The following is a 251,313-nucleotide window of genomic DNA, read 5'->3' on the forward strand; positions in this document are numbered from 1 at the left end:
AACCTCTTTATGGAAGAATGAGCCTCTTTGGCATTTGAGGCAACCTAAAACACATTTTAATGTGCTACTCTAACCCATTTACCAGTAACCCATCAAGCTTTTAGTATGGCCTGAAACAAGGAAACATTCTGCAGCAATTCTAGGTTGCCATGCAAACTGTCTTTTCATTTGATAATTATAACCAGTGGTCTCGGAAGCATTGGAATGATCTGCAGCAGACTGTATGTCATATGAATCCTCTGGCAAGCCCCAGTAAGATTATTAGAGTGTAGATCCCTAGGATTTTAAAGGAAGGCGGTGCCCTTTTAGGCCATCAGCTATTCTCTATTTGAAGAGCAGCTTAATTTTCTACCAGGCCCTGGAATACTGAACACCTGGCCATGGGACAACCAGTAATTATGCATTAGGTATTATCCAATCCACTAAACCATAACATTGGAGGTTAAATGGAAATGGTGTACACAAGACTGGGCCCAAGAAGATCCAGATGAAATAAGTTGCATGAGAACGTAGGTTCCTTGCTTCACTGCCTTTCCCACAACCTTATTATGGCCTTATGGCGAATTCTCTATGACTAGATAACAGACTGACGGGGGGTGGGGGGGGGAGCACAGAGCCAATTTACATGTGTTTGCACAAAATGCAGGTGTCAGCTAGAAGTCAAAAACTGCTAGATTACAACACAATTCAGAAGTGTCGGTCGATTACATTGGTGAAGAATAACCCCACTGTGGGGAGTTTTGTTGGTAGATCTGGTGGTCCACTTGGAATTGAAGAAGAAAAGAATTGAGGTATGTGTCTATATTGATAACAATATTCATGACTAACAGGTTGGTCGGCTGATCTGGGGTTTGAATAGAGCAATGTAAGAAAATCTGTGGCAAGAAAGTCTGCGAGAGATCACGTGGGATGAACACAGAGTGTGAACATAGTCATGGTTTCCTGTGTAAATAACCTTGAAAAGACAAAGTCTATAGAAAAGCTTGTCAATAATCAGGTTATGAAATGACCAATTCTGTGGATATCAGTCATTCTCTTTCTCCAACCAGCCTGGTACTTTTTTAATGAGCCCACATATCAATGGATGTGGTTGCAGGAAATGAGGCTACTCATGGGCTTACCAACGTGAATTTCCCTCCTCATGACTGGTATGATTACAGCCACCTCTGTTATTGAATACCAATTTGCCAGCAGCAGAGGATAATACTGAGGTCCCAATATGGTACATCTGGTGACAGATTTTTATTTTGAACCCCTTTCACTATGAAAAAAGGCAGTAGATTATATCCTGGATATGGATTTGCCCTTTCTGTCCACAATACTTCTGACAACACTCACTCAACATGAGTGAACTTAAAGAGTGGTTGTTTTACTCATCTCCAAGAGTTTTAGAGCCAAAGGATAAAGTTCAAAGTGGCCCCCTATTATACCTCAAAATCTCTGAAGGATTCTTTGCTTCCCATTCCTGAAAGATGAGTTTGCAGGTGCTAGTGCCCAAGAAAGGAATGTTTACACAACAGTCAAAATCAGAGACTACCACCTGGTCACTTTGTGTTCCTCATGCCACTGAACTGATAGACAGATGTAGGTATCACTAAAGTAGCCGCAGTGGTTGACTCCATTGCCAGGGAGAAGTTGAGTTACTGCTACAACATGAGGGCAAAAAAAGGGTTATAACTGGAGCCAGAGGAATTAACCTGGGCTCTTTATATTATTCTTCCTAGTAGTACTGGTTCAATAAAAAACTGTAGAAGCTAAACAAAGCCAGAAACATCAAAGATTCAGATCCTGCAGAAATAAAGATTGGGCTCAACCCACCAGTTCAAAAATCTGATCCAGTCAAGGTGCTGACCACAGGAATAAAGCCATGAAATGGGTGGGAGCATAAGGAAGTTGTAGCTGTCAGTTCAGGCCTCAGGATCCCCTACAGGAGAAGGGATTTTAGCAGCTGTGTTTAAAATAACTTGGCACAGTAGTTTCTTTTTTCCTCCCATTTCTCTTCCCTGCTACTTTGTATCAGGAACAATGGCATTGCACTATGTTTTAGGTTTCATATGAGAGTGTACTTGAATTAAAGAATGTGTGTGTCACTTGTCATAAGAATACAGGGTTTCCATCCAAATAAATGACAAGAGTATAACATGGGATTAAGCTAGATATTCCCCATTTTTACATCATATTCACGCTCCATCTTTCCTCACCCTGCTATATGGATCCAGGTTAATGTCTATGAACTGTATCAACTGTAGGTCCTCGTTGACTGGCTTATGGTTAGATTTGGCCAATAGAAGGTATTGGCAAGACATCAGAGTCCAAAAAGGGAGAGAATTCAGGGTATGCATTCCTCTGGCTCCCTCCCTGACGGGTTGTGAGTTGACAAAGGTCTATATTTCTTTATTGTCCATACATTTATAAATAATTATATAGTTAAACTAGATTGAGGATACCATGGTTTCTGGCTGAGTTCAAGGCATCAGACTGTCTACATGTGAAGAGAAAATTAGTAAACTGGACTCTAGTTCAAAAGAAAATGTCCAAAATTAAGACAGAAGAATGGACAATACAAAAGATAAGGTAGAACCATAAAAGATACCACATGACCGTCCAATATACATTTACTTGGAGTTCCAGAAAGAAGGGAACAAGAAAATGGGGTTGAATCAATATTTAAGGAGATAATGTCTGAGAATACTTCAAAAATTGATGAAAGACATCAAGCTATGTATTCAAGAAGCTCTTTGAATTTCAAGGAGAATAAGAGTAAAGAAATGTCTCTCTAATCACAGTCTAGTAAAGCTGTCGACAATCAAAGACAGGTTACCTACAAAAGAGTAACAATTATACTGACAGATGATTTCTCAAAAAGAGAAAGAGAAAGGGGGGGAGGGGATCAAAAGCAGATACCCAGAGACCTCAACTTTATTACTAGGATCTACTCTCTATTTGACTTTACCTTATTTTCTCTCCCAACAGGCTAACCTGCATAGGCCACTTCAGGGAGCTCTCTCTTCTCCTGGATTCTTGTTAGGTTAGGACAATGGGAATACCTAGGAGAGAGCAGAGGGAGGGAACCAGGAGAATGAGAACAGGGTGTGTTTTTCTTCCCATCTTCCTCCCTTTAAGGTTGTTACAGGCTCTCTGCTCCCCTTGGTACCCATGAGCAACAGCGAACATGTACAATGGTATACATAGTCACACTACTCATGATAAACCAAGACTGGGGATAATCTAAAATCTACATATCTTTATTCTTCTTTACAGTTTCATAACCTAACCATGCATCCCTAGGTTATAAAATTGTAAAGAAAAGCAAAGAAATATGGTAAAAAAAAAAAAAATGAATAATGGTCACCTTTGTGGGGGAGGGGTGCCTGGATGTCTCAGTCAGTTAAGCATCTGCCTTTGGCTCAGGTCCTGATCCCAAGGTCCTGGGACAAAGCTGGAGTCAGGCTCTCTGCTCAGCAGAGAGCATGCTTCAGCCTGCTTTTGCTTGCTGCTCCTCCTTTTTGTGCTCTCTCTCTCAATCTCTGCCAAATAAATAAGTAAAATCTTTTTTTTTAAAAATGGTTGCCTTTGGGAAGAGGTAATGACTGTGGGACATAATAAGGTTTCTAGGGTCTAGACATGTTCTATTTCTTGACCTGGATTACATGGGTGTTCCCTTTGTGATAAATTATTGAGCTACTCATTTTTGTTCTATGCAAATTTATTTCACGATTTACAAAGCTTTTAAAAAGAAAATAAACGAGTGAAGTGATAAAGATGACAGGAGGGGGGCGCCTGGGCAGCTCAGTTGGCTGAGTGTCCAACTCTTGGTTTCAGCTCAGGTCATGATCTCAGGGTCCTGGATTCAAGCCTCATATTGGACTCGTGCTTAGTGGGGTGTCTGCTTGAGGATTCTCTCCCTCTCCTTCTCCTTCCACCTCTGCTCTCTCTCTCTCTCTCTCTCCATCGCTCTCTAAAATAAATAAATATATATTTTTTTAAATGGCAGGAGAAATTGTGGAAGATGCAAAGAATTTCCTGAAGTATATTTTATTATATGGTTTTGATTTTTGAAAAATGTAAACATTTTACGTATTCAAAAAAATAAAATTATATATAAAAAAACGAAAGTTGAAAACAAACTGAAACAAATTGAATTATATATCGTATTGGTAAAAATGACAACACAAACAAAAGAACTATTTCAAATGACTTTAGAATGCAGTATTTTGATGGTATACCCTAAGTAATTATATTCCAAGGACAAGGTAAATTACCACACATCTTATTTGTCTTTTTTGTTTTAGTAGTAGAGTAATATTTGCATTCTTATTTGTAAATTATTGTATTTATATTGTAGGACTACACATATAAGTGATTACATTAATGCCATAAGTAACCAACGTTTTCAGTGTAAGGCTAAAGAGATACAAGTACAAAATCAAAAGAGCTCAGTGAAAATCACAGTTAAATTTTAATTGGAAATATGAGTGTGTGTGAATGTGTGTGTGCCTGTTGTGCATATCTTAATATTCTAGCTCTGGGTGCTGAAGGGATCTATAAGCAATGTCATCTCAGTTGCTATTATTACCCTTAAATCCCCGACTGTGATCTCTAAAATCAGTCCTTACTAAAAGCTACCAAGTCTCTTTGGAAGAATAGCTGCTTCCATGTCTAGGGCAGGGAATAAAAGAGATGTACCTGATACCTCTTGAGCGATAGAAAGCAAGAGAACTGTCAGTGATTAATAGGATGTTTCAAAAGAACACCAGGGCCAGTTTAAAGGAGTTTCCACTGACTTATTCTGAGGCAATTTGAATATAAAAAATAATTACTGCAATTGATTGATGCACATTGAATATATGAAAATCCATACTTCTATAGTAATGCTCAAACAAGAAGCATCATTAAAATATTTTTTAAAATTTTATTCGTCACTGTTGGAGATCTACTATACTTAAATTCATTACGCTGCAGATTGGTAAACCAAAAAAATAAGAATGTATGCTACCTTTCTAGTTGGAATTGTATTTCAGGGTAAATAACTCCAGTTGATGAAAAGACTTCTTTATAAAACAATATCAGCTAATAAATTTTAAAGGAATGATAGAATTAGAAAAGTCACTATTTAGTAGCCTCTAATGAAATAATTTAGTTGAGGACCATCAAGGAATAGCAAATCCATTAGGTGAAAAGTTGATGGGAACTAAATATTTTCACAGAGCCAAAATATCATCCCATGGATTACATATTAGTCACTAGAGGGAAACACAATTTTACATACAGTGATCTGTCTTTATCTTAAACCAGTGATCAATTTTAACATCACTAAGAGTATGACAGGCAGACATTACCCCTTTCCTGAAATGACAATTGAAGGCATAAGCATCACCTATAAAACATTTTACTTAAAAACTGTTTAACTTGATCCAATCAATATTTATTATTTATTTGTTTATTTAAGATTTTCTATTTATTTCTTTGACAGAAAAAGACACAGTGAGAGAAGGAACACAAGCAGGAAGAGTGGAAGAGGAACAAGTAGGCTTCCCACGGAGCAGGAAGCCTGATGCAGGGTGATCCCTGGACCCTGGGATCATGACCCCAACCTAAGGCAGACACCTAATGACTGAGCCACCCAGGTGCCTCCAATCAAGATTTGAGATATAACTTCTAGTTTACAGTAAATGCAGGGAATATATAGGATATACACAGGGGAAATGCTGGGAAAACTATCATATGGAAACTATCAGACCAATTCAGAAGGTGGGGAGTTGGAAGGAAAAACTAACCTTGGGGGGGTGCTGGGTGGCTCAGTGGGTTAAAGCCTCTTCCTTTGGCTCAGGTGGTGATCCCAGGGTCCTGGGATCAAGTCCAGCATTGGACTCTCTGCTCTGCAGGGAGCCTGCTTCCTCCTCTCTCTCTGCCTGCCTCGCTGCCTACTTGTGATCTCTGTCAAATAAATAAATAAAATCTTAAAAAAAAAAAAAAAGAAAAGCTAACCTGGTCTATTCAACAAGACAATGCCAAAAATGGGGGGGGGTATATGTTAATATAAAGAGAATTAAGAAACATAACCACATGCAATGGTCGTCTTTGACGCTTTTTTTTTTTTTTTTACTCCTATTCTGAACAAAACAGATGGAAAAAGACATTTTTGGAAACAAGTTGAGAATTTGAATATGAACTGAGCATTAAATGATATTAGAGAGTTATTGTAAATTTTGTTAGCTGTCATAACAGCATTTGGATTATGTAGGAAAATAGCCTTATTTCTTGGAGATGTATATTGAAACACTTATAAGGGAAATATGATGTCTATAATTGACTTTTTAAAAGAAGCAGATTTCACAAAATAGCAATAACTGTTAAGTCTAGATGATGAGTATATGAGTATTTACTATGCACCCTATCTTTTCTTGTATTTTGAAAATTTTTTAATGGAAAATAAAAGAATAAAGTGATCAAATTTGAGCTTTAGAAAGCTCACTCCCTAGCTTATTGGGTGTGAAGAGTGAAAGCAAAAGATTGTTAGGTGATTACAGTACTATTTGCAATGAAAGAGCACAGTGGTTTAGATAAAGTAGAGAATAAGGAGGAAAGAAGAAATTGACAGATGGGAGATCCATTTTGCAGGTAGAAACCATAAGATATAGATAGGCTTGAGGTGGAAGAGGTTAAAAGAAAAGAGAGTCAAGGCTAATAATGAATGCGAATATGTGTCATGTGTTGAGTATGCGCCAGTGCAGTCATTGTTGTAAGTGAGCCAGATGAGTTTAACTCGTGGAATCCTCACAATCACCTTGTGAGGTAGGAATTATTAGCACATCTATTTTACAGATTAGGGATTTGGGCGCAGAGAGGTTAAGCAACTTGCCCAAAGTTACACTCCTAGTAGGTGGCATTGCTAGAGCTGGAATCCAGGCACACACGCAAAACCATCCCCGCTGTTAAGGATGATACCGGTACCATCAAGTGAGATGCGTAACAGTACCTATTCTGCTCACTTTTAAGCTCATCCTAGGGCTTACACCAGCCAACTCACATTTATTTCCTGGCCCCCACCCAACTGTAGCCCTTTTCTCCAACCTTGGGATTGGGTGATAGAGGTGGTAGTCCTTGGGGAGAAGCATATGTCAAAAGGGGGTGGGGCCAAGTGGGAATTCTAGCGAAGCGCCTACTATTTGGTGGAGAACAGCTGTGGGTTGGCACCTCCGTAAGCCAGAGCTCTTACGCCACGTATGACGCAAATAAGCGTAAGACCCGGGGGTGGAGATGCCGTCACCACCAGCCCAGGGTTGGCGGAGCTGCCGCGAGAGGGGCGTATAGACCCCGCCTCGTAGGTGGGTGGGGAGTGGCAGGCCCCGCCTCGGCCCCTGTGGCTGGCTTCGGCCAGCGTCGCTGCGGTCCTGGCAGGGGAGCTAGCGTACGGAGCCCGGAAAGATGCGGCGCCCGCGGCGGCCCGGGGGTCCCGGGGGATCCGGGGGTCTCCGGGTGCTCCTCTGCCTCCTGCTGCTGAGCAGCCGCCCGGGAGGCTGCAGCGCCATTAGTGCCCACGGTCAGGAGGAAATGAGGGGGGTGGGGTTGGGGGGGTGGAGTGTGGTGCTGGGAGCAAAACTCGGTGGGGGATGGGGAGGAGTGTCATGAAGGTAGCAAGCTCAGGTAAAATATGTGTCTGGAGTAGGGTAGGGGCTAGCACTGGTTGGTGAGGAAGATGAGAGGGCGTCTGAGAGAAAAGGGGCGTAGGCCTGGAGGTGGGGCTGGGAATACGGGGGCGGGACCTAAGAGAAGCAGGCTCAGGGCAAGATTGCGGGTTTGGGAGGAAGAATGGGGGTGCATATGGACAGAAGGGCTTAGAGACTGGCTACAAGGCCACGGGAGAAGTCGCGCTGAGGCGCCAAAGAAGTGATGACGCGCTGAGGGAATGGGGGTGGGAAGGAGGGGTAGGAAGAGAGAGCCCTGATGTCCGAGCAGGAGGAGTTGGGGACACGAGCATGGGGGGTCCCAGTTCCCAGGAGAGGATCAGGCCGAAGGAGGGGCCAGGGTTTCTCTTGAAGCTTTGAAAGGCAGATTACTGCTATCAGATCGCCAGTAAGAGGAGGAAGGCTCGGGGAGGCGGCAAAAGAGGGTGAAGAGAGAAGGGTCCTTTCCTCTCCCCCTCCCCACACCCAGGCCTGTGCTGACTCACATCAGAGCGGACAGAGACAGTCAGCGCTGACTCATGGGCCGGGGGAGGGTGGGGTGGTGGGGCGCGTGGAGGAAGGGGCACAGCCTCATCATCTGACACCCTCCTTTCCCACCTGGGTTGGAAGCCCATGCAAGGTACTTCCTGTGGCGCTGTGGGATGGTAGGGTGGTAAATGAAGTCTGGAACGGCGGAGGGTTCAGGTCTTGTGGAGACTCCTGACCCTAGCAACCTTCCCTCCCCCATAACTGCTTCCAGGCTAGGTAGCCCTCGGCGGTGCCAGATTCAGAGTTCAGCACCGAGGACAGCGCTGGCGGTTGGTGGGGGCGCTGACTGTAGGGACAGTGTGGGGAGCCTTGCTTTAGAGACACCTCAGCCGTACCCCTTTCCCACATGGCAGGAAGGTGTGTTAGGGTTTCCATCTTTTTGAGCCCTAGCTCATCATAGTTAAAATGCTTTTGGAGATTTGGGGAGAAAAGTCCCGTTTTCCTCAGAATTTGGCCCCAAATTCCCCCCATAGTAATTCTATGAGAGTAGGAGTATTTGATCCTCTACTACTCCCTACACCTGCAAGCCTTCTCCCCATCACTCAATTAAGCAAACTGAGGCTTTCAAGGAAAAGATCCAGACTCTCAGATCCTGTGCTTCCTTCTCTTAAGCATTCTAGGCTTCTTCCCTACTCACCCCGCCTCCCCCAGCTGAAAGCCTTTCTTAGGATGAAAGAATGGACCCCATCTGTTTCCCCCTTCCCCAGCATGTCCATCCTCTGACCATTCTGTGTGTGGGGGTGTCTGAGCCTCTGCTCCCTTTTCCCTCTACAGGCTGTCTGTTTGACCGCAGACTCTGCTCTCACCTTGAAGTCTGTATTCAGGGTGAGTGAGGCCTGGGCATAAGATTTATCAGACAGGGGACACAGTAAGAAAGAAGTGCATGGGAGGCCTGGAAGGGGGAAGGAGTACCAGTCTTGGGGAAAAGGGAATGGCCTGAAGGAGCAGAGTTCTCTGAAGTCAAGAGAGGAGATGGAGAGAGTGATGCCCATTTGCAACCTGGACTTTGGAAAACCTCTTGTCCAAGCCTCCTGCTGACACTACTTTTGTGCTCTTAGATGGCTTGTTTGGACAGTGCCAGGTGGGAGTGGGGCAGGCCCGGCCCCTTTTGCAAGTCACCTCCCCAGTTCTTCAGCGCTTACAAAGTGTGCTCCGACAGCTCATGTCCCAAGGTGAGGTCTAGCTGCACTGAAGGGAAGACACGGGGGCTTTGTTAGATAAGGGTGGGAAAGTGAGGGGCCACCTGACTCAAGAATTTCTCTTTATGAAACATTCTTATCACACCTACTTCTAGAACCTTACCTTCCCAGACCTTGCTGGAGAAGGGGGAAAGACAGGAATGGGGGTAGAGCCAGAGAGAGGGGCTGTTCACACTTAGACTCTTTGGAGGAGTCTAGAGGGGGCCTCCACAGAAGGAGCCACTGGAAGAGGCCAGCATCCATCTCCTTAGAACTGACCCACTCCATGGAACTGTCTGAGTGCTCCAAAACCATGAATTCTGGAGTCCTCAGCCAGGAGAACCCCCCCACTCATCAAATTCACTCTTTCAACAACTATTTATTGAGTATTTACTACATGGCAAGCTTAGTTTTAGGTGCTTGGGATGTATCAGGGAATAAAACAGACAAAGGTCTCCGTCTACTGGGACTTACATTTTTGGGCATAAGGGGAATACAATATATAAGTTAGAAAAGATATACTATGTTATAAAGTGATAAGTGTCATGAAAAAAAAAACAAATATTACAGCATGATAAAGGGGCAGATATGGTAGGGTAGAAAGCTTCAGTATCAAATTTAGTGGTCAAGGTAAACCTTATTGAGACTATGAAATTTGAACAAAGACATCAAAAGTGGAAGTGTTTTCCAGAAGTTTATCTGGCGGCAATGTTTCAACCTGATCAAAGAGCTAGAACAAAAACCTGTACTAAAGCAGGAGCACAAGTTTGAGGAATACCATGGAGAACATCTCTATGGTCTGGCTGTAGAGGAGTGATAGAGAGGAAAAATGGAAGATGCAGTCACATGGGTGTTGGGGGAAGGGATGCAGATCATCGCAGGGACTTCTAACAGAATGTATGGATGGATGTTGTCCTTACTCTGAGTAAAAGAAGAACCTAGGACAAGATTTTGAGCATAGAGGTGCATAATCATGCTTGTTCCTGTCGATGATATAAAGAAGTGAGTCAAGGGTAGGAGCAGGGAGATTGTTAAAAGCCACCACAATAACTCATGTGAGAGATGAACATGGTATGGGTCAGGTGGTTGCAGGGAGGTGGAAAGGAATGACAGAGTTCTGCATATATTTTAAAAGTAGTGTAACTTCATGAAATACTGGACAGTGCTGTGAAAGAAAGGGAAGTGTTAAGGATGATACCAGGTTTTATTGCCTGAATAACTGGGTTAATGAAGATGTCATTAGCTATGCAAAAGGACCAACCTGGGGAAGGGGGTGTTCAGTTCTGAATATACTAAATTTAAGATGTTCATTCCAATAGAGTGGGAAGTTGAAAGTATGAGATTCTATTTTGAAAGAGAGATGGAGGATTCTGGAGTAGAGACAGGAATTTGGAATTTTTTGGCATATTAATGGCAGTTAAACCCATGAGGTAGATGAGATAACCAAATGTTTTAGTGTATACGAAGAAGAAGTCTAGGGAATTATAATATTAAGAGGACCAGGACAAGGAGAGGAACCAACAAGGGAGACTGAGAAGGGGGAGCCACAGAGGTAGGAGGAAAAACAAGAATGTTTGGTGTCCTAGAAGCCAAGTGGAAGTGTATTGCAGAGGAAGGGGTGATCAACAGTGTCAAATAATGATGGTGAGTGAAGTAAGATGAGATTGACGAATTGGCCACTGGCTTTAGATAAGCAGAAGTCACTGGTGATTTGGATGAAAATCGTTTTGGTAGAATAGGTGGGAATAAAATCCTGAATAGAGTAGGTGAGGAGGGAAGGAGAGGAAAGAACTGGATACAGCCAGTAGAGGTAACTTCAAGGAGTCTTGCTGCAAAGAAAAGGAAAGAAATGGTGTGATCACTGGAGAGGAATGTGGGGTCATGCAGTAACTTTTTAAGATGAAAAGAATTCCATCATGTTTCTATGCTAAAGGGAATAATTCAGTAGAGAACAGAGGAAAATGATCATGTAGGAAATGGGGAGAAATTGCAGAGATGTTCTTTAGCAGGTAGTAAGGGGTGAAATCCAGTGCTCAGGTGGAGGAATTGGCCTTGGATAGGATGAGTTCTCTAATGTCCAGAGGCGACATGGCAGGTGTGGATACTAGTCAGTCTTAGGATATGAGTTAGGAGTGGTACAGACTGTTAACTCAGAAGCAGGAAAGAAGGAATGGAGGTGGAGAGTGGGAGATTATGTCTTAAGAATAGGTAACTAATCTTTCCTGAGAGTGGTTTCATGAAAGGAAAGAGTCATAAGATGACTGATGGTGGTGGAGGTGGTGAATGTTTAAAATGTGTATAGTGCTTTAGGACTTTGTAAGCACTTTCATTTCTCTGATTGTACTTGATCTTCACAATAGCCCCACGAAGTATGTAATTATTCCCACTTTACAAAGAAAAGTAAGGTTCAAGATCAACAAAAAGAAGTGATGATGATGATGATGATGATGATGATAACAGCTCTTTAAAGTTCACTATGTGACAGGTACTATTCTTACCATGTTACATTGGGTCACTTGTCACAGTCTTAGGAGGTATAAACCCCCATTTTACAGATGAGAGAATTGAGGTTCAGACAGGTTTAGCAATTTGCCCAAAGTTGCACAATGAGTAAACCGCAGAAGATTCAAACATAGTCTCACTGGCGGCAGTCTGACTTCAAAATCTGTACCTGAGTGTGGGAAGGGGACAGCTCAGATCACCCACCAGGTCTCTGGACCACCTCCACTGCCCCTCTGCTCTGCCAAACTCAATGCACTACAGGTTAGGGAGTGCGGTTTTGGTTTCTACTGGTCCCTGTTACTGGGCTCTCAGACTCTCCTGAGCCAACCTCACCCTATCCTGTCTCCTGACAGGATTGTCCTGGCACGATGATCTGACCCAGTATGTGATCTCCCAGGAGATGGAACGCATACCCAGGCTTCATCCCCCAGAGCCCCGCCCAAGGGACAGGTAGGCATCCTTTTTCAACAGCTCTAATGTGGCAAGGCTGGTGGGTCTGTGGTCTTGTCCTGACCGACAGAGGGAAGATCCAGCAAAATGTCACATAGTGACCGACAGACCGACAGTGGGCGCCAAGGTCAGGAGCCTCAGGCATGGGTTTAAGAGGTTCAAGAGTGGTCATCTGACATGTTCATGTGCTCAGTATGAGCTGAGCTCACCCCCAGGGATCCAGCAAAATGGAGGAAAAAGTTTTGAAAAACTTGGACATTTTCATAATCTAAAAGAAACATCAAAGGGGTCAGTATGAGACAAATGAGAATTTTATCATACGGAAAATGTTTAATGTTCCCTTTCATTACTATGTGGAAGTGTATGTGCAGAGACCATCGTCTTTCTGCAGTTGGGGCCTCTGAAGGCATTGTTCAGACCCTGCAAGCAGAGGAAGGTCAGCGAGGGCCATGGGGCTCCGATGATGCTAGCAGGATGAAAAAGGCAGAGTACAGTAGGACAGTAGGGGGGATGGTACTGAATGTTTGAACTGAGTGTTTGAATGCACACTTAGAGAGCCAGATGTGGGGACATGAATACAGGAGGAAGGGGGCAAACTGCAGCCCCAGTTTATCTATAGGGGCACGTGGCTGCCTTTCCCTGCAGCCATTCTTTCCCCCATTCCTCGTCTCACACAACCCTAACCTCCCCCGCTGTGTTTCAGGGACCTGCGCATGCTTCCCGGGGAGGCAATGACCTGTGCCCAGGCTTGGCCCTCTGGCCCTTCCCCATGCTACTCTCTCTTCCCCTGAGGCTAGCTCATTTTGTAAGAGGTCACGTGTACTCTAAAGTTTACTCTCAACCGCTGAGCCTGTCTGGTCCCATCCTCTCTGCCTCCTGTAGGCTCTGTATGCCCTTGCTCCACACAACCAACACACACATACACTTTGCTTTCTTCTCCAGATCTGGCTTGGTGCCCAGGAGACCTGGTCCTGCCGGGGAGCTGCTCTTGCAGGGCATCCCTACTGGCTCTACCCCTGCAGCCCAGCACCGACTTCCTCAACCTCCAGGGGGTGGGGGTGGAGCTGGGGTGGGCTCTCCACTCTCCCCTCTACAGGCTGAGCTGCTGCCCCCTCTTTTGGAGCACCTGCTACTGCCCCCGCAGGCCCCGCACCCTGCTCTGAGTTATGAACCCGCCCTGCTGCAGCCCTACCTGTTCCATCAGGTGAGCCTTAAACACTGGCCTCACCCCAAAACCTGTCCCTAAGCCCTGATATGTGATTTTTACCTGGATCTCTGATTCCCCCACAGTTTGGCTCCCGCGATGGCTCCCGGGGCTCAGAGGGCTCACCAGGGATGGTCAGTGTCGGCCCCCTGCCCAAGGCCGAATCGTCTACCCTCTTGAGCAGAACTGCCTCCAAGGACCTCTTTGGGGCTCACTCTGACCACTCCTATGGGGACCCTCCAGGGCCTTCGCCTGGTCAACTCTTCCAGGACTCAGGGCTTCTCTACCTGGCCCAGGAGCTGCCAGTGCCCAGTAGGGCCAGGGCACCAAGGCTGCCAGAGCAAGGGGGCAGCAGCCGGGCCAAGGACTCCTCAGAGGGCTACGAGGAGGAAGGGCTAGAAGGTCACAGGGAGAAGCCTTCTTCTCCAGCAGAGCAGCCAGGTAACAGACTTCTCAGCATCTGTTCCCTTCCTGTGGGGGCTGCATTCGGGGGCTCCTTCCCAACGGCCCACACATTTGTTAATTTGTCCTTAAAGTCATTATATATGTAACTAATATCCCTCCTGACAACCTGATCTATGCCAGGCACTAGGTAGGCAGTGGGGATACTGTGGGGCGTGGAGATGGCATAACTCTTCTTCAGCTGGAGAGTCCAGATGTTCATGGTGGGCCTGAAGTGTGGTCTTGGCCCTAAGAAGGCCTTTCCCCTCAAGTGTGGATGAGGGCTGGAAGGTGGAGGGCATCAGTCTCCTAGGGTTTGAGAAGAAACTCTTAAGTGTGCTAGTACCCTCCCCCCACCAAATGCCTCCTACGAGTTCATCTTGCCACCGCCACCTCACTGCCACCATCTCGCCATAAGCTCTGTGTCTGGCTCCCAGCAGACGTGACTCTCCAGAGACTGGCAGCTGTGCTGGCGGGCTATGGGGTGGAGCTGCGTCAGCTGACCCCTGAGCAGCTCTCCACCCTCTCAACCCTGTTGCAGCTGCTGCCCAAGGGCGCAGGACGAAACCTGGGTGAGTGTCCAAGCACAGAGACTTGCAACCACCAGCTCCATGATGGCCTCTTGCCCTATGTTTCAAGACCACATGGAGCAGCCTAGAGGGCAAGGTCAGGGGCAGAGAAGAGAGTTCCTTTGAGACATGAGCACAGGGTCATTGCCTGCCAAGGGCAGGAAGCAAGGGACTGGGGTGGTGAGCTGAGTTAGAGTGGGAAAGAACTCGAGGATGGGAGTAATGGAAGAAGAAGCCAGCAGGGGGTATGAGCAGCGATTAGGAGGCACCAGGGAAGGTGAGTGGTTGATAACAGCCTCGAAGGAAGTGGCCAATGCCAACTGAAGCCAGTAATTGATGGGCGGGGAGAGGACTGAACAACGAATAATTTTGACAAGTGTGGCCAATAGCTCCAGAAAGAGCTGAGGAAACAATCATAAGGTAGAAGCAAACAGGCATGAGACCATGCTTAGGATGAGACCAAAGACAGGACTGGGTCACTGACTGAGGGCAAAGAGGCCACAGCAAGTGCAACAGGCTCAGGGCCGCTGGCTCTTTCTCCTACCTGTGTTGGGGAGACCTTCACCTTGGCCCTTTGCCCAGAGTCTTGTTTTTCCTGTCTCTACAGGAGCGGTTGTGAATGTTGGAGCCGACATCAAGAAAGTGAGTTTGGGCACCTCCCTGACTCTCAGTGCCCCTAGCAGCACCCCCCTGCCCCTTGTCAGAATCTAAACCTCAGCCTTGGGACCCAGATCTGTATCTTACAACTCTCCTCATTGGCCCAGAGACCACATGTCCTTCCCTTAAGCTCACCTCAAGCTGATGGCAGAGCTGGGTCTAGAAGCTGGAATTCTCAATTCGCTGCTTTTTTTCACTACAGTCATTTCAGATCCTGCTCTGAGGATCCTTAAGTGAAGAGGGGAGTTACACGCAGGCTCCTGACCCTCCCTGTAGCCCGAAGAGCTCTATCTTTTCCACACGTGTGACTTCTGAGATTTTTGTGGCTAAACAGAAGTCTAAAAATCACTGCCTGCCTTCATCTCTCCTAACACCACCTCCCCTCACTCCAGAGGGTCTCCCTACTCCAGCTCCATCCTGTGGATCATTACTGACCATGTTGCACTCATTTAATCCTTTATGCATTCATTCATTCATCCATCCAGCTGACTCACTTTTCTGGGTAACCTCTATGTGCCCAGTGCTGCCTTGGGCCCTGGGGATTAGAAAGAAACAAGTCCCAAGGTCCTCTTTAGGGACCTCAGATTCCCATCCCCCCACCCCCTATACTATCCAGAGACCACATCTCTATCCTCTCTTCTAAACAGACAACAGAGGAGCAGGTGCAGGGTGAAAACATAGTGGAGCCTCCACCCCCTACGCCCTCCCTGCCTGAATACCCCACTGCCAGCCCCACTTCCAATAAAGCCCAGCAGGTGCTGAGCTCTGGATCCTCCGAGTCCCCCAAAGCTGCTACCCAACTTGCCACACCTGTCCTGCTGGAGAAGAAAAGTCCCCTGGGCCAGAGCCAGCCCCCAGCAGCGAGGCAGCCGTCAGCTCAGCCATCAGCAGAGGAGTATGGCTACATTGTCACTGACCAGAAGTAAGGGTTTCAGCCTGGGGAAGCCTTCCAGCCCCCCCTCCCATCCCCTGAGGAGGGTATGTTATAGGGGCAGGCCTGCCTGGCAAGAAGCAGAGAGCAGAAATCCAGATGTGAAGTGGACAGGGGGTGGGCTTCTCTGCACCCCTGGAGGTAGCTTGTTTCAAGAAAGTGGCCAAGAGGATCCCTACTTGCCTTCCTCTCCCTTCTCCCCACCTTCAGGCCCCTGAGTCTGGCTGCAGGAGTGAAGCTGCTGGAGATCCTCGCTGAACATGTGCACGTGTCCTCGGGCAGCTTCATCAATATCAGGTGGGGCTGGTATCTAGCTGGGGCAGAAAGGATCTAGAAGGTGCCTTGAGGGGAGAGGTGGCTGGAGGGGCTTGGGGAAGGAAGGGAAGACAAAGTCTCGGGTAAGTGGCCACGGTGGGGTCCCAGCTGCATTGAAGTTGCCCCCCACAATACACACACCTTGTGTGTGCGGCAGCAGGACGAGGAGCGCCTGGAAGCCATGGGGCCCGAGGGGGCCCATGGTCTCACACACACACACACACACACACACACACACACACACACACACAGGATGCTGGCCTCATCCAGCATTCCTCTCCAATATTCCTGTAAGGCATCACTGTTTGGCCTCGGCTTCATCCTCTCATGGGGAGAAGGCCAAAGCTGGCCTCTCTGTTAACAGTCTGGGGTCTGTGATGGGTGAGGCAGTAATGTAGCTCCTGTTTGGCAGTGTGGTGGGACCGGCCCTTACCTTCCGCATCCGACACAATGAACAGAACCTGTCTTTGGCCGATGTGACCCATCAAGCTGGTAAATACTGCTCGGTCCCAGCCCCAGCGTTAGTAGGACATACCCAGGCCTGTGGCTGATGCCCCCCTTGAAATATTCCCAACACACATGGGCCCTATGGAGACCACCCGGAGCTGGAGAGAGTCTGACCCACATCTTCCCTGCAGGGCTGGTGAAGTCGGAACTGGAAGCACAGACAGGGCTCCAGATCTTGCAGACAGGAGTGGGACAGGTATGAGCTAAATGAAGAATCAGCTGAAACCCCAGAGGGCTACCATTGCCCACAACAGATGGGGGCAAACTTGTTAGGAAAACCAGAGCTGAAACCTCTCCTACTTGGTGGGCCCACCAGCTTTACCAAAGCTGCCCTCCCCTTGCAGTTCTTTTTCTGGCCAGCAGATGGCCCCAGTGGCTGCTGCTCCTCCGCCCCTTCAGCTTCCTCCTCCCTCTCCTTGCCCTTCCTCCTCCTCCCCCTCCTCCTCAAGGGCACGACCCTTCCATAGGAAGGCCTCCAGCTTGGAAACACCACCTGAGGTGTCCATAGCCTTCTGGAACAAAGTTTCTAAATTCCAAGGGAAAACCCAATGCAGTAAAGACATTAAACTCAATATATATTTCTATTCTGCAACCCTATTGCCTTACTTTCTACTATGCCATTCCTTGGGACTCTCCAAACTTCTCTACATTCATTTTTGCAAAAACTCCTGGTGGGGTCATCCACTAAGTTTCAGGCAGTGCTGTGTGGTTCAGTTGTCCGATGGGGCTTGAGAAGGAAGGTCTTGGGTCTAAAGGAGCGCTTCTGCCTGAGCCACCATGCCCTTGCCCTATCAGCTTTGCCCTTGGAAGTACCCTAGCAGGGATTGCGGCCTCGGGGTGGGGGGCAGGGGTTGAGGAACAGCTCCTAAATACCTCCTGCCACTGCCCTCCTTGATTCTAGTCTTGCTCCCACAGAGGGAGGAGGCAGCTGCTGTCCTTCCCCGACCAGCCCGCAGCACATCTCCCATGCGCTCCGTGCTGCTCACTGTGGTGGCCCTGGCGGGCGTGGCCGGGCTGCTGGTGGCTCTGGCAGTGGCCTTGTGTGTGCGACAGCATGCACGGCAGCGGGACAAGGAGCGCCTGGCAGCCCTGGGGCCCGAGGGGGCCCATGGTGACACCACCTTCGAGTACCAGGTGTGTGGCCCAAAAGCTTGTGGATGAGAGGGAGTAGAGGGGATTGGGAGTCTGGGTCTCACACAGGGTGAGGGTGGGGTGTTGGATGGAGGTTAGGCACCCATCCTTGGGAGTAGCCCAGCTGGGGTTACAGAAACCCAAGCTGCGGTGTTGTGGGGGCATCTTGAATGGGTGGGAATTGGGAGCAGATGCTCCCTAAAGTTCTTCCTGGGGCCACACTTCTGGGATCCCATTCCCATCTCTGAGCTTGTCAGAGGCACCCCACAAACAGAACAGCCTGGAAAAGAATGAGGGCCCTGGCAGCAGAGCCTCCGCCTCTCTCCCTGAGGGGTTTCATACAGAATCAGTCAGGGAGGAGCCTGCAATGGAATCCAGGACGCTGCTGAAAGGGTTTGGGGGGCTCTGGGGCCCTGCCTGATCTTTCTTCTGCAGGACTTGTGCCGCCAGCACATGGCCACAAAGTCCCTGTTCAGCCGGGCAGAGGGTCCCCCGGAGCCTTCTCGGGTGAGCAGCGTGTCTTCCCAGTTTAGTGACGCGGCCCAGGCCAGCCCCAGCTCCCACAGCAGCACACCGTCCTGGTGCGAGGAGCCCGCCCAGGCCAACATGGACATCTCCACGGGACACATGATTCTGGTCAGGACGGGCCCGGGGCCCGGGGCCCAGGGTGGGTGAAGGGCCGGGATGCTGAAAGAGGCTGGCCAGGGGGTGTGGGCCAAGGCAGGCTGCGGTATCCCTGCAGGCGTACATGGAGGACCACCTGCGGAACCGGGACCGCCTGGCCAAGGAGTGGCAGGCCCTGTGCGCCTACCAGGCGGAGCCCAACACCTGTGCCGCAGCCCAGGGGGAGGGCAACGTCAAAAAGAATCGCCACCCTGACTTTCTGCCCTGTGAGTGAGTCCTGCTGGTCAGCCTGGCCCAGCCCTCTCTCTGCAGGGAGCTCTGGAGGGCTTGGGGGAAGGGCCAGGCTCCGGGCTCCGGCCAAGTGGCAGGGGTACTAGGACCCCAGTAACTGGAGGGGCACCTGAGATGGGATGTGGGGTCTGTGCAGATGATCACGCGCGCATCAAGCTGAAGGTGGAGAGCAGCCCTTCTCGGAGTGATTACATCAATGCCAGCCCCATTGTAAGTGGCTCTAGCTCCAGCCCCCTCCTCCGCCCCATTTTTATCCTGCCTGGAAACTCCATTTCCTCATGGTCACTGTCCATGCCATCTGATGTCCTGGAATTATGGGGCCTGATATCCCAGCATGGAAATGGGGATTTTTCAAGCTCTCCCAGATCCTGACCCACTCCCTTTGACCAAGCCTCTCCATAGCAGCATTTCCCATTCTGGCTCATGACGTGTCTCCCCTGCCCCAGATTGAGCACGACCCTCGGATGCCAGCCTACATAGCCACCCAGGGCCCGCTGTCCCATACCATCGCAGACTTCTGGCAGGTGAGTTCTTGGAAGGAGGGCTTCTCCAGGGACCAGTGGTCCTTGAGGGGAGCTGGAAAGGTTAGAGTGGAATCTCTGTCCCTAGATGGTGTGGGAGAGTGGCTGCACCGTCATTGTCATGCTGACCCCACTGGTGGAGGATGGTGTCAAGCAGTGTGACCGCTACTGGCCAGATGAGGGGTCCTCCCTCTACCACGTATATGAGGTCAGCAAAATCCCATGGCAGGGGGACGAGGGAATGGAGAGAGTGGATGGTGAACCATTCATACATGTATGAATTGTATATGCATATATGCACACATGCACACACATGTACATGTACTATATGTTTACATGTGTGTGTCCAGCCAGGGCCAGGAAGCATCTGTAGGGACCTATCATGAAAGGTACAGAAATAAAACTATAAAACAACCAAAACCGAGGTAAGAAGCCGGGAGCCAAGAGTGTATGAGATGGGGAAGAGAAGTAAAACCGAAGACCAACATTAAGACCTACGTTAATCGAGCCTCACTTAGCGCTGAGTTTCCAAAGCCAGGAAAGAAAGAACCACCAGTCACAAATAGAATAGAAACAAACTTTTTCATTAGGAGAGAAGATAGATATTGGGGGAGGGGGTACTGGGAAGAGGCAGAGCCGAGGAAAGAGGAACAGATTCCTGCTCCATGGAAGGTGACCCCCTGTAAAGCAGGAGACACTAAGAGACAACAAGCTTCTCCTCACCAAGGGAGCACCGAATAGCAAATAGTAGTTTTTCATCATCCGATGAGCACCCAGCAGTCTTTTTTTTTAAAGCTGCTTTTTAAAATTGATGTTGCTCATGGTTAAAGAAAAACAATGAATAAAAATATAGAATCTCATCCAGGTTGATGGTGTGTGTAAGCACAGACACTGTGTTAGGCTGAGGAAGAGGAAAGAGGAACTCTGGCCTCAAGACGCCCACAGAGGCTGTGTCCGGGTGGAAAAGCCACTCGTTGTCCTGAGCAGCCAATAAGTGACGCAGACAACTGGGGATCCTGGGGAGAGCTGGGGCAGTAGCAGCGGGCGGTTGGGTAAGCTTCCAGGAGGATGGAGAGTTTGAGCCGGCCCCGGAGGCTGGGAGGATCTGGAGAGGCGCTGCCGTCCTCAGACCCGGCTGGCTCCTCGGCAGGTGAACCTGGTGTCCGAGCACATCTGGTGCGAGGACTTCCTGGTGCGCAGCTTCTACCTGAAGAACGTGCAGACCCAGGAGACGCGCACGCTCACGCAGTTCCACTTCCTCAGCTGGCCGGCAGAGGGCACTCCGGCGTCCACCCGGCCGCTGCTGGACTTCCGCAGGTGAGGGAGGGAGCGCGGGGAGAGAGCAGCGCCCGAGCGGGGGCCCGGGAGCTGGGCGTCCCCCCATCCCACCACTCTTCCTGGGGGCCCCGGTCTTGTGAGGCGGGCGCTCCAGGCTGACCTGGAGCCTCCGCCTCTGACCTCCAGCCGCCCCCTTCCAGACCCCGCAAGCCCGGACGGATGCTCTGGCTGGCTGCGCGCATCCCTCCACCCCTGCGCTCCCGCTCCCGCGCTGCTCTCGCTCCGCTGTTCTGCCTGCTGAGTCCCCCTCGCCCCTTTTCTCTCCCTGCCTCCCCGTTTCTGGCTCCTCCATTACCCCCGCCCCCAAGAAGGGCTCACCTGAGTTCAAGATCCCTTCTTCTCGCCTGCTCTCCCTCTCCTGGGTCCCGGCTCCCGTCTCTCCTGTTCGTCGCCTCCAGGGCCGCTCTTGCGATCTCCAGCATATTCCGTGTGTCTGCTGTCCCCTCATCTCACTCCCTCCTGCCCATCTGTCCTTTCTCCCTCGCTGTTTCTTTGCCTCTGTTATTTCTCCCCCAGCCTTCTTTCCTTCCTTTTCCTCTCTCTCCCCTTCCCCTGCCTCCCCGCTCAGCTCTTTTTCTCTCCCATTGTCTCTGAGTCTGTTTTCTCTCCATGTCTCCGGTCCTGCATCTCTCCGCTGTTCTGTCCCCTCTCTTCCCGCCTTCTCCACCTCCCTGCCTTCTCTCTGTCTTTCCCTCCCTCTGTCTGTCTCCCCACTCTGTCCTTCTGTCCTAACCCTCTCCTCTGTCTCTCTCTCCCTCTCACGGCTGCCAGTGTCATTTTTGTGATCTGCAGCTAGTGTTCTCTCTCCAGTTGCATAGTCACAAAAGTGATCATTGGAAGGCGTGGCCGCTGCATGGACAGGACAATCTAATCAGGACTTGTGGGCCCTGGGGCCCCCCCTGAAGTCTGCTGGGAGAGCTGGTGGGTGGGGGGACTCTGAGGAGACAAACACTATCCAAGACAGTTGGGAGGATCTCAGGATTACTAGGGACTCAGTAGAGCAGGTGTCGGCTGGGCAGGAAGCTAACTAGGGGCCTTTCCCTGTTCTGACAACAAAACACCCACCAGGCCAGTCCTCCGGCATCCCCAGTCTTCCCCCTCGCCCACACTGCAGCCTCCTCCTGCTTCTCTGCCTCTTGCCAGGCTGGCCCGAGGTCTCCAGGTGCTGGACAGAGAGCAGAGGAGCAGAGCTGAGGGGAGAAGCTGGGGATAGTTTCTTTTCTTTCTTTTCTTTTCTTTCTTTCTTTCCTTTTTTCAAGTTTATTTAAGTGATCTCTACACCCAACCTGGGGCTCGAACTGAGGACCCCAAGATCGCATGCTTTTTCTGCTGAGCCAGCCAGGCGCCCCAGCTGGGGATAGTGTCTGAGCCTCTGGATGATGGTTTCTCACTGGGCTCCCTGGAGCCTGAGCCCCAGGGTCCTCAAAAACAATGCCAGGGGTCGTAGAGTTATTTCTTGCTTTCCACGTTTAAAAAATCCGTATAGAATTAGTGCATGGACCATTTTTAAGACTGCACAGGTAAGCTAAAAGATTACATTTCTTTGCTTTAGGCCAGAATGGTGTAAACACAGTTGGCAGCAGACACCCAGAACAAATTAACTGCTGCTTAATAAATACGGTTTGTTGGAGGGCTACATAGAGGAACGGCAAACTCATTTTTTTTTAAGTGCTAAAAAGTGACTCTGAACAAGTTGCTTGATTTCTGTTTTTCTTACCTGTGAAATGGGGATGATGACCCCTACTTCAGGGGTTGTTACAAGAGTCAGTGGGATAAAGTCTGTAAAATCTTGTTTAAGTGCCTGGCGCATAGGAAAGGCTCAATGAATTCTCGATATGATTCACTGTCATTATTATTAGATGATTGGGAGCTACTGCAGATACTTCTGTTCAACCCCAGCTCTCTAACACATGAGCCAACTTGCTAGAAAACTATGTGGATACCGGTAAAATCATTCAGAGTCACCTGGCCCTTGCAAGTCTGGGGGAGTCTCAATGGTAGATCCTTAAATTCCAAGCTTCCCCTGAAACAATCTAATAACTCTTCAGGTGGTCCTCCCTGGTCCTGGCCCCCTGGGGGGTATCAGGATTCTGCAAGTAATTCTCAAAGGAGGAAAGTCATAAGGGACAAGAGCAGGTTAGACTAGGCCACTGAGGAAGGGAGAAATCCTCTGCTCCCTGCTGAGAGGGCAACTGCCAGTGTAACAGAAAAGAGTCTGAGGTCCAAGTGGACCCCAAGTCTAAATATGACCCAACCACAGAACACCTGTGCTGGGATGAGGCTGATTCAGGGAGACAGACAGCTGTATAACATTCAGAGCAGAAGATTGTCTTCCCTTTGTGAAAGAAATTTTGTGCCTAGGGCTACCCGACCTCATTGCTAGTGAGGACCACCAGGAGCCCGAGTGGGGAGGGGAACAGCCTGGGCAGTTGTAAAGGAGGGCAGAGGGACAGAGCAGGAATGTGATGAGATTAACACCCTTGAAGTCACCAGAAAGCCTATTCTCCCTGGACTTTTAGCAGAGGTGGCTATTAATATTATGTAGTATCATTAATAGTACTACCATTTATTGAGCACCTAAGGTATGTCAAACCTCACACTTAATTCTTTACATGGATTATCTCATGCAATCATGGTGAGAACCCTAAGAAGTGGGTTACTATTATTACACCCTCATTTTACAGACAAGAAAACTGAGGCTCAAAGAGGCCAAGTCTGTTGTTCCCAGGTGCGTCACTTGGGCATCAAGCTCATTAAGTGACAAGGCAAGCCCAGGGCCACCCACATCATCCTGGTTCTTTGCCTCCTGCCCTGATTCATTTCTCCAGCTCTCTTCCCTCCTCTGCCCTGGGCACATGGGGAGAACAAGAAGAAAAACAGCCCCCAGGTGTGTGCTGGTGCCCCCCCTCACACCCACTTCTTGTTGCAGGAAAGTGAACAAGTGCTACCGGGGCCGCTCCTGCCCCATCATTGTGCACTGCAGGTGCGTGCGGATGGGCTGGGGGCGGGGGTGGGGGTGGGGTCACAGGGGCCAGGACAGCCCAGGCCAGAGGGTCCTGAGGTGGGGCATTCCTGATTGCCACCCCTCTCTCTGGTCCTCCTCCCTGGGCACATCTCCCATGCATGCTGCCTGCCTGACCCCTGGATGCTGGCCAACAATAGCCCATGGGCCAAGTTCAACATTACATCTGTTTTTGTTTTTTTTTTTTTTAATGGCCCATGAGCTAAGAATGGTGTTCACATTTTTAAATGGTTGAAGAAAAGTAAAAAAGAACATGTGACAGAGACTCTCTGTATGTCGCACACAAAGTTGAGGATATTTACCCTCTGACCATTTACACCAAAAGATTGCTGAACAAAAGCCTGCCCAGAGGCTGGAAAGGACCATTCTTATCCCGCCTCTGCCCCAGCTGATTTCACCTTAAGACTGAGCCAGGGCTCTCCTTTTAGGCTGGACCACTACCCAAGTGACACCCCATGGCTCACAGGCCCCCCACTCAAGGCCCAATTCCCAGGGGCCCCCGGGGTTCTGACTGGTGCCTCCTCAACCATGCCTACTGGCCCCACCAGTGTCTTCCCCACCCCAAGAGCCTCCCTGTCTCCTCTACCCCTCCCCCTTTCTGCTGGGTCCTGAGCGGAGCCTGTCATCCTCTCCTGTTTCAGCGATGGTGCAGGAAGGACTGGCACTTACATCCTTATTGACATGGTACTGAACCGCATGGCAAAAGGTGAGGACCTTCCCCACAGCGCCCGCAGCCCTGCCCCCGATGAGCCATCTCAGCACCCAGGCTCCTGGGAGCTCCTGGAGGGACCAGTTATCACACCCCCAGGCTCTGCCCAGTCCTCCAAGCCTCCCAGCCCAGGGCGCTCCAGGCTTTCTGGGTCCTGTCCTCTGGGCAAACCCTGTGCCCTCTCCAATCTCCAGGAGTAAAGGAGATCGACATCGCTGCCACCCTGGAGCACGTCCGTGACCAACGGCCTGGCCTTGTCCGCTCGAAGGTGACTGTTCCTCCCCGCACTGACCTGAGCTGCCAGCCTCGCCCAGGGAGACTGGCAACAGCCTGCCTCCCCCACCTGCCCCCACCTGCCCCAGGAGGACTCCCCCCTCGCCCAAGTGACCTCCCTGGCTCCCCTGCCCAAAAGCCCCCCCTCCCCACAGCCCCCTCCTCCCGTCACAGGGCAAGAGCAGAGGTCAGTCCTCTCCATGACATTCTCTCTCCTGCCCTTCGCCAGGACCAGTTTGAATTTGCGCTGACAGCTGTGGCGGAGGAGGTGAACGCCATCCTCAAGGCCCTGCCCCAGTGAGACCCCTGGGGCCCCTCCGTGGGCAGACCAGCCTCTGCTCCCTCTTTGCCTGTGTGAGCATCTCTCTGTGTACCCCCTCCTTTCCCCCAACCCCACCGCCTGGGTTCCTCTTGGGCATGGCCAGTTGTAAAGCAGAGGATGTGGGAAGGGGCAAACCTACCCAGCCTCTCACCTGTCAGAGCCCCCAGGAAGTCCCATGGGAGGCAGGCGCTTGGGGGTGGGGGGTTGCTGGCAGCCAGCCAGGAGCAGAGGAAAGTCCTCCACCCAGAGCCTTCTCCTGCCCGAGTTCCCCAGCCCCCCAGCTCCCGTTCTTCTGAGAGCTCCCAGGATGTCCGCGCAGACTGCCCCGTGGAGGGCCCGCCTCCTTGCTTGCCCATCCCCCGCTGCCTGCCGCCCTGCCTCTGTGGCCCGCGCTCTGGCCCCTGCCTTCCCTGCCTCCCTAGGGCCTCCTCCCCTGCCCTCCTGCCACGTGCCACTCCACTCTTGCCCTCTGGCACAAGAGAACATTTCTAGAAAAATCTACTTTTGTATCAATGTGAATAAAGTTAGTGTGTCGTGTGTGCAGCTGCAACCCGGACTCCTACACTTTTGTGTCGTCTCTGCTTCCAGACTCCATCTCTTTGTGCCCTTCAGCCCCAGGATAAGGAATCTCATGCAGGCCAAGCACCTGGCACACCACAAGCAAAACTAGCCAGACTCCGGTAGCAGCCTGTACACCAGGCCTGTGAGACATCACAATAGGCATCCATCCACCTGGGGGCAGGGGCACTTCCTCCCCCTCTCCCAACCCTCCTCCTCGTAGGGTCCCATGTCCTCCTCATGTGCATGTCAGGAGGCATCCTCGGACAAAGGTGGTGGACACAGAAATTAGGCAAAAAGAGACGTGGGCCTGGAGCAATGTGGGAATTAGGAACACTTAACCTTGCCAAGGCTGTCCCTTCATGTAAACAACAGGGGGTTACTGCCACCTGCCTGGCACAGGGAGCAAACGGACCTCGGAGCAGACCACAGGAACCCGACACCTCACCTGTGCTCTGCTGAGGCTCAGATCCAATGTTTGACATCGCAAAGACCAAGAGTGGGCAAAACAGACATTTTACGAACTTCCAGCAGATTCTTTCTTTCAAGATAGAGGCTTGAAGTTCCTCTTCAAGGAACTTCCTTGCTGGTGCCTTGCTTTGAGAAAAGTACAATACAGGCTGTTGAACATGAAGCTAGGCAGCTATCCTGGAATGGAAGAGAGAGTCACAAGGGAGCCACCTCACTCTGCTTGACAGTGGAAAGTTGTTTGTCCCGTGAAGGGCATCTCTGAAGGTGTCTGGAGAGAAGGGAGGAGGAGGTCCCTGGCTTTTTCCCGTCTGGGTCCTGACAAGTTTGGGGCCTGGACCCTGGGTGGGGCGGACTTGGACGACTCCCCCTGGGAGAGGCAGGCCTCTGAGACTGGACACTGGCCTTGAGGTGAGGGAACCTGGGGAGGGGCTCAGTCTGTGGGCCTTAATTTTTACAAGTTTTCACCACGTGTTCCTTACTTCCTGTCGTTCCCATACTTGTGGTTGAGTCATAACTTAGCCTGGTCCTTGCTGTGGGGCAGGCTAGTGGACAGCGGGTCCCTGCCTAGGGAAGGCCAGTGGTGGAGCCACAAGAGGCGAGGCCAGAAGAATTAATTTCTCGGGACTCAACAGTGTACTTGGGGAGTGCAGCCTGGTCAAACGGGGGACTTCTGCTGTCATCTGGGAAGCCTTGTGACCTCTGGGTGTTTGGGCAATAAAGGGGGCTATGTCACCCACTGGTCCCGTAGGGTCCCCTTTGGGGCCACCTCGTAAAGAAAGAACACGGGAATGCAGCACACCACCGAGCTCTCGAAACATTTTTATTTATTGACTTCCAGTGTTTCTCTCTCGGTCTGAGCTCAGCCCAGCTGGCTTATTGATAGGTCTCTGGGATGCCGTGTCACAGGGCTGGCAACACCCTGTTTCCACCACTCCCCTCCCTGGCCACGGGGTTCCCCAGGCAGGGAGGAGGAGAGGCAGCTCATTTATGGTGTTGGAGAAGAAGAATGGGCGGCAGGGTCAGAGGCCAAGGAAGCCATACAAGCAGCAACATGCCCGGAGGATGCATCCTAGACCAACCCCGGCCACGCGCATACGTGCGTGTTCTCGTGCTCACACGCACACGCACACACGCACACACTCTCTCACACTGGTAGCCTCCCCTTCCAAGCTCTCTGCCGGCCCACGCCTGTCAGTCGCCTCCCGGGGCCACGCCCTGCTCGGCCGTCCCATCGGATCCGACTGTGTAGAGGAAAAAAGCCTCTCTCAGATGCCGCAGGGTTTTCATTTGTACACTCTAAGCCCGGGGCTAGCAAGCCGCGTCAGGGGAACCGAAGCTGGGTCCACTACCCCTTCATCCACATTCTCGCCACCCCCGCCAGAGTCCAATCAGATGACAAGATCTCCCCTTCTCACAGCGAGTGACAAGCCGACCTGGGCTGGAACTACATGTCCCAATATGCACAGCTCCACAACCACTCACCGCTTCCCCTAGCATGATCTATCAGAAATGAGGCAGGGTGTGTTGCATTCTGGGACTCGTAGTCCCCAAGAGACAGCACCACACACGCAGGGAAGAGTTCACAGGCTAAGACTAAGGATGCCTCCCACCCGGCCCCCACCCACCACCCAGGCCCAGCTCTGCGCTTAGCATGGGTGAGGGAGAGGAATGGTGGGTCCCCTCCCAGCGCACAGGGAAGGCGCTGTCCTGTTGGAACTGTGCAGCGGCTCTGGATCCCGGACATCCAGCTCAGAACACATCTGAGGAGAGAGCGGGGGCGGGGTGATAGGAGACAGGGTCAGCAGCAAGCCGTGGAGGACGGAGCTGAGCATGCAGACCTGGGCTAGCCCTGTGGCCTCTCCCTGAGCCCTGATGCATGGTGAAGTAGGACGGGGTCTGGTGCCCTCCTAAGCCTCCCTCCTGGGGCACCCTGGCCTTATCCCACCTCTCCAGGGATAGCCGGCCTCACCTCTGCCTAGTCCCGAGGCCTGGGGCAGGCTGAGGCAGCAAGAGGAAGGGAGGAGGAGTGGGCTCCGGTTCCGAATCTGGACGAGAGGCTCCCGCCCCACCCAGCTAGCCTCCCCAGAAGACCTTATGGCCCTACCGGCCACAGCATCTTCCTGGTCACACTGAGGCTTTCTTGGGGAGGGAAGAAGGGAGTCCTAGCCAGATGGCAGTGAAAGCAAGCGATGCGGCCCGCGGGCAAGTGCAGAGAGAAGAGAGCGAGGGAGGAGCAGCAGCACCAGAAGGGAAGCAACAGAGACGTCAGAGCTCAACGCTGCACAGAAACCAGGGTGGGATATCTGCAGCTGGGCAAGGAGCACGGGAGACTCCCTGCTGTAGCTGCCGACTCCGGCCCAGGGAACCCCAGGCCAAGTCCTCCTTCCTTGACGTCATCAGCAACACAGGTGGCCACAGACCTGGGCACAAAAGGCCTGGCCCAAACCACTAATGCCCCTCAGAAACTCCCCATCTAGTAGGAGTAAGTGCATCCTGGCTCCTGGGAGGCCCTCCCACTGCCCGGAGGCCCCCCGGAGGCCCCCCCACCCTGGGCTTCGCCAGGGACCTATCAGCTGTGGCTGAGCAGAGCAAATCCCGAGTCCACACTGGAGTGCGAGTGGACATGGGAGGAAACCCACGGGGGGGGGGGGGCACTGAGGTGGAGAAGAGCTCCTACAGCTCAGGCCCTGCCCCTCTGCTCCTAGCAGTGAGCAGGACGCCCGGTCACCCTGAATCAGGGTGGTCTGGGCCTGGTGATCAGAGGATGAGGCAGCGAGAGGCCTTCTCCTCTGGGGATGGGCTAGACTTGGCCGCATCCCCCCTTGCAGCCTCAGGGGTCCCCCCCGTGCCGGGATCTCGGTCCTGGGCCTTGGGCCGCCCCTGCCGTTGACGCTGCGCCCCCCGCCCACCTGCGGGTTTCTTCCCAGCCGCCTCCATCTCGGACAGGCTGTAGGCCATGGCGAGCTGTAGGTCCTCGTCATCCTCGGAGAGGTCGCTGTCAGAGGGGCGGGAAGCAGGAGTCTGCTGGACCCGTGTGCCCCCGGACCTGGAGGCGACAGCCTGTTGCTGCTCGCGACGGCTCAGCTCCAAACCCAGCGCCAGGTCATCCGGGACACCTGCAGGAGTCATGGCTGCCATAATGCCCTCCGACCCAGGCCAGAGGAATCCTGCCAGGCTGTCTCATGCAGGGGCCACTTGGACCACTTACAGCCCCTCCTCTGGAACTGGCATGCACGCATTCCGGCAGCTGGCACGGTGCTCGTGCGTGTGGGCAGGTACCCAGCTCCAGCAGGGACGAGCCGTCTCCTTCGGCAAGTCCCTCAACCTCCCTAAGCCTCCCTGTTCTCGTCTATAGAATGGAGGTGGTGAGCGCACCTATGCTGTCAAACTACTCCCACAACTAAAGAAGACAGCTCAGAAAGCACACTTGGTGTGCAGTGCTCTGAAAGGCGACAGGCATGGAAGGGTGTCGTTCTGTGATCCTTCCAGGAAGGTCAGGTCCTTTCTGACCATCCCACTCGGTGGGGATGCTGGGGGTAGGCTTCCAGCCCAGGAATCCTGTGTCCTGAGGGTCACCCCTCGCTTCTCCTCTTCCTAAGTGGGACAAAACCTTGGGCCTGGGGCTACTTGGGCCTTTGGGCCATTTAACCCTGCTGAGGTAACAACTCTCCTCATGTGGAGAACAGGATGGCTATCAAAACCCTGCCCTCACCCCGCCTGCTTCTGCATGGAGCCCATGTTCTGGGCACAAGTGCTTTCCAAACCGTCCATGCTCTGCAAACACCAGGCACCCACTAAGGATGACGGTGGGCGCCTGGCATCCAGGACTCCTCAGTTCCCGGCCCCCTTAGCAGGCTTCTCTGATTCCTCCAGTGGGGCCTGTGGCCACCATTCCTCCCCTGCCCCAAAGGAATTGAGAGAGGACAGTGTTGGGGGGAGCGGGGCCCTGGGGCCTGGTGCTGGAGCTTCCTGCCAGGGACTGGGTGGCAGAGCCACTCCTCACCATTGATTGTGATTGACTTCAGCTGTCCGTCTTCTTCCACTTCCACCCGCTCCTGCCCGTTCTCCATGATTCTGTGGGGGATGGCACAGTTCACTCAGCGAGCCATGCACAAATCCCGCAGGTGCCTGTCTGCACGCTGGGATGCCGTGGCGAACGGGACAGATTCTGCCCACAGGCAGCTGACCTAGTCGTATGCCACTCCCTCTCTCCCCCTCACCCCTGCCCCCGGGATGATCCCAAAGGGGCCCTCACCTGCGCGTCGTGATGCGGCGTCCTTGGACAAAGGTGGTGGACGTAGAAACAGAGCGAAAAGCACCAGCCCCGGGACTGAAGGAGAAAGAGGAGGAGGAGAAATCTGGCATGGAGACAAGGGAGGAAGCAGAGAGCTGGTCAGAGGGAAGATGGCGCTGGCATGCTGCAGTCACGAGGGGGCCGGGAACCACTGTGGGGGTCTCCCCGCAGAGATGCCTGAAGACAGGTCTCCAGACACTCAGGAGAGGAGGCTTGGAAAAGGAATGAGTCAGGATGAGGGGGTTCCAGGACCCAGAGCTTGCAAAAACACTAACGGCCAGCACATACCAGAGTGCCCAGGGAAGGAGGAAGAGAAAGTGAAGAAGGGGCCCGAGTGTCGGGAACCCCGGCTCTGAAGCTCGGAGAAGGGGCCCAGGTCATCTGCAACAAGCAAGCCGATTAAAAATCATTGGGCGAAGAGTGCTGTTCCCCCCAAAATGTGTGAACCCTGCCTTTCAGCCTTGACATAGAGCCTGCTAAGCATTTCTGATTTTTTTTTTCTTTTTTGATTGTGGACTTGTTTACAAATTAAATTTCTTTTTAATATTAGATATGAAAAAGAACCCTGGCAAATTCCATCCACAGTAGACCATGAAGGAGGGAAGGGAAAGAGGAAGGGGGTGTTGGCTAGCTCCTCTGGCACAGGCAGGTAAGCATGGCATGAAAAGAGGCCCACCAGGTCTCGGGAGGCCCAACTCTCCCGTTGGCTGGGTGACTCTAAGCAAGTTACCTGCAAGAACCTTTGGGCTCTCATCTGTAAGTGGGAAGAAAACTGTCCACCTCACAGGGCTCAAAGTCTTCGCTGCGAACATGCTATCTGTCATGTGTGATGTCACTGTGATGGTCACAGGGTGCGCTGAGTCCTGCTTTCATGGCTGCTATTGTGCAAGCCTAACAATATACCATTGTTGCCCTCATTTCATAAAGCAAGTCTCTGTGGGTTTCAGGCCTGTGTCAGGTTCTGTCCTCGCTGTCCCTAGACCCACCCCCACAAAATCTTCTGTCTGTGGAATTCTGCTGCCCTCTTGGCCTCCTCCCTCAGGGGCTCCCGACTGATGGAGGGCAGGGCCTGGAGCGGGAGTCAGTCAGAGCTGGTCAGAGGCCTCCCAAGCCCACTCACCAAAGAGCTCCGCAAAAGGGTCTCCACTCCCAAAGAACTCCCGGAAGACCTCCTCGGGGCTGCGGAAGGTGAAGGTGAAGCCCGGCCCACCACCACCAGGTTCTGCGCGGGATGGGCCAGTTCCTGGAGTAGAGGCAGGAGGAAGAGGGGGCTCAGGGCGTGCCTCTTGCCCTGAGCCAGGGGACTCCACCGAAGGCACGGCCTGGAGCCTTAGGAAAGTATCCACAGCACTACCCTGCCCTCCCCCTCTCCTCTGTGACCCACTTCCCTCCCTGGGCGCCCCCCGCCCTCCACCGCTCCACCTACCAGCCCCAGTCAGCCCCTCCCGGCCATAGCGGTCGTAGATCTCTCGCTTGTGCTCTGGAAAAAGAGACCCAATTATTTCTCCCTCCCTCTGGGATGACGGCCTCCCCTTCTAGGCTAGGACCCTCAGAGGATCACCCAGTGATGGAGGCTGGGGTGGGGGGCAGCAGGATGCACAGGGGACATGGGCCATAGGTTTCAGCAGTGCCAGCTCTTCGCAGTGTGGCTCCCTCTCATCTGTAGAATGGGCACAATCACAGCACTGACCTCCCAGGGTCATTGCCAGGGTTAAATAAGACAATCCACGGAAACTGCTTAGCATGGTGCCTTGATAACCCAGTAAAGTGTTCAGCGAGTATCAGCTAATTGTTACTATGCTATTCATCAGGGCTTAGCCTCCATGTTGCCTCTGCAGAGAGGCCTTCTGTGACCACTGTAACAAGAAGGGTGCCTGTATTCCCCATCAACAACACCCAGCAGCTCCCCCGCAGAATACTGTTGGTTGTGTATTTCCTTGGTTAATGCTGGGCTTCTGGGGGCAAGACGCAATAAACCCATGATGACAAGGACAGTGTCTGTCTGTCCTCCGTTGTTCCCCAGCACTCAGCGAGGGCCCAGCACCATCAACACTCAAGGAATATTTTTTGAATGAATGAATAAATAAATAAATGACAGACCTGGATTCGGTCTGTCTTGACTTTGGCTCGGGTCATGATCTCCGGGTCCTGAGAAGGAGCCCAGCATAGGGCTCCACGCCCAGTGTGGAGTCTGCTTGAGACTCTTTCCCCCGCCTCCCCCTCCTCCTCTGCTCCTTCCCCTCACTCACACTCTCTCTTTCCCTCTAAAATAAATAAATAAAATCTTAAAAAAACAAAACAAAACAAAACAAAATCAACAACAGACCTGGATTTGTATTCCAGCTCTGTGTGACCTTGAGCAAACCACCCCATCTCTCTCAGCCTGTTTCCTTGCCTATAAAGTGGGGATGATAAATTCTGCCTGGCAGGATGGCTGTCAGACCCTTGGGGATTACACCCACTGATGCATGGCACAAAGAAGGCTCGGCACACATGTAGGTTACCGGGCCTGCTCCCATCCCCTTGTCAAGACCCATGCTACAACTACCATACCAGATCCCAGGGCGCAGACACTGAGCGCAGGGATTAGGGAAACAGTAAGAGGGTGCTTTGCACATAGTAGGTGCTCACTTGAACTGAAGCAAAAAAAAGAAAGAAAGAAAGAAAGTTGCAGAGCCCCCTGTCAGAGGGGGCACTTAACTGCCGGGTTAGAAACACACATGGAGGGGACAGGAGGTGGCAGCATGTCTTTGCGAAGGAGTAGGATGGGGCATGAAATGGGGGCAATAGGTGCTGCCCTTCCCTGCCCCCCCCCTTACTGTCTGACAGCACTTCATAGGCCTCCGCCACCTCCTTGAACTTTCTCTCAGCAAATTCTTTATTATCCGGGTTCTTGTCTGGGTGCCACTGAAGAGCCTTCCGCCGATACCTGCAGGAAGTGGGACCAGTGGGCAGGTCGGAAGACATGAGAAAGCACCTCTCGCCAAGAAACAGAAAGACCTGCTTGCCCATTCCTTTCCCCATTCAGATCCCCTTCTGTCCCAGGTGCTAGGGCTGCCTCTGCTGCCCTGCTTTAATGGAGTCCCTCTCTCTCCCCTCTGCGGCCAGTGCTAAAACGACTTGTAGCAGCAGAAAATGAGGGCAGGAGACAGCCCGATCCCTAACCCCTCTGGAGCTCACCCGGGCTGCAAAAGTTGGAAATCTGTGTGGCCATGGCATACAGGGCTCTGGACCCTCCTGGTCACAGGGCCTGGACATTTTTGCAGGCATCCTGAGAAAGCCCACACCTAGGGGCTGACGCTTGAGGCAGGAGTGATGGGGAAGGGGGGTGTGATCCACTGGAGAAGGAGCCACAGTGCAGCTCCCAGCAAAACTTGTTCACGCTAGGGACCTTCTCCTACTCTTCCAGGGGTCTTCTTCCCTCCTATGGATGGAGCCCCCAATCCTAAGGACCTAGGTCCCTCGGCAAGGTCTCTGAAGGACCCCATGGTGGTGATGGGGAGGGGTTTGGGGGTGAGAGGTTTTCTGATGCGCAACGGAGGCACTTACGCCTTCTTGATGTCATCAGCGGACGCACTTCGCGGCACGTCTAGGATGTCGTAGTAGGATGCCATGGCAACTCGTCAGTAGTCAGATGGGCCTCCGTGGGGCTGCAGGAGAGGAGGAGGAGTCAGGCAGGAAGAATCCAGGGTCCCCTCCCTGGGCCTGGAGACCCCCACCCCCCCGGAGGGAGCGGGAGGCGCTCCCAGGAGGAAGCGGCGCCCACTGGGTTCTGGTTGGGACCGGTGACGAGGCTCCCTCCGGCAGCCTTATCTGGCCCCCGCAGGCCGGTGCCGCGGGCTATCTCGGCGCCCAGGGCCCGGGGAGCCCTATCGCAGCCCCGAGACTCCAGCAGCCCTGCCCAGGGCCTCCCAGCCTGACCCGGGCCCCCCGCCCGCACCTCCTCGGTCGGGAGTCCCTGGCCTCCTGCAGCGCCCCGCCCCTGCCCCCCGCCGGAACCGTCTGGCACCGGCCGCCCCGGCTCGCGGCTGCTGCGTAGGACGCGCCCGGCCCAGCTGTGCGCGCAAGCATGCGTCAGCGGCACGGAAACTACTAGAGACCCAGACGAGGCCGACCGGGCCTGTCACCCAGCGGGGAGGGGGTTGGGGGACGGCTGCAGGGGCTGCCGGGAGATGGGGGCGGAGCCGGCTATTTTGGGCTTGCTCCCGGGCGACGTCATCCTCAGACGGGACCTGGGAGACGGCTGCCGGCTGCATCCTGGCGTGACGCACTCGCGGGCCAGCGAGCCGCCCGGCCCCCGGTCCCTCTGTCCTTTTCCTATAACAGGCTCGGTGATTGACGGCTACTCACTCCGGAAAAAATCCCCCATATCAAGGACTCACAGACCAACCCTCTGGGTCGAAATCCTCCCCCTTCAGATCTCTGCTTCCGCCCCAGGTCCTGAAAGAGAGGCTGTCCCAACTTCCCTGAGTAGGTCAGACCTGCCTGTCGGCGTTTCGTGACACCATCACGCTCATCGGAGCTGCAAATCTGCCCTTACCTGCTCGATTCTTTGATGGACATTCACCTCCCCCATTAGAATGTAAATTCCACCGGACAGAAATTGTGTCTCCCCCCCCCCCCCCGCCTTGAGTATTTAGGGCAGTTGTGGGGTTCAAAAATAGCTGTTGGATGATTAAACAATGAACAGGTCGGAAGCTCTTGTTGACAGTTTTGACACATGTAGGGAAGGTGGGGTTAAAGGATAAACGGAAAACAAAAAAAAGGAAAAGGAAATTCCCCAGATTCAAGGTTTTTGGCTTTTTGCTTTTTGGGGATCCACCCCCCTCCCAGAGTGATCCCAAATATATCTTACCTCAAAATGATTCCTGGGTTCAGGCCTCATGAGACAGTTAGAGAACCTTCCAGAATTGGCTCCTGCTTGATATCCTTCAGGCTAATCCATAAGTATCCCCTGAACATTTACATAGTAGATGCAGTCAGGATGTAAAATGAAGAGTATGACCCAGTCCCTGGCTACACAGCTCCAGTGTGATAAGATTCCAGCCCAACAAGATAGCCCAGTGGGAAATTCCAAGGTTTTAAAAACAGACAGACCTGGCTTTGCAACCTGGCACTATTGTGTGACTTGGCAAAACCTCTGAGAACTCAGTTTTTCCTACCTAAATATAGGTAACGACTAGGGCTGTTTGAAAGTCAAATGAGGTGTGGTACATAGTTCATCTGGGTCTTAGTACGTACCTTTTGGGCATCATGACCGGCCCAAGCAGTCATGCTTATGTGAGTCCAGAAGAGTGTTTTCTGCTGGGTGGCCCAGAAATGCTTCGCTGAAGAGAAGGGCTTAAGCCAGACAAGAGGAAAGAAGGTGGCATGCATTTGCCCACTTTCTCTGGCTGCCCACAGTTTGAAACTTCCTAATACTTTTGGGGAATTCCCAACGTGTAGGCCTTGATGGGATGCTGGCCACCCCCTGTCACAAAGCCCTGACACGTGCTCTCCCAGACTTGTCGGCTCTAGGGGTACGTGGTCATTAACTTTGCCAGTTGAGAGCTCCAACTGGGACTTTGAATGTGGAGCAAGTCACAGAGAAGCTGGGGCAGTTGAGAATTCGTTTCTGCGGTAATTGTGACAGCGGAGCCAGCAGCAGCCTCTAGTGTCTGGAGGAGGAAATGTCGGTCTCAGAGCCTAGGTGGGAAGAAGCCTCATTGCAGCCCCCTGTTCTGTAGGGAACTGGGCGGGGTCTTTTAGGCAGGCTGTCCTGTGCCCTGACCTTGACTATGGTACTGGATGCTCAGCTTTCCTTGCTGCCTACCTATTCACGGAATCTTATCTGGCAGCCCTTGTATTAATTCTGTGTGCTACCCAGTGTCTCTCCAATGTGTGTGTGGGAAGGTGGGGGGGGGGTGCCTTTTTCCTTTATTTTAATTTGCCAGAGCTAATTTCTGCTGTTTACAGTGAGAGTCTTGACTGACTGGCCTTAGTATAAGAGGAAGGAATAGGTTAGGTCACTCCAAAATCTTCCAAATCTCTTTCTTCTTACTTCTCCTATCTCAACAGACGTTTGTCTAGCACCTACTGTATATGTGATTTTATATTAAGAATTAGGAAAACAAAGGGGTTTACGTTCCAGTCCTTGTACTCCAGGGGGTAAAAATCTAGTTGGGACATTGACAAATGACAACCAAGGGAAATTATATCAAACACATGTAGCAATCAAAGGGTTAATTTCATTTGTTCACAAGAAAAATCAAATACTGCAGTTTTTTAAATGGGCAAAAGGCACAGACAAGAGTTTATAGAAGAGAAGATATTGATTTTTTTTTTAAAGATTTTATCTATTTATTTGTCAGAGAGAGAACGAGAGCGAGCACAGGCAGACAGAGTGGAAGGCAGAGTCAGAGGGAGAAGCAGGCTCCCTGCAGAGCAAGGAGCCCGATGTGGGACTCGATCCCAGGACGCTGGAATCATGACCTGAGCCGAAGGCAGCTGCTTAACCAACTGAGCCACCCAGGCGCCCCGAGAAGATATTGATTTTTAAACATATGAAAATATATGAAAAGATCCTCGACCTTATTCATAGCAAGAGAGTTATAAGGAAAGTGGCAATAAAATACTTTGTTTCACTTATCAGATGATGGACAAAGATCAAAATGTTTTATACATTGGGTGGGCAAGGCTCTAGAGCACAGGCATGCTAGTACATTGGTTGTGGGAGAGCAATATTGTGCGTATCAAAGTTAAAAGTTCAGAGCCTTTGACCCAGTGGTTCTGATTCTGATACATATGGGCAAAGAAGTATGTACAAGGGTTCCAGAATTTGTTTCCAAAGCAAAGAATTGGAAACAACTGAAATTCTCACCAGTAGCAGCCTGGTAAAACAAGCAAGGGAATGCTGCCTAGAAGAATAGTGCATTGTTACATTGTTACCAAAAAGAAGGAGGCACATCTTTATGGACTGTTAAGGACCATCTTCAGGATTTTTTGCTAAATGAAAAGAGGGTAAGACAAAGTGTATATATGTAAGTGTGTGTACTGTAGTCCCCCTGATCCACGGTTTCAGTTGCCCACAGTCAACTACAGTCTGGAAGCAGATCCTCCTTCTGATGTGCCATCAGAAAGTCATTAGTAGGGATGCCTGGTGGCTCAGTGGGTTAAAGCCTCTGCCTTCAGCTCAAGTCTTGATCCCTTGATCGGGATCTCTGCTCAGCGGGGAGCGTGCTTCCTCCTCTCTCTCTCTCTCTGCCTGCTTCTGCCTACTTGGGATCTCTGTCTGTCAAATAAATAAATAAAATCTTAAAAAAAAAAAAGCCATTAGTAGCCGAACACTACATCACAATACCTACAGCATTCACATCGCTTTATCTCATCCTGTAGGTATTTAAGCATCCACATCATCATGAGAAGGAGGGGAGTATAGCACAAGATATTTTGAGAGAGACCACATTGGCTTAACTTTTGTTACAGCTTATTATTAGACTCGTTTTATTTTATTGTTATTGTTAACCTCTTACTGTGCCTAATTTACAAAGTAAATTTATCATAGGGATGCATGTGTAGCAAAAGACATAATATATATGGAGTCTAGTACTATCCCTGGTTTCAGGCATCCGTGGGGGTCTTGAACATATGTCTTGAACATACTGCATACACATTAACATATGTAGATGTCTCTGGAAAGAAACACGAACAAAAAAGTTAATAGTGGAGGCTGTCAAGAGCAGAACAAAAGAAGGGGACTTATTTTCACTTATAGCCTTATTTTTGCTGTTTGGAAATCTTTTTTGTGCCTTTTCAATTTGGAAGCATGTTCACATAATAACTTTGACTATATACAGCATTTTTCCAAATCTAGCTGGAGAAATGAGATATTGGCAAGAAGCTGAGTGCCCGCATACAAGGCAGTCCATGCCAAGCACCGAATGAGTGATAGAGACAGACAGAAGGTGCTGGGAGACTCTCGAGCAGGGAACTTCCCAGGGCTGGATGGTTCTGGGTGACTGTGATCTAAGCTGGAAGGAATGGCAACACCGAGACAAGCAGGGAGAGGTGGCGTTCCAGAGGGAGGGAATGGTGAGAACGCAGCTTTGGAGGCAGGCATGTTCCCCACACACCAGAGATGAAGGAATAAATGTGTTGGGTGAAATCCAAGTTGGGAATCTGTCTCTTGTGTCTGCCTGCAGGAGGTAATTGTACCTTGGCTTTAGAAGCATCAGGGATGAAAGCATTCCCTGCACTGAGGGAGTCCCGGGGAGCCAGGCTGGGTGGCGCTCCTGGCTGCCTCTTGGAGGGCTGGGTTGCCACCTCCCCACACCCACACCTAGTGTAACCGAGACCTGCCAGTGCTGCCAGCAGAGTTGCTAGCTGGGAAGGCCTTGCAGGGTTTGAGATAGCCACACAACTGCCCAGGGTGGGCAGGCGGGCTGGTGCAGCAGATAGAAGGGGTGCCGGGCCCCCCCACTGGATGCCCAGACATCCTGACAGGTGAAGACCTCACATCATTTTTGCCTCTCCCAAGCCCTTACTTCACTTTCTATGAGATGTTGGGGGCCGGGGGCCCTTTCCAGAGGATACTGATAGCCCCCAAACCTGTCCTCAAAGATGCTTCTGCCCTCACTCGGTCCCAGAAGCTATTTATCTGCAATCCCCCTCCCCTGTGCCCTCCACCCCAGCGCCTGGGCAAGGGAGTGTCAGGCGTCACTCCCTCCTTGCCTTTGAGGTGCCTGAGTCACTGTCTGGGCATTAGAGAACTGGCAGGTTCAGAGAGTGGTGTCTGGAGGGGTGCCTGGAACCGCTGAGGCAGGAGTGGGAAGGGCATGTGAGGGAGGGGAGGACCGCAGCGGAAGTTTCTGTCCAGGCTGACCTGGGTTCGAATCCCAACTCCTCCATTCATAACTGAGTAACCTTGGGGAAATGCTGTGACTTCTCTGAGCCGCAGTCTCCTCTTCTGCAGAAGAGCCATTCATTCAGCAAGTCTGACAAATATTCAACACACGTGTTGCCTAATATGTTCATCCAGCAACATTCTAGGTGCAGCGACTAGAACAAACTTTGTTCCCCTGAAGTTTCCAGTCCAGTACGTATCACTGTATTTACCTTAGGATTAAACAAGGTGATATGGGTACAGGACCTAGGACATAGTAGGTACTCAATAAATGATGGCGTTTCTTGGGATTTAAAGGGCTTCCAAATGACCCTTCTCTTCTTCCCACGTTTGAAACCAGCTGAGAGAGAGAAAGACACAGGAATCAAGTAGAGATTTGAAAGTCACCCCTTTTGGGATGGGGGTGGGCGGTGGATTTGAGGGTACAGCGGAGCTCCTCAGCCAAAATGGGCTTCTAAATACTCCCACTGAATTCAAAGATACCCACCACCGCCACACACACACATACATACACAAAACTGCAGGCCTCTCTGCCTGGGACAGAGCGACACCTGTAAGCTTAAATCCTAGAAGAGGAGTTGAGAATACTTGCTGTTCCTGGGCAGGTAATTACAAAACGGAAGGAGCAAACTGCTGTGCTGGGCGTGCCCATTTTCTCCCCTAGCCCTCACCCTCGCCCTCCTGTGGCTTCCCCTCCATCCTCTGCCAACTACTATTAGGACAAGACAGGGACAGGTGATGGGGTCTAGGAATCTCTCCTAGTCTCCTATTTGATCCACCAAAGGCCCTGAATGCTAGACCCGGTGTAGGTATGTGTTTGCTCTGAGATCCATTCCCCCCACCTTCCTGGCCTTTCTCTTGGTATCCCACTTGCTGCCCTTCCTGGTACCTAGGCTCCCTTGCCGACTAGCTCCCGTCTGAGTTCAGAGAATGGGAGCCGCTAGCTGGAGATGGAGGGTGGGAGGAAGGAGAAGCCAGGGTTTTCCTCTCCCTCGCTCTAAATCAGAGGGCACCTCCGGCAGAGGCTGTGGACCCTGCCAGATGTCCCTCCCTCCTTGACGCCTCCTGCCCCCTCCGGGGGCTCTGCTGTGGCTCCAGCTCCCACCTGGCACCCCAGCTCCAAGGGTCTGGCTTCACCGTCTCATCCCTTGGCTCCTCCAGCCCTTTGGGTCGCTAGCAGCTTGCTGGTGCTGCTGACATTTCTGTTGCCTTCCCAGACTCCCGTCCTGGGAAAGGGAAGGCGTGAGAAGGACAGAGCTGAGGGCAATGCTGAGCATTGACTCTCTTGGGGGTGGGGGGCAGGGGGTTGCTCTAGTTTCAATCCCTCCAGTGGTTAAATCATGCCTCCAGCCCACCAGAGGCTACAGAAAATCCATATATAAGGATTTTAGGGCCAGCCATCTGGTTGGAAGTGGGGGCTTGGAAGCTGTGCTTGCATAGCCCGAAGCATGGGATTGAAATAAGGGCCAATTGTCATTATCAAAAAGTGGTGAGTATTGATGGAGATGCCAGCCATTTCCCCATCATTGCTGCCACTGTGCCACTGCTCTGCCTTAATGCCAGCTTCTGGACTCTCTATACCCAAACCTCCTGCCTGAAGGAGACAAACAGCCAATCTGTGGGGTGGAGTTGGTGAGCACCTGCTCTGGCAGATGGCTGGAAGGTGCACTTGAGACCCTCCTGGGTGACAGCCACGCTCTTGTTGCAGCCCTGGGTGCCTGGGACCAACTTCACTCCCCTCCTGACCTGGGGTTTGGGGGTTTCGCTGTTGATGCTGCAGCCTAAGTGGGTGCCGAGGAGTTCCTGCGTTGTGGGGCGAGGGCTTCGGCAATGGCAGAATGAAGCCAGTGCCTGCCTTTCCCCACCTTTATTTCCTCTCCTGCCCCCTCACCCAAGGGCTGATTCTAAGTTTATTCAGCTGCATGTTCCCTAGGGTGAATTCTGCCTCTTTCTCTGCTGTATTCTCCTGGATCCCTGTTCTTCCTGGAATCACATGCTTTTTTTTTTTTTTTTTTTTTTTTTTTTTTTTTTTTTTTTTTTTTGTCAGAGAGCGAGCGAGAGCGAGCACAGGCAGACAGAGTGGAAGGCAGAGTCAGAGGGAGAAGCAGGCTCCCTGCGGAGCAAGGAGCCCGATGTGGGACTCGATCCCAGGACGCCGGGATCATGACCTGAGCCGAAGGCAGCTGCTTAACCAACTGAGCCACCCAGGCGTCCCTGGAATCACATGCTTTAATAAAATCTGGAACCAGATCTGGTTTCTGGGGCACCCAGGCTGAGATGCCAGCCTTCCTGTCTCCCTTGAAGGAGAAACCCCTGCTCCGCAAATTTTCCCAAGAGAAAAAGACACTTTTGCGAGATGGTGAGGATACAGCACTTTATTTAGGACAGACACACAGGATTCTGCTAGTATTCACCCCCCCCACACACACACACACAGACACTATCCATCTAATCCTTCTCCAGGGCAGCCATATCCTCCCGGGCCTCCGAGAACTCCCCCTCCTCCATGCCCTCACCCACGTACCAGTGCACAAAGGCCCTCTTGGCGTACATCAGGTCGAACTTGTGGTCCAGGCGGGCCCAGGCCTCGGCGATGGCGGTCGTGTTGCTCAGCATGCACACGGCGCGCTGCACCTTGGCCAGGTCGCCCCCGGGCACCACGGTGGGGGGCTGGTAGTTGATCCCGACCTTGAAGCCCGTGGGGCACCAGTCCACGAACTGAATACTGCGCTTGGTCTTGATGGCAGCGATGGCGGCGTTGACGTCCTTGGGCACCACGTCGCCCCGGTACAGCAGGCAGCAGGCCATGTACTTGCCGTGGCGGGGGTCACACTTGACCATCTGGTTGGCAGGCTCGAAGCAGGCGTTGGTGATCTCTGCCACCGACAGCTGCTCGTGGTAGGCCTTCTCCGCAGAGATGACCGGCGCGTAGGTGGCCAGGGGGAAGTGGATGCGGGGGTAGGGCACCAGGTTGGTCTGGAACTCCGTCAGGTCCACGTTGAGGGCCCCGTCGAAGCGCAGGGAGGCCGTGATGGAGGACACGATCTGGCTGATGAGCCGGTTGAGGTTGGTGTAGGTGGGGCGCTCGATGTCCAGGTTGCGGCGGCAGATGTCGTAGATGGCCTCGTTGTCCACCATGAAGGCACAGTCCGAGTGCTCCAGGGTGGTGTGGGTGGTCAGGATGGAGTTGTAGGGCTCCACCACGGCCGTGGACACCTGGGCCGTGGACACCTGGAGATGGAGAACTCCAGCTTGGATTTCTTGCCATAGTCAACTGAGAGCCGCTCCATCAGGAGAGAGGTGAAGCCCGAGCTGGTGCCCCCTCCGAAGCTGTGGAAGACCAGGAAGCCTTGGAGTCCTGTGCACTGCTCAGCCTAAAAAGTGGGCTGTGAAGGGAAATATGGGATACGAAGCAGAGTGGAGGAAAAGGAAAAAAGCCAACTGTTTCAAATTCCCCAAAACTTTCCTTAAATCCTTTCCAAGAGCAAAGCGGGTCCTCATAGGGAGGACCCATTCTCTCTACTCTTGTTTTTCCTCCTCTCTAAACCCTCTTGAGGTCTCTAAGACACAGCTCTCTAGAATCTTATGATATCGTCATTTTTGTCCTCATAACATCAAAACCCATCCAGCTCCATACGTGCTTTCTCCTGACTTAATTTCCCATGTTTCTGGAGAGCTTCCCTACTAAAGTCAACAATCCAGAAACCTGATCCCCATCCTTGATGGAGGCCAAACCCAATCACAGATACGTGGCTCAGGATTATTTGGATCCCTTTTTATCACAGGGCCCTCTCCCCACATCCCTGCAACACAAGGCTAGAGTCTGGGAATGCCTACAGACCTCCACAGTTAGGCCAGACAGCTCATAGTCATGTTTACACCTGTCACCACTCTGCCCAGCCTCGGGCCAGTTGTTATAGGAGGTAAAGAAGACACCCAGCTCCAGGCCAGAGCATACCCTCTGCCTCCCCTGATCCATATGCAGGGATCCCCCTCACTGGTTCTGATCCTATATCTTTTAAAACTCATCCATAAATAAAATAAAGCAAAATAAAACTCACCCAGAAGGTTCTCTTCCTGTCTGGTGTCCAGACTTCTTCACTGCAGGAATCTAGATTCCTGCTTCCCCAGCCCCCCACCACCACTCACAAGCTTCTGAATTTGGTCCAGTACCAGGTCGATGAGCTCCTTTCCAATGGTGTAGTGACCTCAAGCATAGTTATCGGCAGTGTCTTCCTTGCTGGTGATGAATTGCTCTGGATGGAAGAGCTGGCAGTACATGCCCGTCTGAACTTCATCTGCAATGGGCAGAGTTTTAGACACCCCCTACCCCTTGCAGCCTGACTCCCCGAGTTACCCAAAAAGGGCAAGGCCACCAGACCCCTAGTCCTACCCTAGAGGAGCTCCATTCATGCAGGTGTTATGGCCCTTGACTTTGAGTGTTCATCAATGAAAAGGAAAGGGTTACAGAGTAACCCTGAGACTTGGGCTGAGTGGCAGCGGATCTGTGGTTTAACTGGCTGCCGGTCCTGTGAGCTACAAATTCGAGAGCTCCAGGCATGGGGAGGGAATTGCTGTGGTGCCCAGGACAAGGTGACACACGTGACAGAGATGGATGGTCACTCACCAATCATCGTGGGCTCCAGATACACAAACACAGCCCGGGGCACATGCTTCCCAGCCCTGGTTTCACTAAAGAAGTTGTTGAAGGAGTTGTCCCCTCCACCGATGGTCTTGTCACTGGGCATCTGTCGATCTGGTTGGATCCCGTGTTCCAAGCAGTAGAGCTCCCAGCACGCATTGCCAATTTGCACACTGGCCTGCCACACATGGACTGAGATGCACTCACACTGAACAGGCCAAGTGCAGAGAACACTCTTAGCAAAGAGAAGCCTGTAGTGCCTGGACACCATTCCTGCCCAAAATCCTTTCTTGCATGGTTCTCTGGCTGAGGGCAAAGGTTCCTGCTCTCCTTGCCCCACCTCCTGTGTCTAAGGATTTATTGGTGGCCTTGAGGACCCACAGGCAGTGGCTCCAGGCGCCGGGCCAAAACCCTCAGAGGAAGCAGATGTGGGCAGTTAGTTCTAAGATTATAGAGTCTCACTCAGTGACTAAGCGTCTTAAGAGTGTTGAGGAGGTCAGATGAGTCCAGCAGAGCATAATAGTCCAATCCACTCGTGTTCAGAAAGAAATGAAGGGCCATGGGTGAGAGAAGCAGGATCCAAGTGAGGCTTCGGGGATCAGAAACAAGGGAGAGGCTTTGAAAGCAGGAAGAACTCTAGATTCATGTTACAGCTGAAAGGCCAGCAAGGAAGGGAAGAATGGGCCTGGAATGGCAGGAGATAGGCTGTTCCCTCCTCTCTTGGGTGTGCTAATTCTGGAGTGCAATGGAGTGGAGTGGAGAAGGTCTTCCCCACATGATTCCAGGCTGGTGGTCAAAGAACGCTTGGCCCCTAAAGCAGGACTGGGATGAACTGCTTGGTCCTGGAAATCAGAAAGTTCAATGCCCTTCCAGAGGAGCCTCATGAGAATCAAGAAAGCTGGACCCTCTTGCTTCATCAAACATTCTGGGCCTCTTCTCTCTGCCTGATGTATTGACACTGGAGATACAGAGCACCTCATGCACGGTCCGCGCCCTCCAGCAGCCCACTGGGCGGGGCTTCCACACGTTAACAGATGTGGGGCAGCATAGTAAGTGGGATACCAGAATAAGTCTTTTTGCTCTGCTTGAGAAATAATTACCACAGACCTTGAAAACAAGATGAGCACATCCATCAGCTTTCCCCAAGCTTGAAGGCTTAACCTTGTAGAGGGTGTGAAGAAATGGGAATTCTTAAACAGCTGGTCGAAGCCTAAATTGATGCATCTCTTTTGGAGAAAAAAAATGGGCAAGATCTAGGGGTGCTGATGGCGGTCTTGCGCTAGAGAAGTTTTCACACAGGTGAACAAGGAGAGAAGCCGGAGAGCCACAGCCTCAGAAGCCGATTAAATGTCCTTCAACAGGAGAAGATGGACAAAGAGTGGGGCAGAAGTTGAAATGGATGAACTACAAGAAAGAATCTTACCAAAAAATTCTTTCCGGGGGAAAAAAAAAAAAAAGGCAAATTAGGGAAGAATCATACAACAGGATACCATTTATAAAGATCTTTAACTCGTAAAATAATGTCATGCGTCATTTACAGATAAATTTATATTTTGCTATATATTCTGGTAGCATGTGTGTCTTACAAAAATAAAGAAAGTATTAACACTAAATTTGGAACAATGGTTCTCTCTGGGAGAAAAGGGCGGTGTATGCAGTTGGAGAGGGATTCTCTTTCTTAAGCTGGGTAGCAGGTGTTTATTATATTATTCTTTATACTTTCCTGCCTGGAATATTTCATAATTTTTAATGAGGATGCTGTCTCCATAAATTTAACACTTGCCTGGCTTTTAAAATATGATGCAAGAGCCTTGTCTGATAATTTTGAGAGGACCGGGATTAAATCATACATCGTCATTACTTCTCTATTTGCCTTGAGCAAGACTGTTGACCCCTTTGTGGGTCTCCCTCCATCCCATGAATGGGGGCAATAATAAGAGTGCCCTCCTAGAATTACAATGGGGATTAAATGAAAGAAGGCATAGAAGTCGCCTAGCTCACTGCATGACACATATTGCGGCACCATACCTGTTGGGTCCCCTCACCAACTCCCATCCCTCACCCCTCCTGTCATAGTAAGAGAAGGTAATGAATTAAGCTGGGGGGATTGCTTAGGAATACAAGGACTCCAGAAATCCTCATACCCCACAGGGAGGACTGACAGGGTTTACCAGTCTACTGGCAAGGCCAGCCCTGGCAGTTGCAACTTCCAGCCTCCCTGGGCTCTATCTACAAAGCCAGACACCATCTTGGCCCCCATGACTTCTGGCCCACACAAGGCGTCTCTGACCTCTTGGGTAAGCTTGAGATATTAGAAATGACGCCCCTTACTGTGGGGCAACAGGTTTGGGGCAAAGCACTCAACCCCTGGAATCACCTAGATTCAGCCTCAAACCCCATCCCTCTGTGACTTCAGACAAGTTCCTTCTCTTCAGCTGCTCCACTGCCCTTTCCCTGAATGTAAAACTAGTGTGATCTTGCACCTGGCAGGCTTTGTCATTACATCATTTCGTTCCCCTGTACTAAGCATTAATTAGGCGCCAGCTACTGTGCTAAGCACTCCACATACATCATCCCATTTCATCTTCACGACAATCCTGTAGGTAGGTCCTTTCACGACGCCATTTTGCACAAGAGGAAACTGACACTCAGGTTAAGCAAGTAGCTCAAGGTCATGAGCAAAACCAGTAATATTCGGAGTGGGAACACCTTGGCTCCAACCATGTTCTTCACTGCTTTTCTATCCCTTCTGGTGGGGAGCCTGGCAAAAGATATCAAAGGAGCCCCACGCACAGCCAGCTCTCGATAAGAGGGAGCACACTCTCTTTCTCTCCGCCTCCTCCTCACTCTCTCTGTTGAAATAAGGGGTCAGATCAGATGCATCGGCTTGGCAGGGCTGCAAGGATGCGTCCCGACAGCCAGGAGAGGTAGGACCAGAGGGAGGCCAACGATGAATCTGCTGTGGGGCCCAGGGTTTGTAAAGTGCCTGTACTTCCTGTTCCAGCGCTGCTTACTCCATCCTCCCTACCCCTAGATCCAGAGCCTCTCCGCAGCCCTGCACCTGAGCAGAGACTCAGACCCACATCCTGGTTACCATCACTCTGTCCTCCACCCCTGCACGAGCTCTCACGTACCAGTACACTTTGGGGGGCACGCTCACATATGGAAGTTTCTTTCCATCTCCCCATCTCACCGTGCACACAGGAGCCCCGGGAACACCTGGAATCCTAGGGATCCCTCACACCACTCACCTGGGTCCACTAGGACCCTCACTAGCATGCCCAGCCCCCGACCCCTGTTCACCATGCTGCTTGGCTGGGTGCTGGCTTGGGTTGTCTGTCTGTCTGCTGCTCGATGAGAGGCAGATACAGGTCTGTGAGAGACCTACAGCCACCGGCCTCCTTATACTCTCCGGTCAGCTCTCAGCAGGGAAAATGTTGTTAGAAACTGCCCCAGGAGGGCAGGCCTGTTGACTTGGTTACCAAGTGCTGGGCTGGGCTCAAACAGGGCAGCAAGGTGGGTTGGGTAGGGGAGAGGATCGGCCGGTGCCCCCCCCACAGGTCCCCCCACTGTGTACCGGGTACACAGGGTCTGCAGCTCACTCAGTCCCATTTCCTGGTGGCTCACTGGTGGGGGAAGATTCAGAAACCAAAGCCCCTGAGCTCCAGAGGCAAGGCCACCCTTAGGGCAGGTGAGGACTGGAAGTGGAATGTGGGTGGCGCTAAGAGAGTGCACTGAACCGGAAATAATGAGTCCTAGGGCAAGAGACCAAGCCTCAGGGCCTTCGGGATGGAAACTCAGAATATTATAGGACATAGGGAACTAGAGCTCAGTCTTAGGACCAGTTCTGGCATTTAAGGTCTTTTCCCACTTCAGTTTCCTTATATGTGGAATGGGGAGAAGTGGTGTGGTGAGGATGAAAACAGATAAAGAATGCTCAGTCTAGAACTGCTGTTGTTCTCCACAGGGAGAGAACGACCAGGAGCAGGGGCTCAGGGTTCCTCATCAGGGCCTCTCCCTATTCTAAGCAAGTGGCTGCCGGCCTACCCTGGCCTTACTTCTTCACACGCGTCTCCCTATGACCTCAGGCAAACTTATGAAATACAAAAGTGACTCTGTCACATTCATACCCCATTTTGTGGCTCTTGAGGTGGCTACACCCCTTATCTCCTTTGAGTCCCTCAACAGCTTTGTGAGGTAAGCAAGGCGGGGCCTCCATTCCCCTGAGGGAGAAAAGGAAATGGAAGCCTCTTGCGTCTGGCCCAAGATCACATGGGGGCTCATTAGTGGTAGAATTAAAACCCACCTGGGACTCAGGCTCAGTGCTTCTCCCCTCTCCACAGCTATTTTCCTTCTCTAAGTAGCTGATGTTTGACAAAGGAAGGAAGGAAAAAGAAAGAAAGAAAGAAAAGAAGAAGCAGATGTTCGAACTGAGACTGAATGCTAAGGAGTCAACTATGACCACATCTGGATCATGGATCATAGTGCTCTAGATCAAGAGAACTGGTGAGGTTAAAGGAACCAGCCTGGTGTGTTCAAGGAGAAGGAGAGAGGTGGGGAGGGAGCTCTGCAAGATGAGAACACAGAGGTAAAAGAGTCTTGGAAGAATGGCTTCCATTACTAGGCAATGGGAGGGTATAGCAAGCATCTTTGCCTACTTGTGTTTAAGAGAAATTATTGCTGCTGCTGCATGGAGGAAGCATTATAAGGGTAAGCAAGTCCAGGTGTTCAAAAGTAGAAGCAGGACAATAGTTAGAAGTCTACTTTTGGCATCCAGGAATGAGGGATGGTAGTTTGGAGTGGAGCAGGGATTGTAGGAAGTAGCCGGGTTCGAAATAAAGTTATAGGGCACGTTAATGTGGGGTGTGCAGATCCACCTAACAGCCTTACTGTCCCCTGCCTCTATTTTGTCTTTACTGGTAGGATCCTGAATTTGTGTAGTTATTTAACCTTCCATTTGCTCAAGGAAGATGGCCTTTCTCAGACCTAGGTGTGAGTATAAATTACTCTAAACCATTAATGGTAATTCCATTCCCTCCTTCCAACTACTTGTTTAGGCAAGGGGCTAGTAAGATATGAGGGAAGTCTACAAGGAGGCTCGAAAACAAGGATTTTCTCCCTGTGGGAGGAGACTGTGGGAGGACATCCACCTTTCCAGCCTTAGTAACTGAGAATATGACACTTGGAGCTGCTGCAGTCATCTCGTGATCACAAGAGAAGATGCCACCAGCCATTGAGGATGTCAGAGCGGATAGCTGGAAATACTGGAGTTGTTGGTGACATCATTGAGTCAACTCTGGAACTGCCCTACACTCAGATTCCTTGCAGGATAATAAATATCCTCATTGTTGAATCCTCTGTTAGTTAGGCTTTCCGTTATTTGCAGCCAAGAAAATTCTAAGCAAAAAAGAGAGGAAGGAGAAAGGGAAAGAGGAATGTAGGATGATTCTAGGTTTTTAACGTAAGCATGTGGGTAGAAGACTTGGAAGCCTTAGGACAGAAGCATTTTTGGCAAGGAGCAGGGTGAGAGTGGGACATTGGGAGTTTTACTTTGAATTTGTGATGTTTGAGATGTCTAACAGGCTTTTAAGTGCTAATGTCAAAAAAGCAAATAAGCATGTGAATCTGATATTCAGGGAAGTCCTAAAGAACATATAAATTTGCGACTTCTCAGCACATAGATAATATTTCTTTCTATTCTATTCTTTCTCTTTGGTTTGTGAATGTATACACTCTAGTTCTATTCCTTTTTTAATGACCCTAAAATGTTACAGTAACTTTTTATTAAGGACATTTAATAATACATCCCAAAGTAGAGATAATATAATAAAACCCCATATACTCTACATTTACCTTCAAGAACAATTGCTCCTTTGGGGAGGAAAAGAGAGCGCCTGGGACTGAGCCTTGGGAAACACCCATTAGGGGTAAGCCATCAAAGACCACCAAGAAGGAATGGCTGGAAGCAAGAGAAAGGTGTGTCATTGAAGCCAAGAAGAAAGTTTTTCAAGGATAAAGGAAGGGCCAATTATCTCAGGCATTGTTGAGAGGCTGAAAAAGATGTAAAAATGTGACCTTTAGCTTTAGCCAGTTGGAAGTCACTAGAGATTTTGGCAAGAACATCTCAATAGAGAATGTGAACCAAGCCTGCAGAGACAGTGAATAGGAGAGAAGACGTGTATATCTCCCTTTGGAAAGATGGTGCTGTGAGACAGAGGACAGCTGGTAGATACTCTAGTCTTAAAAAATGGAAGGATATGCACTAAGGCTCAGTTCCAACTTTCCCAGATGGAATCAGTGGAGACATTTTAAATTTTGAGGACCTTGTTGCATGGCTCCAAGACAGAGGGGAGACTCTGGGAAGAAGTTAGAAAAGATGGAGATAACAAAGGGCAAAGAGAAGAGGGAAAGAGATCCAAAGACAGAGTGGTCTGCAGGACACCCTTGTAAGGTAGACAGTCTAAGCAGTGATTCAATTGGAAAAATGAAGTGAGGAGCATCATCTTCTAGATTCTGTACATGTGTGTGAATGTCCAAGTTTTCAGGGTGCCTGCATGTCTCAGTTGGTTAAACGTCTGCCTTCAGCTCAGGTTGTGATCCCAGTGTCCTGGGATCGAGTCCTGCATCAGAGAGGAGTGTGTGTCTCCCTCTGCCCCTCCCCTCTGCTATGTCCTCTCACTTGTGCTCTCTCTCTTTCTCAATAAATAAATAAAATCTTTTTAAAAAATGTTCAAGTTTTCAATCTGGCAACATGGATTGCTGCCTGTACACCCACCCAGACATTATGGCTCTATTCAGGAGATACATACATACGTGCACACATGCACGACTGTACACACATATAGTCCTCATATATATTCGGTCTTTGTGTAGGATAACTGGCTCACAGCTGCTAAAACCCTTGGAATTTCATTAAGTGTTGAGAGTGATAAAGAGTGATAAAGATATCTTTTGTTGGACGCCTGGGTGGTTCAGTGGGTTAAGCCTCTGCCTTTGGCCCAGGTGATGATCTCAGGGTCCTGGGATTGAGCACCGAGCACCAAGCCTCACCCCCCTCTCTGCTCATCAGGGAGCTTGCTCCCCCGGCCCCCCGCCTGCCTCTCTGCCTACTTGTGTCTCTTTCTGTCAAATGAATAAACAAAAAAACATTTTTTAAAGATATCCTTTTTACGCTAATGAGGTGTCATTCGGAAAGCACCTAGGGTTGGGGGCAGGTGGCCAGTAGAGTCAACCAAGTGTTAGAGGGTTGGAACTGTTAGTCTCTTCTTCACCTCCAGGGAGGAGGTGCCCACCCATAAAATGTAGAATAAGTTCACCTCAAGAGCGGGGAGAGGAGCTAGAGCAACCCCAGTGGTCGGTGATTCCATCCACCATGTCTATGTAATGAACCTCCATAAAAGCCCCAAAGGTTGGAGTTTGGAGTTTCTAGATTGGTGAACATGTGAAAATAATGGGGGAATGGCATGCATGGAAAAGGTATAGAAACTCCTTGTCCTTTCTCCACACCATGCCCTATGACTCTCTTCCATCTGGCCATTCTTGATTTGTATCCTTTTACAATAAACCAATGATACAGGAGTGAAACATCTCTCTGAGTTCTGTCAGCAACTCTAGAAAATTAATCAAACCCAAGAGGATCTCATGGGCACCTCTAATTTATAGCCAGTTGATCAGAAGACCAGGAAACAACAGGAGTACTGGAGAGGCAGTTGTATAGGACTGTACCCTCAGTCAGGGGAATCTGATGCTATCTCTGGGTAGGTAGTGGCAGAATTGAGTTAAATTGCTAAGACACCCTGCTAGTGTCTGAGCATTGCTTGGTGGTGTATGGGGAAGCCCACCCCCAGAGTTAACACTGGAACCTATTTAAGATATAAATAAACTCAAGGCATTGGCAGATTGCCTTCCTTCTAGAGACTCTAGAGGAGAATCTGTTCCTTGCCTTTTCTTCCTTCTAGAGGCTGCCCATATTCCTTGACTCATGGCTTCTTTCCACCTTGAAAGCCAATAATTACATCACTTTGACCTCTGCTTCTGACCTCTCCTTCCTTGACTCTGTCTCTCCTGTCGCCCTCTTCTACTTATAAAGACCTTTGTGGTTATACTGGGCTCACCCAGAAAATGGAGAATAAGCTCATCTCAAGACCTTCACCTTAGTCACATCCGCAGTGTTCTGCCACGTAAGGTGACATAGTCACGGGGTTCAGGGATTAAAATGTGGACATCTTTGGGGCATGATTAATTCTGACTATCAGAGTTGCTAATTGGGAATGCAAGCCTGATATAGCCAGATCTTCCAATTCTTTTCAAGATAAGCTAGGAATCTAGGTTTTTATATGACTGTGCAAAAAAAGTTAATGCAGTTGGGACTGCTCCTTAGAAAGTTCTGCTGGTAAGATTACCTTAATGCCCTTGGCCTGCATTGAAAACTTGGTTCTTAGAGTGTCAGTCAGTCAATAGTTAAAGGACCAGGATGGTTTGTTGTGCCTAGACTGTGTGTATAAAGAATATGATTTGTGCTGTGGGGCACCTGGGCCACTCAGTCGGTTAAGCACCTGACTCGATTTCAGCTTAGGTCACAATCTCAGGATTGTGAGATTGAGCTCCTCATTGGGCTCCATGCTGGGTGTGGAGTCTGCTTAGGATTCTCTCTCTATCCCCTTCTCTCTGCCCATCCCTCTTCTCTAAAATAAATAAAAGTCTTTTTAAAAAAGAAAATGTCTTATGCTGATCAGCTGCTTTTCTTCTAGGAGTCTGGAATTTGGGTACGTGCAAGACAGAGGTGTCTATGTGACCAGCCCTCACAAGTCTTAGGTGCTGAGTCTCTAACAGGCTTCCTTGGGCAGAACTACTGCAGAGAAATGTTGCTCCTCTTCCATTTTGGAGGAAGAGAATGCTGTGGGAGTCCTCCCGGGAGGGAGAGGGCAAACATTCCTTCAGATTCAGCTCATGTCTTTCCCCCTTATGATCCAGCTGTGCAGCCTTCCTACATCACTAATAAACCTTAGCTAGGGGGTTATTTATCAACTTTATGCTGAGTCCTTCTAGTAAATCTCCTGACATGGGGGTGGTCTTGGGGATGATCCAGAACGAAGGCAGTTCCTGCTTTTTCTCATATATTCTAACCGCTATGGGGATGAACACTGTGAGGGTCAAACAAAACAATTCAGAGAGGGAACTTGGCCTCCAGGCTGCCGATTTGCAACTTCTGGCTTCTTAGAGTTCTACCTTAATTTTATTCCCATCTCAGAAGTGAAATAATTCTTCTGACATACATTTAGCCAATGCTTACCCTGTGCTAAGCACTATGCTAGGATCTGGGGACACAAAGATGAATAAGATCCAATCCTTACCTGGAATGAGTCTGCAATTTCTAAGACAGCCATGTACACAAATAACCGCAGCCTGGTGTGCTAGCGCACTAAAGCAAAGGAATGAGATGCTCCAAGAACCCATTCAGATGCTTACACGGCACTTTGCTGTGTATGTACACAGCCCTGAAGTTCATCCGGTCCTCACAATCTGAAGTTATCCCTGTTTCACAAAGGAAGAACCTGAATCTGAAGGTCAAAGGAGTTTTAGGGTTTTGCTTGAAAGAGCTCAGGTCTTTTACCATACTCATTCTTCAGGGATTGGGGATACACAAGGGAAAAGGAGGGCCCAGGAAGGTCTGCAAGAGATTGTATGCTCTGTCATCACCAAGGGTCTTTGCTCTGTAGGGACCATGACCCCATTTCCCAAAGCAGCTTCACTATACGACCTTGCCCCTTTCCATATTTATGAATGAGTCTTGTTCTCCCAACCATACAGCAAGTGCATAGGGAAGAGAGACCTTGTCATGCTTCACTGTGTTCCTTTCCATGCATTGCCCAGGTAAGGTGTCAATTAGCTATTTTGTTGGCAGGAAGTTGCCATTGTTAGTTATTTTAGCCTACTGTGTTGTCATGTCAGACAGTATAGTGGTCCAAGGAAACGCTATCATGGAGATGCAGGTGAATCATTTCCAAGGAACTAGACTGGGAGACAGGTTTCTTCATGGTATGCTGATGGGCTCAGGGGAACTTCCTGATGATTTCCCCAATGAGGGGAGAGAGCTAGAAAATGTAAGGCATGCAAAGGAAAGCAGAAGATCGATAAGCGGCACCTGTATGGCTCAGTTGGTTAAGCAGCTGCCTTCTACTTCAGTCATGGTCTCAAAGTCCTGGGATCCAGCCCCATATAGGACTCCCTGCTCAGCAGGGAGTCTGCTTCTTCTCCCTCTGTGTTCTCTCTCCTCTCGCTCGCTCTCTCCAATAAATAAATAAATAAATAAATAAATAAAATCTCTTTTAAAAGTAGATGGAAAAGCCCATTCTTGCAAGAAATGGAAATGAAATCTGGGAAGAAGGGATAATTGATGTTGAGGCCTCTGCCTGAGCGCTAAGGGGTTGAGATGTGGTCGCAGATGCCTGCCCCAGCCGGGAAACAGGAGAAGAGGAGAAAGTCAAAATCAGCTGTGATACCAGAATCGCCACTTTCTTTTTTCCTCTTCAGAGTCAAAGCACATTTTGATACCTCACAACAATGCTTTCAGTGTAGGATCATCGTCTCCTTTTAATATGCCAAGGACTCAGTGAGGTTAGGTCACTTGCCCAAGGTCACATAGAACAGTCCGGCTGTGAATGCAGGTCCCGAGGGCTTCCGCCCAGAGCTCTGGCGGTTCTGGCGGCAAGGAAGTGGGCAGGTGTGGGTGGCGAGGGCTCGCTAATAGTGACGGCGTTGATGACGGGGCCACTGACCCGCCGGCAGCCGGCGAGCCGAGCCAGATTCCTGGGGTCGGCCCTCGCAGACAGGCTGCGGAGCTTGGCTCTGTGGGGGTACTCTGAGGGATCGGCACCCTGGGGCTCAGACTGTGCAGCTCTTTGTCCTCGGCCGCCCACAGGCATTGGCGAAGGCCAGCCGTCCCGGCCGAGGACCAGCAGGCCGTGTGCCGCTGCAAGGGGTTCCCCCGGGACTGGCGGGAACCACCAGGGAGGCAGGGCGGGGAGGGGGGCACGGGCGAAGGCCCGCTGAAGCCACTTCGCACGGACAGCCTCTACAGCACCCGGCCTAAGTCAGAACACCTGGGCGATGGGCGCCCTGGGGATTCAGGTGCAGGCGAGATGCGCCCTGGCACCGCGCCCTGCGTCCCTGTCGTGGAGATCGGGAACCCAGGGTGTCGGCTCAAAACCTGGAGCGAGGGGCTGAGGTCCGCATCGGTACACCTAACCCAAGTGCGACAGGTGAGAGACAGGGGGAGGAGACCGCCCTGACCCCGTCCCCGTCCCTTAGCGCCGCCTGCCATGCGGGGGCGTGGCCTCCGGGCCGCTCAGCTCCTAGTGGGCGAGCGCAGCGCGCGGGCCCCGCCCCCGACTATAAGAGCGGTGCGGCACTGCAGCTAGCGCAGTTCTCACTGAGACCCGTCACCCGGACTCTACGTGAGACCCACCGCCCGGACTCACCATGGTGAGTGGGCCCCGCAGGGATCGCGGCTCTCCCCTTATTGCCCTTCTCCTTCGGGCCCCTCCATTCCGAGATGCTCCGGACCCCCATCCGATGTTCCCGGGCTCGAGGACGCGGGAGGGTTTGTGCATTCCCCCACCCCCACTCTCTCATTACTTTGGCCGAGCGGTGCAGTCCACTTTTGGAGGCTGGGGAAGGGGGATGGAGTGGGGTGGGATTCTTCACTAACTGAGAGGAGTCCTTCTGGAAATCGCCTCCTGCTCCAGCAAGCATTTGTGCCCTAATCCTCCTGAAGGGTTGTCGCGATCCCGCGCCCAGTCCTTTCCGCGGATGAGGGAGACCCGCTGGGCTGTCCTCCGCCCCAACCTCCCGCCGCCCCCCTCCCCGCCCCCCGCTTCCTGGATCTGACCGAACACGTGCTTAGCCCAAGAAGGTGGTAGGGGGTCACATTACTTGGTCCAGCATCCCCCTTTCCTCCGACTGTGTGTGCATCCCTCCTACCCAGAGGCGCCCCCCCCCCCCGTGACTCAGCACCCCGATTCAGAGCCGGGAGGGGTGGCGGGAATGGGGTTCGGCGTTGTGAGGCGAGTCGGCCCCTCTCCAGCTGGAGCCGAGCGAACGGACGGGCAGAGACAGCTGGCGCTGAGCGAGAGTGCGGGCCCAGGCCAGGTTGGGGGGAGGGGAAAGAGGTGTGTGTAGGGGGGTGATATTTATAGCCCAGGAACGGGGGCCGAAATCCTATCTTCACTTTCGGCTGGGATGTAACTGGAAAGAATCTAGAAGGGGGCGAATGCAGGGCCCTGGTGCAGGATGGCGCTTACACTCTGCACCGCAAGGCGGGTTACCTCTGGGGCCTCACCCCAGGTTCCACTTCCTTTTCTGGGTATTTGGAAACCGTCACCCCGCCATTTCGGCGTTAGGAAGGGAGGCTGCGTGAGCCCTGCGCCGCACCACTTTGGCTCTTTACGGGTTAATTTCAGACTGGCAGGGATGAGCCTAAGGCGCCTAGTGCCCCAGTGCCCACAACCCTTATTGCCTGCACCTGCCATCTGCACACTTTGCTATTTCCGTGAGGGCTGCGCGGTGGATGAAGGTGGTGAAGATACCCAGAGTGCGGGGGTGGAGGTGGGGAGAGCAGCCAGCTGGGATTGATCTCCAGAGCCAGATGGGATTTAAAGGTGGGGGTGAGGGCATCCTGATGGCCAGTGTGTGGGGTCAGTTGATGCCAGATCAGAAGGCTGAGACCTTTCTGCAGCCCACAGGAAAGAAAGGGAGAGAGTTGTAAGAAATTCTAGTTCTGGGGCGCCTGGGTGGCTCAGTGGGTTAAGCCGCTGCCTTCAGCTCGGGTCATGATCTCAGAGTCCTGGGATCGAGTCCCGCATCGGGCTCTCTGCTCAGCGGAGAGCCTGCTTCCCTCTCTCTCTCTGCCTGTCTCTCCATGTACTTGTGATTTCTCTCTGTCAAATAAATAAATAAAAATCTTTAAAAAAAAAAAGAAAAAAAGAAATTCTAGTTCACCTTCAAAGAGGGCTTTTGGCTATAAACTCATGCCTCTGGAACACCTATCCCTTCTCGGGCTGGAGAAGCTGGCTTTGGGAGTAAAAAACTGGAAACAACTGAGAAGTTGTGTGCTGTTGTCTGTTTCTGCAGTGTCTTTCATATGCACTTGCCCTCTCTGTCCTCCCTGAGTGTCCTGTGAGTGTGGCAGGGTCATGCAGAGCCACAGTTCTTACTTGACAAGGTCCCCACAGAGAAGTGAGCTAAGGGATTTTTCCCTACTGGGTGCCTCCAGTGGTCAAGTCCTATGTGGGGGAGCCTGGGCAGGCTGCCAACCTCTTCTGACCTATGCCCAGCCCCAGGCCTCCACTTTTGCCAACAGAATCACCCTAGCCGATAGGCAGTGGGGTGGAAGAGAGGCTCATGAGGTGAGGACTGCAGATGTGGTGCTTATACCGTGTCCCCTCTCTTTATCCCTCAGCGCGAATGCATCTCAGTCCATGTGGGGCAGGCAGGTGTCCAGATGGGCAATGCCTGTTGGGAGCTCTACTGCCTGGAACATGGGATCCAGCCCGATGGGCAGATGCCCAGTGATAAGACCATTGGTGGAGGGGATGACTCCTTTACCACCTTCTTCTGTGAAACTGGTGCTGGGAAGCATGTGCCCCGCGCGGTGTTTGTGGATCTGGAGCCCACGGTGATTGGTGAGATGAAGATGGGGTGGAATTGAGGGGAGCAGACAGTGACTCCAAGCTTCCCTCTGGAGGGATGGTGTCTAGACCTGGCTTTCCTGGCCCTACCAGCTCTGCCCTGTTTGCAGCTGATCGAAGGCTAGCCTGGGTGGTGGATCTGGGTTTCTCACCCACTGCTATCACAGGCCAGCAGAAGGATGAGCTTTTCCACACATCTGACCACAGCTACTGTGCTGGGGGAGGGCGATCCCTGCTGAGCATGGCCTTGTGGTTTTTGCCCTAACGATGTGTTTGCGCCCTACCAGATGAGATCCGAAATGGCCCATACCGGCAGCTCTTCCACCCAGAGCAGCTCATCACTGGGAAGGAGGACGCTGCTAACAACTATGCCCGTGGTCACTATACCATCGGCAAGGAGATCATCGACCCAGTGCTGGACCGGATCCGCAAGCTGGTGAGAATCTGGGATGGAAGGGAGGGGGCTTTTGAGATGATGCTAATGGTCAGGAAATTATTTTTTTCCAGGACCCATGTTGGGGGGTCATCTCTAATTTTACTATCTTATGCCGCTGCTATGAGATACTTCCTAGTCTTGGCCCTGACTCCTGAAAGGGTTCAGGCATTTGTGGAGTCAGAAGATAGAGCTCTACAGGCCCCTGATATACCTACATGCTCTTTCTCTTTCCTGCCTTTCAGTCTGACCAGTGCACGGGACTCCAAGGCTTCCTGGTCTTCCACAGCTTCGGAGGGGGCACTGGCTCTGGCTTCACCTCTCTCCTGATGGAGCGGCTCTCAGTTGACTATGGCAAGAAATCCAAGCTGGAGTTCTCCATCTACCCCGCGCCCCAGGTGTCCACGGCCGTGGTGGAGCCCTACAACTCCATCCTGACCACCCACACCACCCTGGAGCACTCGGACTGTGCCTTCATGGTGGACAACGAGGCCATCTACGACATCTGCCGCCGCAACCTGGACATCGAGCGCCCCACCTACACCAACCTCAACCGGCTCATCAGCCAGATCGTGTCCTCCATCACGGCCTCCCTGCGCTTCGACGGGGCCCTCAACGTGGACCTGACGGAGTTCCAGACCAACCTGGTGCCCTACCCCCGCATCCACTTCCCCCTGGCCACCTACGCGCCGGTCATCTCTGCGGAGAAGGCCTACCACGAGCAGCTGTCGGTGGCAGAGATCACCAACGCCTGCTTCGAGCCTGCCAACCAGATGGTCAAGTGTGACCCCCGCCACGGCAAGTACATGGCCTGCTGCCTGCTGTACCGGGGCGACGTGGTGCCCAAGGACGTCAACGCCGCCATCGCTGCCATCAAGACCAAGCGCAGTATTCAGTTCGTGGACTGGTGCCCCACGGGCTTCAAGGTCGGGATCAACTACCAGCCCCCCACCGTGGTGCCCGGGGGCGACCTGGCCAAGGTGCAGCGCGCCGTGTGCATGCTGAGCAACACGACCGCCATCGCCGAGGCCTGGGCCCGCCTGGACCACAAGTTCGACCTGATGTACGCCAAGAGGGCCTTTGTGCACTGGTACGTGGGTGAGGGCATGGAGGAGGGGGAGTTCTCGGAGGCCCGGGAGGATATGGCTGCCCTGGAGAAGGATTACGAGGAGGTGGGCATCGACTCCTATGAGGACGAGGATGAGGGAGAAGAATAGAACAACTGCCTGGACCCCACTCACTATGTTTATTGCAAAATCCTTTCGAAATAAACAGTCTCCTTGCACGGTTTCTTGTCCCCTCTGTGAGTGCTTGAGCTTCTGCTGCCTTCCTCTCTGTGCCGCTGCTGCCTGCTGCTTCTGCTGCTGCCCTCATTTTTGCTGCCTGTGACCCCTTTCCCTTCTGTGGCTGAAGGTGAGACCTGACAAGGGGTCCATGCCAGGCCCGAGGAAACATGACCCCGGGGACCTTGATGTAAGACCCCCGGGGTGCCCAGGATGGTAGACAGGAAATGAGGACTTACTCCCAGACCTGTGCATCCAGCTGCAAGCTGTTGAAAGACACAAGTTTTCACTTCCTTTCCAAGTAGGAGTTTAAGTCCAGCAGTTTCTGTATTTGAGTTAGACTGCCACCCTGTTCTTCCTGCTGCTTCTGCATTCACCGATTCTGGAAGCTTGGCCCCGGGCACTTCTGTGCGTCATGAGGGCCTGGGACCAGGACTGGGCTGGCCCACAGTTGCTGGGCATGGAGCCTAGTCATGAGCTTGGGGGATGGGAAGGGACAAGGGCAATCTCCTAGCGTTGTCTGTGTCCCCGCACCTCTGAGCAGCTTCGTACAGCTGTCTCTCTTGCTGCATTGCTGGGGCCTAGAGCTGTGCCATTAAAGTCAGGTCGTCTCCCCTCTGTTTGTTCTTTCTTTCTGACCTCAGCCTCTATGCTAGCCCAGGGAGCCTCCTGCCAGGGCCCTGGGGAAAATGCCAACATTGCTAATAGGCACCCCAGGACCCACATCGACGTCAACATGTGGGGGTGAGCATGGCTGCGGGGGGCGGGGCTGGGGGGTGGGGATGAAGCTTCAATCTTGGGAGCAGAAGATGTCAGCCCTGCCCTTCCCCTTCCCTCCCTGGTGATTCAGGGACGCAGTGCCCTTCCCTAGGGAACAGGTTTCAGCCCAGCAAAGCCAGGGCCCCTGTTTACTCAGCAGAGTAGGGCAGGAAGTGGCAGCTGGATACAGCCACGCCACACGGGCCTCATTAATCATTAACCATGTGTGTGCTAGAACCCTCTGGGAGAAACTCTGGGCCAAATGGCTGCCACCTCCACTCCCCTCACCCCCAGGCTGAGGCTGGGAGAGACCTGCTCAGCTTCGGTCCAAAAGCTTCCTTAGGTGTCTCCACCCAAAAGCCCTTGCCTGGCAAACCGGCTGGGCTGCTCTGACTCACCTACCCACTCCTGGGAATGAAGGAAAGAACAAACTGAATGTGCTTCTGGGGTGGGAGGGCATGGTCCCAGTTCTTAGCACACAAGCCAACTCGGTCCAGAACAGCGTAAGTTTCTGACGGAGACATGGCTGGGAGAAGATATACCTCCTCCAGCCAGCCAGGTCTCTGGTAAGGACACCTGCCTCCTTAGGCGGAAGGATGAAGTCATGTCACTCCTCACGAAGCCAGTCCCTCTTCCCAGTCTGTTCCCTTGGAAATGGCAACCAGACCTCAGGCCCCTGGCCCCTCTTCTCTCTCCCTCCAGGAACAATGAGACTAAGATCCACACCAAGCTGCTTTCACTTTATTCTTCTATTTATACATTCTCCTGCTCCCAGATGTGAAGGCAGACCATGATGTAGGCTCTGCAGTCCTGCTCAGAGCCTTTATAATTCTATCCGTTTCCCTTTTCCCCCACTCCCAGCCTCGTCCACCCCAACTCAGTCAGTCCCCCTGTCCAGTTGTTGCTCTTGGGAGGTCAGAGAGCAGAAGCAGAGAAATAAGACTGAGTCAACTGTCCCATCCACCTGCCCCAGTGACAAGAAAGCAGCCCTGGAGAGACTGGATAGAGGTTCTGAGGGATGGGAGCCAAGGCACAGGGGTCACCTTCTCAATGTGGCTGGTTTGTTCAGATTTGGGTGGTGTGCTGGCCTGAAGCTGAGGGTTGCAGTGCCTCCAACTGACTGAGAAGGAGAGAAACAGGAGGGCGCTGCTGGGGATCTACAGTCATCATGGAGGTCAGCAGCTGCCGCAAGGCTGAAGAATGCCTGTGGAAGGAGGTGGGCACAGTGACTGGAGGGTCGCTGTTCCCCGTGCTAAGGTTCCAACTCTGCTAATGGCAGAGAGGAGTCTGAAATGTTTCGGTGCCCCTTTTATTGCTCACCTGGGGGTCTGGGGGATGCTGAGTTGGTTCTGCACAGCAAGGGCCACGCTGTCACCCTTCTGGAACACCATGTCATATGGGCCTTCCCCAAACATCATGGCGTATAGCACACAGCCTAGGGACTGAGCATAACTTGGTTATACCTTGGCAGGGGACCAACGGAGGTGATTATCTCTCCTCTTATCCTGTAGTGAAAGGTGACTTCGTAGCTAAAAAGAATATGCTGACCTCAGCCACAGGACATCACCAGAGTCCAGAGAAACTGCCAGTTCGCTGGAGGCCTCTGTACCCCTTGCTTGACCACTGCCTTCAGCCTTGCCACTTAGCTCTACTCAGTCTGTTCGAAGGGCAGGATTATACCACTTCCTGAGCAGCTGAGTACCATGTCAGTGACAGTTCCCAGGAAGGAAGTCAAGGGGGATGGGGACATACATGGTTCCTGGGGCCCCATGCTTTTGAAACCAAAGTCCCACCCCTCCGTCACACAGCAGGCAGAACAGCACTCCTCCCCCGCCATGTGCCCGGCCACATGCTCCTCACCCAGACATCAGTGCGCTCGTCAATGACACAGTGGCTCTGCACGGAGAAAAGCTCCGGGGCCCGGTAGGAGATGGTGCATCGCTGGGCTGCCCAGTCCTGGAACAGTGGCCCCACAGCTCAAATGAGGGGCACAGGTCATGGTCACGTGATCAAACTGGGGCAGGCCAAAGAAAAGGTTGAGGATGGAGAACAGGAGGGGAGAGAAACTGGACACTCTTTTACCTGCAGGGCTAGAGCCTGGCGGGAGCCCTCCACATGGATGCAAGCTTGATTCATGGAACCCAAGTCCATTAAAATTGGCTGCCCCTCATCTCCAAGCAAGATATTGGTGGGCTTCAGGTCCCTGTAGGGAAGTGGAAATGGCCCATGAGCATCTCTGGATAGGGAGGCTAGAATCCCTTGGGGCAAAAGAATCATGGATACTGTTCCTCGGGAGGAGAGCAGAGACCTCTCATTCCTTTTGGTGAGGCCCTTCCTTTCTGCCCCATAAGCACACAGGGCCCTCCCACTGACCTGTGGGCATAACCTCGGGCATGAATGGCCTCAAGGCCTCTGCAGATACCCAGCAGCAGCTGAAGGATCTGATCTTCAGTCAAGAAGTTGCCTTTGTCCTTTAGCCTTTCTATCTCGTTCCACAGCGTGCCCCTCTGCAACACAAATTTCCCCATAGTTGGCCATCTTTTCTGAGCCTCTGCTTCCCCATCCTAATCCCTTTCCTGTGTCACAGCCTAGCAACTCTTTCACCACACACACTAGACACCTCACCGTCCCACTTGGGTTCCTCTAAACCCCAAATCTGCAGCGGCCAACCCCAGGACACGGTCTCTGCTTCCTAACATGCTGGACTACTCACACAGCCCTCGGTAGATGATTCTGTTGCAAGCCCCTCCATTGCCAGGAGACTTTCTGACCTTGAAGAAGGGCAGCAGCAGCCAGGCCTCATGTTTAGTGCCCCGCTCCCTCAGACAATAAGCCACAAGGCGAAGGATGTTGGGGTGATGGAAGAGGCGATGCATGTCTGCTTCTCGTTGGGCCTCCTCCCGATCCTGCTGCTCGTGACACAGGATCCGCTTCAGGGCGTAGAAGTGTCCATCATGTAACCCCTCCACTAGGTCCACATAGCTGAACCCACTGTGGGCCAAAGGGGTCAGTGAAGGACCACGGTCATCTCCCACACTGCTTGGACCCCGAGGAACTCCCTGGGGAGAAGGGGAGCGGGGTATCTTTCCCAGCTGGCAGAAACCCTCCCAAGATGTGGCTTCAAGAGAAGTCTGAAGATTTTACATTCTGAGCTCAAGAGTAGGAAAACCATAATTCGAGGTACTCTGGTCATAATGCACTGTTCTGCACATGAGAAATGCTCCATAAATATTACATGAGTAACAGTCAGCATTACCAAGTGCTGGGAGCCAGGCCCTGGGTGAGGTGTTTTATACGCATTATCTCATTTAATCCTCACAACTCCATCACCAACAAAAGACAATTATCTCCATTAAGCAGATGAAGAAACCATGGCTTTTCAAGGTCACACAAGGTGGATCCATGTCACTAGGCTCTCTCAGGTGAGCTAAGAGGATAGGTTAAGAGAATAAAACTTCTATGCCCCTATCATGTGCACACTGCTGTCCTTCAGTCACCCGAACCCTGGGGACTAGCTAAGTGATTTCCAAACACTCACCCCTCCCCCAGTTTTTGGATGAAGAGGTAGCGCTTATTGTCAATGATGACAGTTCCCCGAGAGCAGACACACAGCGCGTGGCCCATAGTGTCTCAGTCATCCTCCTCAAGGGCGGTCTGAGGCTGCTGACAGCTGCGTCCAGGTTGAGTGGGCTCTTCCAGGCGATGCGCTGGGGGTCCAGCGGATCATGCTGGAGGGAAAAGAACAGCAGGGTCGTGGGTCAGGCACGATCCAGACGATCCCTGAAATACTAATGTGGAAAGCTGGCGCCCGGGTCTCGGGTCTCGGAACGTGGAGAAAACGGGCCTTGGCGACGCCAGCTCCAAGAAGGCTGGGATCGGGTGCCTTAAAGCCTCCGGCCACGCAGCGACTGCAAGGCCGCTTCCTCCAACCTTAGCCCACCTCTGAGCGGCGCCCGCTCCCCCGGCCATCGCGGCGCCACCGCAGGGCAGAGGGTAGTCCGGCCGGGTGAGAGGCGCAGACCCACCCCTGGCAGGGCCCACCCCCTCAGGAAAGCCCACAGCCGGCCTCTGCGCGCAGAGCCCCGGGAGGGCCAGCCCCGACTCCCCACTGACCTGGCTCCGGTTGTAAAGAAGCGCCGGGGACCGGAAGACGTGGATACGTCATCAGTCCGCGCCGGCGTAACGGCCCGCGGTATCCTAGCAACCGCTGGGCTTCGGGATAATGTGGGGGCACCGAGCTGAGAGACCCGGGGCGGGCTAAGCCTGGGGGAGAACGGGTCCCAGGACCCGGGTGAGGGTTCCGCACCTGGCCTTCAGTAGTGGTCAAGACGCAGGCACCCACGCCAAAAGCGAGCAAAGCCGGGCTCCGCCCGAGGCCCCCAGGACCTCTATCTCCCAATGCCGGAGGTAGGAAGCTGACTACAGTCCAGCCCCGAGGGGCGGGTGCTGGGGCGCGTGCTGCCGGCCTGGACTCCTACCCCCTACAGCTCTGATCAGTACAATCTTGGGGTCTCTGACCTATATCCCACTCCCCTAGTTTCAGTGGTTGAGACCTTAGGCTCTTGAGCCAGACTAGGTTCTAAATCCTGTCTTAATAGCTTAGTTACTAGCCGTGTGGTCTTGAACCACTTAACTTCTCAGAGCCTCAGTCTCCCTAATTGTAAACAAGGTATAGTGGTACCTAAGATTAAGTGCACGTACTGTGAGGCCAGACGGCCTAGTTCAAATCCCAGCTTTGCTAAACTAGTAGTGTAACCTTGAACAGGTTATTTAAAATTTCTGTCTCTCAATTTCCTCATCTGTAAAATGGGAATAATAATTATCAACTGCACGGAGTTTTTTGAAGATAAAATGAGATGTGATGTGCTTAGCACAATAGCTGACATAGCCCTCAGTGTCAATAAACAAATTACTGATATTTTTATTATTATTTTATTTTTCTTATTCTGATCCTTACATCCCAGGCTTGGGACTGTGAAGGCAGGAGTCATGGAAATTCACAAACTCCCAAACCTTAGCACCAAGTAGCTGTCCTTGACATCTCTCACACAGGGAGGGAGGGATAAATTGAAGAGCAGTGCACATCCAAAGAACATGGAATGGCTGAGGTGGTACAGGGCCACCGGGAAAAAGAGTCCTCTTACAACTTGGTCCCCCCCTTTTCACACCACTGGGAAGATCTGGTTTCTTTTGGTTCTGAACCGTTTTAGCCCCCCTGGTTCTGACATTCATTCGTCTAGATTTAACCTGCTATGTGCCAGGCCCCGTGCTAGAAGCTGAGGATTCAAGATGGACAAGGTACTCTTCACCCTCAGGGAGCTCAGTTTAGTAGGACAGTGCTTCTCAATCTGGAATGTCTTTAGGATCATCTGGGAATCTTGTTAAAATGCAAATTCTGATTCTATAGGTCTGAGGTAGGACCTGAGACTCTGCATTTCTAAAAAGCTCCCAGGTGGCGATGATGAAGCAGATTCAAGATACAGAGGATTTTTACAAACTAGTAGAGTAGTGGGGTGGACAAGTCCAGGGTACTGGCCTGGCAACTTGAGGTGGTCCCCGCCCCCTTGCTCGCTGAGGTTCCCTCCCAGGAATCCGCCACGTGACAGCCGGACCGCCCTCTCAGACTAGAGGAGCTCTGTTAGCGCCATGGCCCCCAAGAAGCCGCTCTGCCTACCCGCCCTGCTGTTGCCACTTCTGACGCTGCTGCTGCCCCAGGTAAAATGACAGGACTGAGTCAGCAGGCTGGGTGTGGTGAGGCGGGACGAGACAGAGCCCAGGAGAGAAGGAAAGTGAAAATCACAGAACAATGGGCAGGGCTAGTTCCACCTCCTCTACCGACACTGCGCCTCCTCCCGTCCCCCCCCCCCCCCCAATCCCAGACTCCAGACCTCTGCTGAGCATGGTCTCTCTCTCTTTGCAGGCAGGCACTCGGTCGTTCGTAGTGGACCGGGAAAATGACAGATTCCTCCTAGATGGGGCCCCGTTCCGCTACGTGTCTGGCAGCCTGCACTACTTTCGGGTACCACGGGTGCTTTGGGCAGACCGGCTTTTCAAGATGCGAATGAGTGGCCTCAACGCTGTACAGTTGTAAGAAGTACTCAGGAGAGCCATGGAGGGTGGGATTTACTCTTCCTACCACCCCCGTAAGAAGGGGTTTGGGGACAGGAAGACCAGCTGGGTATGAGAGCTCCGGGACTTTCAGGCCAAGGGTGGGAAAGGGTGAGCCAGGACCTCCTTCCGGCAGCTTCCTGGAGATTCCCTGCAAGGCCTGAGCCCTTAGGCTTCCAGGACCTCCCCACCTTCGGCCTTGTTAACCTCTTTCTTTCTCAGTTATGTGCCCTGGAACTACCATGAGCCCCAGCCTGGCGTCTATAACTTTAATGGCAGCCGGGACCTCTTTGCATTCCTGAATGAGGCGTCTTTAGCGAACCTGTTGGTCATACTGAGACCAGGACCTTACATCTGTGCAGAGTGGGACATGGTGAGTTAGGAGAAGGGACAGAGCCAGAGCCACTCACAGGCAGTTCCTCCACGCCTCCCATCTGCCTGCACTGTAGGGCCACTTCCAGTGCTGCATTCAACATACTCCCTTCTTACGCGCCCGCCCCCCTCAAACAACAAAACCTGCTGTCGTTATGTTTGTCTCAGGGGGGCCTTCCAGCCTGGCTGCTTCAAAAACCTGACATACATCTGAGAACCTCAGATCCAGGTGAGTTGAGACAACATTTTTAACACAGAAAAAAAGCAACCAACAGTCACAAAATGGGTCATTTGGGTGCCCCAAACCGGAGAGACCATCCCCAAACTGGAGCTCATTCATGCAGACATTTGAGTGTCTCCTTCATGCCTAGTGAGGCGCCACATACTGGGGGACCAGGCATACCCAGCTCCTGTGCAGTGGAGCTTACGGTGAAAGAAACAGCTTTTTATAAAACCAAAACCTGCAAGATTAGCACAACCTGTAAAAATACCAGCTGTGGAAATAGACAAGGAGTTGAGATCATGAGTAACAGGGAAGGCCCGTTTGGGGTAGGGACATCAGAAAAGGCTCTTCTGAGATGATGACATTTCACTTGGCTCTAGGGAAGGGAAAGCACTGGTCATATGAAGAGTGAAGTGACAACAGCCAGGTAGAGGGAACAGTCTATTCTAAAGCCCAGAGGTGGGAAAGAACATGGCCTGATTGAGGCCAGCTTGGCTGGAGCATAGTGGGTAAGGGAGGGAGGAATGTGTCGTGAAACTGGAGATAGATCGGGACTGTTCAGGCAGGACTTGGTAGGCTGCTGTAAGGCTTTGCATTTTATTCCAAGCACAGCAGAAAGCCATTGAAAGAGCCTAATCAGACAGGTTTGATTTGCTTTCAGATTACTTTAGCCTGCATGTAGAAAATGGAGGGAACAGGGCAAGGGTAAAGGTGGAGAAACTAACCGGGAGACTCTGACTGTAGTTGAGAAGGGAGGTGATGGGAAGAAGAGGGGAGAATTGAAATGCAGGTTGGAGATCAAAATCACCAGGACTTGTTGATCGATTTTGACAGGAAGGAGAAGGGTGGGGGCAGCATAGGTAGGGTCTGGAAAGAAAGGGGTCCCCTTTCTTGCCAGTCTAGGTGGTGGTGCCATTTACTGACATGGGGAAGATGGAGAAGACTAGGGGTTGCAAAGGACCATCTTTTTGGCCGGGGGGGGAAACAGTTCTGGTCATGTTAAATTTCTGTCCCATCACACTCAAGTGAGGATGTTAAGTAAGCCACAGATTGTATGATCGTGGCATTCATGGGGAGGTCTGAGCTAGAGATAAATTTGGGATTCTTCAGTCTAAAGATGGCGTTTACATCCATGGCTATTGAGACATTGCCTGAGGAAGCATCATAGGGAAAGAAAAGATGGGAATTCAAGATTAAACTTGGAAATGCCCAGTATTTCAAGGAGTTTGAATTTTACTTCAGGTGTGTAAACAGGAAGTCATCAGAGCAAGGGAGTGATTTTATCTGATTTCTATCTTTCAAAAAGATCACTCTGGTAATCTGGTAAGAACGCTTTGTATCTGCTGGGGACCCTGCAGGGACTGTCCCACTTCTGAGGGTGCTTTCTGCCCCTCACAGCAATTCCCCAACTCAGCTGGCTATGAAATACATTTGAAATGGTAATTTGTGCTGGAACACCGGCAGGCGGTGTCTGCTTTTCTCAAGAAAGCCAGTGACCTCCTCACTGCTGAGTCCACACTCCCTTTCCAGGCCTCTCTTCTCCTTGGCCAGTCAGGCGCTCCCAGCCCAGCTTTTCCCATGATCCTTTCACAAACACTCTTCTCTTGGCTTCCAGGATACCACCTTTTTCTGACTCCTGCTCCTTCCCCGTGCCCCAGCCTTGCTGACCACTCCTTATTAGTCTCTTTTGTTTGTTTGTTTTAAAGATTTTATTTATTAATTTGAGAGAGAGAGGGAGAGCCTGAGCAGAGAGAGAGAGAGAGAGAATCCGGGGGCAGGGGATGGGGGCGTGTACGGAGGGAGAAGCAGGCTTGCTGCTGAGCAGGGAGCCCGATGCAGGACTCCATCCCAGGACTCTGGGACCATGACCTTAGCCAAAGGACGACGTTCAGCACACTGAACCACCCAGGCGCCTTCCTTCCTAGTCTCATGCTGGCTCTTTTCCCGTTCTCTTTCCGGTAAAGGCTGGGGTGTTGCAGGGCTCAGGCCTTGGACGCTTCTCTTTTTCTATGTGTTCATTCCTTAGACAATCTCATCTATTCTCATGGCTTTCCATCCATCTAATAGCTAATGACTCTGAAAAAGGAATCTTCAGTCAGGGTCGCCTAGGTGGCTCAGTCGGCTCAGATCAGGATCCCAGCGTCTTGGGATTGAGTTGTGCATCACGCTCCCTGCCGAGAACCTGCTTCTCCCTCTGCCTGCAGCTCCCCGGTCATTCCTACGATCTCCTCTCAGTTAACGGTGACTCCCATTTTGCAACTGATCAGGCTAAGCACTGTGGTGTAATTCGTCGTGCCCCTCCCTCCCACCTCACATTCAACCTATCAGAAAACCCTGCAGCTTTACTCTCAAAATACATTGAATTCAGCCCTTTTCACCACCCACATTAATCCAAACCACCTCTCCCACCTGGCTACTTTAATAGGTTACTTACTGGTTTCCCTTCTTTGCCCCTAGCCTCTGTTTTCGACACACGGTGATCCTGTTAAAATAGAAGTTTAAATACATATCTCAGATCATGCCATTTCACTGCTTAAACGTCTCCAATAGGTTCTCACCTCATTCAGAGTAGGAACCATGGATTCCTTAAAATGGCCTATTGGGGGCGCCTGCGTGGCTCAGTGGGTTAACCCGCTACCTTAGGCTCGGGCCATGATCTCGGGGTCCTGGGATCGAGTCCCGCATCGGGCTCTCTGCTCTGTGGGGAGCCTGCTTCCCTCTCTCTCTCTCTGCCTGCCTCTCTGTCTACTTGTGATCTCTCTCTGTCAAATAAATAAATAAAATCTTTAAAAAAAAAAATGGCCTATTGGATCCTACCTTGTTGGCCCGGTCATCTCCCTGACCTCTGCTCTTTTCCTCATTGTTCACGCTGGCCTCGTTGCTGTTTTTCAAACCCACCAGGCACAGTCCTCCTTTGAGGTATTTGCACTCAGTGCTCCCACCGTCTTCCTGCAAATGAGGCCTGCCCTGGGCTACTCTCTAAAATTTAAGCTCCCCCACGATTTTATATCCTTCTTCCCTGCTTTATTTTTTTCTCCGTGGCACTAACACACTATCTATTTTAGCTATTTATTTATTGTCTGCCCTCCTCACTGGGAAGGAAATTTCACAAGGGCAGAGATTTTTATCTATTTTGTTCTACTCTGTATCCCTAACACCTAGAACATTGGTACATAGGAAGCATGCGTAAATATTTGTTGAATGAGATTTAACATATGCTTGGATTAAAGGAGACAGTTAAGTCTGGACACCCCTTATACAGAACACAAAATGTAAAGGAATTCAATGTTTTTGTTTGTTTTTTAAAGATTTTATGTATTTGTCAGAGAGAGAGAGCACTCATTCACAAGCAGGGGGAGTGGCAGGCAGCGGGAGAGGTGGGCTCCCCGCTGAGCAAGGAGCCTGATGTGGTATGATGCAGGACTCTGTCCCAGGACCCTGGGATCATGACCTGAGCCTAAGGCAGACGCTTAACCGACTGAGCCAGCCAGGCGTCTCTAACATTCTTCTCATGTTTAAAAATGAAAATTTAGGGACACCTGGGTGGCTCAGTTGGTTAAGCAGCTGCCTTCGGCTCAGGTCATGATCCCAGCATCCTGGGATCGAGTCCCACATCGGGCTCCTTGCTCAGCAGGGAGCCTGCTTCTCCCTCTGTCTCTGCCTGCCATTCTGTCTGCCTGTGCTCGCTCTCTCCCACTCTCTCTCTGATAAATAAATAAAATCTTTAAAAAAAATGAAAATTTAATTTAAAAATTAAATTTATAAACACTGCTTTTAAGGTTTCCTGAGCTCAGATGTCCTTGCCATGCAAATTCACAGGTGCTCAGGGTTCAGAGTCATTTGTGGACAAGTGGGATACAAAACTGTAGCCCAGGGTTCAGGCAGCTCTGAGCTTGCTGACCTTGGTGCTGTGGGTGGGGGCTGCAAAAGTGGTTGTGTCCTAATGAGCAGACCACCGCTTCTTCCTTTAGCCTTTCTTGCCGCAGTGGACTCCTGGTTCAAGGTCTTGCTGCCCAAGTTATATCCATGGCTCTACCATAATGGGGGCAACATCATTAGCATTCAGGTACAAGGGGACCGGGCAAGAGGAAGGCGGTGCCAGGGGTCCTAACCTCCACTGGGTAGCTGAGCTCCACTCCTCCTTTTCCCTGGCAGGTGGAGAATGAATACGGTAGCTACAGGGCCTGTGACTTCAGCTACATGCGGCACCTGGCTGGGCTCTTCCGTGCGCTGCTGGGAGACAGAATCCTCCTCTTCACCACAGATGGGCCTGAAGGACTCAAATGTGGCTCCCTCCAGGGACTCTACACCACTGTGGATTTCGGCCCAGGTGTCCTGAGCGGGGTGGAGTGGAGTCTGGGGACTGGGCATCTCCTCTGTGCTCATCTCTCAACTTTGCCTCCTTTCCGCAGCTGACAACATGACCAAAATCTTTGGCCTACTGCGGGTGTATGAGCCCCATGGGCCGCTGGTGAGGAGCTGGAGGGGAGGGCAGTCAGAGCTGGAGTCAGGGTAGGAATGGGTCGAGCTCAGTTCCCATCCCGCTTACAGCTGCTGTCACTCCACATTTTAGGTGAACTCCGAGTATTACACAGGCTGGCTGGATTACTGGGGCCAGAACCACTCCACACGGTCCGTTTTGGCTGTGACCAAAGGCCTAGAAAGCATGCTGAAGCTGGGAGCCAGTGTGAACATGTAACTGGAGACATGGGGGCCAACATGAAGCCATTAGCAGGGTGTTGGGGGATCGAAGCGATTCAGTGGGTCAGCTTTTGCCTTTCTCCCCACCTTCCCCCACTTCAGGTACATGTTCCACGGAGGCACCAACTTTGGATACTGGAATGGTGAGTCCGCAGGGTCCCTGGGATGGAGTCAGGGAGGCATCAAGGAATTGGAATCCAAGGGCTGGGTAGATTAGGAGGTCTAGAAATTGGATGTGGCCACCACTGCCCCCTCTGGCAGCAAAATTCTTTGCATGAATGTCTTTGCCTAGTGCCTATCATTTGAAAGACACTGAATTAAGGAAATCGGTTTGACCCCAGGTGCTGATGAGAAGGGACGCTTTCTTCCAATTACTACCAGCTATGACTACGATGCACCAATATCTGAAGCAGGGGACCCCACACCTAAGCTTTTTGCTCTTCGAAACGTCATCAGTGAGGTGCCCTACCACTTCATTAAGCGCCCAAGGCTCTTATTAATTTGGGGAAAGGGAGTACCTAAATTGTTTGTAATGGGATCCCATAAATCACTGGTGGTTATCTGGGCCACGGAGCCCAAAGAACCGTTTCCCAGCTACGCAGATGGGACTACCTGGGAAGATAGACATAAGCATGTGCAAAAGTACAGGATCTTCATGACCCCTTGAAACCATTCCCTGGACCCCAGGTTGAGAACCCTATGCTAGGGTCTTGGAATAAGGGTTGTTTTTGTGGTTTTCCTATGGCTCCTGAGAGAATTTGGGCTCAGTTCCAGGAAATTCCCCTGGGACCTTTACCTCCCCCCAGCCCCAAGATGACGCTTGGACCTTTGACCCTGCAACTGGTAAGCTCTTCTTCATCTTTTCTGATTCTACCCTTTGTTCTCTAAATGGTCTAGCCTATCCTGCCCTCTATTCTGGAACTTCCCTTTTATTCTAGTACCTTCCCCTTCTTCCAATAGGATGGGGATTTGCTGGCTTTCCTAGACTTCCTGTGTCCCCAAGGGCCCATCAGTTCAATCTTGCCAATGTCCTTTGAGGCTGTCAAACAGGTAAGGCAGAATCCCACATCCAGCAGGCATGGCAGCTTTCCTCAACAGCCATGGCCAAAGTTTCCTTCTGCCCTGCACACCTTCCCCAGAGAATCCTCTCTTACCTCTCAGTTCATCGTAAGTACTTCCTCTTCCATACCCAGGACCGTGGCTTTGTGCTATACCGGACCTATCTGACCTATACTGTGTCTGAGCCAACACAGTTCTGGGTGCCTAACAATGGAGTCCATGACCGCGCCTATGTGATGGTAGATGGGGTAAGGACCTAATTCTAGGCTACCCTTGTGAGCCTGTCTCTTCTCCCCTCCCCAGCATCCTTTAGCCTTAAGTTCCCTGTATCTGCCTTTTCCTACTGTCTGCCCACATTTGCAGGGGGGCCTCGGAGAAGCTGGGATGAGGATGAATTTAACTGAGGCTAAGGTTCCAGAATGCATGGGTAACCGACAGATGGGCTGTGTTCTCTTTGCTCTCCAAATACGTGGGCTAACGTAGCTTCCTCTGTCATGGCCATGAGTTAGATGCTGAGGCCTTCCACTCACAGCTCCTCTTATCTACAGGTGTTTCAGGGTGTTCTGGAACGAAACATGAAACACCAACTATTTTTGATGGGGAAAGTAGGGGCCAAACTAGACATCTTACTGGAGAACATGGGGAGGCTCAGTTTCGGGTCTAACAGCAGTGACTTCAAGGTAAGTTGGTTTTCCCACCGCTTCTCCTCCGGACTCTTACTGACCAGACTCCCTTGGAAAAATAGGGGCCTAATAGAGGACAAACAAGAGCTTAATGAATGATGAGTTTTCATTTGCCTTCTTCGCAGGGCCTATTAGAGCCACCAGTTCTGGGGCAAACGGTCCTCAGCCGGTGGCTGATGTTCCCTCTGAAAATTGATAAGCTTGTAAAGCGGTGGTTTCCCCTCCAGCTGAAGAAAAGGTCACATCCTCAAGTTCCCTCTGGCCCCACCTTCTACTCCACAAAGTTTCCAATTTTAGGAGAAGGCGGGGACACTTTTCTCTCTCTACCTGGATGGACCAAGGTACTGCTGACAGTGGGGTCAGAGTGATGAGAGGAGTATCATGGAAGGAGGGGGAACAGAAACTATTCCCGATTAGAAACCCAAAAGGGAGGGGCGCCTGGGTGGCTCAGTTGGTTGAGCATCCAACTCTTGATTTCAGCTAAGGGTGTGATCTCAAGGTCCTGGGATCAAACCCCCGTGTCAAGTTCCACGCTTGGGATTCTCTCTTTCTCCCTCTGCCTCTCCCCGCTGCACGCTCTCATTCTCACTCTCAAATAAATAAATCTTAAAAGAAAGAAAGAAAAAGGAAACCCCAAAAGGGGATGATTCTACCCCCTTGAGAGCTGACCCTTTTATTTTCCGCTCTCTCTTCTCTTTCCCAGGGCCAAGTCTGGATCAATGGGTTTAACCTGGGCCGGTACTGGACAAAGCGGGGGCCCCAAGAGACTCTCTACGTGCCAAGACCCCTGCTGTTTTCTAGGGGAGCCCTCAACAAAATCACACTGCTAGAGCTAGAAAACGTGCCACCTCAGCCCCAAGTCCAGTTTCTGGATAGGCCCATCCTAAACAGCACCCTGCATAAGACATACATCTACTCCCTCTCAGCTGATACACAAGGTGCCCCTGAACCAATGGAGTTAAGCGGGCACTGAGAGAAAGGTAACCCTCGGACCTGGGACACGGAGTGGGCAGGATTCCTTGGTGCTGGCCACGATGACCTCAAGGAACCAAAGGCCACAAGGCCCAAATGCTAGTCCAAGTGCAGTTTCCTTGCCAAACTTTATTGTGATTAAAATTCCAGAGACTGTCCCAGCTCCACACTCCTCTGTGGCCCTGTCTTTGCCTGGGTTCCTGAGTGTCCTTCCTAATCTTCCGAATACTCCGCTTTCACGGGAAAGAAGAAACCTAGGGCTAGTGTGAATGCAGCCCCTCAGGGCCGAGCTGGCTCCAGGCGCAGCCATGAGAGATCAGGAAGAGGGCTTGGCGGCCTGGCAGCGGTGGTCTCGGAGGCAGCGTGTGGAGCAGAAAGAGAAGTCGAGATAGTGAAAGGGAGTGAGGCCCTGGAGGGATGTCCCACAACTCCAGCAGCGTCTGGACAAGAGGAAGACAGATGGTTGAACAGGTACCCCAGAAACTCTCCAATCCAGGCTCTCCCCACCCCTCTGGCCATTTCTGGTTTGGCTCTAGAAGGTTTCCAGAACATCTCCAGTCCCCCCAATGGCCTTTCTGAGTACGCTGCAGCATTCAGTCTGCTTGCCCACTCCCAGCCTAGCCATCACGCCCGTCCCTGCACTTACGGAGCACTGAGGTCCACAGAGCCGGGGGTCCGCAGGGTGGGGACGCCCAGCTGGGCAGCTAGCCGCTGCTCTGCAGCCAGAGCCCTCTGAGGGAAAGAAGTCTTGTTAAGGACAAGGCCCCAGTGGTGGGCAGAGTACCCAAGAAGGGGCAGCTGCACACTGGAAACCAGTCAGACCTCTAAGGAAATCAGGGCTGTGGAAGAGAGCAGCTTGGGCCTCACCTTCTCACGATCACTGAGGGCAACAAAGCGCTGCTGCTCTTTTCGCTCCCTCTCCTCCTGCTCCCGCTGCTTCCGCTGCTGTTCCTCCCGTTGCCGCCGCGCAGCCTTCTGCTCCCTTTTCCGCATAGCCTGCCGTGCCTCCATTTCGGGCGTCAGCGGCCCTGGCACCTGGAGGATTTCCGGGGAGGTGTAAGGTAAGACCCATACCTTGGGAAAACTCTAACAAAGTAGAAAAGATTTTAGCCTGCATCTAGGCTGCCTTCCTACTGTGCTGCTGCTTCCTTTTCCAGCTGACCTGAGCCTTGCTGTAATCGTAAGCATCTGGATTCTTCTCCATGAACCTTCGGAACTCATTTCGCGTTGACCTGTCAGCTGCAACCGTATATGGTGGCCGGGCCCGGGAGTCCCTAGGTGCGAAGAGCCCCAAATATGGGTTCAGCTTGCCTCTTGCATCTCCCAACCTCACCCAAACAGATCAAGGGGAATTCTGTCAAGTAGCCAGTACCAACATTAGCCTCCAGATGATCCTCTCTATACCCCCAAAGGGCTCAGCTTGGAGACCCCTACTTACTGCACAGTAGGGTCGGCACCTGCCTCCAGCAGCAGGCGAACCACTGAGCCTCTCCCAGCGGCAGCTGCTGCATGCAGGAGGGTGAAGCCCCTGGAGCCCCAGGGGGCACTGAGCAGAGACAGAACTCCAGGGTCTCTGGGGCCGGCAGCTAGCTGGAGTTTCAGCATCTCGACGTCTCCGGCTCGGCAAGCAGCTAGAAGCATGTCCCAGAGCTCTGAATGATCAGGGGTCTTGGCCTCATCCAGGGAAGGCCCCAAAGGGGCCGTGTGTGCCTGGGCAGACTGTGAGAAGGCTTCATCTCCTTGAGGTTGCTGGGGAAGCGTCACGTGCGTCCCAGCTTTCAGGTCTCGGTTCCTCTCCTTATTCCTCTTCCTCCTCCTCCGCTTTGGCAGTACCTCAAACTCACGAAGATCCAGGGTCCCCACTGTCAACTCTACTAGTTCCAACTCTACCTGGGGGCTGTCCTCTTCCTCCGACCCTGAACCTAGGGAAAAATACGACATGTTTGGTCCACCTAAAGAAGTACACTGGTGGGCTGCCCCAGATGTATAAGAATGTACATAAAAAAAAGAATCCAGATTGTCTTAAAATGAAAAGAAATATTTGTATTTTGTCACCCGAGATCTGTATCCATTAGTACTGCATGCAGAAATGAGGCTAGCTCAGACGGGAAAGACCCAGAAGGAGCTACGGAGGGCCAGGTATCCTTAGACTCTCCCCTTGAGCCGCGTTAGGATGGTACACAACGGGGGAGAGCATGGGGGCAGTGACAGCCACTAAGGCTAAGAGTATGAGGCCGGGAAAGCAGGCCTTAGCTCCAAACCACAGCATCTGATAAGAAAGCAAATACGTGAGATTTGTGCCACACAAGCATCTGTTTCATGCACTATTTCATGTTAAGTACTGAGATACATCAGTGAACAAAAGCGAACAGGAAGTCTGGAAAGGTCCCTGACCCAGTCCCAGTGATTGCTACCAGGTGCCCCTTATCATAACGAACTATGTGTTGTGTAGGGCTCATTATAAAGAGGGAAGCAACAGTAGATTTGACACTGCATTTCCGGGACAGACACCCAGAGAGAGTTGACAGCTGCCAGATGGGACTCAAACCCTGTTTGGAAGATTCCTCATTCTGCCCAAGTGCCTCATTTTCATCACTGGAGACCTTTCTTTCTGCCTCGGTAGCCTTCTTCCCCTCTCTCTTCTTCCAGTGTGTCTGAGGTGAGTCCAACCTGTCTGCCTCCCAGGGGTCCTCTCCTGTCATAAAACAAAAGATGTTTCTCAAGTCGAGCTGAGCAGAAGCCAGCCCAGGTCTCTCTCAATGAACCCAAGGCCTGGGCTGGAAGGTACAGAAAGGTCTAGGGAGTCTGAGGACCTTGATCAGCAGCTCACCATGGACGTGCAAGGTGGTCAGCTTATGGAGCACATGCTGTAGCTCTCGGAAGGTGGGTCTGCGGGTAGCGAGGGGGATATCCCAAAGTCGGGGATCCCCCCGTTGCAGGGGTGCCCCATGGCCTCCGAAGAACAGGGACCGGCCAGAGCGGGGAGCACGCAGCAATATTGTCCCAGCCTCCCCCAGCGCTTTGGCCCAGACTGGCCCTGCCAGCAGGTCACGAACATCCTAGAGAAGAGAGTAACTCAGCCCCGTGCAGCTTCACTTGCTATTTCTAAATCTCCAACCAAAACACCGGCCCACAGATGACGTGTAAGGAATGGGACGTACAAGACAGTAGAGGGGAAGGAGAATGAGAGGACTCCTGGGGAGCCATCCCTAGTTTACCTTCACCTTCCCAGAAATAATGAAGACCAGAGGATACAGGCGTCAAGCTCCCCACTGTAACATTTGATGAAAGGGGACAAAAGGAGAGGAGCAGACCACCAGATCTGTGACACCTAACTCACCTTGTATAATGTGGCTTCATTATAGCGCCTCAGGTTGGCTCCGGCAGAGCGAGAAGCCCCACCCCGGGCATCACGAATTCCCTGGGCTGTGCCCCGCTTGGCCCGCACTGTGTAGCGGTGAAAGGTTTTGTGGGTCACCACGTCTCTTCTGTAGACAACACAGACCCAGTGCTGGCAACTGGCCCGTATGCCCAGGCTAACAGGACCCACTGCATCCTTATACCCCAGGCAGCACCCTCTCACCCTTGGAAAATGGCTCCAGCAAAGTGCCCAGCTGCAGCCATGAGCACCACGCAGTGTCTGGGACCTCCGTTTTGCAGGTTATGTAGGAGTAGTTCGGGTTCTTGTTGGGGCACCTGGAAGATGGAGAACACAAACATGCCCATGGCACTCACTGACAGGAAGAAACCCAGTGCCAGTGCTGAGTGTCTTAATATGCATGATCTCATTTCCTACAACCATCCTGAGGCTTGTCTCCCAGTTTTCAGACAAGGAAATCTGAGGCTTATAGAGTACAGGTAGTCAAGATCAAGTGGTAGAACAATTCAAACCTAGATGGGTCTGTTTCCAAACTTAATTCTGTTACGCCTGACCCCCAGATTCAGGCCATGTCAAGCCAAGACTGTGCTGTCACTGGTGAGACCCAATCCAACAGGAAGAAAAGTAAGAGATGGCCTGGACTTAGGGGAGACCTAGGCTGAGTGTACAAAGGCTGTAGTTGGCTACACAACCCGGGCTGCCACTTGCCTGGCGAGGGCCTAGCACACAGCGATAGGCATAAAGAAACTGGCCCAGAGCGTTCTGGAAAAGAACCCGATGAGGGTGGAAGCCTTGGGGTCTGCTGGGCTTCTCAGACCCAGCCCTCTCCTCATCCGGTATCTGCAAGCTGTCCTCACTGGCTGAGTCTGAGTCCTCTGATCCTGAGATGCTGGAAAGATCTCCTGAAAACAACATGAGGTGCACAAGTTTGGTGTTCCATCTTTGGCCTTTCCTCAAGCTCCTCAACCTTCTTCCACCCCCATGTCCTACTCAACATGTCCTACCGGCCATCACCTGTGGAGCTCTGCTTTTCAAAATCCAGGGCAGACAGGCGAGGCTTTTCCTTGAGACGTTGCTTTAGGTTAAACCGATGCCAGTCAAGCTTATAATGTTCCCTCTGGTAGGAGGCAAAGAAAGAGGCTGAATGTGGAAATACGCCCTAGCCTGGCCCTTTGTGGTACCCAAGACCAGTGATAGAATTCCAGGAAATATGACCAGGTAATACCAACTGCCTCAGTCAAAACATGGACCTTTATTAATTAAAGACACGTCACACGTCTCCCTCTCCTCACACCCCATGATACTTTTGCTTCCACCCCTTAGCTTTGCACCTCGCTTTCTACCTGTTCCTGGTGGTCGTGGAAGGTCTGGTCACAAGTAGAACAAAATAATTTCTCTGAAATATCCGGGAGACCCTGGAGTGGCTTTCTTTCTGGGCTTGCTCTCTCCCCTGAACATAAATAAGGGGAGGGTAATCAGAGGGGGAAAGGGAATCCAAATCTGCAGTACCTGGAATTACATTCAGGAATTACATTCAGGGTCTGGTATACAAAGGAGAATACAAAAGAAAAAGATGGCACATCCTTTCCTTCACAGAATTACAATCTGGGAATCATGAGATAAACGGCACAGTAGACACTTTTCTCAGTAAAGCTATTATGTGAAACAGACATATATCAAACACGTTAACTAAAGGGATTGTTTAGAGTAATCCCGTAGAAAATAATTTTTGGTAACGTTAAAATTATTTTTAACTGCAAAAACCACTTCCCAAACGTCCATTTTTTTTAAATTTTTTATTTTTTATAAACATATATTATCCCCAGGGGCCAAACGTCCATTTTTTAAGCTTACATTTCCAATTACAGTGTGGTTTGTTTCAAACTTCAAGAAAAACAGCCAGATTCAAATTAAGGTTGTAAAAATAAAAATAAAAAATTGTTTTACAAATAAACAAATAAAAAATTGTTTTACATTCATTAAGAACGACTGATTTGATTGGAAACCAGTTAAATTTGGCCGTATCTAGGAATTTTGAAGTTTTTTGCAGGCAGTGCTGTAAACACAACCAGACGTAAGAAATGACAAGAGCCTTGTTTGGAAACAATTCGGGGGGCTTGTGCGGGAAACAACCCGCAGATTGAGGGAATTGAAGATAAATTTTATCCTGTAGGAAGAGATGTCAGCAAGGGCTCTTAAACCGGGGAATATCAGTAAGAATGTGTTCCCTGGACGAGTAATAAGCTCTAGCCCGTCACGGTCCTCGTGGGTCCTCCCCAAACCTTCCCGGATACCTGGACAGGAAGCCCGCAGAGCCTGGGCCACAGCCTCCCCAGAAGGGCGGCTCACCAGGCTCAGGCCCTGAAGGATCGGAGCATCCGCGCTGAGGTCAAAGAGGGAAACCAACGCAGGAACCTGGGTTGCAGCTGAAACCGGCGACATGGCTGAGCAGAAATTCTTTAGGAGGACCTTCTGGAGCAGAAAGGGGGACAGAAACAGCTCCCCAGAGTGCGATCCTACCGCCCGGTCTCCTGCCTGCCTGACTTGGTCTCCCCACGCCGGAAGGCACCTCGGGCCTCAGTCTGGTACCAGGAATCCGCTCTGGGGATTAATACGTGACCCCAGGCCGCTTTCTCAAACCCACAGTCTCGAACCACATAGAGTGAAAGGGGAAGCATCCAACTCCCAAATCGAGTCCAGTAGAGCCAAAATCACTCAGGTTCCCTAAGCGACCGCTCCTCGATACCCGTGCGATGAGCTCCAGCAATGACTAAACCGCGTGCACTCGTCCGCGCCCTCAGAAGCGGCACCAAAGGCCCCAGTGAGCCGAGCCGCACGCTCGTTTACAATTCCAAGTCCGGATTTCTGCAACACTACAACAATCTCGTCACTACGGCGCAGCGAAGGGGACAAACGGCGTCGTCCGGGCCTCAGCCCCGCCCCACATGGCGCGTACTATTGGTCCTCTGACGGTCCAAAACCCACCTTGAACCTTTAGTCCCGCCCTCGAAGCCGAGAATTGGCCGTCGTGTCTCCACCCCCCGTGCTCATTGGCCAGACTGACTGCGGGTGACAGTGAGTGGCAGGCGGCGGGCCTAGGGCTCCGGGTCCGGACGAACCCAGCGGAGCCGACCGAGCCCCTGGAGTCGCTCGGGTCACGGTTCCTGAGGTGAAACGCGAGATCGGTTACTGAACTCCCAAGGCCCGGGCCGGACCTGACGGGGGGGTTGCCCGCGGAGCCTTAAGTGAGCTCACGGCGAGTAACGGGGGACAGGGGCGCCGCGGGAGGGGCGAAGGCGCGCAGCCGGAATGTTTTGATGGCGGGGGCGCGCGGGCGGGGGCGCGCGCGGGCGGCGGGGCCGCGCGCGAGGTTGTCCGCTGTTGGGAGCCGAGCCTTTGGCCTGGTGCCGGGCGACCCTGGGGCGCTCTGGGCTCGGGTCCTGGCGGCTGGGTGTGGGGAGGCAACCCAGCCCACCTGGACGATCCGCTGTCGGACTGGCTCGATTCTTCCACCATCCGCAGGAACCCCTGAGCCCAGGCCCGGCCAGCCAGGGCTCCATGAGCCTGGGTCCACACTGACCCGGTGAGTGTTGAGTTCCCCGAGGGCTTGGTCAGCTCCTTTGGACCCAGGGCTCTCACTAACCCAGGGGGTCCCACTGGGATCCGGCTGGGTCGTGTTCCACCGCCCGAGAGTCTGCACCGACTGGGTGAGTGCTGTCTAGACATGCTTGGCTCTGGGGACCTAGGGACCCCACAGTTCACCCAGGATCTGGGTCTCCACTGACCCAGTCAGGATTTCCCATCCAGCTATGCCTGCCTTTAGTGCTAGAAAAGCAGGGGAAGACGTTGACCAGAAAGGTCCTTTTCAGGAAAGACTTTTCTTGGGTTTTGGATTTGGGGCTTTGAGGACCCTGAGAGGCCTAATTTCAGAGGCTGAGGAGGGGCATTGGAAGAACAGTCCAGAGGAGCTGCCTGACCTCGGGCCTGTACTGACTCAGTCTTGACAGGCTCAGCAAGCCACTTCTTGGGATTCTGGGGTTGGATGAGTGGCCTACGTATAGTAAACCCGAGGAAGGACACCTTGCCCAGTGCCTCTTCCCCAACACAGCTCCCTGCCCCATGCTTGGCCTCCTCTCACTGGAGGCTGGGTTGATAGGAGGGCTGGATTTCTTTCTCTCCCCACTCCCCTCTCTCTGGGGCCTGACACCTTCTCCTCCAGCAGCTGCGGAGCCTGGGCATCAAGGGCTGGAGTGGAGCAGATGCTGTCCATGGAGCTGGTAGGGCCATGTGCTTATCTCAAACCTTTGTTTACAAAGTGCTTCCGGACTGCTAGTCTCTTGGGAGACCTGGGTTTCTCCAGGAAGGAGAGGGAAGTCCCCTTAACTCCACTGCATAGAAGATGAAACAGCCCTCCCTGCCCCCCCCTCCCCAAGCAGCAGAATCTTGCTTTAGTCCAGCCAGACCTCAGTAGACAACTCAGGAAAGGCTCTGGGAAGGCCTGAGCTCCCGGACCCTGAGCTTACTGCTCTCCTTTGGTAACTACTCTTCTGCCTTTGAGCCGAGAAGACCGGGAGTAGAGACCAAGGCCAGGGATTCTTTCTCACTCTTTGTGGTCTACTAGGCAGGGCAGCAGACAAGCAGCCCCTGGGTCTGAACTGGATCTCTTCATCATTACTGGCAGGTGGACAGAGTGGACAGGGGGCGGTGGTGATGGCGCAGTTTGACACTGAATACCAGCGCCTTGAGGCCTCCTACAGTGATTCACCCCCTGGGGAGGAGGACCTACTGGTGCACGTCCCTGAGGGGAGTAAATGTGAGTTCTCTGACCCCACAGCGCAGCCGGGGGGCGGGGGGTGGCCTGGGGAGAGAGCCGGTGGAGGAGCGCTGAGGAAGCAAGGGGCTCTGGTTCCTTCAGGGCTCTGACATCTCTGCTCCTGTATCCACAGCACCCTGGCACCACATCGAAAACCTTGACCTCTTCTTCTCTCGAATATCCTTTGTGTCTCTGCGTTGAAGCTCTGGGACCCTTAGCCCCTCTCTAAGCCAGGGCCTGGATGGGAAGTTGGGGTGGGTTTGATTCTAATCCCCGGAAGGGAGATGGAACTTTTAAGGTTGAAAGAGGCTGGGAAAATAATGATCATTATGGATAATGATAACCCTGCGTTTCCCAAGAGCTACGTGCCTTTCACTTGGTGGTGTCAGTTCATAAGGACCTTCTCTAAAGGAGATCTTTCTTTTTGATGGGACGCTAATAACTATAATAATTAATATCTTTTGATTTAATCTGTGTCAGCTCTGTGTTAAATACTTTACACCCATTATCTGATACCTAATAATCCTATGAGACAGGTGCTGTTTTTCCAAAGTATTACTGCAGACAAAAGTTGAGAGAGATTAAGTAAATTTGGCCAAAGGCTAGAAAGTCACAGAGCCAGGAGTTAAGTTCAGGCACATGAGCCCCAAAGTCTGTGCTCCTAATTGCTGTCTCTATCAACCACATTTTTCTTGACAATTACACGTTTATAATCTACACCAGAAGAATGGCTTCACTTGCATGCTCATCGGGGAGATCTTTGAGCTCATGTAAGTCTAAGAAGGGATGGTGATGTGGGAAAGGACTGCATCTCAGTCTTTCCTTTTCTTTAGCTCAGCCCTGGCACCTGCAGGTGCAGCTCAGTTCCTGACTTGAAACCCTACAGACTAATTTTAGAGTTCAGGGACTAGGTGTGGCACCAAAATTTATAGTCTCATTTTTTCTTCTTCTTCTTTTTTTAATCTTCCAAATCCTCTCTCCTCCACGAGGAGAACTCAAGACTTAATTATTTCGTCAGAGCCCGGATGGAATGGGCGTGGTTCAGTCAGGAGGTCTTAGACTTGTCGGCCACTTAAGAAAAGTGTGTGTTTGGGGCACCTGGGTGGCCCAGTGGGTTAAGCCTCTGCCTTGGGCTCAGGTCATGATCTCAGGGTCCTGGGATTGAGCTCCACATCAGGCTCTCTGCTCAGTGGGGAGCCTGCTTCCCCCTCTCTCTACCTTCCTCTCTGCCTACTTGTGATCTCTCTCTGTCAAATAAATAAATAAAATCTTAAAAAAAAAAAAAAGGAAAGAAAAGTGTGTGTTGTGTTCTGCCTTAGTTACACCTAGGAAGGCAGAACAAAACGCTTTCTAAAAAGAAAAACCCATATGGCCTTGCCAAAGAGGATGTGATTGGGAAACCCTCCTTCAATCAGAAAAGACTGTAAATCCCCTTAAGGCTTCTAAATACTATCTCAAAAGGAAATCAAGGATTGGGTAGCAGAGACCATAATCACAAGATCTTTGCGTGAGTCTAGTAAGTGGTGGCAGAGATTACTAAGCGGGAAGGAAAGCAGGTTAATTGTGTGACGCCCAAGGCTAAGAGCAAAAAGCAGGAGCTGGTTTGGACCGAAGACAGTTCCGGGGGCTGAGCCTCAGAGAGAGCCCACTGGGAGTTTTCCAGCCCCTGCTGGTCCCCAAAGGCTGCTCTCTAATCTTGTTCTGCTGCTTCCAGACTCTTACCTTTTCCCACACTATCTCACTGGTGCCTCTCTGACTCTTGGACCCTCGTCCCAATCCCCCAGGCAGTTCCTCTTTGTGGTTGCCTTCACCACCTTCCTGGTCAGCTGCGTGGACTACGACATCCTCTTTGCCAACAAGATGGTGAACCATAGTCTTCACCCGACCGAGCCTGTCAAGGTCACTCTGCCAGACGCCTTTTTGCCCGCCCAGGTCTGTAGTGCCAGGTAAGGGCCTCAGAGGACCTCAGAGCCAGAGTTCCACCAACAGGTGGGGAATGGAGCGGAGTGGGAGGCACATTCTTTCGAACACAGACTCGGCCTCGGTCTCGCCATCCTTCGGGATAGCATCCTGTCTGCCAAGACTCCATAGGGGCCACTCCTCGTCCCCTTCCTTTCCCCAACAGGATTCAGGAAAATGGCTCCCTCATCACCATCCTGGTCATCGCGGGTGTGTTCTGGATCCATCGGCTTATCAAGTTCATCTACAACATTTGCTGCTACTGGGAGATCCACTCCTTCTACCTACACGCTCTGCGTATCCCCATGGTGAGACTGGGAAGTGGGGCTGTTTGCGCTGCAGCCCAAGGTGCCCTCAGCGGCTGGGGCCAAGTGGGGCGGATCGCTGGGCCTTGGGCATCCCCCTCATGGCCTGGTGGGTCTGGGAGCCTCTGCTTAAAGGCTCTCCCCAGCTCCACACAGGGTCTCACAGCTACTGCGGGGTGAGGAGGAGGAGTCCTGGGCCACAAGCCCACCTTCCCTGGCGGCCCTCTCTCCCACCCCGCAGTCCGCCCTCCCCTACTGCACGTGGCAGGAAGTACAGGCGCGCATCGTACAGACTCAGAAGGAGCACCAGATCTGCATCCACAAGCGCGAGCTGACCGAGCTGGACATCTACCACCGCATCCTCCGTTTCCAGAACTACATGGTCGCCCTGGTGAACAAGTCCCTCCTGCCTCTGCGCTTCCGCCTGCCAGGCCTGGGGGAGGCTGTCTTCTTCACACGCGGCCTCAAGTACAACTTCGAGCTGATCCTCTTCTGGGGCCCTGGCTCTCTGTTTCTCAATGAATGGAGCCTCAAGGCTGAGTACAAACGTGGGGGACAGCGGCTGGAGTTGGCCCAGCGCCTCAGCAACCGCATCCTGTGGATCGGCATTGCCAACTTCCTGCTGTGCCCCCTCATCCTCATCTGGCAGATCCTCTACGCCTTCTTCAGCTACGCCGAGGTGCTGAAGCGGGAGCCCGGGGCCCTCGGGGCGCGCTGCTGGTCCCTCTATGGCCGCTGCTACCTCCGCCACTTCAACGAGCTGGAGCACGAGCTGCAGTCCCGCCTCAGCCGAGGCTACAAGCCCGCCTCCAAGTACATGAACTGCTTCCTGTCCCCGCTGCTGACGTTGCTGGCCAAGAATGGCGCCTTCTTTGCTGGCTCCATCCTGGCCGTGCTCATTGCCCTCACCATCTACGACGAAGACGTGTTGGCCGTGGAGCATGTCCTCACCACCGTCACACTCCTGGGGGTCACCGTGACCGTGTGCAGGTGCGGCCCAGGGCAGCAGGTGGGGCGTGGGGGGGTGGGAGCAAGCTGACTAGTGGCCCCTGGGAGAGGCGGCCCTCTCACCGTGGCCCCGACTCCCGCAGGTCCTTTATCCCGGACCAGCACATGGTGTTCTGCCCTGAGCAGCTGCTCCGCGTGATCCTCGCGCACATTCACTACATGCCTGACCACTGGCAGGGTAATGCCCACCGCTCGCAGACCCGGGACGAGTTTGCCCAGCTCTTCCAGTACAAGGCAGTGAGTGGAGTTGGGAGTTAGGGCCTGTTAGAGACCGGCTGATAGCTCGCTGGTGAGGGCTGGGATCCTGCCAGCTTTCTTGTGACCGCAGTCCCCTTCCTTCCAGGTGTTCATCTTGGAGGAACTGCTGAGTCCCATCGTCACACCCCTCATCCTTATCTTCTGCCTGCGCCCACGGGCCCTGGAGATCATAGACTTCTTCCGCAATTTCACCGTGGAGGTTGTCGGTGTTGGGGATACCTGCTCCTTTGCTCAGATGGATGTTCGCCAGCACGGGCATCCCCAGGTACTGGGAGAGGATGGGCGCGGATGGCCAGAGGCAATGATGGGGCACACCGTGTCCTTGGGCAGACTGCAAAAAAGACACTGCTCTGAGCCAGCGCATCTCGAAAAGGCGGCTCCGTTTCTGGCAGCCAGGCACCAGAGTACACACTGCTTGGGGAACTAGGAGCTTGGGCTGAATTTTAGCCTTCAGCTGGCACCTCTGGCCAAGTTTGCTTGAGAAAGTCACAAACCAAGCAACTCGGCCAGCATGAGGCTGCTCCTGGGGCGGGTGTCCGCCCCAGGGCCCTGGACGAGATGCCGCAGTCCTGCTCACAGTAGCCTCTTCTATACAGTGGCTGTCCGGTGGGCAGACAGAGGCCTCGGTGTACCAGCAAGCTGAGGATGGGAAGACAGAGCTGTCACTCATGCACTTCGCTATCACCAACCCCGGCTGGCAGCCACCACGTGAGAGCACCGCCTTCCTCGGCTTCCTCAAGGAGCAGGTTCAGCGGGACGGAGCAGCTGCCAGCCTCGCCCAAGGGGGTCTGCTTCCTGAAAATGCTCTCTTTACGTCCATCCAGTCTTTACAATCTGAGTCTGAGGTGTGTTCCTGGGGACTGGGAGGTGACGCTAGGCAGAGTGGACTCCCGGTGCTGGGAGTTGAGGACCAGGCCTGGGACGGAAGGGCCTACCCATTTGGTCAGTCTCCTTCTGTCTTTTCAGTCTGTGCCCTGGGGTTCCGACGTCCAGAATACTGAGGAACCCCGTGGCCTCCCTCTTGCCCTGGGAACCCTACCCACCACTTTCTTTCACAGCCACTGAGCCTTATTGCAAATGTGGTAGCTGGCTCATCCTGCCGGGGCCCCCCACTGCCCAGAGACCTGCAGGGCTCCAGGCACAGGGCCGAAGTCGCCTCTGCCCTGCGCTCTTTTTCCCCTCTGCACCCCGGTCAGGTGCCCACAGGCCGAGCTCCAAGCACCATGACAGGCTCTGGGTGAGTAGAGGTGGGCTGCAGTGGGAGGGCATGGCAGTAGTCCCCCAGGAGCCTCTTCGGGGCTCAGAAATGTTGACGGCCACTGTCTGTGTGTGCTGGATGGGACAGGCTGGACGCCAGGACAGCCAGCTCCGGGAGCAGTGTGTGGGAAGGACAGCTGCAGAGCCTGGTACTGTCGGAGTATGCATCCACCGAGATGAGCCTGCACGCTCTCTACATGCACCAGGTGAGCCAGTGGGAAGGGGCAGAGCCCTGGAATTGAGGGGGCCGCCGACAGACAGAGGGGTTTAGGCGTGGAAAAGCAAGATGTGGGTTCAGAACCCTTCTCTGCCATTCCCTTCTCTGATCTGCATTCCCGCATAGACGAGCTTATTGTCATCCGGGGCCTTTATACATTTGTTGTTTCCCTTACCAAGAGTCCACCTCCCTGAGCTAGGCAGATGGCTCCCTCCTTTATTCACGTGTCTGTTCTTACCTCTTCCGGGAGACTATCTGTGGTCATTCTGACCAAAAGAGCCTCCCTTGGGCACCCTCCTGAATCTTCCTGCCTTATTTTTTTCCATAGCATTTATCTGACATATTTGCACTTTTTTCCTTTTTTTATCTTATTGTCTCTAACTCCCTGCCTCCACCCCCCAGCATATAAAGCCATACAGAGGCTGGGACTTTTGTCTGTTTTGTTCACTGCTGTCTTCCCAGCATCTTGAAAGGGCACCTGGCACTTTCTTACATGTGCAGCCAATTCGTAATGGACTCAAATGACTAGGTTCCAGGGATCTGCAGAGAATTTAATCTGTAAGACGTCATATGTGTGGTACACACTGTTAACATAGTTACTCTGGGTCGTTGATTCTCGGTGAGGTGGTGAAAATGGGAACTGGGGGATAGCAAGGTGGGGGGCAGTTGTTTCAGATATCCTATTCCCAACTAATGAGCCCCCCCAACCCCCTACCCCCACTTCTCAGCTCCACAAGCAGCAGGCCCAGGCCGAACCTGAGCGGCACGTGTGGCACCGCCGGGAGAGCGATGAGAGTGGGGAGAGTGCCCCTGAAGAGGGGGGAGAGGGTTCCCGGGCCTCCCAACCTATCCCCCGTTCGGCCAGCTATCCCTGTGCTGCAGCCCGGCCCGGAGCACCTGAAACCACCGCCCTGCAGGGGGGCTTCCAGAGGCGCTACGGGGGTATCACAGGTATCAGTGCAAGTCCGGGAGGGTAGAGAGCCTTCAGGGAAAGGTGGCTTTTTGGGGGGCCTCTTGGGGAGGAAGGAGGTCAGAGCGATCAGGCCCAAAGAGACTGAGCCTCACCTCACCCCAGACAGCCCCAGAACCTTTCTCCACATTTTTGTCTGTGCTCATTCTAAGAGTATGTTTACTTGTGTCTCTAGATCCTGGCACAGTACCCCGGGCTCCCTCTCACTTCTCACGGTTGCCTCTCGGAGGGTGGGCCGAAGACGGGCAGGCAGCCTCCAGGCACCCAGAGCCAGTGCCTGAGGAGGGCTCAGAGGATGAGCTGCCCCCTCAGGTGCACAAGGTAAGGGCTCCAGGACCAGACAATGACTACTACTGGAACTAGTAACTTCCAGGCCAAGATCAAAGCCTCCTGTGAAGGAAGGCAGACCTCTCCTACAGAGATACTGTTGGTCCCCCTCCAAAATACACTCCCCTTTCTTGCCTCACTTTCTCTGAAATCTGAGGCTTGGTTTTCCCTACGCTTTCCTTCCCAGGAATCAAGCTTTCATTTGCCTTTATCTCTGATAAAGACTTTTTTTGGTAAGCCGATAGCTGAAGATTATCTCCATTGCTAATGCTTTTCTCTCCACAGGTATAGATGAGGCTGAGGAGCATCCCTATGTCCCAGGATGGCGGCCGCTGATGCCCCGCCATCCCATCCGCCCGCCACGGAGGGCTCCTCTGAGTGTTGCCTGGCTCCACGTGTGTGGTGTTTGTGTGTCTGTGCCTGGCCAAGGGAAATGCCAACGCTGGGCTTTCCACAGCCCCAGGAGAGAAATGGGGGGCCTAGGAACCAAGGCGCACAGGACTCTAGCCTCATCCCCAGGACCCCCCTTGGCTCAGAGTGTGGTGCTAGAAACTGGTCCCCAGCCCAGCCCCAGTACTGCCACCTTTGCACCCACCCCTGCAAGTCTCCAGAGGACTGCCCACCACAGAAGCTGCCAAGCAGGGAGAACCTGTGCCAACTGTGGAGTGGGGAGGTTGGGCCCCAGCCCTCAACCTCTGCAACCTCCCTCCCCGACCCCGAACAGAAGAGCAGCTCGGGCTGTGGCGCTTACCTCACCCCCAGTTCTCTCCCAGTGCTGCAGCCTGCTCGCCTCTCTCCCGCCTCCTGCACAGGACTGGCATGTGTGCCTCTCGCTCCCGTTCTGTTTGCTTTGCTCCCATTCTGTTCAGCTTTTGCTTTGCATTGGTGCGGAGGCCCTGGCTCCCAGCTCCTCTCATGCTATCTTTTGACACTAAGAAAGGAAGGTTTCTAAACTGGCAGGAGCAGGATGGAAATTCTTTGCTGCCCTCTCCCAACTTTTAGGATGGGCTCCTGGGAGACAGGCCATCCTGGCTCTCATTGCTGCTTAACGTACCCCTTACAGCCTGCACATAGGACGGGCTGGGCTGGTTGTGCCCTTGGCTGTCTACCTCCCAGCAGGAGAGCTCTGGCCTGCCTCCCGCTGTCCCCAACACAGGGACAGGCGTAACAGGAGGCTTACGCCCTAGGCTTTGAGCTGCCGCATTGCATGCTGGGATCCAGCTCCTACTTTCCTCTCTACCCCTCGCCCAGGTGTAGTCAGCTGCGAGTGTGGTGAACTGTGCCGCCGAAGCTCACAGCGGAAGGCGTAGGAACTGTGTACAGCTTGATAACCCTTAATAAAAAAAGGGACTTTGACCAGGTCGCGGCTTGGTGTCTTGCACCTCTAGTTGTCTCTTCCTGCTAGGATTCTGGGAACAAGTGGGATGTGTGTGATTTTTTCTGATGGCTGGGGACCCGGTCGGGCCCTGTAGGAAAGTGGGGCTGTGCCGTCACTCGGATATAGCGAGCTAGCAGAAGAGTCATTCCCCAGCCCTGCTTCCGTGGAGGTCAAAGTCTCTGGCTGGACGTGCATTCAGATTTCGCGCCCTGAGCACGTGACTAAACCGGCTCCACCCCCGTGCATTGCCTCTCCCGCGTGCACCCTCTCCCTCCCACCCCTTCAGGGAGGTTGACCAATGGGGGCCCTACGTGAGGCGTGGAGCCGCCCTGGTGGGCCGGGCGGCTGCGCGAGGGAGCCGCTCGCGGCTGAAGCCCAGCATTCCTCCCCGCATTCCTCCCCGCCCGGACTCAGCAAGAGGTTCCCGGGCTGCGAGCGAGGGGCGGACTGACGGGCGAAGACGGCGTGCGTGCCCTGCGTGAGTGCGTGGCGGCGGCGCGTGCGCGAAGAGTGCGTAGTGTGGCGGGGCCCACGTGTGTCCCTGCCTGAGACCCCCGCGGCTTGGCGCCCCTCGGCTCCATGACCCGAAACACCCCAGCGTCCGCGCTCCGCCCCGAGCAGCTGGTCCCGTTTGCCCTTCCTGCACTCCCCGCAGTCCCCGCAGTCCCCACAGCCTCGGCCGGCGGCCACGCGTCGCCATGGTGATCGTGGGCAACTACTGCGAGGCCGAGGGGCCTTTGGGGCCGGCCTGGGTGCAGGGTGGCCTGAGTCCTTGCTTCTTCTTCACTCTTACGCCCTCGATACTGATGGCCCTGGGGGCTCTGGCCTTGGTGCTAGCCCTGCCTTGCAAGAGCCGTGAGCGGCCTGCTGGCGCCCGCGAGGTGTCCTGGAGCTCCGGGCCTCTTGTCGCTCCCTACGTACTGCAGCTGCTTCTGGCCACACTTCAGGTGGCCCTGCCTCTAGCCAGCCTGGTTGGCCGGGTGGGCACTGCCGGGGGCGCCCCGCTGCCAGGCTACCTACTGCTGGCTTCCATACTGGGGACTCTGGCCAGCGCCTGTGGCCTGGGGCTGCTTGTGGTGGAACGTAACCAGGCGTGGCAGAAGCTAGCTATGGGCATCTGGATCGAGTTCAGGCACAGCTTGGGTCTCCTGCTCCTCTGGACTGTGGCATTTACAGCTGAGAACTTGGCCCTTGTGTCATGGAACAGCCCACTGTGGTGGTGGGCACGGGCAGACTTGGGCCAGCAGGTAAGGGACCTCTTGGAGAGAGGAGAATCATGAGTGGCAAGGGCTGGGAAGAAGGATGATATGCCTGGGCACAATGTTCCACACTTTGGGATGCACCTAAGAAAGGGAAAAGGGGGAGGCCTCCTGGCCTGGCTGCTGATAGCCAGCTGGTGGGGTGTGTCTGTGCTGAGTCACTGTAGATGTTTTTAAAGCTTCCCTGATGCTGGGTCCCTGACTTGGGTATGTGCCCTGTTCCAGTACCCAGCCCTGTTATAAGTGGTAACAAAGGCATTTTGGGCCTTCTTTGATGCTCTCCGGATACGTTTTTATTCTAGGTTCAGTTTAGCCTGTGGGTGCTGCGGTATGTGGTCTCTGGAGGGCTTTTTATCTTGGGACTCTGGGCCCCTGGACTTCGTCCCCAGTCCTATGCCTTGAAAATTAATGAAGATGATCAAGATGTAGAGAGGAGCGAGGTATACATGAATTTCTGAATCTTAGGGTCTGTCTTACTTTCATTGCCTGTCCTCATTGTTTCCCACCATGATATTTCTTTCCCAAATCTCAGTTTGTGCCCTGTGAGCTTTTCTGACCTCATTGGGGATCACTTGTGGGTCTGAGATAGCTGGGAGCTGTAATCCCATACCTTTTCCCCAGAGGGGTTCGCCTAGGGCACTTCTTTTTGACTTCTGAGCTCCCCGCCCCTACGTGTTTCACTATCCTAGGTTCAGTCAACAGAGGCACCACCACGATCTACATGGCAAGACCTGGGCAGGAAGCTCCGCCTACTGAGTGGCTACCTGTGGCCTCAAGGGAGCCCAGTTCTGCAGTTCATTGTGCTCATCTGCCTGGGGCTCATGGGCTTGGAACGGGGACTGAACGTGTTGGTCCCCATCTTCTATAGGGACATAGGTGAGGGGACGAAGAAGTGCCGGCTCAATTTTCTGGTCCTTCGTGGGCCACGTGCAAGGTGCAGGCCCTAACCTACGGAGGTGGGGCAGTGCTAGGAGTGGGAGGATGAGAAAGGGGCTGTGGCTGGTGCCTGGAACAGTTTCTCCTGAACAGAGTCCTCAGGGCTGGAATTGGGCTCTGACTTACTGTCTCCGTAGTGAACTTGCTGACTGAGAAGGCCCCTTGGAGCTCCCTGGCCTGGACCGTTACCGTCTATGTCATCCTCAAGTTCCTCCAGGGGGGTGGCACAGGCAGTACAGGTACAAGGGACCCTGCTGTTATCCTGGTTAGCACTGGCCTCTCCCCCTCTTCCTCCCCTAAGCACCCCTCCCCTGGCCTTTTGGTGGTCTCGGACCTTTCATCTGGGGTACCGGGCTGATGGTGTTTGGCCCCCCAGCTCTACCGAGGCCTCCCCCGGCTCCCCCTAGGCTTCGTGAGCAACCTGCGCACGTTCCTGTGGATTCGGGTGCAGCAGTTCACGTCACGGCAGGTGGAGCTGCGCCTCTTCTCCCACCTGCACGAGCTGTCCCTGCGCTGGCACCTGGGGCGCCGCACTGGCGAGGTGCTGCGGATTGTGGACCGGGGCACATCCAGCGTCACGGGGCTGCTCAGGTGTCAGGAGGGCGGAAACGGAGTAAGGGGCGGCGGGGCTGGAGGAGCAGGCATGAAGGGGGCTGGCTGGAGAAAGCACCCAGCTTCACCTGCCTCTCCGTCCTGCTTTATCCTTTTTTTTTTTTTTTTAAACTTTAAGACAAACATAGGTATGTTATCAAAGTAACACAACTAAACGGAGCAAGTATCTTATAAATTCTGCTCGCTCTTCCAGAGGTTCCCACCCCATCTAGGATGTTGGGTTCTGCTTTTGATAACGTTGACATACGTATGTGCACAGCCTCATGGCCCTAACAGGGTGCTGGGGAGGGTTTTCCCAAAATGCATGGGATCACGACATAGGTGTCATTCTCAGAATTGCCTTATCAGCAAAACGGCAGGATGGCAGGATATCTATTCCTGTCCTGCATGAAGAGCCTCCTTGTTCATAACTGACCTGGCGCATCCTGTCCTTGGGGCCTGCTACCTGTTTATTTAGCCGTCCACTGGCTGAGGGGCAATTCAGCTTGCTTCTACTCTGTCACTGAGAAACAAAACCACAAGGAAACTCCGGGGGGCAGAGCGGCTGGCTCCCAGCCCCTAAACTTTCCTTTGTTGTCTGACTTGTCTCCTTAGCTACCTGGTGTTCAACATCCTCCCCACACTGGCTGACATCACCATCGGCATCATCTACTTCAGCATGTTCTTCAACGCCTGGTTTGGCCTCATTGTGTTCCTCTGCATGAGTCTTTATCTCAGTGAGTGCTGCCTGGGGGAAATGTCTCCCCGAAATGCTCCGGGGACTTCCTTGGGTGTGAGTCCTGCCCCTACTCAGCTGGCCCAGTGAGGGGAGGCTGTAGATGAGGGGACTCGAATCAACTCCGGCTGCTCCCTAGCGCGATGGACTGGCCTTCTCGGCCAGGAGAGCCATAGCTCGGCCTGGACAGAGGGCTGGGGAAGGGCATCCTGGTCACCTTGTGAGTTCACGTCACGGAGAAACCTCATCCGTGTAACCAGATGCAGCCAGCCCCCAACAGCATTTTCACACACAAGGCCTTGTACAGGTTGCATGGGTGTCTTGGGCACAGCCCCTTTCCTCGGGGACCTAGGGCTCCCTTTGGTACCTGGGTCCCTAGTCACCGTTCGCGTGTATGTGGCAGGTGGCAGACATCCCCCTGTGGTCTCTGTTGTCGGGAGTGATGCCACGCTCTCTTCTTCCCCTTCCTCCCCCTCTTGTCACTCTGCAGTTGTGACCATCGTGGTCACCGAGTGGAGAACGAAGTTTCGACGTGCCATGAACACACAGGAGAACGCTACACGGGCCCGAGCTGTGGATTCTTTGCTAAACTTTGAGACGGTAATGAAGGCCTTGGTGGTATTAGTGTGAGGCATGGAGGTGTGCACCAGCGGGGCTGCCAGGGGACCTGGGGTCGGGGAGTGCAGTGGGGAGGGAGTGATGTTTCAAATGAGGACAGACAGACACCCAGCTGGCTCAGTCCGAAGAGCATGCGACTCAGTCTCAGGGTTGTGAGTTTGACCCCCACGTTGGGTGTAGAGAGTACTTAAATACAAGTAAAAGTTAAAAAAAAAATAAAACGAGGTAGGAGGCAGTGGGAATGTGCAAGAAACGATCCAGGCTGCAGGCCGTGTTCAGGCAGCAGCCGTGTCTCACAAGAGTGGCTTGACTTCGTCAGGTGAAGTATTACAACGCGGAGGGTTACGAAGTGGACCGCTATCGAGAGGCCATCCTCAAGTACCAGGTGAGGATGCCCGCTGGACACCTGCTGAGAGCAGCGGCCCAGCCACGCAGAATTGCCAGGGCCAAGAGGAGGATAGCTTTGGGCTGAGAAAATGAGGTCAAAGTTGCCTGGGCTCAGTTTTGGATTTGGTGAGAGTGCATATGTGACGTTCCGCCTCCCCCGAACCCCTATGTCATCGCCCCAGGATCTGGAGTGGAAGTCAACGGCTTCTCTGGTTCTACTGAATCAGACCCAGAACCTGGTGATCGGGCTTGGGCTCCTCGCTGGCTCCCTGCTTTGTGCATATTTTGTCAGCGAGCAGAAGCTACAGGTGAGGCCACTGTGCTGGGGACAGGGAAGAGAGGCCCAGGGCCTGTGTCTGGGCCCCCAGTGCCCGGGTGGGAAGCAGGCAGGATGACAGCCCGTAGGCGTCCCGTGACCCCGTACTCCCCTCGGATCTCTGCAGGTCGGGGACTTCGTGCTGTTTGGCACCTACATCATCCAGCTGTACATGCCGCTCAACTGGTTTGGCACCTACTACAGGTAACTGACCTCCGACCCTGCCCCGTCTGGGGCGCTCACTGATATCCCCCGCTCCTCGGAGGGGCCCCAGCTGGCGCTGTTCTTGCAGGATGATCCAGACGAACTTCATCGACATGGAGAACATGTTCGACCTGCTGAAAGAGAAGGCAGAAGTGAGTGAAATGCAGGGAGTGGGGCGTGCAGGATGTGGGGGTCTGCGCGGTGGCCCGCTGTCTCGGGGATACCAGACCTGTGGTGGCAGCACACACGGGCGGCACTCTCCTAGGTGAAGGACCTGCCTGGAGCAGGGCCCCTGCGCTTCCAGAGGGGCCAGATTGAGTTTGAGAACGTTCACTTCAGCTACTCCAGTGGGTGAGCCTGCCTTCTGCCATCTCCCGGCCCCTGTCCCATCGTCCGTTTACATGTGGCCAACCCAGCTTCTCACCCACCATTGCCTAGAAAGGGAGCCTGAGCTGGGGAGGGGCAGGGCCCAGGAGTAGCTCTGCTCTGCCGGTGGAAGGGGTCACTGGGAGTGCCACAGGCCTGCTGACCATGCCCACCTTTCCTTGCAGGCGAGAGACCCTGCAGGATGTGTCCTTCACTGTCATGCCTGGACAGACACTGGCCCTGGTGAGAGAAGACCCGGGTATTGGCCCAGACTCCTTGAGTTAACCCACTCCCAGTGCTTCTGGAAGTTTGTGATCCAGGCAGTGGAATCCTGTCACGCAGGCCATAGGATCGAACGTAGCAGCCTCTATGGACACTGGCAGCTTCTTGGACAGTAAGCCTTAAGAGCCAGCAGTCCTAAACATGTCTTCCCTCTGTTTCCACTGCGCCAGGTGGGCCCGTCGGGAGCCGGGAAGAGCACGGTGTTGCGCCTGCTATTTCGCTTCTACGACATCAGCTCCGGCTGCATCCGAATTGATGGGCAGGACATCTCCCAGGTAGGGTTCCCAGGGAGGAGACTGTGATTTAGGGGCCTGTGTGTGAAAGAAGGGCACTCTGGGGAGTGCTGGCCACTGTCCAGAGAGAGGATGTCACCCCTGCAAAAAGCTGCAGCTGGAGCCCTTGGCCTTCCTCGTGCCATGTGACCTCCCCAAATAAGGGAGTCCGGGCACACAGAGTGTCTTGTTTCTTCACAGACAGAGAAACAGACTCAGGGAGGTTGAGGGATTGGCCCATGCAGCTAGGATCTGGGGCGGTGGTGACAGGGTTCCTGTACCCCCTCCCATGTGCTTCCCCTCCTGCCCCACTAGTAGCCCCGCTCCCTCCAGGCCAGAGGGCAGGTGTGGGGCAGTCTCACAGCCTGGGGCATTTGGTCTCTTGGCTCCAGGTGACCCAGATCTCCCTCCGGTCTCACATTGGAGTCGTGCCCCAGGACACCGTCCTCTTCAACGACACCATTGCCAACAACATCCGCTATGGCTGCATCACTGCTGGGGACGAGGAGGTGATGGCGGCTGCTCAGGCTGCTGGCATCCATGAGGCCATCTTGAATTTCCCTGAAGGTGAGCTGCCCTGCAGAGAGAGCCCCTCCCCTGCCTGATTCAGCCCTACTCCTCCTTCTGACCTCTGCTCCATCCCTTCCTGCTCATCTGGTCACAGAAACCAAATGTAGCCTGTGTGACTTGAGGGAGGTGGGCGATGTTCACAGGATACGAGACACAGGTGGGCGAGCGGGGACTCAAGCTGAGTGGGGGAGAGAAGCAGCGCATTGCCATTGCTCGCACCATCCTCAAGGCTCCAGACATCATTCTGCTGGATGAGGTGAGGGCCCGAGGCTGCCTGCTCCCCTTCTTCCTTCCTGCCCTGGGCCCAGGCCGCTGCTATGGGGCAGTGTCCCATCACGGATAGATAGCGTGAATCCCTGCTTCATAGAGACATCTTACAGTTCTCAAATGCAGAGAAGGTCCTTATTGATTCCCAAGACCTCAGGTAACAGCTTGTATTCTCCTTCTATGGGGATTTTGGGAGGCAGGGCCAGGTTCACCCAGATCTTCTCTGTAGGCAACATCTGCACTGGACACATCTAACGAGAGAGCCATCCAAGCTTCTCTAGCCAAAGTCTGTGCCAATCGCACCACCATCGTAGTGGCGCACAGGTACGGGACCTGGGTGGTGGGTGGCGGGTGGCCACCTGTGTTGTGTACTGCCTAACTCAACTCTGATTCCTCAGGCTCTCAACTGTGGTCGACGCTGACCAGATCCTCGTCTTTAAGGATGGCTGCATTGTGGAGCGAGGACGGTAAGTGAGCCCGCACGACGAGCAAGGCAGGGCCTCTGAACAGGGCCCGAGGAAAAGATGAAATCCCAGGAGTGTTTCAGAGGGATCTCTCGGGCCAATCCCTCTCCTCTCTGTGGACTGGAGGTGAGGACTCTTAGGGTTAAGCAGGTAATAGGGACTTGCACTTTCCTCCTCACCTCAGGCACGAGGCCCTATTGTCCCGAGGCGGCATGTATGCAGACATGTGGCAGCTGCAGCAGCGTGGACAAGAAGAAGTTTCTGAGGACACCAGACCCCCAGAGTGAGGATAGTGACTAAAGCTGCGGCCACGTCCCTCCCAAAGGAGAACTCAGAGAGGAAGATGTATCCCTTCTCCTGGCACATTTCATCCCAGTGAAGGGGTATGGTGCTAGCCATAGCAGAGGAAAAGAACCTTTCAGAAAAGCACTTTTTGGGGAAATAAAAGTGTGGACCATACTAGGATCATTGTGACTCTGGTGTGGGGTACTCTGGGGAGCCTCTACCGTTAGGTCAGGGCAGCATTCTTGATGGGACTCCTCTGGTTTCGGTTGGACAAGAGAAAGAAACACGCCACCTGGAGGTCTTAGTGACTGCCAAGATCCTTTATTCCTTCCAGGCCCTTCCTGGCCCCCTATACATGGGGGCAGCCTCAGTGTAAAGGGGATGACAAAATGCAGGGGTCTGTACGGGGCCTGGCCAGCATTCGCCAAGGGCCCACCCACCGGACATTTCTAGCTGCTCTCTCCTGGGCAGCTGGAGAGGCCAGTGGGCCTTCTGCAGTCTCAGCTCCACACGCTGCTCCTCTGGACGCGCCCCGGAGGTGGCGTCCTCATCTTCACTCCTGGCTGCTCCCAGCCTCCTCACCCTGTGTACCCTAGAGGTGTGGGGGCCAGAGTCCTCCTCAGCTGAGCCTCCCTCCCCAAGCCCAGGGCCCTAGCACAGGCTGCAGTTGGACGGCTTCAAGCTGCGGCTCTGGGCCTGGAGCAAGGAAAGGGGAAGGAAGGGAAGAAAGGGCATGGTGTCAAGGAAAGGAGGGCCGGTCCTCACTTCAGAGCCTAGTGTGGGCTGGAGTCACACCAAAAACGAAAGGATAACCACCATTCCCAAACTCTCTACCACTCGAAGAAAGCACACACACCCCCCACTCCCCTCCCGGCCAGCCCTGAGCTCTCCCCAGTCCTCATACCTGCTGCCGTCGGTATTCTGCCTCGCTGGCCGACAGGGCCTGTGCTAAAGCTAAGTCTTCTTCCTCCTGAGAACTGGGAGGGAGCAACAGCGCAAGTTGGAGGACAGTAATATCTAAAACACGAGCATCTGATCTGCTAGCATCCCTATGCTGAGCGCTTCTGAGTATTCTCAGTCTTCACGCAACCCTACAAGGTAGGTAGCAGTTCTGTCCCATTTTAGAGAAAATCAAGAACCTTTATGGGTTCAAGAACTTGCCAAAGGTCGTAGAGTTAAAAAGCAGAATTTGGAGCCCAACTTCTTAATTATTACTCTCTGTGGGGTTGGAGTAGTCCCACCACAATCCCTCCAAACTGAGCCTTTGCCCACACCCCACCCTCTTTCACCACAGGAGGCACCTTGGGGCCTGGGGTTTGGTCTCTGCCAAGGACAGTTCCAGAGCTCTTTGCAGAGCCTCATCCTCACTCTGCAAAAAAGCAGAAAGACAACCAGTTGCCCTGGACTTTATTCTCCGTAGTGGGGGTTGCTTTGGTCCACTCAAGCTCCGCACAACTCACCAAGCCATTCTGCAGGGCAATCACTGGAGGGGCTGTCCAGGATGGGGACTGGGTTGTTGCTCTACGGCAGACATTCAAGAGGCTGAGATCAGAGATGAGAAGGGAAAAAAAGGGAGAGAAGAACCAGGCAGGCGTGCCTACCTGCTGGGAGAGGTAGATGAAGGCAATGTCCGACTTGGGCTGGGGACGGTGTTTGTAGAAGAAGCCAGACCTTGTGCTCTGGAGATGGCAGCAAGTCTGTAGGGAAGAGACACTCTTGACATTCCTCCAAGAACAGTCAGCTTGCATGCTCCTCCCAGGCCTTACCCAGGAGGTCAGGAGGGAAATTCTCCCCAAACAGCCTGGAAAAATATGGATTTGAATAGGAAGCTAAAAGACTCCTCTAGCCAAAGGCAACAGGTTTGAAGCTCCCCAACTTGTAACGGTAGAGGCTGAGTCAGTTCCAAAAGGATGGGATGATTCCTAAAGGCAAGTACTGGACCTGGTTGCAATTACCCTGCCCGGCTGGTGGGGTGACTGTCCCCAGAGCAATCGTGGTCCAGTGGGTGACGGTGCTTGATGCAGAAATTTCGGCCACACCGCTCGCAGGTCAGTTTCATCATTTCTCGCTGTCGGCAGCCAGAGCGTTCGCACTTATTGGTGAAGATCTGAGGTGGAGAGGGAAGGTTTGTCTCTGCTAAGACTCTGACCTCGTTCTCCAATGCCATCGTTAAGAGCTGTTGCGGTTGGCAAGCATCCAAAGTCCCAGCTGAGTCATGGCTAACCCCTCCAACGCTTACCTTACGTTTTTGCTGTGCTGGATCTGAGCGACAGTCTCGGTCGATGTGCTCCCCCACAGCGCGGTCAGGGGGCTCCCCTCTGGCCACAGGCACAGGCGCATTACAGAGTGGGCATACAGGTACCTGGATATCCTAGAGTTAAGGAGCAGGGATCAGTCCGTGGCCCGCTCCCAGTCAAACCAAATCTCTGGTCCTGAAACAGTCTGCCCGAAAGAACCTGGATATACCCCCTATAAACACACAAGGAAACAATGTTTCCAGCACTGAGCCTCAGAAAAACAATAAAGGAGAGGAAATGGGAGACAGAGGGACTCCGGAGATATGCAAGCATCCTCCACCCGCCCCCTCCCACCCTCAGACCGCCCCCTCACCTTTTGGTAAGCAGATCCACAGTGATGCTGGGCGTAGGCCACATGGTCTGCGCAGAAGATGCCGGAGCAGGCGTCGCACTTGAGCGGCAGAAAATCTGCAGGGAGCAGGTCGGATTGCAGGTCCAGCGGGACCTCAGCGTCGTTCCCACTCACTCAGCCTTCTACTCAGGGGAAAGAAAAACGCCTCCCGGTCTGCAACCAACTGCACCCAGTCCTAGGCCACTCTCTCCTAAGCCACGCCCCCTTGGCCACCGCCCCCCAACTTCGGTCCCCGCCCTCCTCCGGCACTGCCAGCCCCGGAGCCCACCCTTTGCCCCACCTGCAACTCCAAGCCCCTCTCGGCCCGGCCCCGCCCCTCTCGCGCTCCGCCCCTCACCCAAGCGCTGACAGCTCGGCTCGGAACAGTGAGCCCCGAGGTCCGGAAACTCCATCGCCGAGCCGGCCGGGACCTGCTGGCTGAAGAAGCGGCGCTGAGCGTGTGGAGGGGTCTTTAGCTCCGGGTCCGGACCACGATCCCGCACTCCAGGGGGCTCCTGCCCCGCCCCTCCCTCTCCCCCTCCCTGCCGGGGCTACCGGAGCCTCAGCCCTTCCCGGCCAGCGACTCCCACTCCTCCCCCGGCGCGCGAGGGCGTGATGACGTCATCGCGCAGGGCGGGCACGTCCCGCGCAGTCTCCGGGTGGCGGGAGGAGCCGCCCCTGCAGAGCCGAGTCCCGCCCTCCCCGGCCGGGTGAGGCGAGGATGTGGTCGCGCGCGGCTCGGGGCTGGAGGGCGCCGACTAAGCTCCCGGACGGGCGAAAGCGCCGGCGAGGGCTTGGGTAGTTAGTATCTTGGGGAGGGAGGGTTGGGGGCTGGGGGCTTTGCACAATCGGGTCCCGCGCCCGCTCCTCACGCTACCACTCTCGCCCTTTCGTCCACGGCGACGGCTTGCTCTTACTGCCCACGAGCTGACGACTTCCATGTTGCCTCGAAGTGCAGATTTCTCCCCAGACCTGCGGATCCTTCCTCCGGGTTTACCTCAGATGCCCTTTCTGTAAGACTTCGCTGACCCTCCCCAGTCCGAGTTAGGAGCACCTGCTGTGTGATCTCCCCGATGGTGTACTGGCGTCCTTTATCGCCTTGTAATAAGCGGTTCACACACGCGCTCGTGAGTGTACGGGGCAGTGAGGGACCACCTCTATCTTGTTCTAGGTCCCTGACGCCCAGCGCAGTGCCTAGGATTCTGTGGTTTTGTTAGGTGGGTTTGATACAATTTCGGAAAATTGTTTTTAGAAGTAAAGTTTGTTTTGACACGGGAATGAAGTAAGTTGGGTCGGGATGTCATCATCTCATCTGTCCTCACAGGTGAGAGAACTCAGTAGCTCAGCGGCTGAGGGGCCCCTGGGAGCTTGTTAATAAAAACATAGGAAGAAGCAACTGGATGATATATACCAAGACATGACTCACAGGGCAGTATATATCCATTTCAGATACCCCAATCCAGGGTGGGCGCGTATTCTTTCAGTCAAAACCTGAAGGGTGAGTGGATGTTGGTTGGCTAGGTGAAGGCTGAAGGAGAAAGGAAGAGGGTGGAAGGAGATGGTATTCCAGGCAGAGAAATCAGCAGGAACAAAGAGCTCGAAATAAGACTGGGAATGAGGTGCTTCAGATGAGCTTTAAGAAAGCTTGGGGCTAGGGGACACCTGGGTGGCTCAGTGGATTAAGCCGATGCCTTCAGCTCAGGTTATGATCTTGGGTCCTGGGATCGAGCCCTGCATGGGGCTCTCTGCTCAGCGGGGAGCCTGCTTCCCTCTCTCTGCCTGACTCTGCCTACTTGTGATCTCTCTCTCTGTCAGATAAATAAATAAAATCCTTTAAAAAAAAAAAAAAGAAAGCAAGCTTGGGGCTATACACAACTGATAAATTATTGAACACTACATCTAAAACTAGTGAGGTACTATATGTTGGCTAATATAACTAAAATTAAAATTTTAAAATTTAAATAGAAACAAATTTATTTAATTTAAATAAAAACAAAAAGAATGCTTGGGCATCTGGATCTTAGGTACAGAAAGCAGTCTGGCAGAAAGTGAAGCTGGCGAGCTAGTAGGAGACAAATTAGCTCTGATAGTGAAGGCCACAGCACTATTGAGAATTTCAACATAAATATGACAAGAGACTAAAATATAGCTTTAAGCAGGGAAGTGGCATGATCAGGGTTGTATTTGGGGAAATCACTCTGGCTTCAGCGTGGAGAACAGATCAGGGGAAGTATGAGATTGGAAAAAGGGAGATGGGGGGAGGTGGTGTAATCCAGAGAAGAGATGATGATGGCCTGAACCAGAGTGGGGGCAATGCTTAGAATTAATGAGAGCTCAGTAGAGAGTTTTGATATGAGATAGGTATTTTAAAATAAGTAACTTTCCAGTGTATCACTAAAGGGATAAAATGGGGGTGGGGGAATTCTATTCCCAGAGCAATTATAAAGTACTTAAAATTTTTTTTAAAGAAAAATTCCAACCTTATCTGCAGGAAACACTTTGACTTACCTCCATGTAAAAATTCAGCCAAACATTGGTTTAGTGTATGGAGCACCTTTGGCCATTCTTTAATGGAAATCCTGACAGCTGCATCCCTCAACCCACCCTCATACCCTGGGGTGGCTCAGGACAGCAATGTTTCTGCCCTCCGGAAGATGATTGGTCTGGGAGTGATTACCTGACATGTACTGGGTATCTAAGTTTGTGTTCCCCTAAAAGCATAGCCTGAGACAAGGATTTGGGCACAGGCGGTTCACGTGGGAGTAATTGTAGCCAAAAAGAGGGAGAGACAAGGAAGGAAGGAAAACCAATAAAGAATGTTATTGAGCTGGTTACCACCATGGTAATAGGAGCTCAGTTCCACTGGCAACCAGAGGAGAAACAATTCTGCACCTCAGAATTGTCTTTCTAAAGGGCAGATGGGCGGGGGGTGGGGGGCAGACTCCTGTTTGCCCCCAGCTGGGTGTTGCTGTCAGTGGTGGTAACTCTCCACGCCCACTTTGCCGAGCCTGTGCTCATGTGTGCAAGCTAAGCTACGGAGGCTTTACCTTGAGGCAGAGATGGCAAGGCTGGGCTTTGAGGTGGAAAGCCATTAGGGCTTCTGTGAACAGCGCAGCTGAGGTTATAGATGGACTGAGCAAATATGGCACAGGGCACTAGGAACATCTGCTATATTTGGCAATACTTGGCCAATCGTTTCTTTCCCAAAAATTTGGAATTGAGGTCAAGAGAATCAATGTTCAGAAAACCATGGGGCCTGTAACATAACCTATAGTTTGACCTTCTGCCATACTCCCATGCTCTCATACTGACTGGGTAACGGGAAAAGAGATTGTTATCTGCAATATTATGTTTTCACAGTGGGACACCGTGAGCCTCCTAAAAAGAGGTTGATCTTGTAGCTCACCTATATGGGCTTAAGTCATACGGCTGATTCTTTTGCCTCCTCCCAAGTCTACACTCTGACAAAACTGTGGCTAACTGCCATTACCCCTCATTTCACTTTGTTTGTTTTAAGACAGTTGTAAGTCATCCCGTTAGAGTCAGGGTATTTCTTAAGGCTTCGTCAGAATCTCTGATCACAATGAGAAGTCAGGCTGATGACATTGTGGAGGCTTCTGAGACAGGTCTACACATCAGGCCCTCTGCCATGGAATTTAGCTTTTGACCTTGGCTCTGTAGAAAGAACATGTTGAAGAGCTTGCCGTTTGTGAATTCCCAAACTCCGTATCTGTGAAATCCAGCCTCAGTTCGGTTAGATTTAAACTTATGAAATAGCTAATATATTTTTAAAAGATTTTATTTATTTATTTGACAGAGAGAAAGATCACAAGTAGGCAGAGAGGCAGGCAGAGAGAGAGGAAGGGAAGCAGGCTACCTGCTGAGCAGAGAGCCCGACTCGGGGCTCAATCCCAGGACCCTGAGATCATGACCCGAGCTGAAGGCAGCGGCTTAACCCACCGAGCCACCCAGGCGCCCCTGAAATAGCTAATACTTGACTACTTTTTTTACACTTAAAAATTTTTCATATGGGGCAGCTGGCAGTTTTTCAACTGGCCAGCTCAGTTGGTAGAGTGTGCAACTCTTGATTTTGGGGTTGTGAGTTTGAGCCCCACGTTGGGTATAGAGATTACTTAAAAAAAATAAAATCTTTTGGGGCGCCTGGGTGGCTCAGTAGGTTAGAGCCTCTGCCTTCGGCTCAGGTCATAATCCCAGGGTCCCGGGATCGAGCCCCGCATCGGGCTCTCTGCTCAGCGGGGAGCCTGCTTCCTCCTCTCTCTCTGCCTGCCTCTCTGCCTACTTGTGATCTCTATCTGTCAAATAAATAAATAAAATCTTTAAAAAAAAATAAAATCTTTTAAAAATTTTTTGTATGATTTAGTTTAACCTAAGCAGCATACATCATGGGCAAGAATTGTTTTTCTCTGACCTTCTATCTAATTGTGAGCCTGCTGGGTTTTTGTACCAAGACATGAAGGCAAACAGTTACTGTCTGAGAGTATGGTCTAAGTCCACACACCTTAAAAACAGAGGTGCCAAATGTCTATGTACCTCTGCCCTTCAAACTTTTATTTTCTACTAATCGTATATAAGAAGAGGATATAGATAGGAAATAAGTTACGCTGCCATAACGGGGACTCAAAACCAGTGGCATAAATAAGAAAGAAGTTTAATTTCTTGTTTGTATAATAATCCAAGGCTAGTATGGAAAAACCTCTCAAAGGCCCAGACATCTCCATTTTGTGCCCCCTTCATCCTAACCTGTTGCCTTTGTCCATGTGGTCCCAAGAGTCCTTGCTCCAGGCAGCAGAATGAAGGAGCGGAAAAGGAAGGCACACCAGTGATTTAGGGGTATGACCCTTTATTTGCATACATCACTTCTGGGCGCTTTGGATGGACTAGCACTAAGTCACAACAGTCATACCTAGCTCCATTGTGCTCATTCCCTCGCTAGGAAATGTAGTCCTCAGCTGGATGGTCACGTGCCCAGATCAAATTTCAATTATTATGTCAGTGAAGGACAACAGATATTAGGAAGAAGACTAGTGTCACAAGGGGGAAATAAACGACACATTTTATGTTACGTGGACCATCTTGAGCTTGAAGTACTAAAGCAGGGTGTGGGTTACTTAACGTCACAGAGCAGCCAAGATTGTAGAAGGCCTCTTACCTCACGTGGTTTGAGGATGAGAACGAGCTCCACTTGACCAGTCCCCTGTCGCAGCGCTCTCTGCTGGTTGTCTACCTAACAGCCTTTCCCAGCTTCCTCCTTGAGGACAAAACCATGATTTTAATCACCCTTGTGTTCTACTTGGATCCCTTTCTTTACAGCCTCTGGGATGAATCTTAAATGCCCTAAGTCAGTGTTTCTCAAACTTGTTAACCACTACCAACATTGAATACCCATTTTATAACTACATTTTATAAGCCAAAACTTATTAATGTTTGATTTACTCCAATATTCTATTGTTTCATTTTTTTTAAAATCTCGTTGCCCATTCACTATGTTGATTTCTGCCCCCCCCCAATTAATCGTTTGTAATCTTTGGTTCTGGGGAGAGGGGGAAGCCAAGCTGCTCTAAGCCAATTAAGTTGCCTTCATTCCGCTTGGTTAAAGCATATTACACAATTTGTAATCTGAAAGAAAAATTTATCCTTATCTCTAAAAAAACCCAAAATGATGATCATTCTCTTTAAAAAATATAATGCTAAAAACATAATGCTGGAGGTTTTCTAATAAACCTCATCTAGTGCTCTTGGAAATATAACTGTTGTTATATTTGGCTAACAATCCACTAGTGATAAAAGCACACTTTACACTTTATAGCATTGGGCTGTGAAAATTGATAAAGTGTTGTTCATACATAACTTCAAAGAAACATACATAGCCCTAAAGGCTTTTTTTTTTTTTTTCTTTGTGGAATGTTAATCAGTTTGTAACCAACCTATTAATTTTGTTCATTTATTGATATACATTTCTTCCTTGAAAACTCCAACTCTTTTGTATTCTTTACCAGGCCCCTCATTCATGATTTAAATAAAACCTTTATATGCACATACTTTTTTTTTTTTTAAGATTTTATTTATTTGGGCGCCTGGGTGGCTCAGTGGGTTAGGCCGCTGCCTTCGGCTCAGGTCATGATCTCAGGGTCTTGGGATCAAGTCCCGCATGGGGCTCTCCGCTCAGCAGGGAGCCTGCTTCCCTCGCTCTCTCTCTGCCTGCCTCTCCATCTACTTGTGATTTCTCTCTGTCAAATAAATAAATAAAATCTTTTAAAAAAAAAAGGATTTTATTTATTTGACACACACACACAGAGAGAGAGAGCACAAGCAGGGGGGCCGACAGAGGGAGACTTCTGAAGGGGGGAGTCAGACACAGGGCTTGATTTCAGGACCCAGGATCATGACTTGAGCTAAAGCCAGACGCTTAACGGACTGAACTACCCAAGTACCCCACACATGCTATCTATCCTTTTTTTTTTTTTTTTTTTTTTTCTGGTCAGAGAGAGAGCACAAGCAGGGGGAGCAGCAGGCAGAGGGAGAAGCAGGCTCCCCGCTAAGCAAGGAGCCTGATGTAGGACTTGATCCCAGGACCGTGGGATTGTGATCTGAGCCAAAGGCAGACGCTTAACCAACTGAACCACCCAGGCCTCCCTTTCCTATCCATTCAGATGAGAATTTATTTTTGCTCTAAGCATTACTGGTGACATGCAGCACTTAGGAAGTCATTTTCTGACCATGAGTAGAACGAAGCAGAGAGTATAAGCCAATATGTTGAGGACAGCAGAGAAGAGAGATGGAAAAGATCCAGGGTCATTGATAAATTCACTACCCTGAGCACCACATCTGGCCTTTCGGTATAGGAGAGTAAGTGTCCTTGTTAGCAAAGCCTTCTGACTCCTACAACCCAAAGCTTCCTTTGTGATGTACCTGTTATGGAAAATCATATTAATAAAAATGAACATTTGATTCCTTCATTTGGAACTTTCTGCTGGTGTATTGTCTACATAAGGTGTTGGCTGTGGTAGTGGCAGCAGAGGGATTTCTGAGCTCCCTAACCAACCTTATAGACTCTCCACTCACAGCTCTGGCAGGACTCGATATACTGACATTATAATCTATGCATTAATAGTCTGTTTACTTGCTTTTAATTTTAAATAAGTTCTAGGGCTTTATAAGTGCTTTTATTTTAAGATATAACCATCTGATTTTAAATCATCCTCTTTGGGGCACCTGGGTGGCTCAGTGGGTTAAAGCCTCTGCCTTCGGCTCAGGTCATGATCCCAGGGTCCCTGAGATGGAGCCCCGCATTGGGCTCTCTGCTCAGCGGGGAGCCTGCTTCCCCCTCTCTCTCTGTCTGCCTCTCTGCCTACTTGTGATCTCTGTCTGTCAAATAAATAAATTTTTTAAAATTAAAAATAAATAAATAAATCATCCTCTTCATGTTAAATTATAATCACTTGGTTTTAAGAAACATTTTTTTCTCTCTACATTCATCTGTGGCTTTAGAATTGTAGGCTTTCAGTTTTTGGAAACTTGTCTGGAGCAGACTAAACAAAGATAAACACTGTCTCTCTCCCTGCTCCCGCTCCACGGATGCTCAGATAACCAAAGGCTTAGAGAACCCTAAAAATAAAATCTTTGGAGCTCTTTCTTGGGACTTTGCCAAAATGTTTTAACTGTCCCAAGACTTACTTCAGACACCACAGAGACCACAAAAAGGAGGGAAGCTTTGGCTCTTCACTTTTCTCAGACAAGACATCTCCTAACTGATGGGTTACAGTCTAGATTAAGCTTTCCGCGTGGATCAGCAGCCGAGGAGCTTTGGAAGACTTATAGAGGATGTCGAACAGATCCAAGTAACCACTCCCTAACGCAGAGTTTGAATGTAGGGTCCTTGCTTCCTGAATAAAGGAATAAAGAAGAAATTCAACAACATTTCTACCTTGACGGAGCTGTGTCAGAAGGTATCAGTTAATAATCAAGCCCCACGTAAGTCTCTTTCATTGTAGCCCAACAAAGCCTACACAGACCCGATAAGCAGCTTTGTGCTTCAACTGCAAGAGTAACCAGTAACGGAGCAGGAGCCCCTTCCCTGGAACAGCAGGAATCATCTCCTCAGTAACTGAGCACGTGGGAGCGGGGCCAAACACAACACCTCTTGTTTCAGGGTCAGCAGGTTTAAAGCAGACAAAGTTAAAGCGAGGATATCTCCAGCGCAATTCGACTCAAATACTAGCTAATGGTATCTGCTCTGTGGTCTTCCTCCTCCTCGATCAGCTCTCAGAGAACGAGGGCATGAAAAAATGGAAAGGAAAACTTACCTGTCCTGTCCTGCTCTTGCGCACCTGTTAGTTTCTTTAATCCCACAAGAAAACCTTTTGAAGGAGAGCTTAATGTGTTCCCATTTTGCAGAGAAGCCGGCTGAGTTTGAGAAGTTCGCTGCTTACGGAAATGGGATCTGGAGCCAGAGTTTTGTGATGCCTTGAGTCCCATGTTATCGCCTGATATAACATTGCCCCCCTGAAATCTACTCTTGTGGCCTTCTTAACAACTGAAAAGAGGAGTCTTAAGTGGTGTTTTCTCAGAGTGTTTGTGGGAAATCCCAAATCTCTCCATTGGTTATCAATAATCAAACACCCTGTCATAGCAAGGTATTTAAATATCTAAGTGAGAACCAGGATGGGGGAGCTCTTTGGAACGGGCTTCAGATCCCAGGAGATCTGTAGAGCATCCCGACGGCTCTGTCTTCTCTGAGGTCAGCCTCCCTGTCTCTGGTACTGTCGGTTGATGTCCTCAAGTGCCCTAGCTATCCTGTGAGCTAATCAGACTCCTACTTCAAATCATAGGACTTTATGGGTGGCACAATGATCTCATATATATTTGGTTCACTCCACTAAATAATGCCATGGGTGTGCAGAAGGTGAATAACTAACCCATGATCTCTACCCCCAGCTGTTCAATGTCTAGTAGTAAAGACACACAAACAATGGATTCAAAGGGAAAAGCACCCCAATACAGTGGCTTTCAAACTTATTCAGTCTTAATTCACACCAGGAAATATATTTTACACCTCATCCCAGTATACAAAAGTATAAAATAAATGCTATTTAAGGTTCCCTAAATTGATTTCATGACCCACTAATTCATGAAAGTTTGAAAACCAGGCTCTCATGGGTGCACAGAGCCTACAGAACACAGAGAAGGGAATCAGCAAGGCTCAGGAGCGGGGCCGGGGAGGGACAGTGAGAATTCTCCAGATGGACAAGAATCTAAAGGTGTTCCAGCCACAGGAAGGTCACAGGAAGGGCATCACAAATGTTACAGACTACCCTCACAAGTAAGGCATGGAGAAGACTGAGGCTAGGAAGGTGGAAAAGAGACTTTCTGTTAAATGCAGTAGATGGAACACACACGTTTGATGTTTGTTCCCTTCTCAAACTCCAGTAAAATAGTAATAAAGGAGTGAAGAGAGCTTAAGAAAGAATACATGGAGATATGATTTTTAAAAACCATCTTGACCATCCAACTCTTGGTTTTGGCTCAGGCTGTGATCGCAGGGCCGTTAGATCGAGCCCCACATCAGGCTCTGTGCTCAGCATGGAGTCTGTTGGAGATTCTCTCTCCCCAGGGTCTCTTTGGCAGCACATATACTAATATTGGAATGAGACAGAGATTAGCATGGCTCCTGAGCAAGGATGGCACACAAGTTCATGAAGCATTTCATATTTACCTATTTATTTTCAAATATTTTATTTATTTATTTGACACAGAGAGAGAGAGAGAGAGAGAGCAGGAACACAAGCAGAGGGAGTGGGAGAGGAAGAAGCAGGCTCCCCACTGAGCAGGGAGCCTGATGCAGGGCTCAATCCCAGAACTCCAGTACCATGACGCTAGCCCAAGGCAGATGCCTAACAACTGAGCCACCCAGGCACCCCAAACTGTTTCATGTTAAAGAAAAAACAAAAAAAAAGACTGTCTCCTTCTGCTGCTCTCCACACCTTTCTCTCTCTAAAATAAACAGATAAGTCTTTAAAAAGAAAAAAATCTCAGGGAGGGCACTTCTGGCTGGCTCAGTCAGTGACTCTTGCTCTCAGGGTGATGAATTCAAGCCACAGGTTGGGAGCAGAGCCTACTTAAAAAAAAAAAAAAAAAAGAAAAAGAAAAAGAAAGGAAAAGCAAACACCTTGGAAAATGGAAAGGTTATAAAAGAGGGATGACAGGGAAACAAGCCAGTCTGGGCTGCAGGGCCTTGGAAAGGCTTGGGATGGGAAGTGCCAGTGAACTCTGAAGGGAGGATAGAAGGCTGGGGCTGAAAACAGAAGGAGGAGTTGAAGAGCTACATAAGCAGCAGTGGGATTCCCTGATCCCCTCCTCTGACCTGGGAAGCCAAGCAGGAGCATCATCAATGCTCTGACCTCAACAGAAGGCAGGAGGTACACCCGCCTGAGCATAGACCAGGGGGACTCTGGGATACCGGTCTGCCGGGAGTCGGCTTCTCCCCCACCCCATAAGTAAATAAAAAATAAAAATAAAAATATAGTCACAGAATAAAAAATTTAGGAGGATGGTTGCAATGGAAAGTTGAGAAGATATTTTAGAAAGTAGAACAAAAAAAGAAAAATAAATGGATAAATAGGAAAGAAAGATGATAAAATCTCAGTCTTGAAGGAGCCAGAGTTGGTCAGGGGGGAAGTAGGGAACCGTATTCCTGACTGAGACACATAAAGGCCAAGGAGTGACTAATGAGAATGAGGGATTACAAATCCTTGTGCTGTGGTTGAAATATCAGATTAGAGGGGGAAATGGGCAGAGACATGAGGCTGAATAGCCAGGTAGCTTTTGTGTTATTTTGAAACGTGTGCTTATAAACATTTAAAGACCTCGGTAAAAGTAGCCTTCAGGCTCACACCTTAGTATTTTTTCCAGACAGCCAAGGGCAGTATGATTTGGACCAATAGTTCTCAAGTGGGCGTGGCGGGGGGGGGGCGGAGCGCAGTTTTGCCACCAGGGACCATCTGTGAGGGTGGAGGGGAATGGGGGGGAGGGGACTATTGGCATTTAAAGGACGCTTTTATCCATTCTGGATAAACAGGACAGTCCCTATCACCACTGACCAAGAATTATGGGCTCGTAAGGTCAATCAGTAGTACAGTCAATAGTTGAGAAACCCTGATTTAGATGAAATGTAAAATTGGAACCATTCTGAGTGAGTTCAAATCCCAGCCCCTTCAGTATTTATTTTACATAAAACAAGCATTTATTTTTACAGAAAAATGCTCAACATTTTAAAAAGTAGTTTCTGAACACTTTTGAAAGACATACACACAGGGTGCTTGGGTGGCTCAGTCGGTTAAGCACCTGCCTTTGGCTTGAGTCCTGATCCCATGGTCCTGGGATTGAGGCCCATGTCAGGCCCCATGTTGGACTCTCTGCACAGTGGGGAGTCTGCTTCTCCCTCTGTTCTTCTCCTCCCTCGACTTGCGCTCTCTCTCAAATAAATAAATAAATAAATAAATAAATAAAAGACACATATACACATAACTAAATGTAAAAAAGTAAGTTTAAAAAGCATGGGTATTAAATATACACTATTATGTTAATATAATTTATTAAAATATAAAATTAATACATTTCAGAGTAAACACTAAACAGCAGTCCAAATGGAAATGTAGTGATAAATCATGGAAAATAAAATTATTTGCTCCTTTTAAAAATAGTGATCCCTTAAAGAAAATATATCAAGGTGTCACTGGTAAATTTTAAGTATATTTTGCGTGCAAATTTTTGGAGCTGCTGAAAAAGCACTTTCTGGTATGACACCACTCAAGAGAATGTGAGGAGATGAAGTTATAAATCTAACTTCAAATGCAGTTCGCTGACTTCCTTATTCAAATAATTTCATTTCTTGTTTGATAACTTTTTAAAAGTACAGTTGACACACAATGTTACATTAGTTGCAGGTGTACAACGTAGCGATTTCACAAGTGTATACATTTGACTGTGCTCACCACAAGAGTAAGGAGGAGATATTTTTGAGCCAATATTTTTGTTTCTTGAGATAGATGTGATGTTTTTCTTTTGATTTCTGGCAAGCTCTAGTTTTTGTTTCAAAAAACAAGCTTTTGATTTCTAGCCATCTTCTTTAATTTTATTGAATACAGAATGAGATTCTGATGCAGAGACTCAATATTAATTTTAATATTGTCTTGTTCCTAATTCTACTCATTTTGTTTTGTTTCTATTTGACAGAGAGGGAAAGAGAGAGCACAAGAAGGCAGAGTGGCAGGCAGAGGGAGAGGGAGAAGCAGGCTTCCCGCTGAGCAGGGCCTGAGCCAAAGGCAGACACCCAAGGACTGAGCCACCCAGGCACCCCAAGGTCTTTATTATTATTATTTTTTAATGTGTAGGTAATGTGTAGGTAAGCTTGGTGTGGAAATTTTAAAATACATTCACAAATTCTTCATTACTTCTCCATTCACAAGTGGGAGCTGGACTCAGTGACTTGCTTCTAACAATTCAAGACAGCAGAGGTGATAGTGTGTGACTTTTGACACTAGGTTATACAAAAAAGCATGTGGCTTCCTTCTTGCTCTCTCTTGGATTACTTGCTCTAGGGAAGGTAGGTGTCTTGTGATCATACTCAACAGAAGAGGTTAGTGTGATAAGGAACAAGAAGTAATTGTGGTTTCTAGGCAACAGCTGCCTAAGGGCAGCAGATACCCTAGCCCCAGTCAAGCTTTCAGATGACTGCAGCCAGTGCACATCTTCAGGGCACCCTTGTAGGAAACTTTGAACCAGAACCACCCAGATACTCCCAGATCCTGATCCTCAGAAATAGTGTGAGATAATGTTTTACGCCACTAAGTTTTGGAGCACTTTGTTATGTGGAAATAGAAAATCAATACACTTGGTGTTGACACTTTTTATTGATCTATGACATACAAATGGAAATGTATACAGGTGACTGAATTTTCACAACACTCCTGTATAACCAGCAGTAATATCTTATTTCCTGTTCAGGAAATAAGATATTACCACTCTCAAGAAGATCCCTCCAGGGATGCCTGGGTGGCTCAGTCAGTTAAACCATGGCCTTCAGCTCAGGTCATGACCCCAGGGTCCTAGGATTGAGACTTGCATGGGGCTCCTCACTCAGCGGGGAGCCTGCTTCTCCCTCTCTGTCTGCCTGTCACCCTGCCTGCTTATGCTCTCTCTCTCTCTGACAAATAAATAAATAAAATCTTAAAAAAAAAAAAAAAGAAGACCCCTCCAGTTGCTTCTCCCCCACCCCCAAGGGTAGCCACTATCTTGACTTCTAACAATATAAATGTACTTTATAAAAATGGAATCATATAGTATGATAAAAATGGAATCATATAGTATGACTTTATTTGAAAGAGAGAGAGAGTGCACAAGTGGGAGGAGCACAGGGAGAGGGGAGAGAATCTCAAGCAGACTCCTCGATAAGTCTGACCCCAACACAGGGCTCAATTCCACAACCCTGAGATCAGGACCTGAGTCAAAACCAAGGGTCAGACACTCAACCAACTGTGCCACTCAGATGCCCCATACATATATCTTATACTTTTTGTGTCTAGTTTCTTTTACTCAATATTTTATTTATGAGATCAACACATATTTTCGTGCTTAATTATAGTTCATTCATTCTATCTGGTTGTCTGAATATACAGCATTTATCCACTGAGTAACAAACTTCTGTGTGTTATAGTTATATGTATTCCTTCCTGACATTGTGCCGTTTCCTTTATCATTCTCTCTCTCTCTCTCTCTCCACACACACACACACACACACACACACACACACACACACATACACACACATCATACATTCACATACTCATTTATTCACATTTCTAAATCATTTGATATGATTTGCAGAGAACATAACTCTTCTCCTCTAAAATCTTTAGACTGTCTAACCTAAATATAAGGATATTCTCTTATATAAACAAAGGGAATGTCAAGAAGTTTGATCTTGATGCAATATTTTATGTAATATACAATCCATTTTCAAATTCTACCAGTTGCCCCAAGAGTGTCTTTTATAGTAACTTTTTTCTCCCACCTAGGATTCCAACCAAGACCATCTCTTGCATTTATTGTAATTTCTCTTTTGTCTCCTTTTTAATCTTGAACAGTTTCTTGGTTTTTCATTGTCTTGTATGAAGTGGACAATTTTGAAGGGGATCAACTCATTTTTCACACTTAAAAAAATACTCTGAGATTTCTTTTTAACTTTATCCCATTTCTGCGGAGCCACTTTTTTTTTTTTTTTTTCCAATCAAGCACTAATACATATAACTGGATTTTTGTTCAAAATATTTAGTTGAGTTTCAATAGTTTGGTCAAAATTGTTTTTGAAATAATATGATATCTTGATAAAATCACAAAGATCAAGTCAGTTGGGCAATCTTACTTTAAACTCAGAAAAGCCTTTAGCTCCAAAACAACAAATATGAACTTCTTTTTTTTTTTTTATTTTTTTTTTTTAGATTTTTTATTTATTTATTTGACAGAGAGAGATCACAAGCAGGCAGAGAGGCAGGCAGAGAGAGAGAGAGGAGGAAGCAGGCTCCCTGCTGAGCAGAGAGCCCGATGCGGGACTCGATCCCAGGACCCTGAGATCATGACCTGAGCCGAAGGCAGCGGCTTAACCCACTGAGCCACCCAGGCGCCCAACAAATATGAACTTCTAAATCTAGGTCATTTTCATTGCCTTTGGCCTAGTCCAGGAACAAAGAGCTCGCAAGTCTATGTGAAGGTTACTTTAACTTAGCTACCATCTATGCTAGAAAAATAACAGACAAAGCCAAGGTATCTACTGGCAATGCGTCTGTACCAATCACCAAAATCGATTTACATTGGCTGCTTCCAAAGTTCAAACACTTTTGTTTAGGTCAACATACATTTATTGAGCATCTAGTATGTGCCAGGCACTGTGCTAGGCTCTGGGAATATTCAGATGACTAAAATATAGTCCCTGCCTTCAAGAATAAGCATTATAGGGTGCCTGGGTGGCTCAGTGAATTAAGCGTCTGCCTTCAGGTCGGGTCATGATCTCAGGGTCCTGAGATCAAGCCCCACATCAGGCTCTCTGCTCAGCAGGAAGCCTGCTTCCCCCTCTCTCTGCCTGCCTCTCTGCCTGCTTGTGATCTCTGTCTGTCAAATAAATAAATAAAATTTTTTTAAAAAATGAGAATAAGCATTTCAGTGGAAGTTATACATATACACATATACCTATATATCCTCTATACCACACTTGGATAGAGAAAATGAAGATTGCGTGTGATGCATGGAAAAACAGAAGTACACTGAGGTAACACTAGGAAAGCCAGTCTGATATGGGGGGGCAGGTGACCTGAGACATCAGGGGAGTCTTTGTAGGTGGAGTATACCTAAAGTTCATACTAAAAGACAAGTGAAGTGTTTGCCAGAGGGATAAGGAGTGTGTTTGTGTGCAGAGCAGGGGTGGAGGAGGGCAGTACAACCCAGCAGAGGGAAGGACAAGCTGTTTGTGGAGTTTGATACTGTAGTGTAAAAAGCACGACAGGGCATACCCAGTGTTGGCCTCACTGAAATAAATTCCCTTCTCCTTCTCTTCTCCTTCTCCCTCAAGATTTTATTTATTTATTTATTTATTTGCCAGAAAGAACACAAGTAGAAGCAGCAGCAGGCGGAGGGAGAACAGGCTTCCTGCTGAGGAGGCCGCCAGATACGGGACTGGATCCCAGAACCCTGGGATCATGACATGAGCCGAAAGCAGATGCTTAACTGACTGAGCCATCCGGGTGCCCCCAAATAAATTCCCTTCTTGTTTTACCACCACCACTGCTGCCACCCAAACAAAACAAAACAAAAAACAAAAAAGGCCAAGAGGGGGAAGGGACATATCTCAGAGGTTTTTTAACCGTACCAGAAAGCTTGAATGAAAGTTTGTAGAAGGAGAGCCTTTGATCAATATTAAATAGCAGAAAGGTCATCAAATTTGTATATTAAAATCATCTAGTCACATTTAGGGATATGAATTTCCATGGTGGATAGGAGTGTGAGCAGGGGGGCGACTGGGTGGCTCAGTCATTAAGCGTCTGCCTTCAGCTCAAGTCATGATCCCAGGGTCCTGGGATTAAGCCCCACATGTGGCTCCCTGCTCAGTGGGAAGCCTGCTTCTCCCTCTCCCACTCCCCCTGCTTGTATTCCCTCTCTCACTGTCTCTTTCTCTGTGTCAAATAAATAAATACAATCTTAAAAAAAAAAAAAAAAAGAGTATGGAAAAGGAAATTGTCCTAGTATGTCAGGTAAGCGATGAGGAGGGTGTGACTCAGGGCTGTGGTACAAGTGACAGAATCAAGAAATAACTAGGACATCCAATTAGCTGCAACTGGTGATTGCATGTGGAATTAGGGAGAGAAGTAGCCCTTTGTGGTTGGGGGTGCCAGCAAGCAAGACGGAAAATAAAGAAGAAGCCTGTTTTGGGGAGTGGGGTGGCAGCGTGGAAAGAGTTTTCTATATGCGGGGAAGAAAGTACCCATGGGATGTTCAAGTGAGGTGCGTCATTGGGAGTTCCAGGCATGGAGTTGAGCTAAGATGCAGAGGTCATCAGCACGGGAGTGGAAACTGAATGGGTGGACACGAGAAATTGCCCAGGCAGTGAGAAGCAAAATGAACCAGTGACACGCTCAGTGACCACCAACATTTAAGGAAGCAGGAGGAGGAAGTCCAAGGAAACTGAAGTCAGCCATTGAAAGCAAAGCCATATGGTGATAGTCCTTCCGTGATGAAATTAACAGTTAATCCTTGATCACATGTACATGTACTCTGTTCTGCAATAACCCTTGACCAGAAAAACAAAATCTGCCCAGCACTGCTACTAATTAAATTCTTTTTGAAGACTTCATTTCTGCCCTCTCAAGTCCTATAGATCACCCTTCAGAGTAGGAAAGCAGCTAATGTGACTCAGTTCAGCTCCCCCTTCTTGGAACCTTCTCTGTTCCCTCCACAGTTCCCCATTGGACCATGTTGAACCTTCATCTCTGATGATCCTTTTCTGAGCGCACTGTAATTTGTCAGCTTGTCCATGAGCCCAGCAAGCCATCCCTGGCAATATTCTAACCTGTGCAAGGCATGCTACATACAAGTATTACCTCTCTTGCTTCGGAAACGGGATTTCCAGTAATGCAGACTAAAATTTAGTTTATGGCCAGCCACCTTACACCTTTAGCTGTCGGAATGTCTAGGTAACTAGAGCGCATGGCCCTTCCCTCCAGTGTAAATGTAACCTACTCCTTGCCCCAGCCTGTACTCTACAGGTGATTTTTGTTTAGCCTAAATTATAGGTTTCACATTTCTGCTCATTTTTCTTTCACTCATAGGAAAAGTTTTCTTGTCCCTTTCATCATGGGGCAGAAAATATCCAGGACACCTGTTAATGAAAAAAAAAAAAAACTGTAGATAAACATGTAAGAACCATCAGACCAAGGTGAATGTCCAGATTTGACCCTCATGGAACTCTTAATCTATGATGAATGTTTTGATCCAACTGAGACTTCTGGCTTCATCTTCAGACTGTAAGTTTAAGAAGGAGATGGGTTAAAGGTGAGACGTGTGGCAGCCAGTTGGTTCTATTTTTCTTCAATTTCCTATTTGTGGACTAAAACTGTTTTCCTATTCCCTTCTGAAACCTCCAGATGATTAAAAGTTCATGTTCCTTAGAGGCAGAGGACAGGGCCTCAGTCAACTCTAACAGATGATCTCCCAGGCAAAGGTGAAATAAGAGAGAAGGAAAATGTCCCCACACACTTAGGAGAGACACGGCATATAAGTCAACCCCCAAAGTCAGGCAGCAAGACAGTCCCTCCAGCTGAAGGCAGAAGAGGCCCTCTGCTCAGGTCAGGGTTTTCTCTAATATTGTTCTTCCCCACAAAGAGCAAGGACTGCTAAGTTCACTCTATGAAGCTGAGATAGTAGATTGGCTCTCTATGGCTCCCAAGTCCTTGGACATCTTCCCATTTGTGCCTTTTCAACTGACAGGGGCTTCCTGTTCCAGCACGACTGCTGGAGCCAAACTGCTTGACGTCTAGATCCTGACTCCATTACTTATTAGGACTGTGGCCTTCAGGAAGTTAACTCATCTGTAAAATGGAGTTACAAATAGTACGTATCTCAAGATTATGAGGAAAAACATGACTTACTAAATATAAATCACTGGGCTGCCTGGGTGGCTTAGTCGGTTAAGTGTCCAACTCTTGGTTTCAGCTCAGGTCATGGTCGGAGGGTCCTGAGATACAGCCCAGTCAGACTCTGCGCTCAAAACAGTGGGCCTGAGATTCTTTCCTCCGCCCCCTGTCCCTGCAGCCCCCCACCCCCTCCAGCTCCGCCATCCTAGCGCACTCTTAAAAAAAAAAACAAAAAAAAACAAAAACCCCACAAAACATCAATCAGAAGAGTGCTGAGCACATATTATGCCTTCAGTTAGTGTAAGATACTATTCCTTCAGTGTACCTCAGCCTCAAATCAGCTTTGATATGGGCATTAGGTCCTACGTGTTTGGGTCCCCAGGATAGACAAATCATGCCAAGGGAGCGAATCGGTAACACATGGATGGGTAAGGACTTCTGAGGACGTTGTAGGCAGGCTTGTAAAGAACTGTTGCAGCCTTCAATTTCTACCGACTGGGAAGACGAGGCAGTTTCCTCCTGCATATACTTTATTCACACATGCTAAATCTCACTAAACGTATCACACTGTCAGGGAAGAGGACTAGGGGCAAGTTCAGGCTGTTGGGGGAATGCTTGCTTCTGGCCTTTTTTTGCACCAAGGTAAGTCTGTCACCAGGAGCAAGGGGGTTGGGGACACTGGGAGCAGTGAGGAGGGGGGGAACAGAGCAGTGTGGGAGGCAGCTCCCAGTGAGGGAGGGAGGGAAGCACGTAGGCAGGCAGGCAGGCAGCAGTTCTAGCCAATCAACACTTTATTTTTCCAGTCAACACCCACACAGATGTTACTGTCCACCTCCTGACCCTAACAGGGGATCCTGTCACACTGGGACCATCTGTGGCCCCCAGAGAGCAGTCTCTTTATTCCTTCCTAGGATAGTAGGAAAGCCCTTTGTCCCAACAGGACAGAGCTCCTGCTCACTAACGCAGCACTGGCACACATGCTGTAGGACTCCTGCTCTCCCCCCTCATCAGGGAAGGCCATGTTGAACTAGGACACCGGCGCAGCGGAGCTGACATGGGTGACAGTGGCCTAAGCGCATCACCACTGGCCTGACCCACCACCCCAGTGTTAGTCTGTACCACCCAGACAGGGGCCTCCCAAAAGCTTAGCCACGGCCTGCTGGGAAGGAGGAGCTGGCCAAGAGTGGGGATTGAGCTGCTGAGGACAGGACACAGCCAGGAAATAAAGCAGAGGGAAACATGGGACAGGAGAGAATGATAAAGTGCCCAAACTAAACCACCAGTGGGACACGAGGACAGAGCAGCACAGGTCCCTGAGGATAGGAGGAAAAAAGAAAGGGACAGACCACCAGGGCTTGAAGCATAGTGGAATGAGAAGAGAGATGAGGCAGGGAGGCAAGTGCAGGCTGTGGGAAGGACTTCCCTAGCCCTGTTCACATCCACTAACCCAAGTGTAAAATTATTTACAAACTTAAAACCAGTCCCAGGCACGGGCACCATACCAGGCCTGGGACAGCAGGCAGGCAGGCAGGCAGGCAGAGGGTGGACTGGCTACCATCTGACAGCCAGCTTCCCCACACATGACCTCTCCCTAGAGCAGGGAAGAGGAAACAGTGACGCCCCTAGCCAGGAAACCCTACTGCGCCTGCAACTCCTTCCCCCACGGCTCATGGCTCTGCCACGGCCTGAGCCTCTTGGTCTGACTGTACCAGAGACAGGGTGTCGGGCCCTAGGGATGCAGGGGGCGGAGCATCAGGGGCCTCTGAGGGTGTCTCTGGCCCCAAGCCCAGCTCAGCATTCAGCTGTTCCAGCTCCCCCTGATCCAGCAATTCGAAGTCCTCAGTGGTGAGTGCCTCCTCTTCCTCAGGGGCAGGAAGGGGCTGGGGCAAGTCCTGGGGAAGAGGTGGGAGCACTGAGGGGGAGGGGACCGGGTCACTTTCAGCAAGGCAAAGTAAGGGTGACAGGGTGCTCGGTGCAGTGGTGAGGTCACCACTCACTGCCTCCGGGCTCAGTGTCTCCACTGGTCCTCCAGGGGAGAGCTTCGCCCCATCTGTGGGAGAGCCCGCCCCATTGAAGTGCGTGTTCACAAAGTGAAGGGGGGATGAGAGCCGAAGCAAGGTTTCCTCGGCTACTACATCTTCCTCCTCCTCCTCCAAGTCCAGATCTTGCCTTGAGAGGGCCTGAGGGAGCCCCAGCAGGTCTTCAGTAGGAGGGGCTGGCTCTGTCTCCTCTCCTTCCCCCAGCTCCCGGCTTAGGGCCTCCTCTGGCTCACTCGGCAGGCTCTGCTGGTCCAAATCTGTGCCAGACACAAAGGGTCAGGAATGGGTGGATGGGCCTGCTGTTCTGAACCATCCCAAAAGGCAATTAGCTCAAGGAGGAGACTCAGGACATGGAATACTGGACCAGGCCTTGGATCTTAAAGTCTTTCAGAAGCTTTAAGTCACATTAGAGGATCAGTTCCCAGAAAAAAAACATTTATGGGGGTGACAACCAGAGAGCACAGCCAATAACCACAACAAAGAACAGGAAGAATGGAAGGGTAAAGGGCTTCTCATACCCTCGGAGACATCAGTTAGCTGTGGAGTTGTGGCCCGGGATACAGAGAAGCCACCGCTCTCCAAGATAGAAGCCTCCTCGTCTGACAGCTCTGAGTCTGTAATGGCCAAAGCCAATGCTGTTTTCTTCACATCCACCTGCAGGAGAACCCGAATGACACAACGGGTGAGAAGATAAAAGACAGAATTTTTCAAAAGCACCACCCCCCACTGACTCCCACCCCCTTGAGGAGAAGCTGCTCCAATGCAGATTCTCCTCCAACCTTCTATTTGATATCCCATCTCCCTTGGACCTCACCACCGGGGAGAAGCCGGCCAGTTCCGCTTCACTTTCGCTCTCTGTCTCTGCCAGCGGCTCATCACCTCCGGGGGGTGCATTCTTCCCCTGCCGCTCTAGAGAAACAAGAACAGCAGGTCAGTGACCAAGCAGAGACAGTGGTGGGGGATGAACACAGCCCAGAAACTGGAAAGTAAGTTCCAGGACATTTCATGAGCCATGCCCCCAACGCCCCCCTTGCAGGACCCCTCCTGGGTATGGGAGCCCCTTACTCTTCTTATCGTGTTTGTGATGCAGGGCGTCAGCTTCTGCCTTCATGCTATAGTCCAACTGCATGAGCAGGGGCTCCAGGCGGGTGTACATCCTCTGGATCAGCTCATGATAAACCACCAGGGGCCACAACAGGATGCTCAGCACTAGGGGGCAGAGGGTTCACTCAGAGCTCCTGAAGTCTATTTCATAAGGGCCCCATTTAATCGGTTCCCAAAAAGAAAAGGCTGAAGGCTTTCTGGAGGCTGTACCAACCTCCTCCCTCCACATCTACTACTCTCCTCCCCAGACTACTCTTGCGCTATTACTAACACACCAGCAGCCCCTGGAGATCTCCGTAAATGGATAACCAAACAGAGAGAGAGAACCACCCTCCCTTAGAGTCAGTCAGTCTCTTTGATTCAGTCCAGTAAGAGAGGAGAAGAGGGCTTCAAGAAAGGCAGGGGTTAAACCCTACTTACAGATAATGTAGGAAATCATAATCCCCGGAACATAGTGTCCCAGCACAGCCAGCACAGCACAGCCAGAACAAACTCGAGCACAGAACTGCAGAGAAGAGCAGAGGGTCTAAAAGGAATATGCCCCACTTATCTGGGCAAGAAACTGCTGCTCAGCTGATAGAAGGAGGGGTGTATGCCTTCTCAGGATGCAGGCATCCAGTCTAGTCAAGAGGATGCCGAAGACCACCAGTTCAAGAAGTTTACACTAGACATCACCAAACACCTATAATGCAAACTGTTCTGCCCTGACCAGAAACAGTGTAAGCACATCAAACACGTCTTCCCTGAAATGAGACTACTTCTGCACCAAGCCACCACCGGGGAAGGCTGCCTCAGAAAGGCTCCAGCCCTCTTCCTTCAGTGTCTAGCCAGGGATTTCACATTACCCCTCCCCGCCTCCCACCCGCCTCTATTTCCCCACAGTGCAGGAAACTGTTCTAGGGCGTGGAGATTACCTGAGCTGGATTCTGCCTCTTGTACTGCAGCAGCTCCTGCAGGTGAATCTGGAAGGTGAGCCAGCTCTCAGCCAGGTATCTGCACAACTCGGGCACACTCAGCAGGTGCGGCCGGGCGCCTGACCCCGCACCCTCACTGGGGAGACATGACATGACCCCTGGAGGCCTCAGACACCAGCTTCCTAGGCACTCAAATCCCTCTGAGAATGCCAATGAGTTCTTCACTCTGAACGAGCGGACAACCCCACCTCCCAAAGGGAGGCTGTTCTGATCTTGGGGAAGCAAAACCAAGAGTTTCCAACCCTCTGCCCCGTAAAGGAGCAGGTACCCAAACACATAAACAGGAACCCAGGACCAAACTTGTCGCCGGTCCATTTGCTACACTGGGGTATGTGCCTGCAGAAGCTGCTGTGCACCGTGGTGACACTGGCACCAAAGCAAGATAAGGTTTGGGTATTTGTCTTTAAGAGGTGGCCTGCACTCACCTGTCAGAGTGTGGCTCCTCTGGAGATGATGCTATAAAGAGAGGAAGGAACTAGTTGAGTGGTAGGGCTCTGGGAGACACTCCCCGGGGCAGGAATAGCTGCCCCTACTCTATATACCCGGAGCACTTTCTTCAGATGGCAGTTGCAGAAAAATTGCATCGTTATGGTTGTTTGTACTTGTATATCTGTTTCCTTTTTATTTTTTTTTAAGGATTTTTTAAAAAAAGATTTTATTTATTTATTTGACAGACACAGATCACAAGTAGGCAGAGAGGCAGGCAGAGCGAGAGAGGAGGAAGCAGGCTCCCTGCTGAGCAGAGAGCCCGATGCGGGGCTTGATCCCAGGACCCTGAGATCATGACCTGAGCCGAAGGCAGAGGCTTAACCCACAGCCACCCAGGCGCCCGTTTCTTTCTTTAAACTCCATTCTTCTCTTCAAATATTTTATTTTTAAGTAACCTTTATATTCAACATGGGGCCCAAACTTAAAACCCCAAGATCAAGAGTCCCACGCTCTACCAACTGAGCCAATCAAGCACTCCAAACTTCACTCTTTCCAAACACGTTTTATTCATGTTTACATCCCAAGCAGCTCACACAGCCCGACATCTAATTGCTCCTAGAACACCTATTTAGTAGACCCACGGATAACAATAACAAAACAGAACCTAATACTCCTGTGATCCCCAAAACACGCAAAACTCTACCACAAACATAACAGTATTGACTCATTCAGTCTTCATCTCCTTGCTTAGTAAATTTTATCCTCCTTGTTTCATAAAAGAGAAAACTGTTAACAGAAACAGTCTGAGGTTAACAGAAATTGAGTGATTCTTACAAGGTCACATGCATGGCAAATGGCAGAACAAGCAACAAAACCCAGGTAATGTGGCTCTACAGTCCACACTCTTTAACTACTACACTCAACACTGATTTTAGAGGGAAGAGGGAAATTCTCCATTTCGGGACTGGGGAAGTGGTGGTGCCTGGGAGCTGACTGCCTGCTGTCCATTTTCCCTCCCCTTTCAGCCCACCCAGCGGGGTCAGGCACAAAGCAAGTGCACGACGGGGCTTGCTGAATGAAGTTAACACTCACCTGAGATGTCAGGGAAGAAGCGAGGCTGCCAGAGATCCAGCAGAAAATAGGCCAAGAGTGAGACGCTGAGTAGAAAGAAGGGCCGGAGGGACGACGAAGACAGCAACCTTAGGAAGAAACAGGCACCTCGGCGGTGAGTGGGTGAGAGACTCCCGCATCCATCGCCAAAGGTGGAAAAGCGCCCACTGATGGGGGAACGCGAACCTCCAGGCCTAACTCGAAACCCGAGATAGAGGACTGGGGCAACCCCGACGGACAACAGCCGGGGGAAGGGGGTCATTCCACCGGGGCAGGTGTCAACCCTGGGACCGTGAATGGTGCCCCGGGCCCCTCCCGCCCCCGCTCGCCCGCGCTGCCCGGCCCCGCCCCCTCCTCCTCCGCGGCCGTTACCAGAAGAGGCCGTTGAGAGCGGCCGCTGTGACCAGGCTGTGCAGCGGTTTCTCCCACACCAGCAGCCGCTGCGCTGCCGCCAGCACCGCCTCCCAGCCGCGGAGCCGCAGCCACAGCGTCGTGGCCAGGCGGCCCACCGCCTCGGCCGTGGCCGCCTCCTCCTCCGCCTCGCCGGTGGCCTCTCCCATGCCTAGGCTCAGACCCAGGCCCAGGCCGAGGCTCAGGCCCAACCCCGGGCCTCCACCCGCGCCGGTGTTACCACCGCCACCGCCGCTCGCCATGGCCCCGTCGCAGCCGCCGCCCGAGCCCGCGAGGAGCCAGGGCTGCGCGGCCGCCGCCGGGGGCGCGTCAGGCGGAAGGGGGCGCACGCCGCGGAGAGCGCAGCCGAGGCCGCCAAGGCCCGTCACGTGACGGCGGACGGCGGAGCCCGTCACGTGACGCACCCTAACCGCCGGGATAGGGCGGCCCGCGCCTGCGCGCTGGAGGTTATCCGGGCGCCTGCTTCTGCGCGGGTGCGTGTTGTGGCTGCTGGAGTCGGGAGTCTCCGTCTGGTTTTAAGGCACCCTCGTCCGTGGGGCCCGAAGGACTTTATCTCCGCGTTTCCGCACTGTGGCCCGTTTTCTTCTCCCTGTATAGGCAGGCGCCTAGGGAGTCGATACTCCCGATGTGATGCCGACCGAAGGGGCAGGAAGTGGGCTTCCAAATGCCTAGTGTCGCGGGTGGGATCTGCTTCTGCTCGGGAAGGGCGGCGGCTGTCCCATTACTCAGCCCTTGATTTACTGGTCCTCCCAGTTCCCTCCCCTCAGCGGATAAACAAACACCGGCGCGTGACTCGACCGACTCAAAAACAGCTTCACCTACTTCAAAAACTTGTTTCCTCCTCATCGCCTTCTGTAAACTTTACTGCTAGCGCGTATTGGAACTCTTTCCAATCCCTTGCTCAAACAGGAGATCGGGGTTGCGGGGTGAGTTTAAAAATAGAATCCTGTTTAGATGTTTATTTGAGGGAGCATAATACCATTTATTGAGGCTCACAACGTACCAGGTGCTTTATGATCCCTTGTGATCATTTAATTTCTGCAGTAACCCCACAAAAAACGTAATTGGGTGTAGAATTCAAGCTAGTGAAAGGAAGGTATACAGCAAAGTTTCTCTGCCACCTTGACCACAGTGCACCCACTGTTTTTTTCTGTATTCTTTCCGATGTTTTGTATGTACATTGTTCTGAGTGTGTATATTTTTCAAAACACTCAGCAGCTACTCATCCTGCATTTTGGTTTTATTCACATTAATTATCTGCATTGCTACGAAAGGGTCATTCGGGCTTGTTCATCCTCGCATGGTTCTCCGGGAATTGTTCCTATTACCCAGACGAGGACACGCTGGGGCTTAGCTCTGGGACTCGCCCGGGCTCGGGGCGACCAGGAGGAAGGCGAGCCCGGCTCGTCCGTGGAGGTCGGGGCTGGCGGCTGGGCCCAGCGTGGGGGCAGGAAGTGCCGGGCGCTGAGTCTCCCGCGACACCCCTGCGGCTAGTAAACGCGAGACCGACGCGCGGCGCGGTATTCTAGCTGCACACGCCTGGCAGCCGGGTCTACTCCGCACTGGGTAAGGTGAGCGCCCCGAGTCCCCCAGGCCCGCAACCGGAGCCCGGATCTCGGAGCCGGGAGCCCCGCCCGGGGCGGAACAGGAAGAGGCGCCCGCCAGCCCGGCCCCGCCTGCCGCCGCCGGCGCGAGGACCGGGGGCTGCGCTGGCCAAGGGCGGCGTTCTGCGCTGGGGAGGACGGCGGGCAGGCGAGGGCTCGGCGGCTCCCTCACCACGCGTCCCCTTCCACGTTCGTAGGGCGGCGAGTGGCGGCGCGATGGACCTGGCCGGGCTCCTGCTGGACGAAGAAGGCACCTTCTCCCTCACCGGCTTCCAAGACTTCACGGTGAGAGGGCGGCCCGCCCCCTCCGCGGCCTGTCGGTACTTGAGCTCGGACCCCGGGCGCTCGCCTGGGTACCCGTGTGGGGCTGCCACCTCGCCTGACCGCTGGGTCCGGAAGCCAGGCGGCAGCCGCTCGAGCCTTGCCTACTCGAGGCCCGGGCTCCTTGGGCCCCGAGGGAGAGCGCGGGGTAGAGGAATGGAGATAGGGTTAGCCAGCCGGGGACCTGCACGGAGTACCTCTCCTGCGGAGCAGTCAGTGGCGGAGGATTCCTGCCCTCCCCTCTGCCATTTGTGATAGGCTGCCCTTGGCATATAACCCGGACAACGGGGCGGGTTAGGGCGTGGGCCCCGCTAGCAGTGGGGTGAGCCTGCTGCCCCGCACCCCATTTCACCCTGAGCCAGGATCTCTATTGTTGCCTTGCCTGGCTTTCACGCTCCAGCACCTGCCGTTTCAGTTCCTCCCCGGGCACCAGAAACTGAGTGCTCGGATCCGAAGGAGACTGTACTATGGCTGGGACTGGGAAGCTGACTGCAGCTTGGAGGAACTCTCCAGCCCGGTGGCAGGTTAGTGTTGCGTGATTGGACAAGTGAGAAGCCTGAAGATGGGGTTGTCAGCCGTCACCAAAATGGGCAGGTGTGTACCCCATGAGCTACACCGTGTGGCCACTGCTAACTTACTGGTACCTGTTATAAGGACTGGCTTTCCAGTCACATTTTTTTCAGTCTAGATGAGTAGAAAACAGTGCTGTCTTACAAATTTATATCATTCTTGATTTGTATATGAGACACACATATGTATCCCAAATTCACAGGGTGTTTATTTCTCAGATGAGTGGGGCAAAAGACAAATCTAGGTGATTTCTTCAGGTGATCCAGAAATAAGCCTCCTTGCTGGAAGGAGCTGAAATTCAAGTGTAGAATGGGCCTTTTGTCTCAGCATGGGAGAATTTGGTCTATGTTGTTACTGTGGTCCTGTCTCTGAGGCTCAGATCATACAGATCAGACTTTTCTGCTGATAGCAGTGGAAACTGGGTGTGTTGGGAGGCAGGGTGGTAAGGGAGGAGTTGTTTTCCTACTCTGGCTTCCTTCTGCCTCCTGCAGACATTGCTGTGGAACTGCTCCAGAAGGCGGCCCCCAGCCCAATTCGCCGACTCCAGAAGAAATACGTAGCTCATGTGTCCCGGTGAGCCTAGAATTGAGGGGGACAGGATGAGAGTGTTTGGGCCTTAAAGAGAGGGAAAAGGTTATGTCTAAAGAGAAGATGTAAAGACCCAGGGATGCGCATCCTGAGTGGTGAGAGTGGAAAGACTGTTCGGGTTAATTAGGGATCTTTTCCATCACGCAGGGAGGCGTGCATCTCCCCATGTGCTATGATGCTTGCCCTGGTGTACATCGAGCGGCTCCGGCACCGAAACCCCGACTACCTACAGCACGTGTCATCTTCTGACTTGTTTCTGATCTCCATGGTAGGACGCCCCCTCCCCTTCATCTCCCTGGTGAGCCGGGAGCTGGGCGCCAGCTCTTCCCACTCCACTTCTGGTTCCTTTGCAGATGGTGGCCAGTAAGTACCTCTATGACGAAGGGGAGGAGGAGGAGGTATTCAACGATGAATGGGGAGCTGCAGGGGGTGTGGCTGTGCCCACTCTCAACGCCCTGGAGCGGGGCTTCCTGAGTGCCATGGTGAGTGGCCATTCTGTCTCTCATTCAGTTCCTCTGAGCTCATCTTATGTTCCTTTCATCCTCTGCTTTTCTCTGTCAGTGTTCTGTAGTTTCTTTGTTTCTCTTTTTGCCTCTTCTCCTTGTGTCTTTCCTTATTAGTGGCTTCCCTTCCCACCCTTCTGGACCAGCCACAGCCTTTGGAGGTTCCTGGCATGGTGAGGCCAAAAATGGAGCAGCCGCCGCCCCCCAGTTCCTCAGGCCCTACATGTTACATTCTGAGTCAGAGCTTATCTCATGGGGTTCTGATTATTTGTATCCAGACTTCTTCTGCCTCCTGACTCTGAGCTACCTACAGCCCAATCTTAGGATTATTTTCTCTCTTTTCCCTTAATGGAGGATGTTCTGTGAAACCAGATAATGTGGTGTTAAATGAGTTAATATATAAAAGCTCTCGGAACAGTGTAGCACATGGGAAGTGCCAAGTCAGTGTCTGTGGGAGCAGTGCTTGTAGCTGGTGCCGTGGTCCTGGTTGTTAAGTGACAGTGGCTCATCGCTGAAGCTTGCTTGGTGCCCTTGTCTTCCTCCCTGTAGGACTGGCGTCTCTACACTGACCCTCGGGAGATCTTTGAGGTGCTGAGCTGGCTGGAGAGCTGGTAGGTTCTAGAGTTGGGCAGAGGGGCTCAAGGGATTTGAGGGGTTAGACCTCAATCTTAAGTCGACGGTGGGGGTGGTCTGTGTAACTGGAGGGGGAGGGGGGAGACAGGAAAGAGAAGTGCCCAAGGTAGTGGTTCGTAAACCTGTCTGCCCTCTTTGTAATCACCTTGGGAATGGTGGGAGGCGCTTATTTAAAATACAGATCTCAGTATCGTGCTCAGCTCCTGGATCGACAGGTAGGCTAGGAATGTGCACGTGTAACAGGTTGCCCTGTGTGTCCTGGTGGCTGCCCAGGGGAATGAGGCCACCACCGAGGGCTGTGGAAGGGGTGTAGATGCCCTCTGTCTTCCTCCCCTGCCCACAGTGTGGCTGCGCAGCAGGGGCGGCGGCGGGGCTGGTACACCTACACAGACCTGTGTGTGCTGCTGGAGCAGCCGGCCTGGCAGTTGGCCCTGGGCTCCCTCTGCCAGCGCCTGGCAAAGGTGAGGAGGGTTGGGAAGGACAGGGGCCGGGTGTGGGCTGGTGTGTAGGGCGGGATGAGCAAGTGCCGAAGGCCTCAGGAGATGGGGTTTGAGAGTAGATGGTGAAAGAGAGCTCTGACTTGAGCAGACAAACTAAGGGGTGGGCGCGTTAAAGACAGAGCGGGTTTTGGGGGAAGGGTGTTTGGGTACTGACTCTTCTTACTTTCCCGCAGCTGTCCTGCCTGTTGGCCATGGCGTATGTGAGCAGTGTGGCCTTGGCAGTGGCCTCAGTGGCCGTAATTCACCAGTCCTTGGGCCTGTCCTGCAGCCCTTCACCAGGCCCTCCAGATCTTGGATTGGCCTCCAGGAGCCTCTTGGAACCCTGCACACCTTCTTCCGTGCCGCAGTGCCTGCCATGTCCTATTAACATCTCCAGTGGCCAAGAAGGTGACGCAGGGCTGCGTTCACTGTGGGGCAGTCTCCTGACCTCACTGACTCCTCCATCAGTGCCTCCCCCAGACCCGCCTTCCCCTCCCACTCTTCTCCAGAATTGTCCCCTTTGCCGGAAGCTGCAGAGAGACTCCCCAAGCTGCCATGCCTGCCACCACGTGAACCGTACAGTTCCCACTGGGCCCCCCAAAGCTGGGTACCACTCCCATGGCCTGGCTCCACCCTGGCCCTGGAGCCCAGTACCCCCGCTGCTCCCTCAGCCCCAGCAGTGTTCCCTCTTCAGTGTCATGGAACTAGCCCGTCTCAAGTCTTTCATTTTCCCAGGCTAGGCAGGCCTCCAGGGAATACATTAAGAGGATCTGGGAGTCCTTGAGAACCTGGAGGGGCAAAGCTTGATTTAGATCCTCTCCGCCTCTCTGGGTCCTCAGCTGGTCCCTGTCCTTCTAGGTGATGAAGCTTAAGGGGTTGTGGGGCAGAAAGACTGAAGGTCGCTCACTCTCCTAGACCTCAGCGGCTGGCTGTTTGCCCAGGGTGGTGAGGGTACCAGGGGAAGCTTTGGCTTGGTGACCAGGGCCATGTCACAACCAGCCAGAGAAGCCCCCATCTTTCTACCTCCCTGGGTTCTAGACTTGCTGTTGAGTTCTCTAGGAAGGAAGGGGAAAGTGGGGTGAGGGACGGAGGGGATGTTGACTGGCGGCCTGTGTGATGTCCCTGAAGCAGGAGAGCCAGGGACAGATAGGGCCAAGGTGGGATCTGCCAAGGGAAGGCAGGGGGAGGTGGGAAACCCTCTCCACACCCATCCCCTGGATGTGGCCTAAAGGAACCAGGGATTACTGACATCTTCAGCCTCACCCTTTTGTCTTCCAGCCTCTTCTTACTACTTTGCTCCTGGCCTTCACTCTCTTCCCGTTCTTCTTCTGGGTGTTCTTTTCACAGGCCACTCTGGCCACTGCTTTGTATCTGGGTTTTTCACGCTTTTGTAGAACTGAGGTTTCAATAAACAGTGTCAGTTGCATGGCCTGGATTCTTAATTCTGCGGCAGCCCTGGAAGAATCCCTCCTCCCCCAACCCCATATCTGGATTCTGAGCTTTTCTACTTCCTGAGCCCGTCATCTTGCAATTCATTCTTCCAGAAACCCATTTTAGAACTTACCTGTTTGAGAGACGCCTGGGTGGCTCAGTGGGTTGGCAGTCTACTCTTGGTCTGGCTAGGGTCATGACCTCAGGTTTATGAGATTGAGCCCCACATCGGGCTCCATGCTCAGTGGGGAATCTGCTTGATATTCTCTCTCCCTCCACTTCTGCCCTCCCCTGACTCAAATGTGTGTGCCTGCGTGCTCGCTCTCTCTCTCCCAAATAAATCTTAAAAAAGGGGGAGTGCCTGGGTGGCTCAGTGGGTTAAAGCCTCTGCCTTCTGCTCAGGTCATGATCCCAGAGTCCTAGGATCGAGCCCCACATTGGGCTCTCTGCTCCGTGGGGAGCCTGCTTCCTCCTCTCTCTCTGCCTGCCTCTCTGCCTACTTGTGATCTCTGTCAAATAAATAAATAAAAATCTTTAAAAAAACAACAAACTTCCTTGTTATTCAATGATTAGACTCCCATTTCAAAATTAACCCTCAACCCAGCTCCCAGCACCCTGGGGCCCCTGGTGCTGCTTGACTTGGGTGCTGTGGGGCACAGATGGTGAGTCTGCCATGCCTGAGATGGGCCCTGTCTGTCACAAGTTCTGGGGGTCCCCTATCGTGGTGGATCCTGAGAGGTCTAGGGAAGCGTCCTTGGGAAGCTCCAAGGACACCTCTCTCTAACCTGACTTCCGGTCTGTTTGGATGCATGGTGGTAGTTGGTGTTCTTAAGAGAAGTCCAAGGCTGGGTTATCCTTGGAAGAAGGAAAACCTTTCTGGCCCTTGGACAGGGTGTCCGGGACAGGTAGTACTGCCCGTTAGGGGAATTACCTCGAAACATGGGGCATTTTTTTGATGGAGGTAAACATCTGAAGGGATGCAACCTGCATTCAGCTGAGCAGCCTGGAAAGCTTCAGGCCCCTCCCTTACAAAGAATTCCCAAGACAACTTTTGAACCACCCCTGCCCCAGGACCTCACATATATGAAAAGCCTGTTTATCTGAACCCAGACTTTTTTAACACGTAAACACCAAATTGTTTTTGCACATTTTGAGAAAGACTCCATTTGCCAGGAATGTACCTACATGTAAATGAAAACCGGACTTTGCTTTGTGCAGCACTTTGCCAAGAACCAGATCATGATTTTGGAACATCAGGTCACCCGCCGTGGCGCAGCTTGTGGTACACCAGTGGCCAGGAAAGCAATATCAGTTGGCGTCATAGCTGCTGCATCCAGGTTGATGGTACATAGCGGTGGGCAGTGGATACCATCGCCTTCTTGTTCAGCTGTATCCCCCGCTTTCACATAGGAAATACCTACAATCAATCACCTTCATTTCTCCTTCCTGTTGGGGGTGGAAATGGTCTGGAGTTGTGGTCACTGTTGCCATGCACCGTGGAAGGATATTACTCATGCATTTCCTTCCCAGGCAGCCATGGGGGCTGGGCCCCGGAAAAGTTGAAAACTGGGGTAGCAGTGATCTTTCCAAATCACTGCAGATTTCAGGGTTTCCAGTGAAAAAAGCCTCCAGTGAAAAACCTCCCCGGAATATTTTATAAGTCTTTTTCCCTCCCTCCCCCCCGCCTTATCCTGCTTTGCAGAGCTTGGATTGAGATGGAGATTCTTGGGGGGAGGGGTCCAGAACGTGGCTCCCCAGTTAATGGGTGATGGAATTTGTACAAGAGCTGGGCAAAGGTGAAAGGACCTGTCCTGCCCCAAATCCCTCATCCCTTTGCTCCGCTTCACTGACCCTTTCACCCCCTCCCCACTCCAGGCAGCTAACTTCATCCAAACTCTGACCTCTTACACTCTCTACTTAACTCTGGCCCAGGGCAGCCAAGACAAGCAGCAAGCAGGGCAGCATGAGCCGATCATCCCCCCATCCCACCCAACTCCAGTCCATGGGCCCCCAGAATGCCCCGGTTCCCCTGCTGCTGCCGCCGCCGCTGCCACCACCACCTGATGTACAAAATCCCTCCTCTCACCCTTGGGCCTCTCAGTGTGGGCCTCCTCCCTGGGGCCTCAGCTGTCTTCTGGCTCTGCAGGTAGGCGCAGAAGTGCAAGAGCTGGTTCTGACTGAAGAGGCATTTGGTGGGGAGTAGGAGTGGCATGAGAAACCCTCCGGAAATAGGTATTTCTAACCCTTTTCTGAAGACCACCCTTCCCATTCCTCCCCCTGCAGCATATCTTGGTCCTGGCTTCTCTGCTCTGGGCCTCCCACCTGCTCTTGCTTCCAAGTCTCCCCCCGGGAGAACTCTCGTACTCCCCTGCCCAGCTCTTGGCCTCCAGCCTCTTTTCCTGTGGTGTGTCCACCACCCTGCAAGTCTGGATAGGCAGCAGGTGAGGGGAACTCCCTGGAGAGAAGGGGGCGTGTGTGTGTGTGTGTGTGTGTGTGTGTGTGTGTGTGTGTAGGTGTGTGTGTACTCGTGTGAGTGTAGGAGAGGCCTGAGAAGTTCTTTGAGCTGCCATGCTTTGCTAGACCTGCCAGGGCTGCTGTTCCTACAGGCTCCCTCTTGTCCAGGCTCCATCCTTAGAGTTCCTTGTCCCTGCTCTGGTGCTGACCAGCCAGAAGCTACCTCTGGCCATCCAGACACCTGGAAACTGTGAGCACAGAGCAAGGGCAAGGGGTGAGGGTGGGGTGGGGCTGCCAGTCCGAGCCTCCAGGTGTAGGTGGGTGCAGGATGGAGAGTGGGCAGTGAGGGGAACGGCTAGGCTCTGGAGTCTTGGAGCTGTGCCGAGCCCCAGCTAGGATGGCAGAATACTGGGGTTCTGTCCCACTTATTCTCTCCTCTCCATGCCCCCCACTTTTCCCAGCCTCCCTTGTGCTGCGCCTGTGTCGGGGGTCTGGCTGCCATGGCCTGGGGCTCTGGAACACTTCTCTCAGAGAGGTAAGTGCCTCGGGGTGGGGAAGAGGAGGGCTGCCCGTGCGTTGCCAGGATGGAGGAGGTTCTAGTTTCCAGTTGGTGGGGCCTGAGATGGTCTGGGGGAAGGAGCTGAGGCAGGGACCCACATCTGGAATTTGGAATTCAATAAGAAGTCCAGGTTGTCATCAGAAAGGACCAATATCTACCATTTACATCGATGTGGATGGAACTCTGCTAAGTGAAATAAGTCAAGCCGAGAAAGATAATATGGTTTAATTCATATGTGGAATATAAGAAATAGCACGGAGGACCATAGTGGAATAGAGGGAAAACTGAATGGGAAGAAACAAACCATGAGAGACTCTTGACTCTGCGAAACAAACTGAGGGTTTCAGGAGGGGTGGTGGGTGGAGGGTTGGGGGCTGGAGTAACTAGGGGATGGGCATTAAAGAGGAGGGACCATGATGGGATGGGCCATGGGTGTTATATGCAATTAATGAATCAATGAACAGGACATTGAAAACTAATGATATACTATATGTTGGCTAATTGCATTTAAATTAAAAAAAAAAAGAAGTAGTAGTAGTCCAGGCTGAGGTCAGCTCCACTGAGCAGAATACTTCCTCTTTGTGCTTTTCTTGACTCCTCCAGGTGTCTGGGGCTGTGGTGGTATCCGGGCTGCTCCAAGGCACCCTGGGGCTGTTGGGGGGGCCTGGCCACTTGTTCCCCCACTGTGGACCTCTGGTGCTGGCTCCTAGCCTGATGGTGGCAGGCTTCTCTGCCCACAGGGAGGTGGCCCTCTTCTGCTCTACTCACTGGGGCCTGGCCTTACTGTACGTAATTCCTGACCGGCATGGGGTGGTGGCCAGTGGGTTGTGCGGGCCTGGGGGTGGGCAGAGCAGCTGGCCCTCCTCCCCAACTCAGCAGCTGTCTGAGCAGGGCCGATCCTTCATGGATTTAGAATCCTGAGCTTTTTCTGGATTCATTTGGTCTCCCACTGACCCCTACTCCCCCACCAAGGTATCCACCTTCCTCTCTTCACTGGGGCCCCTTTAAGGGAATTCTACCATTCCTACCTCCAATACCGCCCTCCCCCCAACAGGATACTTGCTTCCTCTTGCTCCTGAAGCTCCTTCTCTCTCCTAGGCTTATCCTGCTCGTGGTGGTCTGTTCTCAGCACCTGGCCTCCTGCCAGTTACCCCCCTGCCGCTGGAGGCCAGCTTCCAACTCTTCCCCTCAAGCTCCCATTCCCATCTTCCGGCTCCTCTCGGTATGTGGTGGTCTGGGGGAGGGCCAGTTGATGAGAGAAGGACTGGCATAGAACGCTTACTAAGCCTGCTACCTTTGGCTTCTGCCTGCCCCTCAAGGCTGGCTTGGAAGGTTCTGGGTGGAGGGGCTCTTTCTTGTCTCAGTCTTGCCGCTCAGGTGCTGATGCCGGCGGCCTGTGTGTGGATCATTTCTGCCCTTCTGGGTCTGCACATCATCCCCCTGGAGCTGTCTGCTTCCCTTGAGGTGCCATGGGTCTGGCTGCCTCACCCAGGTAGGTTTCCTCTTCGTCCTTTACTCTCTGACTCCAATAAAGGGTATATTTCTTCGGACTCGCGATTGAGTGAATTTCATTTGAGTTAAATCCTGTGTTTTCTCAAAACACGCAGGGGAGAGGAGTTGCCAGTCCGAGGAGCAGTGCTGGCCCCTCGTCACAGGTGTTTTGTTGTGTGTTAAGAGACATCTATAAGCCCACCACTCCCTATTGATACCCAATTGCCCAATTTATTCATTTGTTACCACCACCCTCCACAGGCATTTGGGTCAGTGACCTATGTATAAATATTGCTTTTGAGGCATTGTGCACAAATGCCATTCATTTGTCAACTTGATACATGTCTGTTGATTGCTGATTTTGTGCTGGACAGATGATAGGGCACATGGTGATGAATATAACAGACACAGTACCTATACTTATGAAGCTCTGTCTGCTGGGGGATGCAGACACTACTTAGTCATCCAAGCAAGTGTGAAATTGCATGTGGTACGTGTCATAGTGGGGAGGTATGTTGTGTAATGATAGCTTATAATGGAGAATCTGACTTTATCGGACAGATCAGGAAAAATATTCTTGAGGAAGTGATCTTTGAGCTGAGATGTGAGAGATGAATAGCAGCCAACAGGGTGAAGGCAAGGGAGAAGAGCATTCTAGGTAGGGAGAAGAGCCCATGCAAAGGCCCTGTGGTAGCCAGCCACACAGCAAGTACAAGGGCCTGAAACAAGGCCAGCGTATCTGGAGTGAAGGAAGTGAAGCAGAGTGCCGTGAGCGGTGAAGCTTTGTAGACCATGGCAAAGGGATGAGTCTTTATCCTGAGTTTGTTGGTTTTGTCCCGACATTATCTTAAAAAATAATGGGCTCTCGAGGATTCTTGTGGCACAGAGCTTTGGAGGCAGGGGAATGCTCCAGACTTGAGTCTGGCCCCAAGGTGGCTCTCTTTCCCTCCCCAGCTGAGTGGGACTGGCCCTTGCTGACACCCAGGGCTCTGGCTGCGGGAATCTCCATGGCTTTGGCAGCCTCTGCCAGCTCCCTGGGCTGCTATGCCCTGTGTGGCCGACTGCTACAGTTGCCATCCCCACCTCCACATGCCTGCAGTCGCGGGCTGAGCCTGGAGGGTCTGGGCAGCGTGCTGGCTGGGCTGTTGGGGAGCCCTATGGGCACTGCCTCCAGCTTCCCCAACGTGGGCACAGTGAGTCTTATCCAGGTATGTGGGTGGGGGTGTGGGTGGGGGCGGGGGAGCTGGAGGTGTGGGCGAGGGGAGGAAACTCACACTGACTGGTTGCCATCTGTATCCAGTGTTCTGTCAGGAACTCCATATCAATGATCTCATTTAGGGAGGTGCCTAGAAGTGGTAAGGGGCTAGGAGTGGGAGGAAGACACTAAGTCATCACCAAATTCCTTCTGTGCCTCAGGCACTGTACCCAGGCTGGGAGTCATATAAAGTCCCTGATCTCTTGGGCACTTCAGAGGGGGAGAGGCAGACAATTTAAGGAACAAAGTAAGAAAGGCATGCCTGGGTGGCTCCCTGTCTTGGTTAAGCGTCTGTCTTCAGCTCAGGTCTTGGTCCCGGGGTCCTGGGACTGAGTCCAGCATCAGGCTCCCTGTTCAGCAAAAAGTCTGCTTCTCTCTCTGCCCGCTGCTCCCCCTGCTTGTATTCTCTCTCTCTCTCTTTATGACAAATAAATACATAAAATCTTTTAAAAAAAGGAAAAAAGTAAGATAATTCCAGAGTGATATGTCCTATCAAGAAAACAAAGCATTTAAAAGTTTAAAATATTTTAAAAAGAAAAAGAAAGCAAAGCAGGGTAGTAGTGGGATAGCGGTTGAGAAAAGGAGAAGCCTTCAGGTAGAGTGCTTCTTGGGAGGGTCATGTTTGAGTTGGGATCCAAATGATGAGAATGCGCCAGCTGGATAAAAACCTTGGAGAGTCGAGGAAGAGGTGGTGTTTTCTGGCATCTCTTCTTCACCTAGACTGGCTCTCGGAGAGTGGTGTACTTGGTGGGACTGTTCTGCGTGGGGCTTGGGCTCTCCCCGAGGCTGGCCCAGCTCCTCACCGCCATCCCCCTGCCTGTGCTTGGTGAGTGGATGTATCAGCAGGCCTGGTATTGAACCAGCACTCACCCTGCCCCCAGGACCAGCCCAACTGGCTGGGTGTGGCTGGCCACCTCTCTTTCCGAACAGCATCCCCTGACATATTGATAGCTGTGTGTGTCAGCTGCCCTCATTCCCACCCCCCCCACCTTCCCGCCCAACATCTGGACCTCTTGACCGGGCTTCTGGCATCATTGGAAAATGAGCCTTTTGGTCGTCCATCTCCATCACCACCTGCCCCACCCTGCAATCCTCTCTGCTATTCTAGCCCTTCCTAACCTCCTTAACTACTTCCTTACGAGACAGGTGGGGTGCTTGGGGTGACCCAGGCCGTGGTTCTGTCTGCTGGATTCTCCAGCTTCCACCTGGCTGACATTGACTCTGGGCGGAATGTCTTCATTGTTGGCTTTTCCATCTTCATGGCCCTGCTGCTGCCAAGATGGCTTCGAGAGGCCCCGGTCCTACTGAGTACAGGTGGGAGAAAGGAGAGGGCTGGGAAGGGGAGTTGGACGGGATTGGGAAACAAGAACTGGAGGCTTGGGGTGCCTGGGTGGCTCAGTGGGTTGGGCCGCTGCCTTCGGCTCGGGTCATGATCTCAGGGTCCTGGGATCGAGTCCCGCATCGGGCTCTCTGCTCAGCGGGGAGCCTGCTTCCTCCTCTCTCTCTGCCTTCCTCTCTGCCTACTTGTGATCTCTCTCTGTCAAATAAATAAATAAAATCTTTAAAAAAAAAAAAAAAAAGAACTGGAGGCTTGGAGCTCTCCAGACTCCAGGTCCCACACCCTTTTCTGGGCTTTGGCGTAAATAGTTCATCCATTCGTTTAACAAACATTTATTGAGCATCAGACTACCCTCTTAGGAAACAAGGTGCCTCCAGATGTTGCAGTCCAGTGAAAGAAAGAAGACATGTACAGACATAGCAGGAACGGTTCAGATAAGGAGCTGGGTTGCTCGGCAGCAAAAGAGATAGTTTCTGTTTGAGATGATCCAACTTAAATTTTATGGAGAAAGTAACATTGAGCTGGTTTGACTTGAACATATTTAGTGAGAGGAAGCTCATTTCCGGTGGGGAACCATCATAAACAATGACTTAGAAGTAGGAAGACCTAGGGTATTTCCGGGGAGCAGCAAATACCTCAGTTGGTTAGTGCAGCCTAGCCAATAGCAGTGGCACTCAATTGAGGAGGATTTTGCCCCACAGGGAATACTCAGCAATATCCAGAGACATTTTTGGTTCTTACAAACAGAAGAGGGGATTGTTATTGGTATTTAGTGGCTAGAGGGGTTCTGCTAAATATCCCACAAGGCACAGGACAGGCCCCCTCAAACAAAGAATTATGTGGTCCAAAATGTCAGTAGTACTGAGGTTCAGAAAACCAGGCTAGAGCATAGAAGGTAAGAATTGGGAAGTAAGGGGCTCCTGGGTGGCTCAGTTGGTTAAGTGTCTGCCTTTGGCTCAAGTCACAGTCCCAGTACCCTGGGATCGAGCCCCACATTGGGCTCTCTGCTCGGCAGCAAGTCTGTTTCTTCCTCTCCCCCTGCCTCTCTGCCTGCTTGTGTGAGATCTTTCTCTTAAATAAATACAATCTTAAAAAAAAAAAAAAAGCAGAAAGTAAGGTTAGGGCTTTTATTTATCCATTTATTTATTTTAAAGATTTTTTTTTTTTCAGTTAGAGAGAGAGGTTGCTGGTGGGGGGAGGGGCAGAGGGGGAGAGAGAAAAAGAGAGAGATTCTTCAAGCAGACTCCCCACTGAGCAGGGAGCCTGATGAGGGCTTGATCCCAGGACCCTGAGATCATGACTTGAGCTGAAACTAAGAGTCGGCCGCTTAAGCAACTGAACCACCCCAGCACCCCAATGGCTGGGGCTTCCAATACCTAACTTTTTGGATCTATCTGGAGGGCATGTGGGTACTCAGAATACAGGATGATGGACTGGGAACTTGTGAGAAGGGCCTAGGTGGGGGAAATAGAAAATAGTGGGACAAAGGTGAAGGAAGATGGGATAACAGTTCAGAAAGACCCGTCCTCAGCCCACGACGTACACTGAGATCTAGGAATATAAGACTCATTGACCCTGCACAGGATCAGAGTTCCCTTCCTGCCTGGCCCCAACCCTCTATAGGCTGGAGTCCCTTGGATGTGTTACTGCGCTCGGTGCTTACAGAGCCCATCTTCCTGGCGGGATTCTTGGGCTTCCTTTTAGAGAACACCATTCCTGGTAAGTTGAGGCCAGGCCCCAGCACAGTGGGGAGGAGCCAGGATGTTCTCTCTTCCTGGGTAGAGCAATAGCCTGACAAACCTTTCTTTTGCAGGCACAAGGCTTGAGCGAGGCCTAGGTCAAGGGCTGCAATCTCCTTTCACTGCCCAAGAGGCTCAGCTGCCTCAGAAGTCCAGAGAGAAGGCTGCCAAAGAGTATGAGCTTCCTTTCCCCACCCAAAACTTGCATAACTGTATCCCCCAGCCCCTCCATTGCCTCTGCCCGCTGCCTGAAGACCATGGGAATAAGGAAGGAGGGCCCTCTGAGCCAGGAGAGACAGCTGATTTGTTGCCTGGCTTTGCGGAGCAGTGTCCTGAGTCTAGCCAAGATCTTGGGTCCCAGTGATTACCGAGAGTCCTACTCCTTCCCTGGTTAGTTTACCGTATCTCCCAGCTTGCTGGAGAGTCAGCTCCCAAGTTCTAATTTCTCCTGAGAAGAAGGTGTGTGTTTGCGCATGTGTGTGTGTGTCTATGAGAAATGGGCCCACCTGAAGGTCTCATTTCCCAATAGGTGTGTTGCCCTTCCTTTTCTTAATTAGGCCTAATAACAACAACAAACATTAATTAGGCCTAACTGTTCCACGTTCCAGGCAAGGGCCACGGTTTAGTGGGCTGTGATCGAATGAATGAGATTCTGCATCTGAACTATCTATGGTCAAACCCCAGCCTTCGCTTAACAAATATTTATTGAAGGCCTTCCATGTGCAAGGTTCTGGAACTACAGATGCGGATAACATAGGGTCCCTGCCCTTTTAGGGAACCTATCATTATAAAGACCTATGTGATTACTAACTAAAATCTAAGGTTAAGGCGGCCTGTAATAAAAATTAAAACAATGTTATGGAAGCCAAAAGGAAGAAAAAAAATATTTTTAAAAGACTTTATTTATTTGACAGACAGAGATCACAAGTAGGCAGAGAGGCAGGCAGAGTGAGAGGGGGAAGCAGGCTCACCGCTGAGCAGGGAGCCGAATGTGGGGCTAAATCCCAGGACCCTGGGATCATGGCCTGAGGCAGAGGCTTTAACCCACTGAGCCACCGAGGCGCCCCAGAAAAAATTAATTCTGATTGTGGATAGAGGCAAACACAGGCTTTCTGAAAAAAGCAGCACCAATCGAGGCCTTGACGGGAGGAGGATTTTTGCTCCTGTAAAGTGGGCGGCGAGAGTATTTCAAGCTTAGGTATCCAGCTGGAGCAAAACCATAAATTGTGCAAAGCAGAAAAGGAGTTGAGGGATTTCAAGTTTTTCTGTGGTGATGGAGCATAAATATGGGGCTAAAAGGAAGGAGAAATGAAGACAGGAGAAAGGATGAGGTCAAACGATGGGATTTATGCATTTAAGAAGGATCCTCTCTGAAACGGTTGGAACGCTGGTGAGGACCAGAGAGATTATCTAGTAAAGTTCAACCTCCTTATTTTATTTATTTTTAAAATATCTATCTGTCGATCGATCTATTTATGGTGGGGGGAGGGGCAGAGGGAGAGGGCGCAGCAGACTCCCTGCTGAGCAAGGATCCGCGGGGCTGGATCCCAGGAACCTCAGATCGTGACCTGAGCTGAAGGCGGCCGCCTAACCGACGGAACTAGGCAGGCGCCCCTCATTAGATTTAAAACAAAACAAGCGGTTGGACAGGTAAGGGAGGGAAGTGATCTTAGTTTACTGACAAGTCCAAATCCAGACAGCCCTCTCCCGAACCTCCTCTGGCATTCTTTTTACTCCGCCAGCGCGACTTCGAGGGGCGCCCACCACCACCTCAGGTCCTATAGCAGCCGGCCGCCCAGTCCCGTTCCGGCTCCCCTAGGGCGCGGCGGACCCCCAGCTCTAAGACGTCGATCCGACCGCTCCGAGGGCCCAGATGCCCCGCCCACGTTGGGCCCGGGCCCCGCCCCTCTGTCCCGAAAGGCCTCTACCCTAGGCCTTTCGGTTTGCGCGGGCCAGCCCGCCGCGGGGAGGGCTGGAGCTCTCGCGGCCCCTCACGGTAGGTGGAGCGGGTTTCGAACCGGGGCCGGGACTCGGCCGGCGCCGGGCGGTGAGGGACCCCGGGGACCCTGCGCGGGCGAGCCGGCGGGGACCGGCGCTCGGCCTGAGAGCCGCGGCGACCTCCGGGGGTGGGCGGGGCGCGTGCGCCGCGCGTGCGCAGCCCGCCTTCCGGCGGCGAGGCGGGGTTTGTGAAGCTGCTTGGTGGTGGGGTCCTCGGTGCTGCAAAGGGACTGGTGGTCCGCTTTGTTACCCTCGAGGGGCCCGGAGTCTTGTCTCGGTGCGGCCGGTGCTGTCGCAGCGAGGCCGGATGGAAACTACGCCGCCAGGCGGGGCTCCTGGGGTGGGGCTGCGGTAAAGCGAGCGAGGGTTGGTCCCCACCAGAGGGCCGGGGCGTGGCCCCGTCTAGACGGTCGCTGGGGCCTTGCTGCCCTCTGCAGGATGACGGGGGAACTGCGCTGAGAGAGGAGCTCTGCCGAGGGGCGGAACTCTGTGCAGACCCGGGTTCTCTGGCGACCTCCTGCTGGCCCTCGACGCTCTCCCGCTTCATTCAAGAATAACGCACGGGCGAATCTAGTTATCCTGACAGTTAAAGGCGGCCTTGAAGGGGAAAAAATGAGATACAGAGGTCTTGGACTCAACAGGACGCGCTTTGTGGGAGCAGCCGACACCAGGTCTGGTGCTGAATGTTTTAGACCTTCCTATGGGGCCTGATCCTGAGCACAGTTTAAATTCCTGCCCCAAACAGGACAAAAAACAATCATGCTGTTTGAGGGTTTTGAGCTCCCAGGCTTTCCGAAGCGATGGGCCAGGATAATCAACCCAATTTGGGGCACTCTTACAAGACATACTGCAGAGCGCCTACAGAGGACAGAAGGGTTTGGCGGCTTCACTTGTTTACTTGCATTTGTGACCTTTCGCAACATGGAACTCTATAGTGACGGGGAGCTTACTCATTCCAAGATCCCTTCCCTGTGGTACCAGCCCGTGGGGAAGGGACTGATGTCCCATCCTCCAAACGCAAGGTTGTGAGGCTGCTGCGAATAAAAATCACAATATATACTTTTCACCCAGCTATTGACTGCACAAATTAAGTGTTGTTACAAGACCATGCATCCAAAACTAAGTTATGGTTGGAGGAACTAGGGCTTAGACCATGATCGAAATGACTGGAGGAACAGAACCGTGTTAATCATGCGAATGAAATCCTAGAAATTTCACTATTTTCTTTATATTCTAAGGCACTCCCCTCACTTCACTTTCTATTTATAGACTGAAGTGGTGAAGAAGTTGTATCACTCCCCGCCAACAGGAAAAATGGTTGAATTTCCTGTACAGTAGCCATAGTTACTGAACATCTACTAGATTAAGACTACAAATTTAGTTGTTGAACCAGAAGAGTTGATTTCCAGAAGTTCTAGGGTGTGATGTCATTGAGGGCAGTACCTTGGGTTAGGGGTGTATGGGGGACGAGTGAAGCAGAAGTTAATTGTTTCCATCTCTGGGAAATGGTGTGCCTTGTTTTTATGTTTTTAGTCATCCAGGTTCTTGAAATGGGATTTGGGGTTTTTTTGTTTGCTTCTGGACATAGAGTTTGTTAGCCTTTATTTGTGTGTCATTGATCCCTTTGAAAACTTGACAAATTTGGGGACCTCTTCCTCCCAAATGGTTATCTGTGTGTATGCACAGATTTTGCCTATAATTCCAGAGTGTTCACATGCATAGACTCTAGATTAAGAATCCCTGTCTCTGGGAATGTACGTATCTGTGTATATATAAATATTTAGATATCTATATTATATATTATTATATAATTATTATGTAATAACTATATATAATATTATATATTGTTATACATTGCTATATATTATTACATAATATATGTATATTATATATATTTGAAAATCTGAGACCTAGAGTTTCATTTCTAGATAATGATAAAATAATTTGAATTTGCTGCTCATGACACTTCCGACTTACGATGTTTTGTAAGACAAGAACTATTCTTTCTTTTCTAGAAGTTCTGGGAAAGGGTAGCATGGTGTATTTATTAGGAATGTGATAAAGAGACAAGAATGGCTTAGGTTCCCACCTGTTAGAAAGCAGAAATACTGAGACCAACATGCCAACGCTTAAACACTACAGAAGAAAGGTATTTTCATACCCTTTAGGAAGTTAATTTGAAAAATAACATAAAATTCTAATTAGATTTTAGTGGCCAAGAGATAGTAAGGTTATATGTGGGCTGGTTATATGTGGGGTAGGATATAGGGTGTGGGGGGGTAAGAGCTGGTTATATGTGGGGTAGGATATGTGTGTGTGTGTGTGGGGGTAAGATGTAAATGTATACCTTCTGTCTTATTAGGGAGGAGTCCTTCACAAGGCTGATTTGCTGTAGCACTGTTTGTGTGGGGCCACTGTCCCCAGGCCTATAGTGTCCTGGGGTACTTCCCTAAATCCAGATTCTTCTGCAGATGGAGGAGCTGGAGGAAGGCCTGCTGATGCAGCCGTGGGCCTGGCTACAACTTGCTGAGAACTCCCTCCTGGCCAAGGCGTATATCACCAGACAGGGGTATGCCTTGCTGGTTTCAGATCTCCAGCAGGTGTGGCATGAACAGGTGGACACTTGTGTGGTCGGCCAACGAGCCAAAGTAAGCATGAAGAGAAGTTCTGCTGCGGGAAGGTAGTAGATATCATTTCTATCTTAGTGAAGGTCAAGGGTATGTTCACATCAGCCAGCTTGCTGACCTGTAGGTTGCCAAGGGATGAGGAATCATATTGGGACAATTCCAATGTCCTGCCCTTCTACCTAAAGCCCTGAGATCTCTCTCTCTCTTTCTTTCTTTTCTTCTCTCTCTCTCTTTCAAGATTTTATTTATTTATTAGGGAGAGAGAGAGAGAAAACTAGTGAGGGAGGGGGAGAGGGAGAAGCAGACTCCCTGCTGAGCAGGGAGCCCAAGGAGGGAATCCATCCGAGGTCTGAGCCCAATAAGAGAATCTGTCCCAGGTTCCTGGGATCATGAGCCGAACCCAAGGCAGATGCTTAACCATCTGAGCCACTCAGGTGCCCCCCCCCCCCAGGATCTTTCCATATTGTCTGTGTGTTCATTTTTGCACTGGTTACAGTACAGGGTAGGATGGTGAAGTAGGCCAGTCGCTCTCTGTTTTTGTTTTCTTCTTTCCTGTTCCCCTGTTTTTGTCTTCCCTTCCTCTCAAGCCCACTGTCTTCACTTTAGCCAGAAGTTCCTTTGCTGGGACTTAGGGGAAAGTCGGTTTCCTTTTTGCACCCTTACTCTGTCCAACTCGTGTTGTCTCTTTAGGAGCTGAACAAGCGGCTGACTGCCCCGCCTGCGGCTTTACTCTGTCATCTGGATGAGCTGCTCTGCCCGTTGTTGAAGGACACTGCTTGCCCCAGCAAAGTTAGCTTTGTCTGTGACCGTGTGGGCGAGGCACTGATACTGCGGGTGCGCAGTGAGCTCTCAGGTCTTCCCTTTTATTGGAATTTCCACTGCATCCCAGCTAGCCCTTCGCTGGTGAGTGTAATTCAGTTGTGGAGTTGGGGAGGGGAATGCCAGCTGCTTTGAGGTGGCTCTTGGGTGCTCTTATTTTTTTGAGTTTGACATTCTTCTTTAACCAGAAAACTTTCCTTGCCCAGACAGAAGGCAAAACGGATTCTTGACTGGTACATCCTGTCTTTGCAAAGGGACCAGGCAAAGGTTTGGTTTACCTGCTTTATTGGGTATCTTTATTCATTACTTTATTTAATATTTATGAAGCATCTACTATGGGCTAATTGTTGGGTGTCCAGATCTAAAACAATATAGCCTATACCTAGAGTTCATCATCTAGTGAGAAGACAGACAGGGAATAGGTTAAAATACGGTAAATTCTTTGATTGTGGTAAACTCAGGATGATTAAAGGTCTGAAAAACCTTCTTGAAAAGAGAGGGTTTTTGTTTTGTTTTTTAGTGATGGGGAGAGAGGAGGTGGGAGGGGTAGAGGGAGAGAACAAATCTTTTTTTTTTAAATTCTTTTTAAAGATTTTATTTACTTATTTGACAGACAGAGATCACAAGGAGGCAAAGAGGCAGACAGAGAGAGAGGAGGAAGCAGGCTCCCTGCTCAGCAGAGAGCCCGATGCGGGACTTGATCCTAGTACTCTGAGATCATTACCTGAGCTGAAGGCAGAGGCTTTAACCCACTGAGCCACCAAGGCACCTGGGAGAAAACAAATCTTAAGCAGGCTCCATGTCCTAAGAGATCCCGACATGGGGCTCGATTCTCACAACGCTGAGATCATGACCTGAGCTGAAATCAAGAGTCAGACACTTAGCCAGCAGGGCCACCCAGGAGCCCCATTGAAGAGAGAGTTTCTGAGCTGAGTTTTGAAGATGAGTAGGAACTAACTGGGGGAAGATCAAGAGGTCATTCTAGGCTAGAGTGCATTTTGAGAGGTGGGGAGATGTATAAGTGTGGGACAAGTGGGGGAATTTCCTGACTGCAGGGAGTTGTGAGAAATGAGGTAGGCAGTGGTCAGATTTTGAGGGATTCTAATGAGTTTGGATTTTACCCTAAAGGCAACGGAGATTCACTGAAAAACTTCAAGCAGGGGTTTAGCATGATTCAATTCATAGTTTATTAACAATTCATAGTTCATTAATAGTTTATTAACAGCAACAGGATTGATAATACACCAGCATTAGATACATTTCTGAACATTTCTTGTCACTGAATCCTCACGACTGTCCTGCAAAATAAGTAGTATTGTTCCGTCTTCAGAGTAGGAAGCTGAGGCTGAAGTCTCTCCAAAGTCATCCAACTGTTGATTTTAATTGTGTTTTTTGTGAAATTTTCCATCCTTGTGCTAGTCTACATCTTCTGCTCAAAAAACCTTGTCACTTTTTCTAAGCAACACCAGGGGGCGCTGTTCCCTCAATAATGCTTGTTCTGGGACCAACACCTCTTTGCTGCCACAACTAGTCTCACTTTACATCAGGCAGCCCTAGAAATTCAGAATAGTGAGACCGAGGACGTAGTTCCGCCTGGAGGCTGAGGGGCTCTAGTAGTTTTTTATTTGCCCCCAAAATAATAAAGTAAAGAATGATAATGTTGTCACTAAGAATGATATATAAAAGGAAAGTTAGCCCTTCTAGGCAAATTTCTCTAGTTGGGAAGCTGCCATAAGAAAAGAAGCGTCAGTGTTTGGAGTGGAATGAGTCCTGGTTGGCCATGGGGAGAAGTGACCATTGGGTAGTTGGTGAACAATTAGACATTAAGGTAAAATAAAATACTATTAAAAAAAGAAGCATGCCAGCCCAGGGAAACCCCTGAGGCTGAGGAAGCTTTACAGGGAAAATGTTAGAGCCAGCGGACACGGTCAAGGATGTAGGCGGACACTATTTCGGGCTTGTGTGTGTGTCTGTGAGGTCACACAGTCCTAATTTTTGTTTGTTACTCATTCTTGTGATGGTTTTTATTTCATTTTTTTTTCAATGAGCAATTCATGCAAAAGGCAAACATTTCAAATAGAATTAAAGAAGGGTCTAGAGTGAAAAAATAGGTCCTTCTACTCTTCTCTCTAGTCCCTCATTTTCCTTATTTAAAGCAACTACTGATACCATCTTCTTGTGCATTCTTAAAGCCGTAAGTAGGTTTGTATGTACGCAAGTATGTATATATACTTACACCATCAAATACCTATCTGGGTGGACATGTGCCTTTTCATAAATGGCAACATGCTATCCACACTGCTGAGTAGCTTGCTCTTTTCACTTAATTAAAAGTGAAAACTTAAAAACTTAAAAACCGTAACATATTTAGAAAAGCTGCCTTAATATTCTTCACTGGTAACAGAGAGCTTTACTTAATGAATATATCAACATGTATTTAATTGACAGGCTACCGGTAGACACCTCCGTTGTTTCCATTCTTTTGTTATTACACATAGTGACTATCCTTGTAATTTACTTTTCCTAAGTGTAGATGTACGAGTCAATTCCCAGCCGTGGAATATAGCTGAAACAAGGAATGTTTGGGGGCACCTGACTGACTGGGTCGGAAGAACATGTGATTCTTGATCTTGGGGTCATGGGTTTGAGCCTCACATCGGGTATAGAGATAGCTTAAATAAATAAATAAGCTTAGTGACGCCCGGATGGCTCAGTGGGTTAAGCCTCTGCCTTCCGCTCAGGTCATGATCTCAGGGTCCTGGGATGGAGTCCCGCATCAGGCTCTCTGCTCAGCAGGGAGCCTGCTTCCTTCTCTCTCTGCCTGCCTCTCTGCCTACTGGTGATCTCTCTGTCAAATAAATAAATAAAATCTTAAAATAAATAAATAAATAGATAGATAAATAAACTTAAATAAAAGGGAATATTAGTACCTTTAATCTTGGTCCGCTCATGCCAGATTGTCTTCCAGAGAGATTGCACATGTAAATTCCTACCAGTCACGCAGGAGAGTAAGAGAGTACCGTGGGTGGTGGGTTCACGCTAAGTTCTCAGGCTGTGCGGGACAGGATGGGATGGCTACAGCCTCAGGTCTCTACTCTTCCACTTCCAGCCGGCTTCCTTCGTCCCTTCTTCCTCCTCACCGTTCTTCCTTGGAGCAGATGTCATTTCTTCGGTGGTGTTGCTGTTATCTTTCCTTTCCTAATGTAATTCTTGATATTCCACAAATTTGGCCATTTTATAGTTTCTAGGAGTCACAGCCTCAGGTTTTTTTGTTTTGTTTTTTAATTTGTTTTGTTTGTTTGTTTTGTGGCAGGAAGAGCCCACGGGCTTTGGAGCCCGCAGGACTGAATTTGTCCTTCAGCTCCACCCCTTTGACTGTTTGTGTTACCTGGGATAAGTCATTGCATTTTTATGAGGTTTGGCGTCATCATCTGTAAAGTGGGGATGCCAGTCCTCACCTTACTGCTGATTTTAATTGAGCTTTTATTTTATTTTTTTTTTAAAAGATTTTTATTTATTTATTTGACAGACAGAGATCACAAGTAGGCAGAGAGGCAGGCAGAGAGAGAGGTAGAAGCAGGCTCCCTGCCGAGCAGAGAGCCCGATGCGGGGCTCGATCCCAGGACCCTGGGATCACGACCTGAGCCGAAGGCAGAGGCTTTAACCCACTGAGCCACCCAGGTGCCCCTAATTGAGCTTTTAGATTAAAGCCAAGACCATACATAGTATTACTTAACTTTAGCATTATTGTGGCCCTTTGAGAGCAAATACTCTGACTCCCTAATTTTTCCTTGAAGAACCTAAGGACCATGAGAGCGCTTGGGATTAAGCCATTTTCACATCTGGGTGCTCCGAGAGTCGGGGCTAGAATCTAGATCTAATTCCCAGTCTGTTGCCCTTGTCGCTGTATCCAAACCTGATAGAATAAATCTTGGGATTGCTAACAGCCATTTGGGTCTCCCGCCTCTGGCTTGTCTACGTTTCAATGGGAAATCTGCAGATGAGGGGGGGGGGTATGTTATAAATAGATTTCCTCTGGAAAAGATTGGAACTCCTGCCTCCTTATCCATCACACTTCCTGACCTCCTTAACTGTTGTGAACTCTTCGGGGGCAGAAGCCTCATGGGGTCACAGTATGTGTTGGGCACACAGTAGGTATTTATTGAATTGACTTGTGAAACCACAACTCTTCATTGTCTTTAAATGAAGGGGTGAGGATCTTCCTCACCTCCCCAAGCACTTCAAGATTTTTCTTTGTAGTTTCTGTGGATTTGCTTTGAAACCCAGTACTTCAACCACAGGCATTGTCCGAACTAACTGATCTCTGATTTAAGTTAGTGTGTTAGTGGGCATCTAACTTTGAAATGAGTTATACTCCAGTGATTCAGAGTGACATAACCAATTTTATGAAATTACTTGAGAAGTTGAAATATTTAACTGTTATTTATTTATTTGGCTATATAGACATTGGAGTCTGATAAATAACTTCTGGCCTTACCATATTTAATTAGACATGACATTGATTAATAACTGTTTCTCATTCTGTTTCATGTTGTCAGATTTACCACCACTCAAAGAGATGTCTGTTAAGGTGGGCTCCCAGAGAGAGGCTGGTTGTCCCTTTAAGGAGTTTCTGTTATTTGAGGGCTGTCACCAGAGGGAAGGCAATGCTCCTTGGTTACCAACTTTGATTACTTTCAGCTCCCCGCTCCAAACACTGACTTGCTTTCATCTGAGGAGTCCCCTGTTTCTCCTCCTGATCTCCCCCAAACGGGATCAAACCTAACCAAACAATTCCTAGGAACGAGGGTTGGGTCTGGAGCAGGTGAATGTTCCCAAAGCAGATCTTTGGTCTCATTTTGAGCGTACTTCCTGCTTATCCTCAGGATCTGAACTGAGGACCAGGGCCAGCTTGGGGTGTGCAGCATGATGGTGAGAAGTGACGGATGTTTACAACTACATTTGACTTCTGGTCTTCTACTCTGCATCAGTATCCCTGCATTGGCCGGGTCCTGGTGGTGGTGCAGAAGCTGCGGGCTCTAACCCTTACCACCCCCACCTCCCCCAATCTCTTCTCTTGTGCTCTGTCCTTAGAGAAGCCTGGGGGGTGGGCTGACGATGGCCAGTGCCTGTTTTTCTAAAGTTCCATTGGAAACCCACCACCGTCATGTATTACATGTTGTCTGTGGTCGCTTTCCTGCTGCAGCAGTGGAGCTGAGCACTGTGACGGCCTGTATGGGCCCCAGAGCTGAAAATATTGACCCCCTGGCCCATGCGGAATGAGTTGCTGACCTCTGATCTTGGGCATTTCTTCATGGTGACTCCTTGGGCTCATCTCTTTGGGGGAAGGGAAAGGGACTCACAAAGAGATGAATGATTCTAGTTACTTTCTTTGGCTAAGGCTTTTTTCTTTCTCAGGCTAGTGGACACCTTGTGCGGGTGGATTATTCTCTATAGTTATACGTTGTTACGTGAGAACACAGTCCCAGCGGCACAATGGTGTGCTCATGCTTGTGTCCTTCTTACCTTGGAAGACACCTAGGAGTGAGGTGTGCTGGCGAGTTTCTTCCTTCCTAGGCTGGCCTCTCGGGGACTGGCTGGTTTCTGTCCTGATGATCTCAGACTTTGTGACCTTCCTGGGAGCAGAGTGAAACTCTGGGCTCATTCTGGGCTATCGTCAGCCCTGAACTGGCTTGTAATCAGTGTCTGGGTCTAATCCGAGACAAATTCCAAGGCTCTCTACTGTCTGTTGCTTTTTGTCTAATGTTATGCTCCAGCCAGCACACTCTGTTTTAGCCACGCCCACTTTCCTAAAGTTCTACTTGGATCTTCTGCTTTTGTCTCCTGCTCTGTGGAGAGTTGAAGCAACACCTTTCTCTTACCAACCTTTTAAAATCACCACCCCAGGCTGCCTCTCCACGTGTCCTCCTCTGTTCTTCCCACCCTTTAATCTAGGCTACAAAGAAAACCCTTGAACTTCTTTCACCTACCTATTTTGTTACTATATTGTTACAGTCATGCCAATGGGTTCCTTGCTTATGAAATGGTAAGTTCCGGTGAAAACATTTATTTTGCAGTATTTTTCTAGTTCCTAAAACAGTGGGGAGTACTCCATGCCTGTTGGCTGATTGATATCTCTTGCATGAAAGGTCTCCCAGCATCTGATTCGTCCTCTCATGGGCATGAGTCTGACCTTGCAGTGCCAAGTGAGGGAGCTAGCAACCATGCTTCGTATGAAAGATCTAGAGATCCAGGACTACCAGGAGAGTGGGGCTGTGCTGAGCCGAGGTGAGAGGGCATTCTTTGGGGGTGTTGGGTGGGGAGTGGGACAGATGGTTAAAGGGACTCAGGAAAGGGGAGGGTCATCTGCATTAGAGGGGTGCTTCCCCGAGGAGGTGGGGTGCTGGGTCCTGACCGTAACTGGAGACTTGATGCCGGTGACACTTCCCTCTGCCTCAAGGACCCGACTGGCACCCGAGTCACCCATAGATGCTGTAACCCATCCAGCCCTGCCCTGGGCAATGGCAAGGACAGACCTTGGAAAAGGGCCAACAGCTGTATAAAACTGGGGAGTGGGGGCAGGCAACACACACTTGGGACCTTCTGAAGCACAGTTCCAGCTTCAGAATAAAAATTCAGTTCGACCTTCGTCTTTGTGGCAGGAAGAATGCCTAGAGTGTACACGCCACTGGACATGTCCTGTGTGGTTGATTGCCCTCTCCTCTGCCTCCTGTTCCCTCACATACTTTCATCCCTTCTCCCAGTGGACTCTGGGTGTTGCACGTGTTTGTGCTCCCTCCCCAGAAATCTTGGGCTCTTTTTCTTTTCCTTCTCACAGGCAGGAAACTCATCCTAAGACTAATATTTCTTTTCTGTATCCCTTCTTATTACAGATCGGTTGAAGACAGAGCCATTTGAAGAAAATTCCTTCTTGGAACAATTTATGGTAGAGGTAGAGTATATCACGATAAGGATTTCCTTTCCCCTTGCACAGTTTTGCTTTATTTTCTCTTTCTAGGTGCCTGAGTACTGACTTGCATTTTGGGTGTTAGGTGGCTTGCATGCTTGGAAAACCTTTCTCTGGATAAGTTGCCTATAGAAAATCTGATAAAACTTGAGATGCCCATGGGGAAGATGGGGTGAAATAAGGGGCAAGAATATAAAAGGCAGAAGTGGGCTGGTCAACATTTGTAAAAACATCTCTCTGTTCACATCCCTAGGAATTTCATTTAGAATTCCCTAACCTTGGAAAGTTTGGTTGACCAGTTGGTCCATTTTTGCTTGTTAAGATCTGATCGCAGGTCTGGATTATAGAATGGGTGGGGGGGCTAGTCATTATTACTGGTCTGGGCCCCTCCAATATCCCACAGCAGAGGAAGGTGAAAAGCACAGGATTACCATTTGGGAACTGTCTTGTGGGCACAGTAGGCTGTGGAAAATCACAGTGTTTATACAAGGGGACTGGCAAAGGAATGAATGGGGAGTAGATAATTGTGGCCTGTCAGAAGCTTCTGCCTAGGTTTCCCTTCTAAGGATTAAGCTTGGCCAAAAGAAACATCTATTAAATGCCAAACAGGGGGAGTATTAATAATAGTGACCTTTGATAATACCAGTCAATATTGATCTTCTCCTTCTCTAACTCTTTTAGGACTTGTTGCTTGTACAGTTGGTACCTTAGCATTATTGCCCTTTTTTCTAATTATACATGTGACCCAAGTTGGTGCTTCACTATGTAAGCAAATAATGCTATTATAATATCGTGTTCTGTATAGATCATTCGTATTTCTGTCTTGCCATCTAGGCTACTTTGTAAATCCCTTGTGGACAAGGATTGTGACTCATATTTCTTTTGAATATGAAACTGATATTTTTCCCAGGGCTGGGCAGGAAGAAAGCAGGTGTTTTTGACTTGGAACCTTCTGTTCTGCCTCTGTACATTGGCTGAGCAAAGATGCCATCATGCTTCGGAGCTTAACACTAAGAACAAAAAAGGCAAGTTGAGTGCTGAGTCCATCTACTGAAGCAGTCTAACTCTGGAGAAGAAGAGAAGCTCACACTGTTACATCTTGAAGTAGAATAGATTTCAAGTCTTTATGGGGAAAGAGAGACCATTAAACCTAGACTTGCCACAGAGAGATTTCCTCGGCCATTTTTCTGTCAGATAGCTTCCTCCGTCTCTAAGTCTTCATATTAAGGAGGCTAACACAGGCTGGGGGCGACATACTGATTCCCTGCCCCAGCCCCTTAGCTAAACAATGCAAGGCTTATTCTTAGCCCAGCAGAAGGTCCCTTCCTGATCCGGTGCCCACATACCCCTCTAGCTTGGTTTCTTGATATTTTTCATTATGAACTTTATGCTTTAAGTCACAGAGAATGACTTTGGATTGCCAAAATGCCTTCCTCTAGCCTTAACGTCTTGGCATGCATTGTTCCCTTTATCTATAACACCCAGTGCCCTGGCCTTATCTACCTTGTAAATTTCTATTAGTCTTTTAAGTGTGGGCTTTGACTTCTTTGGGAGACTTTTCCAGACTCTCCCTGTAAAGATAATCCTTCTTCCCTGCTGCTGTCCTACCTTGGTTCCTACCTCTGTTTTACCACTTATAACTGTGTGATAGATTCTGGTGTTTATATGTCTGTGAGACTGTGCCTTTCTCCTCTATTGATCTCTGAACGTTTTGGGGACAAGGACTGCATCGAATGTATTTCTATGTCCCCTGTGCCGAACACAGTGCGTAGGAGTAGCAGGTTCTCCATAAGTCTGTCGAAGAAGATGTTGATAAACATGTGCTGGGAACGGGGGGGTGAGGGGGATCTCATGAAAGTTGGGGAAATGTGGCCTGTGGATACAGTGCTGCTTGTGACCTCTGTATCTGGGGTCTTGGGTTCTTCTCCTGGTTTATTTTGCAGCTTTGGTTGAATCAGTGCTCCCAGAGCCTCTGTTTTCTCATTTGTCCAATTGGAAGCTCATCTCTTCCATGCTTTGGGGGCAGGGGTGGGGGCAGGACACAACCCTGCAGTTGTGGAATGAGAAAGCATACAGAAGCTCGGGGTAGCCCAGGAGGCATATTGGTGTTTTGGAATCAATTACTTCATGAATACTGGTCTTCTAAGCCCTGGGTGGACCACACCCAAACCACAGAGACTTAGAGAATTTTATATATCTTCAAAGGATCTGAGAAACAGGTAGCTGTAGTTTTCCATTTCCTGGGTGAAGAAGGTGGGCCTCAGACAGGGTAGGTGACTTGCCTAAGGTCATGTTGCTGTAGCTGGACGTTTAGGAGGAGGGATCATCCCTGTTCTGCTGCTCTAATGGGTCCTGTACACCAGTTAGAGGAGGGTTAAGGGCTAGGAGAGTGTGGCATACTCCCAATCTCGCAAGGACAGGATCACTGCACTGTCCTCCAGGATCACGGAGTGTCCCGCGTACCTGCTAGAACCAGCTTCCTCATGGGACTGCAGAATTTCTTATGGCCACTGCACCTTTTCAGTGACTCTGCTTGTCTGGGGTCCTACAAACAGGACACAGAAGGGTCATGGGGTCACCTAAGACAGCTGAAAGGATGTGCCATCAAAATAAGCAACATAGGAAGATAAACAAACCAGGGACAGAAAGCCTGGGACGAAGGTGCGGGGGACGGGGGGGGGGTGGAGCAGGGCTGATGTCAGAGGGGCCTCACGGTCAGTGCTGGGGTCTGTTTTTCCTGGTTCTAAGAGAGAGGCCATAGAGATCGGGCGCAGAGGGCAGTAGGACAGGGAGGATTCTAGGATACTAGGGCCAGCAAAAATATTTAAGGGTTGACCAGGGGTTATGTCTTCATATTTGGTTCTTTTGTTTTTCCTCCCCTGCCCCCCTAGCCTTGGATTTCGCATTTCCAGGGAGCCCAAGGGGGCCCATCGATGGTGGCCTGACTGGAGGGGGCGTCCTGGCAGTGTTCTTTGGGTCAGCTGCGAGGAGTGGCTGCTGGTGTGCTCTTCATAGAGGGAAGATCCCCACAGAGAGCATCTCCTAGGACTGGGGGCTGGGAGGCACTGTTCAGAGTGGGAGATGAGTCAAGGATTCGGGAATGATTCCTACATGGCCCAGGAACTGCGTGAGCAAAGTTTAGGAGGATGAGGCTGGTGTGGCCTTCTCTCACTCTGGTCCACTGGAGGGAGTTCCTTCCCCCAGCCCTGTCCCTGCCTCCCCCTCTCCATCTGGTTGCCATCAGGCTGTGCGGCTGCTGGCGGGCTCTTTATTTATTTATCCCAGTGTAATGGGGTGAGGAGGGATCTGGCCTGAGGCTGGCATTCCGAGGCCATGCCACTGAGCCACAGGCGGTTGGCCTGGGTGTGTGAGTCACTGGGGCTGCGTGCTGCTCAAACCAGACGCGGCCAGGCTCAGGGACAGCAGGCAGCCCAAAATAGAGCCCCGCCCTCTGCAGCTGGCAACCTCTGGCCAGGAATCAGCCCTTGACACCAAAACCTGAGCAGTTGCATGAAGTTGGCTTCTTTAAGGGGCGGGGGTTGGGGTGGGCACTTCACAGCGAGATCCTCTCCGTCCCTGTCTTCAGAGGAAAGTATTGGGTCCGCCCGACACTCCCATTGCGGCGTGCCATTTAATCTGTTCAGTGTAATACCTTCACGAATTTTTACCGTGTACTTACAGTTATGTACCTATGGTGGACACTGATTTGCTGAGCATCCTAAATGGTGCTCAGGCAGATACTTCTAGTTGGGAAGATATTCTTTACTGCTCTTAGAAAGCTAGGGGTTTTATCAAAGCTGCCTGGGGAAAGAGGAGGAGTCATTTAACCTGGAGATTGCCTTCTGGTTGATTTCATCCATGGAGGACAGCTTCTGCTCGGTTTCCTCAGCTGGCGTCCCACGCTTCACCTGCCACTTCAATGTTAGTGTCACTCAAGACTGTGTCCTTCTCGCCTCGCTCTTCTCTCTCTGGGTCGTCTCATCCAGATCTCTCTTGGAACTGTCACTCGTATGCCACCGAGGGCCAATTTTCTATCTTCATTAGGCAGCCCACATTTCTTTCTGCACTTTTATTTGACTTCTACTTGGATATTCCACATTGTAGCACCCTATCCATGTCCAAAATAGACCCCCTACACCTCCCTACACCTCAGAAGAGATCAAATTCTCTTCCGGCATTCCTTATCTTGGGGAATCATACCCGTATCCATTCAGCTTTCGAAGCTGGGAACTTGGGAGGTACCTACTTTTCTCTTTGTCCTGATTTCCAAAGCCTAACTCGTCAGCTGTCTCTTGAATCTGCTCTCCTCTCTTCTGGCATCCATTGCTAAGAGTAGCAGCTATCCCCCCCAGCCCCCGGCCCACAACATTTTCTGGTTCTGGTCTGCCCTTCCAGCAGCCTCCTGACTTGTCACACGGTCAGTCCTTACTCCTCTTCCAGTCGAGTCTGTATTACAGCAGAGTGGTGTCTTTGAAACAGAAACTGCAAGCCGATTGCTTGGTCATTCAGTGGTTCCACCTCCTGGCATGGCACACAAGGTCGTTCATGCTTTGGTCCCCTTGCCCTCTGCAGCCTGATTCGTGGCCACTCTGGCACACGGAAGTCTTGATGCCCATACGTCCCTTGACCAGTTTGCCTGGACTTCTCTTCCCTCTTGTGCTCGAGACAGACCCCTACTCAACTTTCCTGACTGCACAGACTTCATCCCTCTCGTGAGTTTTCCATGAGCATTTTTCCTTTCCTCAGCCCTCTTCTTTCAGGCGCTGGCATACTCTCCTGCTGTTCCCAAAGCCTCCAGTACAGACCTCTGCCATAGCGTTTGGCATAAGCGAGGATATGGAAATGAAAAGGACGGATAGGGAGGCGGGAAAACTGAGTTGGCCCATCTACCCTCATTTAGGTTTTTCCTTCGTAAAGCTTGTGACTTCCTTCTCCTCAATGTTTTCTTTCTTTTTTTTTTTTTTTTTTAATTTATTTGACAGACAGAGATCACAAGTAGGCGGAGAGTCAGGCAGAGAGAGGGAGAGGGAAGCAGGCTCCCTACTGAGCAGAGAGCCCGATGCGGGGCTCGATTCCAGGACCCTGAGATCATGACCCGAGCCAAAGGCAGAGGCTTTAACCCACTGAGCCACCCGGGCGCCCCTCCTCAATGTTTTCTTAACGTGGCTTCCATATTATGAATCTCTTCTGCTTTTTTCCCTACTTCATTGGTTTGCTCCTTCTCAGAATCTCTTGCTGGTTCTTCTTCTCCCTTACCTTTTTTTTTTTTTTTTTAAGTAATCTCTACACCCAACACAGGGCTGAACTCACAGCCCTGACACCCCAGGATCAAGAGTCCCATGCTCCTTTGACTGAGGCAGCCGGGCACCCCTCCCTTACCTCTTAATGTGGGAGTGCCCCAGGATTCCGTCCTCGGTGCTCTTATCTTTTTTCACTTGAGTGATCTCAGGGAGTCCCCTGGCTTTCACTTCCGCCTTGTCGGCGAATCCCGGATTTAATCTCTATTCTTAGACCTCGCCCCCAAACTCTGGACTGCCTGCGCAACATTTCCACATGGAAGTCCAATAGAATCTCAAACTCAGCATGTCCAAACCTGAACTTCTTCTTCTTCTTCTTCTTTTTTTTTTTTTTTAATTTTTATTTATTTATTTATTTAACAGACAGAGATCACAAGTAGGCGGAAAGGCAGGCAGAGAGAGAGGGGGAAGCAGGCTCCCCCACTCAGCAGAGAGCCCAATGCGGGGCCTGATCCCAGGACCCAGGGACCATGACCTGAGCCAAAGGCAGAGGCTTAACCCACTGAGCCACCCAGGCGCCCCCAAACCTGAACTTCTAATCTTACCCCCCAAATTTGCTGTTCCAACAACCTTCTCCCCTTTCATCTGGTGGAAACATCACCCTTTCACTTGCCAGGGCCTCAGACCTTGGAGTCATCCTTGACTTCTGTCTTTCTCTCACACCCCGCATCTGGCCCATCAGGAAATCCTGTTTGCTCTGCCTTCAGAGTACACCCATAATTTCAACTCTGCTGCTGCCATTCTGGTCTGAGCCACAGCTGTCTCTTTCTTGCTTCATTGCAATAGTGTCTTTACTGATGTCCCTGCTGCTCCCTACACCCCTTTCTGGCCCATTACCCACAGAGCAATCTTAATAAAACACAGGTCGCATCGTGATACTCCCCTGCTCAACCTCCTTCATTGGCTTCACATTACACTTCTCCAGTAAAACCCAAAGGCCTTACGGTGGCCTACAAAGCCCTACGGGATCTGGACCTCATTACCCTCCTGCTCTCATCTACTGCTTTCTTCTTCCTTTTCTTCCCTGCACCCTCAGGGGCTGCTTGCTGGTTTTCTAGCTCTCTAACACCACCTGCCTTTGGTTCTTTCTGCTTCCTGTTTCCTCGGCCTGGAATGTTCTTTCTTCAGACACCTGTGTGGCCAACTCCCTCACTTCCTTTATTTCTGGATTAGTTCTCTATTGCTTTATAACCAATTACTCCCAAACGGCATGGTTTAAAACAACAAACGGTTGTGGAGGGCCAGGAATTTGCAAGCAGCTTTGCGAGGTGATTTGGGTTCCGGGTCTCTCGTGAAGTTGTAGTCAAGATGCTGGCTGGGAGGGGCGGAGAAATGACTTCCAGGCTCTCTCATATGGCTGTTGGCTGGAGGTGCCATTGCCCTGTCACAGGGCTGCTCCCATGACATGGTCCTGGCCTCCTCTGGAGCAGAAGATCCCAGAGACAGCCCAAGACCAAAATGGAAATGACAGCCTTTTTATAACCTAATCCCAGGAGTCACAGCACCTCACCCTCTTGCTGTAATCTTTCCGTTGGAAGTGAAGCACCAAGTTCCGGCCACACTCAAAGGGGAGGTTAACTAAGCTCTACTTCTTAAGGAGAGATGTGTCTAAAATACAGTATGTGGTTTTGTTCCAATGTCACCTTCACAATGGAGTTTACAGTGACTATCCTGTTTAAAACTGTAAGCCACATCCTTGCCCCTCAGCACACGGCTCTACGTGTAATTTTTTCCGTAGCACTCATCTTCCAACATATAGGAAAATTTCCTTATTTCCTTACATTCATCGTTCATGGTATCTTCCCCCACTGTTAGAACATGCAGGTGAGCAAGGCCAAGGATGGGTATTTTGTGCCCTGGTTTATCTAAAGTGCATAGAACAGTGCCTCTGCACACAGTAGGCACTCAGTAAATACTTGTTGAGTGGATGAGGCCATCTTAACTTCCTTCTTCTCTTTATTTTCCAGATCTTACAAATAGGCTGTGAATTCATCACCTGTTGGTAGCCTAAGACCCAGATAGCCCTGGGGCAACTAGATGAGTAACCTAAGGAGAGAATTGCCTAAGGAGAGAATGTCAGATTGCCATTCTCCTAGCTGCCTGTTTACTGGGAGATAGTCCCAATTTGGGGATGAACTATAAGCCTTGAGTCTTTTTTTAAATTTAAAGATATTATTTATTTATTTGACACAGAGAGAGAGATCACAAGTAGCCAGAGAGGCAGGCAGTGGTGGAAGGGAAGCAGGCTCCCTGATGAGCAAAGAGCCCCATGCGGGGCTCGATTCCAGACCCTGAGATCATGACCTGAGCTGAAGGCAGAGGCTTAACCCACTGAGCCACCCAGGTGCCCCAAACCTTGAATTTTTTATTCCTGAGAGCCCCCAAAGCCTCTCTTTTAGACCCAGGAAAGAAATTAGATATCTCAAAAACCAAAAGAAGGAGAGCCTACCAAAATCCTGGAAAGAACATTAGTCATACAGCCAAAAGCAAGTTAGTAAGTTTCCTCTTTCCTCACTCTTTCCTCTCCCTGGGCTCTTCCTCCACAGTTAGCAGGGCTGCCCAAGCCTGGTATTCAGTATGTCGAAGAAGATACAGGACTTGGTGTATGTTTCTTCAGTATCCCTCATGGGCATTGTAAAGCAGTGTAAGTCTCGGGGCGTGAGACTGCCCTGTCTTTCATCATGTACATCCGTTCTCCTGTCTAGAGAAAATTGCAGTGAATTCATTCTTCCGGGATTCAGCATTGGACGTGTGTCCGGTGCCTGGTTCTGTGGACATACACGGGGCGATAATACAATCACCAGAGCTCGCTGTGCTTGATGAATGATAGTAAGGGCCATAGTTGTGGAGTCATTGGAAAAACTCCCTGCAAAAGGCAGGACTTGATCTGGACTTTCATGTTGGTTTGGGGTTTTGCTAGGGAAATAGGTGGAAGGCATTTAGCTGGGAAACACATGGGTGAAGGGTGTAAGTCATAATGAATGGGTGAGGATTAGCAGAAAATAGGTTAGCAAGATAAGAACTCGAGGCTAGTTTATTTGGGGGCTTTAAATGCTGGGCTGGAAGTTTGGTAGTGTATTCTGAAGGTAAATGTATTTCAGCTTTTTTTCCCCACTGGGAATCCATTTATTTGCTATTTTCAGTGCAGTTATGAATATCTATCATTACATGCTGTGACTCTCAAACAGGCTCATCTCCCAAGAAGGAGCTGGGGTCTTCCTTCTTGCAGTTATTAATTACTGTTGTAGATAGTGGGAAGCCGTGGAAAGTTTTGGCTGGAGAATTGACATATGAAAGCGATCTTTGGGAAGATTAGGCTGTCGGTGGTATGCCTATGTGAGCAGAAGAATAGTGGTCCTATTGACAGACTAGGAAAACCATGGGTGGGGCTCAATTAAATCTAATCTTGGGCATACAAAGGAATGGTTTTCCTTATTTAAAGCACAAATCCACCAGTATTTGAGCTCTGGAATGAAGATCTCCAGGGAGGAAGGGATGGCTGCATGTATTTCTCAGCTACATTTCTTGGGAATTTTGCCTCCCTTTTGGGGTTTTTTCAGTGTGGTTCTTGTAGGCACCATTGAACCCCACTACCCGTGGCTACCACCTCTTTTCTTTTTGGCCCCAGAATATATTAAAAGGCCTCCTTATTGATTTTCCTGTTATAGGGTATTATAGGGGCTTATACTTTCAAAAGAAAACTTATCAAAAACCTGAGGCAAACAAAAAGGAAATCAATATAAAAATACAAATGGGAGGGGCGCCTGGGTGGCTCAGTGGGTTAAGCCTCTGCCTTGGGCTCAGGTCATGATCCCAGGGTCCTGGGATTGAGCCCCGCATCGGGCTTTTTGCTCAGCGGAGAGCCTGCTTCCCCCTCTCTCTCTACCTACCTCTCTGTCTACTTGTGATTTCTCTCTCTGTCAAATAAATAAATAAAATCTTTAAAAAAAATACAAATGGGATAAAATTACTCATAGCCAAGAGATAGATTTCTGATTCTGGGAGTCCTGATAGTGAAGGACTTGATCAGCTTCCCAATTCTCATATCCTAAAAGCCTCAAAATCAAGTGTTACTCACACAGATGCCTCCAGGGGACAGACAGACGTACAATGTAGATATGTGGTCTGGGTGTAAGACAACAGAGATTTGTAGGGGTCTGTGGAAAACTGGATTGCGTATGCACCCTGTATCTAGATCCCGACAGGCTAGCACAGCTTACCAGACACTGTTCTGGGGGCTTGTATAGTTTACTTCATTGAAAGGAAGTTTCCAACTCCTGAAATGAAAGCTGGTTTTTATTTGTTTGCTTAGCTCCACTGAATCCACTATTAGTCTCTCATTTGGTTTCATTCTCATTTCCAGTTTGAGAAATCTGCTTAGTTCAGAATTGAGCTGTGAGGCAGTGATGACTGAGATCTTATTTCTGGCAAACATCTAGCCTCCTTCGGCCTGAACTGTAAGCTTCTACTACTTCTGGAGCATTTTTGCGAGATCCACATAGTTGAGTCTCTCTCTTCTTCCCCTGGTAGAGGAAGGGTTTCATAAAAGTCCATTCATTTCATTATGATGATTAAACAGTGCTCTAGTCTCTCTCTCTCTATATATAAAGATGGCTTCTATATAATCTGAGTTTGTTTAAAAATATAAGATGAAAGTCTTTTTCCCATACATTTTGGATTTAAATTGATTATAGGACCTACAAGTGGCAGTGCTCTGGGAAGTGATGACACAGTAGTGTTGAAGCTTTGGTTGAGAAAACCTATAGAAATGGAGAGATCTGGAACTCTGCTGCAGAGGAGAAATATTTGAAATTACAAGAATGGACCTTTCTTTCTTTTTTTTTTTTTTTTTTGGCTGGGAAGAGCACAGAGAAAAGAACAAAAGTCCAGTGGATGAGATTTGGGGAACAATTCTCATTGGAAGGAGTCATAGGAGCCAGTGAAGGAAGTGCAAGCAGATAGGAGGAGAATCTGAACAGAGTAGAAATTAACCAAGAAAAGGGAACAGATGGTTAATCGCGCATATCTGTGCATGTGCCAGACACAGTGGCTGGGTGCTTCATCTAACTTATAACTTTTAATCCTTACAGCAAACCTATGAGGTTGGTGGTCTTATTCTCATTTTAAAGATAAAGAAGCAGGGGCTCAAGGGCTAAGTAGTTTGTTTCAGGTCAGCTCACCCGATTTGCTCCTAGTTGTTTACTCAAGTCCCATGTTCTTCCCGCCACCTGGAGGTGACCCACAATGCCACATGTGGGAAAGAGGATGGGTGCCTGTCCGTCCGAAGAAAGACCATAGGCCATCTGTGATCTTGGACAGCATCTGCAAATTTGCAGGCAGCCAGAGAATCAATTGATAAGGCAATGAAGACAATGAGTCTAGAACTCTCACCCAGAGAAGCTGCACGATGAAAAGGCAGTGACAGCCAGCTGCTGAGCTACCGGTGGCTTGAGCAAAGCCCCTTCTGAAGATGAAAAGATGCATGTGTGTCTGAAAGCAAAGGAGAAGCCACTGGAAAGGGACAGACTTAAGCTAGTGAAGAGACAACCATGTGAAAACAGGGAGCTGCGGAGCTGCATGTCCGGGTGGCGGGGGGGAGAAATAATCCTTCCTCTGAGAGTTGTAGATGGTGGGAAGGCATGGGTGATGTTTAGAAGCAGATGACTTGATTTCTGCCTGTTTCCATCCTCTTTCCCCAGGAGACGTAGCCTTTTCAGTTAAGAATTTTAAAGTCCTTCCCAAGGACATTTAGTTCTACTGACTTAAACAGAGAATTGGATGGTCCTGTGACTTTTGTGACTTTTCTGTTAAGGATGGAAGTAGCGAAACTGACAAGTAGAAGTATCAGCTGAAACTGACAAGTACAAGTATCAGCCATGTTCTTTGCCTCTTCTGAGCTCCCATGTCACTTTGTGTCTTTTCTCCCTCACTTATCATAGCAGTACCTTGTAGGCAGGAAGTACACAGTAACCAGTGGTTATAGCTTAAAGGCCTTGGCTTTGGAAGATTCTCTCACATTGGTAAATGTTGTCTCTGGTTATAGAAACAAAGAGGGAAGACAAAGGTATCAAATGATTTACCTTTAAGTTTTCCTGATGTGTCGGCTTCATAACTTTAGCTTTATCTCTGTTCTCTTATTATGGCCTTCCCTTTCTTTTGGACAGTGAGTCACACTGAAAAGTGAGAGACTGAGTCCTACAGATGAGCACATTAGCTGTCTGATGTGTGCAGAACAAGACGTCAGGATTCACAGGCATCCTTATTATCTGCCATAAGGGGATCATCAAGGGAGAAATTGCCAGAAAGTCTCAGGAAGAATTTTTTCCCCCATTCTGTATGGGAGATCTTCACTGTATTTGATTTTGTACTTAGAAGTTTAAACTCTATGTGGATGGGACGTTTTAAGCACCATTGAGAATATTAAATGTTGTGGAATCATGCTGGAAAGTAAAAACATGGTTTCTGCCCTGGAAAGATGGACTTTTGGGGGAGATCAGACCACTGAAACTTACATATATGCAAAGGATTTTCCAAATACACAAACTCTGTGTTAGCACAGAGGGAGAAGAAATAGATTGATTTGGATGGGCTCTGGGCTCCGTAGCAGGCTAGTTTGGAAGAGGTACTTCTGGAAGAGGCGAATCTTGAGCTCAGAGTGTGAAAGAATTTTGTGTGTCTGCCGAGCTAGGTGTTTTATTCAATTACACAATCTGAGAGGCTCTTCCTATGTGTGGTGGTTTGAGGGAATCCTTGAAAAGCTCCTTGCTTTCTGTTACTCCTACCCTGGAAGCCTGAGCAGCTCTGAGGCCATACAATGGAGAATCTTTGACCCCACAGAACCCCTTCCAGTTTGGTATGGGTGAAGCTAGGAATGGGGCGGAGCTTTGAGACAGGATGGCGGTACCCCTTGGTCTAAAGAAGGAATAACTGACAATGGTCTTAGCATTCAGTTTGCCCAGCCTCAGCAGCAGGGGGGAAGAACAGAGGGAAGTTGTGCAATTTAGTGGATACCAAAGGAGGGACACCTCAATACTCCCAGCAGAGTACTCTCCCCCATCTCCCCCCAGTTTTGGGCTAAGCTCTGATATTGAGGTAAATGAGAATCAATAGGAAACAGATGAGATTAGCTATCTACAGAAGCGACCTGTCCTCCTGTTTGTAAATATAGTGCTTATGAGACTCAGTTACAAGTCTTGACAAGGGCTGAGGTGAGTCCCTCAATGAAGGCAATTGTGGCATCTCAGATATATGTAGAGAAGATTAGGGCCATGGGATTTGAGGAGCTGGAAGGGACTTTATCAATCTAAGAATATATTGAACCTTTTTGTTGGGCTTTTGAGGAGATTAGGCCCCACAAAGACAAAAGAACTCTCTAGTAGACTGACAGTGGTAGATCTTGACACCAGGACCCAGGGCTCTGACCTTCTGGTCCAGTGTCACTCCATCATGCCCCATAGCCTTGCCACATGCTACACAGCCGCACTTGGAACTTTAGGTGGGCAGTAGGCAAGACTGGGACCCGTTTGTGAGCGTTACGGAGATTCCACTTACGCAAGAGATGGAAAACTGGGTCCATGGCTAGAGAGCTCTGCCCTGAGGATGGCCTTCTCTCTTCCTCCACATCGCTTTCTTCCAACCTTTGGTCTTGCACACCTCTAGGCTCTTGTAAGCCATTCGAGAAGAACTGTTGTGTAATTATTTCATGAGGTCTGAGGAGGAGATGTACTAGCAGAGGGGAAGAGTGGTATAGAATTAAAAAATGAGAATGAAAGAGTGTCCATTTATCAATGTACCTAGCACGGTGCCAAAGCAGTGATGTAGTAGGACAGGGATGAATGTCTAGTTTTCTCCACAGTATATAAGAACTCTCCCATAAAGTCATTTGCTATTTTCTCTGCCTTTTATTCTTCATCACTGATACAGCCCCAGCCTTATAACCCAATACACCAGCATTTTAATTTCTAAAGCGGTGTCCTGTGATTTTATTTAATTTTATTTTTTTAAAGATTTTATTTATTTATTTGACAGAGATCACAGGTAGGCAGAGAGGCAGGCAGAGAGAGGGAGGGGGAAGTAGGCTCTCAGCTGAGCAGAGAGCCCGATGCGGGGCTTGATCCCAGGACCCAGAGATCATGACCTGAGCTGAAATCAGAGGCTTAACCCTTAACTAAAGCATTAACAAATGCTTTAGTTAGCATTTGTCATTTATCCCTAACTGGACTAATGGAAACTGCGCTGGGGACTCCAGACCTTTGGTAACCCGTACAAAGTACAGACTTCCTCTGAGATGCTGCTTGAACCGCTACTCGGGGGCTCTCCAGTCCATATACCTGTCTGTGTAACACCCCTGACATTGGATAGCGGGGCCTTCTCTAACCATCTTAGAGGATCAAGCTGGGTTAGAAGCAGTCAAGTAAGTACTCAGGTAGGGCTTACTGGAGGTCCTGCCTTTTGTTCAGTGCCCTACAAGGGCCCTACAACCCCTTTCGTTGAACCTAACACGAATACTAAGAAAACCTGCCATCAATTTTCGGGCTTTGCCCAGCTGGAGAAGCCCTTTGGGTGGTGAGTGGAGGTGTGGAAGTTCTGTCTTGGAGGGGGTCTCTGTCCGCACTCTCATAGTTTATAGTTTACTTGACTCCATCCGCCAGTGGACAAGAGACGGGTCGGCCCCTTTTGTGCTCTTCATTTCCTCACACCCATTTTAGGAAACTGAGTGTCAGAAGACTTCCCGGAGTTCTGCTTACTGGGTCTAGAGAGCCCTCATTGCTCATGGTCCCAAGGATTGGTTCTAGCTACACCGACCCAGTCAGACCCACTTGGATCAGCCAGCAGTGGGATTCAGACCAGTAACCTGTCTCTCCTGCAGCCGTTCCTCTTTCAGGCCTCAAAGCCCGAATCAAGTGACCCTTGTACCAGCCCCATATCAAGGCTCAGAATGTCCGTTTTCACTGTGTGTCCTCGTATATAAATATAGGTCTCTCTCGATGTAAAAAGTGAGAGAGTCTGTAAGTTGCCTTTTTTTTTTTCTATACCCCCTTTCATGGGGCAAACTAATGAGATGCATATCATTAAAGACCCGATGTTTTGTGGGACGGAGCCTTTTAAACTGGATGTGCCTGGCTTAGTCATGGCAAATATTTACCAAAAAAAAAAAAAAAAAAAAAAGGGACATACCATATAAAATTAGAGTTCTGAAAATAGTACTGAGAGAGGGAGAAAGAAAAAAAAGAAGGAAAAAAAAAAAAAAAAGAGCCAGGACAGAAAATACAGGCCAGTCTGTTTGGGGAAAAGGGAAAAAAGAGATAAAATGAGAGAAACCTCGGCAGTAAAAACAGCATCTTGGTAAACAGACTATAAAAAAAACTGTGACCTGCTTTCTGGCAGCCCTGGCGGCTGTCGAGCGGGCGAAGGTGGCAGAGCTGGCGTCTGTGTGGACACACGGTGCCCGGGGCGCACGGCTCCCCTGGCCGCGCGGGGCGTTAAATTTAGCCACATAATGATGGGCCTGAGGACAGCCTCTTGTTGACCACACCATAATTACTGCTTCGCTTTATGAATTTTATTTTGCTTATTCTGTTTCCTCCTTCTTTGGTGTGAAGGGGGCCTGGAGTGGGGGGGAGTCCCCCTCCCCTTCCTGGACAAATAAGTCTTCATAGAAACTTGGGTACCCGGGCCATCAGGGTAAAGAGAGCCACCCTTGATTAACCAGAAAGGGAGAAGGGTTTCTGGACCCCAAGGCTCTTGATTTTTAGATTGTGATTTAATGTCTGAGTGGAACCTGCTTAGCCCGATTTCTCCCTGATTTCAGAGAAACTGTCCTGAAGTCGCTGGTCTTAAAAGGCACATCCACGTGAATCTGGGAGGTTGACAACCTGACTCCGTTTAGAAAACCCCAGGAGGGAGGCTCCCAAGTGTTGTTGGGTTTTTTCCCTCTTTGGTCCAAGGCTCCCTTGGTAGCTACTTAGAAATTCAGTTTTGGGCGCCTGAGTGGCTCAGTGGGTTAAGCCGCTGCCTTCGGCTCAGGTCATGATCCCAGCGTCCTGGGATCGAGTCCCACATCGGGCTCCTTGCTCCATGGGGAGCCTGCTTCTCCCTCTGACTCTGCCTTCCACTCTGTCTGCCTGTGCTCGCTTTCGCTCGCGCTCTATCTCTGACAAATAAATAAATAAAATCTTAAAAAAAAAAAAAAAAAAAAAAAAAAAAAAAAGAAATTCAGTTTTGACAACATCTTGCGTAAAGAGATACATTGTTTTATGTAGATCTTGGTCTTGGTGATAACAGGGTTCTGGAAGCTGAGGATCTAATATAATCAACTCTGTTCAAGTAATACAAAAATACTTGTTTAGAATATTCTGTGGAAGCCTCAAGTGTCGTTGTTTGGGAGCACTTGACGCCGATCTTCTCGGTTTTAGAGTTAAAACAGCATAGTTTGCTAGAGCATCCCATGGCCTCTGTCAGAATGGTGCTCTGAGGCTTCTGGCTTTATCTGTAACTCTAGGGAAGGGCCAGGAGCCCGTGGTCTCAGACCCGAGGTACCACCCGAGGGGAGAGAGAGTAGGCTGTGGAGAGGGTGTCAGAGTGTCGCGTGGAGTAGGTATTGGGTCATTGGGGGTGACGTTCTTGAATGGTGACCTAGGCTGGCAGCTACCTATGGCCCCACAGTGGCCCTCCAGCTGAGGAAGTGGTGGAAAAGGAAAAGCAAACAGGGGTTGTGGTCAGGGTACCGGCTTGTCTGTCGCTGGCCAGGACTGTCTTGTTTGTGTGTGAGGGCCGGTTGGGCTCCTCCCGAAGCCAGGCAAGAACGTGTCAAGGAGAGGCTTCTTGCAGTTCTTGTTTTCCCAAAACAAAGGAAACTCCTTGCATTGCTGGAAGTCGCGTGCTTGGATGCTGAGTTTGTTACTGCCTGATAACCTGGCCGCCAACTCCTGCCCTCCTCTTCACCCCATGCAGCCAGCGGCTTAGCGGGGGAAGCTTCCTGTTCCTCCTCCGAGGCAGCGGATTCACACCCTATTGTACCCAGAAAGGGGGAAAGAAGGAAGAGGTAGCCTCCTGTCCCCAAACCCACCCTCTGCTCTTCCCATGGAACCTTCTAGAACAGTGCGTCTCAGAGTAATCTGGCACATGGTCTTACTGTGCATGACCGATGTGACAAGTTCAACAGTACATGGACCATTCTGTGCCCTGTTCATTGAGAGCAGTCTTATTGGCCAAGTGTCCAGATGTCACGGTGATGTCAAATTGCAACGAGAGTTTGTAAATGCTTATTTTATTCAATTTCCACACTTCCCTCATCATGGGCTAGCTGCATAGAGTATATGGAGCAGCCCCAGTTTGCCGACCACACTTTGAATAGCAATGTTCTAGAACTGTAAGGCCCAGTGAGTTGGAGTTATTTCTTAAGGGACATAGAGGTCCTGAACCTGTTCGTGGGGAGGAATAGAATTTTTTAAAAAGATTTTATTTATTTATTTTGAGTAAGAGAGAGAGAGAGTATGAGCAGGAAGAGGGGCAGAGGCAGAGGGAGAGAGAATCTCCAGCAGATTCCACGCTGAGCGCAGAGCCCAGTGCAGGGCTGCGTCCCACAACTGTGTGATCCCAACCTGAGCCGAAACTGAGAGTCTAACGCCCGACTGTCGGAGCCACCAGGTGAACCTGGAAAAAGGAATTCTCAAGGAAATTTCAGGCAGTAAGGAACAATCTGATCTCAGTTGCCAGGTCATGCCAGGGAGCTCCAGTGCTTGGGTGGAAGTTCGAACTGACTGATTAGAAGTTTCTTTCCTGGTGCCAAGGTTCGGTGATTTTCATGCTAAATGGTATAGCCAAGAGGCGAAATTAACAGCCTGGATGATTTTCCTGCAGGGTGGTGATTCTAAGTCTTCAGTGGCAGCTCTAGATGACTTACTGAGGTAAAGAAAGAAAAGGAGGGGATGTTTTCCGTAGGGTTCAATTACCAGTCCGTCATTTTCGTCTAGATATGAGGTCTTTCTTATACAGATCGATCATGTGTTTGGTCAGCATTATCTTAGTCTTCTGTTAGGAGGCCACCAAATTGTTTCCAGAGGTTGAGAGATCTAGGATTGAGGAGAAAAGTAAATATTGGCAGAGTTGGTGGAATTCAAGTAAGAGATAAGGGCTGGGCCTTGGATTAGAACCGTGGGATATTGGCAGGGTCACTTGACAGGCCTAGTTGGAGAATGGGGGCTCACAGCCCAGGGCTGGAGGACAGCGGGGTGGAGGGGACTGGCCACGCAGTGAAAGGTTTGTCTTTGCCAGAAAGAGCAATAGGGCACTGAGAGAGAGGACTGTTTGGAAAGTAAGCCAGGAATTTAAAGGACTGGAGAATTTCCGGGAGGGGGGGAGTGGGAACCTGCTAGGTTCCATCCTTGCTGAAGGACAGAAGGAAGAGAAGTAAGCCCAGACTCACCTCTGTGCCTCTTCTCTTTTTAACACCCCACTCACCCCAGGGATCTGTAATCAGGAAAAGAAACCAGGTAGAAGCTGCTGATTAAATCTCATCACGTGTCCCTGCTTAAAACTCCTCGGTGGCTCCCTCTTGACCTTAGGATAAAGTCCAACCTCCTTAATAAAACCATTAAGGCCCTTTATGATCTGGTCTCTATTTACCTCCCCCAGCTTCATCTCCCACTCTTCTGCTAGGCCACACTCCCTCCTCATCCACACTTCTACCCTCTACCCTCCTTCCTAAGTCTACACTCGAGGCACAGATCCCTGCTGTCAGTTCCCAGAGCCCTTTATTCTCTGTCTTATCTCTAGTCCTTGGCACATGGTGTTCCCTCTGGGAAGTCCCTGCCACCACCAGCCGACCTTTTCACCTGGATAACTCCTGTTCCTTGTCTGGATTTCAGCAGAGACATCACTTCCTCTGGGGAATTTTCCCTGGCCCTCTGAGTTCAATTTAGCTGCCTTTCTTGTGTGTCCCTTTATTTGCTCTCATAGGCCCTGTCACTCTGCATTATAATTATTTATCTGGCTCCCTGCTCCCCCCTACCCCCCCCCCCCCCCCGCCCAGGGGTAAGTTCCCCAAGGGCAGAGATATTATCAGTGTTATTTAACTTGTCCAATTTGTGTGGGTACTCAGTACATTTTGTGGTGTGTTACATATTCTGCAGAGACATTTTGCTTTTGTTGTTTCATTTCATTCTCTTTTAACTAGCAAGTGAAACGAGCAGACTTTATTGAGAAAAATTCAACACAAATATGTCAATCACCTACTCAGATAAAAAGAAGACACAAATCGACATAATTATTATTATTATTTTTCTTTACTCCACTAGGGCTGCTTCCAGGTAAAGAGGTATAATGGCTTAGTTCAGAGAAATTAAGAGGTGCAGTGTCCCGCAAGTAATTGCTATGGAAACCAGAGCCTCATCCTTCTACTTTCTAGCATAGAGCTTTTCTTCCTGCTATTATTTCTAATGAAATATATTTGAGAAGAGAGGCTACTCAGAGAGGAAAAAAGCACTCCTGTAACTCTTCTTTAATCTGCCCCTTGCCCCCCTGCCAAAATACAGGGCCAAGCATCAAACTGAATTACCATCACATCGCAGGGCAAGGAAAAGCGTCAGGACTGTGAGACATGGAAATGTCTCTGAGACACAGTTGGAGGGGAATCCTCAGTCTTGGAGAAGGATCTGAGAAACACTGATCTTCTTCGGCTGCCAAAATGTTTTCCTCGGGGCTGCCTTGAGAACGGGACTGTCTAGTGGGGTGAGGACAGAGCTGGGGGGCCTGGGGAGACCCTTGCTGGCCCTCTTCCAACTCTGGCCATTTCTCAGCCACTGAGCCAGTGAGGTGGATGAGCTAGAACATTTCAGGCTGCCTCTCAGCCCTTTCTAATTCTTCAGCTCCTGGGAGCTGGAAGGAATGGGTATCGCCCAGATCAGCGGAAACCTAGTCTGTAGGCAGAGCTGGCCACAAGGCCAGGTTCAAAATTACTCCTGTGTCCTGGCCTTGGGGCAGGGAAGAGCATGGCCTGGGTTCTCTCACCAACAGGGACCAGTAAATTCGAGCCATAAGGGGACCCAGACGCTCTTTGTCCAGCAATGTTTTCCCAGTGTCTCCTGGGGAGTGATTCAGGGCCAAGGTGACAGTGGGTTTGGAGCCCAGATGAAAGGATCGCAGGGACCACAAGACAAGATCCCTTGTGTGGTGGCCGGCTAGAAAGAGGAGGGAGGGAGTGTGTGTGGAGGTCAGTGACGCAACTCTCCTGGCTTGCAGGGACGGAGGAGAAGGCTCGCGGTGTGTCTCCTTATAAAGAGGCCCTCACCACATGAAGCAGGGGAGAAGGTGGTCCCACAGTGAGTCACCCAGGAAGGGACGCTGTGTGCCCAGAGCCCAGAAGAGAGGACTTGTGGATTTCCCACTCTTTCCTTCTATGATTTTAGGCGTCATAGGGTTGCTTTAGCCATTCGGGCCGTGCTGCTTCCCGTCCGGCCTTCTAACCTAGTCCTTCTCACTCTGCACTGTCCCTGACATGCCTGGGTTTTAATCTATCAATTTGTTCTTGATTTCTGTAGTTGGGTTTTTTCTTGCTTTTTTAAAAACTCTGAAGTTTGATCTCTGCTGATTTCAAGAAACCCCAACCATACTACTTATTGTATTTGCCTTTGAGAAGATAGCCGGGCAGTTCTTTGCCAAGTGCGGTTGTTCCTAGATTGTGTTTGCTCTCCCTCTTATCTTCAACCAAGGCAGGTATCATATCCTGGACTGGAATCTGAAGGGATTCGAGGGGGGGGGCCCTGGATCCAATTGCCCCTCAGTTGAAAGCAGCTTTCGTCTGGCCTTTATTGAGGTCTGGGACTGCACAGTGCTCTGGGGAGTGTCCCTGTAATCAGCCAGCCACCAGCCCCACACTGCCTTGTAATAAAGCGCTCTATATTTGTTCTGTTTATAGTCTCCTCTGTAATAATGCCACAGCCCTCACTGCTCTCTTTCTTTGGGGAGATTTTCTGGGTAATAGAAAATTTTGAAATGTTAAAGAGGGTTGTAGACTCCGAAAATGTTTTTATCTAGGATGTGTCTCAGGTTGGGAAGATGCCCGGGAAGGCCGGGCAACCAGTGAGCTCTCGTGGGGAGGAGCGTGTTGTGGTGAGCATGGTGTGTGTGTGTGTGTGTGTGTGTGTGTGTGTGTGTAAGGCACTGTGGCTTTAGGGCCCATGCATGTGGAGGGGGGTGTGTGGGAGCAGCCGTGGGTGCGTGCTCTGTGGTCACGGAAGGTGTGGAGCGCGCTGCCCTCATGCCGGTGGCCAGTGGAGAGCGTGGTTGGGAGTGGGGTGGGCCGTGTGCAGGAGGGGCCCATGCAGGGATGGAAACCCCTGTTTTTTCAAGTTTCAAAACTGTCAGGTATGGAGGATGCTGAGACCTAGGAGTGGGGCCTCAGGATGGAACATTCCATTCATTCTTTGAGCTGTCTCCCCTTTCCTCTGGTCCCCAGCTACAGGCTTCTGCCATCCTGTCCTTCTCCTCCTCCCACTTCCTTGTGTCTTTCTCTGTTAGCTGGGAAGAAGGCAGAGACAGAGGGTTAGGAGAGGGGGTGAACTGTAGGCCGCCTTGGTCTAGGTTGGCGAGAGCAGGCCGGACGTTCCAGGCTGCGGACTTCGAAGTTGACCTGTGCGATGAGTCCTGGGAGCTGTCCTCACCAGGGCTCCTGCTAACAATTCCGATTCCTCCTTTTTCCCTTCCAAGTCTCTACCTCTGCCCACCCCCACCCCCCGGATTCTATAAATACTTTATTATATGGCACTAGTAAAACTTCAAGTATTTCTTTTTATTAGAGCTACATAATATGGTAATTGTGTGACAGAACACAGCTCCCGTGCGCGGTCCCCACCCGCTTCCTAGGTGTGGCCTCTCACCGCCTTGGCTTGGGCTGGGCCCACAGGCCTCTCTGTCCTCTGGAGGGTGTGCGAAGGGGGCTGGGACCACTTTTCACACAGAGCTAAGGGGTGAAGGCCTTTGAGTAGGACCAGGCCAGAGGAGTAAAGGGGTGCTTTTCAAGTTTTAAGCCGACTGTCTTGCTGTGTGAGTACAGCAAGGATCTTATTATTAGCATTAATTCCAACCAGTGCAGGAGGCCATTCGACCTGCCTTTACTTTTAATGATGTTTGTCAGGGGCCATAGAAGGTTTTGAATTGAGACCGGACCAGGGCTCCATGGGTTTCCTTAGTTGACTCTGGTTCATGGTACTTTTATAAAATTTACTTTTAAGAGCAGTCATCATTCTCTGATGAGCTCCCGAATCCCTGGGTTCAGAATCTGGAGGTGCTAAAAGAACCCGATCCCTCCCATCTCCTGCTTCTTCAGGCCTAGAACATCTTTCTTCTTAAACCCAAGTCGTTGGCCTCTGTGTCCACTAGTCTGGTGGGAGGTGTGGGCCTGGAAACACCACAGTCCATCCTTTTTTCCTTACTGTTATCATGTGACCTGCTAATGGTGCATTTTGTCACCTAATTGAACCTTATTGTTTGATTCTGATTTTTGGCCCACGAGAACTGACTTTGAACTTTCCCTTTATCCTCCATTGTAGCTATTGTATCAGTGCCCTCCCCACCCCCGCCCAGTTCCTCTCTGCATTGCACGGGACGTCTCTGCATCCTTACTTCTGTGAAGCCTGAGGGTTTCTGCCCGGGTAGCAGCTAACAGAGCCCTCGGTGCCAGGGACGCAGGCACAATGTTTAGTCCTTTCTTAACTGCCTCTGTGCCCAGTGTTTGCATAGGGGCCAACCCCCAAACTAGGCTCTGCCATGCACTCTTTACTCCCCATGGAGACCTATGGGCATATGCTCTTCACACATTTTGGGCCTAGCCAAGGTTAATATTAGGCCTTCTAGCTGGGCTGCTGTTCCCGAAAGCCACAGGGTGTTGTTAATATTCATGTGACCGCAGAGGCTCATTAATATTCATGAGGTATCTGCCGTCTTCCTTTAGGCCCTTTGCTCAGAGAAAACAGGAATGATTAGAGTTTCTAGAACTTAAAACTAACCCTATTTCCTGGAGTCTCTTGAGGAGGAGGCAAACCTTAAGAGTAAATGTCTGGGCCAAGGGAAAAAGGAGTTTTCATGCCAATATCCTAAACTGGTCTGACAACTTAGTGGCACTGGGCTGGATGGCTGTTCATGTTATCATCCTTATCCAGTGTTTATTGAATGCCACTGGGCTTAGGTTCTTGTACAAGGCCCTGCGGGGAGTAGGAGACTAGCACTGTGAGGTTCTCAGTGATAACGGACATGATTCTGGCCCCACACAGCCTGGAAGAGCAGGGGACACAGGTGTGGACGTACCTGTAGCTCAAGGTGAGGGTCCCATGCTAAATAAAACTGGGTGCCCAATGCAGAGGTGGGGATGCAGGAGGAAGTCCTTCTCTGTGGGGAGCTCTTGAGAGGAGCATGAACCTAGGAAAGTGAAGGAGAATTTTCTGTGACTCCCTCGATAACCCTCAGCGAGCCATAGAGCCACTCCCCGTGCCCATCCTGGACTCCCTGCTTACCCACCATGCCTCCCTTCCCTTTTGTCAGATGTCTTAGCTAGTCCAATATCATATTTACTAGAATTTCTTTCCTGTGAAGTATCCTTCTACTTCCTAGATGGACTCTTTTCTTTCTTTCTTTCTTTCTTTTTTTTCCTGAAAAACTTAACTAGTAAGAGCTCTCAACTGTGATACAGTCTTTAGCAAGTTTGGGTATTCAAAATGATGACCATAATCCTGGGTTCTGTGATTGAAAGAAGACATGAGAGCGCGAGATTGCCCTCCCATAGTAGATTAGCACTAGTTGGCCTCTTAGGATTCTGGTGTCGTGCTTGAAAGTTGCGTGGGATTTTTGTGCCCAGAGGAACAGCAGGACAATAGTAAATGGAAACAGAACTTAAAAAGGAAAAAAGTATCCAAGGAAAATGGGGTTATTTAATTCGGAGAGTCAATTGGTAGCTCATTCTTTTAAATATGAACAACTGGTACATGCAGAATGGTAAAGAACTTTTCTGCTTTTCCTTCAAGAGTCTGTGAGAAAGAATGAACTTGGGTTATAGCAATAGGATATAGTTGAAGTAGAGAGAAGACTTTTTTTTTTTTTTTAAACCTGCCTGGAATGTGACCAGGGAAGCTTGGAAACTCCCTTCCTAGAATTCTTCAGGCGTCTTTCCCTCCCAACAGGTGTAGCATATTAACCACTCTTCTGCACACAGTCCTCACCCCCTCTGTACATCCAGTCTTTTCTGCCCTCTCCGCGTTTCTTCATTCCGTTTCTTTACGAAGTCTGCTCATACTTTTGGTTTTGATCTTCGCTGCTCACACAGGTGTTCTGTGAGATGAGCGAGAGAGATCGCCAGCCGACCTTCATCAATCAGGCAGAAGGTGCTGCCGTAGAAGCTCTGTGAGAACAGAAACCTTCTTACCCACCCCCCCGCCTCCAATGTGTGCCTGGTCTGTAGTAGGCACTGCAGAAATATTTGTTAAGTGGATGAACAAATGTTTAGATTTTTGAGATGAACCGACTTCTCCATGAGCTTTATGCTTTATGAACATGTTTGCCCAGACCATAGTGAGGGCCCCAGGAATGAGAACGCTGTGCAGAATACTGAAGGTGTTGCTGTTGGGTGACAGCGTTTTCATTCTGCTGTTTGATGACAAAAGGATCATGCCATCTTGGTGCAAAATTAGAATGTCTACCTAAACCCCAGAAAACCCAAACGGGGTAATATAGAAATAATTTTAAAATGTTACTTAAAATGTAGGGAATTTATTAAGTAGAGATAAGGCCTATTGAGTATTCACTGTTCTCAAGTCAGCAGCAAGCTGCTGGGAGAAGGAACTTCGCAGACTAATGGCTGTTAAGACAACCTGACACCCAGCGATGGGGGTCTGGCTATTGGATTCCTAAGACATCGGTCCCAGGAAGCAGTATAGGGGCGGGGCACCAGTCCATTGTGCTACATCAGAATGGTCCCTTTGGTTGAAGTTATGGTTGCACTTCTCTTGGGTTCTATTCCTTTAGGGCTTAGGAGGAATTCAAGGTAAATTTGAGGTTCATCCGGTTTTAAGATCTAGACTATGCATGCATCAGGAACGGGCAGCAGGTGGCGCCAAAACATTGTCATGCTTGCCGGGGCTCAGGGAAAGACTCCTGATGGGTAGACAGAAGGATTGTCTTTTGACCCGGGGACAGGGAGAGGGAGACTGGCTACCTTCGTCATTGCTCAGGGAAGGAATCTCTAAGGGCTAAAGTCTGCCAGTTCCCCACCACCCAGGATCTGTCCCTCTGACCGTCCTACTTTGGCAAGAGGATTGGTGGGCAGAGAGGGATCTCAGCCAATCAGAGTGGCAGAACAGCCCGTTTGCTTTCTGTCCCTGGCATCCCTGTGTCTCCTTTGGGGCCTGATTCTACCAGGCAGCATGGTTTCCGAGGCTCTCGCCTCATTCTGTCAGCCTCTTTTTGCTTTCCGTCAGCGTGTTCCTAAATGAGGACAGATGCCCATCTGAGGACACTTTTATTGTCTCAGGACACTCTTCTTATGGATAGATTTCTTTTGCTTGCCTGTCCCCCTCCCCAGTTTCTCTTGTTGGGGGCGGGCACTGGAAGTGGGGAGAGGGTGGTAGGGAAGGGAGAACACTGGCCCCTGGACGAATTTAAACTGGGGCGTGCTGGCGGGGAGAGCGGAGGATGAACGAGCCAGTCCCGTCAAGGCTCCCCAGTTCTGAGAAGGAGCAGGGCAATGTCCCGAGGGCAGGAAGCAGGGTTAAGACTGGAACTCGAAGGCTCAGTGGCTGTGGTTCCCTCCACCCTGACTGATTCCCCCCGCTGAGCCATTAGCTCTCTCCCAGCATTGTCCCTGACGCCCCCAATTTCCCCACTCCCTTCCTAAACCCGCCGGGCTGTCTCCAACCTTCATTCCTTGAGCTTGTTCCCTGGGCCTCCCCCTTCCCTGGGGCGGGTTTAAGGGCTGGGCGGAGCTGTCCGCCCGAATCCCCTGTGGCCCCTTTGGTTCCTGGTTCTATATATATCCCTGTCCTTCTCTGCGAGGGTTTGATACGGCTTTATGGGCATTTCCATCCGCTTCACAGGCACAGCCGTCACAGAGGCGTGTTTCACCCGAGAAACCTCAGTGGAGCCTGGCCTGTGGCGGACTCAGTCTGGCCCCTGAATCAAGGCTCTCTTCTCTTCCTGCCCTCCCCCCACCCCTCCCCCTTCCATCTCCCACTACCTACCCCCAAGTGAATAACAGAGCTCTGGGGAGCCCTCCACCTCGTGGGCAGGGCATTTTGGAGCCCCAGAGACTCGTGGAGAATTCTTTAGTGTCCCTTTCTTCCCTGCGTTAGTCAGGAAAGGTATGGACCCTGCCTTCTGGCTGAGACTGCCGTGATAGGGCATTCTGGCGTTTCTCAAAAAGAGTGGAACCTAGTGGGTGCTGGCAGGTTCTCTCGAGGCAAATGAAGAGAAAAAAGAACCTTTATAGACTGAAGCTGGAGGAGCCAACTGCGATGAGGAGGGTCAGGAGCAGAACTGGGTCATAGGAGTTCAAGGAGACAAAGGGACAAGGGTCCTTAAGACAATGGGTAGGAAAGAATACACCCCCAGGGGACTACTTTGGCCAGGAGATGAAAAGGTGGAAGCCGGTCTAGAAAGGGAAAGTTTGCATGGAATAAAGGAGGAACCTGTTAACTCGGACTAAAATTTGCATAGGGAAGATATAGACCCCGTCCCCCATTTTAGGATGTCTAATACCTCAAATCATCATAAGGGCAATGTTTTCATACCTGCTGAATGCCAGGCCCAGGCCCTCTGTCTGTAAATCTTGTTACTCTTCACAGCCTTCTGAAGAGTTGTTATTTCCCATGGGATGGAGAGCAAACCGGAGCTTCAGAGAATGACTTGGCCTGAGTCACGCGGCTGGCCCATATGCGTGCGATGCAGCCAGCCTTCGAAGCCGTTCAGCTGAACCCCAAGCCCCTGCTCTTTCCCCTACACCGTACTCCCTCTCAGGGGAGCCCACGAGAAGGTGACAAAGCTGATTCTGACTTCATTTGTGGTCTAAATGATATTTAGCTTCTTTCCGTTATTTAAAACATTCACGTTTCCACATGGTCTCTAAACCTGACACCTGTGTTTACTTGTGAGTTTCTCTGACATTCTGGCTGCGTCTTCGAGCCTGGGAATTCCCAGGGCACCGGGATGCTTGGCTAAGCCCCATGAAGGATTGGCACATCTGTGTGTACATCTCTTTGTTCTTACCCAGCTGAGCTCGGGCGTGAAGGCCAGCTCCCTGTTGTTGCCTAGACGCCTTCATCCCTGGCTCAGAGACCTCTGTCCATTTGTGACTCTGCTGTCCAGCGCGGCCTGGCTAGGTATTTTCTTTTCCCTGCGATGTTTACTGTTCTTTCGTGGGATTTCAGATTTCCATGATGGCGGAAGGCTTGTAAATTGCAGGGGTGGGGAAGGGTGGCTGTGGCGGGAGCCCGGGCCAGGCCAGGTCGAGCCAGCAGCACAGACAGCTTTTATAATGGTGTGCAGGGCGAGGAGGCTTGTAAAGGCGATGCAGGCAGATAGGGGGATAAATCATGCAAGCAGTGGGCAGGGTGGTGAGCCGAGGTTAGGAATTAACTTTGTGTTGGATGGAGCCCAGGTTGTGGGATGGGAAGGGAGGCCTCCCTTCTTTTCCTCTCCCTCAGCTCTCTTCTTTGCCTCTCCTTTCTGTTGGCCCTATTCACTGCAGGCTGTGACATGTTTGCCCTAGCCCTTCCTGTCCCTCCTCCAAGTTGCCTGAACTAAATCAACAAGGGAGAAGGTACCCCAGACCAAGGGAAGAAGGCCCTTCGTGCTTCTACCAATCAGACTGCTTTGTTTCATTGCAAACAGGGAATGGCTCTAGCTGTCCCCTTCCTTCCTATAGCCATGGAGGAGCACGCCCATCCCTGGTGCCTTTCTGCTTATTCTCAGGGAGTAGGGCCTCGACCTAGAAAATGGGCTGGAATCCGCTGGGATGATGAAGAAAGCATTAAAGGCCCTGCCAGCTGTTCTGAGCGTCCCCATCTTGACCTAGGGTCTCGGTCCACCCGAGCCAGGGTGCAGACCTGGGCTGGCTTCTTTGACGGCTGAGACTTCATTTGGGAATTGTGCTTCACGATGGCTCCTTTTTCTGTCTGTGTCATGTCTGGACATGCGAGGGGAGCCGGGAGAGATGCCGCATGAGTGGTCAGACTGGACTTGGTGTCCAGAAAGGAGCCAAGGTTGGATGTTCTCTGACGATGCATCCGTGCATATCTAGTGACTGAGTGTTTCTAGGCGGGTACTTAAAGCGGGGAAGGTATTTAAATGCCTCTTCAGGCTAGAGCTGTGTCTGTTAGAAGGGTCTCTGTTTCTCCTTACAGCCCTTTGTGCAATGCTTTGCAGATGGTGGGTGATCGATGGGTGTTTGGGACACTCTGCCTTGGCTCGGGACTGGCACGATGCCTCCGGCCCTGGGCCCTCTTCTCCCGTTCCCTGCTTCCCCTCCAACCTCTCTCACCAATAACTGTTCCCCTAATCATCACAGCTTTCAAGGGGACGGCTCAGCCCAAACTAAAGTCATTGACTTCATTTCTTCCTCCCCAGATCTGTAATAACAGCGCTGCCACTTTCCTTTCTAATTAGGCCCTAATTGAAAACTGGTTGCATCTGGACTTTTCTTCTTCTGTTCTGCTGTTTAGTTCCAGTGGTGGAAAAACATTCAACTGAGGTTTGGGTTTTTCCTTTGCGCCCACCCCCCCATTTTTTTTTTTTTTTTTCTTCTCCTCCACCTCCTCCTTTTTTTTTTTTTTTTTTTTTTTTTAATATGGTAGGATTCTTTCAGAAAAGCTGTCCCCGGCCTGTTGGAGCCCCACTCACAAACCCCAGCCTTCTCCTAGAAGACCGGGTCTTTTCAAGTGGTTTGCGTTGAACACGTCGGAGGCCCCCAATGCCTGTGACAGTTTCTGTTAATTATAGAGGCTCTTTCCCCCTCTCACATTAGTCAAAGGAGTTTTGTGTGTTTTAACAGCGTTTTCCCTTGGCTTGAATAAGACTCTGTTCAGACATTTCCTAGGGCTGGTGAGTCGGCAGCCCTCCCTGGGACCCGGTAGCAGTGTTTCCTTATTGGCTTCTCTCAGGGCTTCAAAGATCATGGTGGAGGGATGCTTCCTAGTGTGCTTGAAATGTCGTTGGTTCGGGATTAGGGACCGAGTTCCTACCCCATCAAAAACTTCTACAGTGTCTGGGCTTTGGGCCTAAAATGGGTGTGCCCTTGCGTGCGGAGAGGTTCCTCAGATCTCTTCCTGCACTCTGCTCCCTGCCTTATCCAGTCCCCATGTCAGAGTCCCCTTCTTGTCCTTGCTGTCCTTGTTGGGCTACATCAGAGCATTTCTGGGGACCCTGGGTTTCATTCTTTGTTTTCCAGGCCTTATAAGCATTACGGCTTGTGTAGGGCTTTGGAGCGCTTATGCTGCTGTCATCTTAATATTAAGGCGACCTTCTGTCTCGACGCCCCGAGGAAGAACATGTCACCTGCTTGGGTTGGGCCAAGGCATTCCAAACAGAAATCAGCATGGGCACGTGGTCTGCTTAGGGACTTCTCTGAGAAGACCAGGCCACCAGTTGGTGAGGAGAGAGCAGGAGCTGACTGAAACAGTATTTGACTAGAATCCTGTGTGGGGCTGCATGTTGTTGAATTTAGGCTGCTTGAATTTCGTCTGGGAGAGGATCAGCAGGGTCTCACAGGTGGAGCTGTGCGTAGGAGGTCAGGGGAACCCTCGCAGGTAAAGTGTCCTTGGACACATGTGTTATAATTGCTGGATGATAATCACTTGTCCCATTCAGGCTTTATTAGGTTTTTTTGTTTTGTTTTGTTTTGTTTTTCAGAGATCTACTGAGTACTGTGTTTCTCCTTAAGAATATTTTGCCTTTTTTTAATGGTTTTTTTTTTAAGATTTTATTCATTTATTTGACAGAGACAGAGATCACAAGTAGACAGAGAGGCAGGCAGAGAGAGGAAGGAAAGCAGGCTCCCTGCTGAGCAGAGAGCCTGATGCAGGGCTTGATCCCAGAACCCTGAGATCATGACCTGAGCTGAAGGCAGAGGCTTTAACCCACTGAGCCACCCAGGCGCCCCAGTATTTTGCCTTTTTTTATTTTTATTTTTTTTTAAAGATTCTGTTTATTTGAGAGACAGAGAGAGAGCATGAGCTAGGGAGAGAGGAGCAGATGGAGAGGGAGAACAGGCTCCCCGCTGAGCAGGGAGCCTGATGCGGGGCTGGATCCCAGAACCCTGAAACCATGAACTGAGCCGAAGACAGATGCTTAACCAACTGAGTCATCTAGGAGCCCCATATTTTGCCTTGTTTAAAAAAAATTTGTTTTTAAGATTTTATTTATTTATTTGACAGGCAGAGATCACAAGCAGGCAGAGAGAGAGGAGGAAGCAGGTCCCCCGCTGAGCAGAGAGCCTGATGCAGGCTTGATCCCAGAACCCTGAGACCACGACCCGAGCCGAAGGCAGAGGCTTCAACCCACTGAGCCATCCAGGCGCCCCTAGAAAAAATTTGTTTTTAAGTAATCTCTGTACCCAACAGGTGGCCCGAACTCACAACCCCGGAGATCAAGAGTCATGTGCTCCACCAACTGAGCCAGCTGGGCACCTCAAGAATATTTTGCTTTTGAAGGTGCTTGGGCTCAGCTCCTGAACTATTTTCCTAGCCTAGAAACCTCCCTGTCTGAGGCATTGATTTTCTTTGGTTGAAAACTCGGTGGGAGGAGGATCTTGAGGGAGTCATAGACCCACCAGCTCTGTTCAGGGCTCCTCTGGTCAGCTCTGGCTCTTGCAGGGAGAGGATGGACTTTCTTGGGGTAATAAATGAGTGACAGTCTTGACTATGGTACCTCTCATTTCTCTTTTTCCAGAAGCGTGGGATAGTTGAAGCTACTGTCCATTCTGGCTATAGCTTAGTGGGTCTGGCAGGGAGTCAGGCTCCTCCTGGGAAGGTCCGCGAGCTCAGTTTCTCTGTGGTTTACAGAAGATGGAGGTAAGACCTATGGAGGGGAGTCACTCACTGCTGGGAAAGATGGGGTGCAGTGAGGAGAGGCTCTCTATTCACGTTCGAAAAACAAGAGCTTTGGAAGCCCAGGGTGGCAGGACCCAGAGTCCCTTCTGCAGGAGAACAAAACCATAGGAAGAGAGTTATGGAAATTCAGTGATTACATTTTTAAAAAAATTCTTGGATCGGAATTCAAGGGAGCTGGTTCCCCACACGGAGTCTCATTTCCCCACTTTCTTCCCGTTTTCTTTCCTGTCTGTCTCCCCCTCCCCAATCTGTTTGGAGTCTGCTCCTCAGCACATATTCGGGCACCGAATGCAAAACATCTCCCTGCCTTGTGACCACAGAGACTGCAGCGTTGGAAATTCTTCCTGAGTTGCTGACATGGTTGTGCTGTACATTGCTTCTATTTTATGGCACACGTTTAACAATATAAACTGTAATATATTAAGGTAAAACATTGAACAAGCGAAACAGAGTCAGAAGATACGAGCGACCTGTGTTTGGTTAGCAACGAGGAGGCAAAGGGCTCTCAAGTCATCCCTGCCTGCTGCTTGCACCGTGAGGGACAGACACTCGTCTCTCCTTTTAAGGTGTAACGGGTAAACAGCGCACCACGGAAGGCTGCAGGAGCTCTCCGGGACCCCCGGCTATGAAGAAGATTTTGGCAAAATCTTTTCAAATGTTTTTCCTAGTATTTTTATCTGAAATACTTAGATATTGTGATTCCTGGTGGCACAGATGCAAGGATTTGGGGGAGGGCTGTTTTCGTGCCCTACTATATAGAGATTGGGTCCAGACTTTTTGTGATTATTATTATTGATTGTGAAAGCCATGAGTATAAGGAAAATATAAAGGAGGGTGAAGACATCAGAGGTTTGGAACAGAACAAAGTTACCCAGCATCTGTGATGTTTGTTCCTTAAAGAAAAAAAAAAGTGGGTTGCCAGAGATCAGCTTTCAGGGAAATAGGACTGATGAGTCCTTTCTCCCTCTTTGTATCTGGACCTTTGAAGCTGGCGGTGTAGCTACTGGGGCCAGTTTCAGCAAGCTGGCCTCCCTGTTATCTGTCAGCCAGGGAAGGATTTAGTCCTCTGCCTGTAGGAGGCTTTTAGCAAGTTCAGGGGCAGAAGCTCAAGTTCCCCTTCTGACCCCTGGCTTTTTCTTCGAGAGACTGCAATTCATTGGGTAGTTCGCAGTGGAAAGGTGCATGGTTAGCTGGATCGAATTAATAAAAATAATGACATATCTGGGTCAAGTTTATGGTCAGCCCAGTGCTTTCACTGACATTGTCTTCTTTGGGTTCTGTCTTTGTAAATCAGAGTGAGGTTTCTGTATCGTTGCGCCTATTTTATCGATGAGAAACCCGGGGTCTGGAGTTTGCCACGGCCACATAGCGAGTAAGCAACAGAGCCAAGACTCACACCGGGTCAGTTTAGACGGTTCCATTAGGTTAAGTTGGTCACCTGGTCTTCTAGCTTATGACTCTTGGTTTGACCAAGGGCCAGGGTTCAAAAGGGTAAGCTCCCCAGTGTTCCCTCCATTCTGTTTCAATCTCTGTCATATTTCTCCCTATTTTTAGCAATTCTTTTTCTTTCTGACACTTCCTTTTTCCTCTCTCTCCCTACTTTTCTGATGCCCCCCCACCACCCCTCTCACTCCCCTTCAGAGGCTGCCTTATTTGCTTTCTTAGAAATTCCTCTCGCAGGCTTTTGGGAACTTTGACCTACCTGTAGTCACTGCCTTTCAGAGAGTGTTTAAAACATCTCCTGCCCCTCTTATTCATCCCCCACCCCCAAAGCATGGCCTCACCCCATCCCGCCGTCGTGCCGGCCAAGCGCGTGGGGCAGCTGTGGTTAGTCCCATTTATAAAACTGGTAAATATGGGACCGGTTTCTGTCCCCTCCAAAGGTCAATATTTGTGCAGAGTTTAATTTTAACTTAACAAGCAGTTGTTTTCTGCAGCTGCCCTGGTGTGTTGTGTTGTGTGTGCTCTCCTTCCCCCCTTCCCATTGACTGTGCGTGTCTCTGTGTGTGTGTCTGGATTCCCACTGGAAGCTCGGGGCTGGTCTTCAGAACCTGCAGCCCTCGGGCCTGGCCAGGCTCCGTCTCATGGAGGGCATTTGGGCTGAAGCCGGGGGGTGGGGGTGGGAGGGTGTGTCTAGATAAAGGGCGGTGGGCCGAGCATGGGGAGATGGACATTTTCAGGGGTCTGGGGACAAAGAACACCCTTCAGTCTTCAGGAATCCTAATGTATCACCATAGCTTCCTTTGCAGGAGAGATTCTAGAATGTAGGATTTGAGAGAAATGGTCCCTTCCAGTAAAATCTACACTGTCCCCTGCTTTGCTTTTTGAGGAGTGTTAGACCCATATCCTGGGTGCTCATGTAGGCAGCTGCTTCTTGAGTTGGATGAAGGGAATAGGTAAGATAATCTCGTGATGCCTCTTCCCACTTCTACTATCCTGTGATTTTATCAAGAATCATAACGCATTGGATTGTATAGCGAGAATAAATTCGATTCCAGTTTCTAGCTTCAGAATCCTTTAAAAACTGGTTCTTGGGGCGCCTGGGTGGCTCAGTCTGTAAAGCTTCTGCCTTTGGCTCAGGTCACGATCCCAGGGTCTTGGGATCGAGCCCTGTAGTCACAAGTGGGCCCCCTGCTTGGCAGGGAACCTGCTTCTCCCTCTGCCTTCTGCTCCCCTCCACCTGCTTGTGTGCTTTCTCTCTCTCTCTGACAAATAAATACATAAAGTCTTCAAAACAAAACAAAACTGGTTCTTGAGCTAGTCATTTTCCCCCTCTGGCCCTTAGTTAAGGGGCTAGGGCCTTTGCTCCTTACAAGGATTTTGTGTGAATGGATGAGATTTTTATTTAAAAGAAATCTGAGCTGTTTAAAGAAAGAGAAACACTTTACTACTCAGCTCATCTTACCCACCCGTGTCTCCTTTCATCAAGCTGTATCAGTTTTTTCTGCTTGTGAGCATGTCCCTGGCTAGGACAGTTGAGTCTGGCAGGCAATCAGCCCAACTCCTCTGAATTGGAGAAGGAGGGCCTCTGAGCACCACGGTGACCACCGCCTCGCTCTTCCTGGAATACACTGGGCACAAGACCCTTCACGCTTGCTGGTCCCCCCGCAGAGAATGTTCTTTCCCCAGATATCCTCATGGCCGGTTCCTTCTCTTCCTTCAGGAAGCTGAGGACTTCCGGGCCACCCTATCTAAAATTTCATCCCCACCTCCAGCCCCGCCCCCACCAGCACTTTCTGTCCCCCCCACCCCGCCCCACTCTGTTTTTCTCCTTAGCGTTTATCACAACCCAACATGCCACAGATTTTACTTTTTTATTAGGTTGTTTTTCCCCTGTGAAGGCAGAGATTCTCGATGAGGGCAGAGAATTTTGTCTGTGTGTTCACCGCTGTCTCCCCTGTGCCCCTAGAACAATGTCTGGCACATGTAAGCTCTCGAAACGTTATTTGTTGACTACATGGAAGGAAGGAAGGGAGGGAAGGAGAAGTAGGCTCCCTAAACTGATGGTTCTTCACAGGGGGTACATAACCCCTAGGGGAGGCAGCCAGGATGCTTTGGAGGCCTTTTCAGACGATTCCTACCCTTACCAAAAGATTTCTGATATGTGCTCCCTCTCTCCCCGGGATGGCGAAGAACCAGGGCATAACGACCCGTAGTTACTGATGAAAATATGCGGTATGCCTCATGTGTGTTGGGTGGAAGAAAGTCGAGAACCACTGTCCTCCGCCAGCCCCACAGGCCTGTCCCTCCGGGCCTGTGACTCGCAGACAACTCTCCCGGCCAGGAGGAGATTGGTTGTTTCTGTCCCCTTCCCTACCTTCCCCTACCTCGTCTATACGCCCAACCTCTACCCTCCCTGCCCCTCGCCTGTCCCTTCTTCTGGGCCAGACACCCACCCGCTGTAGTCGGGACACAGAGAGCCCTTGACGGCAGCAAGCGCTTCTTGTGACATCAACCCTGTGGCTTTAGGGGGAAGGCTGTGGCTCCAGGTCCCCAAGGGAGGGGGCTGTTTTCCTCTTCTTGATCGTTCACGTTGGTGCCCGTCTGACTTATAAACTTTAATGGCCAGTTTTAAAGGTTACTGCCATGGGGCACCTTTGTTGCCAGTTTTAGTTTTTTAATTTGGAAACTTTTTTTTCCCCTTGTGGTCTTGGGAGGAAAGATTTGGGGCCATTTGGGGCTGGGAATTGGTATTTGTGGGTGATGATGAGATAGCTCAGCAGCGTTCTGGTTCTGGCTCCAATAACCAGAATCCTTGGCATGTTACCCACCGGCCCAAAGGAACCCCAAGTCAAGAAGGGGAGGACTGACCCCGAGATGTGTCCTCTTGGGCAGTCATGGTCAAGGTTATATAGGGGGCTGTGAGTCTGTTGGGCTGTCTGGGATGAGAGGTAAGCCTAGCTCGGGCACTGGGGCGCTGGGCAAGGAAGGACAGTTCACACTCTTACTCTAACCTGTAACTCTCTCCTCACTTCTGGCCCCAGCCCTTTGCTCTCAAGGTGAAGAGTAGATAGGTTTCCCTGGGATGGACACGAGGCTTCAGATACAGAATTAAGAGTCAAGGATGAGGCCCACTAGGGGTGGCTCCAGTGTACCACAGACACGGAACTGACAGAGAAAACCTTGCTAAGTCTTTCTGCCAAGTGTTTGTTTTTTTGTGTGTATGTCCCTTGTGCCTTTAATTAAAAAAAAAAAAAAAGAGGAGCTTTTCTCCTCTTCTCAGGATAACTTCACAAAGCCCCATATGTCAGAAAATAATCACTGCTCATCTTAGAGTCCTCTCCATTCTTAGGGGGAAATAATGTTATATAGAATGATACACAGATAATAGCATGTTGGAATCAGAAGGAATTATTTAGCGCATCCTAAGAAACCCATCCTGTTCAGGGCTCTGTCTGAAACTTCGTCTGAAATTTCAAATGTATTTGGTGGGTGTTAGAAAAGAAGTTTTGGAGGCTTAATGCTGAGCACACCCCCTCCGTGGGTACCTTCTTTTTGCAGAGTAGTGAAACAAATAAACGGGTAGGTCCTCCAGCAAAGAGACCCCCAAACAGGGCAGGCATCCCAATCTCCAGATACTTACACATCTACTAAAAGAGATACGCTCTTTGCTGGACTGTTCACAGTGTCTTTGGTGGCCAAACCCATATCTCCCCTCTCTAGTATTTGAATGGGTGAGCCTGAAACTGGGATTCAACTTTGGATGAACTTGAAGAATTCAGGAAAGGATGCCTGCTATTGAAGGAGGGGATAGCACAGCTCTCCAAGATACACAGTCTGAGGGCAGACCCTCTGGACGGTTCTGGTACCTTCTTCAGGACCTATAATATAGGGTCTTGGATTCAGATCCCACTCCTGGCTGTTCTTCCTGGGCCGGACAAAGCCGGATTTGCTGCCTTTTCCCTGTGTTGCAAGGGCGGGGGAGGAGATGGGGGGGATTGGCTCGGGGCTGGGCCACAATTAGTGACCTGGAAGCTGGGCTGGGCACCCAGAGGCTATAAATAGAAGACATGGAGCAGTCGCTGAGCGGATTCGAAGCCCAGCCAGACTAGCCGCGTTTCAAGTGGTCTGGGTGGGATTTTTTTTTTCCCTCTGTTAACCGTTTGTACATCTGGTTTCCTCAGTGTTGGTGGGGGCAAAGGAGGGTGGGGTAGTGAGCAGAACCAAAGGTTCATATATGGAGTTGCTTCTTGGCTAGTTTTGCCATATGTGTGTCTTGGATCTTCTTGGGTCCTTAGGACTGGAAGGGCCTTGGGAATATAGGAACGGCAGCTGCTGGGAGCTAACTCTCAGAGTAGGGCGTGTGGGGCGGGAAATGCACGAAGGGATGCTGGGTGTTCCTGGGCAGGGACAGAGCACAGTGTCACACAGAGCACCGGATTTGGGGATAGCCTGGGACTTACATCTCAGGATCCTACGGAACAGTCCCCTTGTCACAGCCAAGCCCAACCTCCTTCCTCACAGTCATTTGCCAATTCTCGCTTCTCTGGGACGGTTCTGCTGCCTGCCCTGGATGTGAGGACAGAACACTCTGATTTGAGGTGGAGTTCTTCCACTTATCTCTGTGTCCCTGGACATATTATTTAAGCTCCCCGGGCTTCTGTTTACTTCGTAAGTCAAAGAGCAGTTTCGATGGGATATACCTCATGGTTCCTTCTAGATTTTATGACCCCTTCCATTGATTTCAGTCGGGCCATTTCAGCGTTTCTTCTTCAGGAAGAAGAGGCGCCTCTGCCAGGAAGCCTTCCCAGAATCTTATCTTCAAGCTCTTACTATGCAGACCATTTGCAGATAGATAATGCAGCCTTTTTTTTTTTTTTTGCTGCATATGTCACGTGTTGTTTTGCAGTGATTTTTGTGCAATGTGCACGTATTTCTGTTTTGTCTCTTCAAGTAGATTACAAGTTCTTTGAAGCGGGAAGCCGTATCTTCTCTGTCCCGCCTGTCTCAGTACTTACCGTGAATGTCATAGGCACAGTTGGCATCCACTGAGACTTCCTGAGAGCGGGCAGGCAGACGTGCAGGAGAATGGGGAGAAATGCATGTGTTTTCAGCAGACACCACTTTTAGAGGTGGCTTTGTTAGAGTAAAACGGAAAGCAGCGAATGAGGACCCAGAAGGGAGATATCATGGGTTTTACAGGATGACGGGGAAGGGGTTTGGGCCCACCGCTGCACTGATTCCCTCCTCCCCCTTTTCTCTTCTCTTGAAGATGCTTTTCCCTTACAGGTGAAGTACAAATCTGTAGTTGGGTTTTTGGTGTGTGGGGGGGGGAGTTTGGATACTGCTTAGTAACACAGAGCTCGGGGCTGCATTCTGCAATGCGGTAAAAGGGCTTTGTGTGTTACAGGCGTGGGCTTTTTGTTTTAGGTTTTGGGTCTTCTCACCGCAAGAATCCATCTGTTTGTAGACCTCCTTTTGGCCTGACAGTGAAGGTAATCACACTTGTTGGTATCTGTGAAAACGTACGTGACGGTGACGTGGTTGTTTGAGTCCAAGGAGAGCAGCGTGTCCCGTGGTTGGCTTTCTGGTCACAGGGCTTTGACCTTCCATGCCACGCTTTATCCTTTCCCCTACTTTCAGCCCTTCGGCGCAGGCTAAACAATTCCTCCCCTCTTGGGTGTTTACTCGATCCCAGCGTTAGCAGAAGATTACCATATGTGGTCCCAGACGTCACTTAGGCCATCTGCCCCGTGTGCCCCTCATCGCTGGCTCCGTTTTCACCCTGCCCTCCCCCTCCCCACGCCAGCTTTGTTCCTCTTCCTGGCACTCCCTCAGACTTCTCTCGGCAGCTCTGGTGCCCGAGGGCCCGAGGCTGAGTGCGTGAACCAGGCAAGTCTCTCAGGCCATTGCTCTCTCTTCAAGGCACGCCCTCCAGCCCCAGGATTTGAGGCAAAGAACTTTGTTTTGTTGGTATCTTTCTTTCGGTTCATTCATATAATAAATATTTATCGAGCATCTATTAGATGCTGGCTTTTTATTAGACACCAAGAGTGTCATTCTGTTTTATTAAACTTAGCAGACGTTTAAGTAATGACTGTTTATAAGGCATTATGTTAAAAGACGGGGTTTCCAGAATCACCAAATCCTTCAAGAACCTGGCCCTCCAGGAGCTTATAACCCAGTGGAAGGGTCAGACACAGCAATACAGAGTACAAACAAAAACAAAAACAAACTGAACTACAACATAATGCAGAATGAAATGAGAGCAGATACAGATCTGAGTGATGGGCTTTGGAAGCCAAGAATGAAAAAGGTTTAATTCTGGCGTTTTGGAGGAGGTGGGGTTGCGGAGAGTGGGAAGGGAGCTCAGGGAAGACTAAGAAAGAGAAGACATTTGTGTGGGACCTTGAAGGCTGAGAATTTCCCTGAGTAGAGAATGTGAAGATGGCTATTAGACCAAGTGAACAGCATTCCTTCTTTCTTTCTAGAAATGTGTTTTGTTTTGTTTTGTTTTGGGGGTGGCAGGGAGAATAGGAAAAGGGCAGAACAGCATTTATTCCTCCTCTGAGTATTTTTGAGTGCCTACTATGAGTCAGTCACTGTGCTAGAAGCAGGGATGGAACAGTGACTTAAACAAAGTCATTGCTCTTATGGAACTCACAGTCTCCTGAGTTGTCACGCTGAATGTGGCATTGTTTTCCTCTGTCCGTATTATCATTTGCCATACTTCTAACTGTATTGAGTCCTTTGAACTAAAAAATATGATGGCTTTTAACTCTGGGTATTGTCTTCTCCTTATTCGGTGCCATCTACATCCTTCTAGATTGCTTCTTCTGAGCCAGGTCAGTAACTGAGACTAGATTCCATACAAATCTTAGGCAGTCGTAACCACTGATACTTTTGATAAGCACCCAGTGTCACTGGAAGATTCTGAGGCATCTTCTATTTTCGTGTTATTTTTATTTTACAACAACATACTGGTGAATTCTTTGAAAACTGATAATCTGTGCAAGTAACAAATGGTAAACATTAAACTAGAAAATGCAATTACCCAGAATATCTCCTTCTCTAGCAAGCACGTGATTGGCATTCATGATCATGTTTATCGTGGCTGCATCTGTCCCATTGCTTTCAGTTACTATGCTGATTCTCAGGGCCCATCTTCTGCCCAGCTGATGTATGTTTCTGTTTTACTCATGGTCTCCTCATGGCTTTAAGCCATTTTAATTTGGTCAAGTTAAGCCTTTCTTCCCAAGTCTGCAATTGCCTTTGCCTCAATTCTAAGAGAGGCTGACAGTAGGAATGAATCCAAAATTCCATTCATTTTACATTCACCACATCTGGGTTTCTTTTAGCATCATTTTCCCCCTTGAGAACATTTTCAAGGTTCTCCTAATTTTCTAGTGTTTTTTTTTTTTTTTTTTTTTTTTTTTTTTTTTTTTTTTTTTGGTGGGGGGAGTGCCTCTTGGAAGATTACTCAGAAGTTTCCAAGGACTGATTATCTAGTCTTGAGTCTATTTCTGCCTGTTCCTACCTTCTCTGCCCCCTCCTCTACTTTAGTAAAGTCATTTTCCTTTCCTGTCTTCATTTACTGTGTAGGCATCTTATCCTTGAGACCCGAATTCTGGGCAATACTTATCCTCTGTTTCCCTTTGTTTCCTGGGGGCCACCCTTGATTCTCCGAAGAGTAGCTTTGGGATAATCTTGCGTTCTTTTGTAAGAGTGCCCTCTAGATAGAGCAGCGGTTCATCTTCATGTCTCCCCATTTCATCTCAGTGACCCTCGTTCTGTCTGTTCTGGAGATTTTGAGCTCTACTTCTGCGGTCGTCAACACGGTTCTCAACCACTAGGGGGCACTCTGTTTCCCTGAGCTCTGCGGGCCCAACTGCGGGAAGAAATCGGCCATTTCCTTCAGACAGTCTGTATCTGGTCCAGCACCACCACATTCAGCCCTCCAGGTTGTGGACTGAGCAACTCCAAGGAGCTCCATTCACATTAAGTATGATGCCCCTGAGCCATGCGACACAGTGGCCCTGCCTTTAGTTCACCCAAGTCAATGTCAGGATTTTTTTTTTTTTTAACTTTAGGCAAAAGAGAACCAAAAATACCAAAATCAGACCCCCCCCCCAAAAAAAAAAGTTTAGGTGGGAACAAATTCTTTCCCACACTGTCATTACATTATTCATATAGGTGATGCAAGTTCTGTTGAACAAACACCTTACATATGGGTGCTCTGCCGCTGGGCAGACTTGGCTTTGAATCCTGACCTCACCAGCCACAGCCTATAGGACATTGGTTGAGCAAGTCATACTGTTGTCTACATGGGGGCTTCAGAGTCAGGTAGTCTGGATTCAAAACATTCAGTTACTAGATGTGCAACTTCAAGAAAGCTACTTCAGTTACCTGGTCTCAGTTTCTTTTTGTGGAAAAAGAATCTATCCGTGCCCTCTATGGAGTTTTAAGAGCTCAGGAAGATAGCCTACTTGAGTACTTTTCATGGTGTGGCACACAGTGAACATTCCAGAGTATTGGTTATGTGTCTAATGATTATCATCCTCAGATATCTTTCCATTCAGCAGTCAGTATATTTAACGAAGATGCTATCTTTTTGGTTCCGTGTGTCTGCATATAAAGGAATCCGAAAACAGTTCTCAAACTGACATATTATCCCCCACTAAAGAGAGCAAACAGAACAAAATAGCGTTCACATTAAAGCAAGGATGAGATCTTCTTCTGTCAGTCAGCAAAAACAAATCAATTATTGTATCTTTGGCAAGATTATGGGGAATTGGGCATTCTTCATACAATTGTAGTGGGAATACAGATTCATACATTATTTTTGGAGGGCAGGGTTTTTTGGCAGTATCAGCTCTATCAGCTCTATTTTTTTTTTAATTTTAAAACTTTATTTCTGCAAAGCCAATCAACAAGTGTGAGGGGGAAAGTGTAAAAGCTATTCTTGCATATTTGGGAACAGCAAGCACTTAGTTTGAGAAAATAAGGACTTAAAATAGTTGAATCAAAGGCAGTACCCTGCTACTTGTATTTTAAAACAACAGTGATGTTCTTTCTTAAACAACATTCCTTTCTTCCCTAAAAGCTACAATATGATACAGTACGCAATAGCTCACTTGAAAGTGCTAGAATCAGAAGGTAAAGAATACCATATGCCAACCCACTTACATTTCCTCCTATACAATCCAGCAGGTAGGAATGTGATCTGTAGAATTAGTAATGTGTGAACACTTGTGCACGAGTGTGTTGAAAGCTGTGTTGTTTTCTTTCTTTTTTTTTTTTTTTTTTTTTGAAGATTTTATTTATTTGACAAACATAGATCACAAGTAGCCAGAGAGGCTGGCAGGCAGAGAGAGAGGAAGGGAATCAGGCTCCCCGCTGAGCAGAGAGCCCTACATGGGCCTTGACCCCAGGATCCCGGGACCATGACCTGAGCTGAAGGCAGAGGCCTCAACCCACTGAGCCACCCAGGCACCCAGCAGTGTTGTTTCTAATGGAGAAAATTGGAAACAGTTTAAACTCCCTTTGTTGTGTAAATATGAAAAAATTGTAGTTTATCCACACAATGTAGTACAATGAAGCCTTTAAAAAAATGAGGTTGATCTATATGTAGGTCATTCTTGAAAAGACAGCCATCATATACTAGTAAGTGACAAAAAGCAAAATGCGTAAGAATATATGCAGTTTGGTCCCATTTGGGGGGAGAAGACACCTCTGTACATGCACATTTATATAAGAATAGAAAAAAGATTGTTCACAATGGTTACCTCTGAAGAATGGGTTTGGAGGCAAAATGAACAGCATCTTTTACTGTTATGTCTACAGGTCCATAGTGTTGAAACTGAAATGTTAAGTATTATCTAAGTGTTAAAAGTCAGAATGTCATTTTGTAATTTTTTGAAAAGGAAGAAAGGGTAGTGGATAAATGTACCCAGCTCCAATTCCTTATCGTGATAGAGTTCTTTGCTGTTTCTTAATTTGATTGATTCAACTTCCCCGGCTTCCTGATCCAGGTTCCCTTTCTTAACCCTGACTGGCTTGGGGTGATTCTCAGTCCATCTGGGAATTCACCACATTCTGATCCTCTTCCAGAGCGTAAGCACGAGATCAGGTCTTCTGAATTCTTGGCCATGATCCATTGCTTCTTTAGAGGTCTTCCGCCCCTCTTAGATCACCCTAATTTTGAATCCCCCAAGAAGGAAGGCACTTGCCTGATGGACCACAGAAATCCCACTTAGGGCTTTAGGCCTATCTGCATGAACCTTACTCAAGCTTCCTTCTTCTGGAAGATTTCCTTAGCTCCCAGGTTTTTTAAAAACCTGCTCTCATCTCTTGATAGATGTGTGTCTGTTTGGTTGGCTTCCTCAATAAAGCTGGTGCTGTTCTTTGGGGAAGTGAAGGTGATCCTCTTGTTCTAGACCACGTCTAGCCTAGGGTTGGTAATTACAGCATGACTGCTAGTGACATGCATCCTATTCCCGGCAGATTTGTACCTTCTGTCCACCTTCTTGCTAAAATAACAGGAAGCTCCCTTCTCTTGTTTTGAAGATGTGTGTCCACTAAGCCACCACTCTCCTTAGTGGACCTCCTACCAGATTCCACCTTCCAGTTTGAGGGACACGCCTTGCACTTCCCTCTGTCTTCTTTTCCCAGCCTTCCCCAGTTCCTGAACCCTTCCACTGTGCCTTCTGGAACTAATAGTGTATCATCAGCAAAATTGCCTTTATGTTTAGTCTCTTCTCTGAGCACTCCTTTCCCTTCTTGCTCACAAACCTGGCTTTCACAGAGGATACTTCTTTATCTGCTGCCCACTCACATTGTCCTCTTGCCCCTGAATATGGTGGTGGGATATGTGTCTTCCATGCTTCTCATTGCTGCTTTCTGACTGTTTTCCCTTCTCTTCCCTAAAAAGCCCAGTTTGGGCTCTCTGGTCAGAGTATACCCGCCAGTATGCATTTGTTGTGTAGTGACTCTGAGTCATTGCCATTTGTTTCTTTCTTTTTTTTTTTTTAAAGGTTTTATTTATTTATTTGACAGAGAGAAATCACAAGTAGATGGAGAGGCAGGCAGAGAGAGAGAGAGAGGGAAGCAGGCTCCCTGCCGAGCAGAGAGCCCGATGCGGGACTCGATCCCAGGACCCTGAGATCATGACCTGAGCCGAAGGCAGTGGCTTAACCCACTGAGCCACTCAGGCGCCCCTGCCATTTGTTTCTTGAGGACTTTAGCTCCTGACTCAAGGACACTTTCTCCAGTCTTCCCTAATTATCTTGACTTCTGCTCTGTCTCATTCACTGATTTTCTGTGGTCATACTCTAGAGCAATGCTTCTCAACACAGGGAGGTTTTGCCCACAGGGAACATTTGGCAATGTCTGGAGACATGTTTGGTTGTCATAACTTGAGAGACACTGCTGGCATCTAGTAGTCATGGGTAGTGTCCAGGGACACGGCTCAACACCCTGTAGTAGGCAGAATGCCTTCCAACCCCTGCCTGCCATGGCCAAACATTGTTTAGGCCAGAGTGGCTGCTGTTTAGAAACTCTGCCCTTGAGTCCATTCTAGACCTTGTCATGGCTAATAATGGCAACCAGTCCATCATCTCAATTTTATATGTCTTACTTTCCAACCACTTCTTCCTCTTACTCTTCCAACTGTCTTTCTCTACCTCAACTCAACCTTCCTTGAATCCCGCAGGGACCTCCAGTCCATTGATCTTACCTTCCTTTTTATTGTCCTGGCTCCTTTGATGTCCTGCTTCCCTTCTTTACTCCGCTTCTGTGGTCAGTCATTAGAATCACTTCCTTGCCTGTGTTGTTGACCCGATTGCCCATCTTTTGTTTATAGGTAAACCTAACTTTTTGGCCTCTTCCGTAGCTGCATATATAGCCAAACATGGTTAGTTCAGGAAACAACAACAACAACAAAATAACCATAACAGTCATGCTGACTGCTTCCATTTAAATTCTTGATGTCCTACTCCTGATTTTGGCTCAGGTCATGATCTCAGGGTCATGAGATTGAGCCCTGCATCAGGCTCCAAGCTGGGAGTGGAGCCTGCTTAAGGTTCTTTCTCTCCCTCTCCTACCAACTGCCCCCCGCCCCTTTCTCTATTTCTGACTCTCAGCAGAGGAATGAATAAATTCTTGACCATGAACCTCAAATGTACTCTTAATACCGCCAGGCGTTCTTGTTGTAGTTCCCTGACCCAGTCCCTCTCCCATCATTTCACACCTTCTTCTCTTTCCTCAAGCCACCTTGACCCTGCTTCCTGTTTTGCTGGGAAAAAAAATAAGTCATCAGAGGTGAACTTTAACAGATTTGCAGCACTGCTTCTACTCCCTGTTAATATCTGTACCCTCATACACTGCCTTTCTACCTGTTTGCATGGAAAAATTCACCATCTGCCCATCTAAAGGCAGTTCGTCATTTGTGCATTGGATTCTAGGTCACCTATCAAGGAAATTGCTCCAGTAATTCTCCCTCTCTAACTTTTTGCTTTCTACAGGCTCATCATATTAGCACACAAATGTGCTATTATTTTTCCCACCTCAGAAAACCTCCTCTTGATAACCCCACTTTGCCCACCAGTTACCAGCCCGCTTCTTTGCCTGCTTTCCTATGGAACTCTTTACAAGAGCTGTCTATTTTCATTGTGTGCAGTCCCTCACTTCCTGGTCTCTCTAACCATTTCAGTGGGGTTTTGACTCCTTATCACTCTCCTGAAGTTGTTCTCAAAAAGATCAAGACTAACTTTCTCATTGCAAAATCCAGTAGTTCTTGGTTCTCCTCTTATTTGGACTACAGTCAGCCTTTCATACAGTCGGCCAGCCAGTCCTTCTTTTTTTTTTTTTTTTTAAAGATTTTATTTATTTATTTGACAGAGAGAGATCACAAGTAGGCAGAGAGGCAGGCAGAGAGAGAGAGAGAGGAGGAAACAGGCTCCCTGCTGAGCAGAGAGCCCGATGTGGGACTCGATCCCAGGACCCTGAGATCATGACCTGAGCCGAAGGCAGCGGCTTAACCCACTGAGCCACCCAGGCACCACCCAGCCAGTCCTTCTTGACACAGTTTCTTCATTTGCTTCCAGAGATGTGTACTTTACTGGCCTTATTTTTCTGTTTCTATCCTCTGTTTCTTCTTTGCAATCTCCTTTGATGTTTTCCTTTTTTCTGTACCAAGGCTCTTTGTTTTCCAAGGTTCCATCCTTGGTTCTCTTCTGTTCTCTACCTGCCTTCCCTCTGTTGGTGATTACATTTAATCTCATGGCTTTAAGCCATTTTTATGCCTGTATCTCCAGCCCAGATCTTCCCAAACTCTAGACTTGTGTCTCCAGCTGCTTGTTCAATATTGCCAATGGAAAGTCTGATAGACAATTCAAACTCAGCACATTCAAATGGAACTACTGATTTCTCCCGCTCTCCCCAGCACACCTATGCCAAGCACGTTCCTCCTTTAACCTTCCCTTCTTAGTTGATGGCAACTCTGTCCTTCCACTTATTTGAATTAAAAAGCAATTTGGGGTCATGTTAATTAACTCTTATTTCTCATCCAGTCCATCAGGAAATTCTGTTGGCTCTTCTTTCAAGATAGATTACAGGCTCTTCTTCTGCTTCTTCCACCTTGATCGGAGCCATCTTCAATTTTTGCTCAGATGACTGTCGTAGACTCCTAACTTGTCTCTGTAACATCCACTCTGGCTCTCCTACAGTCTCTTCTTAATTTGGAAGCTGGGCTGACCCTTTGAAGTTCTAAGTTAGCCACTTCTTGGCTCCAAACCCTGCAAAGGCTTCCCATGTCACTTCAAGTAAAAGCAGTCCTCACCATGGCTGAGGAGTTCCTGGATATCTGACCCCCGTAGCTTCTCCGACCTCTCCTACAATCTCTTATTCCCTTACTTCCCTCTAGACCCATTGACCATCTTACTGTTCTTTCAGTACCCTGTGTACACTCTCCCCTTAAGCCTTTGCACTAGCTGTTCCCTCTGTTTCCAGCACTTGTCTCTCAGACACCCATGAACTAAATCTCTCGGGTCCTTCCGATGTTTGCTCAGATGTCATCTCGTCAAAGTCCCCCTCCCCCACCTGCCCTATTTAAAATGGCCATTCACCCCTCCATCCGTACACTCCCAATTCCTTATCCTACTCTTCTTCCTGCCCCCACTCCTCCCCTTGGCACCCAACATTCTTTAACATACTATTTTTTATTAGTGATCTTTCAGCACTAAAACATAGGTGCCACAGGGCAAGAATTGTTTTATGTTGTGTTCATTTTTGCAGCCAGGAACGGTACCTGGAATACGGCAGGCCCCGGTGCCTATCTGTTGAATTAATGTCCATCTAGTTTTAGGCATGGTCACAGAGCACGGATGACTGACAGGTTGAGTCCCATGAGTAGTAATTTCATCTCTCCAGCACCTTGTATTTACAGAATCTTTCTTGGCTCATTACCAACTCTTCTACCTCGTCAGGGGGCCCCCAGCCCCTCCTCCACCTGGGGGACTAGTCTGGCAAAATTCTACCAACTTTATACAGTCGAGAGTGACCAAAATAGCAAGACGTTGGTCCTCTCACTTTCCTCCCACCCTGAATGATTTAGAAAAAAAGAAATCTTAGAGCTCCGTGTTTCCTTTCCCAAATGACCCTTTCTCAGTTTGATTCCTTGATTTCTGGGCTTTAGGATCCTGTTTTTGGAAGTGTTTCTGGATGAAGCAAAATGCTTTGCATCCAGGAACGCCTGAGTAAGTAAGTCTCCACTTCTCTCCCCTAATCTAAAGTTTGATTTACTGAGCCTCTTACCTTATGGCAGCTTCTCAAAGCTTCTCTTCTTGGGCCCAACCCAGGTGGAGTTGAACTGGTACATTCATAGCTTTTCCCAGGATTTCTCTGCTTTTCTGCCTTCAGGACTCCTTATGACCTCTGTGAACATATTTCTCACTTATGTCTTACTTCCTTGAAACCTGCCCCTTAACTCCTTTCATACTTTTCTTTCTTTCTTTCTTTTTTTAATAAAGATTTTTACTTATTTATTTCTTAGAGTGTGAGAGAGAACACAGGCAGGCAGAGTGGCAGGCCGAGGCAGAGGGAGAACCAGGAGCCCAATGCAGGACTCAATCCCAGGACACTGGGAAGGCAGCTAGCTGCTTAACCTACTGAGTCACCAAGGCATCCCATCACACTTTTCTGATGGCATTTTAAATTTACTTTTTAAAAAAAGAGTTATTTATTAATTTTAGAGGGGGGCAGAGGGGCAGAAGGAGAGGGAGAGAGTTTCTCAAGAAGACTCCGCTCTATGCACGTAGCCTTACATGGGGCTCGATCTCACGACCCTGAGATCACAACTTGAGTGGAAACCAAGAGTCAGATGCTTAACGGACTGCGTGCCACCCAGGCACCCCTCTGACTGCATTTTTAATGGTGCCCACATCCCTCCTCTCTGAACTAGATCCCAGGTTATTAGGAATTTGATTGGAGAAGCTGACTCCTGCTTTCGATGTGGCTACTCCTATTCACTGTTGGCTCTTGTTGTGGTGGGGAGACTCTTCCTGAACCAGATCAGGCCTAGGCACAGGAAGCAGGCAGGGGCTAAAGGGTCTGCGTAAACTAAGGTTCCGATTGTGTGGGGAATGAGCTGCATGAAGGCCAGCTATGAAGTGACCGTTAGGAGTAAAGCATTGTGCCCACGTGCCAAGAGCTGCAGTGAGTCACTTTAGCACTCAGGGTTCTCGGTGGAAGATATGCCCCTCAAGACCTGGGGACCTGGCCTCCTGGGCTAGCCATCTATGTGCTGCCCGGTCTCTTTTTATCATGGTTGGCTTTTATTTCCTTGCCTTCTCTGCTTTATTCTCCCACAGATCTTACAGAAGCCACCTCAGTAGTTAGACACAGTGGAAGTAGAAGTGGAGGATAGCGGACTGGGCCAGGTGTCTCCTCAGCCTTTCTCCCGTGTCCATGACCCTCCTTCCCTTTGGAGGAAGGGGCCGATCCAGTCCCTTGTCCCTTGGTCCTTCCTTGAGAGTCTCCCTCAGGTGCCCTTCTGCTCTGGCTAGTGGCCTTCAGAGTGGGATTGCGCTGGGTGCTGTTGCTCCCTGGGGTGGGAATCAGAGGGAATAAAATTTCTCTCCCACCCTCTTCCTCTGTTTTGGTGGGTTGGAGGGCCAAAACCTTGACAGTTTGTGTTTTATTATCAGCAGGTGTTCAAGATGCCCTGTAACCAGAGCCTAAGTTCGGTCCTTCCTTCATGCCCTCACCTGGAGATGAACCCTGGAGTAGCTCTTCTGTTCCCTAGGGTCAGCCTGGTGTCAGGGCTGCCTGTCCTCCCTAACTGAGCCTGAGGATGGCGGTTTAGCAAACTCAGGGGGAATTTTAAACCCACAAGGTTATGGCTTCCTGCAAGGAAGTGGGGAGTGTATCAGTAGGAAGCGCTAAATTAGGTAACCAGGGCATCCTGTCCTCCTCAGTGAAACCTAGATCCGAGAGAGTGTGAGATGTCATTCCCTAGAAATGACCTTAGAGGACATGGACAGTAGCCAGGAGAGATGACAAGGAGTGGAGAGAAGTCCTGGGCCGAGGGACCGAAGTCTCAGAAAGCAGGTTTGAGCCTCAGGCCTGATCTCATCCATTTAAGATGATTTCCTCCCCATCAGACCTGTCAAGACCTGATTTCCGCTTCTCTCCTCCTCCAGACCATGCCTCCCGCCACCCACCCTCTGCTCCCCCATAGTGTGGCCACACTCCTCTTCCAAGTCGAGCTCAGACTTGAAGCTTATCTTTCAACCTCCACTTTTGTCTCCCTGTACTCCTCCTCCCCTGGTAGCTCCTTTGGCCCCACTCAGTTTTTCCTAGGCAGTCACTGGATTTTAGAGTCCTCACTGGGGGAGGACACTTGGAGGTCACGTCCCTCCAGGGCCCCCCCAGCCATGACTTTAGCAGGTGCCCTGTTGGGAATGTGTATTTTGAGTTAAACTGGTGGCCAGTGACTGGGGCCTAGCAGTCGAGCTGCTAGCCCTTCAGCTTCCTAACCAGCAACCTGCCAGGTTTCTTGTCTTTCTGGGAAGTGACTTTGTATCCAGACTTTTTTTTTTTTCTACAACCTCAGGTTCCTTGGAATCCCCGCCCTTCCTTAGACTCAGAGTCCAGAGGGCCAGGAACTGGTTCAAGTCTGGAGAGCACATCCCTCAACGGACCTATGTTCTTGGACTCGGGTAGTCACTGCAGTTGTTGCGTTAAATAATTTTCACGTTTTCACTGGGGTGTTTGATTTATTCTGGTTTTCACTGTGTCTTTTAAGCTATTTCCACTATAAAATATTTGGTACCTATGAAAGAAAATATATGACGTATTTAAGGTATAAAGGGTAAGAAAACAAACACTGTGTACCCACCAGCCACTGTATTTTTAAGCAATTAACAGTAATATTCAGTTCCTTTGCCCTCGCATGTCCTTTCCTGTTTACCCTCAGTGGATTAAGAACAGTGGGAAGAGCAGCTGGAGAGCCTCAAGGGTCATTCTATGCCCTTCTCCACAGAAGCAGCCCTGGGCCTACATCCGTCTAGTGGAGTTCAGGCGCTGACCATGAGTGTTACTTTTGTAACAGGAAAACTGTGCAGGACACAGTTTATCCCTCAGGACACAGTCCATCCCTGCCCCCATCAAATGGGATGTCTAAATATTTAAGATGCATTTCCCCAGAGGACCTCTGACAGCTTTGGTTTCCTCTTCTGGGCATTTCTGTCTCCCTCTTCCCGTGCCCTCCCCAAACCTAAAGATCAACAATGGTTCAGGTAGTTCCAGGAGTCTTCTTTGATTTTCCATCCTGTTCCATTTTGTCTGGCTCCTACCAGCTAAATATCTAGAGATAAACCAGACTGCCCAGGTTGGCCTGCCAGGGTTGGCCCCAGAGGCAGAGGACAAGCCACTTTTCCTCTTCCCCAGAGCCACTGGACATGAATTAAGGTTGCATGTAGTCTCCACTGTTAAGGAGCTTATAATCCAGTGGAGTGTTAATATACACAAATATACAAAACACATTATAGACTCAGAGTAAGTTAATTCATTTAACTATTATCTTGGCATATGCAACTGACGAATCACTGACCTCTACCCCTGAAACTAATAATACACTACAGGTTAATTAAATAAAGTTAAATAAAATAAATAAGTAAATAAATATTATCCTGGCAATTAATTGGAAGGAAAAAAAAATCCTTCATTAGCTTGAGTGAAAGGAAAATTTACTGAAGAGACACGGGGAGATCTCTTGGTCCCTGATTTTAGGACACTTAACCATGCCTCACAGCAGCTGGAAAGATGGCTCTTACTCTGGGATCTCAAGATCACTCCTTTATGGCCCTCATGCCGACCTGCTGGCCAGTTTGTTTTCTCCTACCATAAACTATTAACTGGCATGTGACTTTGGCTTGCATTATGGTTCACTCTGACTACCTCTGTGTGACCTTTCTAGCTAAGTATCTGCTGTTATCCAGTGAAAGTCTCTACAGCAGTTTCTTACCCGGGGGTCCATGCTTCCCTTGAACACTCATGTTTTGAAATTCAAGGTTTCGGGGCACTTGGGTGGCTCAGTCAGTTAAGCATCGGCCTTTAGCTCAGTTCATGGTGTCAGGGTCCCGGGATCGAGTCCCACGTTGGGCTCCCGCCTCAGCTTGGTCGGCCTGTCCCTATCTCTCTGCCTTTCCCCCCGCTCATGCTTTCTCTCTTTCTCAAATAAATAAACCTTAAAAAAAGAAAAAAAAAGAATTCAGGATTTCATGAATTGGACGGGGTGAGGGGGTGGAATTACAGCCTTATCTTCAGTAACCTGTAACTAGAATTTGGCATTTCTTCTATTATAAATATAAGGAAAACCCACTACTGCATTAGCGGCATCTATGATTTTTGTCACTGACAGAAATCACAGATACTTTCCGGTCATTTTATAGTGGCTGCTGATATCATGGGATATAACTTATGTTTATCATTGTTTGAAATTAGGACTTATTAGACCCACTACTAGATCTTGTCATTTAAGATATTCATAAAGAAGCATATATATTATCACAGCACTCATGTAAAAAATATTTGAATAACAGCATTTCGATTCATTGGTTTTCTTTGTAATAATCTGTGTTTTATTGTATGTATTTGAAAAGAGTCGTCAGGCTTCGCTGGACTGTGTAGGAGTCTGTGACACCCAAAAAAGGCTAAGAATCCATCCTGTGTGGCTTTTGGGTCACAAACCTGATGGAGATAATCTGATTGGTCTAGGGATTGGGTTCTCTTGGGTCATGTGTTCACCCTTGACCTCATTAGCTGAGGTCAGGGGATGTGGGTCCCGCAGCACAGATTTGACCCCCTCATCTTGCCCTTTTTAGTGGGGCACTGTGGGTGAACAGGACGCATTTCCAAAGAAGGGGGCTTAGCTGAGCTAGCCACCTTAATTTTCTTTGAAGTCATTTGTATTTGATACAGAGAACAGTTTTCTTCCATAGCCATATTGTACCACCTAGCTAGGAAATCCATGCTGTAGGTGCACCTGACTGGTTCACTTGGTAGAGCGTGCATCTCTTGATCTCTGGGTTGTGAGTTCAAGCCCCATGTCGGGTGTAGACATTGCTTAAAAATAAAGTCTTTCAAAAAATGTGCTATTGATCATCAAAGAAACCAGTAGAATGTGGATAGATCAATATGAATCCAGAAAGAGATCTACGGATGGTTTAAGTGGTATCGTATCAGTATGGCAAGGAAACACAGTTTGTATTTGAAATAATAGTAAAATTTTAATGCTGAGTGAAAAAAAAATTCTCCTCTTCTTCCCACCAGGATCATGGATCCTGGGAGAAGCAGCCTTGCCACATACGTTTTCTCCAAATTATAGGTTCCATGTTCAATCTGTCATAGATGGACTTGGCATATTCTTCCAGGATATGCAATCTTTGTGCCAGGAAAACAACACAGTACTCACTCTCTGCTCGAAGAGGGGCAAGGGAGTTTAGTGCTGAGGACACGCATTCTTCTAACCTGGGGCTGAGTTAGGAATTTGAGTGCAGAGATTTCCAGACAATCTCCTTTTCCTGAGGCAATATCACGCATATTTAGCTGCACAGTCTCATTCCCTGCCTGACACCGTTTCTCCTTGCTGGTTTTCCTGCATTCACGCCAGTAATTCTGACAGATCTGGTAGCAGTGATTTCGGCTGGGGGCTGTTAGCTGGCCGGTTCTTGTAGATCTCCCTCCTATTTTCAACTCAATACCCTGGTCTGAATTAACGGACCTGTCTGTCCTCTGGCCCCACCCTCCAGACCCACCCCATGGCATTGCCTGTGCAGGCCTCCAGCACAGGTTAAGAGGAAAGAATCTGGGGGCAGGGTTGGGACATAGCTGACAAGGACGAGAAATCCTGCCTGCTTTTCCGCTGTTCTCAGGGCAGACTGGGCATAGACCTGTATCACAGAACTGAGCAGATTTTGCTGAACCCACAATCATTCACTTCTTTCGTTGGTCCTAGAATCATCTGGCTCAGAGAAGGTGCCAAGTAAGTGAATAAATATATTGGTTTCTGTGGCTTGAGATTTTTTTTCCTTGATCCTGCTTTCGGGAATTATCTCCTGCTATTAAGCAAGGATTTATTCCGCGCACGCGTGCACGTGTGTGTGTGTGTGTGTGTGTGTGTACACTCCCTTGTTTATTTAATAAAGAATTTAAAGCAGCTTTTAAAATAATCCTTTGAATCTTACTATCTCCCAGTTGCAGTCCTGGGAAACAGTGTTCCCTTTACCTATTCCTGGAGAACTTGCAGCAGAATGTATTTACTGGAGTCTAATTCAGCATCCCCAGACCTCAGGCTGCCTTGTTAAGGCATTTGCTGTTAGCAAATGGCCTTTGGGATGAAGTCAGGCTCAGTGATAGAGAACCTCAGACTGTGGGAAGCTGCCATCTGAAAATCTCAGGGCATTGAACTTGAAAGGTGCTCAGGACACAGAATCTCCAAGTCTACTTATTCCTTCTCTGCAGGACTTAAGGAGACTCTCTTCTCCCTCCCCGACCTCCAATCCCACCCCCTCCCCCAGTCGGTACATCCTTTGCTCGATACCAGTAGGTTTTGCTCCTACGAGCTGATATGAAGAGCTTAAAAAAAAAAAAAAAAGGAGCCAGATATGGCTTTGAGGTTGTGCTGTGTGCCCCAACTTAAACCCTGCTGGGTCATGGGAATCTAGGGCTGTAGAAGGAAGAAGAACTAAGAAGTCCCCAGAGTTCCAGCCTCTTGCTTTTTGGATTCAGTGAGAGATTGGCAGTCCAGGGCCCAGATCTTTAACTGGGCTCACCAAAAGAAGGTCATCAGCCAGGACTGGAGTCAACTTCCATCCCAAAGCTCTGCAGCAAACACAGATTGTAGGCTCCATGAGGCCATGTCTGTGCCCCCAGACTGAGTGCCCAGCACGTACCGCAGAGCCTGGCACATAATAGACTCTGGGTAAATATTTGCAGAATGAACCTGAACTCTAGGAACGCACAACCTGGTCAAGGAAATAGACAATGAATAAACAAATAAACCGTTGAAAGTTATTGTAATTGCTTTGAGGGAAAAGAATAGACTTCTCTAAGGGCAGACACTGGATGACGTGATGGGGGGCCTGAAGAAGTGGCATTTAAACTGAGACCTGAAAGATGGGATGGGTCCAGCTTTGAAGCCAGTGGAGGACAGAGATCCAGGAGATGCCGGGAGACGGAGATCCAGGAGGTGCCGGGGGATGGAGATCTAGGAGATGTTGGAGAACAGATGTAGGAGGTGCCTTTACCGCCAGCTGGCTAGAAGTCATGCCGAGGAGAAAGTCTGCATGCCTATGTATTTAGAGTCTTGGAGGCTATTTATAGACAAAAAGGAGGGTCTACTGTTGGTTCCTGGTTAGTGTGTTCACCACGTCCCCCGCCCACCCTGTTCCTCATATATCCAGCTTTGTTTTATAATGCTCTAGACTTAGGGCTGTTGACTGGGAATCAAAGGCTCCAGTGTGGCCAGGAAGAACAATTTGTTTATGCGTCTCACTCCTCCACTGGACTGTGAGCTTCTTGAAGGCAGTGAACTCCATCTTATCCTCAGGACAGGGCATGCTCTATGGTGGAGTCCACAATTTGGTTGAATGGTCAAGTGAATCGTACTGCTGATAGTGCTGTTGAGTGCTTTCTATGTTTCAGGAAGCGGAACAGGCACCTCCCATGTACTAGCTTATCCTCATGATGACTCCGTAATGCAGACCTAGTATTATTGCCAACATGTCACTGGAGAACCAAAGGCTCATTAGCAAGAGAAAGTGATGGATTTGGGATTTGGGCGGAAGCACTTGACTCCAGAGCCCATACTGTCCAGCTGAATTAAAATGCTTCTGCTTGCCTTCAAGGAGCAGAGATTGCTTGGAATGCTCAAGGGAATGGGACTAACACATTACACACATGATCTCATTTAACACTTCTCCCAACAACCCTCATCAATAGGAATTATTTTACTTGTTTTATAGAGAGAAAATTGAGGCTCAGAGAGATTAAGTCAGGGGGCACCTGGAGGGCTCAGTCAGTTGAGTGTCTGACTCTTGGTTTTGGCTCAAGTCACAATCTCTTGGTCATGGAACTAAGTCCCACCCCCAACCCCGCTGCCCTCCCCCACCCGGCCTTGAGCTCTACACTCAGCACGAATCTGCTTCAGATTCTTTCTCCTGCTCACTCTCTCTCTAATAAATAAATAAAATCTTCTTAAAATATTTAATTAATTTATTTATTTGAGAGAGAGAGAGAGCGTACAAGCAGGGTGAAGGGCAGAGGGAGAAGCAGACTCCCACAGAGTGGGGAGCCCGATGTGAGATTTGATCCTGGGATTCTGGGGTCATGACGAGAGCCGAAGGCAGACCCTTAACTGACTGAGCCACCAAGGTGCCCTAAATAAAATCTTTTTTAAAAAATATAATTTAAAGAAAGAGAGATTAAGTCACTTAGCTAAGATAATAAAACGAATATGTAAATGGTAGTCTTATTTTCAGAGCCAGGCCCTCAGGACTATAGAGCCTATGGTCTGTCCCCGTTCTGTGCTAACTCCCAGTCACTCACTCACTGGGCAGGAATCTGCCATGCTCACTGTGTTAATGTCCTATAAATGTTTTTCAGGACTGTTGGGAGCCTGAGAGTCTCTTCCTCAAAGAGGAAACAGAGTGGAGAATGGGAAGCGGATAGAGGGAGGGCAGAGACTTTATCTTTTTTTTAAAAAATCCTTTTTAAAAATGGAGTTATAATTCTTGTACCATAACATTTACCAGAAGCAGGCAATTCACTGGTTTTACTCTATTCACAAGGCTGTGGAGCCATAGCTACTATTTTAATTCCAGAACCTTTTCATCGCCCTGAAAAAAAAGAATCCCCGTACTGATCTGCAGTCATTCCTTATTTCCTCCTACGCCCCCCAACCCCAGCTCTTGGACTCGCTAATCTACTTGGTCTCTACATAGATTTGCCTATTCTGAATATTTTACACAAATGGAATGATACAAGATGTGGTCTTTTGTGTCTGGCTTCTTTCACTTAGGCTTGTGTTTTCCAGATTCATCCTCTGAGGGATGAAGTATCGTCCTTCATTTAAAAAAAAAAAAGATTTATTTATTTATTCGACAGAGATCACAAGTGGGCAGAGAGGTAGGCAGAGGGGCGGGGGGGGGAACAGGCTCCCTGCTAAGCAGAGAGTTCTATACAGGGCCCGAACCCAGTACCCTGGGATCATGACCTGAGCTGAAGACAGAGGCTTTAACCCACTGAGCCACCCTTCATTCCTTTTTATGGCAGAATAATATGCCATTATATGGGTCTCGTGCCTTTTGTTTATCCGTTCATCAGCTGATGGACGCTTGTGCTGTTTCAACTCTGGGGTTATTTTGAATAATGCTGCTGTGAACATGCATGCACAAGTTTTTGTATGAACATATGTTTTCAGTTCTCTCTGGTGGAGACCTCACAGTGTAATTGCTAGGTCATATAGTAACTTTACCCTTAACTGTTTGAGGAACTGCCAAATTGCTTTTCAGGGTAGTTTATCTTTTATTAATAAATGTCTTAACTTGAAGTATAAGATATATACAGAAAAGTACCCATATCATCAGCGTGGGGCTCGAAGAATTATTACAAAGCACACATGGCTACATAATCAGTACCCCGCCAGGAACTAGGAAGTTTCCAGTACTCAGTATGTACCACCTCTGAAGGATAAGTACTGTCCTGGCTTCTGATGTGATCAATTATTGTGGCCCATTTTGAGCTTCATAGGAATGGAATTCTATGGTACATACTCCTTTGGGTGTGACTTCTCTCCCTCAACGAAATGTTCACAAAGTTTCTCCATGTTGCGGTGACCAGCGCTGTGTTCCTTTTCATTTCCGGATAATAGATCATTGTCAGACCACACCACAATTCATTTATGTGTTTGCATGGGGTGTGTACATAGACTTGGAAGGGTTGCTTCACGGTTATACACGTTTTCAGACTTAGTAGAGACTGCCGAACAGTTTTCCAAAGTGACTGTGAACGTGGACTCACACAAGAACTCTCTGAGAGTTCTGGTTGTTCCACATCCTTGGCAACACTTGTATCATCTGTCCCTTCCCTTTCAGCCATCCTAGTAAATACGCGGCCGTGCACTAGTTTCATATTGATTTTTAAGAGCTTTTCATGTATTCGCCGTTGATTCTGGAAACGAGTCCTTCATTGGTTATGTGCATTGCTGGCCTTCCCTCCCATTCTGTAGCTTGTTGTTTTTCTCCTAACAGTGTCTGCTGATGAGCGGAGAGGTTCCTAATCCTAGTGGGGTCCAGTGTATCAGTCTTTTCCCTTGTGATTTGTGTCCCATTCAATCTTTACCTACCTAAGGTCATGAAGATCAGGCCCTTATCATGAATGTGTGTGTGTGTGTACATGGGTGCATATGGTGAGGCGGTATATCCCCTACAGAGTAAGATTTCTGGGGTGGACAGGACATGGTGTCTCCCTACAGGGAGTAGGTAGCAGGCAGGGTGGGGGTGTCGGGGGGAGCTCGTGAGATGACAGCCACCACGGGCTTGTGTTCCCAGCTGTCAAGCGTGTAATCTGGAGTGAAAGAGAATCCCTTTAGTGGTTCAGTTCCTACAGAGAGTACTAGCAGATCCTCTAAATCACCTCTGTGCCCCCGGGGACCCAGCTGACTCTCCTCTGTTCTCCCCTCGAACTTGGGGGCGGGGTGGGGGGTGGTGCAGGGGAATGGGAAAAAAAAGAAATTTGTACTCCCGAACAGTGCTCATGGCCCAGGGCAGGGATCCGGAACTTTCAGAGCCAGGTGCCTGCCTCATAGTTGTGATTTTGGTTGTTATCAAACCTTAGGCCTTTTCTCTCTGATCTGTACCGCACAGCTGCATCTGCATCCAGGAAGAGGATGGTGAGGTGGCTGAACGCGGGAGAGGCACTCTTGACCATCCTTCAGACTGCTGGTCTCCCAGCCCGGAGGCCGGAGCCCCTCCCTGAGCCCGCGCGGACAGGAGCTGCTTGTTCTTGGAGCAGGAGCAGGGGCCGCTGCTGCAGTTCCTGAGGGGCTCGAGGATTCCTCCCCCCCAGGAAACCGCTTTGGTCCCCCAGCCCCTGTGCTGCTTGTTAGGCGCTCCCCAGACTAGAAAGCCCTGGTTTGTGCTGGGGCTGGGTGGGGCTTCGAGGACAGTTTCGCTTGGGCCTGCAGAGGGGAGGGGTGGCTGTGGAGCGAGCAGAGGGTCACAGCTCAGGCTGTACCATTCGCTTGTCACCTTGAGAAGTTCCACCTTGTCTGGCAAAACCCCCTTTCAGAGGCAGCCACCACAAAGGGCTCTTATGAGCTCAGCGGCCCCTGCCCCCACCTCCACTTCCACTCCCTTTCCCATTATTTTTCTTTTGGGGCAGAGCTGAGGGGCCTTCCTGCTATGACTTTGAGGGGCTGAACTCCTTTTAAAAGGAGACGTAGAGTCTTGAGCCTCCGTGTACCAGAGATTCCTTTTGCGGGTTTTCTAGCATCATCAGAGGACCCTTCAGGCCTGGAGTCTGGAGGGCCTCACAGTCTTTTCCCTCTCGCAGCGTCTTGGGCTGTTTGGGGATTTAAGAAGCAGGTGAGGGCTGGCTTCTAGTACTAGGCCTCAGAGTGGGGACAGCAGCCTGCTTCTGGGGACGTGGGAGGGGGCAGAAGGGAGGGATACCTATCTCCCTGGGGGACTCTAGGACTTCGTGTGGCCTGGAGTTGGGCCTCCTAGGTCTTCTACTTAGCGTTCTGCCACTTTCTAGCTGTGGCCTTAGTTCAGTCACTTAACCACTCTGAGCCTTTATTTTCTCATATATACAATGAGAATGATCTTTGTGCCTAGCTGATAGGGCTACTGTGGAGATTGAGATAATCCATTAAAATGCTTATTACTCTAGTACCTAATACATGAAAGCATCCCCAAATGTTAATTTTACTGATATTATTCAAGCTGTCTGTTTGAAGTTTTTTTTTTGTTGGTTTTTTTTTTTTTTTTTTTTAAAGAGAGATTGACAGAGAGCATGAGCAGTAGGGAGAGGGAGAAGCAGGCTCCCTGCTGAGCAGAGAGCCCAATGTGGGACTCCATCCAAGGACCCTGGGATCATAACCTGAGCCAAAGGCGGACACTTAACCAACTGAGCCACCCAGAGGCCCCCAGGCCATCTGTTTGGACATCTCTCTCATAGCTCTCTTACCATCTCTGTCTCTTCTGACCATATAGCTAAGGGAGCTAGCTGGGCCTCCAGAGGAACCAGAAAAATCTGAATAATATAAGTAGGACTGGACTTTATCTCAGACTGTTTTGAACTCTGCACATATCTTATCTCCATTGCATTTCCGGCACCATGAGAGAGAGAGAGAGAGGCGGCAAAATGATCCCATTAGAAGGGCAGGCTGCAAAGGGAGTGATTTCATTTGACCGGACTGGTACCTGTATTACACGTGCAACGGTGCAGCCACCGCCTCCCTCCTCCCCCCCGATCTTGTTTCAGCCTGGGGAGGGTCAAGGAGGTCTGCAGTGAATCCGCAGGCTCCTAAACACAAGATTAAGTTCAGGCTTGTCTGTGGCTTCTCCTTTGCAGAGCTTGGCACTGAGCAGGCGGGGGCGGGGCTCTGGAGCTGGGAGGCTAGGGGCCACAGGGGGAGCAGTGCCAGGTCAGCGGAGGCACCCAGAATGGTCAGCGGAAGCCTGACGTGGCCTAGACCCAAACAAAGCTAAACCAGACCAAACACAGGAGCAGCCCCAGCTATCGGGTCCTCACATGCCGTGTTCAAGGGCAGCGTGCCTTGTGCGCATAGGGTGCCGTGTGCTCTCCCACATCAGCAAGATTTGCAATCAGTGGGCTGATAGACCCCACAGGGTATTCTGTGAGGGAGCAGACAGAGCCTGGAACTTGGCTGAAACTTTTAGATGAGCCAGCCAGCCGCTGTGGAATAATCATGGGGAGGGAGGAGGAAGAGGGAGCTGGTTGTCTCTGGAAAACCCGGACACCACCACCCTGTCTCTTCTGTGTCCTAGTAGCGATTTATTTTTTTCTCCCAGACTCTGAAGAAATGCAGAGATTAATCCCATGCAGACACATTGGTCTGTTCACCACGCGGGTGGCGTCGCTGAAGCTCGTTTTCTTCTAGTTCAGGAGCCTTTGTTGAGTGTGTTGGTTTGCACGTGGCAGGGTGGAGCCTCTTGCACGAGGCTCATTTGGGGTCAGGAAGGGGCAGTGAGAAAGGGTCCCACCCTCAAGCCAAAGTGTCCTCAGAAAGGGGGGGCTTAGTTGGGATGCTTATGCTGGAGCATTCTGGGGAGCAAGCTGCCTGTGCTCCGTGTGCCTCTGGAGAGGTTGGCTTTCCTCCACCACGCCGCGGACAGAAAGAGGGGAGGGGGGGTGGAAGTGAGACCTGCACCTCTTGGGGAGGTCCTGAACTCTGGGGGAGCAAACGAGATCTTCCAGAAGCAACAGAGCAGTGTGCGGGGAGATAAGGAGACATATTTCTCGAACGGGCAACCTTTATATTACTGTGTGTGACCCTTCCCACAATCTCTTGAAAGTACGTGTCGGTAGCTGTCCTCACTTCTTTGGTGAGGAACATAGCCACTGACTGGCACAGCGGGGACTTAAAGCTAGGACCCACTGGTGCAGAAGCCACACTGCTGTGGTCCTCCCCAGAGTCTGAGCAGGGGGCTCGTGTGGCAATGGCGGACAGGGAATGACCGGTGGGTTACCAGCCAGGGTTTCCACAACCGTGGGTCCCTGCTCTGGGCTTTGATTAGTCACTGAGTTGTTGGAAGAGCGTATGCTTTGGGGTGCAGTGGGAAAGTGTTCATAACTTGGTCAGACCTATAGTATTAAGGCTTCTCTTGAACCTCCTTGGCCCAGGCGAGAAGAGTCCCAGTGTGCCTTGCAGGGGAAAGGGACAGACATTTCTTGGGTACTTACTCTACCCTCTCATTTATCCCTGCATGAACCCTGACATCAGATTGTTAGTCTCTGCAGCCCCTCCCTGTCCATCTAGCCATCGCTCCGTCTCTCTCTCTCTCTCTCTCTCTCTCTCTCAAGAATCAGACCTTGATTGAGTATAATTTGCCCAGAGTGTTCCCATCAGCAGATAGACCTAAGGTACAAATCCAAGTCTTTGGGCTCTCACGCCAGAACGTAAAGCTTGTTTCTACTTCTCTTTTTTCTTCTAAGAACTTTTCTCCCTAATCCCCAGAAGATCTTGGTGCTTCCTCTTTGAGTGAGAAGCCGCTTTTGACTTTCTCTTTTTAAACTGTGATACTTCCCCTGGGCTTTGGCTTCATCTTTCCTTCTCCTCTCACCCTTTTGCTACTAACGCTGAGTCTGTGTTGTGGACGCAGGGGTCATTTCAGGTTTTCTTTGGTCTAGGGATTTATTTTAGGTTTCTGGGTCATCCCCCTGTGACATCTACTTTCTGCCCTGGAGCGGAGTGATCCTTGAGTGTCTCAAACACTATGTCTACTCCATCAGCAAATCCTGGCTGGCCATGCCTTCAGATACCCCCCAAATCTGGTCATTCCACTGCCCCCAGCCCCAGACTCCCACCGCCTTCCACCTGATCACCCTAGCAGCCTTCTAACAGGTCTGCCCAACTTCTTCCGTGCCTGCCCTTCAGCACTCAAAGGGATGCTTTTTAAATGTAAATCAGATCGTTTCCCTCCTCTGTGAGCTCTTGTGGCTCCCCATCTTACAAACAGAACCTAATATACTACATTAACTCATGATTTCAAATAAACACCCAGACACATATACTCCAACCTGCCAGGCTTATTCTCTGATACGAGGCGACCATCTAATTGATCGTGCAAACTGGGACCTAATAAGAGAGAAAGGGATGCCTGTTAATAAACAGCACCCAGCGTGAGCCAGGGCTAGACCCACGCAAACTGGGAATCTTGGTCTCCTGACCCAGATAGCCACGTGGATCATTCTCCCGCTTCTGTTTGGGTCTTTTAAAAAGGTTACTCTCTCAGCAGGGCCTTCTTTGGCCTCTGTTCAGAACAGGAACACATCCCCGCGCCTCTCCCCTGACGCCTGTGCTCATTTGTTTCTTCTCCGCGACGCTGTCACCATCTGAGTGTTTGAATCAGCTCTGTGTGTGTTGTGGTTTCCGCTCCCTAGACTGTAGACTTCAAGAGGGCAGGGGATTTTTTTTTTTTTAATCTCTTGTTCAGTCTGTCCTAAACCCAGCAACTCAGTCATCCTGAGCACCATAGAGGGTCAGTAAATATTTGTTGGGTGAATGGACTGAGGGTGGAGAGGAGCGCCCGGCAGGAGACCTGTCGGTTAGAGTCTTTCCTTTTAGAATCCTCATCCTAAACCATTTTTCTTGTTCTTCTCTATTTATTTTGGTAACCCTTTGGTAATGTGAAACCTTAGAAGAATTTTCCAGTGTGCCCTTAACCCTACGCGGAGCTACTGATGAAAATGTCCATGCTTTCCTAAAGGAAGGCTTGCGCACTCCCCAGGATGGGGAGTTGGTGAGTGCTACCTGTAGAGTTCACCAGGTTGCGTGAGAAAAGCTGTGTGTTTGGGGCACTGCCCCCTGCGTGTGCTCCTGTGATAACTGGGGGCTTCACCGACTCCTGGGGCTGATGCCAGTCCTGAAGACCTGCTCAAGGCTGATGCTGGGGGGGTTCCAGTTTGCGTGGTTCTGCTGGCTCTTTTGTCCCCTACACCTGTCCCCTGGGCTGTGGGCCAATATAGAGTAGGATGAGCATTGTGTCAGGGTTCAGCCTTTCCTTACTTGGATTCCAAAGGTTTCTTTTCTGAAACAGCCTCAGGGAAAGGAGGGATGGAATTGGAGTAGGGGAGAGAGTTGAGTGGGAAATCTGACTTCTTTCTTTCTTTCTTTTTTCTTTGAAGATTTTTTTCTTTATTTATTTATCCGAGAGAAAAAGAGAGAAAGCTTGAGAGAAAAGAGAGAGAGCGCAAGCAGGGGGAGTGGCAGGCAGAGGGAGTAGCAGTTTCCCCGCTGAGCAGAAAGCCCAGTGCAGGACACATTCCCAGGACCCTGAGATCCTGGCCTGAGCCAAAGGCAGACGCTTAACTGACTGAGCCACCCAGGGGCCTCCTGAGCTCTAATTTCTAATGGAAAGCCACAACGGGGATCTCTCCAGCAGATCCTGCTGGGGTCAGAGAGCAGGAGGGAGCCTTGGAATCACTGGGAGTGAGTTTGAGATCTCACCAGTGGCGGGCGATGGGAGTTGCAGACACATCTCCACTAAAGAAGGGAATTTGGGTGCTGGGACCAGAAATGGGCTGCAGTAGGAAAAGAAGGGGAAATAAAGTGCCCTATAGGATTTCTGTAGCTTTGGTTTTCCTAAAGCTTCTGATACGGCCAGACGGCGGGGGCCAAAGTCCCAGGGAACTGGAGATAGGAGAGAAATGCTTCTCTGTTTTGCCTAATGAAAGGTCACAGTCTAGCAGTTCAGTTAGTGAAGGGCTTCGAAATGGAGCAGAAACCTACAAAGGCAAACTCAGAGGATGCCTCTGAGCCCTCACTCTTGATTCAGTATTCATTCAGAGCCAAGAAAGCCTTGGCAAGCATGGGTATAGCAGAGAAAGCCACTTTGTGAAACAAAAGGAAACTTCCGGGGCATATCCTTTGTCAGAACACCCAGCCAGCCCTTAGCAATCTAGCCTCCTGGTCTTATTTCCCATGAGATACGTCGACATATCCTGTCTTTTCACACCTTTGTGCTTCAAATACTTCCCCACATTCGCAGTCTAAGGGAGGAGGCTGGCTGTATGTCACCCCCCACCCCCACCAACCCCCGCCCCAGGCTTTTTGCTGGACAGTCAGAACTCCTCCGGTTCTTTTTCTCCGGTTCTCATTACCCTTTATTTCTAACTCTGATAGCATAACGCTTAAAAAAAAAAAAAAAACCCTGAAATCTGCCTATTCCTTGCACCTGAATATAAACCCTTTGAGGCAAGGACGGTGACTTCTTCATCTTTGACTAACTCGGCCCTGTTCTGAGGGGGAAAGGTGCATTTCTTTTCCCTCACCCTAGTCCTGCAGTCCCTAACACACGGTAGGATCTCAGGGGCTTTCTGCTGCGTAGAAGTGGTTCTGGGTCGATCAGATGAACGCAGTCCGCAGTAGACCAGCCTGTGTCTTCTTCCCTCCCCACTCTGCGCAGTGACCCGCTCTGTGGCTGGTACACCTTGCTCCTGGCTCCTTCGCACTTTTATGGCAGGGGGCACTGCTGTTTGCTTTTCTTAGTCCTGACCCCACTGTTCTCCCTTTGATCTCCGCTGCCTGCCCCAGCTCGCTCCTGCCATTGTCCTGCCCACGGAGCTAATGTTTCTCCTTTTCAAGCTCGGGCCTCTCCACCTCCTCTTCCTTGTACACTCTGAGGATAATGCCATCACGGAAGCAGTGATGCTGGGGATGGCTGGACTGAGAGATGGCCTCAGGCCCCACCAAGGGTTCCAGGTGGGGTCAGCTTTTCTGGTAGAACGTCTGGATTCTCTGCTCACTTCTCTCTTGTCGCCTGAGGGAGCTTGTTCCTGAGCTGGCGGGGAATTGAGGCGAGTGATCTGTGATGGGAGCCACAGGTGGCTGTGGCCCTAGGAAAGGCTGTGTGGCTCCTGTGACTAAAATTCTGCTGTTTAGAGAAGGAAATAGGGTAGTCATACGCCTCGGCCCTGAGGTCAGCCTGTTTGGGTTCTAATCCTGCGGAGCTGTTTACTAGTTGGACCATGTCAGTAAGATGGGGTTACACTAGTGCCTACCATGTTGATGTACCCCAACCCCAGTCCAGGTGCTAGGGAAACAGCAGGAAAAAAAATAAAATGGGTCAATACATTTAAATTCTTAGAACAGTGTCTAGCACATAGGAGATAATGCAGCAAATATACCACTGTTCTCTTTCTTTCGTTTTTAAAAGATTTTACTTATTTATTAGAGAGAGAGAGTATGAGCTTGGGGACAGGCAGAGGGAGGGGGAGAAGCAGGCTCCCTGCTGAGCAGAGAATCAGGATGTGGGACTTGATCCCAGGACCCTGAGATCCTGACTTGAGCCAAAAGTAGACGCTCAACAGACTGAGCCACCTAGGCGCCCCCCAGTATTCTCTTTCTAGTACTTTTCCGAGAGTACTCAGGTGGGATAACTTCCGGCAACACCTGCAGGACCAGATCTCTTGAGATGGGGAAAGATCTGGAGGAAGGTCCAGGATATCAGTTCTGTATTTGGGCTTAGGCTCGGGACGCACCAGCTTTAGTGGCCTTTCATTTCTGCCACTTTGTCTGGAGACTCAGTTCGGGATGTGGCTGAAGAGCGCCCTAAAAAACGTAGGTGTCTGTCTGGTTCCATAGAAGGGGCAGGAGGGCAGGAGGGTGAGGAATGGGTTAGCAGAGACTCTGCCTCGTCCATCTGTACCGGCAGCACCTGGCCTCCAGAGCCCAGCGTGCAGGAGCCTGGGAGAGGCCACGTTCCCGGAGCCATCTGAAGGAGGTCCTGGAGATGGGAGAGATAGGGAAGGAGAACAGCTGTTGGCCTGTCCACGGTCGGGGCTCTCTGTCTGCGGAGAAGAGGACCTGTTTTCAGAGGACGTGGCTTGGGGAGGCTGAAATTAAGGAGAGTGAGGGGAGATGGAGGTGTATGGCCTGATAGTTTACCCACCGCCCCCCAACCTCCCCACACCCCCCACACCCCCACCCGCTTCCTGTTTGCTCCTCAGGGCCCTTTCACTCCTGCGGTGATAGCTGGTCAGAAGCAAAGTTCTGACTTTATCTGTGGTTTCCAGTGAGAGTCCAAGCCTGACGGAGTCCTGACGGACCAGGCTCGGAGCACAAGTGCATGCTGCGTTTCCTGGGGATTCGCAAGGGTTTCCGCTCCCACCATCCTTGGGGAGAGATAATCCTGACTGTGGTTCAGCAGCTGCTTGCCTGCTTCTCCTGCTTTCTCTCTTTCATCCTTCCCCCTCGGCGGCTTCTCAGAAACGAATGCCTTTATAGCACAGAGCACGTGCCCTTGACGCGAGCTGTGGGTCCGCCCAGGGTTCTCAGGTGGGCGCACTGTGAGCTACTGGCACAGCTTCCCTCCGAGGCCAGCTAGCTTGGCCGGGAACCAGGACAGTCTGCCTGCACAGGTGAAGGCATCCTGGGCCCTTTCCAAGATTGCGAAGCGCAGCCAGGTTTGGGACCCCTGGATACCGGACGCCTTCATCTCGTTTTTACTGCCCTTGCTTCCGTCTCCGAGAGCCGTCACTTCAAGTCTGTTAAGCCGAGCGCGTGAAACTTGAACTAGGCAAGGCATTTTCCTGTGGATATAAATCCACGGTTCATTCACAGCGAAGGAAACAGGTACATAGGGTGTGATGAGAGCAGGATTTCTCAACTTTCTCCCCTCCTCATCTTGCTCAGGAACCTAAGGCACTTTTGCCTAATCCCTACCCCTCAGGAAATTTTAATACCACAGGGAGAGCAAAATTCTATTTGTGTACTGTATGTAGACATTTCATACTTTAAAAGAGTAGGATTTTTTCACCCCTCAAGAGCCAGTTTTCTCCGCTCTTGGGGGAATGATCGCCCCCATTTGTGGGTTTGTGGATTGCTACGTAAAAAGGCTGGGAAGCCTCCAAATCTTTGCACACTTCAGTCCCCCCGCTGACCAAGCACCACAGCTCCATAATTCAGTCTTGTCTCTCAGTCTTTCTTATTTTGCTCTTTCTCCCCTTTCCTGCATTTCATCCTGATTCTCTCTCTAGTGTGGAACTTTAGGAGGGAACGTAAGTAGAAAGGTGATCTGTACAGCTCAGGGACAATTTAAGTAAGATGATTTCCTAAAACAGTCCTCTCAGAGGTCATTCCTTTGAAAGAAATGCCCTAGAGACTCTTGGGCAGATGCCCCAGGGGCATTCATGGGAAAACACAATAGGTATTGGGGGAATTAAAGATGTGCTTTCAGAGTTGCCTTTCAGAGAAGACCTCACAAGAGGTCTTTATACTGTTCCCAACAAGGTATGCATATGTTGGATCAAACTTCCCTGTATAAATTCTCTTATGGTTGATGCCACTTCTGCCAATGGGATATCAATCTGCTTTTCTCTGGCAATGTAGTGTAACCAATGACAGCATCTCCTCTCCCCTCTAGAAACTACCAGAGGCATGCAGTGTAGGTGACGGGAGACCCTTTGTCATGAACTTACAGAGTCTGTATACAGCGGTCACCAGACAAGAGATCCAAGTGAGACAGAAACATCCCGGCAGCGGTGAGTAGCTCCGGAAGTACTTGGTCTCCCTGGGGTTAGAGTTCCGCCCTCCAATATGGTAGCTCTCGCATCTTGTGAATACTTCAGTTAAATACAAATGAAATGAAATGAAAAATTCCTCTCCTCCTTTGCTGTAGCCATACTTGAAATGCTCAGTAGCCCCACGTGGCCGGCAGCTACCAGGTCGGACAGGGCAGAAGAAGAACATTTCTATCATTGCAGAAACCTCCACTGACACTGGTCTGAATTTTCAGCGTAGAAGCAGGGCTTCCCGAGAGTCAGCTGGAGGTTGGACTTGTAGCTACTTCTGTCTGTTTATATTATTAATCCTGAACTCTGACCTCAATCAGAATGCTTGCTTAATGCTAATGCCTCCCTGGTAAGAAGAAGGTATTTACCACAGTCTTCCCTTGATTGTTCTGATTTCAGGAGATCCTCAGCCCTCAAGCAGCACCTCCCCACAAGGGACAGAAAACCAACTTCTGAACGAGCCAGAAGAGCCAGTCTCCTCAGCGCCATCCCTCCCAGTGCCTGAGAAAGAGCCCACAGTGAGTCACGTACCTGCAGCCCCTGAGCCAAATGTCCTTGAACTTGTCACCTCATTAACCATACTGGAGGATATGTGTGACCAGGCCACCAGATGACGGATTTCTGGGAGGCAGTCATGGTCTTTCACATCTTCCCTTGATACTTCCTCTCTGCCATTCCTGTACTGAGTGAAGGACCTTGACTCCTTTTCTTCCTTATCCCACGTCCACTGATGGTCTGGGAGGTTGTTCCCTGGGGGGAGAAGGGATGTGCGCAGGGCACGGGGTCTTAGATCACATTCGTTGCCTGACACAGCCTTCAGAACACCTGTGTCAGCCCCTCACCCCCACCAGAGCCACGGGAGCAAAGAAGTTCTTCTCCTGACTTAAGTGGATCTGTTCAAAACCTCTGTTAACTCAGGTTCCTTTTCTTTCTAGGGTCCTTCAGGCCCTGTGCAGAGACCTCAGCTGTCAAAGGTCAAGAGGAAAAAGCTAAGGGGGCTCTTCAGTTAGCCCATCACTGTCTCGACTGCTGAGGACGGACTAGAAGAGCTTCCTTGTGTCACCTTGAGAGGAGCTACCGTCGCAGCAACATCTGTGACACAGAGTTATATAGTCAGAGCACTCCACCCCCCGACAAGGCTGAGATAACAGAAGTTCACACAGACAGGCCTGGGTACTCTTAACCCAGGGAATCTTGGCTCTACCCATTGGGCACTGGCCTTCCCTAGCCAAGTGGAAGCCAGCTTCCGAGAGTCCCAGACCTTTCTCTCTTTTGTTAAAGGTTCTCCAGACCCAGGATCCTACCATGGACTCTAGGCACGGAGGCCAAGTCAGCAAAAAGGCACAATGCTCTCAGGAAGCCTTGTCCACCTTTCTCAAGAGCCTCTAGCGAACCCTAGGTGCTCCTCAGAGACCCAGTTCTCTCTTAAGCATGGAATAAAAAGCACTCACACTCCCCTGCTTTTGAGATTGCTTATTCTGGGGAACATAGAACCAACATCTTTCACTCTACTGGGCCCCACCCATTGTTGTCTCTAGATGAAGTTCAGGCCCTCGATCTGCTCCTTCAGATTCTTCTCATGCTTCTCTCGTTGTGGCCAGTGCTAAGCCTCCATTTGAGACCTTTGATCTCAAGAACTCTTTCCGTGGTGGGCACAACACAGCACAGATCGCTGCCGCTCTCCTTTGCCCAACATCATGTAGGGTTTTTTTTGTTTTTTGTTTTTTGTTTTTTTTTTTTTTGTCTGTTTCCAAGGCATAGACAACAGACTAAACCACAGTCTGGGATCAAAATTATAAAGAGCTCTGAGCACAAGGGCTGAGGTAGTTTCGCACTGGAGTGGGAGAGACTTCATGCCACTTCAAATAACATGGCAACTAGGAAAACTTGAAAAGGTAGGACGGCAGGGAGCAGGAATGGGCACAGAGTTCTCTGGGACAACAGAACTGGCCTAGAGAATGAACAGTGCCTTAGCAGGAAGAAGGGCAAAGTTTCTATGAGGAAGGAAACATCCTAGGGAGAAAGTCAACTCTTTGGACAGATCAGGCAAGATTTAGCATCCCAGGATTGGTAAAGTCCCTTGGGCTTTCCGGCGAGGTTCTCCTTACTAGGTAAGACCCTCTGGAACACGACTTCGGAGAGACAGGAAGGAAAGTCGAGCTCCGATGTTCACGGGGAGCTGTCGGGTGGAGGGAGGTGTTGGGGCAGGACCCATGGAGGCCTGGCCTAGTTTGTTTACTTATGGTCAAATGCCTTCCCATCCCCACGCCTTCCCTGTCTGGGACGGGTGTTTCTGTCCTTACGTCAGGTCATGGGGAAGAGGACAACCCAAGCAATAATAAAATGATAATGATTATAAGGAGAACAGCACAGATATAAGCAGCTAACAGGTACTAAGCAGTTAATGCACACCAGGTGCCCTGATAAGCGCCTCACGTTGAATTCTCACGGCATCAGAGAGGGAAGATACTGTTCACCCACTTGGAAATAGAGTCTGGAAGCGATTAAGTGACTTATCAAAGGTCACACAGCTAATAAGTAACAGCCAGCATTTAAACGGAGACTGCAGAGTTCTTAGCCGTGTGTTTGCACTGACCAATGTTCTCTGTTCTCCGGGAAGGGTGCTAGGCCTTCTTTCTTTCTTCTGCTATGACCCTCCTTCTCCCAAGGCTCTGCCTCCTTTCAGTAGGATCTCCTGGTTGCCACTGGCTCCTCACAGCCAGGGGGCAGCCAGGGGCTCTCAGTACTCCAGGGGCCCCATGCTTTCACCCGACCAGGAGAGTCTGTGGGCTCCCCCAGGGCTCGTTCCCAGGCACCACCAATAACGGCTTCTGGACCACAGCACCCTAAGATGCGCCCCACCATCCGGACTGTCATCGAAGTGAACTGGGGACTATGTACAAACAAGCCCTCAGGTGGCTCGCTCTGTTCCCTGGTTTCTTTCTGGCATAATTTAGACAAGCCAGATTTCGGTATCGATGAGGTATGAGACCACAAGGAAAGTGGGAAGACTTCCCCAGCAAGCTGAGTCGGGGGAAGTAAGGGTTCTTCACCTTGGATAATCCCTCTGTGTTAAGACCACAGTGTCAAGAGCATGCATTTTTTTTTTAAATTTTTAATTAAAAAAAAAAAAAATGGAGCCCACTGAGGAACTTGAACTCACAGCCCTGAGATCGAGTCAGAGGCTCAACAAACAGAGCCACTCAGGTGCCCCAAGAGCATGCATTTTTTATCAGAGAGGGCCCAGGCAGTTGTGAATCCCCTGAAATTGTGAATAAAATGCTAAGAGCATAACTTTTTTGCATTCTTGAAAGAATGTGGGACTTCTTTAAGTCACACATTACTTTTAAGTAAGTAAGAGCACACCTAAGCGATCTCCCTGCCACCGCACTGTCCCCTTCACCCCAAAGTTTGCTGCCTGCGTAGGGATTTGCCTAAACATATCCTTCGAGAAGCAGTGCTCCCAGAGGCTCTGCCCTGGGTGGGTATCCTTGCCCCTCCGAGCTAGGGGTGGTGATTGAGAATCCTGGGGGCAACTCCAGGGAAATCCCAGCCTCTACAAATTGGCCTGGCCAGGCTGTACTCCAGCCCTGCCCCCTGGCTTGGGCCCCTCCCCAGGCCCCCAGCCTGGCCCAACCCCCACCCCACATGCACATAAAAGGGTCGAATTCTCGTGGCTGCTCCATAAATTTTATTCCGTAAATATTAGTTTTCCCTGTGTTTAATAAAGCAGTGGCCCACCTCCCCGCCTACCCGCCCGCTCCCCGGGGCCGGGGCTGGGGCCAGGGCTGGCTGTTGGGAGAAGGGACTCTTTCAATTGCTTTGGAGTATTTTTAGAAAAAAAAATAATATAAGGTGGTTTACAGGAGCAAGCCAGCAAACCAGGAGCAGGACTAGGGACCTCGAGGAAGTTCTTGCAATTTGACCTAAAAATAGGGAAATAGCGCCACCTAGGCTGCCAGGCCTATTTGGCCTCGCGGACGGGCGCCCCTGCCCCCCACAGTCAGCTGGGACAGGCAAGCTCTTTGCTGGAAGAGAAATCTTCGTCCCTTAGCCGGCCAACTGGGCAGCACCTCCTTCGGCCGGGCCTGACTGAGGGCTTCCCAGCAGCCTTGAGGGCAGCGCCCTGGCCACCTCCTGGAAAAAAATCCCACCGGGATCATTCTCTGCTCTGTCACGTCTCCTAGACCAAGGAGTGTTTCCAAAGGCTAGAAAAGTTATTGAGAAGGGAAAAAGGAGTTTCTAGTCTGCATGTTCCCACTGAACCTGGAGGAGCTGACCCTGGAATTTCTGGAGTGTAAGGAAGCAAAGAGATCAGTGCTCCTACGGTTCCGGACGAGGAAAAAATCTGTCGCTTCCCCGGGGTCTGATGAACTTCACCTCCACGGAGCACTTGGGGGGAAGGAGAGAAGGTCAAGACTCCCAATACTCAGCCCTACTGCTTCTTAATTTTATCTAGTGGTACATTTGAATTCCCACGTCTTGCCTTCCTGTTCGCTGAAACCTCCCATCCCCCCCAGCTCTTACCTCCGCTCCTCGACTGGGCGGTTGGGAGTTGAGCCCGTCTGCCTCTGGATAGCGACATTGGGGGGGGGGGGGGGCTGGGGGGATGGAAAAGGCCACAGCTTGGTCTGGTTCTCCTTCTGTCCACCATTATGCTGTCCCTCGTGTTCTCCTATTTACAAAACTAGGAAGATCTGCTCCCCAGAGTACAGGGGAACCCTACAATCCTCTTAATAACCCATCCTCACGATGTAATAAGCTCTTTCTCTGTTCTGCCTACCCCCTCGCTATTTGAGCTATTAATGTCATCTGTGTTATACACCTATTTCCTGTGTGCGTTCTGTTTTCATCCTTTCATACTCTCAAGGAGTAAAAATACACTTTGAGAACAGAGTCCGCTTTTGACCCTGATTCAGAAAATATCACCATGATGGGATTATACTAGCAAACGGTGCAACTTCATGTTAACTGGGTTTTGATAAGATCCGGATGTATGCTTTTCTTTCCTTTTTGAAGTAATCTCTACACCCAACATGGGGCTCGAACTCACAACCCCAGGATCAGGAGTTACACGCTCTACCCACTGAGCCGGCCAGGCGCCCCAGGATGTGTGCTTTCCTAAGCTCTGCCTTGAAGTATTTTCTATATTCTAGTTTTCACAAAGAAGAAACCCTTCAAAAGGAGTAGTGACCTACTACAGGAAGACCCCCGCCTCGGAGCCAGAGCCTTGGCTCTGGGTTCCTAGACCCTGTTCCCGATATCAGTAAATACGTGGGCTCACCGACTTGCACTGGATTATGCTGGGCACTCAGTTACGGAGAGGAACGATGGAAGCGGGGGGGAGTCCCACTTTGGAGGGAGAGATCTCCCAAACCGCCACGACCTTCTGGAAGCTGCGAGTTAATCTTGTTGCTCCTTACTGCTGTATTCCTCCCCGCACCCCCACCGTGTCGGACAGGGCATCAGAAGACCCCATCCTGAGGGGAAACATCCAGACAGGGAGAGTCTGAATTAGCTTGTGTGTGTGCACATGGGTGACACAGAGGGACCTAAGGGATCCCTCGTTCCTTGAGCTGCAAGCCCAGCTGTCCTCTGTCTGTTGTTCCGTCTCCCGAGGTGCTGCCTTATGGTGGTTCCTCAACTCTGGGGTCTCATTTCTTTACCCTGGCGTCCAGGAAGTCATGACATGGCACCAAAGCCTTCCAGCAAAGGCTCCTTTGCTCTTCCAAGCTGTTAAGTCCTACCCGTGCTTGGTCTCTCTCTCTCTGGGAGCCCAGAACATTCTGCTGGACCCTCTACACTCCCGGACCCTTTGAATGCGGCTAGCCTCTCAGCACCTAACTCTCATGGGTTCCTGAGAGTCTGGGCCAGCTCAGGGGAACCCGGAAGAGGCACTGGAAGGACTCCAGGGTGTGGGGAGCACATAGCCATTGACTCACCTGGGAAGATTGTACCAGGATTACCTGTCCTGCTGGGCCGAGGGCCAGGAGTTAAAGGAGCATTTGCGATGCCACGCTCGTCCTCCCCTCACTTTGGGTCCCCAAACAGAAGCGGGGCTAGAACTGGGGAGGAGGGCTTGGGGGCTGCTGAGAGTCCCTTCTGAAATCTGGGTGTTATATTTACTTTTTCATATTGGCAGCTGGAAGGGGAAGCCCATCCCAGCTCGGCATTGTTGTCTAACATGGTTAATCAGATTCTATAATCCTGCTGTGGAAATATTGGGCCTCACTCAAAACAATAGAGACCAAGAATATTGTGGTTAAACTTCAACCAACTGCCTCCCTGGCCTGTTTGCCTAACCCCTACCCCCCTCTCCCGGGCCAGAGTCCTCCTCGCTTTATGGACCCCTGATAGGATCGACAGGAGAAGGGAGAATGGAGTAGGGTAAGGGTAACCCTCTTGACTAGCCTTCCATCCAGCTTCCCCCTCCCACCCCAAGCCTTGAAGGGTAAGCAGGATGGTGCGCTGAGTCGGTGCTGGGGGGCGGGGAGTGGGGGAAGCCCTGCAGGGTCTGGGTCTGTGGCCAGAGGTCAAGCACAGTACTGCCGGGGGTCCTGGGAGGAAGGAGCATGTTAAGAGATCCTTTATTCAAGACTAAAAGATTTGCTACCACGGGAGGAGGAAAGCCTGCCAGTTTCATTTACAACTGCTGCCTGGCGCTGCCCAGGGCACGCGGCAGTACCGATGGGTCCCATGTCACATATGGGAGGAACAGGAAGGCCCTGGCTGGGGGAAGAGGTATTGCCAGAAAGGATTTCTTTTTCATTAGTTACCGGATATGACAGTAATGTAGAGTCATACTCTGATGATGTGTGGATGTGACCCAAATAACCCACCTTGGGTGGTTTTCTGCTGGTGCTAATGTCCATTACGTTGCTCTTTTTAATAAGTACCAGTTCAGAGTGGCAGGGTAATTTACACGATTGGAAGAGGAGGACAGAGGGAATAGAGGGCCTAGGCAATGGCCACGTGGAATCGAAAGGAGATGCAGGGTCTGGATTGTCTAAAGGGAAAATTAATGCAGCAGTATGTTTGGCCAAAGGCAGACGACGTTCCTCCTGCGGACACTAGGGCACCTGGTTTAAGAAATGGCCAACTCTGAGTTTGTCCCCCGCTGTCACCTTGCCTTTAGAGGTGTCACAGCCAGTGAGCTGAGGTACAGTGAGGCCCAGCGCCAGCAACTTGGACTATTGAACGGTCAAAGTGTAGGCGCATTTTTAGGATTGGAAGAATGAAAATAGTAGAACTGTGCCAAACGAAACTTACTTGATCATGTCATATCGGGCGAGGATGGAACACCAGGAGGGAGCCTTTGATGTTTCTCACTGAGGGTGCTGTGTGGCAATTTGGGGACCGGCATGGCTCCTGTGGGTCCTCCCCCAAAGCCATTTTAAAGTAGGAACTGGTTTAAAACTGGCAGAAGGACACCTGGAAAATAGTTCTTGGGAGTGAGACTCTAAGATGTGTGTATGCTCCCGGAGAGGAATCTTGAAATCACCCTAATGGCCATCATCAGATGGCATTGAAGCTGGTACAAAACTGATGTCAAGATGATCTAAAGATGATGGAAAACACTTCAACAGTTAAGTAAGTTGGACAACTAGTGGAGAGAAGTCAGGGGGAAGAAAGATGACCCAGTGGAAGCTCCAGAGGATGGGCCGTGGTTTGGACCTGGAAGGGAGACGTCGGAAGCCAGGCCAGTTGGTTAAACCTTGTGCGGTATATAGACTGGGACTGTCAATGGGAAAGTCCACCAGGGTGTTCCAAAACATCCCAAAGGAATTCAAAGAAAGGCAAAGGTTTGTAGAAACTATATCAGGAATGAAATAATTTTAAAAAAAAAACATATTCCATAAGAAATTGCACAATTAAACATGCATTAATTCAAGCCCTGTATATGTTGAGTGCTGACCCCACAGCATCCCCACCAATCGGGGATGTTCTGCTACTTGCTTTCTGGCCACAGAGATGTCGCTTCTGTTTTCAAGAAGCCTCCCATCCCAAGACGATAGTGAAGGGATAGTTGTTTTCAACTATACAAAGTAGAAAGTGGAGAGCCACGCCCATGTCTCTTTTTAAAAAATGTTTAAAAGAATCCTATCTATTATTTTATTATTTATTTGTATATATATTTTTTCATTTTCATTTTTTATTTTTATTACTGGCTTTTATTTTTACCAGACTATATTGTGTCCATATTTACATACCAAACACTAATCTCTTTAAGGGTAAATTATCTTCAGTATGAGCATTATACAAAGCTTGAAAATTATACTCATGATTAGAGAGCAGAAAACCAGGCTTACTCTGTTTCTTGCCCCAGCTTCGTCCTTGATCACACTGGTCTCCATGCTATTTCTTTAATATGCAAGCATGTAAGGTCTTTCTTTGCTTTCTCTGCTCCAGAACGCGCTTCCCTACACATCTGCTTGTTTGAAGACCTCACATCTTTTGGGTCTTGACTCAAGCCACACTCAGGGAGACCTCCACTGACCACCTTACTTACCAGAGTGACCTACCTCCCAACCTCACACCCTCCCCACAAGCAGGCCGCCCTCCCACTCCTTCTCCTCCCTTCCACAGTTTGTGCTGATGTTCCTTCAGGTTCCCCAGTAACACATTGTGCAACTTCGTTATTTTTAATTGTCAGTATCCCTAATGCTTCCCCACTAGACTATGCAGCTCCACAAGGGCAGGGCTCTCTTCTCGTTTCTCTGATTCTCTCACATCTCAAGCAATTCAGGTCATGTTTGGCACTCTCTAGGGGCTCAACACGACTCGTGGTGTGAATATTTGAAGAAAGATGATCACACACACACACACACACACACACCCCACACACACCACTGTCCACCCCGGCGGTATCTTGAAGGGGCTTTAGAAACTTGTGGACACAAACGAATTTCATCTTTTTGGTTTGGAGCAACCTGTCAGAAGGAGAGAGTGGGGCCGAATGCCATCGTGTGAGCTAGAACCACAATGGAATGGAGCTGTCATTTTGCAGAAACTAAGAACACAAGTTAGAAGAAACAAGTGACAAGATACCTTCTTGCTTTCTTTGGCTGTACATCCCCAGTATCCTCAGAATGCTATCTGTACCAAGAGAGACTGGTGAGAGAGGGGGAGAGGGCCGTTTCAAACCCAGTTACAGAAAGCATTCCAAGAGCATCGTTTGAGTATTAAAAGAGTAGTACCCTCTCCTGTACCAAACATTCACTGAACTAGTATTTTCCAAGACTCCCTTGAAGCAACTAATTTCTTCCCAAATAGAGACACTGGGGTTGAAATAAAGCTTGTTAGTTAACAAACATGTTATTATCCATATACAGAAATATATTTGTATGTGTGTCTTTCAGTCTATAAGAGTTTACCACAGTCCTTAGTTTCTGATTTGCAGGGAGCAGGGGACCTCTTCTAATATTGCTACTTTTCCCCTACATTTTCAAAATCATCAAAGTAAGGTCTTTAATGCTGGAATCTCTCTGAAATGCCTGTAATGAGCTTATTGTTAGGGGAAGGTAACTTGACATTCTCATTTCTGATCAGCAGCTGGCTTTGAAAGCATTTGAGTGGCTCTAATTGGATCTCCAAAATGTGCTCTGGACTGATCTGAGGCTTGAAAGACAGGCCTGCTACCATTTCTGCATGTGGGCCAAATTTGGTGGAGTTGCTAACCTCTTTAAAAAGATCAGGGGTATGGGGCACCCGGGTGGCTCAGTTGGTTAAGCGACTGCCTTCAGCTCAGGTCATGGAGTCCCAGGATAGAGTCCCACATCAGGCTCCCTGCTCAGCAGGGAATCTGCTTCTCCCTTTGACCCTCCCCCTTCTCATTCTCTCTCTCTCTCAAATAAATAAATAAAAATCTTTTTTAAAAAATCAAAGGTACAGGGGCGCCTGCCTGGCTTAGTCGGTAGAGTGGAAACTCTTGATCTCAGGACTATGAGTTTGACCCCCACGTTGGGTGTAGAGCCTACTTAAAAAAATCAACAGAAATCAGAATGATCCCAACCAGCTGGGGAAATGGTCAAAGATATGAGGTGTTAAAAATCCAAGATAAAGGTAACAAAAGAGTCCCCTAGATTTAGAGAGAAAATGAGTGTCTTGAACAGAGGCCAACAACCCAGTGTGCTTGCCCCAGGAATCACAAAGAAATGGGGTTATTATGGAGTCAAACCGGTCTGGATTCCAACTCCAACTCCCTCGCTTACAAGCTCTGAACCTTAGTAGTTCCTCATTCGTAAAACGAAGATAATGGTGTCAATTTCATAAGGCTTTAGTGAAGGTTACATCAGATCGCAGTGGAACCTCCCCCCTTCCTAGATTGTCCAGCTTGGGTTTTCATTATCACTGTGCCATCATCTGTGTTTGAGCCACAGCCCATCTCCGAGTTTCCTCTTCATTCTTTCTAGGCATTCCTTCCCCTCCTTCAAAACGGATATCTTTCAAGAGGTCTAACCCCATCACCAGTTGGAATTAGAGCACCTATGAAATAGATATCAAAATCATCTAAAGATGATGAAAAACATTTCAACAGTTCAGTCACTGGGACAACTAGCGGGAGAGGTCAATGGGAAGAAAAGATCCCAGGCTAACAGCTTCCCAGTTCCATACCCTTCTAGGCCCGGATCTACTAACTTCTCTAGTTTATAATGCATTATTCTGTACTCATTCAGGAGTGGTATTCACTGCTTCGTAACTGTCTTTTATTTTCACGATTTATTTTTGAGGTTAAATAGTAAATTTCTTGAGAAAAACAATGGTGTCTTTGACTTTCTGTTTGCATTCTCTGTCTTTATGTGCCCATCACGCTGTTGTGCACAAGGTAGATGATCCCTCAGAGAAAGAATCCTCTTAATCCCACTGCCGTCTCGGGACACACAAGTAGGAGCAGCGGAGTATGAGCAGCTGGATGGATGCTACTCCCCTTGGACGGATGATAGGAATCAGACAGCCGCTGTTGCTAGCCAACCCAATGGAGGATAATGACACAAAAGCTTTGGAGTTTACAGCTTATACTTGTACTTTACAGCTTATACTTTTAACCCTCTCAACAGTCCTCCGAGGTAACTGATAAGCTTTTCACTTGATACATGAGAAAACTAAAATTTAGAGAAGTCAAGTGACTTACCCAAGGCCACATGGGTAGAAGGTATCAGAGACCACGTTCGGGTGCAGATCGGCCGATTCCAGGCCTGGTGCTCTTTCCATGAGCCGGGGCTGCTGTGCCCTGAGTCACCGGCAGGTATTCGACTAACAGCATTCCTGAAACTTGTCTTGTTGTGGCTCGGCTCCCATGGATTTAGAGCAAGATTGATCTGGGCAAGTGGCAGGACTAAGAGGAAAAAGACTAGTTGATTACAGAAATACGGACCAGCGCAGATTATGTGTGTGATTCTGTGATTATACACACACGTCTGTACACACGCACATACCTACACACACCTGTACAAATAGATGACAAGCTGCACGTGGTATTTGTACTACAGTGTTAATTTCAAGATGGAGTAAATATACTAGCATAGTAGTCTAATAAACAGATAGTAAAACCTTTAAATTTTCATTTGTAATCTCTACACCCAACATAGGGTTGGAACTCATGTCCCTGAGATCAAGAGTCCCACACTCTACAGAGTGACCCATCCAGGTGCCCCCAACAGATATGTTTAAATTATCCGGTTCTATGGTGTCTTTTCCTCCCTCTCCTCTTTCTTTCCGACCTAGTTTTCCAACGTGCACTCTAGTAAGCAAAAAAGAAATCAGCATATCCAAAGAAATAGATTTTACTTTGTTCTTTGCAAAATCCAGACGATTGAGGGAGCGAAGGGGTCTAGAGGAGGGAGAAGGAAAGTGATTTTACCAATAGGCCCAGGACTCAGATGTGAGGTGCCCTCATCAGGCTCTGTTTCCGCTGCTTAAACTCCAGGCCATTGCTGGCCCCGGGAGTGGCACACCTTGGTTCTCCAGTTTATTGGCAACAGGATCTACCAGTGACCAGAAAAAGGAGCAGGCTGCATTTGCTTCTGGATGGATGAGCGTAAGTGCAAAGCTACCCCACATCTACCGAACGGCTAAGAACATGGGCAGCCAAGCCATCTTGGGCCCCAGTTGGGATCGAAAGCGCTCCAGGATCACTGCCGTGGAAGTGACGATGCTTTACTTACGGGCCTCTTCTCCACCCTCCTTCCACTGCAGGTGACCGAATGGATGCAGATCTGAATTTGAGATTGAGATCCTGAACCACCACTGTGTCCTGAGAAAAAAGTGTAAGTTCAGAGTGAAGAAGCTCCGGGGTTCAAATGACCATGGGACCCCAAACAAGTAACTTTATCTTTAGAGCCTTAGGGTTGTAGATCAGTAATGTGAGAATAATAACTGCCATGGGCAGGGGGTTGTTGGGAAGATGTGACTAAGTGCTTAAGGTAAGTGTCATAGAGAATAGACTTGATAAATATCAGCCACGCCCCCCCTCCCCTGCTTCTCCCAGTCCACACCCTGAGCTCTGCTCCTAAGTTAGCCAGGCAGAGGAGGGACTGGACTTGGTGGAGCCCCGATCTCAACCAACAAGGTTACACTGTGGTAAGGGCACCCCATGCGAGGAGCACTCCCAATGCCAAACTCTCTCAGCACTGATGACTGCTTTTTTGACACAGATCAGGTCTTTACCAGAGATCTGTATTCCACAGGGTCACAGTTTAAGAAGGGAAGTGAGAGGAAGAATGGCAAAGTTAATACATGGTTAGAAGTTTGAGCCTCTAAGAGAATCTTAAATTGTCTTTCACTTGGAGAAAAGAAGGTTGAAAGTGAATTTAACAAACTCTTCGAGACTGAAGTTGGTTAATGGCCTTGATCTCTAAGACCAGGAAAAAAAAAAAAAAAAAAAAAGGGAAAGGAGTTGAATTTGCATTAGAGAGGAAGGAAGAAAGACAGACTGAATTTAAGGCAAAACTGCTCTAGATGATTATTACATAACACATTGGAAGCCTATGGGGTGGTCTTCTTTAGAGCTCCATAAGAAGAGGGCCCCAGTTAGTCTGGATGGGGAGAGGTGCTGGCCTGGCTGAGTAGTCTGCCCGGGAAATCAGGGGAAGAGAGGCAGACAGGTGGGGAATATCGCAGGGATATCTTCTGAGCCCCGGAAAATATGCCTTAAAGCTCTCTGAGAGCTTTAAGGAAAAGAAACAACATCAGAGTGGTCTGAGACTGGGAGACAGAATCCAAATACCAAGGAAGGAAGAACCCAGTGTAGGGAACATGGGGCAAAGGGGAGGAAAAGAAACAGCCCATCCTGTATCCAAGTCTACTTCTGGTGGCGTCATTATAACTTCCCTTCTGTGGGCCTCAGTTTCCTTTTCTATAAATGAAGTGATTGGATTAAGCACTACCTTGAGTCCTCAGCAATTCTGAACTTCTGTTCACAAAATCGACCCAGAGAACACATGAGCACATCTGTGAAAAGCCACCACCATCCAAACCCCCGGGCTGTACTGGTGGCAGAAGACAGAGGGCCAGCACACCAATGCGGGAGAGGGTTGGGGCTCTGGGGTCAGACCCAGGTAGAGGGTCGAGGATTTGAATTCCTCTCTGCTCCTCAGCCAGAAACTAGTTGTTCATCTTCTTTGAACTACAAAATCTTCCTTTGTAAACCAGGAATAATAATAGCCTCATTGAGGGATGTGAGTTTAAATTAGATAATGCAACTAGAATACTTGGTATAATAATATCTACTAGCTTCTGTGCCTTGGGCACCTATCAGCAAAACGGTACTTATTGTGTTAGTATTCTTGGATCGAGCATTTTAAAATCTTTCTATTTCTATCTCTACTGAATGTTAGGATATATTGCAACCGAATCATATCATTTGTTGCGATGGTGGCATTTGTCTTTAACATATTTGCCTTCTCTTGTTTTAGCAGAATAAATTCGAATTAATTCAGCTTTCCTGAAAGGCATATTAAAATAGGTACACAAACCATGCTTCTCTGGCTGCCTCTGTGTATTCTCTGTGCTTTCTAATTTGTCAAGTAGAAATAACAGAGTAATTGTCCAGCGCGCCAGCAGCTCCAAATCGCTGAGATGGTCCTTAGTAAGTCCCTGTACCCGAGACCTGTGCTGCCCCTCTCCGCGGTGGTCATTTTCTCCAGGATTCTGGCGGTTTCACCATTAGCAACTCTTCTCGGCATCTTGGCCCCTCCCTTTGCAACTTCAGTTTGCTCTCTTTAATAGTGTTTCCAACTCAAAACCCCCTCTCCGACTCTTTGTGAGGCTGGATGCCCCACTCCCACGCTGCACACCTGGGGGTCATAGGATGTGCGCCGGGTTGATAGGGAATTCAGTGCACCGAGCCCAGAAGGCGCGTCTCCTGGGCCAGGGCGGGGCCCCAGGTTAGGAGCGGCCTCCTGCCTTTTGGCTTTACTTCCCCGCAGGGGACACCGTAGGCGGCTGTGCGGTCCCGCCACTGCCCCCCGCCCCTCGCGTCCGGCCGCGCCGTGGGTTGCGGTCTCTGTGGGGGTGGCAGCTCCTGTCCGGGAGGTTTGCGTCTGGCGGGGCACCCCGGAGCCGCGGGGAACCCAGAGGCGAGGCCCAGGCGGGGTGGGGCGCGTCTGGGCGGGGAGGGCGAACTCAGGCAGCACAGGGGGCGCCGAGGGCAGCGGGCGGGCGGACGCAGCGGAGGAGCGAGCGGGACGAGGGCTGGCTGGTGCCGGGGCCGCCCGCCCGAGGGGGAGGAGGCTGTGCCGCCCTTGCTGCAGGTTCGCTGTCGAGCGCACAGGAGGCAGGGACATGGGTAGGGTGCGGTCTGCGCGGGGCCCGAGCCCGGATCTCTTCCATTTCCCCTCTCACTCGGCCCCGAGCTGCGCCGCAGACGGCAGCAGCTCCCGCTCCGCCCGAGCCGCCTGACCGCCGGGCCGGGGTGCTAACCGCGGGGCCCGGCAGCCCCGCCGGCCAGCCCAGCCCAGCCCGGCGGCCCGCAGCCCCGCCGCCCGCCGCCCCCCGCCGCCGCCGCGTTGCCAAAACAAACGGGCCGGCCTATTTATTGGCGGCCGGCGAGCCGGGCAGCTCAGAGTCGAGGCGCCGAGGGGGACAGCGCGCCGCCACCAGCCAGGGCCCCGGGCCCCCGCCCCGCACCTGAGTCCCGCCGGCCCTGCGCCGCGCCGCGGCAGCCCATGGCGCCCCCGCCTGGAGCCCCCCGTAGCCAGCCGGACGCCTGAGTCCCCCCAGCGCTCCCGTCGACTCGCTCGCCCACCAGCCCACCAGGCGCCCTCGCCCGCCTCTCGCTCGGGCTCCCCGGCCATGTCTCCCGCCCGGCTCCGGCCCCGACTGCAGTTCTGCCTGCTCCTGCTGCTGCTGCTGGTGCCGGCGGCGCGGGGCTGCGGGCCGGGCCGGGTGGTGGGCAGCCGGCGGCGGCCGCCGCGCAAGCTCGTGCCGCTCGCCTACAAGCAGTTCAGCCCCAACGTGCCCGAGAAGACCCTGGGCGCCAGCGGGCGCTATGAAGGCAAGATCGCGCGCAGCTCGGAGCGCTTCAAGGAGCTCACCCCCAACTACAATCCCGACATCATCTTCAAGGACGAGGAGAACACGGGCGCCGACCGCCTCATGACCCAGGTGAGCGCGACCCGCCCTCGCAGGGCGCCGCCGCCGAAGCACCGCCACCTGCCCGGCCCTCCCCGCCCCCCTGGCACCTTTTCTCGACTGGCTGGCACGCCCCCTGGCACCTGCCCCTCTCGCCAAGCCCGGCCGCCTGCTGCCCAAGATGGGCCGGCCAGGGGTCTCCGGGGAGAGCGCGGACATCCGCGAACCTGCCGGAGGCTGTGAGGAGAGCTCCCCGCCTCCAAGCGCCACGGCGCAGCCGGGTGGAGGCAGCTTCTCTGGCCCGGAGTGCAGGCAGCTGAGGTCAGACGCGGCACCCGGAGGTACCTGGCCTCCACCACCTCCCGTGCCTCCGGAACCCACTCAGTCCCTCCGGGCCTAACCTTCCTCACGGCTGCGCCCCTCTCCTTTTGAAGCCATCGGGCACCCCAAAGGCGAAGAAGCTGTGGGCGCAGAGGGCCTTTCCTTCCCGCGCGCTTGTGGTCCGCTGCGCTGCCCCCTCCTGGAGTAGCGTCCCCCCTGGGTCTGGTCTTAGGGACAGCGGGAAGAGTTGGGCTGGGAGGCGGAGGTGGAAAAGGGAACTTGCCCGGCGAGCCCACGTGTCTGTCCCGAGAGCTGAATGGCCCAGCTGCGGTTAAGGGTGGGGTGCCGGGAACTTCGCGCTCTGGGAACGAACTTGGGGGATCCCCTGGGCTTGGTGGCCGGCCGGGGAGGGCTGAAAGAGAAGAGCCACGATGCCTGCCTGGGAAGGCCGGGAGCAGAGCTGACGCTAGCTAGTCTCTGCAAGCGCGGAAGAGGACACGCTCAGCCCACGCTCTTGGGGGGCAAACTTTCTTTCCTGCAGCCTGGGTCCCAAGGAATCAGAAACCTTCGTCCCCTTCCTCAGTGGTGTCCCTGGGCTGCCCCCGCAGGCAGGGAGCCTGCTCGTTAGGTGCTCTGGGAAGAGCAGCTCCAGCACAACCCTCAGCCTGCGCCCTGGCGCCGGGGCTGGCCGGCCGGTGTCGGGGCCGAAGGTTGGCTGGTGGCCGGGCCGGGCCGGGCGCCGAGGAATGCAGATAAGGATCCGGGCCACGGGCTGGGCAATCATTGACAGCGCGCGCGGGCTCTGGACCGAGGGGGGGGGGGAGGGAGAGAGGGGCGGGGAGCAGGGGCCTGCGGGGCTGCCGTAGGTGGGGGGCTAGAAGCCTGGAGGCAAGGAGTACGCAGAGCTCCCTCCCTGGGCAGTGAGCGCCCCCCCAGGTAGGCTGCTGGCCCCAGAGGTTGGCCAAACCTTGGGCTGTAGCTGCTGTTGGCTCCTGGGAGACCCGAGTCCAAGGGTCTGTGGGGCCTGGGCTCTCCCAGGTGGGGCACCGGCTGCCTAGGCGTGGCAGGGCCCCGCACCCAGTCAAGGACTGTGAAAGGGACCCCTCTCTCACATGCCCATCCCCCCAGTCAACTGTAGGGTCCTTTGGGCTGTAGGCATGGTGGGAGTCACCACAGACAGATGAGCTCCCTGGTCCTTCCCGGTAGGCCAGGGCACAGCTCAACTCCCGCCCCCATGTGAGACAGAGCGCAGAGCTGGCTTGCTGAGATCAGAGGCTCGTTTCCTCGGATCCGTTCTCTGATAGGGGCCACGCAGAGGTGCTCATGGCTCTGGACTCAGGGAGAATGTGTCCTGGGATTATCAACCCCAGGGGCTCCCCATGCATCGGGAGATGCTTCCTGTCGCCCTCCATCTGGCCGGGCTGTGAGCTAGCATTTCCATCAGCTTCTGGTTCCCCTGCTTCCCCATCCTCCGATCCATTGCTGGAGGCTTTTGGATCTTCAGTAGCAGCAGGAATTGAAAGGAAGAACTCTTTGGCGCTGGAGAGATCCAGGCAGCCCGGGATTCCCCTCCAACACACCCCCACGCTGCTGGGGCCCTCTGCACCTGCCATCCCTCAGGGCTGGGATTGGGGGGCTTCAGCCCTGAGGCTACGGTGACACCTACTGGGCACCTCCGGCCTTGCATGCCTAGCAGTCCTGCCGGAGGCAGTCGGCTTTGCTACCACTTCCCCCCACCCCCCACCCTGCTAGCAAAGGGCGGTTTCTGGTCTCCAGGGCCTTGGTGGGACAGGGGGACTGGGTGCTGGGAGAGTAGCCCCATCTGTGGAGGGATGGGTGGCCCGATCTGAGGGGAGGGAGTGCAGAGAGGAGGGGCCACTTATCAGAGAAGGTCGCCCAAGGGTGGACCTCCCGCGGGGCCCTCCGGATTTGTGGCGCCACCATGCGGTCCAGGTCCCTGGAGCAGCCAGATGCTAGAATGCAAGGAAACAAGTTAGGGCTCTTTGTTCTTAAGAGACAGGGATAGAGCACCTCCCCGGTTTCCCAACTCAGGCAGATGATCTGGGAGAGGCCTGGCATGCAGGTCAGCATTTCCCCCTAACTCCATGTGCTTTCCTCTTGCAGCGCTGCAAGGACCGCCTGAACTCTCTGGCCATCTCAGTGATGAACCAGTGGCCTGGTGTGAAGCTGCGAGTGACTGAAGGCTGGGACGAAGACGGTCACCACTCGGAGGAGTCGCTGCACTACGAGGGCCGCGCAGTGGACATTACTACTTCAGACCGCGACCGCAATAAGTACGGACTGCTGGCTCGCCTGGCCGTGGAGGCCGGCTTCGACTGGGTGTATTACGAGTCCAAGGCCCACGTGCATTGCTCCGTCAAGTCCGGTGAGCCGCTGCCTGGGGGCTGGGCCCGGGGCCGGGGCCGCAGGGCGTGGGCAGGCACAGGGCTCGCTGCTGCCCGGAAGGTGAAGAGGCCGGCCAGGGGATGGAGGAGGGGACCCCAGGGAAGAAGACGTCTGCGGCGCTCCCCGCTGCTGCTGCTGACCACCTGCTCGTCCCGTCCCTGGTAGTGTCATGGCAGGAGCCTAGGGAGACAGGGCCTGTCCCAGCACTGCTGGGGGCCGGCCTTGCAGTCCGCAGTCCAGAGCCTGCCGCAGGAAGTGCAAGCCAGAGCGAGCTGGACAGATGGAAGCCAGGCTGTGACAGAGATGGCCTCCCCACTCAGCTGACTCAGAATGGAAGCGGGTGGTGGGACCAGGGGCCGGGGCCAGGGCGTGCCCAGACACCAGCCTGCCTGACCAGGAGCCAGGAGCCCAGAGATTCAGAATCCACAACCCTGCGGCAGGTCAGGCCCTTTAGGGCACTTCCTATGCTCCCCCCGGGGGGGGTGCAGGTGTCCCCAACCTCTCCCCCCCAGGGCCCTGAAGCTGGACATTTTGGGGCAAAGCCAGCCACGAGGGCCAGAATAAACAGAGTGGACTCAATAAAGTGGATTTTCCCAGATTGGCCGCCTTGTTGATCCAAATGGGCAGGCATGGGGGCCTCGCCCCTCCCTCGACCTTGTCAACATCCCTGTCACCTACACTGAACCCAGTCACAGATGCTTCAAAAGTTTCCTGCATGACGGCCAGCCTAGCCCCACCAGGCTGTAGGCACCGGGCCATAGTCGACACTTGAAGACCTGGCACACTGAGACCAGGCCCACTGCTTCCTATTCCCAGACCCACCGGGGCACACCATGGGGCCCCCACCCCCGCCCTCCCCTCGGGCACTTGTCCACCAGTGGTATCTGCTTCAAGTCACGTCCACCCTGCACCTGTGAAACACTGGCTTGGGGCCAACTCCCCAAGTGGCCACCTCCATCCTCATTCCTGACCCCCAACACTGCCCTCCATGCCACTCCCCAGTGCCACCATGTCCTGTCCCCACACAAGGACCCAGCACACGAACTGAAGACGGTGATTTTACCCTTGCCAGTGAGCCGGGCCCTGGCCTGACTGTCTGCTCCGAGGCTCCCCAGACATCTGTGTTTGTGCATGGCCGGTCCTCCTCTCACTTCCTTATGGACTCTGAGGTTCAGCTCTGGCCCAGAACTTGGGGAGTCCATCTGAGAGGGCAATTTGGGGGGAGTGTCTGAGCAAAGAGTGAGAAATAACGGGACCTCCAGACCCCAGAGGAGCTAAGTGCCTTCTCCACGGAGACTGCTGCTTGCCGAGTGTCAGGTCACGGCTGACTGCTGCCCATCTCAGACAATCCTGGTCCTCTCTGACAGCCTCAAGGCACTGTCAGGATGGAGGGCAGGTGGGAGCTTTCCCTGGGCTTTAGAGGGGCCCTTTCCTCCTCACCCGTGGGTCTCAGCACACTGAGTCCACTCCTCTCGCTGGCAAAGGCTTTGATTGGGTGGCAGTGGGGGAAGGGAGGAAGATGACATCGTGGGCTGGGGTGGATTCAAGGCTGCATGGGACTGGTGTACGGTGAGCGGTGGCAGGGGGCAGCCTGGGAGTGAGAGGCGCTCTGGGGAGGGGTGCTCTGACAGAGTAGTAATACCTTTGTGTCCCTTCTTCCCACAGAGCACTCAGCTGCGGCCAAGACAGGAGGCTGCTTTCCTGCTGGAGCCCAGGTGCGCCTAGAGAGTGGGGCACGTGTGGCCTTGTCGGCCGTGAGGCCTGGAGACCGGGTGCTGGCCATGGGGGAGGATGGGAACCCCACCTTCAGTGACGTGCTCATTTTCCTGGACCGTGAGCCAGACAGGCTGAGGGCCTTCCGGGTCATCGAGACCCAGGACCCCCCGCGCCGCCTGGCACTCACGCCTGCCCACCTGCTCTTCACCTCCAACAATCACACGGAACCAGCGGCCCACTTCCGGGCCACCTTTGCCAGCCAAGTGCAGCCTGGCCAGTACGTGCTGGTGGCTGGGGTGCCAGGCCTGCAGGCCGCCCGAGTGGCGGCTGTCTCCACACACGTGGCAGTGGGGGCCTACGCCCCACTAACCAGACACGGGACGCTGGTGGTGGAGGATGTGGTGGCTTCCTGCTTTGCGGCCGTGGCCGACCACCGTCTGGCTCAGTTGGCCTTTTGGCCCCTGCGACTGTTTCACAGCTCGGTGTGGGGCAGCTGGACCCCGGGAGAGGGCGTGCACTGGTACCCTCGGCTGCTCTACCGTCTGGGACGGCTCCTGCTGGAAGAGGGCAGTTTCCACTCACTGGGCATGGCCGGGCCAGGGAGCTGAAAAGTCCCCTTGGCTGCCCTCCCGCAGCTTCCTGACTCAGTCCAAAGGCCTCCTTGCCAGTAGCAGGGCACTGGTGCTGGACGGGACCTGAGTCGGGGGGGCACTGGTTCCCACCATCTCCTCTTTCACGGAGACACGCCATTGCAGCTTCATTGGGCAGTGCCAGTGTCGACCACCCATCCCACTTTGATGCAGTGACAGGGTTGAAAGCCCAGCTGGTTGGTAGGGGTGGGTGGGGCTGGTCTAGCCTTCTACCCTAGAGACCTCAAGGCTGGCAGAGCGGGGCCAACCCAGCCAGCTCTCCCTTCGACTTTTCATACCTGTCTCCCCTGCGGGGGAAGACCCGTTCCATCTGTCTTAGGCCCCTTGTAGGTGGGCTTGTCCCTCAGTTGATGCTGCTAGATTCCCTGGGAGCCAGCAGGGAGCTGGCTGGACTCGACATCAGCTGCCCAGAACCGAGAAGGCCGTAGGGTAGGGCAGCCAGCCTGGCCATCATGAGGCAGGACCTTCCTTTCCGGACACACTCCTCGGGACGCCTCCAGAGACTGTTGCTATCAGCGGGAGGAGTTCTGGGTTTCAGCCAATGTGATCACAGCGCCCGGGAACCTGGGGAGGGGGCTGGATGTCCTTCAGCCCCAGCCTGAGCTAAGCTCCCTCTTCTGCTGAACCACGACCCCCACTCCCCCTCCGGTCAGTCTCCCCCCACCTTATTTATTGGCATGGAGCGGAAAGCCCATGGGAGAATTTGGGGGATGTTTTGGTCTTTTCTTCCTTTTGTAATAAAAATTATTTAAGTTGTTAGAGCTGTAGAGTCTAGGATGCTGAGTGGGGCCAATACACAGTCTGGACCCATGGGTGGGTCTGTCCGGGATGTGCTCACCTTCCTCTGTGGACAGAACCTCCCATGCTCCCACCATCTCTGCAGGCCCTCCTCATCCAGCAGCCCAGCAAAGCCTCCCCCTACACACACACACACACCCGGCCCCAGAGAGCTGGGCTCGGCGCTAGGCAAGGCCTTTCACGTGCTGACCTCCAACTTTGCCTTAAACACCACTGGACCAGAGAGAAAACTGAGGTAACTAGCCCAGGGCCCCATTACTCCTCTCAAACCACCTCACTGTGCCTAGTCAAGGCCCTTTTCCCGCTTGCTCCAGACTTTCTCGGGGCCTGGGGTTCTCTTCCTTCAGTGAGAGTACTGGACCATGGTACAAGAAGATTCTGTAGAATTCGCATCTGCCTTGTGGCCCATTCTGACTTCTGGGATAACTCAGGGGTCCCTAATCTAGCAGGTCTCAAACCTCAGAGCTCCCTCTGCAGCGTGTTTAAAAATGATTCCTGGCTCCACTCAAACAATTCTGCTGTAACAGATCCAGACAAGGCACAGGAACTTTTCACAAACACACCCAACATGGCTGATGGCCCATGGATGGCCCTTGAAGAAACATGGCTTAGTCTAGAGAAGGCCCAGTTGGTTGCCCAGACAAGATGACCCCCTTCTTCATTTTCTCTTGGTCTCTCGAGCCCAAGGCTGTTTTTTCTGAGCTGATCTCACTACAAATAGCCAAGATGCCCAGATCCAGTGGTATATTTGTGAAATTGTCAGACATTTAATAAGCCAGTTGAAATAGGCCACGGCAGGAGAATTCACACCACGGAAACGAGTGTACGCTCCGAAGTAGAGTTCCCCCAACCATGGAGAGCCAGTTGCTAAAACACACCAGTTTCTCCCCTCCACCTCAGGGATGACTGCTTGGACTCTTACCTCACCCTTCCCCCATCTCCATGGAGGAAAACACCGGAGAAAACATCATTGCTCTGGAAGCTGTGTCATCTGGGAGGAAATAGGGTCCCCCAGGCAATAATGACAACTGCTGTTGTCTGGTGCAGACTAACCATCACTATGCATTGTTCTGAGTGCTTTATAGGAAGCTACTTAATTCTGGTAACAACCTTATGCGATGTATGATTTCATATTATCATGTTCCAGATGAGCACAGAAGCACAGGGAGGTTAAGTAACTTGCCCGAGGTGACGGAGCAAGGGACAGAAGCAGGATTCAAACCCATGCATCTTGGCCTTTGGGCCCAGTTTTGACCACGAGGTTTTTCCCTTGGTGAACTTGGGTTCTCTCTGGAAGACACTCTCAGCATTTCAGGCCCGGAAGTCAGCTTTGTCAGCACATGTAGAATGGACTCATGGGCAGACGCTCATGAACCAGGTTCACAGGGATGGAATGGCCATGAACTCGTCTACAGTGAAAAACAGAAGATCAAGGTCAAGATACTCTTGTCTGTTTGTTTGTACATTCTCTCACTTACAGACATTCTTCGTGGGGGTGGGGGAGAGGCAGAGAGAGAGAGAAAGAAAGGGAGGGAGAGAGGGAAGAGGGAGGGGGAGGAAGAAAGAGAGGCTTTCCCCCATGAGGTCTAGCAGCTTCTCCTACTAGGCCTGAGTACACTCTGTCCTGCAGACACAGAGCCATTTGGTGTCCCCAGACCTTTCTGTTCTAGATGGGTTTCCTCAGGAAACATTCATTCTCCAGACAAAGAAGGCTCCAAAGATTCAGAAAGAAATTTATCTGAATCCAGACCCTCAAAAACCAACCTTGGGGTGGATGTGGAACCCTGTGGCTTTTCCAAGAATTCTGGGACCAGACCTGGGCACAATGTGCGAGCGGGGAGACATGGGGAGACAGCCTGGGAAGATATCTTCCACCTTTACAGGATGATTGGGGCCCCAATCCCTTCCCCCCAAACCCACCTCGTCCCAGCATCTATAATGCCAAGGCCCAGAGGAGAGTCAGCCATGCTGCCCAGGCAGCTACTGATCCAATGTCTGCCTCTCTTCTCAAGGTCAAGTGCAGCCCCCAAAGCTCCTGTGTCCACAATTATGACCTGCATTCATGTGTTTGGTCCTCATTCACTGGATACTCTTGTGTTGGGTCCCATGCTAGGGTGATGGGAAGTGGTAGTCCCCGCCATGGGGAACCCTTGGGTGATGGGAAGCAGCATGGGGAGACATGCCCATGCTGTGTGCTGGGTCCTGTGGCCAGCATCTCACAGGGGCTATGGGAGTGCCATGGAGAGGTGGGGAGCTAAGAGGGCTTCCTGGAGGGGAGGATGCTACAGGTAGGGCAAGGAGGCCTTTGCATTGTGGGTCTGTAAAGGAACGGATCCAGGCTGAGGACAAAGCACATGCAAAAGTGTGGGGGCTTAAGGGAGCCTGGGGTCTTGAAAGAACTGCCAGGCCAGTGTCACAAATCTATGTGGGCATGGCCAAACTGAAGTAGAGAGGTAGGTAAGGGTCAAATGACACAGGGCCTTCTCCTGGTTTCCCAAGGCTAGTCTAACTGGGTTCAAGGGAGCCTGGGGCTCCTATTTTCTCTGCCTGCCCACCCCCCCATCAGGAGTGCATGGGGAAGAGATTCAAAATCATCCCGCACAGCCCAGTCCAGGCGAAATGCAACACCCTTGCCTGAGTCCACAAGTCCTCAGGGAGAAATGGAGCTAGGGAGAACTGGAGTGTTGGGGTACAGGAGACAAAGTGGGGAATCTGGCTGGGAGGCCTATGGAGCTGCCTGGACGGACTGCCCTCAACACAGGGGCCTCTACACCTGGCTCTCCTACTTGTCTGGGCCCCCTCAGGTACCCACTCAGGTACCCCCTGAGGTACCCACTCCCCAAGCTGTCCTTGCAGCCTCCTCTCTCCAGTTTGGAAAGACCTGGTGACCCTGGGGATGGCTTTTCTGAAGCTGCGTGGGCTTGCCCTTACCTGAAGATGCTGCCCTGGGATGGTTTCTGACAGTCTGCAGCGCTGGGCTGGGCTGGGCCTAGCAGAACGCACCGATCCTTTAGGCAACCAGGCCTGTGGCGGGGGGGCCAGCAGCCCGTGTGGGGACTGGAAATAGGAGCCGCTCCCTGAAAAAATTTAACAAATCCCTCCCTCCCCATCCTGCAAAGAGATCCAACTAGAAAACGCAACTCCTCTGGCCTGGTGCCAGCAAGCCTGTTTAGGTGAGAGCCTGGCGCAGGGGGCACGCAAGGATACCAGCACACCCAGATTTCAGCTCCAGCTGTCCTGCCCAGCCTAGAACCCGTCTGTAATGTACAACTTGTACAACTTTAGCCCAGGAGGCCAGCAGGGGCCTCTGCCAGGCTCAGCGGATTCCCCGCCTGCAATTAAAGTTTGGAGAGAAGTTCCCCACAGTGTCACATGGGAGGAAGCAGAGAGCAATTAGACAGGAGTGAGGACTGGATGAGCTCAATGACCCCGGTGACCAGGGACTTCCTGGAAGGGGTTTTGGGCTGCCGCCTTCCAGGTCAAGTGACGGGGTCAAGGGTAGGTGGTGGAGGGATTCCCTGAGAAGATGCAGGGCATGCTCAGGAACTGGGAACTGGTGTGTTTGGTGGGCGGGGGGGGGGGGGGGGCGCTAAAGGTGCCAGGAGGGGAAATGGGAGCTGGGCTGGGGATTGGGGGACACTGTGCCTCATGGAAGAGATCTAGCTGCTTGCCTGGTGGGAGGGCTAGAGCAGGAAATGCCCCAAAGAAGTCAGAACGGTGGGTCCTGTGGGAAGGCACAGGTCCTGCTCCCCACACAGGAGGGTGTTCCATCTGCAGAAAAACTTTTCTGGTAGGGGTTGGAGGCAGCGGATCCCTCACCCCATGCCCTCTGCCCACTGGGTGGAATGTGCCTGATGGGGCTCAGCCCCATGTCCCACACCCCAACCTGATTCTCAAAGCCTCTTTGTTCCATGGGACTGAGTTGCGGCCAGCCCGGATCTGATAAGGCCGGTGGGGCAGATAGTGGCCCGCCTGCATGCTGCACCGCCCCAAGCCACACCCTGGCCACCTCGCACGCACAGGGCATGGGGCCCCAGCAGTGCAGAGATGCAGGGGGCTTCCTGGCCAGGTTAGGGTCAGGAAGCCTCAACTTGTAGGCTGGCCCTCCCTGAAGTCCATTTAAGACCACTCTCATCCGCACGGGGGAATTGGGTTAAGAGAATTATCCCCATTTCAGAAATCAAGTCTCCAAGAGGGAAAATAACTTGCCCCTGGTTGTTTCTTTCATCATCAGGAGCATCAACTGTGCTAAGTCTGTTATTCACATTATCTTTTAAAGTCCTAACAGCCTATGAGGTGAGGTTGTTCCTAATTCCTACTTTGCAGAGAAGAAACTGGGGCCAGAGAGGTGAAGTCACCTGCCCAAGGACACACAGTAGCAGCGTCCAGATCAGGTGCTCTTCAGCCGCAAACTAAAGAAGGTAGGAACTGATGAGTCACCATCCCAGAAGAATGGGAGGAATGCACTTCAGCTTCAACCTAAAAGATCTGGTGGGGCCGGGGGTGGCCAAGAACCCATTAGGGAAGGTGGTTCTAGAGGACTAATGTTCTAGAAGCTGTGAGAGGATCCTGTGCTGGTGGGAGTAGCAATGGTTAAAGTATGTCCACAAATTACTTGACACTTCTCTCCCCTTGGAAAAGGCCATATAACTTCTGCCTGGTTCTACCATGAGATTGCCAGGCTAGAGAGGCTACAGATAGGTGTTCCTGTCCCTAGGCTAGCCCAGCTCCCAGACCACAGCACCATCTTGGAAGTCGCAGTCCAGAGGAACTTAGAGAGGGCGGCCCTGGCCCGCATCTGAAAGGCTCTAAGTAAGAACTGCCTGGCCAAGCCCTTCCTGAACTCTTAACCCACAAAACCATAAGCAAAATAAAATAAAGGTTTGTGTATTTGGAACTTCGAATTTTTGGAATGATTTCTTACACAGTGATGGTAACCAGAACCAAGGGCAAAGAGGGGATGGGAATAGATGAACATATCTTCTGAGGTCTTTAATGCTTTTACACAAAAGCTTTTAAAAATGGAGTCATGGGGAAAAAATGGAGTCATGGGGTGCCTGGGTGGCTCAGTTGATTAAATGTCCTACTCTTGATTTGGCTCAGGTCATGATCTCTTGGGTCCTGAGATCAAGTCTTGTGTTGGACTCTGGGCTCAGTGTAGAGTCTCCTTGAGTTTCTCTCTCTTCCACTCCCTTTGCCCCTCCCCCCACTCATGCACACGCTCTCTGCCTCTCTCTAACGTAAATATATAAATTTTTAAAAAATGGAGTCACTATTGGGTTGGAGGAGGTGTGATGCCTCTTTATCTTTTTTTTTTCCCTAAGTTTTTATTTAAGTAATCTCTATACCCAGCATGGGTCTTGAACTCACAGCCCTGAGATCGAGAGTTGCATGCCCTTCCAGCTAAGCCATTTAGGTGCCCCAACTCTTAGTCATCTAAAGCAGCAGCATGGGAGGACACACTGATTTGGACTGAACTAAGGGCAGATAGAGATGCAGACAAAGGGGAAGGTTGGATAAGCAGATCTCTCCATACTCAACTGATTAGAAGTATGTTATGTATCCATTTTAGGGGGAGGATCTCTGATGATAGCAAACTCCTGGAGGAGTGAAGAGCCTTCTAGAAGGAAGGAAGCTCATGAGTCTGGCCTAATGGGTGGTAAGGAGTCATCATAGACAAATGAAAGGAATTCTGTTAGAGACTTTTAAAAAGCCCAATTGTTAGATGTTGAAAAAAGTGCTCAATGGTTGGGGCCAGACAAGAGAGATGGGCTGGACCCTTCTGTGGAGAGTTGCTGGCCAGATTTTCTCAGAGTGCCCCTGCACACAGAAACTAGCAGGGGCTCAACAAGAAGGTCCCTAAAAATGGGCAAGAAACACCCTGTTGTCCTTATAAACTCCAGGTGTATTTGCATTTGGCTTCTGCACATGCTTCCAAGTGCCCGACTTAAGAAGACTCAGGGGAAAGTGACCAGGCAGGATCTAGGGAATGGGTGTGTCTCAGGGGAGTGGCTGGGAGTGTAGGGGTAAGAAAGGTTAACTTCAAGGACAGATTTATTCATTTTTGAATGCTTTTTTAATTGTTTTTTGTGCAAAATGGTGGTTTTATTAAAGCTTGGGGACAGGTCCTGTGAGCAGAAAGAGCTGCTACACCTGCAGAGTTGTGAGAGGTGGTTCATTATACACTGTGGGGCTGGGGGAGTTCTTAATCCTAGAGAAGCAAAAGATGGACATGATCAAAATCTAATAAAGAGAGGAAAGTAGTAGGTTGACAGTGGACAATCTTGACACTGCTTTGGCCAAGTAACCAAAGTTAACATCACCAATGTTGCATACGGATATCAATCATGTGCTCTCTGATATAATGCCTTGAGAAGAGCATATCACCTCTGTATTATGCTTCCTATTAATATGTACCTTACTCTAATCACACGAAACAAACCCAAGATTGAACAGCATTCTACAAAATAACTAAAAGTACTCTTTAAGAGAGTCATCGTCATAAAAGACAAGAAAAGACTCAGGAAATGCCCCAGGGAAGGTCCTGAATTAGATACTGAAATAGGAAAAGGATATTAGTGGACAAGCTGTGAAATCTAAAAAATTCTCTACTTTCTAAACATTTTTTAAGGATTTTATTTATTTATTTGACAGACAGAGATCATAAGTAGGCAGAGAGGCAGGCAGAGAGAGAGAGTGTGGGAGGGGGAAGAAGGCTCCCAGCTGAGCAGAGAGCCTGACGCAGGACTTGATCCCAGGACCCTGAAATCATGACCTGAGCCGAAGGCAGAAGCTTAACCCGCTGAGCCACCCAGGCACCCCAAATTCTTTACTTTCATTAATAGTGTGTGTTGTACCAGAGTTAATTTTCTTAGTTTTGATAAATATTCTATAGTCATATAAGATGCTAACCTAAGGGGATGTTGCATGAAGCATTAATGAGAACTCTCTGTACTACTTCTGTGATGCTTCCATATATCTATAACCAACTCAAAGTTCTTAAGATTAAAAAAAAAGTCAGGAGCTCATGGACCAGGCAAGTGTGGGCTTCCTTACCATCTTTGAAGTCCAAGTCAATTTTCACACCCTAAGGAGGGCAGCTGCACTGTGCCAGTGGTCATATTATGATATTTTTACTTGAGAAAGAGCCCTGATCAGAAATGGATTGGAAAAGGGTTTGAGGAATTAAATAGGATGGAAAGTCACAGACTAATGATGTTCTTCCTCTATTTAAAACATGTAATAATGCAGGCTTTGCTAAGTTCCTTAATTTTTTTAAATCACACTTAAACCTCACAACCTTTTGAGGTAGGTGTTAGTTTTCTCTGTTTACAGATGGGCAGACTGGGTCATATAGAAGCAAAAGAACAAGATTGTAGAGCTGAGAGTTGGTGGGGTTGGGATTCAAATCCAAACTTTTTTACTCCAGAGTTTGTTCTTAATCACTCCACTGTACTATCTTTTCAAGGATGACCCTCATTCAGTTCATACCTCAGGGGTTCCACACTTGGGTGGATCAGAGTGGTGGGGATAGAAGGCAAGGGAAGGGGATGGCATCAGATGGGTTGGTCAGCTAGAGCTGTCCATGGTGCTGGCCAGAGAAGTGTGCAGCTGGAGAGAGGAGGAGGTGGTTTAAAGGAAGACAGCTGGGAAAGCTAACACACAGAAGGAACACTGCTCAGACTAGAAAAAGAGAGCAGTTAGACCTGGTGACTAATTCTTCACCAATGAGGAGACCTTCAAAGGGGAGATACTTCAAGTTTTGGCTAGAAATAGTAAACTAGGAGCCCCTGGGTGGCTCAGTTGTTAAACGTCTCCCTTCAGCTCAGGTCATCCTTCCCCGGGCTCCCCGCTCAGCAGAGGCATTCTTCTCTCTCTCTCACTCCCCCTGCTTGTGTTTCCTCTCTAGTTGTCTCTCTCTATTAATTAAATAAACTCTTAAAAATTGAGAAATGTGTAAACAGCAGATGGTGAGGTGGGACTTTTCCTCAGGTTTCACTTGCAACTATTACTATTCACTACAGCTATTGTTAAAAATGTGGAGATACTTCGGTACCAGTCACTTGCTGAGGTCTCTACTGCTGTGGCTGCTCTCTCTGTCCCCTCACCATACTCCCAGCTCTCCCTATGACCCAACAACAAAAGGGTTAAAGCCTGGCAAAATGGGAGCAACCAGGACCCTGGCTCTGGCTCTGAGGCCAGCTGGTATCCATACTCATAGCTTGGCATCCATACTTTACCAATTGTTAAGAATTTTGAATATTATCCTTGTTTGCCCTCATTTTACAGATGAAGAAAGTCAGCCTCTGGAATGTTTAATAATTTGCCTGAAATCACCCAGCTCTCAGATGGTAAAACCTGGACTTGAAGTCAAGTCTCCTGGGATTAAACCTCATGTCTTTTTCCCTTGATCCCACTAATGTTGGCTTGCATGTCTATCTACCCTTTGGTGGGGACAATGAATGGAAAGAGTAAATTATCTAGGGAGTTTGGGTTGGCATAAAACTGTAGAAAACCCTCTGTGGGGTGGGGTGGGGGGCATCCTAAGCAGAATGGAACTCTTTCATTGATATGATATGACTGTCTGGCTCCTAGCCCCTGCCAGTTTTGTGTGTTGGCAGCCCTTTCAGGCTGGAGGGGCCATCAACCTCTTGATTCAGGCTCCCCACCCCCAGCAGTTTCAGAGGACCATGGCACGCTAATGCAGAGAGTGCCCCATGACTGCTCATAGATCCAGCCCCCAAACCACCTAAGTGGCCCTCTTAGCTGCAGCTTTCTCTCACTCTTCACCCTTCAGGCTGGGCTTGGAAGACTTACCTAATTTCAGAAGTCAGAAATTTCCATGGGAGGACTCATCTCCTCATCTCTCCCCGCCCCCCAAGTTAAGTACATTTTGAATGTAGAGCTGATTTCAGAACCAACACTGGAAATGAAGTCAGAGTGCAGGGAAGGAAGATGGGAGGGGACTTTGCAAGTTCTGGAGATGCATTGACTTGCCAACTGGACAGAAAGTCACCCTGGTAGCTCCTTTCATCTTTCTCCATCCTAGAGCACCAAGGCAGGCTCCTTATTATAGAAACAAAAGAGGGGGGTGTGGAGAGAAGAAAAACTTCCTGCCTCTCCAGTGTGGAGCAGAGGCTGGGAGATGGTAGGAGGGGAGGGTGCACAGAAAACTGAATGGCTTAATTATAGGGACCTCCCACTTGGTGAGTGACCATCATCTGTGCATGCACATGTGGCTAACTTTATTGTCTACCATGTGTCAAATACTTTTTACATGTCTGACCACTCTGTTGCTACACCAGCCTTTTTAAAAAGGTTTTTAAAAGATTTTATAATTTATTTATTTGTCAGAGAGAGAAAGAGAGTGCACAAGTCAGGGGAGAGACAGGCAGAGGGAGAAGCGACTCCCTGCTGATCAAGGAGCCCAATGCAGGACTCACTTCCAGGACCCTGGGATCATGACCTGAGTGGAAGGCAGATGCTTAATCAACAGAGTCACCCAGGCATTCCATTTTCCAAAAGAATTTATTTATTTGAAAGCAAGAGAGCGAGCATGAGTAGGGGAAGGGGGAGAGGCAGAGAGGGAGAAGCAGACTCCATGATGAGCAGGGAGGCCAACCTGGGACTCCATCCCAGGGCACTGAGACTGAGCCACCCAGACATCTGCTATATGAGTCTTTTGATAATTATTCCCAGGTAACATTTGAGGAAACTGAGGCTCTGAGAGGTCATATAACTTGTTCAAGATCACACAGTCAGTAAGTGAGAGTCAGGATTAATCTCAGGTCTGACTTCCCAGCCCAGAATCTCCTCAATTCTATTTGTTGGGGGAAGGGAGGGAGGACTTAGATAAGATATATTTGAGTGTGCTGAAGCCCAAATTACTGAATGTGTGCTTTATCCTTATTATCTCCAATAAGGTTTACACAAAAGGATTCAAGTCTTTCTTCCTCCTTTTCTCCCACATTCTGGTCCTCATTGACTACCTGAATCATCACCCACCCTTGTTCACAGCCTTGAACCCAACAGCATCCACCCTGTTGTCTTTCTTGGGTCCATGGAAGATACAGTCACCAAGACCTAGCACCCATTTTTTTCCCATGGGTTCTGGGCTCCTGGAAAGGGGGACTTCCAGAGCAAATCCAACCTCCTCTCTCCTCCTGAGACTCAACCTTTTGCCACACCCTTTTCCACGCTGTTTGCCCCTTGGAGCAAAGTCCAGCTTGGACCTCTCCCTGGGAGTCCACTCTATCAGTCAAGGTCAGAGCTCTCCAGCAGAATTTTCAGCAGGCAGCCAGAAACCCATAGAAGTGGAGCCCACAGGGTGGGGACAAGGAATCCACCAAAGTTTGGGCACACCAGAGCTGTGGAGGGACACTCCTTTAGTGAAAAGGCACAAGGGCACATGGCTCCTAGCATGATCTTTTTTACCTTCTTCAGGTTTTGCTGCTGGGATTACTGAGGCCACCACCAAGCCCTCTCAGCAGAGTCACTGCTCCTATTTCTTTTCAGTCTAAGAATGGAAAAACAGGTCTCTTTCCCTGTCCCGCTGAGTCAGGCTGACCATTTCAAAAAGAGTTTAGAGGAAAACAAAAAGGAAATCATTATAGAAACAACAAACAGCATAGACATTGTCACGTCCAAAGTGCAGATTTCAGATTCTGAGAATAACATTAAAACTGGTGAAAACCTCACTGAGTTACACATTCCTTGATCCCAACAAAATCCCAGACTTAATGGTGCTGGCATAACTTCATGAGCCCCCCTGGCCTGCCTCTTCCCTCCAGTTCACTCAGCTGCTGGCCATGTGATTTTCCAGGCCAACTCAGGCCACTTTGTCATCTTAGTCCATCCACTGTTTACTTTCACAAGTAAATGCCAACTTTCCCAAAATGAGAGTTTATTTTCTGGGTTTACCCTGAGACTCACTAAGATCTCTCCCTGTAACACCACCCCCATCACTGTCCTGGGTGGTGAAACATCTTTAACTGCCCACGAGTGAACTTTGAGGCTTTCGGCTTCACCCACCTAAGGAGTCTTCACCAAATTAGAGCTGTTACAAAGAAAACCACAGACCCAAAATGGTGTCCCTTGGGCCAAGTTTCAACCTCTCCCAGAAATGTAGTCTTAACGGGTCAGACAGGAATTTTCTGGTCAGCACCAATGAGGTCATCTATCACAGGTA

At 50.5% G+C, this 251,313-nt stretch overlaps 15 protein-coding genes, 2 long non-coding RNA genes and 2 pseudogenes across 49 annotated transcripts; 10 read left to right on the forward strand and 9 right to left on the reverse strand.

Annotated features, from left to right (window-relative positions):
- The first annotated feature begins 7,252 nt into the window (after nt 1-7,252).
- PTPRN (protein tyrosine phosphatase receptor type N) lies at nt 7,253-25,761 on the forward strand. 3 transcript variants are annotated; one of them, XM_059167974.1, is made up of 23 exons: nt 7,254-7,543; nt 8,991-9,041; nt 9,275-9,388; nt 12,250-12,346; nt 13,289-13,550; nt 13,637-13,991; nt 14,429-14,563; nt 15,168-15,202; nt 15,865-16,139; nt 16,359-16,445; nt 16,876-16,955; nt 17,102-17,166; nt 17,886-18,104; nt 18,537-18,737; nt 18,844-18,991; nt 19,153-19,226; nt 19,463-19,540; nt 19,626-19,745; nt 20,688-20,854; nt 23,805-23,858; nt 24,539-24,603; nt 24,801-24,874; nt 25,109-25,761. In XM_059167974.1, the coding sequence occupies exons 1-23, from the start codon at nt 7,429-7,431 to the stop codon at nt 25,178-25,180; spliced, it is 2,943 nt and encodes a 980-aa protein (XP_059023957.1). In that variant the 5' UTR covers nt 7,254-7,428; the 3' UTR covers nt 25,181-25,761. The 3 variants fall into 3 exon arrangements, with proteins under 3 accessions (XP_059023959.1, XP_059023957.1, XP_059023958.1); XM_059167975.1 differs by having other exon boundaries at nt 7,255-7,543; nt 14,432-14,563; XM_059167976.1 differs by lacking the exons at nt 8,991-9,041; nt 9,275-9,388 and having other exon boundaries at nt 7,253-7,543.
- A 1,276-nt stretch (nt 25,762-27,037) lies between these two features.
- Nucleotides 27,038-35,484, reverse strand: DNAJB2 (DnaJ heat shock protein family (Hsp40) member B2). 8 transcript variants are annotated; one of them, XM_059167982.1, is made up of 11 exons: nt 34,465-34,664; nt 34,074-34,174; nt 33,344-33,453; nt 31,951-32,004; nt 31,645-31,767; nt 30,813-30,905; nt 30,486-30,588; nt 30,234-30,304; nt 29,140-29,346; nt 28,200-28,228; nt 27,038-27,990 (listed from the first exon to the last, which is right to left on the reverse strand). In XM_059167982.1, exons 2-10 carry the CDS (start codon nt 34,136-34,138, stop codon nt 28,206-28,208), a joined length of 849 nt encoding a protein of 282 aa, XP_059023965.1. In that variant the 5' UTR covers nt 34,139-34,174; nt 34,465-34,664; the 3' UTR covers nt 27,038-27,990; nt 28,200-28,205. The 8 variants fall into 8 exon arrangements, 7 of the variants coding, with proteins under 7 accessions (XP_059023965.1, XP_059023964.1, XP_059023966.1 ...); XR_009352016.1 differs by having other exon boundaries at nt 28,200-29,346; nt 34,465-34,666; XM_059167981.1 differs by having other exon boundaries at nt 27,038-28,228.
- Nucleotides 35,485-41,838: 6,354 nt separating this feature from the next.
- On the reverse strand, nt 41,839-42,762 carry LOC131827423 (tubulin alpha-4A chain-like; annotated as a pseudogene).
- Nucleotides 42,763-55,416: 12,654 nt separating this feature from the next.
- Nucleotides 55,417-59,458, forward strand: LOC131827429 (tubulin alpha-4A chain). Its single transcript, XM_059167997.1, has 4 exons — nt 55,417-55,531; nt 57,507-57,729; nt 58,023-58,171; nt 58,414-59,458. Exons 1-4 carry the CDS (start codon nt 55,529-55,531, stop codon nt 59,383-59,385), a joined length of 1,347 nt encoding a protein of 448 aa, XP_059023980.1. The 5' UTR covers nt 55,417-55,528; the 3' UTR covers nt 59,386-59,458.
- A 1,471-nt stretch (nt 59,459-60,929) lies between these two features.
- Nucleotides 60,930-64,428, reverse strand: STK16 (serine/threonine kinase 16). 3 transcript variants are annotated; one of them, XM_059167998.1, is made up of 8 exons: nt 64,324-64,428; nt 63,749-63,938; nt 62,982-63,201; nt 62,584-62,717; nt 62,293-62,413; nt 62,071-62,166; nt 61,531-61,652; nt 60,930-61,414 (listed from the first exon to the last, which is right to left on the reverse strand). In XM_059167998.1, the coding sequence occupies exons 2-8, from the start codon at nt 63,832-63,834 to the stop codon at nt 61,276-61,278; spliced, it is 918 nt and encodes a 305-aa protein (XP_059023981.1). In that variant the 5' UTR covers nt 63,835-63,938; nt 64,324-64,428; the 3' UTR covers nt 60,930-61,275. The 3 variants fall into 3 exon arrangements, with proteins under 3 accessions (XP_059023981.1, XP_059023982.1, XP_059023983.1); XM_059167999.1 differs by lacking the exon at nt 64,324-64,428 and adding an exon at nt 64,151-64,276; XM_059168000.1 differs by lacking the exons at nt 62,584-62,717; nt 62,982-63,201.
- GLB1L (galactosidase beta 1 like) lies at nt 64,397-74,497 on the forward strand. 2 transcript variants are annotated; one of them, XM_059167996.1, is made up of 17 exons: nt 64,397-64,617; nt 65,787-65,925; nt 66,131-66,297; nt 66,541-66,691; nt 66,859-66,919; nt 70,885-70,979; nt 71,069-71,243; nt 71,326-71,384; nt 71,487-71,608; nt 71,717-71,757; nt 71,956-72,074; nt 72,383-72,457; nt 72,575-72,664; nt 72,808-72,921; nt 73,222-73,353; nt 73,482-73,697; nt 74,060-74,497. In XM_059167996.1, exons 2-17 carry the CDS (start codon nt 65,857-65,859, stop codon nt 74,327-74,329), a joined length of 1,956 nt encoding a protein of 651 aa, XP_059023979.1. In that variant the 5' UTR covers nt 64,397-64,617; nt 65,787-65,856; the 3' UTR covers nt 74,330-74,497. The 2 variants fall into 2 exon arrangements, with proteins under 2 accessions (XP_059023979.1, XP_059023978.1); XM_059167995.1 differs by having other exon boundaries at nt 65,799-65,925.
- On the reverse strand, nt 74,438-80,600 carry ANKZF1 (ankyrin repeat and zinc finger peptidyl tRNA hydrolase 1). 2 transcript variants are annotated; one of them, XM_059167993.1, is made up of 13 exons: nt 80,002-80,600; nt 79,051-79,157; nt 78,722-78,824; nt 78,416-78,609; nt 77,912-78,024; nt 77,669-77,816; nt 77,159-77,387; nt 76,877-77,023; nt 75,767-76,250; nt 75,491-75,602; nt 75,196-75,363; nt 74,975-75,060; nt 74,438-74,768 (listed from the first exon to the last, which is right to left on the reverse strand). In XM_059167993.1, exons 1-13 carry the CDS (start codon nt 80,147-80,149, stop codon nt 74,645-74,647), a joined length of 2,163 nt encoding a protein of 720 aa, XP_059023976.1. In that variant the 5' UTR covers nt 80,150-80,600; the 3' UTR covers nt 74,438-74,644. The 2 variants fall into 2 exon arrangements, with proteins under 2 accessions (XP_059023976.1, XP_059023977.1); XM_059167994.1 differs by lacking the exon at nt 79,051-79,157 and having other exon boundaries at nt 78,712-78,824; nt 80,002-80,129.
- A 182-nt stretch (nt 80,601-80,782) lies between these two features.
- Nucleotides 80,783-90,177, forward strand: ATG9A (autophagy related 9A). 8 transcript variants are annotated; one of them, XM_059167990.1, is made up of 17 exons: nt 80,783-80,952; nt 81,230-81,414; nt 81,930-81,984; nt 82,389-82,520; nt 82,654-82,697; nt 83,226-83,290; nt 84,305-84,466; nt 84,646-84,787; nt 85,026-85,774; nt 85,876-86,029; nt 86,136-86,315; nt 86,647-86,895; nt 87,109-87,287; nt 87,396-87,513; nt 88,253-88,475; nt 88,670-88,815; nt 89,107-90,177. In XM_059167990.1, exons 4-17 carry the CDS (start codon nt 82,418-82,420, stop codon nt 89,110-89,112), a joined length of 2,520 nt encoding a protein of 839 aa, XP_059023973.1. In that variant the 5' UTR covers nt 80,783-80,952; nt 81,230-81,414; nt 81,930-81,984; nt 82,389-82,417; the 3' UTR covers nt 89,113-90,177. The 8 variants fall into 8 exon arrangements, with proteins under 8 accessions (XP_059023973.1, XP_059023970.1, XP_059023971.1 ...); XM_059167987.1 differs by having other exon boundaries at nt 81,230-81,290; nt 81,927-81,984; XM_059167988.1 differs by having other exon boundaries at nt 81,230-81,290.
- A 364-nt stretch (nt 90,178-90,541) lies between these two features.
- ABCB6 (ATP binding cassette subfamily B member 6 (Langereis blood group)) lies at nt 90,542-97,926 on the forward strand. 2 transcript variants are annotated; one of them, XM_059167984.1, is made up of 19 exons: nt 90,546-91,446; nt 91,761-91,898; nt 92,148-92,334; nt 92,532-92,633; nt 92,802-92,985; nt 93,601-93,722; nt 94,212-94,321; nt 94,659-94,724; nt 94,909-95,034; nt 95,170-95,246; nt 95,335-95,398; nt 95,512-95,597; nt 95,798-95,855; nt 96,065-96,169; nt 96,559-96,733; nt 96,880-96,992; nt 97,233-97,327; nt 97,402-97,470; nt 97,652-97,926. In XM_059167984.1, the coding sequence occupies exons 1-19, from the start codon at nt 90,898-90,900 to the stop codon at nt 97,752-97,754; spliced, it is 2,529 nt and encodes an 842-aa protein (XP_059023967.1). In that variant the 5' UTR covers nt 90,546-90,897; the 3' UTR covers nt 97,755-97,926. The 2 variants fall into 2 exon arrangements, 1 of the variants encoding a protein (XP_059023967.1); XR_009352017.1 differs by lacking the exon at nt 97,652-97,926 and having other exon boundaries at nt 90,542-91,446; nt 96,831-96,992; nt 97,402-97,445.
- Nucleotides 97,927-98,057: 131 nt separating this feature from the next.
- Nucleotides 98,058-100,984, reverse strand: ZFAND2B (zinc finger AN1-type containing 2B). 2 transcript variants are annotated; one of them, XM_059168001.1, is made up of 9 exons: nt 100,739-100,984; nt 100,363-100,457; nt 99,992-100,123; nt 99,708-99,859; nt 99,354-99,449; nt 99,213-99,294; nt 99,054-99,121; nt 98,657-98,729; nt 98,058-98,448 (listed from the first exon to the last, which is right to left on the reverse strand). In XM_059168001.1, exons 1-9 carry the CDS (start codon nt 100,791-100,793, stop codon nt 98,404-98,406), a joined length of 798 nt encoding a protein of 265 aa, XP_059023984.1. In that variant the 5' UTR covers nt 100,794-100,984; the 3' UTR covers nt 98,058-98,403. The 2 variants fall into 2 exon arrangements, with proteins under 2 accessions (XP_059023984.1, XP_059023985.1); XM_059168002.1 differs by having other exon boundaries at nt 99,213-99,273; nt 100,739-100,982.
- A 9,028-nt stretch (nt 100,985-110,012) lies between these two features.
- Nucleotides 110,013-110,113, forward strand: LOC131828351 (U6 spliceosomal RNA; annotated as a pseudogene).
- Nucleotides 110,114-119,350: 9,237 nt separating this feature from the next.
- RETREG2 (reticulophagy regulator family member 2) lies at nt 119,351-125,005 on the reverse strand. The gene is made up of 9 exons (XM_059168005.1): nt 124,606-125,005; nt 124,216-124,322; nt 123,120-123,150; nt 122,635-122,770; nt 122,141-122,225; nt 121,682-121,825; nt 121,431-121,525; nt 121,135-121,270; nt 119,351-120,873 (listed from the first exon to the last, which is right to left on the reverse strand). The coding sequence occupies exons 1-9, from the start codon at nt 124,884-124,886 to the stop codon at nt 120,245-120,247; spliced, it is 1,644 nt and encodes a 547-aa protein (XP_059023988.1). The 5' UTR covers nt 124,887-125,005; the 3' UTR covers nt 119,351-120,244.
- Nucleotides 125,006-125,126: 121 nt separating this feature from the next.
- Nucleotides 125,127-130,768, forward strand: CNPPD1 (cyclin Pas1/PHO80 domain containing 1). Of its 2 annotated transcripts, none has more exons than XM_059168007.1 (9): nt 125,127-125,570; nt 126,446-126,533; nt 126,985-127,093; nt 127,631-127,712; nt 127,875-127,995; nt 128,081-128,209; nt 128,780-128,841; nt 129,207-129,324; nt 129,537-130,768. In XM_059168007.1, exons 2-9 carry the CDS (start codon nt 126,465-126,467, stop codon nt 130,080-130,082), a joined length of 1,236 nt encoding a protein of 411 aa, XP_059023990.1. In that variant the 5' UTR covers nt 125,127-125,570; nt 126,446-126,464; the 3' UTR covers nt 130,083-130,768. The 2 variants fall into 2 exon arrangements, with proteins under 2 accessions (XP_059023990.1, XP_059023989.1); XM_059168006.1 differs by lacking the exon at nt 125,127-125,570 and adding an exon at nt 125,610-126,215.
- A 693-nt stretch (nt 130,769-131,461) lies between these two features.
- SLC23A3 (solute carrier family 23 member 3) lies at nt 131,462-183,636 on the forward strand. 2 transcript variants are annotated; one of them, XM_059168003.1, is made up of 17 exons: nt 131,462-132,110; nt 132,706-132,919; nt 133,057-133,214; nt 133,380-133,477; nt 133,689-133,762; nt 134,390-134,571; nt 134,885-135,008; nt 135,164-135,278; nt 136,232-136,485; nt 137,253-137,358; nt 137,679-137,846; nt 139,495-139,590; nt 139,685-141,606; nt 144,926-145,138; nt 151,948-152,006; nt 182,246-182,367; nt 182,677-183,636. In XM_059168003.1, exons 1-13 carry the CDS (start codon nt 131,965-131,967, stop codon nt 139,972-139,974), a joined length of 2,025 nt encoding a protein of 674 aa, XP_059023986.1. In that variant the 5' UTR covers nt 131,462-131,964; the 3' UTR covers nt 139,975-141,606; nt 144,926-145,138; nt 151,948-152,006; nt 182,246-182,367; nt 182,677-183,636. The 2 variants fall into 2 exon arrangements, with proteins under 2 accessions (XP_059023986.1, XP_059023987.1); XM_059168004.1 differs by lacking the exons at nt 132,706-132,919; nt 144,926-145,138; nt 151,948-152,006; nt 182,246-182,367; nt 182,677-183,636 and having other exon boundaries at nt 139,685-141,156.
- NHEJ1 (non-homologous end joining factor 1) lies at nt 139,690-220,119 on the forward strand. Of its 5 annotated transcripts, none has more exons than XM_059168013.1 (8): nt 139,690-139,784; nt 144,080-144,256; nt 144,926-145,138; nt 151,204-151,342; nt 151,948-152,006; nt 218,517-218,634; nt 219,064-219,182; nt 219,600-220,119. In XM_059168013.1, exons 2-8 carry the CDS (start codon nt 144,080-144,082, stop codon nt 219,672-219,674), a joined length of 900 nt encoding a protein of 299 aa, XP_059023996.1. In that variant the 5' UTR covers nt 139,690-139,784; the 3' UTR covers nt 219,675-220,119. The 5 variants fall into 5 exon arrangements, with proteins under 5 accessions (XP_059023996.1, XP_059023993.1, XP_059023995.1 ...); XM_059168010.1 differs by lacking the exon at nt 139,690-139,784 and adding an exon at nt 141,507-141,606; XM_059168012.1 differs by lacking the exon at nt 139,690-139,784 and adding an exon at nt 141,772-141,910.
- Nucleotides 141,535-142,155, reverse strand: LOC131827964 (proline-rich protein HaeIII subfamily 1-like). Its single transcript, XM_059168886.1, has one exon. The coding sequence runs from the start codon at nt 142,153-142,155 to the stop codon at nt 141,535-141,537; it is 621 nt and encodes a 206-aa protein (XP_059024869.1).
- On the reverse strand, nt 168,571-178,822 carry LOC131827439 (uncharacterized). Of its 2 annotated transcripts, XR_009352027.1 has the most exons (5): nt 178,093-178,822; nt 175,531-175,709; nt 174,623-174,733; nt 169,746-169,789; nt 168,571-169,392 (listed from the first exon to the last, which is right to left on the reverse strand). It is a non-coding gene; the product is annotated as an uncharacterized LOC131827439 (long non-coding RNA). The 2 variants fall into 2 exon arrangements; XR_009352026.1 differs by lacking the exon at nt 175,531-175,709.
- On the reverse strand, nt 217,085-234,569 carry LOC131827438 (uncharacterized). 4 transcript variants are annotated; one of them, XR_009352025.1, is made up of 7 exons: nt 234,198-234,569; nt 230,829-230,917; nt 229,796-229,999; nt 225,934-226,095; nt 219,196-219,414; nt 218,572-218,810; nt 217,085-217,683 (listed from the first exon to the last, which is right to left on the reverse strand). It is a non-coding gene; the product is annotated as an uncharacterized LOC131827438 (long non-coding RNA). The 4 variants fall into 4 exon arrangements; XR_009352024.1 differs by lacking the exon at nt 217,085-217,683 and adding an exon at nt 224,607-225,743 and having other exon boundaries at nt 218,632-218,810; XR_009352023.1 differs by lacking the exon at nt 217,085-217,683 and adding an exon at nt 230,525-230,648 and having other exon boundaries at nt 218,632-218,810.
- On the forward strand, nt 233,584-240,088 carry IHH (Indian hedgehog signaling molecule). Its single transcript, XM_059168008.1, has 3 exons — nt 233,584-234,267; nt 236,680-236,941; nt 238,627-240,088. The coding sequence occupies exons 1-3, from the start codon at nt 233,956-233,958 to the stop codon at nt 239,283-239,285; spliced, it is 1,233 nt and encodes a 410-aa protein (XP_059023991.1). The 5' UTR covers nt 233,584-233,955; the 3' UTR covers nt 239,286-240,088.
- The last annotated feature ends 11,225 nt before the right edge of the window (nt 240,089-251,313 follow it).

The sequence above is a fragment of the Mustela lutreola genome, chromosome 3, assembly GCF_030435805.1.
Source record: "Mustela lutreola isolate mMusLut2 chromosome 3, mMusLut2.pri, whole genome shotgun sequence".
Classification (NCBI taxonomy): Eukaryota; Metazoa; Chordata; class Mammalia; order Carnivora; family Mustelidae; genus Mustela; species Mustela lutreola.

Coding starts and splice junctions, on each gene's coding strand:
- PTPRN (XM_059167974.1), top strand. CDS start 7,429: ATGCGGCGCCCGCGGCGGCCCGGGGGTCCCGGGGGATCCGGGGGTCTC. Junction 17,167..17,885: donor TGCAGACAGGAGTGGGACAG/GTATGAGCTAAA, acceptor TTGCTCCCACAG/AGGGAGGAGGCAGCTGCTGT. Junction 24,604..24,800: donor ACTGAACCGCATGGCAAAAG/GTGAGGACCTTC, acceptor TCCAATCTCCAG/GAGTAAAGGAGATCGACATC.
- DNAJB2 (XM_059167979.1), bottom strand. CDS start 34,138: ATGGCATCCTACTACGACATCCTAGACGTGCCGCGAAGTGCGTCCGCT. Junction 30,589..30,812: donor CTCCTTCCCTGGGCACTCTG/GTATGTGCTGGC, acceptor TCTCCATGCCAG/ATTTCTCCTCCTCCTCTTTC. Junction 29,347..30,233: donor GAAGTCAATCACAATCAATG/GTGAGGAGTGGC, acceptor TGACTCCTGCAG/GTGTCCCGGATGACCTGGCG.
- LOC131827429 (XM_059167997.1), top strand. Junction 57,730..58,022: donor TCTGGAGCCCACGGTGATTG/GTGAGATGAAGA, acceptor GCGCCCTACCAG/ATGAGATCCGAAATGGCCCA. Junction 58,172..58,413: donor TGGACCGGATCCGCAAGCTG/GTGAGAATCTGG, acceptor CCTGCCTTTCAG/TCTGACCAGTGCACGGGACT.
- STK16 (XM_059167998.1), bottom strand. CDS start 63,834: ATGGGCCACGCGCTGTGTGTCTGCTCTCGGGGAACTGTCATCATTGAC. Junction 62,414..62,583: donor GCCCGAGGTTATGCCCACAG/GTCAGTGGGAGG, acceptor ACTTCCCTACAG/GGACCTGAAGCCCACCAATA. Junction 61,415..61,530: donor AGCATCCCCCAGACCCCCAG/GTGAGCAATAAA, acceptor CTCCTTCCACAG/GCATTCTTCAGCCTTGCGGC.
- GLB1L (XM_059167996.1), top strand. CDS start 65,857: ATGGCCCCCAAGAAGCCGCTCTGCCTACCCGCCCTGCTGTTGCCACTT. Junction 71,244..71,325: donor CACTGTGGATTTCGGCCCAG/GTGTCCTGAGCG, acceptor TCCTTTCCGCAG/CTGACAACATGACCAAAATC. Junction 72,665..72,807: donor CCTTTGAGGCTGTCAAACAG/GTAAGGCAGAAT, acceptor TTCCATACCCAG/GACCGTGGCTTTGTGCTATA.
- ANKZF1 (XM_059167993.1), bottom strand. CDS start 80,149: ATGTCGCCGGTTTCAGCTGCAACCCAGGTTCCTGCGTTGGTTTCCCTC. Junction 79,158..80,001: donor TCTGCGGGCTTCCTGTCCAG/GTATCCGGGAAG, acceptor ATTTATGTTCAG/GGGAGAGAGCAAGCCCAGAA. Junction 75,061..75,195: donor CCCTCAGTGATCGTGAGAAG/GTGAGGCCCAAG, acceptor TCTTTCCCTCAG/AGGGCTCTGGCTGCAGAGCA.
- ATG9A (XM_059167992.1), top strand. CDS start 82,418: ATGGCGCAGTTTGACACTGAATACCAGCGCCTTGAGGCCTCCTACAGT. Junction 82,521..82,653: donor CGTCCCTGAGGGGAGTAAAT/GTGAGTTCTCTG, acceptor CTGTATCCACAG/CACCCTGGCACCACATCGAA. Junction 83,291..84,304: donor GGGGAGATCTTTGAGCTCAT/GTAAGTCTAAGA, acceptor CCAATCCCCCAG/GCAGTTCCTCTTTGTGGTTG.
- ABCB6 (XM_059167984.1), top strand. CDS start 90,898: ATGGTGATCGTGGGCAACTACTGCGAGGCCGAGGGGCCTTTGGGGCCG. Junction 95,399..95,511: donor TGCTGAAAGAGAAGGCAGAA/GTGAGTGAAATG, acceptor GCACTCTCCTAG/GTGAAGGACCTGCCTGGAGC. Junction 96,993..97,232: donor ACATCATTCTGCTGGATGAG/GTGAGGGCCCGA, acceptor TCTTCTCTGTAG/GCAACATCTGCACTGGACAC.
- ZFAND2B (XM_059168001.1), bottom strand. CDS start 100,793: ATGGAGTTTCCGGACCTCGGGGCTCACTGTTCCGAGCCGAGCTGTCAG. Junction 99,122..99,212: donor TTGCCCTGCAGAATGGCTTG/GTGAGTTGTGCG, acceptor GCTTTTTTGCAG/AGTGAGGATGAGGCTCTGCA. Junction 98,449..98,656: donor CAGAATACCGACGGCAGCAG/GTATGAGGACTG, acceptor TCCTTGCTCCAG/GCCCAGAGCCGCAGCTTGAA.
- RETREG2 (XM_059168005.1), bottom strand. CDS start 124,886: ATGGCGAGCGGCGGTGGCGGTGGTAACACCGGCGCGGGTGGAGGCCCG. Junction 122,226..122,634: donor AGAGGCAGAATCCAGCTCAG/GTAATCTCCACG, acceptor TCTTCTCTGCAG/TTCTGTGCTCGAGTTTGTTC. Junction 121,526..121,681: donor TCACAAACACGATAAGAAGA/GTAAGGGGCTCC, acceptor TTGTTTCTCTAG/AGCGGCAGGGGAAGAATGCA.
- CNPPD1 (XM_059168007.1), top strand. CDS start 126,465: ATGGACCTGGCCGGGCTCCTGCTGGACGAAGAAGGCACCTTCTCCCTC. Junction 126,534..126,984: donor CCGGCTTCCAAGACTTCACG/GTGAGAGGGCGG, acceptor CTGCCGTTTCAG/TTCCTCCCCGGGCACCAGAA. Junction 127,094..127,630: donor ACTCTCCAGCCCGGTGGCAG/GTTAGTGTTGCG, acceptor TGCCTCCTGCAG/ACATTGCTGTGGAACTGCTC.
- SLC23A3 (XM_059168003.1), top strand. CDS start 131,965: ATGAAAACCGGACTTTGCTTTGTGCAGCACTTTGCCAAGAACCAGATC. Junction 132,111..132,705: donor GTCATAGCTGCTGCATCCAG/GTTGATGGTACA, acceptor ACTCTGGCCCAG/GGCAGCCAAGACAAGCAGCA. Junction 135,279..136,231: donor GGTCTGGCTGCCTCACCCAG/GTAGGTTTCCTC, acceptor TTCCCTCCCCAG/CTGAGTGGGACTGGCCCTTG.
- LOC131827964 (XM_059168886.1), bottom strand. CDS start 142,155: ATGAAGCGGGAGAGCGTCGAGGGCCAGCAGGAGGTCGCCAGAGAACCC.
- NHEJ1 (XM_059168013.1), top strand. CDS start 144,080: ATGGAGGAGCTGGAGGAAGGCCTGCTGATGCAGCCGTGGGCCTGGCTA. Junction 145,139..151,203: donor TCCCAGCTAGCCCTTCGCTG/GTGAGTGTAATT, acceptor CTTGCATGAAAG/GTCTCCCAGCATCTGATTCG. Junction 152,007..218,516: donor TGGAACAATTTATGGTAGAG/GTAGAGTATATC, acceptor TCTCCCCTCTAG/AAACTACCAGAGGCATGCAG.
- IHH (XM_059168008.1), top strand. CDS start 233,956: ATGTCTCCCGCCCGGCTCCGGCCCCGACTGCAGTTCTGCCTGCTCCTG. Junction 234,268..236,679: donor CCGACCGCCTCATGACCCAG/GTGAGCGCGACC, acceptor TTCCTCTTGCAG/CGCTGCAAGGACCGCCTGAA. Junction 236,942..238,626: donor GCATTGCTCCGTCAAGTCCG/GTGAGCCGCTGC, acceptor TTCTTCCCACAG/AGCACTCAGCTGCGGCCAAG.